This window comes from Balaenoptera physalus (genome assembly GCF_965194825.1).
Source record: "Balaenoptera physalus genome assembly, chromosome: 18".
Taxonomy (NCBI): Eukaryota; Metazoa; Chordata; class Mammalia; order Artiodactyla; family Balaenopteridae; genus Balaenoptera; species Balaenoptera physalus.
In genome coordinates, this window is record NC_138899.1 from 72,457,665 (window position 1) to 72,727,530 (window position 269,866).

The window sequence follows — 269,866 nt, forward strand, 5'->3', positions numbered from 1 at the left end:
CATGAGATATCAATTATAAGTTAATATATCATCAAGATAGTTTTAAAATAACTGCTTTTTGGATTATAATGACATGTATTGATTGGCCTACAAAACAACGATAACCAAGATTAATGTGGAAAGTATCTTATCAAGTTCCTTATTTTTTGTGACCAAATTTCCTATTTTATAATTTTTGTTTTTTAATTTGACCCAACAAATTGATATAGCTTATCCATCTCTGGAGGGAATTACTACTTATGACCATGTCCTTTTCTTACCAAAATGTAACTGAATATTGCCTCTGCCAAAAATTCCATTTAATTAGATGTGATAGATCCACTATTAAGGAACAAAGACTACATCTATTGATACAAGTCTTCCTAGGAAAACCTGTCTGCTCTATGATCTATGACTTTCCAGCCTCACAGAGTAAAGAATTTCATTTCCTGGCAGGCCAGGAATATTAACAAATACGGGAATCTTAGAGAAAATAGTGCTGGTAACAATGATAAAAACTCTCTCACTCATAAAAGTAATTTACAACTCCCAAGGCTTTACAAAGCCTCCAGACAGAAGTTAATTCTAAAGCTTTACTATCATGTGGTTCTAGCTCTGCTACATACAAAAAGTAGGTATTTATATATTACTCAACACCTCTTGTTATGCCTATATAAATAAACTGGTCAAATAAAACAAGATATCAATTAAATGAGTCATGGTAATTTTATTCCTCTTACCAAGTAACTGGTGAAGGTATGGGTATTGATATATTCTGGTCAATGATGTACTAGCAAAAATCTGGCTGGGAGTGGGGAGGCAGTATGGAAAAGATATCTTTGCTAACAAAAAGAGACACAGAAAATCCCCCCTTCTTCTGCTGATATTATCACAGCTAGATGTGGTGACAGGAACTGCTGCAGCCATTCTGCAACCATGAGGACAAGCCAGGATGTTGAGCAGTATTAACCTGGGTCCTTACTTTAGCCACACTTGGGTTCTTGAGCCAGACTCCCTGTTATATGTGATACATTTTCTTTTTTGTTTAAGTCAATTGAATTGGGGATTTTCTTTTTTTGCAGCCCAAACCAGACATTCTATTAAAGACCCCAATTAACTCTCCTATTACCATCAAGATTCCGGGGCTAAAAGTAATCAAACCAGGTAAACAGTGCCAACATTATAAAGAGTCCTGGACATTATATTTGCTCTTGGAGATTTTATAATAGGAGATACGTATATAAATAGAAGAGAGTATTGCAGGGCACATATACAGCATTAAAATAGTGGGGGCCAAAAGGTAGCCACTGGATCCAGACAGAAAAGATGCTAAATCCCCAAGGAACATAAGAGAGGTGAGGCGAACTAGCAAATGATCCCAAGGATTATAGTTAAAGTTCTTCTGATGAGAAAAATCATGAGAAGCATCTTCAGAAACATGTAATGCTTTAACCTGTGCCAAGGCCATGAGTGACATGAAACTGCATCTCTGTAACCCACCACACCTTAGTAAGTCCGAAGCCTGAGTTTCCTGCATGGTATAAAAATAGCTGTACTCCTCAAGATGGCTGACTGCACACTGAGTACCAATGGCAAGAACCTGAAGTCTAGAGGTGTACAGCAACACTTAGAGATAGTCACACATATATTTTTTCATCCAGTGGGTTGAAGGGCAGTGGGCAATGCAAGGGACAAGAGTGGACATCTCATTAAAAGAGCTGCCCTAGGGCTTATGTCTCAACACACAAGCAATCTTGTTTTATATGATGTGGTCATTTCATGTGCCATCAGGAGCCCTAGCAGTTCTTCTGTGTTTGTATATAACAAACCCTCCTCATTTTTGTTTCAGAGAAATAACGTTCCCTAATGGAAAGATACATCAAAGATTATCGGGTCTAATCAACCATTTCACACATAAGGAATTGAAGGCTAAGAAAAGTCTTGTGACTTTTTCAGAATCTCGGGCCAGCACTAGAACCTAGATCATGTCTCTCACCCAAAATATACTCTTGTTCCCAATAAACGTAATTTTACTTAATTTGCCAACAATTCACCTTGTCAATATTATTTTTATTTTGAATTGTATATTCTAAGGTGCTAACGACTTTACTTACAACCCACTGGGAACTCACTTGGTTTCTAGACTTTTCTTTTCTTTTTTTTGGTTCAACGGCGGAGCAAAGAATAAAAACCCTGACAAATAACCACAAAGAAGCTAAACCCTACAAAAGGTATAACTACAATGAAATGTGTATACACTTTGCTATCCTCTCATAATGCCAGGGCCTTCAAAGAAATATTTTAGAAGGTCTGAAAAATTTCAATATTAGAAATATTCACAGCAATTATTCTTATTAATATCAGAGGTGTTCTTACCACACATATTATTTGTGATCATATGATCAGACATTAATTCTCTAGATCCACAGAGCTCAGACAGCAATTAATGTTTATATAATGTTCACACAAACCTAATCATATTCTGATAAGTAGCTCAACGGAGCTCATGTAATTAATGAAGCTGATGTTTTCTGCTAAAATCTAAGGATGTCTACAGACTTCCGATGGCAAAAACCTGACCTTACAAAATGCCAGTTTTATACATCCAGCTGTGATTGCTCTAAGGGTGAGACTGCCGTTTTGATGTTTCAATGTATTGATCTGGCAACCTCATTACAAGTTGATCCATGAAAAATTAACTGAAAACTATGGTGCCTGTTGGATAATCCTTACATTGTAGGACAACACAATTGCAAAATCTCTAAGAAGTGTTTTGAAAGCTTCATAGTTAAGACTATTGTTTGGCATAAGTGACTATTGTTAAGGCTTGACAACTGTTAGCTATGCAGAGATTTGAGTTGTTGAATTGGCTTGGATCGTCATAATTTGATTTCACATACGCTTTCGCCCTGGGAATCAATTAATACGTGCTCAGTATCTCTTGGGTTCAGGCATCCTATTATATAGTCTCTTGATGCGTAAATATATTTAAGAGCAAATAACATGCCACTTCTCGATTTCCAAATAAGCTTACGCCGTTTTTAATTAAACTTCTCAGGGCAGTTTGTCAACCTTGGCATTTACACATAAAACACTGACAATTATGTAAAGATTCTTAAGAGATTTGTTTAGAATGTTTCGAGTTAAGAAAAACAGTGCCGGAGAAAGGGCAAAATTAAAGCACTAACGCAGTCTTGTTCACATCACATCTCTGGAAACAAAAGCAGTGCAGCAGTGCATCCCACAGAAGGGAATCCTGCTCGCTCGTCAGCCCCAGGGGGAGAGAGGGAGCCACGCTGAAAGCACGGCCAGGCACCCTGGTACTTTTCCTGGGGAACTCTCCTCTTTATTTCTGGAAAAGTACTTAGAAACCCCTGTAAGAACAAACCGTATCAACTAGGGGCCTGTGCTTAGAGCTAGGGTCACCGGCAAAGCCCATTAACATTTCCTGGGAAATCATAGAGTCTGGGTAATAAAATAAAGGCTAACCTTTTTGTTTCCTTCTCCTCTGTGCTTGGTTTCACTGGCTCACAGGGTGCTGCATGACGGGGCGTCACACCCGGCACCCGACGCGAAACGACTGCACCGACACCTCAGCTCACCGGGCCGTGCGCAGAAACGCCGCACACTCCACCTCAGTTCAAGATGGTGGCGGCGAGCCGTGTGCAGAGACGCTGCGCAAGCGCCCTGGATCTGAGGCGGAAGCAGCACAGCTCTGCGGCCTCGGGGGGAACCCCGCCCCAGCCCCGCCCCCGCCCCGTTGGCTGTCGGGATACCCATAAAGCAGCCCAGGCCTCGGCCTGTCCGAGAAAGCGGGCTTTGTGGGGCAGAGCTTGCAGCTCTCCATTCTTTGATCAAAGAACAAAACTTTCCTTTGCTTCTGAACCAAATTTGGTCTCGTTCTACTGGCGCGAGTGACACCAGGCAGGAGGACCTTTGTTGCACCCCGACTGGAAAGGTCGGTAACACTAGCACAGTATTCCTATCAGAAGGATGCAGGGATATGGGGAGGGAGGGAAGCATGAGACAGAGAGATACGAGTAATGCTGATACTATGTTCCAAGAAACAAAAATACAGCAGCTTATAAATCTCATTCTCTTAAACAGAAAGATCATCCGGGTTGTGGATACAGATGAGGTCAGAGGAATAATTGTCACCAGGCAGGTATTGCAAGGCATTTCCAAGGCTCTCTTCTTGCTCTTGTGGAAACACAGGTCTGCTCTCACGCGGGCTCCCGGGACACCGAGCTACCATCCACTGGCACCTTAAGGGTCCAAGGGGCACCGCCTCGTGGAAGAGGCACCAGGCCGCCTTCCCGGACCTGCGCCCTCCTGTCTGCCATCGCCGCCTCCTCGGAGCCCTCGCAGTGCACTCGGAGCTCCGCAAAGACGGGGAAATGGCTTCCTTCCCTTTCTAGGTGACATTCAGTCAGAGGTGTTCCGAATCGGGGCAGCTTTTCTCCCAGGGACTTGTAGGGTTTGGGTCACAGAGCTGCTGCTGTTTACTTCCACGCCTCTCTTTAGCACACAGACTTGGGCCAAGAGCTGATCAAGTGAGAGAAACTACAAGCCCTGCTTAGAAGGCCTCTCCTGGAAACCAAGGCTCCAGGGGGAGAGGGGGCTGCTGCCTCCTTCTTCCCTGGGTTGAAGGGCCTTGACTCCAACACACTGGGTTCTTGTACTCCCCCCCAGCCCACCCCAATCCACCAGATACACACGGAGACATCAGAGTCCAGAATTAGGACAAGCATTTGTCGTGTTTCTCCTCAGTATCTCATTTTAATGTCCTTACTACATAAACAATAATAGATGTAATGTGTCACACAGCATAATAATAAATGAAATGCCTGTTATAAAACCACCTGACTTAAGAAGTAGAATAGACCCACTACTACTGTGTGTGTTCCTTTCCTATCCCAGGCTTGTGCCCCCAGCAGGTAAAACCTCTTTCTTGAATTTCCTTGCTTTTTTCTCATTTCCTTGCTTTTTTACATATACATATATGGTTTTATCACATATGCATATGTGTCTTATTCCTAATTTTAAAGCGAAATGCTTCTAATTCCTTATGGAAAATCATATTTGTGATTGGTAGATATTCTTTATCAGATTAAGGCAGTTCTCTTCTATTTCTATTTCAGAGTTTTTATTTAGAATAAGTGTTTAGTTTTACCAAATGCTTTTTCTGAATCTACTGAAATGATCATGTGTTTTCTTTTTCTTTTAATCTATTAAAAAGAATTCCTGGAATAAACCCAGGAATTTAAAAAACCCCATTAGTTTTTTCTTCTTTTTAAAAATATATGGCTAGATTCAGTTGTTAATGTTTAGGATTTTTAATCTACATTCATAAATGTAATTGGCCTGGGGTTTTTCCCATGCTTTGTGTTATTTTGATATCTAACTTATAACAGTGTCATAGCTTATGTCATGATTTAGGGAGTAAACTCTTTTTCTGTTCTCTACAGAGTCTCCTGAAACTTTGATAGAACTTGCCTATAAATAATCGGGGCCTGGTTGTTTCTTTTTAGGGATATCTTTACTGATTCTCTATAATTCAAACTTTACTTTCTTCCTTCCTCAGTTTTTTTTTAAAGAAATTTGTCAATTTTATCTAGAATTTCAATTTAATTGGCATAAAGTTGTGCATAGTATTCTTATCTTTAAATCTTTCTGTGTCTATACATATGTCCCCCTTTTCATTCCTAACCTTATTTGTGACTTTTACGTTACATGTATCTAATAAAATCAATAGATTCTTTATAAAGAATCAATTGTTGGCTTTGTTAAGTCTGTCATATGTTTGTTTTCTATTTCTTTGATTTCTGCTCTTCCTTCCTTCTACTTTTTAAAGAATTATTTTATTTTTTATTTTCTAATATCTTAAGTTAGGTGTTTCACTTACTAATTTTCAGACTTCTTTTCTAATGTAACATTTAATGCTATAAATCTCTAAGTACTGCTTTTGCTCCATCTCATAATGGTTGATATGTATTATCATCATGGATGATACTAAAATTTTAAATTTCCCTTATGATATATTCTCTTAGTCTTCAGATGTATGGAAATTTTAATCTTATCTTTATGGAATTGCAGTCAGAAAACAAAATGTGGTTCACATAATATCAGTTCTTTGAAATTTGTTGAGAATTGCTTTATGGGCTAATACATGGTCAATTTTTGTAAAGTATCCATGTGTGCTTGAGAAAAATGTGTATTATCGAAGTTTATGGCCCATCACACTAATTGACCAACATATTGTTTTGTTCAAGTATTCTGTATCTTTACTGATTTTTTGTTTAACTTAATAATTGAATGAACTGACCTATTAAAATGGATTTGTCCCTTAGTCTTTATATTTTTTATGCTATTAGTGCACAAATTTAGAATATATATTCCCAGTAAAATGATCCTTTTATTATCATGTAGTGATAATGCTTTTGTTTTTTTTATGTAGTGATAATGCTTTTTTGTCTTAAGGTATCTCTTCCTCATATACCTTTCTCAGCTTTCATTTTGTTATTATTTGCCGGGTATATTTTTCCACCCTTTAATTTTCAACACAGTATTTTTTAAAGCATGGGTTTCACTCTGATATCAGGGAAGAAATGAACTTTTTTAGCATTTAAATCAATAATAAAATTTTAGTTTGTTTTTTTTTTTAAGAAAACATTTCCAATTATTTTTTTCTTTATCTAACATAAAGGAGTTCCTTATGGTTTTACATGTCAAATGAAGTCAAAGCTACATGGAAATTGATCCATGACAACAGGTCCATGGCTCACTCAGCGTAACACTCTTGTCTGAAAACACCTGACACTGTCTTCCAAAGTCAGTTACTCCCATCATCTCTCCACCTTTGCTTTGATCATTTTCCAGACTCTTCATGTATCAGTTTTATCAATTAAAAAACTTTGTGACTTTTCTGCTCAATTATTTTTAAAACCACCAATAGTAATACCTTCCCCCCAAGGTTAACATGTCGAATTTCCTTTTGAACTTTATTCCATGCATACACATATATGTACAGACAATATGTGTATCTCTGTAGAAACAGAGAGAGACAGATTAGGGACCCAGACAGACCTAAATTTAGATCCAGCCTTGTCATTTTCTGTGTGGCACTTCCAAGATTAATGGGTTGTTAAATGCCTGTCTTTCAGTTGTCCTGGAATTTTGTCTAGGGCTCCGCGACAGAACAAAACAATCCGTGCCACCCGCGCAGAGTAGAAGATGAAAAGCGCCCACTCAGGAGGCACCCAGACGGTGATTCCACCCGCGGTTCTGCGCACGCTCCCTGCCGGGCAGGGAGGAAACACTCAGCTCTGCAAGTCAAGTGGGGAGAGGGATGCAGGGAGGTCAGGGGGACCATGGTGTGACCCGGCGGTACCTGGAATCCGGTATCTGGAGTCCAAGGCACGGGGACCGGGCCTGCAAGGTGAAAAGGAGCCTGTCTGTGATCACCCTTAAAGGGATCCTTCCCGAAGGGCCCTCGAGGGAGGAGTGAAGTCTGGAGCCCAGGGCGTCGGGTCACCTTCTTCTGTGGTCAGGGTCCCCCATGTCCCGGGGGGCCACCACCAGAGGCCGTCTGAACCAGATTATAAATTTGGTACATTTGTTATCAGAATCCCTGAGTCTCAGTGGGTTACCTCATTTGTGAATGTTGATGATAATAGTAGCGATACCACAGTTTCCAGCAGGACTCAAGAGATAATAATAAAGTACTCCTGGGTGCTCTCCGGATTCCCCTCGTCACCTCTGGCTCTTGGAACCCCCCAAAACTCTGACTGATGAGCAGTCCTTACCCTGGCGGGCCACTTTCTTGGACAAAATCTCTTTTTAAAAAATGACCCCAAACTATTCCCTTACCCAAGTTCCACATCTGGTGCCCAGGATTCTGTGCTGTGGACCAGCCAGGCCAGCAGAGCGGAGGGTATCACTTCTCAGGCACTGCCCAGGCGCAGCCTCCCTCCAGCTGTCTTGGGCCTCTTCAGCTCCCTAGCCTGGGCCAGGACACCCAGCAAGCCCCTCACGACGTGTGTGTGATGGGGTGGCGCTCGAAGCATGGCTTTTGATCCGAGAAATCAATCCTCTCTCCCTCCCCACACAGTCAGCTATTTTACATCTTCCCTTATATGTAAGATCGCTTATATCTTTTCTGACCAATTCTCAAACCACACATCCTATTCACAGCAACACCACTTCTGGGCGGGGAGAGGGGGGAGTCTGTCTTTTATTTAGTCTTCCTCTGGTCGTGGCTCCACATCCTTGAGCTCTAAACAGCTCTGCACCTTATTCACTGATGTCTAAACACATCCATCTATGAAGGAAGCTCCACATTTGAAATCCTTCTGCCAAGAAAATAAGCCCCTTCAAATGCAAACCATTTTCTTTTAAATTAGTCACTCTGCATTTGAATGCTCTAGCTTTAGTGAGATTTTTTTTTATTTTGTTTTTGTTGTGCAGCAGAAAATTCTGTAGACTGAAGTAGAGAAGAGGGGAAATATAAAACTTCACAGGCAAAGAGGGATAATTACTTCTGTTGTATTTGGCTTTTGGATTGGATTACGGTAATTGCAAGCATTATTTCTCCTTCTTGAGCTCTACAGACATATCAAAGTGTCAGGGATACGTGGACCAAAGGTAGCAGTGAAGTACAAAAAGAAAGCCAAGGGGAGGAAAACTGACATGCATGGAATAGGAGCTAAGGATCAGCGGTTGGAAAGGTCAACATTTCCAAAAGCTCTAGAAGCTCACAGGAAAAATGGAATTGAGAACCAGTGCCAGGCAATGAAGGAGGAACCAGAAACTAAAAGAGGCAAGCACACCTGTTGCTAAGTCACTCACTGTGGCAAGTGGAATTTCCTGGAGAGCCACACCAATACATATCCCTTTCCCAGGCTCATCTTACAGTGCCACTGACACTTCTCCAACGAGAGGCGGGAGCTGTATTCAGGACAAATGACAAATGTGAATGTAGAATAAATATATTTTCAGACATTCAAATACAAAGTTTCCTTCCCATAACCCTTTCTTTCTTAGGAGTTTACTTGAAGGTGAATTCCAGCAAAGTAAGGAAATAATCTAAGAGGAAGACATGAGATCTAGGAAACAGATTCTAAGAGAAGGAAAGTCCAGAATGAGAGCTGCACAGAAAGACAAAGCTCCAAGAGAGAGGTTCAGGGGAAAGCACGGGGGTGGGGCTGGGGCTGGGATTCAGGAAATTTATTATTCTGAGAGTTTGGGACATTTTATTGAAGGCCACTCCATAATACTAGATTTTCCCAACTATGTACATTATTTATAAAAATTAAAAATTATTTTAATATAAAATAACACTGATATTCTTTGTAATTTGTGGTATACACTTATGGCTGTTTCTTTGCTTAACTCAATATGAAGTTTTCTAGTTTTCTACTTATTTTAATCCTTTTCTTTTCAATGGTTGCACTGGTATGGAAAGAAAAAAAGTCTTCTGGTTTTAAACAGTGGGATAAATAAGATTCCATGGAGGTCTATACCCAAGGTATCAAGTTGGGCCATTTAAAAGGAAAAGCTAAAGTTTAACAGGTCATAAACAGAAGGCACAGGGCTTAGTCTCAGATTCAGGTTTGGTTTGGATTACAGCAGAGATATAATAAATAGGAATCAAAACAGAATCAGTGGTGTGGAGAAACCAGAACCCTGTGCACTGCTGGGAATGTAAGATGGCACAGCCATTGTGGAAAACAGTATGCACGTTCCTCAAAAATTTTTAAACAAAATTACTACATGACTCAAGAGATTCCAGCTTCTGGGTATACACCCAAAAGAACGGAAAGCAGGGTCTTGAAGAGATAATTGCAACACCCACGTTCATAGCAGCATTACTCACAATAGCTAAAATGTGGAAGCAACTCAAGTGTCCATTGATAGATGAATGGTGGTTGCCAGGGGCTGGGAGGAGGGGGAAATGGGGAATTATTGTTTAATGGCTATAGAGTTTATGTTTTTCAAAAAAAAAAAGTTTTGGAAATTGATGGTGGTGCTGGCTGCACACTATGAATGTAATTAATACCAGTGAACTATGCCCTTAAAAAATGGTTAAGATGGTAAATTTTGTTAAGTGAATTTTTCCACAATTTTTAAATATTGGGAAAAAAATCCAACAAGATCAGTGGGCAAGATGAACTATAATTTGGACAATGAGCAATGGTCAGGATTTGAGAGGCCACCGAAGGTGGACAGAAGACGGCAACATAGTTTGTATATTCCCTACCTGTGTTCCAAAGCAGTAAATATAATACAGATACCCTAACATACACACACCCACATGTAACTCTCAGTTCCCCATGACTGTATCTTGCTTTTTCAGTTAAACATATTTTCTTTAAGGACCAACAATTACCCTCTTGTCCAAAAGTGGGTAAAGATCCCAATAACTGAATTACTGATAACTGAGGACTTTATCATCCACAGATCTTTTTTTTTTTTTTTTGCACACACTATTTAAAATAATTTGATTGACTACACTTTGAGGTTTTTTTTTTTTCTTAAGCTATTTACTCCCGTTTTACAGATGAGGAAACTGCAGTGCAGACATGTAAAATAACTTGCCTAAGATCATACATCTGTTACATCTGCAGAGCCAGTAAAACGACAGCTCTATTATAGCTATTTGTCTACACTTTCCTTTACACCTGGAGTAACACATGGAATGAACAGACCTACATCTACATAAAGTTTCAATAAATGTATTTTCCATATATGTAGTAATATCATTCAAATGTATGTAGATAGGAATAAAAACTGAGTGTGGCAAATCTAAAGTTGCCATGTAAACTTCGGTATAGCTGAAAGTACCCTTAAAAATCCCTTACATCTCCCATGATTTTATATACTTAACCCCAAGCAGTGATTTCCATGCACACTAAAATTTGAGAATCAATGCCCTAAACCTATGAAAGGCACAAAAGGATGTCAGGGTATCCAAACAACTCTGCCTTTAAGATAGCTATGAAAACACTGGTGAATGGAAAATAGGTAGATATTGCTTCTTGCAATATTTACTTCATCTTATTTAAATATTTGCATTTTATACACTTATTCAATCTTTTTTTTTTGGCCACACCACTTGGCTTGTGGGATCTTAGCTCCCCAACCAGATTAAACCCGTGCCCTTGGCGGTGAAATCGTGGAGTCCTAACCACTGGACCACCGGGGAATTCCACTTATTCAACCTTATTATATTATATGCTGCTGCTGAGATTAAAGAAGCTAGTAGAGTCATATCTTTCAGGGGGAGTAGGTTTTAAAATTAGTGTATAAGTTAAATATATTTGTGATGTGGCTCTACTTATGACTTTATATAAATTTTCTCAATGGATACTAAAAGTACCATTTCTACTGTGCAGAATTCAGTAAAACTGTTTTTTTGCCTTTAGAAAGAGGACAGAAAGTTCATAACTCTTACATTAAGTTACAATGCCAATTAAGGAGTGGGTGAAAAGAAAAACCACTAGTGAAAATAACAGACATTCAGAAGGGTAGGAAGAAAATCCTATTCTAACAGTGTCACAAGGGCCAGTCAAAAAGCAAGTGATATAGAGAAGTCCTGGAGAAAGAGGATTGAGAAGAAAGGACTGGATTTGGTCATTGGTGATCTACAATAACAATTCTGTAAAACTGGACAGCAGAAGCCCCCGAGGAACTGAAGTGACTCCAACTTACAGTGATAAGCAGCAGTAGCGTAACCAGACTTGCTAAAGATAGTTTTTGTTTTGTTTTCTTTAAAGCAGCCCTGGAAGGCTCAGTCAGAGATGATGCATTAAGTATAAGCGTAAGAAACTTTCCTTTCCCCAGCAAACAAAAAGAAAATGGGTAGGGACACAACATAAGTGCTGGAATGAAGATAGGATTCCACTGGATCCAGACAAGATTAAGTGCTGGCAACTATCTTCCCTCATAAAATGAAAGCGGATAAGAACACACACACACGCACACACACTCCAGATAAATCCACAAGAGAAAGAAACATAAAATTTTGACAAATTCGGAAAGAAAAACAAATATTTTAAGAAGAACCATAGCCCAAAACACATGCTAGAGAAAAGCATTGCAAAGGTGAAGTTTAGATGTGGAAGACAATTCGAAAAACTCTAAATATCTAAAAAGAATTCCAGAAACAGAACAGAGAAAATGAAGCGGAAAAAAACAAACAGTAAAGATAGCTATATGCTGTTTTAAAATCAGATGTAAAACACAATGACAGAGGGAAGCTTGAAAAAAGGGGTATCAAATATTTATATCAGTCACAGAACTTCTAAGATCCGAACTTTGAAACATATGAAATTAAAAAAAAAAAAAGAACTATCTCCTAAACTAACAGGTTTGACAGATGATAAAACCAAGATATATAAATTTAAATAACCCAATAAACAAGCTCAATCTAAAACACACATACATACACACAATTTGGTACACAAAACACTGAATAAACCTAAATAAACCTTCTTTTCAGACACATATGGAAACACACAACAAAAATCTCTCAATACAGACCAAGAAGCAAAATTACACAAGTGACATTCTTAGCCTACATTCAGTTAAATTAGAAATTAATCACAAAAAGATAACAAAATCACCATCACCATGCCCAACCCTATCTGCTCAAAATTTTTTAAAAGTCTGCTGGGAGAAAAAGTCCCACTAAGCTTAAGACTCAAAAGAAAAATTATAAGCTATTTAGAAATTGAATAATAATGGGGAACACTACAAAACAAAACCTTTGGAATGTAATCAAGCCGTAGTCAGAAGAGAAATGTATATATTATTAAAGACAGACTAAAGGTAAATGAACTGAGTATATACCCCAAGAGACTAAAAGAAGAATTAATAAATTCAAATAAATTTGAAAAACGGAATGAAGATTATTGCAGAAATTACAGAAATAACACGCAACAACAAAATGCTCAATCAATAAAACCTAAAGCTGGTTCTTACTCAAGGAAATCCAAGGATAGAGGGAAAAAAAAAAGATAAAAAAAGTTTTTTGAACCAAGAAAAAATAAATATATAAGAGATGCTACAGAGGAGATTTACGAAATAAAGTAGCCTACTTGAACCTTCTACCAACAAATTTTTAAATCTAGACATGCACAACTGTCCGGGAAAACATGAGTTACCAAAATTTCACTTCAGGAAGACTGAAAAACTTGGATTAACTAACCATAAAGAAGCTAAAGACATAATAAAAGCTTCAGCTCCTAAAAAAGCTTTTAGGCCCCAAAGGAGTAAGGGTAAAGGAGTGAGGGTAGACTGAGCCAGTGTTCCTTATCCAACAGCAACAATGAGAAAAAGTAATTTTAAAGAAAAATAGAGTTTGCAAGATTGTTATGAAGTAAACTGTAAAACTACTTATGGATATAAAAGACACCAACAAACCAAATTCATGGATGGAAAGATTTCAATATCATAAAAATGACCATTCTCTCCAAAAAAAAATCTTTTTTAATTCAATGCCATTCCAGTAAAAATCCTAAGGACTTTTCCCAGAATTTGGCAACCTGATTTTAAAATTCATGTGCAGGTGTAAAAAGACAAAAATAGCCAAGACAATTTTGAACAGTAGTAATAAGGGAGATGCCCTACTATAAAACTACAGTAATGAAAATATACTAGTTGCAGGAGAACATACATAAACTAATGGAACACAAAGAGAGCCTAGAAACATTATAAACATAAATATTATATTATTTTAAATATATTCTCAACATATAAAGGCACTTGGTATATGACAGCTTTAAATCAAAGTAGAAAGAATGAACTATTTAATAAGTAATAGCGCTGAGGTGAATGGCCATGCATTGGAAAAAGATACAATAAGACCCTAACCCACACCACACACAAAGTTAATTTCAAAGGGATTCAAATCTAAAAATTAAAAGCAAATAACAGCTCTATACACTGCTGGTGGGAGTATAAAGTAAGACAACCACTTTGGAATGTAATTTGGCAATACCTAGAAAGTAGAATGCCCATATTCATTAAATTCAACATTCCCATTCAAAATAACCATTTATGAGACAGGAAGGATGTTCACTTTGGCCCTGGTTGTAATAATGAAAGTGTAAACAATCTGATAATAAGAATAAAAATAAAAATATGAAAAATGATTAACTGCTATAAGAATGGATTAACTGTGGTATAGTCAAACAACAGAATACTTTACAAAAGCAATTAAGAGGAATTTACAGAACTTCAACAAATTTAATATGACATCATGATTTAAGAAGCATCCTAATTTCAGAGATGTTAAATCGTGAAAATATAGAACAACATGTAACAAACATGGCTATACCTATACCTCAAAGACACAGTACTGAGTAAACAATAGGTTTCAAAATTATAGATACAGTGGACTTTTTCCCATAAAATTTAAAAATATACAAAATACTCCTATGCACTTTTAAAAATACACATATGTAAAACAAGGATGAAAACATGCATGGGAATGATACACATTAATATCAGGATATTTACTGCTTAGTGAAGAAGGGGGGAAGAATAAAAAAAGGTTATAAGCTTTAACTATATCTTTTAGTATTTTACTTCTTCTAAAAAAAAAAAAAAAACAGGAATGTAGCTTTTACATAAAGTGAATTTCTCCTCCCCATGAAAGGACAGACACAAATGCAATCACTCCACATCATCTATGACACAATTATGGAATGTTTACTCTTAAAACACAATAAAGAAACACTGCTTCCTAAACATTCCTGAGAGATTTTACTGCTCACCGGCAGAGGGAGCAGAGAAAGTGTGTGCGCGCGTGCGTACCTGTGCGTGCGCGCGTGCATGTGTGTATGTGCGTGCGTGTGTGCCTGCGTATGCATGCGCGCGTGTGTGTGTGTGCTTGTGTTGGGGGTGGGGGGAGTTATCGAGAATTGAAACAAATATGGTGAAGTATTAACATCTTTTAAACTTGGAGAGTGAGATCATGATGGTCTGCTATATTATTTCCTGGATGTTGGAAATATTTTTTACTTGAAAATTGAAAAAATAAAACTAAAAAAAGCACCATGTACAATGTAAAATGTGAGCTCTATCAAGATTTCAGAAAGTAAATAGTTCCTACATTATATAAACTGTTTCATAGACAAATAGAGAGACCTTTCCAACTTATTCTAAAGGCTGGAAAAACCCTTCATACCAATACTGGAGTAAAGAGAACACACCAAAGAAAATCACAAACCAATCTCAGTACTCGACATGAATATAAGGATAATGAGTAAAATGTTACCACACTGAATCTCATGGCATGGCCAAGCTGGGTTAATCCTACCAAAGCAAGCAAGGATGATTCTATTTATATAATTCATTACACTGACAATTATATATTTTTTAAAACATAAACTGCCATGCAAACATGGAATTCAACACACATTCCAGATTTTATTTTTTAATAACTCTTGATTAGACAGCAATAGAAACTTTCTTAAACTGAAAAAAGACAGGATGCTTTCTATTTAACAATGCTCTGGAAGTGCCAACCAACACAATTAGACCAGAAGAACATGATAAATAAGTATCAGAACATCTGAAATACTGACAAAACTCTTTGCAGAGAGTGTTATCTATCTAACAAATCCAAGACAATTAAATGAAAAAGTCTTACAACTAATAAAAAGTTCAGCAAAGTGGCTGAAAACATAACACAGTGGGTATAACCAGTTAGAAAATAGAATAACAATGTTAGCAATAACAGTAAAATTCATAAAATATATTTTTTAAGATGCAAAGCCTATTCTTATGAAGAAAATAGTAAAACTATATATTGAAAGGAAGGACTTTAAAAAAATCTCAGTGGGCAGACTCAATATTGTAAAGATATTGATATTTTGAGTAAGAGAAAATGACAAGAGTAGCCAAGAATAACAAATAAGACATTGTTAAAATTAAAATTTAGGAAAATTTCTCAGACCAAATATAAAAACTTATTATATAGGTATAGTAATTACATTATATATTGGTTATAGGCAGAGATAAAGAGATCAATGAAACATGAGTCCAAAACCAGGTCCAGGTAGATAAAGGTATTTATATCATGATACCTGTAGCATTTCAAACCAGTGGAGACAAAAGAAACTACACAATAAACTGTGTTAAGAAAAGTAACTATACACTTAGGAGAAAATTAAGTTAGACCATAATTACACACAACATACAAAAGTAGTCCCCAGATAGAGTAAATGATTTAATGTTAAAAAAAAGTGTACATATTAGAAAACAGGAAAATAATTTCAAAATCTTGTAGTAAGCACAAAACTCAGAGGCCATAATGAAAAATACTGACAGATTTGAGCACACAAAGAGGAAAAACTCTCCCATTATATGACAGAAGACACCACTAAAAAAACCTTAAAGATGGGAATTCCCTGGTGGTCCAGTAGTTAGGACTTGGTGCTTTCACAGCCTTGGCCTGGGTTCAATCCCCTGTGGGGAACTAAGATCCCCGGCAAGCCGTGAGGTGTGTGGCCAAAAAACAAAAAAAAAGCTCATCGATAAATGACTCACTAGAAGATATCTTCCACAGACTTAACAAGCAAGTGAATAATGTGAGAATATGTAAAGAGCTCATGGAAAGATCGTAAGCTCACTTTTAGGATATATGCTAGCCAGAAACTACAGTATATTTTTGTAACAAAATGTAACATGGTGTGGCTAAAGTCCATAACCCATCCCTACCTCCTTCCTTTTTACCCAGAGATAAACAACGATGATAAAAAGACAGATAAATAGAAAAAATGCGCAAAGAATATGAACAAGGAAATCTAGCACTTCAGCACAAAGACATTAACAGGAAAGATCATTTACTGAAACATTTGTAACAGTGAAAAATGTAAATAACCCAAATGCCCATCAACAGAACAGTGATTAAATAAATCATGGCATACCTATACAATGAACCTTATGCAGTTGTTAAAAGAGTGCAATAAACTCATATGTTCTGATAGCTTTATAAAAACATTAAGTAGAGGAAAAAGTTGTAGAAGGGTATAGTATGGTCCCACTTACATAAAAACAAGATATACAGGTATATATAAGCGAGGAAGTGAGACTGAAATCCTGATCAGATGAAACGAAGGGTGATTTTCATATTTTGCTCTGAATGCCTGTGTTGTTTCTACCTCCTTTCTATGGGAAAGGATTTAGGAAGTACCTGTGTAAGGTTTGAAATCAAAAAAGATGTTCAGCTGGCTGTTACTTACTGTGAACCTTGTCTGTTTATTTGAATAATGGAACTACAGAACTCAGGTCTAACAATTACTAGCTATGAACAGTTTGAGGCTTAAAGACAAGGTAATTGCTTCTTCAGAGCAAACTACTAAGCTAATCTTACAGTGAACTAACTGGACTAGTTTAGTAGTCCCTTAAACTGTATTACACACCCTTCTAAGGCTGTCATGTGAAAAGTCCTAATAATTTCCTAGCTTCCTTCTTTTGCTCTAAAAATCCATCAGTAGCTCCCTTAACTGGCTTTGTAATTCAAAGCCCTAAACTATGTTCTCCCAAAATACTTCTGCAAGAGCATCTCCCCACTACCCAACCACAACGCAGATAAAGTTCTCCCCTTCAGCCAAGTTGATCTCAATTCCCAAATGAACATGTGTGGTATGCACCCGAGCTCCAAACATTCACATACTATCTATAAGGGGCTGACAGTATTATCACCTCTCTAGGATCTTTTTCATGGTAACTAGGGGCACCCCAGGGGTATAACACAGAAGACTACCTAGTGAACCGCTTAAACCCATCCACCAAAGAATGTAAATTATGTAAAGTAAATAAACTTACATTTTTATCCATCGCTATCTAAGATTTGTGTGAAGCATTTTATATGCTTTCAATAAATAGAAAGCAGTTTGGGTTTAAGTAAATTATTTGAATTCTAGTCCAAACCAATGGCATAAGTTTTACTTCAGACCAGCAACTCTGGCTCTACTCTGTGACCTTTGGGCAAGTCTAGGTTTCTTTGTTAAAATGTTGATAATACACATTTCTCACAATGGGAGATAATGTAGGGAAACAGGTAACAGAGTATCCAATGAAATGTGGCCAATGCTATGTTATCACCTTGACTGGGAAATTCCAACATAATGTGAGAATTACATCACTACTTCTTTAAGACTTATTAATATTTATTCAATCAATGTTGGCTTGATGATTAATATTTGAGGTAGTACCGAAAGGGCATAGCTTTGGAGTAAAACACATGTGATCGACCCTCAGTCATCACTTTAGAGATGAGGAATCTTGAGTAAACCATTACTATATCTGACCCTCAGTTCCCACATCTGTTAAAGGGCATACCATCAATGACCACAGAGCTACAGTGAGGACTACATGAGATGACAGTGTATGTAAAGCTTTTAGTAAGGTTATCTGGCACAATAAATTATCAGACTCCTTTGTCTTAAATCAAACAATTTTTAATGTCTTATTTATCTACATTTTAATAAAGTAAAGTTAATTTAGATTATTCAACAAACGTTTTTGAGTACTATGTACACTAGGCACTGTGCTGTGTGTTAGAGATAAACTAGTAAAAAAAAAAAACACCACCTCTGTCTTCATGTAGTTTACAATGTTGGAGGCAGTAGGACAAGCGTGAATCAAACAATTCAAATGCCAACTGTGCTAATAAGCTCTATAAAGAGGTAAACTAAGGGGGCGGATAACAGTGGGGTTTGTCCTGATCACAGAAATCTAGAAAGGCTTCCTAGGGAAAATTCTTACTTGTAGTGTGAGTATGAAACAACCAGATGCAGCAGAAAAAGGAAGAGTGCTCCAGGCAGAATGAATAGACTATATTTTATCTTTTGAATGTCTATATACCTTTATATGCACCCTAATAGCTTCTACCTCTGGCAACTAGGTATAAGGGGACTGAAAGAATAGCCTAGCTGACAGAGACTAAGAAGAAAAGACTGGCTAGATAGGACTGACCAAAGATGCAGAGCTTTGTAGGGCACATTATCCTAAACGCAATGGTGAAGTGTTATGGGACTGTAGGGTTTATACTGTAGGGTTTGTTGTTGTTGCTGCTGCTGACGGGATCACTGTATTTCACAATATAGTCTGGCTACACTGTGAAAATAAATTTGAGGTCAGGCAAGAGCAAATGTGAGCAGACAAGTTTGGAGGCAAAGAAATGAGAACTACTTTTTTTAATACATTGATGAAAAACAGTAGAAAAATTCCAGGAATAATCAGAAGGTAAAATCAACAGGACTTGATGACAGGCTGGATATGAGCATAAGGAAGAGGAGGAGTTGGGAGGTAATTTCTAGATTTCTGATCTGCATTACTAGCTGAATGCTAGTTCTATTTTCAGATATGTAAAGACGACCAGATCCAGGAAGGAAAGGTTATGCACTCAGTTTTAGACATGTTGAGTCTAAAGTTGTTTTTTTTTTTTTAATTAAAAAATAAGAAAGAAAAACAGGTCCAGATCTTGCCACTCTCCTACTCATCAAAGCCCTGCAGTGGATTCACATCAAACTCTGAACAAAAGTCCCAAGAGGCATACAGGTATGATCTGATTCTTTGCTTATCTTCTGAATTTCTCTCCTACCCTTTTATCCCTTGGTCACTTTCACTCCAGAAACACGGCCTTCTTGAAATCTTTGATGTACTTATTCTTCCCTAAGGACTTTTGTACTTATTCTTCCCTCTGCCCATAATACTTTTTCCCCCCATATGGCTTGATTCCCTCACTTAATGGAAGTCCATGATCAGATGTCACCTTCTCAAAGAACCTTCTTTGCCTATCCTATGTAAAACAGTCTTCCTGCTGAGAGGCTGGGCTGGAGAGAAAAGCTGAATGAAATCTCTGGTAGTCTTGCAAGGCCTGTCACATAATACAAGTTTTACTCCCAAGACTTTTGGAACAAGTTTGAGTCTAACAAAAGCTGCAACCCAAGCCCAACCCCATGGATTGAGGTAATCAAGCCCTAAAATGCCTAATAGAAAACAAGGCAAATTCTCTCCTGGTGGAAAATGACATCAACTTCAATCCTTCAGTTCCTTTATAAACATTCTCCTGCAGAAGGGGAAAAAATTAAAAGCCCTATAAAGTGAGAGAAAGAAGTGTGACCAGGAAAAATGTGACTGGTAATCAAGAAAAAAAAGAACTAGACAATGGGATCAGATCCACAGATGATGCAGATGTTAGACTTAGTTATATAATTCAAATGTTTGCCAGCTGTATTTTTTTTAAATGGGAGGAAAGAGTAAAAAGACAGAGACATTCAAAAGAAAAATGAAATCTATAAAATATAACTGGACATTCTAAAACTAAAAAATACAATATTTGAAGTCAACTAATTGGGTTGGTTAAATGGAAGACTGCGCAGTGCAGAAGGCAGGCTTGATAAATCTGAAAGATGGGTCAACAGAAAACATCCAAACTGATGCACAGAGAGAAGAAAAAAAGCGGAAAGATCAGGGAAGAAAATAAAAAGCACATGGGACACAAACAGTAAAGTATATTTATAACCGTAGTGTCAGAAAAAGCAAAGTGATAATAAAGTAGAAGCAATACGTGAATGGATAATTTTTCACAACTGATGGAATACATCAACCCACAGATTCAAGAGCTCAGTAAACCCCAAGCATGAGAAATAAAATGAAAAACATAAGTACGCTCAGCACAGTCAAACTGCTAAAAACAAAGATAAAGAGAAAATCCTAAAAGCAGCCAGAAAAAAACACACACATTACCTACAAAGAGCAAAAAGGTTTTAAGCTGACTTACAGCAAAAAATATGAAAATCAGAGGACAACAGAATGCTAACTTTTAAGTTGCCAAATAAATAAAACTGCCAATCTAGAATTCCATATCCAAGGAAAATACCCTTCAAAAATGAAGGTGTGATTAAGACCTTTCAAACAAACAAACGCTGGATGAGTTAACTGCCCCCAGGCCTGCACCATAAGCAATATTAAAAGTTCTTCAGGCTTAAGAAAAATGAATTAAGGTGGAAGCATAGAACCACAAAAAATAAATAAAAAAGAAAAAAGTGCAAAGAAAAGAGAAAATGTATGTATAAACAAGTAAGAACACTGACTATTGAAAGCATAGATATTCTGACATTTATAACCACAAAATATATAACAACCATAGCACAAAGAGTAGAGGCGCAGCAAATGGAATTGAACTGTTTTCAAATCCTTGCATTGTTCCGAAGGTGGCAAAAACATTAATATAGCGCAGACTATAATAAGTGAAATACAGATATTATAATCTGTAGGGTAACCACTGAAATAATAATACAATCGGGTATAACTAAAAAGCTAATAAAAGAGATAAAATAGAATAGTAAGAAGTACTTTACCTAGCCAAAGGAAGGTAGGAAAAGGAGAAAATAAAGGAATAAAGAAAAAATTGGCAAAAAAAAATAGCAATAAAAGCTACTGTATCAGTGATTATACCAAAAATAAATAGTCTAAACACTCTAATTAAAGAACAAAGATTCTAAGATTGGATAAAAGAACAAGACCAAAGTATAAAATGTTTACATGACATGCACTTTTAAACATAAGGACATAAACAGGTTGAAAATAATGGAACAGAAAAAGTTTTGTCATGCAAACAACAGTTAAAACAAAACTGGTATGGCTATATCAATTATCAGACAAAGTAGGCATGAAGTATTCATACAGCTAACAAATGATGTTTTATAATTATAAAAGTGTCACTTCATCATAAAGACATTAACAGTCCTAAATTTTACTGAGTAACGCAGCTTCAAAGTATATAAAATAGCTTCTCCTCCAATCATTTCTACTCTCTATCCTGCTTTCCTTTTCTAATCTCCATACCTTTCACAGTATGACATAATATATATTACTTATTGTTTTCCTTAGTCCCCCACCTCTTTGTGGAGAATGTAAGCTCCACAAGGGCAGAGACTTATTCTATCCTGATCACACTATATCCCCTGTAACTAGCCTAGCACATAGCAGGTACTCAATAAATATTCCCTGAACAAATTAATAAAACTGTCACTACAGTAACTTATTTTCTTAGTGTTTACTTTTAAAGTTTATATTATACATTTCTTTTCTTCAGTTATGCAATCTTTTAACTTAAATAATATTTAGTCTCTGCCAGCCAAGATGTTGCATGAGAAGTTTAAACAAGAAGTCTGAAAAATGTTACTAGGAAATATATTTCCTCTTTATGAAACAAAGCCTCCAAAATTAAAAATCACTAAAATGTGCCTTCCTCCATTTAGTAAACATATTTAAATATATATAGATAGATCCACATAAATAAAATAATACAGTTATATATTAGCTTTCATGTTTATTCAACTTCACAGAAAATCCAAAACTGTGTCTGAAAATTGGTTATCTATCTAAATACCAACTGTTCATTACAGTGACATAATACTATGTGGTAGGGGAGATATGCCTAAGTTAAACAAATTCTTAAATTCCTGACATTCTTTAAGTGGGCAAAAGGAAACCTTAAAAATCAAACTTACAAGTTATAAGAAAATACAGAAAGTAATGTAACCTTTAATACCTGGAACAAGTTTTACAGCCACATTTGTAATTTACATATACAGTGGAGATCACTGAAAAAGCTTCCTGTTGCACTGCAGCAAGAAATTTTATTATAGTGTAGATGAAACGGATTTGCTACAGAGTGCAGCAAGACAACCTCACTGAAGAATCGTAAGATCTTCATAATGGAACTTGTTACAGTGAGTTAAATATTTTCTTAATTTTTTTATACAGTATATATTTTCAAAATGAACATTATCACTGAAGAGTTTGCTAACCACTGTTAGCAATTAACGTTTTACACATACTTAATTTTACTTTAGTTACAGTATGTGGTTCTCCAAATGTTAGTATATGAAATGTTAAGTTTCAACATGAGATAATCCCCCTAAGATGACTCAGGACATCAAAACTTTGATCATTATTGCACCTATTTTTTCTACAGAAAAATGGAAAATTTACATCATAATCTTCCCAAAAAGTGAACAGACAAGTTATAAAATCACAGACTCATTGTCACTGAACAAAATCTACAATGAACATTTTTTGTGAACTGATGTACAGGATTAAATGTGCAATGAAATTTGGTTAACTATGATCATGCAAATAAAAATCCTCCACAATCATTTTTTCACTGTTTTATAAAATGGTCTTAAAGATATACTTCCATAAACATTTCCGGTGCAATTTAGTCAACGACAAAAATACAAAGCTATCCCTTATTCTTTATTTTATAGGTTTAAAAACATGCCTTTGTACTGCTGAAATAGAAATAGCGTGTTTGGGAGAACTGAGCTAATGACACATTTAAAAACCAACTGTATCTTGGTCCAACATTAGCTGCCTTGATATACAGCAGCCTCCCATAATCACTGGTGTCAGTACTGTTGTAGATGAAGAATAGTTAAATATTGAGAGATTAAGACACAATTCAAAACTTTTTTTAAAAAATAAAAGGCCGTTTCATAAACATGAAGAAATCTTCAAAAGAAAAATAATCACATCAATTGTGATATACACTGCAAAATAGTAAAATGTCACTTTCCAAAATAGTAGTTTCTTTATTATATCCCCCATCTATTATAACCAACTTGAAATACCTTAAACATAATGGCATATTAATGAAAATGCTCCATTATCCACTGTGATAAATTTAATAAGTTAGAATATGATTTTCTTTTCTGATGGTAACCATGAAAAAATGAAAGAACAGCACCTGAAATACTAAAATGAATTTAGGAAAGCATTAAGTTGTAACCTATATGTTTTGGTTGAAAATACAGTTCATAAAACTGTATAAAGGATGCTGCCTTTGCTTCTATATTTTGTAGATTACAACAAAGAAAAGAAAAAAGATATGCTCTAAACCCAAATATATTTCCACTTCTCCCAATCTGGACAAAGTGGAATTTCATTCAAAGTTCATAAGACTGTGATACCTACAGTAGCTCATATAGTTGGATATATCACTCCCACCCTGTCCCTCCCCCCCAGAAACAATTTTTGGCTCCAAAATAAAGTACAATAATAAACTCTTGATGAAAAACTATGTTATGGGGCAATCTATCATATACTATGGCTAAATACGAATTTACAGAAAAGAGCACATCCCATTTTCAGCACTTTTTTTCATAAACATGCAACTCACTATAAAATACAAAACACTTGCTTTCAAGAACAGCTTTATAAAGACACACTGCATCAATAAAATTTTTTTCTTTCTGATTAACTTTACACTGTTATGGAGAACTGAAACACTTCTAATGTGTATATATCAGATTTTATATTATAGTGTAATAATTTGCATTTTCTGAACATAATGTTCAAGAGGAAATATCTATACACAATAACATTCTAGACTATTAAAAACTAATTCAAACTGCAGAATTTTATTGATACAGTAGATTAATAAAAACTGAAAAGGGATGATAAAATGGGATAAAGAATTCAGCACATTATTTTATAACACACTCTTTAAAATTATAATATTTTAAATCTCTCTCTTTTTAAAATTTTCCTTGCCATGAAAGGCCAGAAAATTCTGGGACCAATACTGAGGTGTAAAATAATCAAACAACTTCAGGACTATTCCACAGTTTGCGTGGCGTCCTCCCATCAGAGGCATTGTTCAGGTGTAATGGCAGACAATTTAGCACCTCTGAAGATTAAGGGTGCCCAGGAGTAAACAAACACTAGGTAAGATACACAAGGGAAAGAGATCATTTCAGCTCTCCAACAAATCGTGACATCAAGAAAATGACACCATTTGTTGAAAAAAAATTTTCACAGTAAAACTGCAGAGAATACAAATACAAACACTGACAGATTACTGCTTAAGATCTATCCTAACAAACTCTTTTCAAATCAATAGATCCGATAAACAGCTGGGTACTGTCAGTTTAAAGCCGCAGATAAAAGCTATACAAGCACTTCAGAAGTCAGAAACATTAAAAAAAAAAAAAGAAAAAAAGAAGAAAAAATATATTTACAAGTTTCTTCTTTAGTTTACGTCTACATAGCCATCGCACATTAGACTTTTTCACAAGACTCCATACTCAATGTTATCACTGTGCGCATGGCTAAAGCATGTGACCACAAATACATGAGGTCATCAGAGTAAGGTCCAACTGTCCACTCTTCAGCAGTCCCATTTTGTGCATCAAAGGCTTTACTCGGCCTGAAGCTTGACAAAAAATTATTTTTCTCAAAGCTTTCACATAGAAAGTTATTAATGACATTTGTTCATCGCCTTTCTCTTTTAGAACTTCGCCGCCGTACCTTGAAAGAAATATCACCAGATGCTTAATTAAAATGCGTACATATTAATTAGACACAGCAGTAATTATTATTATTTTTTAACCAATCATTATTCTTACATGTTCCTGATTTTCTTTGCTTTTCTTTCCTCAAAACCTTTCTCCTATGTTAACTTTCTGCCTTGACATCACATATTTAGACGTACGTAATACATGAATGCCCATAAATAGCCTTTCCCAGGATAGCAAAAGAGAGAACTATCTTACTTTTCTATTTAATAATTTTAAAGAGAAATGAACAGAAGTCAATGCCAACAGCAAGAAAAACAATTGCAAATATCACCTTTTTACTTATGTTTCTGTAGTAAAAGAAAACATTTGATATTTATGAATTTAGGCTTACAGCTGTCTTTCTCAGAAAACAGCTATTGAGTTTGGATCATAACAACTATCAAATACATATAAATAATCTGAAATTCAGAAATATTACCACTTACTGGCAAGTACTAATGAAAGCATAAAACTTTAGTTCAAAAAAGATCAGTATTAACAAGAGGAATACAAATAGAAAAGGATTTTAATTTAATTAATTTACAGTATAGTTTTTCTTTGATGAAGACATCAGTCACTATGTACAACCCTTCAGCCTTATTTTTACACCCCCAAAACACCCTTTACAAACAAGCCCAACTAGTTTGAGACCATAATTCAACATATTTTTCTGTGGTCTTAATTCATTCACATAAATGCATCCTGATGCAGACAGAAATGCTGATTATATTAAATAGGACAGAGGGGCAGGGATCAACCCTGGGACCTGATCAAAGAACACAGGTTTCTCAAACAAAAATGGCTGGCTGAACTGACCCAAAGATTCAGCATTAATGTTAGGAAGATGACAGCTCTTACTTAAATGTGTTAATTATATTTCTTCCGAAGAGAAAAATCTGAGATGTAACCAGCAAAACCATTCATTTCTTTTAAAAAAAAGTATCTCAGGAAGCATCACATTCTTACTTCTGTAAAAGAAGTGTCTATTACCAATTTTATGAATTCCAAAAGCTAATTTTAGTTAAAGACATGATTTTATTCTATACGACTAACTACTAGTAGCTAGTGGGAAACTCAAACAAATACTTACAAAACATAAACAAGAGCATATGTAACAGATACAGGGAGAACTTAAATGCGTAAGGTGTTGACATCAGACTGCCTGCCACTTGTTCATCTCTGCATTCAGTTTTAAACTGGGCATTTACACTTTCACTAGGCTACATCTATTATTCTCATTTGGTTTCAGGTTTTCACAAAGGATATACTCTCCACTATCTAAGCCGGTAGATGAAACAACACTATAAACTAATGAAGAAAAATATACAAATATTTAGAATTATTAAGTAACAGCAAGTGCTAAATGGATCTGACGAAATATTTACCAACTCTAATTCTATATTCCATACTATTACACATGGCACTTTCATAAGCACATACATTTACTGCAGAAACTTCTTCTTCCTCTGTTTCTTCCTGTGGATTATCATCATTGACAGGAGAGCTACCCTGAAAAACATCTACTTCTTCACTTGAATCATTTTCTTTAGTAGCGGCTTGTTTGGAGCGTCCTACACGGCTAGAGTAAAACACATGTAAAATAAAATGAACATTCTGATCCTTAAGTGGTAGGTTACTTCATAACAGGAAATGCTTTAAATATTTCACAGGCTTTCATTTATTATCATTTTTATTCTCAATTACCTCGTAAGCCAAAAAATATTTTTCTTACATTCTGAACCCTAAACAAGCACTTAATCCTAGAATCTTACATATAAAAAGATCTACCAAATAACAAGTCAGTGTGACTGAGACCAATACCATAAAGGATTTTAAAACATAACCCAAAGTCTACTCTTCCTTTTATCTTTCCCAACTCAGTAAAAGGCTGAGTTGCTCAAAGCAGGAATTTTAGAATCTTTCGTCATAGTCTACAACTCTTTATCTGGCCCTAAGATTCTACTTATAAAGAAATCTCAAATCCATTCACTTCTCTCCAACTTCATTGTTACTACATATTTCCAAACCATTCTCATCTCTTGCCTCTTCTCTCTACAAGTAATCTTTCAAAAATGTAAAAACAGCTGATGCCACGCCCCCTAGAGAACTCCGTATGTACTGAGAGCAACTGCATAAACCTCCTTAATACAGTATATAAAGCCCTGCAGACAGGCCTTGCCTACCTGTCCATTCTCATCTCTTTCCACTCCCCAGTTCCCCACAACTACAATACAGCAACATCCTTGCCTTCCTTCAGCTCTCTGAATTTGCCAAGATTTTTCCCACTTCAGAACCTTCCAAAACAGTGTTCCCTCCACCTGAAATGTTCCTCTCCCTACTCTCTATCAGTCTAACTCCTACTATTCTCAAGGAATCAACTGGTCACTTTCCAAAGAGAAAACTTCCCCAATTCCCCAGCCCTGTCATTCTTTTACAGCACCCTAACTTTATCTTTCAGGGCACATATCACAATTTATTATTCCATATTTATGTGTGATTATTTAATGACTACATGCCCATTTAGATGGTAAGTCCTATAAGGATAAGAATCGTGCCCGTTTCGTGCCACTATATTCCCTAGCACCTAGTACTCTCTGAAACAGGAGACACTCAAAAATATGTAATAGATGCCACCATTTAATTAAATGTATCTCTCTTGATAAATATTTGTTTTTTTAATTAAGAACTTAGCCTATCACTTCTATAAGCAATCAAAAATAGATATTGTTTAATCCATACTCAAACCAATTACTCAAACTTACTTGATTCAGTTTTTCAGAATTAACAGAAGAAAATACAAGGAAAATTATACAATCTTTCTCAATTCCACTGAGGTCAGAACAAGAAAACAGACAAATCATAACATATGTTATTACATTACCTCTAAAAAGGGGCTTCCCAGTGAAAGGAAGTTAGGCTGTTAAGACAGAATACAGAATCTCTTTCTGTATTGATCTTTTAACAGAAATGCTTGTTTGATTTATAACACTCATGTGAGGAACTTGTGTAATTTTAGGAGGTAACATGATAATCATCTAAGCCCTTAATTTTATGAGGCCCAAATAGAAACAAATTAAAGTTACGAGCATGCAAGATATTCACCCCGTTACATTCTTGTTATAAAATTAACCATGGGAATTTAAGATGCCTTAAGAATATTTTTTTATCGGAAAAAACAATGATTTTCCATGGTCGAATACAAACACATTTATGAAGCTGCCACAAAAATGTACTTACCTTTACTTTTTACCTGAGGGAAAAATTATATGGAAAAAGGCAGGAAGTACTGGCTAGACACTCAGGTAACTTTTCCTCTTCCTATGGAATACACAGGAACAGGAAAAACTTTGAAGGTAACTGGGTATTTAACCAAGGTCTGTTGGCAACTCTGAAAAGTCAAGCTACTGAAGTATGGGATTACCTTCAGAAAAACTGCAAAATTTCTAGTAGAAGACACGCTATTCTATTTCCACTTTGAGGAGAAAAAAGTGCCAATTTACAAATTACAACACTGATGCACCTGTCACTTTAATAAGTTTGGACACAGATTTGTTACTGTAACTCTCCTATAAACATGTACTTGTGTGAACATCCAAAAACTATCTATAGATACATATGTGTTAATGTGATTAGAAAAGAAACAAAATCAAGACATCAAAAACTTGAGATCACCATGTGATAATTTCCACAGATGTAATTTAAGAAAAATGATGCCTGTTACTTTCCGACATGGTTCAAAGAATCAAAGCAAAAGTGTAAAAGCTATTTTTTAAAGCTGTTGAGGAAAAGACATGAAGAAAAATTGTAGCATGGAATGACAAGGTAATGTGGTCTATACTGTAATTATTTAAAAATACTTCATCATCTCTTCAGGTACCATAAAGTATGTATTGGAAATAATAAACTATTTGGTATTCATTTATAAAGTTTTGTCTAAAACCTGTAAAAATGTACAAATGTCACCAAAGGTTGACTGGGTATCAATCACCTAGGTAAGTTTACAAAAATGTTATCTTACCTAGTGTAATGGGGCTAAATATATGGGATTTAAATACAGCCCTATGTATATTTAGAAATTTATGAACCCCTGCAAAATAATGTGAAACTGGTTTGAAATTTAATATTATTTACAACTTACACATTTTTGGGGGGTTGTGATGGTGATGGCGTTTTTGATGGTCTTCCTCGTCCTTTCTGTGGTGTGGATTGTGTGGATTCAACTGCACTAGTTTCAGGAGATTCTGCTCTGCTTTGGGGAAGACCCAAATGTGGATAGCATCAAATTATGATTTATAATATAGTAACTAAATGTATGCAGTTTAGAGTTACACATACTTACCTTAGTTGTGCTCTCCTTGAAGTTCGGTGTTGTTTACTTTTTGACTTCTGTTCTGTGTTTCCACTTTGTCTTTCTTCTTCTTCCTCTTCTTCTGCTGTTGAAGGTCCAGGTTTTTTTTTGCTTCCTTTTTTAGAAGTTTTCATTGTTGGCTCTTCTTTGGGTGTACCTCCACCAAGAGGTTTTGGTGGTCGGCCTCTTTTACCTTTTTTTGGTGGACTATTCTGTTCATCCTCATTTTCTAATATATCTTCTTTGAGCCTCTTTTCCTCAGGCCACTGCTGTTCGTCTGATTCTGAAGCCGTATGGCCTCTCTTCCGTCCACGCTGACTGCCTTTAGGTTTCTGTTCCTGTACCAACTTAGTCAGGTCATCCATCCCTAATTTCTCCTCTGAATCTGTTACAGGTGTTTTTTTCCGGCTTCTAGGTTTGTCCAATTCAGACTAGGAATAAAAGCCACAATTTCAAATATAAAACTTAGTATGCAGTGTTAGTATATGTATTTTTAAGAATCAAAAAAAAAAATCTGTTATCCACTTCAGTCATAAAAATGTACCTAAATAAGGTATAGAGTTCTGAAGTACATCAGAACCATAACTACTTACTTGCTTTTATTAATAATTTTCTAATTTAAAACACTATCTCGGGGTAAGAGGGTAAGTTTTTATTCTTACTCAAGCTAGAGAGCCTCAAATGAAACCTCTCAAGATCAGTATTTGATTAGATTATAAATTTTTGGTGAAGAGCTATTTCATAAAAAAGAACATTCTAAATTCAATGCTTAAATAATGGACAACTATACTAAAGTATAATGGATCTGTTTTGATAGTCAATTTAAGTAATCCTAATTTTACCACACAATGTATAATAAGACATAAAATATCAACTATGTTATATATATATCATGCATACACATCATAAAAGAACTATTTTTATTTTATAAATGGAGGTTGCAAGATACAAAAGTTTAAACATATTCATCATTTATTAAAAATTCTGAAAACACTTCTGAATCAAAGATACCACTTCTTCCCAGATACAACTAACAAAAAAAATAATTTAAAAATCAGTGACTTTCAAATTTAAAATGAAATACCAGTCTACATTCACAGAATTTAAGCACTGACCAGCAGATGGAGACTGAGGAAATTCTTCAAAGAAACCAAGAATAGTGCATATGAATTTATAATGCTCTCCACAGGTATACACATGCATAAAACACAAAATATTTATAGTACTAAGTTAATTTCCAAAAGGTTTGTTCCAATTTACATTCTTAAAAGATCAGTGAAAAGAAAAATTATCTAATTACTTATAATTTTTTAATATGTTTAATTAGTCATTTGTGTTTCCTGCCTGTGAACTGCCTATTTATATCCTTGGTATTATGCCCTTTGTCCATTTGTTTATTAAAGTCTGAGTTTTAATCTAAATATTCTACACTTTTGTGTATATTTAAATTTTATTTCCTATTTGTTATGAACTGAATTGTGTCCCCACAAAATTCATATGCTGAAGTGTTATGATACAATACTACCTGGAGATGTGGCCTTTGGGAGGTAATTCAGTTGAGATAAGGTCACGTGGGTGGGGCCTTCATGATGGGATTAGTGTCCTTATGAAAGGAGACACCAGAGAGATCTTGCTGTCTCTCTCTCCACCATGTTAAGAACATGGTAAGAAGGTGGCCATCTGCAAACCAGGAATAGAGCTCCCACCAGGAACTGGATTGGCCCACACTTGATCCTGGACTTCCTAACCTCCAGAAATGTGAGAAAATTAATTTGTGTTGTTTAAGCCTCCCAGTCTATGATATTTTGTTATGGCAGACTGAGCAGACTAAGACATTATTGTATCTTGTTTTAGAATAGGATGCTGAGTTGAGGTTCTAAACTGTTTTTCCTACTTCCACTGCCAAACAGACATCTAATCAATTTCAAAATCACTGATTTGTAATGCTTCCTTTATTTTGCATTATTTTTCAAAAAATAATAATGTTTCTGGGCTAATGTAACAACAGCGCAATAGTTTACTAATTATAACTAAGTATGTTTGTGTTTGGTTGGGCTGATCTTATTACTCCTCTTTTTTGCATCCATTTTATTCTTCCACATGGACTTAAAATCACACTGGAATTTTACAATGATATCTTCATTTAGAAAGAACTGTCACTTTTTAAGTCATTTTTTCCATGAAGGAATATGGCATGTCTTCTCTCTCTTCTGTTTCTCATTTTTGGTATTTTCTCCACATAGGTTCCCCCTACCTCTTTTTAAGGTTATGTTTAGATCCATCTATCTAATTTCATTGTTGTAATGGTTAGTTTTGTAAAGCAAATCCCCTTTCCCCCAAGTGTACATCTGATATAAAGTAAAATTACCAGAGTAAAATTATAGTTACATATATACATACATACATACGCCTACACTCTTAGTTTTTCAACTGCTTCCCTTATTTTTTTTTAAGAGTACAAAAATAAAAATAAATTTGTCTCTTCTTTTTCATTGTCATACTTTTGGCTCCTATTTAATGTCTTTCAGAACTGGTCAAATATTCTAGAACAATTTTAAACAACAGGTTGTTTTGTTCCTGATTTTTAATAAGAATGTTTCAAGTATTTTGCCTTTAAGAATAATAATTTTGAAAAAAAAAAAAGAATAATAATTTTGACTAAATCACTGACTACTGATTTAAACAGATAAAACTTTTAGCATGTTAATGAAGTATCTTTCTAGTATTAATTTACAAAGAGTTCATATTTGTCAAGAATGAATTCTAAGTTTTATTTATGTCTGCTTGGCATGATCTGAGATTATCTTGTTAGTATTTTTATTTGGGATGTTGATTTGCTTTTTATTCTTTCTAGCGTTTAAATTATCCTTGAAATCTAGGGGAAAATAAAGACCTATAAATAATTGGCTTTAATTTGTTAGTATTTATCTAGAGTTTTGTACATAAATTAAAAATTAACTGTCATTACTTAGAGATGGGAAGAGAAATATTAAATTAAAACTAAACCCTCCAATTTTAAATGCTACAATTCATTCTGACATCCAAAGATCTGAAAAAGTGGCTGAATTCATTTATGCTCTGGAAAAGGTTGTTGGCAAACCCGAAATTCAATGTCTGTTTTCTTGAGAATATCATAAAATAATCTAAGCTTCCTAAAGCACTACATTCTCTAATTTTTCATTTTGTACCGTATTGTTTTCAGAACAGAGGGGGTATAAAATTGAGGTTAGAAGCAGGAAATGCGGAAAATATGTTATTTGTAAAACTAAATATTACAATACAAATGTATATGAAGAATAATCCCTTTGCAGTGAAATTTCTATGTGAAGCTCGTAGTATATAAAAAAGACGAGGGCTTCCCTGGTGGTGCAGTGGTTGAGAATCTGCCTGCCAATGCAGGGGACACGGGTTCGAGCCCTGGTCTGGGAAGATCCCACATGCCGCGGAGCGACTAGGCCCGTGAGCCACAATTGCTGAGCCTGCGCGTCTGGAGCCTGTGCTCCGCAACAAGAGAGGCCGCGGTGGTGAGAGGGCCGCGCACCGCTTTGAAGAGTGGCCCCCACTTGCCACAACTAGAGAAAGCCCTGGCACAGAAACGAAGACCCAACACAGCAATCAATCAATAATCAATAAATCAATAAATCAATAAATAAAATTGTTAAAAAAAAAAAAAGACGATACTCTTTCACCATAATTTATTGGTCTTTAAATTGAACTTCTGTCTCATAATGCTCACCTCTTTGAGAATATTTCAGTTGAAACGAGCTTATTAATAAGGTTCTTCTGGAAATGGATGCAATGTTACACAAAAGACAGCCAAAGGCCTTCATTAATTATATAAATAAATCTCAAAAGCTCAGAAATTCAAAACTGTTCTATAAAAAACAGACTTCGTTCTGCATTGCTCCAAAAGGCAGAACTAGATATGGAATTTATAGGCTAGCAAAATATTAACCATGCTTCCTAATTAAGGGGGTAGTGGGGAGGGAAAGGAGGCAGTATATGTGGGTATGGGTCGCCTAGTTGAGGTTTCCAACAAATGAGAGAAATTATAAGCTCTCCACTTAAGGCATTTTCAAGCACCAACTCTCATAAATGATAATGAAAGAATTTCTGCACTAAGTGAGAAGCAGGACTAGAAGACATAAATACCTTTTCCAACTCATGGATTCTTCCATAAATCAAGATAACAGGATTCCTTTCTGGCTAAGCAATTAATTTTTAATTCTGTTTGGGTGAAAATTTTAAACAGCCAATAAAAATCCAAATTTATAGTATAGTTAGGATTTAGTAAGAATTTTAGAATTCTAATTTTTTTAAGTGGAAAGAGAAACAATCTGCTAAAATAAATTACTGGAGAAATCTGAAAAAAACTGAAAATAATTTAAACTTTGTGGGATATGTAAGCTTGGGCCAGTGGAAGAAAGGAGGGCAAGTTCTATGTCAGAGAAAGCAAATGTTTTTATTAATAACCTTTTGCCTCTATTAATCGAGTAGATTAAAACACATTAACTTTCATTATTATGATAATCATTAATCAAAAATATTAATCTTTATAACAAAACAGCAGCAACAACCATTCATTTGGGCTAATTCATTTATTCTGATAAACCTTACCACCTAAGTATCCACACTTCACTGATAAAGGAACTCATTCAGGGAACCTAATGGGTTATTCAAGAAATGTTTAGAGCTAACCTCGAAAGTCAAAATGTGCTCAATTATTAATGCCATCAGGTTGTGTTGCAATACATAACTGTATTCTGTATCTGTACTAAAAGTACCAAATTTGTCTTCAAATGACATTTATAAATTATGCCTATCACACACACATCAATATCATTGCTATTAAGATTTTAAAACTAAACAAGGACTTTATGAAAACAGTAGCATTTCCTACATTTACTAGAAACTTATTTAGTAATTAAAGGCTCAAGAAATCAACTGAAATGAAGGAAACTTTAAGGACCCTAATTCTAGCCTCCTCTCTAAGGCTAAGCCTAAATTTACTGTGTTTAAGAAAAACACAAAAGCCAAGCAGTTCTGAGTATGGAACTGGCATGTTTGATTCCAAAGCTCTAAAGAATAAAGATTGCTTACTAGAGTGACAAGAAACACAAGAGGTTCAATATACTTAAATTACATGGTAGAGGATAATTATAAACTCAAATTTGTGAGTAAAATCAGATGTCAAACTTGGAGAGCAAAATTAACTGGTTTCAGTGTAAAAATGATTATTTACATAGTAAAACTTATTATTATTGTACTTATTATAAAATCAAACCAAATAGCTCACCCTTACAAGATCAGAGTCGTCTCTCTTGTCACTTTTTTTCCCCGGCAAAGGTGAAGACATTGTGTAATCTTCATTTTCACTGTGATCCATTTCAGAACTATCAAGCCTTTTAATATAGACATTTGTAATTGTTATTACAATAAAATAACCTTAAAAGTTTTTCCTGTTCCCTAGTGTAGCTTTATAACTTTATGAGGAAAAGTTTCATTCTTTTCAAAAAGCATCCATTTTAGTATCATATTTAACACCATTTGGCTATTTTCCATCATCTTCCCTTTTCATCCCTTCCCTAGATTACTATTAGCTGACTCCAAAGTGGCATTTCCTACCTCAATTCTAGCGCCTCTATTCTCCACCAATAATCTGGGCAATCTTTTAAAAGCACAAATTAGACCACTAGACTCTAGAACATCTTCCAGTTTTACTTAAAATCAAACCCAAATTCCTTACATTACCCACAAAGTCCAAACATAATCTGGGTACCTCACACCTTCATCCCTGACCATTATTCTCTCATTCCTACTCTCCAGCCAAATTGATCTCTCAAACACACCTAGCTCATTCCCTTAGAAAGAATCTTAGTGAACCCATGGGATTTGGAGAAAAAAAGCAACAAAGGCTGAAAGAAAGTTTAACCAAAAGTAAAGTAGGGAAACTACGAGTCATTTGTTGTGAATAACAATGGGAGATGAGGACTGGGTAAAACTATATAATGGTCTTGAAAACAAACAAGGGAAGCCAGTTAAGATTTCCAAGCAATGGAATAACCTGAAAACGTAGCATTTAAAAAAGATTATCTAGCAGTGATATGATATACAATACAAAGCTTTTGCACAGCAAAGGAAACCATAATCAAGACGAAAAGACAACCCTCAGAATGGGAGAAAATATTTGCAAACGAATCAACAGACAAAGGATTAATCTCCAAAATATATAAACAGCTCATTCAGCTCAATATTAAAGAAACAAACAACCCAATCCAAAAATGGGCAGAAGACCTAAATAGACATTTCTCCAAAGAAGACATACAGATGGCCAAGAAGCACATGAAAAGATGCTCAACATCACTAATTATTAGAGAAATGCAAATCAAAACTACAATGAGGTATCACCTCACACCAGTTAGAATGGGCATCATCAGAAAATCTACAAACAACAAATGCTGGAGAGGGTGTGGAGAAAAGGGAACCTTCTTGCACTGTTGGTGGGAATGTAAATTGATACAGCCACTATGGAGAACAATATGGAGATTCCTTAAAAAACTAAAAATAGAATTACCATATGATCCAGCAATCCCACTACTGGGCATATACCCAGAGAAAACCGTAATTCAAGAAGACACATGCACCCCAATGTTCACTGCAGCACTATTTACAATAGCCAGGTCATGGAAGCAACCCTTTAAATGCCCATCGACAGACGAATGGATAAAGAAGTTGTGGTACATATATACAATGGAATATTAGTCAGCCATAAAAAGAAATGAAATTGAGTCATTTGTTGAGATGTGGATGGATCTAGAGACTGTCACACAGAGTGAAGTAAGTCAGAAAGAGAAAAACAAATATCATATATTAATGCATGTATGTGGAACCTAGAAAAATGGTACAGATAAACCGGTTTGCAGGGCAGAAGTTGAGACACAGATGTAGAGAAAAAACGTATGGACACCAAGCGGGGAAAACCATGGTGGGGTGGGGATGGTGGTGTGCTGAATTGGGCGACTGGGATTGACATGTATACACTGATGTGTATAAAATTGATGACTGATTAAAAAATAATAATAAATAAATAAATAAATAGATTATCTAGCAGTGATATGATATACAATACATAGCCAGAGGAATAAGAAAGGGAAATAGCCAAATACTACAGTAATTAAAGAAAGGGAATGAATGATATGATGATAGCAGAAAAGAGAAGTATTAAATAAACACTGTAGAGAAAAATAACTGGCAAAACTTATTAGCACAGGGGAAAAATCAAAGACAATTTTGAGGCTCTTAGCCTAGATGGGTGAATTAGATCATCTTTGATTATAACCAGGAATTCAAGGAGAAAAGCCAGTAATTTAGGAAATGAATTGCTGGAAATGTTTTTGGTCATGTTAAATATGAGGCCATCCAGTAGAAAAATGTCTAAATGACATAGGTAAAGAAGGGTCACTTAGGTATCAGCCACTAATATGCATTAAAACAGAAATCTAGAAAAAACAAGAACTTTAGATGTAATTTTTGTTTTAATTCGATTATACTATATATCACTTAATAATTTATTCATTACAAGGAAATTGATAAGACATTTTAGAATGTCTCCTCCCTTCTTTACTGATTGGTTATGAACAGTGCAAAAGACAACATAATCTTTCATAATAACTTAGCAAAACGAATAAATGGTGGCAGTTTAGCCTTGTACAAGGCTCTGCTGCTGACAAATGGTATGCTAAGCCCCATGCTAAAACCAGTTAAAATGTGAATTATTTTCCTTTTTTCTTTCTTAAGAAGAAGAAAAAAAAAAAAATCTCCTGCAAAGCATAATTCAAAAGTACGTTTTTAAACTATTTTTTTTAACAAAAAAGTTTATATACGTACATGGTAAAAGAAATTCAAACCGTATCAGAATATAAAATCATCTCCCTCCTACACTAGATTATTGTAAACACTATTAAGACATTGTGTACTCTTCCCAAAACTTTCTATGAATATACAAGCAAATGAAAATACAAACCCTTCTTAAAAACTCAAAAATACTTTCCACTGTTCTATTCTTTGCCTTTTTCACTCAATAATATATTGTGGAAGCTCTTCATATGAGCTCATACCTCATCATTTTTTAATGACTATGTATTCCATTGTATGGATGAACTAGACATTTAGTTTGGAAACTAGCTTATGTCTACCAACAATGATTGCCCCAACAAGCTAAAATATGAAAGGCTAAGATGGAGTACCTACCTAAGTGAACAAGCAGATACATTTAACTTGTAAATGGCTACCAGTGTTAAAATAGGAATGTTCAGATATGCACTGATTTTCATTCACTGACATTAAATGTAAATGATGTTATTTTAGATCTCATAGCCTTGATGGAGTCCTTAAATGTTAAGTATGGTATTTCTTATGTACTTACCTTCCTTTTATTCTTCCAGGAGAGCTTGGATTTGAGCTGCTGCTTGCATTGCTTACAGTTTCCATTCGTGATGATTTTGTCTGAGATTGTTTGCCTGCTGATGAAAGCGGCTTATTAACAGCTCCTAGAACATTGGTTGTTTTAGGCTGAAATGGAAAATGCATATCTTTCTATTTGATTAAAACCAAAAGAAGTTTAGATGTAAAGAATCATAAATAACACCTGTCAAAGTATTTACATATACAAATCATGAAAAACTTGCCTATCCTTCAGCAAAATAAGAATAAGAATTATAAATTGAATATCACTGAACAAATATAAAACTATATAAACAGAATAACAGTTGTTTCTTAGTTACATGCAGTAAAAGGCTTACATAGGAAGTGAGAGCACATAAAATGTAGTCAACAATGACAATTGATAATTAGACTCTTGCTAGGGAAGGACATAAGAAGATGTCTTTTTACTTTAATATTTTTATCTTAATATTACAGGATAAAATATTTGAAAGAAGGTCTCCAGGGTTTTACCATAAGCTAAAAAACAAGTTCTATATCTCAGCTTGCATCTATATAGTAAATATAACTATTTCTTACTAGTAAATGGAAGATATCTAATACTTTTGATGCATCAATTTTTAAAGAAATACTAAATAACATAATTATGCCAACAGTCACACTAAAATAAACTACCACATAAAAATTAAAACAATTTTCAAAACATACTTTTCCAGGAGTGAAAAACGATTTCATTTCTGGAGGCAGATAATTTTTGGTGTTACTGAAGTTCTACAAGCAAGAGAAAAAAATCATAAGTCAATGACTACTGAAGCACTGTATCTACAAGGTGATTCAAAAGCCAACAAAGCACAGAGCAGCTTTTGTTTTAAAGTACATTATAAAATACATATTTGTTTAAACTAAATAGTCAGTTGAAACACAAAATTTTAGTCACTGATTTTAAATGCTGTAATAAGCTTAAACTAACCTCTTACTAATTCTAGTACTAACACAACATATTTGAGCTCTAACATGCTAGAGCTCTAAGAGCTCATCAGCAAACACTGTACACTGGGTAAGACGTTAGCTGGTATTTTGCTTTAAAAAAAAGAAAAAGGTAGTGGCTGTTTCCTCTCAGTTACTTTAACAGGCTTAGATGTACTATAAAACTCCAAGAGAGATTCTAAAAAACACCTTTTTTAGTATCATACAATACTTGAGTTTTCTGAGAGTGGTTTGGGAACATCCCTGTAGTGTTCCCAGGGTCTTGGGCCTGTTTAGTGTCAGTTCTCTGCTTGTTTCCTCATACCAGTTAGAAATCTCAATGGCTTATAACTTCAGACTATCTCTATCAGCATTTTCCTTCCCATTTTGGATCAATGGCCATTATCTCATAGATTTACAAGCTTTGATCACATTTTTGCCTGTGCTCTTAGACTAGCATAAAACTTGGAATACAAACTCTAGATCATCCTAACTCATCTCGGAACCTATTTGTGTCCTCCAGTTTGGCCCATATTCTGGTCTTGAACCACACTGTTAAGACTCATGGAAACCTTTTCATGACATTAGTAGTGGGTCACTTCTTGATACTGATTCTTCGTGATCTTCCCACAACCTAGTGTTGAGAATACTTTTTATTTCAACTTATACAAACAAATCCTAAAATAACTACCTTGTCAGGCTGGGTGAAAAAACGAGCTGGTAGTACTGGGTCTTTAGGAGATTCCAAACTATATGTGGTGCTTTTTGACATGATGATATTCATGGCAACATCACACACAGTATACAGTTTCTGCAATGGTATTAAAAGAAAATTAGGTACTTAAATCAGTATCCTAGACTCTGAGAATTAGGAGTAATTCTAGAACATGCATTTAGTATGCAGTTTTCAGGACAACAGTGTAAGTTAAAAGACTTACTCTATTATTTTCATTAGTTTACTAGTAACAGCATTACTACTAATTCTATATTAATTCTATGTTAGTAAGTCTAATTATTACTAATATGAATACTATTATTTATTATACTACTAACAGAAAAGACTGACGTTGTCTACAGAAGTTTCATACCCTATACTCAAATGCTTGAAATCAACATGGAATCATAACTTTACAAAGAATTACATACTTCATTCATTTTTGCATCATCTGGTCCTTGAGCATCTTTTGTTTGTTTAATATTTTCTACCATCTTTCTGATAAATGCATGACTGTTATTTTCATTTTTAGCCATTAATATTTCCAGAACAAACCAAAGACACCTAAAAAATACCAAGAAAAAATTCACTGTTAAATACAGAAATAATTCTAAATATAAATATAATGAACTCCAGGAGCAGGAAAAATTAAAAATAAACAGCTGTAAATCAATAGAGAAAAAAAAATATGTCACACACATATCACAACATATCGGCAATGTACGTGGGAGTTCGTAATACCCCTTTTCAAAGTCTCACTAACTTTCCTAGGGAGGCAGGTTAAAAAGAAACAGAAATGGTGGAAAGAATGAAGTGATCTTAATCCCTGGCTATGACAGGAAGGGAAGACTGCTTAAAGGAATAACTGGGCCATAGATAAAGTGAAGCCTCAAATATTCAAGACTGACTGTAGTCCTGATTGGAAGTCTTCAAGAAAATCTAACCACCTTACTCAACAGTAAGAATCTTCATCAATAAATCTGAGGAAAAAGGTCATGGCTGACAACTCTACATACTGCTTTTGCTTAAAGCAAGAAAAAAGTAAAAGAAAGTTTCAGTACCTCAGTTTTAAAGTTAATTACATTAAATCCTACTCAAGAAAATACTGAAAGTGCTTTGTCTCTGTGTTATGCAGACACAATGGGACAGAGGGATAGCACAGAGGAGAAAATAGGCGAAGAGAGAAATGTGAAACAAGGTATCATTCTAGAAGGGAAAAAAGTAACCTTTGAGACCTCAGGCACAGGATAAGTTCTTCTGGTGTGGCTCTCTGCTGGAATGGAGATCACTCATGGCTGTACTAGGGCAATTTACAAATACTGCACAAAATGTTTAGTAAATTCCAAACAATATTTTATCTATTTCAAAAACTAATGTGTTCCGATAAGGAGGAGTGGCTAAAAGCTGTCATTAGTTATATAATCACTCTAACACAGAATTCATTTTGGGAAAACTAACTGCTTATTTTTTAAAAATAGAAACTGTGGCAAAAAGAGGGTAAAAGCTTTTTCTCTTGTCATGAGAAAGTTATCAATAATTTAATTTTATTCTCTTGAAGCACCTCAAATATTTAACTATAAAATATTTCTATGAATCAAGAAACCAAGAGTTATTTTCCTTTAATAGAAGCTAAAGGCATAAGAAATTAATTTATTCAAAACCACAAAGGTCATTCTTTATTGTAACAGAAACAGGGTCTCATCCATATTTTAAAGAACTCTGGTAGTCTTACAAAGACTTCTCTAAATACCGTTATATTCCCCTATCCCACGCCCAGGCATATAGAGTCTTCTGGCCTCTCAACAAGAATCTTTGAAAGAACTGTAATTGTCATAAACTTTAATTAGAGAATCACCAATGAAGTAGTAAGTGGAATCAGTTGCCTGGTTATCAACTTGGCCCATTATTAAATTAGACTATTCTCTATTCCTTATGGAGGAAGATAGTAACTGCAAAGAAAATGTGCTTACTATGTGAATAAAAGAGAGTATTAATTCTCCCCACATGAAAATCTATACAGTGTTTCAGAAGAAAGTAGGAAAAGATAAGAACTGGAATGGAAACTCTTAATGGGTTGCTTCAATAAAAAAGAAATGCCAGACTGGTAGAGAAATAGGTCAGTAATACAGTAATTATGCTAAGTTGTTTTGGGAAATTATATAAGAAATGAAACATGAAGAGATGGTATGAAAAAAGAAAAATAAGAGAACAAATAAGGTAAAGAACCTTAAACTCCTAAGAAATGAAATAAATTTAATACACTAATTATAACTGAGATTCCATTATCAGCAGGAAAGGGAAAAAACTTTCAGAAAATATGAAAATGGGATGGAAAAAGTCTTACTCTTTAACATCTTTAAGTTGTTCAATATCCTGTACTTTGACATAATCTGGGTCATGTGCCAAAAGGTGAATTGTATATGGAACAACATACTCGGGTAGAAGAGACAATAATTTTTCTGAAAAAGAAAAAGAAAAAGAAAAAAACAAAACAAAACAAAACAAAAACAGCCAGGTTAGAAAACCAAATCTTACTCATTCTCTTTCTCTTTCTCCCTCTCTCTGATACTATGTTTCCTGCATCCCAATAGTTTACCACAATATGACTGGAAGGAAAATATATTGAAATGTCCAGTGTTGAGGTACATCATAAATTAAAGTTTATTCATTCATCCATCATGGCCAATATTGATTTGCCTACTAAATGCACCATGTGCTGAGGCTACAAAGACAAATATTTCAATTTTCAATAGATATGGGAAAAAGTGACCCAAACTATATTCAAGACTAAGGAACATAAGATCTATTTTTCTTATTATTAGTAACTCTATGTTCAACACTCCCTTGTAAGCTGCAGAGCAAAATGAAAAAAACTAGTAAATTTTTCAGTTAGTATGACACAAAAACAGGAGTAACGGTTGATACTATTTGATACTATTTGTAACATAAGAACAGATATAAAGGAATAGACATTTTGTTTCTAGGGCATTTTAAATAACAAACATCTTTTTAGTTTAAATTCAAGTATTTTAATATTTTGACTGAGATCAGCATATTCCATTAGAGGTAGAATGGAAATCCTAACTAGTTTTAATAAAGGTTACTCAAAAGACCAGGATTCATATTCTGAACAATTCTTTTTATATTTCCTACTCTCAAAATTTTACATCAGATGTTCAATCTAGAGTATAATAATGTATGTGTCAATAAGGCACCAAGTTTTCTTTATTTCTATTGCTGAACTCAAAGAGAATAAGTTTGTGTGTAATATCATTCATTTCAAGGTAGGTATAAAAGAAAAAAGTAGCAAGGTTCAAAAGTCAGTGAAAAAGTCTGTCAAACATTTATTGAGTGCTTACTCTTTTCCAGGCCTTCTATTTTTATTGGGGCTTACTATTTTAAATATAAAGATGCATAAGACTAGATAAAGACCTCACACTAAAGCATGGACAGGACAGAAGCTATACTTCAATGTGGACAGTGCCCTAAAATAAGAATAGCTAACAACTACTGAGTACTTCTTTGGACCATGCATTATGCCAGGTGCTTTATACACATAATTTTTTAATCATAATCATAACCACCATAATAAGCTATGAGTAAAACTATACCAGTCTTACAGAAAGGAAACTAAAGCTCAGATTGCGCAAGTAACCTGCCCAAACACAACCAGTAAATGGCAGCGGTGGGATTTGACTCCAGAGCCCTCATTTTTTCTAAGGTGAGTTAGGAACAGAAAGAAAGAGGGTCCTAGTGATGAGGTAACACCAAAACTGTATTTTAAAGGGTTCAAAAGGGGCAAACCACTCTCCTTGGTTTTGTTAGTTTGTTTGGACAGAAGGGGAACGCAATTTCCAGACAGAGTTGACAACAGAGAAAAAAGATGGCTATACAAATTTCAAATAATCCAGAGTACAATGAGCACAGAATTTATAGTCAGGAGTAGCTAGAGAGAAAGCTTAAAACTCAGGCTGAGAGTAAACTATAAAAGGCTGTGCTAATGAGCTTCAACTTGATCCTATGAGCAATAAGGAATCGACAAAGGTTTCAAGCAAGGAAGTGATGTGATCTGATCTGTTTTAGAAAGATAATTTTGACAGTGGTGTGACACAGCTGGAGGTGGGTCAGAGGCAGGGGAACATTTACAACAGGGAGTTTGTTAGGAGTATATAAAATAATCCAAGTGAAATATAGCAGTGTAGGAGAGTTGAGGAGAAATATTCAAGATATCCAGAAGAAGAATTAAGAGGATTTAGTGACCAATGAGAGGAAAAAAGAAGGCGTGAAGAATGCCTCTGATTTCTGACTTGCATAACTGAATGGATTTTAATGCTGTTGATCAAGTCACAGAAGTCAGAGGGGCACAAAAACTAATAGTGTGGATGGGGTAAAGTGAGCAGATTTTAAAACGGCACACAGGAACCTGCTATTAATGTCAGCTACAGGTGAGGACAACCAATAAAGATCAAAGACCTGTACTTTTTTAAACTAAAAGATAGTACTTAGACAATCTTCATAAATGTATCGCTTACTGTTTTATTTACCTCCAAAGTCACTGATTTTTTTCCCTTGGCCTTTTAGTCAGTTGCATAAAGAGCTATGGGTTGATATTTAAATACCCATGCATTTATATTTTAAAATGACCTATTAAAAGGAAAAGCTGCTATTGAAGAACAGTAACAACTTCTTATTTAATGAGGGCAAACTAGAATATAATAAATAAATAACAGTAACATCATTTTGTGTTCTATAAAACTGAAAACTGGCAGGATGGGAAAGTACACTTTTCATTTTCATATACGCTTACCACTAACAGCTGCATGCTGTTTCAGATACTCGCGTCTCACGTTGATATTTTTTACCAGACACTGCCTGGCATGAGCTCTTCTTTCTTTTACAGGATCTTTTGCACAAAGTGCACAAATTGCCATATACTCAAGTGGAAGCCGTAATCGGGAAAGACCTTTGTGCAGTTTCTGAGCAAACACTTGTCTTACTTGATAGCATTCATCCTGAAAGACACAATTATTCCACATATTATCCACAGGGTACCAAAGAGTAACAACTTTAGATATGAAATTCGCTATATCAGGTAACCAGAAGGGTAAACATAGCAAGTTTACCCACAACCACTGCTTCTGTTCACAAGACTGAGATGTGATAAAGTTAATATCAAGGCTGGAGTGATCACCTGGACCCTAATAACTACCAGCTACCTGGTGTTAGAACATATTGAATGTAATCTTAAAACAGATAACACTAGTAAATATTAATCCATCCTAACTTAAATAAATGAGATATGTAAAAAAAAAAAAGTGTCAACACTACCTAATATTTAGCTTTTTCATTTGCTGAGCAAGATAAAACTCTGTCCAATTTATATATTTTAGCCCTATCATTTAAAAAACTATTCATATTGAAATGCACAACTCTGAAGGCAAGAGTTACTAATTTCAGAAACATCACATTACTTTTAGTTCTATAAATGAACCAATCTGTTCATTGCCACTGTGCCGGCTTTCTTCACACTACTCACTCTTCTAGACCACCCACCTCCACTCTCCTAGTCCTCATCTTTAACGACAGCTCCTGTATCGTCCAGAAATCACTGCGAAATCTGTATCCTGCATCCACTTCTGGGCTCCCTTAGCACTCTGTGCGTATCTCCACCATAGCCTTTAGTATACAGTATGAAAACGACTGGTTTATCTGTCTTAACCAGTGCTGTTTGTTCCTTGAAGATGAGAACGACACCTTTATTTTTCTCTGTGCCTCTAAACCTAGCACAATATCTGGTACACAGATTATGAGAATTTTTTCTAAATTATAGGGAAAAGCTCATATGACTTTTGAGCCATATATGAGACATACAAAGACCTTCTATGACATAAAAAGACTTTCATTATTACACCTTACACTCCACCAACGAACATAACATGTGGTATGTTTCATATTATTGCAACTTTATGTTTATTTCTTCTATCGAGAATATAAATTTTGTTTTTCTTCGAAACCTAGGTCATAACATCTTGCCCTTATCATTAAATCCTTATTTTGGGTATCTTCTTTCATTTAATTTAAACTTCAGTTTACTACAATACCAAATACCCACTTTTAAAAAAGCAGTCAAGTGCAGCCACTATGGAAAACAGTATGGAGGTTCCTCAAAAAACTGAAAACATAGTTGCCATATGATCCAGCAATCCCACTCCTGGGCATATACCCGGACAAAACTATAATTCAAAAAGATACAGGCACCCCTTTATTCATAGCAGCACTATACACAATAGCCAAGATATGGAAACAACTTAAATGTCCATCAACAGATGAATGGATAAAGATGTGGTACATATATACAATGGAATACTACTCAGCCATAAAAAGAATGATACAATAATAATTTCATTCTTTTTTATGGCTAATATTCCATTGTATATATATATATACCATATCTTCTTTACCCACTCATCTGTTGAAGGACATTTAGGTTGCTTTCATGTCTTGGCTATTGTAAATAGTGCTGCTATGAACACTGGGATGCATGTATCTTTTCAAATTAGAGTTTTTATCGTTTCCAGACATATGCCCAGGAGAGTGGGGTGGGGGAGGGATGGAGTGGGAGCTTGGGGTTAGCAGATGCAAACTATTATATATAGAATGGAAAAACAACAAGGTCCTACTGTATAGCACAGGGAACTATATTCAATATCCTGTGATAAACCATAATGGAAAAGAACATAAAAAACATATACACACACACACACACACACACACACACACACACCTGAATCACTTTGCTGTACAGCACAAATTACCACAACACTGTAAACCTACTATACTTCAATTAGAAAAAAGAAGCAGTCACGCTTTCACAGAAATATTGTCTATCATCTACCCTCATAATCCACAAAAGGAAGTTAAACTTATCTCATTCCTTCCTCAGTATTACTCCTATAGGGAGAGGAATTTTCATTATTCAATTATTTATTATAAAAATACCCAATTACAAACTGTGTAAGTAAAAGTCAATATATCACAAATATATTCACAAATGAACAGACCATTCATTAAAATATTAAACAAGAGGGAGAGGAACAAATTAGGAGTATGGGATTAATAGATACAAAGTACTATATATAAAATAGAAAAGCAATAAGGATTTACTGTATAGCACAGGGAATTATACCTAATATCTTGTAATAATCTATATAGTGGAATATAATCTGCAAAAGTCAACCTGAATCACTAAGCTGGTTACACCTGAAACTAACACAATATTATAAATCAAATATACTTCAATAAAGCAAACAAACAACAAAAACACTGAACAGCACTCAAACATCCCTCCCCCTATCCCTATCCCCCTAGTTAGATACACTAGGGGGACAGACCATGTCACTCTCTCATTAATCATCGAGGATCCAACAGTACAATGCAAATTCATTACAAAGTCAATTGTGAATCACAGCAAAGGTAGAAGAGTTTCAAAAAGTCATTAAAGTCATGTTAGAAAAGAACTGTCAAATCATATGCCAGGCAACTGACACATTTAACAACAAAAGATGAAAAAATTGACCACAATGATGATACAACATGTACATCAAAAGAGAATCATGTGAATAAAGATTAAAACATGTGCTCCTGGGAACTGAGGAAGTCTTCCAATGTTTGTTTTTTGTTTTTTGCAAAGATTTACCCTTTTCGTTAGATTATTAAAAAAATATGAAGTAAAGGACAGATTTATCCTTTTGACTAGGTTATTAAAAAATGTGAAGTAAAGATTTACCCTTTTGACGAGGTTATAAAAACATGTGAAGTAAAGGATAGAGTGATACAATTTTTATCAGGAAAAATACACTCTCAAAAAAGCACACTTGATACTTTCATGATTATACTTATAAACAATAATTGGTTCAACATAAAGAAGATGGTGTCTAATACTACAAAATATTTTTCCCAAGGATAAAGTTCCAATCAAAGCTTTTATTCACTACTAAGAAACTAATTTTAGTCTGCATCTTAAATTAAATTTTAATGTCTTTTTTAAAATTGAAATATAGTTGATTTACAATGTTGTGTTAATTTCTGCTGTACAGCAAAGTGTACTTTTTAAGTATAAATTATCCGTAGAGCTACTTCTAGTATCTTGCAAATAGTTCAGTTACTCTGTGTACTACACTGTGTTAACAATGCTTATTTATATTTTCTGTTCTCCTAAGAGGTTATCTTCTTGAGGGCTGTAGCCATGACTCATCTTTGCATTTACAGAACCTAGAACAATGCATAGCACATAGCAGTACACAGCAAATTTTCATGAACTGCATTCAAATTCTAAAATACCTAAGTAATTATTAAATAATTTTAAGATTCTTATTATTGAATTTCTATTCCTCCATATTTACTTTCTATTCAAATACATGACAAAGGTCACTGAGACACAATACTGCCTTTAAAGATCTCAACTCAAGTAAAGAGAAATAAACCACAGGTACATAACTAAGCACAATGCATGTATGTACCGGAGGACTATAGATAAAATCTGTAGCGGATGAAAAGGAAACCTGCTGTAAGAATAAGAGCACGTTTTCTGGAGAAGGCTGTGCCTGAGCCTTGATTTGCAGAAAGGGTTGGATTTGGATGTGTAGAAATGAGAGGGTGAAAACAAAATTAGAGGCAGCAAACCACAGGTACATAAAAGAAAAAAATGTTCGGCTTCGTTGAAATAAGCATGGGTAAAGGGTAGTGTGCTAAACGGGATTTTTAAATGTATACTTGGGTCCAAATATTAGAAGGACTTGAATGGCAATGTAAAATATATGGGATTTGTTCTTTCTTACGAGTGTAAGCACCTAAATATTTTTGACCAGGAGCTAATGATGGGTACAGCAGTAAGAATGGTTAAGAAGGTATGAATAAAAAAAGATATAATAGATATCAAAGGACAGAATTATCTGTACTTTTGCAACAAGGTGTAACTACAAGCAAATAGTCAAATATAAATCATGCTTTTAGGTCTAAGAAATGCCAACCAGCTTTATTTAATGCTTATTGAGGCTCTCTGCATGTCAGGAAAGAATAGATTTGGGAAAGATTCAGTCTTACGTTCACAGAACATGAAAGTTTGAAATTTCTGTTTAGCACTGGAAGTGGGACCGGAAACTTGAGAAGGGCCAGAAAGTGTAGTCGAGAAGCATGACAAAGATCAGGAGACAAAAAACAAAGAAGAGCGTTTCAAGAATAAAGGTGCAATGAGCTGTGTCAAATGATGCAAAAAGGACATGTATAATAAAAATTAAGATCATTGGATTGAGGGACTTAATTAGACCATTTTTGGAAAACAGTGAAGGCAAATGGCAAAATATGAGTAGTGAGGAGTGAGAGGATCAGAGAGACAAAGACACAGATTACTCTTTCTTGAGGTTTGGAGGTTTAAAAAGAAGAGACAACCATGTGGTTTAAAGGAAAAGCAGAATTAGGAAAAAGTTTTGCATAGGATAGGGTAATCTCATGTTTGTAAGTTGTGAGAATGTGCTAATAATTAACTCTGAACCATTAACACATGTTCCACAGTCAGAATTTCAAAACAATCTTTAAACTTAGGTAATCTCAACTTTCACCTTGGGAATCTGGTGACTGAGATAGTAACATAAAACAAAGTGTGCTAGAAAAGAAAGTCTCTAGAACTTACCCAAGTGTGGATGCTTTTTGCACCTAGTGGACATTTAACTAATGATCTGCACATACTTATTACACACAGGGAGTTTCAAACAAAGCCCATCTCTTTTAACATATTTTCATACATCCCTTTTTAAAGAAAAAGAGAAAATTTCTACTTCACAACCGACAGCACCAATACCCTAAGAAATACCAGATCAAGAATCCAACAACTCAACGGACTGCAAGTACTACCAACTTGAAAAAATAATTACATAGTTTGTTTTCTAAGAAATTTAATATATACTTTTAAACAATTTTCATTTTATTGAAAAATAAGATGATCTCCAAAATTAAAGGGGGAAAACTAAACCAGGAAATTATGGGCTCTGCAAAATCTCATTTCTGCTATTGTTTAGTCTAATATCTGAATAACAACACCAAAAACTAAAACAAATCATAATAAACAGAATTTGGAATAGCTGTTTTAAACACTGAAGTACTATAAATTGATAAAATAATTACAATTAAAAAAACAGATGACTGTTTATGTCTAAGGGTTATACATAAGCAGCAATTTTTAAAAAAGCAGTAGAAGGAAGCAGAGAATGGAGAGAAAAATTGCAAGTATCCCTAAAAAGTGCCAAATTCTTATACATAAGACTGCTTGGAAAAGAACAGGAAAATCAAGTGTAAAATAACCAAATTATGAAAAACTCATATTGGAATATCATATTTACTACTGTAGAAGTCCTTTTTCTTTAATTTTCTCAATGATGCTGAAAACTTGTAAAGTTATAGACTTCAAATATTACGGTACTCTAATATGAAATCTGCAAGACTGGAATATGAATTCATTAGTATCACTGTTAATAACTTGAAATTCTAATTCACTGAGTAATAAGGAATGCTTCGGCCCTAAAATTAACCTCTACCACGTCTTCATAAAACTATACGTTTCTATATACTTTCCTTCCTTTTAAGAACTAAGTCCATTCAATCCTTATTATTCACACATTACTAATTTGTGAATTCACCTACTCACTAAAATTTATTTGTAAACCCAAATCAATACTTGCAGCACTTTCATCGTCATTCAAGAGTAAATGCACATTTAGGCCTTTAATCCATTTTGAGTTTATTTTTGTGTATGGTCTTAGGGAGTGTTCTAATTTCATTCTTTTACATGTAGCTGTCCAGTTTTCCCACCACCACTTACTGAAGAGGCTGTCTTTTCTCCATTGTATATCCTTGCCTCCTTTATCAAAAATAAGGTGACCATATGTGCATGGGTTTATCTCTGGGCTTTCTATCCTGTTCCACTGATCTATATTTCTGTTTTTGTGCCAGTACTATACTGTCTTGATTACTGTAGCTTTGTAGTATAGTCTGAAGTCCGGGAGCCTGATTCCTCCATCTCCGTTTTTCTTTCTCAACATTGCTTTGGCTATTCGGGGTCTTTTTTGTTTCCATACGAGAAATGGAAATAAACACAAAAATAAACAAATGGGACCTAATGAAACTTGAAAGCTTTTGCACAGCAAAGGAAACCATAAACAAGAGAAAACACAGCCCTCAGAATGGGAGAAGATATTTGCAAATGAAGCAACTCACAAAGGATTAATCTCCAAAATTTACAAGCAGCTCATGCAGTTCAATATCAAAAAAACAAACAACCCAATCCAAAAAGGGGCAGAAGACCTAAACAGACATTTCTCCAAAGAAGATATACAGATTGCCAACAAACACATGAAAGGATGCTCAACATCACTAATCATTAGAGAAATGCAAATCAAAACTACAATGAGGTATCACCTCACACCAGTCAGAGTGGCCATCATCAAAAAAATCTACAAACAATAAATGCTGGAGGACAGGAATAAAGACGCAGACGTACTAGAGAATGGACTTGAGGACACGGGGAGGGGGAAGGGTAAGCTAGGACGAAGTGAGAGAGTGGCATGGACGTATATACACTACCAAATGTAAAATAGATAGCTAGTGGGAAGCAGCCGCATAGCACAGGGAGATCAGCTCTGTGCTTTGTGACCACCTAGAGGGGTGGGATAGAGAGGGTGGGAGGGAGACGCAAGAGGGAGGAGATATGGGGATATATGTATAAGTATAGCTGATTCACTTTGTTATAAAGCAGAAACTAACACACCATTGTAAAGCAATTATACTCCAATAAGATGTTAAAAAAAAAAAAAAGTAAATGTACAGAGATGCGAAAAGTTTTGAGTCGCCTGACACACGTCCCAGCTGAAGTCAAACAAAGCAACGTTCTGCCTCCCTGCTTCAGCTCTCATTATCATTAACAAATGTCTGTTTGGTGGTCTATTTAGTGCCACATTTTTCGCATTTTTATACTTTTTATTGGTGATTTTGTTGTTTAAAATAGCTCCCAGGCATACTGCTGAAGTGCTGTTTCGTGTTCCTAAGAGCAAGAAGGCTGTATGTGCCTTATGGAGAAAATCTGTGTCACATAAGCTTCATTCAAGCATGAGTTACAGCGCTGTTGGCCATGAGTTCAATGTCAATGAAACAACTATACACTAAAAAAGGTGCCATTAAACAGAACCAGACAACAAACAAAGTTGTGTACTACTGCAAATAACAAGAATCAACTGTACTATGTCAGCAACCCACAATTCAAATGACAGTTTTAGAACTCTGAAATGTTTCACATACATAAATTTTCCAAGAGGAGACACAAACATTCAAGATTTTTATCTCTTTATCATGGTGGACTTTCTCCTTCCTAAAAGTCAAAGACCATAGAAAGTCATGTTCTATATAGCCATTTTCCTTACATTGATAGCTAAAGCACATAGCTGATATTGTTCTAATGTGATAATTTCATGATAACAGGGTTCCTGTGCCAGCTTCACAATAGCACTCCCAGCAGCAAGTCTCAGACGTGACATATCTGGTTTACTGAAAAATAAGCAAGAAAGAATGTGAATTAGATTTCTAAATGTCTGCACAAAAACATTCTTACTTTGAATATCTAATTTTATAAAAATTCCTCTGGCCAAGAAAAAAAAAGGGCAGAAAACAATTTAGTGATACTGAACACCATATTATGTTTCCTCAACTTCTCTAAGATGGTGTGTAATGCCACAAAGTTCTTCTCTTGAACATAAGTCTATGCTAGTCATTGAATTCTCTTATCCCACACAAAACAGCTTTCAGCCAAGCCTAGAACAAATATATTTGTATGTTTAGTTGTTAGGTCTTAAGTCTTCCACTACAGATTTTGTTTTTTAATATGTGTTTACTTATATATTAGGCATAAAATATCCTAACTTCCTAATCAGTCAACTAAAACTATGGTGCTAAGTACAAAAGAAGTGGAATGAAAGCAGGTGTAGTGGATAAAACATTACTACTTTTAGCTAGTATTCAATCTTTGAAATACCCCCAAGAGCCTATATTGAAGTTTAAGGAAAGAAAATTTTTGCTAAATGGGACATACTTAAACAATTAGGAAATTCCTGACTAGTAAATATATTTAAACAATCCTTCCTAATACAGTGACATGTTAGATGAATTATTAATGTAACTGGACTAATGTAAGGAGGGAAGTTGTAACTCCTTAATTAGGATCCCCTATGTAGTTCCATAGTAAAAGATTATTATTTAATATTCATACAACAAATATGTGTCAATTTTATATACAGTACTGAGAGGGACTTAAAAGAGACAAATCTCAGTCTTCCAAGATCTAATGATCTAGTTGGTTTAAGACTCTTCCTTTATCTTTCTAAGGATTTTGTAAAAATATTTACTGAATGTATGCCAACATTAATAAGGTTCTGAAGTTACAGGTCCCAGAGGTGCTTTTCAGTTCATCAACAGCAATAATCCAAGTAGTTATTATAAGGTAAATCACCCAACCACTGCTAAGAAAAGTCTGATTTTTCTTGTTGGAGTTTTTTTAGTATAAATAAAAATTAAATAATTACAATACTTTACAACTATGTTTTTGAAGCCCCGGTTTAAAAACGGAGACCCAGTGAGTGCTCCCACGGCGGGGACACGTCAGGTCTTAGCAGCTGAAGGCTCTGTGGGCACATACACTCGGGGGCTGGGCCGGGCTAGGGTCTGAGCTGCCTCCATAGCTCCCACAGCGGGTCCAGGTGCACGACTACTGCAGTCCTGGGACCTGACTTCAGTGGATCTGCACTGGTGGCCTTGTGGAAACAACTTCTGAGAGATACCAGGGACGACTGCTAGCATACCCAGAGTTGAGGTGGGGCCGAGGGCAGTATCAACAACAGTGTACTTTGTGAGTATGCACAACAGGTGAAAGGTGACACAAAAGAGCACACTCAGTTGAACAGCTCCAGTGGAAGAACACTCAGTGGCTCCTCTCCCAGTGGGAGCATTCCAATCCCTCCTACCTTGCACCACAGCTTAGAAACGTTATCTGGGGCTTCTACTCCAACAACTAGGGACCAGACCCTGCCCCGACAGGGCAATGACAACCACAGAGAAAAGAGAAGGCCCTGGTCAATATCCTGTGCAGGCTCTGGTCACCACAACATCAGTCACACCTCCTATCAAGGGGATAATGGCCAGCATACACTGAGGAAAGGGGTGGGAGGCATCCATACTAAAAACAGCCCTCACACCAAAAAATATTAAACCCACACAGGCTACACAGGGACGTTCCCACATAAAAATACCCTCCAAGACGACAGTATATAACTGTTTCTCCTAAACTCACAGAGCAAGAGAAATATAAGTAAAATGAAGAAGCAGAGTAACCACTCCCAAATAAAAGATCAAGAGAATTGCCCTGAAAGAACAAACAATGAAACAGACTGCTTCAATCTTATAGACACCAAGTTCAAAAAGGAGATAATGAAAATACTGAAGGAATTAAGAAAGGCTATAGACAGAGATGCAGATTACTGTAAAAAGGACCTAGAAACTATAAGGAGGAGCCAAGAAAAAATAGAGAATTCATTTGAAAAGACGAAAGCTGAACTAAAGGCTATGAATAGCAAAATGAATACTGCAGAAGAAGGAATAAGTTATGTGGAAGATAGAACAATGGAAATCACCCAGTTAGAACAGCAGACAGAAACCCAAATGAAAAAAAAATGAACGATATAAAGCATGTCAATCTACGCATACTAGGGATTCCAGAACAAGAGGAAAGAGAAAAAGGGATTGAAAATGTATTTGAAGAAATTAAGGCTGAAAACTTCCCAAGCCTAAAGAAGGAAACAGATATCTAGATACAGGAAGCAAACAGGGTCCCAAACAAGATAAACCCAAACAGACTTACACCAAGACATATTATAAGAAAAATGGCAAATGTTGAAGATAAAGAGAAGACTCTACAGGTAGAAAGAGAAAAACAAAGTGTTAATTACAGGGAAACTCCCATAAGGCTATCAGCTGATTTCTCTACAGAAACATTGCAGGCCAGAAGGGAATGGTAAGATATATTCAAAGTCCTGAAAGGGGAAAATCTGCAACCTAGGATACTCTACCCAGCAAGATTATCACTTAGAATAGAAGGAAAGATAAAGAATTTCTCAGACAAACAAAAACTAAAAGAATACGGCAATACTAAACCTATCCTAAAGGAAATACTAAAAGGTCTTCTCTAAGTAGAAAAGATGTAAGACTCTATAGGAAAGAGAAAGTCATAAATGGAAAGTAAATCACTTAAATAAGCAAGTACACAGATTAAAAAAACATCAAAAAATTTCTGTGAAAGTGATGATTACCACAATGAACAACAAAAGTGTGAACATGAAGATGTAAAAGAGGACATCAAAATCATGAAATGTGCCGGAGGAGAGTAAGAAAACATACATTTTTTTTTTTGAATTTGTTTGAGCCTGTATGACTACCAGTCTAAAGTAGGAGATATAGGAAAAGTGTTAATGTATTTGAAAAACAGGGCAACCACAAATCAAAAACATACAATAGATTCACAAAAACAAAAAGGAAGAGAACATAAGAATAACACAAAAGAAAATCATCAAACCACAAAAGGAAGAAGGAAAAGGGACAAAGAAGAAATATAAAATCAATGGGAAAACAAGGTTTAAAATGGCAATAAATACATGTCTATCAATAATTACCTTAAATGTCGATGGACTAAATGCTCCAATCAAAAGACATAGAGTGGCAGATTGGATTAAAAAAAAAACAAAACAAGAGCCTACAATATGCTGCCTACAAGAGACCTACTTTAGGGCAAAGGACACACACAGATTGAAAGTGAGGGGATGGAAAAAGATATTTCATGCAAACAGAAATGACAAGAGACCGGGGGTCAAAATATTCATATCAGACAAAACAGACTTTAAAACAAAGGCTATAAAGAAAGATAAAAAAGGACACTATATAATGATAAAAGGATCAGTACAAGGAGAGAATATTACACTTGCCAACGTATATGCACCCAATATAGGAGCACCCAAATACGTTAAACAAATACTAACACACAAAAAGAGAGAAACTGACAGGAATACAATAATAGTAGGAGACTTTAACACCCCATTCACATCAATGGACAGATCTTCAAGACAGAAAATCAATAAGGCAACAGAGATCCTAAATGATACAACAGAACAGTTAGACTTAATTGATATCTTCAGTACATTACATCCAAAAAAAGCAGAATACACATTCTTTTTAAGGGCACATGGAACATTCCCTAGGAGAGACCACATACTAGGGAACAAAACAAGCCTCAACAAATTTAAGAGTATAGCAATTATTTCAAGCATCTTTTCTGACCACAATGGCATGAGACTAGAAATCAACTACAGAAAAAGAATGAGAAAAAAAACAATTACATGGAGACTAAACAATATGCTACTAAAAAACCAACGGGGCAACAATGAAATCAAAGAAGAAATCTAAAAACGCTTTGAGGCAAATGACAATGAAAACACAAACATACAAAACCTACAGGATACAGCAAAAGCAGTTCTTAGAGGGAAGTTCATAGCAATACAGGCCTTCTTTAAGAAACAAGAAAAATCTCAAAGAACCTAACCCACCACCTAAAAGAATTAGAAAAAGAAGAACAAACAAAACCTAAAGTCAGCAGACTGAAGGAGGTAATAAAGATCAGAGAGGAAATAACTAAAATAGAGATTAAAAAAACAATAGAAAAAATTCAATAAAACCAAGAGCTAGTTCTTTGAAAGGGTAAACAAAATTGACAAACCTCTGGCCAGGCTCACCAAGAAGAAAAGAGAGAAGACATAAATAAACAAAATAAGAAATGAAAGATGAGGAATCACAACTGATACCACAGAAATACAAAAAAAAAAATAAGAGAATACTATGAACAATACTGTGAACCTAGAAGAAGCGGACAGCTTTTGAGAAACATACAGCCCACCAAAACTGAATCAAGAAGAAACAGATAACTTGAACAGGCCAACCACTAGAATGACATAGAATCTGAGAAAACAAATAAACTCCTACAAACGAAAGTCCAGGACCAGATGGCTTCACTGGGGAATTCTATGAAACATACAAAAAAGAACTTATACTGATCCTTCTCAAACTCTTACAAAAGACTAAAGAGGAACACTCCCAAAGACATTCTATGAAGCCACCATCACCCTGATACCAAAAACAGACAAACACACCACCATAAAGCAAATTATAGGCCAATATTTTTGATGAATAGACACAAAAATTATCAACAAAATATCAGCAACCTGAATCCAACAACAAATAAAAAAGGTCATGATCAAGTTGGATTCATCCCAGGGTCACAAGGATGGTTCAACATATGCAAATCAATCAACGTGATACACCACATCAACAAAAGAAAGGACAAACACCACATGATCATCTCAGTAGATGCAGAAAAAGCATTTGATAAAATTTAACATCCATTCATGATAAAAACCCTTATGAAAGTGAGTATAGAGGGAGCATAGCTCAACATAATAAAAGCTCTTTATGACAAACACACAGCCAATATAATACTCAACAGTGAAAAGCTGAAAGCCTTCCTGCTAAAATGTGGAACAAGACAAGGATGCCCACTCTCACCACTTCTCTTCAACACAGTATTGGAAGTCCTAGCCAAAGCAATCAGAGAAGGAAAAGAAAGAAAAGCTATTCAAATTGGTAGGGAAGAGGTAAAATTATTGTTACACACATATAATGATAATTATCAGAGAGTCCAGAAATAAACACACACACCTATGGACAATTAATCTTCAACAAAGGAGACATGATATTATATGTAGAAAACTCTAAGGACTCCACACAAAAAGTACTAGAACTGATAAATGAGTTCAGCAAAGTAGCAGGATACAATATTAACATACAGAAATCAGTTGCATTTCTTTACACTAACAATGAAATATTAGAAAGGGAATGTGAACAAACAATCCCTTTTAAAACTGTATCCCCCAAAATAAAATACTTAGGAATAAACATGACCAAGGAGGTGAAAGACTTATATGCTGAGAACTACAAAACATTAACAAAGGAAACTGAAGATGATTCAAAGAAATGGAAAAACATCCCATGCTCTTGGATTGAAAAGAATTAATACTGTTAAAATGGCCATACTACCCAAAGCAGTCTACAGATTTAATGGGATCCCTATCAAATTACCCATGACATTTTTCACAGAATGAAAATAAATAATCCTAAAATGTATATGGAACCATAAAAGACCCAGAATTACCAAGGCAATCCTGAGGGAAAAGAACAAAGCAGGAAACCCTCCCAGACTTCAGATAATACTACAAGGCTACAGTAATCAAAACAGCATGATACTGGCACAAAAAGAGACATATGGATCAATAGAACAGAACAAAGAGCCTAGAAATAAACCCACACACTTAACCTTCAAGAAAGGAGGCAAGAATATACAATGGGGAAAAAGCAGTCTCTTCAGCAAGTGGTGCTGGGAAAGCTGGACAGCTGCATGTGAATCAATGAAGTTAGAACACACCCTCACGCCATACACAAAAATAAACTCAAAATGGCTTAAAGACTTAAAGACAAGACACCATAAAACTCCTAGAAGAGAACCAAGGTGAAACATTCTCTGACATAAATCGTACCAATGTTTTCTTAGGTCAGGCTCCCAAGGCAACAGAAACAAAACCAAAAATAAACAAATAGGACCTAATTAAACTTAAAAGCTTTTGCACAGCAAAGGAAACCACAAACAAAATGAAAAGACAACCCAGAGACTGGGAGAAAATATTTGCAAATGATGCAACTGACAAGGGCTTAATCTCCAAAATATACAAACAGCTCATACAACTCCACAACAAAAAAACAAACAACCCAATCAAAAAATGGGCAGAGAACCTAAATACACATTTCTCCAAAGAAGACATACAGATGGCCAATAGGCACATGAAAAGATGCTCAACATTGCTAATTATTAGAGAAATGCAAATCAAAACTACAGTGAGGTACCACCTCACACTGGTCAGAATGGCCATCATTAAAAAGTCTACAAATAACAAATGCTGGAGAGGTGTGGAGAAAAGGGTACCCTCTTATGCTATTGGTGGGAATGTAAATCGGTGAAGCCATTATGGAAAACAATATGGAGTTTCCTCAAAAAACTACAAACAGAGTTGCCATATGATCCAGCAATCCCACTCCTGGGCATATACCCAGACAAAGCTATAATTCAAAAAGATACATGCACCCCTATCTTCACAGCAGCACTATTTACAATAGCCAAGACATGGAAACAAGCTAAATGTCCACCGATAGATGAATGGATAAAGATGATGTGGTGTATATAATGGAATATTAATGGAATATTACTCGGCCATCAAAAAAGAATGAAATAATGCCATTTGCAGCAACACAAATGGACCTAGAGATTATCATACTAAGCAAAGTAACTCAGAAAGAGAAAGACAAATACCATATGATATCACTTACATGTGGAATCTAAAATATGACATGAATCAACATTATCTATGAAACAAAAACAGACTCACAGATATAGAAAATAAACTTGTGGTTGCCAAGGGGGAGGAGGTGTAGGGGAGGGAAGGATTGGGAGTTTGGGATTAGTAGAGGCAAACTTTTATACATAGGATGGACAAACAAGGCCCTACTGTATAGCACAGGGAACTATATTCAATACCCTGTGACAAAATACAATGGAAAAAAATATGAAAAGAGATATATATATATAAATGTTTACCTGAGTCACTCTGCTGTACAGCAGAAATTAACACACCACTGTAAATCAACTATACTTCAATAAAATTTTTTTAAAAAAGCAGACCCAATGTAAGTCAAATACATGTGCAGAATTCAAGTACACACGTGATTTTGTTAAAGAATACCATGGATAAAAACAGGTGAGGGACTTCCCTGGTGGCGCAGTGGTTAAGAATCCACCTGCCAATGCAGGGGACATGGGTTCAAGCCCTGGTCCGGGAACATCCCACATGCCACACAGCAACTAAGCCTGTGCACCACAACTACTGAGCCTGCACTCTAGAGCCCGTGAGCCACGACTACTGAGCCCACGTGCCACAGCTACTGAAGCCCGCGTGCCTAGAACCTGTGTTCCACAACAAAAGAAGCCATTGCAATGAGAAGCTCGCGCACCGCAACGAAGAGTAGCCCCTGCTCGCCGCAACTAGAGAAAGCCCGCGCGCAGCAACGAAGACCCAACGCAACCAAAAATAGATTAAAAAAAACAAACACACCAAAAAAAACAGGTGAGATCTAAATATGCATATAAATAATGTAATTAATAAATTTAAGACAAAACGTATTAATACTAAGGAAATTTTTCTCTAATTATTATGTAAATCTTGAACGCTAGCATGTAATTATAAGAGTAGAAGGTGAAGACAACTAATTAGACTGAAGGAAGGTAAATAAATCAGTTATACATGTGGAATGCTTTACAGAGTTTTCTTATTATTTGATTTGTTTGAGAAGAATGTGCTACTGTTAATATTCTATGCAAAAAGTACAGAATGAGCAAAACATATAAGAAGAAAAGAAACAAAGATGGAAAAGTATTAAGCAGCTGGCAATCACCATTTATATTTCGTCCTAAAGACTTGAAGCTAGATACATATGTTAAGGTGGGGGAAGTTATTCTCACATTTTTTATTACCAATAGAGACAATAAATGGCACTTGTGTTTTCACAGAGGACAAACTTCTAAATTTTAGCTAACCTTGACATAATAACCACTACCACCATCAATACTTCTAATTACTATGTGCTGGGCAGTGTTTTAAATACATTAAATACACTAACTTATTTGATTATCATAACAGCTAGATGAGATAGGCATAATCATTATCTCTGTTTTATAGATGAGGAAACTGAGGTACAGAGAGGTTAAAGTAACTTGCTGAAAGGCACCTCGCTGCTAAGAGGTGGTGCCAGGATTTGAATCTGGGCTCCAGAGCTCATGTTTTCAGTCACTATACTATACATCTTTCAAACAAAACAAAATAAAACAAACAAAAAGGTATGTGTATTTTAAAAAATTTGCATCAAGTGCATTTTTCACATTTGCATATATTTACACTTCTGGAAACAGATTCAGTAAGTTGCCTTCTATACAGTCTGTCCTTTTAGCTTTAGACATTAACAAGAATGTAAAACATCAGTTATTGATTGGTACACTAACATTTTCACATTAGATATTCAAAAAAGTTAACATCTATTGTTTAAAATACTTAAGATTGTACAGCAGTACCTTGCACTAGACATGAGACTGTCATTTTGAAATAACCACTATACAAAAGTCTATTACAATAAAAATATATGCATACCTACAAAGCAATATTAATTATCTTTTAAAAAAGAAACCATCATTCAACAATTACACCAGATGCTAAAATAGTGTGTAATCCAAAGAACTCTGAAGTTATAATTACATACCTAATTTTCCCCTGTTCTGTCAAGTCTCCATCACTATGCAGTATTGTTGTGAGCAATCTTAAAGTAGAAGTTCCTGATTTACTGTGATTATTTTTCATTCCAAGTAGCCATCGAACCATCATTTTAATAGCCTGAATCTATTTAAAATACAAATTGACAAATAAAACATTGCTACCATTTAAAGAAATTCTATATCAGCCTTGAAAAAGAATGAAGAAATGTTTTTAACAGATGCTTTTTAAGAAAAGGAAAGAAAAAAATTATTTTTTTCTCCATGTGTGAAGATAACTTTGAATGTTTTAAATTAAAGATGTCTCACCCCCAGGTAGTTGACAAATGAATGATTTATCTAAAAACTGGTTCTTTTTGCTTTTTAAAAAATGTTTCCCCAACAAACACTCTACCCTTTAGAACCCACAGTAAAATCGTGTTAACTTCCCTAGTTCAGAAAGATCCTGACTGAAAATTATATTCGATCTTTTGTGTCTAAGAGTTGATACCACCTTACATTTGTACTGCATTTGACAATTATGAAGTACTTAGTACTTTAAAACCTGTTACTGCCTCTAAGGCTTGCAACAGCCCTTTTCAAAGGGGTGCATATTATCTCTTTTTCACATATTATCTTAATTTTTACAGATCTGAGGCTCCGGAGCTAAATGGGTTTTGAACAGTGGCATGTGACTAACAGTCTTAAGATCCTCTTCCTGGGCCACTTTGTAACCATGAACTTAAGTGCAGGCGGCCGGCCTTCTAGTGCAGTGCTGCCCAACTATACAAAACTGCTGCTTGAGACCAATGCTGAGAAAACAGGTTTATACTGGAACTCAAAAGTTTCAAGCATCATTCAATGATGCTAAAGGAAAGACTGCCCTACAGGTCTGGAGAAATAGTATCAGAATCTGAAGCTGCAATAATGTGACAAAGTAGTTCACAATATGAAACATAAACAAATACACACACAACGAAATGATTTGCAAGAAATTATAATTAGAAAAACAATATTTAATATATTTGTTCCTGGCCTTTACACCTTGGGCAGTGGCTTGATATGAGGTCTACATTACAGAGTACAGACAGTTTTAGTAAAGCAATACTTCACAGCTGTGATGAGCAATCCTTTACCCATAACTCTTAATTGAAGAAATTACAGGTTGAATTTTTTTTAATAAAAATAAAAAAGTATATCAAATCCCATGGAAAAGATGAATAGTCTTAAAACCTGGACGACCATCTTTGCTGAATAGGAGAATGTACATAAGAAAACCAGCACTGTCTTTTCCCATTAAAAGGTGGATATCTAAGAAGCAGCAACATGGAGGAAGTTTTCAAACTTTTTGTTTTCCAAACTAGATTATGTGCAGCTGCCCACAGGCCTCAAGTTTCTCATTATTGCCCTACACTCTCACAGCACAGAGGATAATGTCATACAATAAATATAAAAACCTGAATGATTTTAATAGTTGTATCTTTATAACAGGAACAGACATTTTAACACCTATAATAATAATACAGTATATTAAAATCAACAGATCTATGCATATCACTCACTTTGACCATTGTCTCAGGTGAAACTTCTTCATCTGGAACCCAAAGCTTAGTTGTCTTTTTTCCTGGAAGCTAAACAAAAATTAAGGACTTTAAAACACAAATACTCATTCTCATGTGTAATTAATATTTAGTGAATGAATGAAATTTTTATCTTCTGCAAGAACAGTCATTATACGTGACTATGCTTTCTGTTACTTACTCATAAAGGTTGAAAGGCCTGTCTGCACCAGCACCACAAATGAACCTTATACATCCATCACCAGCTGGTTCTTTGTAGGTGTGAGATAGGACCAACTTTAACCACTTATATATATACTTCCTTACTCAATCCCCTTTAAGTCTACTGTTTCAATTATTTAAGGCAGTTGGCAAGGACTAAGATAAAAATCAATGGAGCCAAAAAGTGTACAGATGACCCTTGAACAAGACAAGTTTCAACTGCACAGGTCCACTTATATGTAGATTTTTAAATGAACACATGCTACAGTAAAACACAATCCACAGTTGATTGAATCAGAAATGCCCTGTGGATAGGGAGGAACCACATACAAAGAGCTGACTACAGATTATATTAGGATTTTCCACGACACAAAGGGTTGGCACCTTTAACTTCCATGTTGCTCAAGGGTCAGCTATAGTTCATAAATGAAGGAAAAGGCATCTGCAAAAAATCTTGAGCAGGGAACAATTATAAAGGTTTGCAGAAGTAACAGAAAACATACATTAGTGTCTTCCTACTTAAATCCCACCAAAATGGCAACACACACACACACGCACATGCACGTAAACACACACCAGTTAGCTGGGCCGGAAAACAAAAGGGGCCCCCCCAAAAACCAAAACCAAAGAAAAATTTCGAAAAACAAAATATACAGTAAAAAAAAATTAACAGAGGTAAGAGGGCTTACAACTCCAGAAAAGCACAGAAGGAAACACCCTCCAAAAAGCCATTTTTTTTTTCAGCACAATCATAGTATAACCCTGAGATGATAAACTGAAGGTATTAAGAAATGTGAATTTACAGTAGCAGCCAGGAAATTAAATAAGGTGACAAAAGAGCTGAACCCAATCCTGGAACACTGGAGATCCCATTTTTACCTCAACCTGACATGAGTAATTTCCAGTTGGAAACAGAAATCAAAGAGCACCTCAGGTAACCCTCTGGCAACAGGATAGGTAGCTCAAACATCCAGAAGGCAAACTCCCCAAATACACAGAGTTATTTACAAACAGCTTAAGAATTAATTCTTCAGCTGAGAAGTGCCTTCAAAGTGTGAAGTGAAAATAATGAAATAAGGATCTCATTAGAAACATACTGATGAAATTTCTGAACTAAGAATATCCAAAAAATCTCAAAGCTTGCATGGAGGAACCTACCAAAAAAGAAACAAGAACCATATCAACTTCAGATTTCTTTACACGCCAAAAAACAATATTCTGAATTTTCTGTTAGCCAAGTTACTTGAAAAATAGAATTCTAATCTTCAAGAATGAGGAGGAAAATATTTTCAGAAATCAGAGAGAAAGCTTACAAATTACGAGCCATTTTGAACAAATTATTCAAAGATGCACTCCACTAAAATATTTAATTCACAAGAAAATTCAATCAGCATAAATTATTACAAATAGAAAATAAACAAAAAAGTTATCGTAAGTAAGACCAATAGACAGGTTCAAACAGAAAGTTATCATAAGTAAGACCAATAGACAGGTTCGAAAATAATAAATGAAACCACAACAGATGCAACACAACCAAAGACAGAAAAAATCTAAAACTAATGGACAAATACACTAGTCAAGATCTAAAAGCATTTAAACGGGATATGGATTTATATGGGATACTAATATAAAAAGGATATTGATGTACTTTTCTTTAATCTTACATCATAAGATATAAAATTCATGAACATCTGTAAAACTAGCAGTATAATATCAAAACAAACCAAAAGAAAAATGATTTTTTAAAAAAAGAACATCGAAAACTTCATCATCACAGCAGAAGACTTGAATATACCTCTTTCAAAAACTGATAGATGAAGCTGAGATGAAAAAAGGTAAGTACAGGAAATACATATAGAAATATAAGGAAATACATAGAGATAAAATATTTAAGGATAAAAAAAATCAGAACTGGCCTTTCTCATAATTATGATGAAAAGTAAAGAGAAAAGAGTTTAGCAAGACAAGATGATATGAGATTAAAAACTACAAAATAATTCCCCAAATCTACCACAAAATAATTTTAAAAACTGAAATACCTAACAAAGTTGTGTAAGAGAAATATTTAAATTTTCTTCACAGAGAAAATTATAAAACTTTAATGAAAGACACATTGTAGATGAGCAAACAAAGCAATGGGAAAGAATAGAGGCTGTGTATGATATGAATGTTAGCACTGCAGATGACTGGAAGAAGGAGAGATCAGTCCATAAATTCTGCTGGGAAAGTTGGTTACCCTAATGGAGAGTAGAAAGAAATGGAATCCTTAAGTCACAGCATACAAGAAAAAGCAAACAAATCAATTCCAGATGGATTAAAATTTTTATATGTGAAAAGAAAACTTTAAAACTTTTAGAACATATGGGAGACTTTTTATGACAATGGCATAGGAAATGATTTCTTAAACAAGATATAAAAGCATTAACTACAAGAGAAAAGAATGATAAATGTAGTTAAATTAAAATTAATAACTTTTGTTCAAAGGACACAATGAAGGGAGTAAAAAGACACACCATAAATGAGATTTTATGCATTTTAGAAACATACTTCAACATGTACCTGAAAAAATATTAGTGTGTGTAAAGATTACCTATGAGAAAAAGACAAACAATCCAAGAAAAAAAAGCAAAAGACATGAAAAGGAATTTCAGAAAGGAGGCAATATGAATGATGACTAGACATATAAACTTTCTTAGTAACCAGGGAAATGCAAATTAAGACTATACTGAGACACTTTTATATCTATTAGATGGGCAAAAATTAAGAAATCTGACGATAATGTGTGTTATACACTGCTGAGAGGAAAATAAGTTTTAACAACCATCTTCAAAAATAATTCAGCAATAAAGTGAAAAGTTAAATATGTGTACAAACTGATGTTCATCACTATATCACTCTTGTGAATGTACCCTGGAGAAATTTGTGCTCATATGCATCAGAAGGCCTCTATAAGAAATTCACAGGAGCACTGTTCAAAAGAGGAAAGAAATGGTAATACTCCAAATGTCCATTAGGAGAATAAGAGATATTTCACACAGTGATATAATACAGAGTAATGAATGAATGAATGAACTACAGCTAGACTTGACAACAAGGGTTATTCTAAGAAACATATCCATAATGATAATATCAAGTCACCCAAGAATATATACGGTATAAAATAACTCTTATAAACTTCAAGAACAAGCAAAATTAAACAAGTACATGTTTAGAGATAAATATATGGTAAAATGGTGTTTTGTTTTAGTTAGGGAATAATAAACCAAAATTCAACAAAGTGGTTACCTGGGGCAGGAAAGAAACGGGAAGAAAAGTTTGGAGAATAATAAAACCAGGTGCTAAGGAGTTCATGGGTATTGAATCTTTGCAGGCAAAGTTTCAAAAGAGGAGAATAATCAAGAGATTTGAGTCTGGCACTAAAATTGCTTTTCTTACATAAATGATGGCTGATTCTGAAAGTGAAAAAGGTTAAAAGGTTGAGCAATGTTTTCATCACTGTCACAGAGGTAGAAGGAAAAAAAAAGTGGAATTCTGAGTTCAATAAAGAGTAGAGTCCTTGTTAAAAACCCTAGACTTGTGGGGGGATCCCAAATAAAAACATCTTAGACATAAAAGTGACCAGAAAAAGAATCAGCCTGTCAAAAACTGAAGCCTAGCTTCCAATCACTGCAGTCTTGACTGAATGAATGTGATCTGACAGTAGCTCAACTGCCTGTCAGAAGCAAAAATAAATCCTGTTTGGAAGAATTATAAAATCATCCAGAGCCTCAAATTATCTCTACAATTTTTTGTTCACAAAGTCTACAGCTCAATCAAAAATAACATGTGTGCAAGATAAGACTTGACCAAAAATCAAGCGAAAAACAGACAAGAGAAAAAGAGCCCCTGGAGATCCAGATATTGAGGCTAACACACATAAACTTTAACATAATTAAAGATGTTCAAGGATTAAATAATAAGAAAAAGAATTTTGGCAGGGAACTAAAAGCTATATTTAAAAACTAAAGGAAATTACAGAAAATATATTAAAACTGCAATTAAGAATTCATATTTATAGGTTTAACATAAGATTAGACAAATCTGGAGAGAATGAGTAAATTCAAAGATGGGTCAGAAGAAAACAAAACTGAGGCATGAGCAAGCTGAAACAGGTATACCTCTGAGATACTGCAGGTATGGTTCCAAACAACCACAATAAAGCAAATATTGCAATGAAATGAGTTACACAAATTTTTTGGTTTCCCAGTGCATAGAAAAGTTATGTTTACACTATAACATGGTCTATTAAATGTGCGACAGTATCATGTCTAAAAAAACAATGAACATACCTTACAAAATACAAAACAATACAAAAATATAAAAAGAAAAAGCTATTACAATAGCAACTATTAATAGTAATGACTATTTGGGTCTTTTGTCCATTTAAAAAAATTGGGTTGTCTTTTTGTTGAGTTGTAATCGTTCTTTTATAGAGTCTAGATAAAAGTCTCTTATCAGATATGATTTGCAAATATTTTCTCCCATTCTGCAGGTTCACTTTTCACTTTTTTTTCAAATTGATAATTCTTTTTTTTAAAAAGGAGATATAATTGGCATATAACATATTAGTTCCAGGTGTACAATGATTCAATATTTCCATATACTGTGAAATGATCACCGTAATAAGTCTAGTTTTCACCCATCACCACACAGTTACAATTTCTTTTCCCTGTGATGAGAACTTTTCAAATCTACTCTCTCAGCAGAAACTTTCAAATATATCATACAGTATTAATAACTATAGTCACCATGCTGTACATTACATTCCTTGACTTATTTGTTTTATAACTGGAAGTTTGTACCTTTAGAAGACTCCCTTTACCCATTTTGCACATCAGCCATCCCCTGCCCCTGACAACTACCAATCTGTTCTGTGTAGCTATGAGTTTGGGGGTTTTTGTTGTTGTTGTTGTTATTTGGTGTTTTTTAGATTTGATTCCGTGTGTAAGAAAGATCACACAGTATTTATCTTTCTCTATTTCACTTAGCATAATGCCCTCAAGGTCCATCAGTGTTGTCACAAATGGCAAGATTTTTTCTTCTTTTTTATGGCTGAATAATATTACATTGTATATATACACCACTTTTTCTTTATCCATTCATCCAACAGATGGACATTTAGGTTGCTTCTATGTCTTGGTTATTGTAAATAATGATACAGTGAACATGGGGGTGCAGGTATCTTTTTGAGTTAGTATTCACATTTCCTTCAGATAAATATTCAGAAGTGAAATTACTGGATCACATGGTACTTCTATTTAAACTTTTTTTTTCCTATTTTTAATTTTTGGAAGATCCTCCATACTGTTTTTCATGGTGGCTACATCAATTTACATTCCCACCACCAACAATTTATATTCCCACATTCTCACCAACACTTGTTATTTGTCTTTTTTATATTCGCCAATCTAACAGGAGTGAGGTCCTATGTTACTGCGGTTTTGATTTGCATTTCCCTGATGATTACTGATGTTGAGCACCTTTTATATAACTGCTGATGATTTGTTTATCTTCTTTGGAAAAATGTCTCTGCCTATTTTTTAATCAGATTGTTTTTTTTGCTATTGAGTTATATGTGTCATTTATATAATACGGATATTAACCCCCTTATCCGATACATGATTTGCAAATATTTTCTCTCAGTAGGTTTCCTCTTCATTTTGTTGATGGTTTCACTTTCTTGATAATGCCCTTTGATGCACAAAAGTTTTACATTTTGATGAAGTACAATTTATCTGTTTTTGCTTTTTTTTTTTTGGTGTTTGTGCTTTTGATTTCTCATGTAGGGATACACTGCCAAATCCAGTATTAGGAAATTCTCCCGGATTTTACTGTTACTTTTGTTCTAAATCATATGTATATAATCTATTGTTTCATACTTTCTTAATTATTGTAACAAGGTATGATATCTAGCAGCGTGAGCCCTCCAAGTGTCTGTAATGAAGACTTCTGCTGCCGCTGCTCCTCCTCCTCCTCCGACTACTTCATCATCATCATCATCATCTTCTTCTTCTTCAAGATGATTTTGGCTATTCTTACCCTTTTGCATTTCTACTGAAATTTTACAATCAGCTTGTCTCTTCTCCCTATACCACTCTACCCCAACATATACACACACATCTGGCTAGAATTTTGATACCTATTGTATTGAACTATAAATCTGCAGATAATTTTCATCATTATAGTATCACCATCCCATTCCATAGTATTATAATCCTGACCTTTTCATTTCATGAAGACAGTATATACCTTAGGTGGCCTTTAACTTCACTGAGGAATGTTTCTAAAACATCTGTGTAGAGGTATTGCTTACCTTTCTTAAGTATATTCCTAGGCATTTAATGGTTTTTGATGTTACTGTAAATATAATTTTCAATATTTATTTTCTAATTGCTTATTATTGGCATAGAAATATGAAGTTACTTCTTTTTTACACTGACTTTGAATCCGGGGACCTTGTTAAAGACAATTTTTAATTCTATTAACTTTTGCATTCTTTTAGGATTTCTCCGTTCATAGTAATAACAGCTTTTTTTTTTCCTTCATTCTTAATGGTCTTCATTTCTCTTTCTTCCTCCTAGAATTGCCAGATCCTTCAAAACAACACAAGTGGTGATAGTGGATATTTTTATCCCATTCTCAGGGGGAAAAGACAGAGTAACAGTAACTAACAGAAGACTTGAGGACTTCTCAATGTCATATATAGAACTGTACACAACCCAGTTCTGACACACTTTCTGTCAACTTTGTATTTAATTAGCATATTCTGCTTACATGTTATGTAAATAGTGATTACGGTTAATTTGCCACCTGAGGGACTTCCCTGGTGGTCCAGTGGTTAAGAATCCACCTGCCAATGCAGGGGACACGGGTTCGAGCCCTGGTCCGGGAAGATCCCACATGCCACAGAGCAACTAAGCCCGTGCGCTACAACTACTAAGCCTGCGCTCTAGAGCCCGTGAGCCACAACTACTGAGCCCGTGTGCCACAACTACTGAAGCCCGCACGCCTAGAGCCCGTGCTCCGCAACAAGAGAAGCCACCACAATGAGAAGCCCGTGCACCGCAACAAAGAGTGCCCCCACTTGCCACAACTAGAGAAAGCCCGCATGCAGCAACAGACCCAAGGCAGCCAAAAATAATTAATTAATTTTTTTAAAATTGGCCAAAAAATAAATAAAATAAAAATTTGCCACCTGATGTTTTTTCAGTTTGTTCTATCAGTTTTGTGTTCATTTTCATCTTCTTCTTGCCTTATTTTTGGTTAAGTATTTTTATTCCATTCTCCTCTTTACTGGCTTATTCGTTTTATATTTTCCTATTCTTTTAGTAGTTGTCCTAGAGAGTAGTGGCCTTAACTTACTGAAGGCCTATTTCAATTATTCTGTCTTAAACTTTCAGAACAGTAGTAGGTTCAGTATTCTAAGAAAACTTAAAATATGTCAACTCCCTTTATACTCTGATGCTTACTGTGCTCTTGTTCACACAGGACCATTACTCTTCTAATTTTATGCAGTTAATATTTATTTAGATTTACCAACATATTTTCCTCTTTCTCTTGTTTTTCACTCTGTTCTGTCTCTGTGATAATTTGCTTTCTACCCAAAGAATTAAAGTAGAAATTCTTTTAGCTGGGATAACTGCTAATGAACTCTTTCAGTTTTTGTTTGTCTGAAAATGTCTTTATTTTGCCTTCCCTTTTTAAAGGATATTTTCTCCAGGTTTAGAATTCTAGATTGGTACATTTCTTCCACTCGATAATTTGAAAATGTTATTCCATTATCTTCCATTTTCTTATCTTTTCTTTTGAAGTCAAGTGACAGTCTTGTCCATTTGAAGGTTTTCTGTCTTTTTGCTGTGAATGCTTTTAATCTTTTCTATTTTGATTGGTTCCAGTTTTACTATGATGTATCTGGGTGTGCTTTGTGTTATATTTATCCTACTTGGGGCTTCTACCTGATCTTGAATGTATAGCTTTGATGTCTTTCATAAATTTTGAAAAATTGTCTGGCATTATCACTTCAAATACTATTTCTGTTTCATATTCTCTTTCCTCTCTTTCTGTAGTTCTAATTACACTCTAAATATACAATATTTTTTTTTTACTGTGACCCAGCTGTCTGACATACTTTTTGTATACAGACAAAAATTGTTTCATTAGGCTTCACAGATACTGCATTTTTTACAAATTGAAGGTTTGTGTCAAGCAAGTCCATCAGTGCTATTTTTCCAACAGCATTTGCTCACTTCATGTCTCTGTGTCACATTTTCATAATTCTTGCAATATTCCAAATGATTTCATTATTATTACATTTGTTATGGTGATAAGTGATCAGCGATCTTTAATGATACTATTGTAATTGTTCTGAGGTGCCATGAACCACTGCCACATAACATAGCGAACTTAATTAGTAAATGTGTGTGTTCTGACTGCTCTACAGACTGGCCATTCCCCCATCTCTCTCTCTCTCCCTCAGGCCGCCCTATTCCCTGAGACACAACAATGCTGAAATTAGGCCAATTAATAACCCTACAATGGCCTCTGTAAAGTGTTCAAGTGAAAGGAAGCATTGCACATCTCTCAGTTTAAATAAAAAGCTAGAAATGATCAAGCTTAGTGACGAAGGCATGTCAAAAGCTGCAATCAGCTGAAAGTTACACCACTTGTGCCAGTTAGCCAAGTTGTGAATGCAAAGGAAAAGTTCTTGAAGGAAATTAAAAGTGCTACTCCAGTGAACACGTGAATGATAAGAAAGCAAAACACCCTTATTGCTGATATGGAGAGAGTTTCAGTGGACTGGAGAGGAGATCAAACCAGCCCAACATTCCCTTAAGGCAAAGCCTAATCCAGAGCAAGGCCCTAACTCTCTTCAATTCTGTGAAGACTTGGTGAGGTGAGGAGGCTGCAGAGGAAAAATCTGAGGCTAGCAGAGGTTGGTTCATAATATTTAAGGAAAGAAGCCATCTCTATGACATAGAAGTACAAGGTGAAGCAGCAAGTACTGATGCAGAAGCTGCAGCAAGTTATCCAGAACGTCTAGCTAAGATCATTAATTAAGGTGGCTATGCTAAACAACAGATTTTCAACGCAGAAAACAATCTTCTACTGGCAGAAGATGCCATCTAGGACTTTCATAGCCAGAGAGAAGTCAATGCTTGGCTTCAAAGCTTCAAAAGGACAGGCCTACTCTCTTGTTAGGGGGCTAATGTAGCTGGTGACTTTAAACTGAAGCCAATGCTCATTTATTATTCTGAAAATCCTAGTTTTAAGGTTTTCTTTTCACACATATGTGTATATATCTAAAAACACAAAGACGTGCATAAAACTCCACGTAACTGTAAGGGGTCAATTCTCCAAGACCCAAACATGCCATGCCTTACCCCAAATACTTACATACTGGAGACAGAGAAAATCACTATTTCTGTCCCAATGTTTTCTCCCAAGGCTCTTTTAATTCTCTCTTGTATGTATGAAAGGCAACAACTACTATCATACAGCCATATTATAAACTAACCTGTCAGTCTTCACATTTTTAAAAAAAGATGTCATTATAAAAATTAAACCCCTATAAAGTTGAAATAGACAGAATCAGGTGATATTTTGTACTTATCAAGGAAAGTATTCCAGGTCACAGTCCTATGCTCAACTAAAGAGATGTTTCAATGTTGCTTCACTTACAATGGAGATACAGCATGTTGAAAAGATAGGAAAACCTAAAATAAGTCAGCCAAATTGAAGTGTTATTTACATCATTTCACTTCTCTCTTTGCTGCATAAAATTTTAGAAGATAGCATTATGAAGAACACACATCTAAAAAATAAAAATTACCCGATCATTCATGAGAAGATCCTTCACAATGAAAGTAGCTACCAAAGACTTCAAAGGAGCAGCAAACTGATCCGGTGCAAGGAGAGCAATATGACCAATAGTAACCAGCGGTGTTATGAGATGTTCCAGGTTGCTTGGATCCAGGCTCTTATGCAAAGGCTGAAAATGAGGAAAGGAAAATGATCAACTCCATAAACATGCAAATAAGCTGTTCACATATTTCACCTTCAAATTTTAAAAACTACAAAAGTTCCAATACATGGTTTAAGTAGTAGCTCAAGCTTACATTTAAACTTTTATAGGTTATTTATGTAGAAGGCATCATATTTAAATATTTTCAGTTTTGCCCAAGTTATATTTTAGAGGTTAGGTAAAGAACATTTCAGCATGAAGAATCATATTATGTATCATATATTTTATGACCACATACATAAGTATGTTAGAGACTGCTAAGGCTCACCAATATCCACTTCCATTCAAGGATGCCTATATGTGCAGTTAGGTGAGGATGTGAGTAAGTTCTGGTTACCAGAACAGGAATGAAAGTGAGGTATGCCATGCCTGTACTGAGGCAGATATGAGCAACGTATCTTCTCCACATTCTCTCTCTTTACTCACTGGCTGTCTTAATACCAAGGATCCGGTGGGACTCAAAGAGAAGCCACTAGTCAAAAAGGGTCTGTGTGCCTAAGCCACTGATTAGAATACAATCAAAGCACCCAATTAGACTTTTTTCAGGACCAAGAAATAAGTTTTATTATGTATAGTCACATGGATTTTTGTGGATTTTTATAGCATCAAATATTAAGTACCATAACTAATAAAATTATTTTTATTATTCTAATAGGAAACCCAGCCATTAATATTCATTTTGCCATGACAAAAGAATGAGGCTCTTTATATACTCACATAAATTGATATCTAAAATATATCGTTAAACTTTTAAAATAGGAAAATCAGAAGAGTGACTACAATATACTATCATTGGCATAAGGAGAGGGGGAAGGGACAAAATATGTGTGTATTTTGTGTATTTATATTACTTGCATATGAATAAAATCTCTCCAGAAAAGTACATTAGAAACTGATAACACTCGCTGCCTCTAAGAAACTGGGTGGCTGGGGATACGGGGGTGAAGCAAAAGAGAAAACTCTTTACTCTTTAGTATTTACTACTGGATATTTGTTTTGTATCTTTTGATTTTGAAGCAGGTGAATATATTATCTATTAAAAATTTTAATGGCACATTTTAATGAAGAATTGATGCTCTATCCTCCTACACTGAACACCAAGAATTCTAGGCTTGAAAAACAACACAAAACTGTTCTTCCCAACACACTGGGGCAATATGAGAGGCTTCGTTTAGTCAAAAGTATATTTAAATGAGTTTACTTCTTGCTATTCTCGATGACCTCCCTCAGTACCTCCATTGCACATCTAAGTGATAACTTGTTGTTTACATTATAAACAAATACCTGATAGTGTACTTTTTTCAATTCATTTATTATAATGTGTGACAATTTTCCACAGTAAGATAATAAAATCATTTCTGAAAAAGCAAAATAAATGGCCAGTCCCTGGATTAACAGTAACCTCATAAAGGCCATATGTCTCTATGAAACCTTTTCTCAGAAAGCCAGCCAATCTTGTATGTCATAGTAGAAGGATTACCGGTTAGGTTCTTGTAAAGATAAGTAACAGATATCAAAAATGAAAATAAAAGTACCCTAAAAATTCAAGTTATTATCAGCATTATCCTCCTCCTCATTATCATTGGAAGGAACAAAAAGGAGATTATTCAAGAAAAACAGAAGCTTTCTAGAAATCAACATGAGTTCATTGAAGTCATCTCTTATTAAAAAAAAAGACTATAGAAAGTATTTCCACCCCCAAATTTAAAATATATTACTATTTGCTATCTATAGCAAAGATGCTGTTTAATAAAGAAAACTTTTTTCCTCCTTTAGGTCTTTAACATAATATATGAAAATGACAAAATTAGCATAAATATTTCTAAAACAGAGATAACAAGTCTAAGTATTTATGGTGGGTTAGTTTCAGCATAATTTCCAAATTGTTTTGACTTCATTCAAAGCTCCTAAACTAAAATTATAAGTTAGGATTTTATAGATTTTCTGCTTAGCTTCTATTTGTAGGAAGAATGCTAAAGACAGCCCCTGATTATAAGAGCTTGTAATGAAATTGCAATGCTTAGAAAGGGTAATAGTAATTCCAAGTACAGAAAAAATAATATAAAATACATATTGAAAAGATGGTCAGTAGACATTTGGTCCTATCCAATACATCCATAAGACACTTGGTCTACACACAAAGGTCCTCGATATTTGTTCATATTTGGTCCTGTCCAAAACCATTTGGCATGGACCAAATATGCCCACAGACATTTTGGAGAGCACCAAAATATCAAGGACCTTTTGGTGTGGACCAAATGCTCTGCAAGGGAAAAGGCACATTTTAATCTGACATAAAATTATGTCAGTCACTGAAGTACAAACTTAAACTTATTTACCTTACATTACAAATTAGTATGGATTTATAGAACCCCACACTTCAGTAGTATCTCATATATAGAAATCTAACTTTCAAATCTGTAAACTGATAATCATCTACTACCTACTGTCAGTAAGTGGGATTTTATATGTAATTACTTACTAATGAAAAATAGTTTCCTAATACTAAACGTATAAAGTAATGTCAAAAAATATTATACAACTGTTTGATTTCTGAATCTGAGTTAGCATTAAACATCTGAATAATCAGATATTTTCTGATTTTAACCGCCCATCAATATTGATTATACTAATTCCAATTCTGAAAATAAACTATAAAATGATACATCTCCAAATGTGAACATCCTATAAAATCATTCATATTTGTTTTTTAACTATAACATGACACAAACAAAAAACTTTTCTCTTTACCTCAAATATTTGTGCAAACTGTGTCTCTTTACTAGAAAATATCGCATGGATACAATGAATAGCATATTTGGCTTGACGGGGGGGTCCTTTTTTAGATTTGTGATGTAAAACAGGAAGCAAAGCTCTAAAAAAAAAAAAAAAAAATTAAAGAAAAACAATTAACCAGAAAAAACAACATGACTTCCACTAGATACTTTAACGCTTGTATTTTTTAAGTAATGTTTTGTAAAAACAAAAAAAGTCATAACATCTACTCAGACATTTTCATTCTATAATTTCGCTTTATAAATATCCATATTAAAAATATAATCCAAATACAAGTATTTTTTCCTTTTTACTTAATAATTATAAAAACAAACAAGGATGGTGACCCATTTCTTCTCTTTAATGTCATTGCTTTAGCCTTTTCTATTTCATTCTCACTGGTACCACTTCAGCTAAGCTTCTGCCACCTTACACCTTCTTTCTCCAGGCTCTTCCTCTTCCAATTCACCTTTTACTTTGTGCCAAAACAACCTACATGAACAGAAATTTGATCATTTAAACAATACAAATTGAGCACTTACTATAGTGCCAGGCACTATTAAAAGTCCCAAATCCTTGCCTTCATGCTACCAGCATATTAGGGATAAGACACATGATTACAAAAACATATGATATGTCAAATTGTGGTAACTCCTGTAAAGGGAAAAAAAGAAGCAGAAGAAGAAAAAGAGGACAGGAATAGGGAATGCAGCTAAGTGTGTGACAGTGTTACAATTTTAAATAGGGTGCTTATAGACGTGCTTATAAAGTAACATTTGAGCAGAGTTCTGAAAGAGGTAGGGAATGGGTCATATAGCTACCTGGAAGGACATTTATGTATCGTATCATTCCACTATATAAAAACTTAAAATCCTGAATAAAGCAGAATCTCTTAGCTCAACTATTATGAATACATCTCACAGTGAAAGCAACTTCTGAATCCTCGCCCTTGCCCAATAACAACCCAGTGCTCCAGTAGAAAAAAAATTAGAGATAAAATAATTCATTATAATAATATGTCTCAGAAAAGATACCAACAGCAAAATATAATTTTAAAAAAATGACAAACTGAAGGGAAACTTTGCATTTCATGTTACAGAGAAAGGGTTAATATCCCTAAAATGTAAACATCTACAAACAGAGAATGAAAAGACCAACAATATCACAGAAAAATGGGTTGGATCTAACAGAGTAGAAAGCTCTTCAAAAGAAGATAAACAAATTACCCAATTATATGTGAACAGATGTTTATCTTCACTCCTTTAAAAACATATATAAATACAAATTAAAACTATACTCAGAGGACTTCTGCTTCAGATTAGGACAGTATATCTGAGACTGGGTTTACTCTTTTACCTTAAACAAGCAGAAAACAAGATAATATGTTAATGGTTTCAGACACTGGACAATAGGAAGCACAGTGCGAAAATCCGTAAAGATGGGAAACAAACTAGAAGAGCCCTACATCTGCCCCCAATTACTGCAAGGAGGTAGTTTCCAGACTGCAGTACAAGAAGTAGAGACCCAAATAGAGCCTGGTGGTTGCATGCAGTTGAGGTAGACAGGAATGAGAATTCAGGGAGGCCAAGGGAGCTAAACTTTCTACAGCAAAGCACCACAGAGGAGGGAGCTACAAAGAGAGAAAGAGAGCTGGAGTTCTGTAGACCTGAAGAGGGGTATCCTTGAGTCTTTGGCTGAATAATGATCAGCGTGATGTAAGAGCAAAAACTACCTAAGACCAGGAAAAGAATGTTAGAAAGAAGTAGGCCAAAAAACTCCCTACCACACACAGGGCCGGTAGCAATTCATGTTTCCACCAGCCACAGCAGAAAGACCTTCTAATATATAATCAGGACAAAATTAATCAATAGACACAGTCCCAGAAATGGCACAGGTGACAGAATTAGCAAAGACATAAAAACAGTTGTTATAAATATGCTCCATATGCTCATGAAGGTAAGAAGAAAACATGAACATGATGAGGACAGAAGTGAAATATATATATTTAAAAGACCCAAATGGAACTACTAAATATGAAAAATGTAATACCTCAAATTAAAAATATATACATAGAATAAAAGCAGATTATATATATTATAGAATAAAAGATCAGTGAACTTGAAGACATAGCAATAGAAACTATGCAAAATAAAACAAAAGGGGGGGGACAGGAAAAAAAAAAGAATGGCACATCAGTGACCTCCAATACAATATTAAGTAGTCAAAAATACATGCAATTGGAGTCCCAGAAACCAAGGGGGTGAGAAGGGGAGAACATTAAAAAAAAAAAAGAAAGAAAGAAAGAATTACCAAAAAAACTCCAAATATGATGAAAATAAACCCACAGTCCCAAGAATCTCAATAAACCTCAAGCAAAAGAAACATTAAGTATACCATTCCAAGGCACATCATTATCAATTTGGTGAAAACAGCGATTAAAAAAAAAAAAAATCTCAAAACCAGTTAGAGAAGACCTATTATGTATAGAGGAACAAAGAATGAAGAACACTTTTCATCAGAAACTATGCAGTCCAGAAAATAAGAGAGTGACATCTTTCAGGTACTAAAAACCAAAAGAACTCTCAACCTAGAATTCTATTCCGAGCAAAAATACTTTAAGAATGAAGATAAAATAAAGACTTTTTCAGACAAAGAAAAGCTAAGATAATTAATTATAAGCAGAATTATACTCTAAGAAACATTAAAGCTATTCAGGAACAAAAATGATACCATATGAAAATATGGATAGATATCCAAAACATGAAGAATGGCAAAAAAGGTAAATATATGTGTACAAATCAAAGAAATATGCTATTGTTAACCTGAGATATATCAAAGTATTTAGGGCAAAAATATCAGTAACATACTGTAGCATTTATAACATATATAGAAACAAAATATATGACAACAAAAGCAAAAAAGCCTGGAGGGGTAAGGCATGGAAGTATACTGCTGCAAGATTTTTACAATATACATTAAGGGGTATAATTTTATTTGAACACAGATAAGCCAATAAAATAAAATCATTAAAAATACTCAACCTCAAAGAGGGCAGAAATAGAAAGAAATGGGAACATATATTAAGATGGCAGCTTTAAACCCAACTGTATCAACAGTTACATTAAATGGTAAATGGTATAAACATTCCAATTGAAAGAAAGAGTGTGTCAAATTGGATTAAAACAACCAAAATCAAAACAAACCAACAAAAACAAAACAAAGACCAAACTCAAACTATAGGATATTTACAAGGTATTTATTTTAAATATTAAGTCCCAGGAACATTTACAGGGAAGGAAGGAAGGGAGGGAGGGAGGGAGCAAGGGAGGGAAGGAAGAATGAAAGAATGAGAGAACTGGGACTTCCCTGGTGGTGCAGTGGTTAAGAATCCGCCTGCCAATGCAGGGGACACGGGTTCGAGCCCTGGTCCAGGAAGATCCCACATGCTGCAGAGCAACTAAGCCCGTGTGTCACAAATACTGAGCCTGCGCTCCAGAGCCCACAAGCCACAACTACTGAGCCCGCACACCACAACTACTGAAGCCTGACCGCCTACAGCCCGTGCTCCACAACAAGAGAAGCCACCTCAGTGAGAAGCCCGCGCACCGCAATGAAGAGTAGCCCCCGCTCGCCACAACTAGAGAAAGCTTGTGCGCAGCAACGAAGACCCAACACAGCCAAAAATAAATAAATAAATAAAATTTTAATGTTAATAATTAAAAAAAAAAAAGACAGACAATAAAAGACCAAAAAAAAGAGATATGCCTTGCAAACACGAATACAAATGAAAGTAGATGCTGCTCTCAAAGACTACAGAACAAGGAAGATAACCAGGGACAAGGAGAAACATTTCATTAACAACATAGTCTGTTGACAAGGCTATGGGGAACCAAGTACATTCATACACCGCTGGAGAGAATGCGAAATGGTATGACCACTACAGAGGGAACTGTAACAATATCTAGTAAAATTATATATGCATTTATTCTATGATATATCCACAAAATAAATATTTAAATGTGGAATAACTGCTAGTATATGTAAAGAGAAAAAAAAGCAAGGTGGAGAAAGGCATGTATAGTGTACTTTATCATTCTTCTATCAAAGAGATCATGTGAACACACATACATATACACATACGCACTGAAACACATCTAGACCAACATGCATGAAAAGACGTCTTTTAAGTTTATCTATAGGTAAGAAGGAATAGGGTAGAGTGCTGAGGAGTACAAGCTAGACTTCTTAGAATATATCTTGCTTTTTCAGCTTGTCTTTAAAACCTGTGAATATTTCATATAATTAAGAAATAAAATTTTTTTAAAGTAACCTCAAAAAATAAAAAGAAACAAATGAACAAAAGTGTGCATCCATTTGGTGGCATAACCATACAAAGAATCATTTCAAGTAACTTTAAAACACAAGAATTTGACTGTAAATCCCTAACGTGATACACCCTGAATACAAAAGAGAACTACATAATGCAAACAAACAGCTGTTTTTAGGAATCACACTGGTGGCGCTACTACTATTCTGAGACCGTTCTGTATTTATTATGGGATAATTCAAATGAGTTATTATGTAATATCATAGTTTTATCATCCTGTATTATCTCAGCATAGGGGAAAAGATAAAAATGTAAAATTGAAGAGGCTCAATAAAAACCCAATTTGAACTGGAATAATCAATATAAACATACAATGCATTTTATCTTCCAAAAAACCTTTTTTTTTTTTTTAAGCTGTATCCACAGAATTGTACTAGAAAAGTGACCCACACATTAGCAATTAGTACACACAAGATTCACATTCTGATTTCTTAATACTATTCCCATTAAAAGGAACCAGGGCTCCTTAGAGAAATGGCTGAATCCAGGTCTGGGGCAGGACATGTACAAGATGGGTCTGGAACATTTTGTCATACCAGGTTGCAAAGACATTTACAAAGATTAGTAGAGTTATTCAAAAGGATTCAGAAGTCAATCTGAATAGCCTATAGATGGGACAATGTGAGGATCGAGTGATCACTGTAATTGACTGAAACACAAACATGAGTAAATCAGTTTATAATTATATTTTTAAAAGATGACAACAGAGGATACTAGTAAACTCCTCACTCTTTATTTTGAACTCTGTTCAATACATAAAAGAATCAGCCATTACTTACAGATATGGAAAACAAACTTACGGTTACCAAAGGGGAAGTGTAGCGGGGAGGGATAAATGAGGCGCTTAGGATGAACATATACACACTACTACATATGTATAAGACAGATAACTAACAAGGACCTATTGTAGAGCACAGGGAATTCTACTCAATATTCTGTGATAACCTATATGAGAAAAGAATCTAAAAAAAAAGAATATATGTATATGTATAACTGAATCACTTTGCTGTACACCTGAAACTAACACAACATTGTAAAGCAACTATACTCCAATAAAAAAAAAGATTCATGATGTTTAAAATAAAATAAACTGATAAATAAAATGAAAAAAAGCATTTTAATTTTTCTTTATGTGCTTTAAAGTAATGCTTATGTTTCTGCAAGTTAATTGACTTAGAGCAAAACAAATAATATTAGATACAGAAAAAAAGCCTGAATAAATAACTTCTGATGCTAAAAAAAGAAAAAAAGAAGAAAAAAAAAAAAGTATCAAGCACTTATCCTGCCAAAGAATAGATGAGAAGTTCCTCTTTATAAAAGTATTCAGCTAACAAGTGATAAAGGAATGACAGAGTATCATTACTGATTACTAAATATGATCAGCTGCTAACACCATAAAAGAGAAACAACCAGGTATTACATTCCTCCTGAGAGAAGAGCATACCACCACCTACAAAGTGGTCCTGTGACGACAAAAAAGCTGAAGCAGAATCCAATCAGGCCTCTGGATTCAACTATCACTTTACAGAAAACACAGGAAAACGTTAAAGCATGCCAAAGGCATACAATTAGCAAAAAGCAAAAAATCAGTTTATGTGAAACTCTTCAAGATAAACAACCTGGTTTCTTCATCAAACACAAAGAGAAGAGCTAACTGGAGGGGAAACCTACAGGAGAAAAGGGACTTCAGAGACCTATCAACCAATAACAATGTAGAAACCTCACTTGGACCCCGATTGAAAAAAAAAACAAACTGTTAAAAAAAAATTACTATATTTTTGAGAAAATTAATTGGATATTATTATTAGGAAATTATTATTAACTGTGTTTACGATAAAGTATTGTGATCTTTTTTTAGAGTTATCTTTTGGAGATACTGAGATGTATAGATGAAAATACAGAGTCTGGGATTTGTTTTCAAATATAAGGGGAATGCAGGGAGTGGGTAGAATTATAAATTAAACAAAGTGGCTTTTAGTTATTTATATATAAACGGGTTGGTGGATACATGGGAGTTCACTATAATATTCTACCTCTTCTTTATATGTTTGAAAACTTCAATAATAAACTATGTAAAAAAACAATTCGAGCCTCACCAAAATGCTCTCTTTTTAGTCTGTGGTTTGTGGATTGTTTGTGAAATGAAAAATTATTATTTTCTGGTTACTTCAGTAACTGAAGTCCCCAGAGAAGACCTATCTTCTCATAAGTCAGACTTTACAATACAAACATCCATAATCTCTTTTCTTAGTAATCAAGAGAAAAATTACAGGTCACAGACAAGTAAGAAGCAACTCTGGTGGAGACTTTCAAAGATAGCATGAGAAATTTTAAGTTCATCCAATGTTCTGCATACTCATTTAAACAGAAAACAGAAATAAACCAAAACAATAAGGAAGGAAAAAAAAAGAATTTCAAGAATTCTAAAGTCCTAGGCAGACTGAGAAGTTAATGAATGTAAATGAAGCAACTATCTTCTGACTGCTTTTTATATTAATAAGTTTTTATTAAAGGAAATCCTTTATTCCCTCATTAAATTGATTTTTCCCCTTCAAATTCAAGGGGAAACCCCCCTGCCGCCCTGGTTGCAAACAAAACTGAAAAACACATTAAAAACATAAAGAAGGGCTTCCCTGGTGGCGCAGTGGTTAAGAATCTGCCTGCCAATGCAGGGGACATGGGTTCGAGCCCTGGTCCAGGAAGATCCCACATGCCGCGGAGCAACTAAGCCCGTGCACCACAACTACTGAGCCTGTGCTCTAGAGCCCACGCACCACAACTCCTGAACCCGGGCCCCTAGAGCTGGTGCTCCGCAACAAGAGAAGCCACCGCAATGAGAAGCCCACACACTGCAACGAAGAGTAGCCCCCGCTCACCGCAACTAGAGAAAGCCCGCGCACAGCAACAAAGACCCAATGCAGCCAAAAATAAATAAATTAAATTAAAAAAAATAAATAAATAAAGAAAAAAACTCCAAATCCTACTACCCTGAAATAATTAGTGTTAACATTTTTTAGAACTACTTCTAAAATTTCTCTGTACATACATACATATATTAAATAAATGAGAATACAAAATACACATTATTTGGAAACTTTTTTTTTAAAGGTCACACAGGTCTTCAGTGGCTGGCTATACCACAATTAATCTAAACAATCTCCTACCAATGAGCATTTAGATGGTTTTTTTTTTTTAAATCTTGACAACAAAACCATGAACATCCCTGTGCTAGCTCTTTATCTAGTGTCTCTGGGCTTTATATCCTATAATCTGCTCTGAGATCCTGGAGCTGTAAATCTGCAAATTACATTTCCCAGACTCCCACGAGAGCTGGTAGGTTCTTCCAACAAGAGACACAACAGCTTCTTTAAGGCCTTCTCTGCAGTAGCTGTGCCACCCTGCAGCAAGAGCCAGGCCACCCCTACTCTGACAGTTAGTTGGCACGATGTGGACAGTCTCTTCCACCCACTGGGCGGTCCTTAACACCGTTTATTCCCAGTTGTTCCACCAGCCCTAAGGGTGCTAACTGCTTCCAGCAAATCATAATCTCTGAACTGCCAAAGCAACTTTTTGCTCTTTCAAGTTTCAAACATCTGTATTAATTAATTTATTTACGTTTAAAATACCTGGAATGGTTTCTGTTTCTGACTGGACCCTGAACCATATAACCACTATGTAGACGTATTTTCTAATTATCTCTGGGATAAATTCCTCAAAGCGAAACTACAGTATTAAACACCACACACATTTTAAGTTGGTATGTATTACCACATTACCAACTCAGAAGAGCTGCATCAGTTTATATTCCAACTGAGAGCAGCACTGGCATGCTAGCTAAAACTGGTTATACAGCATGTGGGTATTGTATTTTCCTCCAGTACTCTTAGCAGGCATAAATGTCCTTTCCTAATGTGATGAAGGACTTCCTGTTTGTAAATTTCTTATTTATTCCCTAGGTTAGTATTCTACTGTGAGACATTTCTGTTATTCCTTTGTTAAGAATCTTAATACATTACAAATATTAACCTTTTCTAAAGTCATATATATTGAAAATAGCTTCCCAGCATACCAGTTCTCTTTTCAATTTATTTCATGATTTTTGCTTTTGTCTAAATAGTATTCTCCCTCACTAAAATATAAGGGCAGAGACTTAACCTGTCCTTTTCATTTTAACATCCTCAAGTACCTTATACACAATGAAGGCTCTACAAATATTTTTTCAATAAATGAATTTTTAAAAATCCAATCCATCAATATTTCAATTGTGACTTGGCATCAGTGTCCCTTTCACCACAAAGTAAGAAGTTACAAAAAATGTACTGGTTACTAATACGTTTATTAATTAATTTTATATATATTTAAAATCTTAGATATATGAATAATCTTTGACTCATCTGGAATATATGTAAAAGCAAGTAAGCAGTCTACATTAATTTTTCTTTCTAAAACAGCTTGCCAATTATTTACTCAATATTCTAAGTTTTCCTAATTTCTCTGTTAAATATTATACCCTTCACTAGTATAGGGTTGTACAGGGTTGCAAATTTCTTATACACTTTACTTTTAAATCTTATGATTTCTACTCGTATAATATTTTCTAAATGATTGTTAATGGTATATAAAGAAAGTTTTGGATTTTTACATACTTATTTTGCCCATCTTATTTTTTAGTATTTTAGTAGTTCTGCAGTTCATTCTCTTGAATTTTTCTTAGAATATGATAACTTTGCTTCCTCCTTTCCAACGCCTGCACCTCTTATTGTCTTATGTAATTATATTGGTTAATGCTTCCAAAACAATGTTAAATCAGAGCAGAGCTAGTGTATTTTCTCATCTTGCTCCTGATTTTACTGGGAATGCTTCTAGTGTTTTACCATATGATGGTGCATACTGGTTTGAGAAGTATGAAGGCATTAAATCGTATTTTATTGGGTTTAATTATAAATAGCTGATTTTTTTTTTTTATCAGAAGCCCTTTCAGCATCTGTCAAAATGATCTATTGTGTGCCCTTTCCCTTTTACTCATTTATATAATGAATTATAACATGAATATTAGGCTTTTTAGTAGTAACCCTTTTTGTATTCCTGGAATTAACCACATTTGGCCATAGTATATTCTTCTTTTACTGTTGTCAACTCTCTTTTTGATAATATTTTATGTACAATTTTTGCATCAATATTAGTAAGATTTGTCTTAGGTTTCTTTTGGAGGGATATCTTTTATCAGGTTCTAGCATTCCTGCTAGTTACCTTGGCTTTATAAGAAGTAATCTAAATGCTTTCTTTTTCCCCCTATGCTCTGAACAACTAAAAAGAATTAGAATTCCTGTGTGGTCTTTTTTTATATATATATAGATTTGAAATACCTCCTTTAACACACACCTTTTATTGGCCCTTATTATTATTATTAGAGGGTAATTTTCTCTAATTCTTTTATAGTTATAGTCTGTTAGGTTTTCCCCTTCCCTCTACTTGACCCAATTTTATTTATTTACATCACCCTTAAAAAAAATTCAGGTTTTCAAATATCTAAGACATAGATATAGCCACATCTAAAACTTAAATAATGAAAGTAAAATGATGAGAAAAGACAAATCAGAGATGTGCAAACAAGAAGAAAACAAAAGTTTGATTTAGGGGCATAAGCTAAACTGAATGCAAAGGGAAAAAAAAAATCACACTACTTGGTAGACAGAGTGACCTCACAATAAAAAGGGGCTAATACATTCCTTAAGTCCTTGAATCCTAAATAATATCCTTCATTTCCCCTTATTTAAGCACAACTTGGCTAGTTAGGAAATGCTTTAGATACATTCTTTTTGTCCATCAAAACTCTCTAGTTGTTGAATCATTAACTTTGGAAATCTTTTGTGGTTGAAAAGAAATAAGTCAGCCTCATTACCTTTCCGTTGTACATGATCTACCTTTTTTTTTTTCCCTTGATGTTTATGAAATCACTTCTGTAATCTCTGAAAATTCAGTAAATTCCATCACAATATTTTCCTAAAACATGAGCCTTTTTAATCTCCAGATTCATGCTTTCATACGTTCTAAACAAGTTTACTATTATTTTTTTAAAATGTTTTCCATTTTCCATTATTCTGTTGTCTTCTCCACAGAAACTAATCATGGCTTTTCACTATCTGCAATTCTCTTTAACTGCCTTCATTTCTTTGCCCACTATATCTACATTCTATGCAGTTTCCTCAAGTTCAACAGAACCCTTCCTGGTTACATTTTCAATATTGTTTACTCTGCTCCTTGCTGTTTATAATAAATTACTTTCTATAATACAAATATGTTCCTGCTCTTCTTTATCCTTAGTTCTGCCATTTCTCTTTCTATGTTATCTTATTTTTGTTCTTTTTTTCCAGATGTCATTTGTTGTTTAATTTTCTTGGCAGTTTAGAACAACTCTCTAAAATTCTCTTTTTTCCTAGAAAAATACAATTCTTCCAAAGTGCTAATCAGCTATCTTTTGAACGCTAAATTATCCCCATAGGATTCATGTTTGTTAATTTATTTGTATTCTGTTAATTCATCTTCGAATAAGAGAAATTCTCTCTGGCTCCACCATTTAAACAAAAATGTAGATAGTGTCTCCCTCATGACTGAACATTGGGCACTTGTTTTAAAAAATTAACATCAGAACTCCCAACTCAAACTACACTTGCTTAATTAGCTGGATAAACAGCATGGAGGAAGAAGCTGGGACTAAAGGTAGCGAGTCCTTTTTTTCTGTGTAATTTCTAAGTCTGCTTAAGCTCCTCCAATTGAGAACCAGCTCCACTTGGACTATGACCATAGCTTATGCTATAGGGGACTCTCAGTTTCGGCACATCTGCCTGCTTTGGGATGAGCCAGATTCCTGAGAGACTTACTGAGTCATAATGGAACCCATAATTCACCATCATTTTAGTTTAGTAGGTCAGCACATAATTTTTTCTGTTCCTGTAAAGTCGGTGAGACATTGCTTCACAATTCTACTCTAAGCCTTACCTCACCTATAAGCTTTGCTCCTCCTGTTAAGCCCAGAGAAAAATGGTATGACCACAGAGTCTCTCCTTTAGCTCTACTCCAGCTGAAATTAGGTTTTCCCTATTTCTCTCAAAGCTGCCCATAGCTCAAACTCCTCCCTCTAAATGAGCAAATGAAAGACCACTTATTATACATTCCCTTAAACATCTGATTCAGGGATACATTTATCAACTGTCAATGTTCTCACACTCAATTCAGTCGAAATGGCTTATCTAGCACCAATTCTGTCCAGCTTGTGGTAGCTTCTTACATTTTTCTTTTAAATTATTTTAGGGAATTCAAGGGAAGATAATTTAATAAACATTCATTTAACTCTACCATTTTTCCTCAACATCAACTCACCCAATTTAATAATTTAAAATATAAAATCTGCACACATATTTTATCTCCTGGAAGACATATACTATGAATTACTTCATCGAGAACAGTGTGTACACACAGTAGGTATTCAATATCAGCTGAATTAATTCTCCTCATGAGAGATATCCGAAATATACTCAGCATATATATCAAATAACTCTAAGTACTTCAGTTCCATATTAAAGCACAGTATGTTTTAAAATGCCCTCGTGTGTTCTAAAATGTCCACCTTTTGACCTTGCTCTCATAGTTCTCCTACAAATATATCAAACAATGTTTCTTTAAAATATAAAGGGTACTAGGAAAGACAGTCTAGAATGAAAACTAAAACCTCCACTGAATAAATCAAACTAAAACTTGTTCAAAGCTCTAATTAAGAAAGGAACTGTGCCATAATGGATATGGTACCATACACACTGCAAACAAACAGGCCTATATTCAAATCTTCACTCTGCTATTTGCTAGCTATGTGACCTAGAACCATTTACCTCAAGTAAACATTAGATTCCCCATTTGGAAGATTAGGATAATTCCCAGAAATCACACTGAATTGTTACAAGGTTTAAATGAGATAATACAATAAGTGGGCATTCAGTATATGGTAGAGTTATATACAGTTTATACATATAGTGTGTGTATATACACATATCTCCAAACTCTGATCTCTGATCTGGATAGGAGAGTTGCAGTTCAAAAGGGAAATTTATGTTCCAAAAGGGATATTTATGTTCTAAGCTCCCTTAAAAATTAAGAAGCCAGGTCTAAACAATAAAGTTTCTTACCCTTGCCAAAGAGTATACTGTTACAAAATTCTTTTATGTTTCAATTATCACTTAAATAATGCTTTTGTCCTATATATCAATAGTTTCTAGAATTGATTAAGTTCATGCAAATAGAAAGTAATAACAAAGTATACCTGAGCCTCTAAAAGCTAGCTTTGTCCAAGTCTCTTTCTGAGGAAAAGAGCTGCAGGCAATTCTTCAACATGAAGAAGCACAGTACCCCAACCACAACTAACTAGACCAAAAGTAATGAGCTGGAAGTAAAACCAATCACCAGTGACTATGGCAATATCAAGACCAACTATCAGCTATGCTCTCCAGGAACAGGGAGGAGAGATGCATACAGAGAAGCAAGCAGGGATTCATAAAGAATGAAGACTTATTCTTTTTGAGCTATTAAAGAATCTTGAACAATAATCAACCACTATTAGAGATCACCAGGATAACAGCACAATTTCCAATTCTTGGAAATACTAGAACACACAAACACACACACATAACACACTGCTGTTAGGATGCTTTTACCATGCTTCTCTGCTTCCCTGTGCCAAATAAAGCAATACTTCTGAAAATTTTCGAGTCAATTCTCATAATCACAGAAGAAAGTAAAGAGTGCTATGGACAATCCTGTTGAAATGCCTTTGGAATTTCCCATTGGACCTTAAATTTTCATGAATTACTTATCCTATGCCATAATATGCCAAGGAACTGTTTTACTGTAAAACTGTTTTCATTAAAATCTTTAAGGGCTTCCCTGGTGGTGCAGTGGTTAAGAATCCGCCTGCCAATGCAGGGGACACAGGTTCGAGCCCTGGTCCGGGAAGATCCCACATGCCACGGGGCAACTAAGCCCGTGCGCCACAACTACTGAGCCCACGTGCCACAACTACTGAAGCCTGCGCGCCTAGAGCCCGTGCTCCACAACAAGAGAAGCCACCGCTATGAGAAGCCCGTGCACGGCAACGAAGAGTAGCCCCCACTCACCACAATTAGGGAAAGCCCACGTGCAGCAATGAATACCCAATGCAGCCAAAAATAAATAAATTAAATTAAAAAAAAAAAGAAAAGTATATATACAATTCAAAAAAAAAATCTTTAAGCAAAACTGATGCTTCAGAGAGAAACACCATGCTCACCCTACATTTTCATGAATCTTCTAAAACCAATCAATGCTTTCTCCCAGGAATGAGAATCTAAACTGAATATTTTAGACTTAAGATAACCCAGACATTATTTCCTCAAAACTTAAAAGATTCCAACTATTACATAAATCAAGAAACAGTAAGTTATTTTTCTGTCTTCCAGAATATTTATCAGAAAAATCTCAACTCACGATCTGATGTGTGGGAAATCCTCTTCAATTTTACTTCCTGTGTTTTTGAAAATCTGGAGTGCAGCTTCTGCTACTTTTTCATCATCCATTTTCAGACAAGCCAGGAGAGATTCAAATGTTTCAGCAGAATGAAACGAGATGGGATGTGTAAATGAGAGCACCTAAAAAATGATCATAAAAAATGATCTGTAATCCTTTTCACCTTTATAAATCTCAAATGTTACATATTAGAAATACTACAAATCCAAGAAAATACAAAAATAATTATGCTAAAAAATCAATAAGAGCACTATAAATAAAATTTAAAACTTACTCAAATATATAACAGAAATGTTCTTGTGTAGGAAGACTGTACAATCTAAAGAAACAATTACCTTCAAAATTAAATTACATGTTAACATAATTCTACTCAAAATAATCTGGATTTGGTTAATGTTTGGGGAGGGGGGTGGAGGAGAATGAAGGTAGGAGAAAAGGAAAATGAGAAGAGAGAATTTTTAAAAATACCTCTATGATTCTAAACAAAGGTCATTAGAAGAGACCAGCTAATAACATTTTCGGAAAAAAGTAATCTAGGGAAGGGGGTAAAACACCAGACAATAAAAGATATTGTAAGGTTACAATAATCAAATCAACATGGTACTCACATTAGAAGCAACAAAAAAAAAGAAAAAATAAAGCAATAAGTAGAGCTTACCATATATAAGCACTTAAGATAGGGTGTAACAGATCATAAAGATGGTAACAGAAAATAACTGAGAATGGATGGAATTTTTATTTTTAATAAATAGTCCTGGTAAAGGTGGATAGTTATTTGGAGGAAATCAAATTAGGCCCTCCCCTACAATACACAATTTCAAAATAAATTTTAGCTGTGTTGTTTCAAATTTAAAAATCACAAACAATAAAAACCCCTCTGAACATGACAGGACTTTTAAGCTTAAAATAAATAATTAGACTCAAACGTAGAATGTAAAAACAAGCAAGTAGTAGAAAAACGTATTATGCATAATGCCATATTTATAAGACTGAGAAACAAGCAAAATAAGTGATGTTATTTAGAGATATACACATAGACATAAATGGAAAATCTATACTGAATAGTTAAGAGAATAATAAACTCCAAATTCAGGACAATCAGACCTGGGAGATGTGGGGTAAAAAGCCACTCAGTGAACTTCAACAGTATTAATATTCTATTTAATTTGAGTTATCATTCCTTTTACTTTCTATTAGTATTCATTTTATTACTATACTTTATAACTTACATATAACAGAATACGTTTTATTTTTTTATATATCAAATATGTCCTATAAAAAAGCCAAGGAAATTAAAAGCTCACTTAAGTCAGTTAAAAAAACAAAAGATTGAGATGTCAGTAGAAAATGAACACAGGATAAAAGTAATGAATTCACCACAGAGAAGACACTAATGATCAACATATGAAAGGTGGATCTAACTAGCAATAATTATACAAATTAAAACATTATTTTTTGCTTATCAGATTAGTAAAACTCTTAAAATTTTATACTATTCCAAATTTGTGAAGATAGGAGATAGGCACCTTCATACACTGTTTACTGAATTATATGTACTGTTTGAGTACGATTTCTCTGTAAAGGAATCTGAATACACATATATCCAAGAATTTTGAAAGTGGTCATTCTCTTTGACCCAGTAATGTCCTTCTAGTATTTAAAAAAAAAAAAAAAAAGAAAGAAAGACATTAGCAGGAGATCTTAGATATATTTACCTTAGCAGTAATAAAATTAGAAAAATCTAAATATCCAACAATATGAAAATAGTTGGGAACACTATGATATCCCCAAAATGAACTAATCACCATTTCAAAAAATAATGTTTATTATTATTTTTAGTATGAGCCAGACACTCTGCTAAGACATTAAGTACGTGATCTAATTTAGTCCCTGTGAGAGAAGTACTGTTACTAACTCCATTATAGATGAGGAAACAGAGGCAATTAACTTAAAGCATACATCTAAAATCAGATCTGTTTTTTGACACTCTTAAAAATACTGTCTTAAAAAAACATTGAGAAAAATGCTTATAATTTATTATGGGAAAACAGTCAAGATACGAAATTGTATTTTCAGTCTGATCTCAACTATATAAAAGTGTACATTTTTCTAAAGATTAAAAGGAAACAAAAGATATTTATGAATGATAGGCTTCTCAATGTTTTCTTCTTTATTATTTTATATTTTCAATGTTATCAACAATTAACTGATATTTTTGTAATCAGTAAAGGGTAGTAGTATATTTTAGCTAACAAAATAACACACAAAACGGACTTTAAAATTTTGATTCTTCCTGTGGTAGGGGTAAGCAAGTTCTCTGTTCACTAATGAAAGCTTCAAATTATAATCCTTAATATAATTAATACTAGGTTATATTATACAATTTAAACCTGAGAATACTTAGCTTACATGTTAGAATAAACATGCAATTTCAAAATTACCTAAAAATGATTAAGAAAATTTTACTTCAGGTTCTATAAACCTAAAGAAGCAAATCTCAAGTCTAAAAAATCCAAACTATACATGTTTAACAATTGTCTAATTAGGCACTTAATTTCACCTTAAGCATATTTACCTTAAGCAGTTCAAGACCTGCCCTGATGGCTTGATCAGTCGGAACACCCTCATCTTCATCATCTGCTGTTCCATCTATTGATTTGTTCACTTGCTTTATAAGAGCACTAAAGTATGAAAAAATAATTTTTTTTCATTTTTTTAAAACTCTTCTATTAGCAATGTCTAAGAAAAATAATCCTGAACATTTTCTACACAGACCACAACTAAACTACATAAAATTTGATACAGCTGTTGCCCAACCATTATGGCAAAACAGAGAGCTATAGTAAATATAGCTTCTTTTGGAAACGATATTTTCCTTTGTCCATTCAAATGAGGTCAAAATGTTATCTGATTTGCTGTTTATTAATGCTATATTTTTATTCTTGTATTTTCCGTGTAAAGTTTATGCCTAAACATGTGAATGATAATAGATGTTTTCTAACTATCTAAAGTTCATTATTACTCCAGTCAGTAGAAAACGTATACTGAAATAAAGGATAAATGGCAACATTAAGCACTTTCAAACCATCTAGCAAATATTACTGTGTCTGGCACTGTTATAAAAGCCAGAAAGGCCTCCTCCTGAAAGGTGTAAAAATGCCACATAACAGACATACAATAAATCCTCACTAGAACATTCAGAATAGATCAAAAAGGAAACACGTTTTGAAATTTTCTTCTAAAAACAAGCTTATGTGATTTTAAAATAATCATTTGTAATGCACTATTATTGAAAATAATCATTCGCTCTGACAGGTATTTGTTCTCTTTAACAAAAAAAAACAAGTAACAAACAGCAGGTTAGAGACATAATCATATCAAAATATAAGAAAATTCAATTATTCAATGTTCCTTAAAATGTTTAGTAGATCTACATTTCTACAAAAATATTATGTACTCAAATCTAAGGTCAAGCTACAAGTCAAATATACCTGTCTTCCTCGCAGCGTCCTCTTAAATTTATCATTCCCTTAACGATTAGTATCTTTGAGGATGTTTTGTCCTTTTCTGCCCATTTTCCCTGATTAACTGATTCTCATAGCTCCAACTACCCCAAATAAAAATCTTCAGCCTGAATCCTCTTCCCATATTTTGATCAGTCCCAAGGTTTTTTTTTACCTAGATGTACCACAGGAATGAAAAATACCATATATCCAAAATTAAATTCATTATTTTCTTCCATGAGTAAGAGCATGAAGCTCTCAGTCTAGTGAGGGAAGGCCAAAGGCCAAAAATAAGCAAACAAATACATTAAAATCAGGGAACAATAAGGACTAGAAAGAAGGCTAAGACAAGAAGACAAGACCCTTGGTTAGCCAGGGCAGTCAGGAAAGGCATTCCTGAAGAGGTACAATTGAGCTAGTAACCAAAGAACAAGAGTCAGTGATATAAAAAAATCTATGAGAAAAAACATCAACCTGGAAAACCAAAGAGAATCAACTGAAAAACTATTACAAAATACTAAGAGTTCAGTGAGGTGACACCAATAAAACACTAAAATTCAACTGTGCTGTTCTGTATTAGCCAAAGCCACCTAAAAAATACAGGCGGGTGAGGGGTAGAAGAAATCTATTTATAATGACAAGTCAAAATATACAAAATAACTAGGAATAAAAAGTTTTAGGGGCTTCTCTGATGGCACAGTGGTTAAGAATCCACCTGGCAGGGCTTCCCTGGTGGCGCAGTGGTTGAGAATCTGCCTGCCAATGCAGGGGACACGGGTTCGAGTCCTGGTCTGGGAAGATCCCACATGCCACGGAGCAACTGGGCCCGTGAGCCACAATTACTGAGCCTGCACGTCTGGAGCCTGTGCTCCGCAACAAGAGAGGCCGCGATAGTGAGAGGCCCGTGCACCGCGATGAAGAGTGGCCCCCACTTGCCACAACTAGAGAAAGCCCTCGCACAGAAACGAAGACCCAACACAGCCATAAATAAAATAAATAAATAAAATTTGAAAAAAGAAAATGCTCCCTATTAAAAAAAAAAAAAAAAAAAAAAAAAGAATCCACCTGCCAATGCAGGGGACACGCGTTCGAGCCCTGGTCCAGGAAGATCCCACATGCTGCAGAGCAACTAAGCCCGTGTGCCACAACTACTGAGCCTGTGCTCTAGAGCCTGCGAGCCACAACTACTGAGCCCTCATGCCGCAAGTACTGAAGCCTGCGCGCCTACAGCCTGTGCTCCACAACAAGAGAAGCCACCGCAATGAGAAGCGCGCGCACGGCAACAAAGAGTAGTCCCCGCTCACCACAACTAGAGAAAGCCCATGCGCAGCAACGAAGACCCAACACAGCCAATAAATAAATAAATGAATGAATAAACTTATTTTAAAAAGTTTTAAATGCACAGAATCTGTACATAACTTCTGAAATTATATTAAGGGAGCATAAAGATTTGAAAAAATCAAGACAAGCATGGAAACACAGTATTACACAAATGGTGTTTTTCACTACATCTCAGAGGAACACAACGATTCAACAGACACATTCTATAGCTCATCTGGAAAAATTAATTAATGTTTGGGAACATCTAGTATATTTTAGGGGAGGAGGGATGAAAGAACTTTCTCAATGAGATAAAAATGTATCATAAAAGCCTCAAAAGACAAAGAAACCAAGGCGAAAATCCAGTAAGACCCCAAATATAAGAATTTATGCTGTAATGAGGGAACATCTCAAATCAAATGGGAAGGTATCAATTTTTCAATAAATGGAGTTGATACAACTAGCTATCAGGATTTTAAAAAAGAATGGATCTCTATCTCCACCTTGCATCGAAATGAATTCCAGACCAATTAAAGACTAAATGTAAAAAACATAACCACTTGATATGATACCAAAGGTGAAAGAAATCATAAAGGAAACAAATAATAGATTATATAATTTAATATTTATTAATGTCAAGCACAAATTTAAAAGGCAATCAAACTGTGTTACTAGCCTTACTTTATAAAGCATTCATATAATCAATAAGAAAAAGACAATTCCTCTAAGCCACTCACAGAAAAATAAAAAGAAACACAATTAGCCAAGAAACACATAGGGAAAAAACGTTCAACCTTATTCACAATTTTTTGTTTTTTTTTAAAATAGTACCATCATTCACCTATAAAAAGGCAAAGACTGAAAAGGTTAAGTCACTATCAGGAAGAGTTAGGTGAATTGGACACTCATTGACTACTGGTGGGGAACAAGAGTGGAATCTTTCTGCAGCGTGGTGGCTAAAGCAAGAGGGCGCTGGAGCCAGACTTCCTCAGTTTAAATGCCGCTAGCTATTTCCCAGCAGTGGGAAAGTTACTCAAACATCTGTGTAGCTCACTGTTCCTTACCTGTAAAATGGGAATAAAACTATTTCTTGCCTTATAAAGTTAAGAAGTGAGTTAAAACACGTAAAACACAGAGAATCAGCCCAGGCGTGTTATAAGCACTAATGGCTACTACCTGTTACTATTATTTATGTTTGAACATTTCTTCTGTAACACCATGACCTACTAACTGCTACAGTCAAAGACCTGTTTTGGTCCTCAGTCTTTCTGTTCATCACACATATTACTGCTGGAAACTTTTTCTATCTTAAGTTTCAAAATACTGCAATAACCTGGTTTTCTTACCTTTCTGTAATTTTTCTACTGTTAAAAAAAAATTCCAAGGTTCTGTCCATGATCTTTTGATCTTTTTAACTTTTTTCTACATAATCTTGCTCAGGGAACTATCTATTCTCACAGTTCCACTTTAAATTCAATTTGCCTTGATTAAAAAAAAATTGCGTCCAAATAACCAGCACATCCTTTCTTACCAGCTCCTTTCATTCTTTTCATGGTAATACTATTCATCATCTGGACTTGACCCCCTATACTTGTGACTCCTCCCTTTTATTCCTCATTTCCAGTAAGATGACCCATTTTTTACACTGTTCTTTCAAAACCTTCCTCAAATATGTTCTTTCCCTTCCATCCCACTACCACCATCCACAGACAATTATAACAACATCTTAGCAGTCTATCTCTTTGACTTCCCTCCTCCTATCCATCATCAATCATTCCTGGTTCTCAAAAGAGCAAAGAACAAAGTAAAAGCTCTAAAGTTAGATCTTAAAGGCTTTCCACAATCTGATCCCAAATGCTTTTTTAGAATCACCTCATAACACTTTTACACTTCTCCATATTGTACTTTAAATAGATGGCAATCATTTTCTAAATATCCTTGTTCTTTCTTATCCCAGTTAGCTTGGCTTATATTAATCTCAATACCTAGAATACTCCTCCCATTTCTGTAGAAATACAATCTTACCCCATTCTTCCTCTTAGGTCAAATACTACCCCCTATGAGAAATCTTCTTTCAGTCCTCTGAACACTATCTGCACCAATTTTATAGAACTATAATATAATTTCCTGATTAAAACTCTTTATTCCCTTACTCAACAGAAGGTTGATGAAAAGCAGAAAATATGCTTTGCCAATACCTAACTAGCATTACTTCAAATATATTGTAGAAGGCATGGGATTATTTATTTAATTAATGAATTTCAGTCTGATTCAGATTCTTCCTTGTATTAATATAGAAGGTTCTGGTTTTTTGTTTTGTTTCCTTTTGTTTTTCAAACTGAAGAACCCTTTCTTCAAATGAAAAATGATGCAAGAGGAGTCCAAAGTGACAAATGGGCATCCAAAGTAGGGTCTGTCTCCCTACTCTATGGAGGGTCACAAGTGAAAAGCTACACCCTATGCCCTCCTCAAAAAAAAAAAAAAAAAACCCCCAAAGGGGCTTTACTGAGTACAGAGTGTACCATTAGTATTATTTATTTTAGATTCCAATATACCTCTGAAAGGTACTACTGATCACTAATAAATCAGTATGCTATATATATATTTTATAAGTACTTTCTTTTTTCAACCAGTTGAAAGATTTTAGGAAAAGTTATTAAAAAAAAAAAAAGAAAAGGAGACTTCGCTGGCGGTCCAGTGGTTAAGACTCTGTACTCCCAATGCAAGGGGCACAGGTTCGATCCCTGGACAGGGAACTAAGATCCCGCATGCCACATGGTGCAGCCAAAAATAATTAATTAATTAAAATAAAATAAAATAAAATAAAAACTAAGAAGAAATAAATAAATAGAAAAGAAAAGAGCTCTTCCCACATTTTACAAAACCAAGTACAGATATAAAAAGAAAGTATTTTCCAAGATATCACAGTCAGGTGATAAAGTTTCAAACCTGAAACTTTAAATGAAGGTTGTTTTAAAAATAACATTTTCAGTTCTCAGATATCTGTGAAAATGCATCATATGTTGTTTTACAACATATTCACTTAGTTTACTTTTCCTGAGAACAGAACTGCAATTTGTTTCTATTAGTTAACCTATGCAAGCTAACTAACTAGTATACTAGTAACAGACAAAAACTAGGCTTGGATTGACAAATTCTCATCCAAATTGAAAGAGTACCTAAATTAAAATAAATAACAAGAAAAACTAAATACATACATATATATATACAGAGGAGTGTATGTATATATACAAACATATACATATATATGAATAGATCTATTTACAGATATCTACAGATTAGGGTATAGCCATTACGTATATACATAAACCTATACTATGAGTGCCTTACTCAATAATGAGCGCAAGTACCCAATAATGATTGACTACTAAAGCATGAATGAATTAATAGTGATGAAAATTCAATATTTTAATATACAAATACCTGATAGATTCAGTATCTATGTGCACAGGTGCTATCCTCTCCAAGAGAAACTTGATCATTTCCAGAAAAGGATTTGTAGGCTGTTTGGGGTTGCCCAACTTCTTAGTTATTTCACGCTGTAATGTAGATTTTTAAAATATTAAAAAAGTATTTTTAAATAATTCATTACATTAAAATGTTAAGAACCTATAATAATTAAAACCATGTAGTATTGGTGCCGGAATAAACAAATCAATAGGAATAGACTAAGAATTTAGCATAGGAGAAAGGTAATATTTCAAGTAAGTAGGAAAAAGATAGATTATTCTATATATTGTTATATTGAAATACCTAAACAGACATTTAGAATAAAAGCAGAGTTATATCCCTATCTCACAACTTATACCAAAAATATTCCAAAACGATGAAAACAAATACGAAAGAATAAAACCAAGGGTCAGTGGATACACAAACTTCAACAAGCAAAATTATTAGGGGAGCTCATTAAAACTACAGATTCCTGGCTCTCATTGTGAAGATTCTCATTTAGTCAACCTGGCGTAGAGCCAAGAATCATCTTTTTTAAAAAAGAATTTAGGACGATACATTGGCAACAGATTTAAGAAATACTGACATCAGGGACTTCCCTGGTGGCGCAGTGGTTAAGACTTCGTGCTCCCAATGCAGGGGGCCCGGGTTCAACCTCTGGTCAGGGAACTAGATCCTACATGCATGCCGCAACTAAAAGTTCGCATGCCACATCTAAGGAGCCCTCAAGCCACAACTAAGGAGCCCGCGTGCCGCAACTAAGACTGAGCGCAACGTAAATAAATATTAAAAAAAAAAAAATACTGACATCAGTAAACATTTTCATTGACCTGCAATAGAATGGGATTTCATAAGCAGGACTCCAAAGGCAAAAACCTTGAGGAGACTGCTGATAGACTTAGCGAGATAACAAAACTATAGTATGTAAAGGACATCATAAACAAAATGAAAAGGGAAAACTAGAACAGACAGAAAACTATATCTGCAGCTTAATTAACATACAGTGCCATGACATACTAACAAATCAGCGAGATAAAGACAAGTATTCCAGAAAAATAGGCAAAGACTAAAAAACACACAATTTACAAAAGAAGTAAGAATAGCTAATACACTGAAGGAGAAAAAATGGTCAGATGACTAGTAACCACTTTTACAAATCCTATCAAAATAATGATGTTTTTGTTTGAGTTTTGCTTGTTCCCAACAGTGATAACTGGTCAATAATGAATATATCCTAAAGAAATGAAACCAAGACTGTGTAAAATTACTTAGCTATAAAGATTAAGTATTCTTTACATTAATCAAAAACTTGGAAAAAATTTAAATGTGTAACACAAGTGGGCCGTTCAATAAATTATGGTACACATATTCAGTGGTGTGCTATGTTGCTACTAAATACTGCAAAAGACTAATTAATGGGAAAGTAAAATGTACAAAGATACATGTATAATATAAACATACACCATAATATTAGCAACTGTCTCTATAGAGGAATTACAGTTTAACAAGTATTGTTATTTTTGTGATATTTTCTAAATTTTATGTAACGAATTACAAAAGGGGACAAAAAAAGATTTCGAGGTTTCTCCAAACATGAGCTCTTTTTAAATTTCTCTCCTTACCACACAACCTTCAGCCTGTTTGCAGGAGCATGTTGGACTAACAAGTACTTCTAACTGTTTTCTTATTTTCTCATCATCTTCTAACACCTGTGTGAATTTCTTCATGAAATCCTGAGCCTTACCAGGATCTGGCAAATTTCCTTAAATTAAATTAAAATTCAATTAAAATACAATTTTAGAAATTTCTCAAAATAATAAATGAGATCAACATTTTTCATTCTTTTTATTACTTTGATGAATAATCCAAACTTACAAATTCATTTAATTTAATGCGATAAAAATCGTAGCGCACCTTCAATAATAAATTTTCACAAATAAAAATCTGTTTCCTAGAAACATAAAATAAGATCATTGTGAAGGACCATCTATGCAGAGAAAGACCAAACTGGCTATTTCTAAATAACTCCTTATAATACTTAAAGGCATTAAATGTCTACCTGAATAATACCGATTTTATTACTATCCCTTGAGCTTGCTGTATACATTGTTCTTTTGCAATTCAGAGCAAGAGATGAAGATCAATCACTTTTACCATGAAGAAACCATTTTCCTGTACTGCACTGTTTACTGTTACACCATCCAGAGATAATGTACACACACACGCATGCTACTTGGCACCAACACATGCTGAGCAACACGTTCCAGGTGTTACTGCTGGGTAGGCCATTATCGCATGAGAAAGGATGAGTTCTTGCAGAATCAAAGATGAGTTTTATACTACTCTCCTAATACATCATGTATCAAAACACTTATGAAAGCTAATAAAATATTCATCCTAGAATCATTTTTTTCTGGCTACTCACAACTGTGAGGGAGAACAAGACTAGGTAGGATCCTTCTAATAACAGAAATTATAATATAGAACTATGGACTCTAATAAAAGTAGTAGAAATGTGTAGAATCTTAAAATATGAATACAGTAAATGCAGTCTTCAAGTTCATATACAACTCTGAAATTCCATTTTAAGTCTTGGCTAGATGACTGAATATAGTAAGAACAAATTTTCCTCCTAACTACTTGACTGTATGACATTTCCATATTTCTAGAGTACAAAAATTCTACTGTACTGTTTGTCAATAGTTTTGGAAAATGTCACTTTACAGCCCCTCCATAACATATAGGCATCATATTAAAGGCTACAATAAAGCATTACCATTTAAGAAACAAAACAAAAAGAAAGTGAAATGGGGATAGAGGGAGGGGGAGGGAGAGAGAGGGAGAGAGGAGGGAAGGACGGAGATAGAGGGAGAAAGGGAGGAAGGGAAAAACAACAACAAAAAGCCCCTTTAATTCAGGATTCTACAAACGTACTAGACCATGGAACTCTTTTTTCTGATGATACTATTAACACCTGCAGGATATTGGCATTCCTCACAACAGAATTTGGGAAATACTGTACTTGTTGGAAGAAAATGGATAGGGGGTTAAAAACAGAAAGAATATAGGAGACGATCTCCTTTAGGGGACAGTGTCTGCAGCCAAACAACCAGGGAAATAGTTGTTAAAAAGCAATAGCACAAAATCACTTGCTTTAAGTTACCCAAAGGGACTGAAAACTAATTTATGTTTAACTGCTCAGGACCAAAAGATATTTTGGTCTTTTTGGGAAATTTCTACTCATGCTAAAACTTCTATCACTTAGTCTAATACCCAGTGAATTAGGTTACTGTTCTCTTTGGTGTCTTAGCATTACTTCCACACACATCTCGGAATATTTGTTAACATCTCAAAAATCCATCTAAGAACTCTTCATTACCACCACGTGGAAGCTCAGTAGAAGCATTCCTCCAGGTGTTCCTGATTTTCCCTCCATCCATATGCTATACACAGTGATCTCTGAGGTGAGAGGAAAAGCAAATGACCTACAAAAAGCGCTACTTTTTCCTACCCCTGCCCTGAACAAAGGAGATGTGCTACACAATCCTTTAGTATTTACTGTTAAAGGCAATTAAATAACATTTTATTTAAAATCACTGAAAGCAAAAAAGCAAATTAACTTTTTTTTCAAAGAAGATCTTTTGTAGTTATTAGGTATATCTTTCATTGTAAATTTTGGCTCAGAATGAAATTAGCTTCAGATAGATTCACATTAGACCAAGCAATACCAAAGCACAGACGCAGTTTTTAACAGCAAGGTTACGCAGTAATTTGAATGTATTCTCAAAAATAAATTTATGTAATAAAACCCAGCTCTTGCTCGTATCAACACACAAAATAATCCTGTGTAGTATGCAAAATAAATGAAAATCAGAAAAAAAAAGGAAAGCTGAGCGTGTTGGGGGGGGAAAAAAAATCAATCAAAAAACTTTAATCTTTTCCTATATTATCATAGCCTAAAATGGAACTCCAAGAAACACTTTATATTATCTGAAAGAAATGTTTCAAATAAACCTTAAATTTTACATATAATATTTGAAATAACTTACTTGTAATAACCATCACTTTTGAAAATATGGCCTTGACACTGGCATCTGTCTGTAAATCACACAAAAAAATGCAAAATTAAAATCTCCTGTACCAAATGTACCACACTAAAGCAAGATGTAAATAATAGGGGAAATGGGGAGATGATAGGGGTATATGTAAACTCTGTACTTTCTGCTCATTCTTCTGTAAACCCAAAACTACTCTTTTAAAAAAGTCTTTTAATTTTAAACAATTAGTAAATAGCAAAAAAAAATCTCCTAACAATAATCTTCATTGTATTCTTCAGAAAGTTAAGTAAGCATAACCCACTCATGCTCTCGGCCCACACCCTGACCACCACTATATGCTCCTTCTTTAGCCATGTTTAAACTCCAGATGAACTGAATGAAAGGTAGAAGTGAAGTCATACTCCACTGTCGTCGCCTCTTCCCTTGTCCTGTTTTGTCAGCCTCCAAAACAAAAACAGATGACTGCTACATCAACCTTTTGGGACACAGAGATATTCTGTTTTTCTTAAGTACTCAAAGAACAGGACAACTAAGTTTAAAAAAGGAAAATAATCTGGAAATGTTGGTTTTCACATTTTTAGCCTATCTCAAACAAAAAGTTGACAATTAAGTATATAATTCTGATTGAACTGAGGTATTCCTAAAATTGTTAAGCCTGAGGATTATAAGGCATAGTCATGAAGCCACTGGGAAGACACTGGATGAAGACAATGAAGATGCCACTGACACGTACAAAAGTTTTCCAAGAGTGCTAGTTATTTGTTGCATCAGGGTAGTATTTCAGTGAATGAATGTGCTCATCACATCGTGCTGCACGTAATGCACTCTGTAAAGTCACATGTATAAAAGATGTTTCTAAGAATGCTAGTTACTCATTCCATCAGGTTAGTGTCATTAAAAAAAAAATGTCACTGAGCAACTCTGCATAAAATACTGAGCTAGAAAAACATTGGGGTGAAAGCAACAAATCAAAAAATAAACAAATAAACAAACCGTCCCTATTGAGAAGGAGCTTTCTAAAAGGAAGGAGAGACAAAGAATAACAGAATAGAGTACAAGAGCTAATTCCCAAATATTTGGAACTTAATAGATCTGACTAGAAACATAAGATTTCTATTGTTCAATTTGGGGGGAAAGGGGTGGTGCTGGCCTTACTAGAAGTTGATCCACATGAAAAAGAAACATCACCAACAAAGTACAATACTGCAAATTACAGAGTCACTTTGAGTGACACTGAGCAAATCAATTTAGTTACATGAAGTAGAAGGGCTACATTACTAAGAAAGAATAAAAACTATCTTAATCAGAAGGAATAATGAGGAAGCCAATGAAACATGTACTGATTATTATATCTAAGAGTCTTCCTGGTAAAACAGGCAGAATTATAAACAGCCAAAAGTTAAACACAGCTTTGTATTTTTTTTCTAACTTTATAATATCTACTACAATTCTCAGTATAAAGTGAATATTAAGTAATAAGAGACTATTAATTCTCCTTTCACTAGAATTCCACTTTTAGAGTACTATCCTCCTCCATTCTGTTTCTTCTTCATCCCCACCACACATGAATGAGAATTCCCTCTTTGATTTGGATAACTTGTTAATTATTTTAAGATAATTTAAAGGAAAATACCACGAAGTGGAAGGGAATAAAACATTGTAATTGAATTGAGATTGTATTTTATTTCATGTAGACTGAACAGGAATGTCATGAGACCCTCCCAAGTTTTTATGAACAGGCAAAGGGAAGAAGCCTCCACTAAATAAAATTTAAAGGGACGGTGAGAGTCAAAAAACAAAGTTATTTTTGGTTACCGTCTCATACATCACGCTGTTCAACATATGATCTACACACTTATGCTATTCGGCTGCTAATGACTTCAATAATGCCTAAAATCAGGAATAATTTTATACACATGCAAATAAGAACCTCTCACATTCTTGCAACTTTACCTAGAGGAAGTAAATTAACAAGTCTCTAGGTGGCAAAAAAGGGCACTTTATCCAGAGCTTATTACCTGAAACACACCAACACTGCATTATAACATTGACTAACACACATGTTTATTTGGCTGAAACACACTAACTTAACTGGGATTTTCCAATTTTCCTCCTTCGCACAGAAAGTACTGAAATAGCAGAATCTCTAAAATTAGTTTTAAGTCATTGACTATAAGGAAAAACTTTTTCTAGCACGTTCAATATACTCAGGAATCACAGAAGGTTAAATTATGTTCAATAAACCATAAACAAAGAGGTCATTGTTAGCCTATAAAACAAAAATACTACTCAGTTGTAAGCTTCAATCAGGCAAACAAGTGGTATGAAATGCCTTATTACTAGTGATTTAGAGGTTAAGAAAAAAGTGAGGTCACTATAAACCACTCAAACAACTACTGTTAGCTCACTGATTTTTAGGGTAAACGGCAAGATTTACACCTAGGAAAACTGGAAATTTTCTCCCCTTAGATGAAAAAACTCCATTCTGTTGACCTCTGTCCTATGAACATGAGGTGTATGTTGGGGGGGAAGGGGAGGGGGGGTCCACTGTGCACTGAAAAAGAAACAAAAAATAACACTACACTGTTTTCCCTGGATGCAATTTAAAATGACGAGGCACACTGATTTTTAGATGAATTATACTTTTTATAGGCCTACATACAACATTCTCAAACAACATTGACTGGATGAATAACCACCATTAAATTATAATTATGAAGACCAGGTAATACATTAAAATTACCATAATATTAATTGTAAGTAAAAATATCATGATACTAAACTATAATTACATGATATTAAAACTTTCTATAACCACAAGACTATATAAAGATGATGGGAGCATTTTAGTGTAGCAACATTAAGTGTAATTTTACTCTATTTTCTATGCTTTCAATAATGCTGAGTTATTGTTTTGGTTTTATTTTTTTAACTTTAAAGCTACCAAAAAAGGCTTCATTCTGTGTACACAGAAGCACATTCTCCTTCCTGTTGGGTATCACCTTTTGCAGATACAGTAAATTTCAATTTTTCTAAGCAATAAGTTTCTTAAAAATTTCAGTGTTCTAAATTAGAGATCATAGGTTCTAGAGTCAGAAGTGTTCCACACAGAAACAGTTGTTCAACACATAGGAAAAATGGTGATAACTTACTTTGGGTTGCTTAATTAAGTCAAGCAAATCCTTTACTTGATGTCGGAGCAGATTTTGACATTTCCACATTTCATTCAGTGCTCTGAAAAACACATACATAAATTTAAATAACAAAACAGGATAAACATTCTTCCAGGATATCCCAACCATGTTAATTTTTTCTAAAAGTTCAAATTACAAATGGAGATGACAGAGAAGGGTAAAATTTACAGGACTAGGCAATTGATGATACATTAAGAGAAAGAGAGAAGTCAAATATAAGAGATAATAACATTTGAGGAGATGGCTATATCAAAAGAAAGGGATTAGTGGTGGTTGTTTTTTCTTTTGTATAAAAATAGTGAAAATCTATCATTAACTGGAACATGTTTGTAGGCAAGGGCATAGCAATGAACTGCAGAGATTACAAACTTAAGAAGTAAAGCAATATTTAATGGAGAAAGGTCTTGTATTCAATAGCAGGCCGGATGAAAAGGAATAAAAGACACAAATGGAAAAGAGTGAGCCCTGAGAGAATGGAGATACTTTTTCCTGAAACAAAAATATTATAATTTTACATAATATATATTATATACTTTTATTTATAAGTAATATTTATAAATTACATTATATGTATATAAGTGAACATTCATTTTTTACGGCAAAAATTTTGATATCACCATAACACTTTTATTGTTCTCAGGCAGAAATTTAAATCTAAAAAAAATTATATAGGTACTCAAGAAAATATACATAAATCATAGACAGCAGTTACTGTTATTTAAATATTAAGATATAGAATATCAGAACCACTCACATTTAAAATTTTAAAAAGGAAATTTTCCAAAACCAAATATTACTTCTCATTGTTTTCAATTATCTATACTTCTATTAACCTCCATTATCACACATATGAAGCATTGCCATAAAAGAGTAATTTAATATAGAAGCATATAAAACCATATAAAAACACACTTTTTCTTTTGATAGACAAGGCAATTGTTTAGTATTTTCACCCTCCTCAGCAGTATGTTTTAAAAATACCTTTGCATTTTGTAAAGGAGACAAATTAGCTTAAATTTGGACAATTCCTTTATAGTAGTCCCTTCAACATGGTACTGGCAAAACAACAGTACTGGGGCATTTTCACCTTAAAATAGCTAAACTTTACTGTCTTCAAGCTACTAAAGTTCCATAAAGTTTAACTGGCACACTTTAAGAATGTAAACATTAAAACAAAAATGACCATTATCCAGAGGACTGTAAATAATTTTCAAAGAAACAGAGTAGTCATCTGTGAAATTACTTGTGAACTCCGAAGTCAATGAATTCTCTCCTTACCTATACATCTTTTCACTACTTAAAACTTCTGAAGGCCCTGGATTTTGAAACTTGCTTTCACTTAAAGCAGAAAAATAAAGCAGAAATTATCTTTTATAAACTTAAAGATGAAATCTTAAGCAATTCTAAAGCTTATTATAAACTATTATGGCTATAGCTTAAATCAAAAAGTGACCATCACTGACTAAGAATTTGTATTATAACATTCAGGGGGAGCATCCTCTTGAGCATTTCAATTAAATTATATTAAGCAGCAAAGACAATCTGTCCTTGGGCTTTGCCTTTCTAAATAGTACTTAAGGAAAAAAAGTTGTACTAGTAGAAGCAGTATTACTACAATAGGAAGACAGATATCCATTTATTTAATATTAGCCTGAATTCCAGCTCTGTCACTAAATAAACGTGAAAAATCTGGTTAGAGCCTGGATACTGTTACATTTGTTAAGTGACATTTTAAGTAGACAACTAGTTCCCTCACTTTGGCTTCTCCTTGTTTGAACCAACATACCACAAGTTTGCATCAGTTCAAAGAAAAAGACGACTACCATTGGGCTGCGGTCAGAAACCTGTCCAAATGTTGAAGAGAACCTCTCCTCCAACCTTCTGCTCCCAATTGGCAAATTACCCATCAGACTCCACAGTTCAAAACTGTCTAGATGAGAGCCTGATCAATGAAAGAGAAGATCACAACCAGGACACCTGATACTACCACTTACTCTTGTCACTGACAGTTGTTCTGGGGAACTTGGGGGAGGTGGAAATACACACCATGATCAGACAGTACCCAAGCTTGCCTCTATTCTCCTTTCCAGTAATCAATATACTTATAGTTAACCTACGGACTTACCCAAAAGTGGGTACACATCAAAAAGTCTAAAATATAGGAAGTATTTTGTCTTCCCCAAAAGAACACAGATATAGAATAAAATATATGGCTCTTTCAGTAAATAAGAAAAATCCTTACCAAACAAGTTCTTAGCAGGAACCCGCCTGCCAAGCAGCTATTTTAAAATACTTTTCACACTAATTAGAGGTCACAAAAATTCAAATGACTTTCTGGGCTAGAATGGTAATGTAAATGAATGAAGTAAGACAGGTGTTATAATACAGAGTGTTACATACAGAGGACTGTGGTGAAATTAGAAACATTAAGTAAAACATCAATATTATTAGTATTCAGGACAATGAAAAAAATGAGAAAAAATTTGATACCCCAAAAATTGGCAAAAAATAAGATGCCTGATAATGTATTGGAGGATGTAGGAACTTACAAACCACTGGTAAGAGTATAAATTAGTATAATCATATTGGGAAATAATTTGACTAGTTTATAATGCTGAAAACATGCATTCTCAGCAATTCCACTCATAGCTGTATACCAGTGATCTTAAACCTTGGTTGCCCATTACAATCTCCAGAAACGCTTTCCTAAAAACCCCAATGCCCATACTACACTCCAGACAAATTAAATGACAATCTCTGAGGATGAGATTCATGTGTCAGTATTTTTTAAACCTCTCCACGTGATTCCAATATGCAGCCAAATTTGAGAACCATTCATAACCATACCTTAGAGAAACCCTTGCATGTGTATACTAAATTGAAAAATGTTCACAGTAGTACTATTTGTATTATTAAAAAAATGGAAACACACAAATGTCCATTCTTTCCATTGACTCAGATTTGCAATGCCAAGATGATGGAATAAAACTATGGTTTAATGACAAAGTAATTCAGTACCACAGTGAAAATGAATGACCCACAAGCTATATATATAGAGTAGATGAAGCTTAGGAACATAATAGAGTGGCGTGAAAAAGCAAGTCACAGAAGACTATATCCACAATTATTCCATTTTCATAAAGTTCAAAAACAAGCAAAAATTAAAAATATATTATTAAGGGATACATACATACATATGATAAAACTTTTTTAAAAGGAAATGAGAAACACAAAATTAAGGCTAGTGGCTTCCTCCGGGAGGAAGATAGGAGGATGAAAGAGAGACGTGTTCACAAGTTGGGTGGTAGATTCATACATAGTTTTATTTTATTACTATGCTTCAAAACTCGTGATTTGTGTGCATTAAATACTTCATGATAATAAGCGTAAAGACTTTTGGAGAAAATAATCACAGATTAAAGTTAAAGTGTAAGTAATAAAATGTTAAGAAGCATTAGGTGTATAGTTGGTCACTTAATTCCAAGAAGTTGATTAAAATAAAAAATAATTTTAAAAACATTATACATATATATATATATATCTCAAGTATTTTAACTTAAAAGAGATAAATACTCATTCACTCACCAACCATTTCTGTAGAATCAATTGATCCACAGATTGGAAATTACTTTCAATGTTTCCATGACATTATTTTCCAGTATATCTCCTATGTCACCATTTTTTCTTTTTAATTCAATCAAATGGACTTGTCATTTAAGTGATGAATGATATCTGATAAAAATATTTAGTTTTGAAACTGCTATTTATGTTTTGTGTATTCTATTTTCAATTATTTTTTATTTTCTTTTCCACTTCTGGTATTAAAGTTTTCATTAATTTTTTGCTCCTATGGGTTTAGACGTTATACATTCGAATTCTATTTTTTGGGGGGTGACTCAAAGTTTTAATATGCACACTTGATTCATGGTCTAATTAATCAACATGTCTGTCCTCACTCTTATATGACAAAAGAACATTAGAACACTACCTGCCATCTTAACATGTTGTTATCTGACAGGGTCCACCCAGACATGTGGCGGGGTATCCCAGGGACTCTCAAGAGAGTTCACATATCATTGCAGTGGTGTACACTGGCACAATATCAGCCTAGATGATAACCTACTTTTTAATCCAGACCCCAACCCCTTGTAAAGAAAACTTTATCCTATTCCTTCCTTCTGGATTCAATTTCCTTTTTTATTCTTTAGTAATTTTTCCAAGTAGGAATTATGAGTGATGAACTCTCATTTTTTGCTTGAAAGTGTCTTTAATTCATTTTTACTCCTGAATGACAGTTGAACTGAGTCAAGGCGTCCAGATTGGGTGTGATTTAAATAGGTTGTTTCAAATGGGATATATACATATCCTATTCTCATCCATTCTAAGAGGCCATCAACTGCACCATGAAGAAAAGGATGCATTCCAATTCCACAGATGCTAGCATATGAAAATTTTATGTTTCACAATTAATTATAGTGGTAACATATTTTACTATATGCAGTGGAAAAAGAATGACCTTTGGAACCGGGAAGAACTGAGTTCAAATTCCGGCTTTGTCTCTTATTACTTGTGTAATTTTGTGCAAGTTCATTGATCTCTGTGGGATTCAGCTCATCATGTGTAAAACAGAAAAAAAATCATTTATACTGGGAGTTGCCAAGCTTTTTCTATAAAAGGCCAGAAACTAAGTATTATAAGCTTTGTGGGTCATAAGGTCCCTGTTGAAACTACTCAACTCTGCCAATTGTAGCAGAAAAGAAGCCACAGTTAACACATATTCCTGTGCCTGAAGTACAGTGGATATCAAGAAATGTACATTTCTCCCCCTACAACCCTTTTTCTCAACATTCTTATGAAAGATATAAATAGCATATATAATAATTTCCATGTGGGAAGTGCAGTTAAAAGTCCCATTAAGCTGTGGTAGGAATGAAAATTATATACAGCTCCTTAGACTTCTAATTTCTGAATATTTAATCCCCATTAGCTGGGGATTAAGTTACACATTCACTGGAATACTGATGATCTAAACTTTCTGAAACCTAGAGCATATCCATCTCTAGGCCTCAATTTCCTAAGCCTCAGTACGATTCAATTAGCAATGCCTCTCCCATGTCCAAAATGCCAATTCCCTACAAAGCCATACAAAAGAACTTTTTGAATGAAACATGGTCATAAAAATGTATTTGTGCTTACCTTTACATCAAACTATAACACCATGTTGAGGCTATGCAGCACAAAAATATGTATCCTACTGCCCTACACTATAACTCAAATCAGTATCAGGTGAAAATAAGAAAGTACTAATTTCACAATATGGACCTTTCTAATGCCTTAAGGAATACAAACAAAAACAAAAGGTACATCAGCATTTCTTGAGACAACAATATGAAAATCTGGAGAGAGAAAAACTAAATCCTAAAAGATTCCATGTCAATCAGCTCTGTTTTTTAATTAGTTACAAAAATCCTTGTTAATCTCATGTTAATAGCAGTACTTTCTGAAAAAATATCCAAGTATTTTATTGTGTCTGACCATTTAAACAATGTTTGCATTATATAAATTGTTGACATTTAAAAATACAGTTGTGTTTTCTTTTCCATAAAATCCAACATACTGCAAAAGATGGAAAGAACAGAGTTTAACATTTGAAACATACTTCACAGCATTTAAATCCAGTGTGGCATACAAATAATATAAGCATTTCATCCGTTCTGTAGTTTCCAAATTGTGGGGGACCATGTATTGAGCAAAGATCCGTTCAACAAGCAATCTACGAAAAAACATAAAGTACTGTATTAATTTCTTTAAATGTAGGTATTAAGTATGTATGTAAATTTCCGAAACACATAAAGAACACATATAAAAGAGCTTCTTCCTTCTGAGTAGAGATGAGATTTCCAAATCAAAGATTTCTTTCTATAAGAAGAAGAGCCAAAGAAAAAATTTTAGCCGGATGTACTGGAATCAGTCCTATACCTAACTAAGATTAACTACTTCTGCATGACCTTGGGCAAGTTATATACCAGGGACTCAACTTCATTGGCTAAATAATAAAGGGTTAAAAAACTACACCAGAACCTTCCAAGTGACAAATTCTAATCATCTGTAAGTTAATCATAAAGAAATGTTTAAGATTCTTGACTTTTCGTAGTGATCATCATGAAAAGAGACCTAGATAGAAGTAAAAAAAGAAAAAAAGAAAAAAAAGAAAAGGAAAGAAAAAAAAGAAAAATTAAACGGTGGGGGGTGGGCTATGAAACCATAACGCAAATCTCTGTGCACTGATGCCACACACTCAAAAAGCTTAAAAACGTCAATTTTCTAAAAATAATAACTATAAAGTCTCTTAGATAATATCAACCTAAGATACTCAGTTTCTACTTCCCATACCTCTTAAAATTGTAAGATGTCCTACTGGTTCTTAATTTTCTCATTCTCACCTGTTAATAAGCAAGATCATTTGGACCTCAAATTCATCAAATCAATGCAGACTGCAAGCAGAATTTACAGTTCTACTAACTACTAAATTGCTAGGTTCCATACAAGATCTAACCTTACACACTGGAATAGAAAAATACAAAGATCATATTCAGATAATGTGTTTTTATATAAATTTATAAACTATTATTTTTAGCCTTGAGTAGGAATTGTTTTTATTTAAAATGTCTAAATCCAAAGGGTGTATATTTATTTTAATTTTATTTGAAAAAATGAATGTGAATCCTTATAACACAATTACCTATGAAACAAAATTTAAATCATAATTACATACACTCCTACTTTCAAATAGTACTCTGTTAAAACATAGTATACGAAAATGACCATAAAAGACGTATCCATCCCTAAAGTTATATGTACATTACTATTTCATTTATGGCTTTGGTGGGAAAGCAACTAGTCACTCACTACCTTTAATTTGCAGTAAAAACTGAGGAGGGAGTTTAAAGTTATAAAGAAAATAGTTAGCCTAAGACAACAGCTCAACAACAGTTATATAATACCAAAAGCACAAAACATTTTACATGTGGTGTCTTTAACTTACCTATCATCAATACTATTTTGATAATATATATGTAGCAATTTGTCTTTGATCCATGAAATCTGTTTTGCAGCATCTTTCCCAGCTGCTGATTGTAAAGCATATTTCTTATAGATCTGGGCAAGTCCCATCATGGCTTCTTTGCGCACTCTCCACTTAAAAAAAGAAAACAAAAATTTTTCTTGTAATTTAAAAATGCCTCCGTTATATTAATTCAGTGAAGTCTAGTTTCCCAGTTTTTTAATTTACTTTACACAATTTATTTTCATCATACCTCAGTTCCTGGATGTCAATCTGTAATGACTGTATGAAAAAACACAACTATCATTTTAATATATCTACTATGTCAAGCACAGACATCTATTAACATGTATAAAGAATTTTAATGCTTTGATATCTTAAACCCATTACCAATCCCTAAAAAACAAAATTCAATCACAATCTACATAATGTCACTTAGAATGAGTGAGGGAAAGCACGCTACCAAATTGTAAAAGGCAAATACAATTAAGTGGATAAACTGTGAGCTATTCCTTATAGATTTTTTTCCAAATTATGGTCTATATTAAGCATATCTGTATTAAAGGTATACATGACAATGGCTTTATCAGATGCTGAATGCAAAGACACATCAGTGGTTCATTTTGTATATCTGGCAAAGACGTTCAGGTATAAATGTATTCAACTATTTTGTAAAATAAATACATATCTGTTATAGTATACCTAACATTAATTATCTTGGTATGAGTTTAATCTTAAATTTTACATAAACACAGCACTATAATCAGTAGGATGTAAGTAATATTTAGAACTTCATGAATCTGCGAAGATTATTAATTTTTCCTTTGCAGTCTGTCACTCACAGCAACATTTTTCTCTTGGTTTCTCTTTCAATTAATTACGGTAAATAATAGTCCTTATTTCATCCATCCACTGCATACATACTGAAATAAAAGACTTCAAAAGCTTTACTCATAAAATAAGAATTCAATATATTTGTAAAAACTTTATCTCCAATTCCCTATCTTATCTCTAATTCCCGAAAGTGCTACTTCAGGGAAAATTTAAAGATACAGAGCATATTCTAATACTGCCAGTAACATAAATATATTTAATTATTTTTTGGTACTCAATTAATATTTATATGAATAAACCAAGCAGTCCTATGATGAACACAACATGATGATCAAAAACATACATGAATTATAATCCCAATAATACACAAATACTTAGGTTAAATTCTAAGTGTAACTATGAAAAAGTTTACTTGAACACTTAGAAGGCTGTTATCCTACCATGATGCAAACCTCCTTTTCCTTCTTTATAGCTTTTGGCCTTTTCATTGTTTAATACTCTACTGAAATATTCAATAACAACAAGTCTAAATTTATCAACTAAAATAAGTTGCTCTGAATACCTATAGATTTGGAGGGAAAACCATGCACTTCCTGTCCATGTATTCTCCATCCACAACCCACATGATCAAAGAGAGAATTAAATGATGGAGATAGCACAATCGACCATACAAGTGACTTTCAAAATGTTGTGAAGTTTTTACCTAGTTAGAGCTATTCATATCTACCCAAAAGGCCTCCCACTTTCTTTGCTTATTAACCCCTAAATACACCAAAGATTTTCATCCTTCACCAAAATTACTCTTAAGTCTAAGTCTGTAAAATCCATGCCATCAAGGAAAGGCAATGGGGAGGAGGGGAGAATAAATATTCACTGAAACACTTACTGAGTGCCTAATACATTCCAGGCAACATGGAATACAAATGTAAGAGACACTGCCCTCTTCAGAAGCCACTAACTAAAGAGTGGAGCTGTTCAGTGCTCTAGAAGGAAGGTTTGGGATCATGGGAGATAGGCTCGAAGCATGCTGCTCTGCTGGGGTTAGCTTTGCCATGTTGAAAACATTTCTGGGACTTCCCTGGTGGCGCAGTGGTTAAGAATCCGCCTACCAATGCAGGGGACACAGGTTCGATCCCTGGTCCAGGAAGATCCCACATGCAACTGAGCCCGTGTGCCACAACTACTGAAGCCCACGCTCCTAGAGCCCATGCTCCTCAACAAGAGAAGCCGCTGCAATGAGAAGCCTGCACACCACAACAAAGAGTAGCCCCTGCTCGCCACAACTAGAGAAAGCCTGCATGTAGCAACAAAGACCCAACGCAGCCATAAATTAATTAATTAATTAAAAGAAAAAAGAAAACATCTTGTATTTTCTATTCCATAGAAATTATAATACAATCAGCTAGAGGACTATGAACTGATACTCAATGAAAGGAAAAAGAGAAAAGAGAAGTTGTGTTCAGAGGCCTTTTCAAAAGTCACTTACTAATATTAGTGTACAGGTTAAACATCTGATTACTCTACCATTTAGAGCTGGCCCATTTTGAGGATGAGAACAAATAATACTAATAAAGAAAAACTAATAAAATTTAATGTAACAAAAAGTAAAATCTTCTCATAAACATTATTTTAGATATTAAAATGCCTCCCCCCCAAAAGGGCTAATTACATTTAAATCTCAATATTTTCAAATGAAATACTATTAAACTTCAAGTATTCAAAATGCAAACCTACTAATAATTATTAACCCTACTTACCCGTTTGTCTAATGTTCTCTCTCTCACAAAATTAAGTAAGTGATCATTGACCAGAAGAATATCCTTTTTAGCAGCTGTAACTATAGACACAATAACATCATGTCTAATAGCTTCCTCAGGGTCATGTGACCTCACTTTAAGATACTCTGAAAGATAAAATTTTATTTGATTAAAATGAAACTCTGACAACTAAAATGTTCTAAAAGATTGCATAAGATCTTTGAAAGTAAACCACAACAAAAACAAAACCTAAGTAGAAGGTTCAATATTTCAAAAACATTAGGAGTAGGTAAGAGAGAAAGGGAGAAAGAGAAGGAAGGAAAGAAGGTCAGTCCTTCAGGCAAAATACAGTAGTTTACATGCAACTGAGTAGTAAACCCCCTCCCCATTTGTGGGACAGGGTAGTTAACTAAGGAGTTCCTAAACTCATTAATTCAACAAACCATATAAATGAACCAAGAAGTGTATCAATGTTAAATATTTCACTTTTGTTTTTTAAATGGTTAAAATATTCAAGTCAAGTGGTTCTAATGGGAAAAGGCTAGAGAATTCAAGTTTCTATCCCTTAACTAGGTAAACCCTTAGTGAGGTTATTGAAAGAGTAAAATTAAGGTAATGGCAGCCGAGAAATAGGATTACAGGAAAGACCGTAAGGCAATTCTGTTTAACTGAACTAAAAGAAAGGCCAAAGGGAAGACAGAAGAAATGAAACATTTAACAATTATGAGTGACTGGAGGAGAATCTTAAAGTCAAAAACATGGAAGTTCAGATCTGGCACTGAGAAAGCTGAAAGAAAAAATTAACAATCTTCAGTAATGATATATTAGGTTTAAAGAAGAGGTACCACAAGTGAACATAAATTATTATTCAGCTTTTTAATTATATGACCAGTAAGATAAAATTTCATTGTTTGGATCTGGAGTAACATACATAGCCATGTCTATAAACAAACAGTGCTTATGATTGTGAATGGATTTACGTCTCAATAAATTAACAGTTAACAATATAATGCAAAAGCTCATAAAATCAATGCCCAGGTCCTAAGCCCCTCCACCTTGAGCATCCTCTACTAACAGGAACTATTTCAAAAAGTGTTTAAGACAACATGTTGCTAAAAAACTTCTGAAGAAATGGAAATATTATTTTATGTATCACAGAAAAGAAGGTTATTTTTAGTATTGATTTCAAATGCCCCATGCTAAATATATCTCAAATTCATTTACCCATCAAGATAAAGACAGGAGTTTTATCTTTCGCTGTACTTGTTTCAAATGCAATACGTATTATTATTTCAGGTGCCACTAAAAAATGGAAAAACCAATGACACACCATCAATTTTCAGATGCATCCTCATTTCACTAAAACAAGTCATTCATATTAAACAGGTATACACAAGAGCTATTGACTTATAGATATTAACTGTGCAGAGGAAGAGAAAACAGGACAAGGAAGAAATTCTCAACAGTCAGCATGATGCAGCATCTAACAATACTCTTCCCAATATGGCTACGTCCCTCAAAACTTGGCTGAAGGCACAGGATGAAGCTCATAAACACACTATGGAGAAAAGAAGATAAATGTATGTTTTTAACATATTTATTTCAGCTCACTCCTGAAACCCTAAGAAAATGTCTTTTAAAAGAGACAAGTAACAAGAGAAGAGATCATAGCAGAAGAGATTTCTCACCAAAATTTTGGCGGATGGATTACTGGTAAATGCCCAGGGACAAAGGAGAAGGATGAAATCTAAAAGGGAAAGAAAAGTCATGACAAGCTCATTTCCAGGGTAGAAGAACCCTGAAATTCAAGGCACCAAGCAATGAGAAAGGCAGAGATGAAGACAGCAGCTGAAAACATGGAATGGAGTGGTTGAAAATCTGCATTAATAGTTAGACCCCTAGATTCTTCAAATCTGTCTTTTAGCCAACTCTAAAAATTAATATGTGCCAGGAGGCTAGAGACTAGGAAATACATAACAAGATAAATGTTTCATAAAAAATGAAACTGTACACTATCCTTTGATAAAGCAAAACATTCAAAACAATGATAAGGACTAAAAAGGTTATTGGTGAAATTATTCACATCTAAAGTATATTTCAGACAGCTATAAAAAAACAAAATATCTATTATTTAGCCAAGAGTAAACAATGCATTGAAGTTCTGACTATGGAAAAAATACTTTAAAAAGATACAGACTATGTACAAAACTACTACAGATCAACAAGAAAAAAAAAAAAAAAAACAACGAACAAGCCAATTAAAAAAGGATGGGTTTAAAATTTAAACAGATACTTCATAAAAGAACATATATATCAATATGCACATAAAAAGATGGCTAATCTCATTAGTCTTCAGGAGAATGCAAATTAAAATCACAACAAACATTAAGACCTATGAGAATGGCTAAAACCAAAAAGACTGACAATACAAAATGTTGGCAAGGATGCTGAACAACTGCACCCTCAAACATTTCTGGTGCGAGTGGGAAATAGTACAACTACTATGAAGAACTTGGTCATTTCTTATAAAGTTAAACATACATTTACCCTATGACCAGCAATTTTATTCCTAAGTAGTTCCAAAGAGAAATAGAAACATAAATCCACAGAAACACTTATACAAGAATACTCACTGTAATCTTAATCATAATCGCCCCAGACCAAAAACAACCCAGATATCCGTCAAAAGAAAAAAAAAATGGATATAAGCAAACTATGGTGTATTCATACAATGAAATACTACTCTATAATAAAAAATAAAGTAATAATACGGTGTCCCAAAGACACAAGCAATTAAAATTAAACTCCTGGTAGGATACTCTTTTCTGGGGAATATGAATAGCCAAAGAGAAAGTATCTAAACTAAAGGTTTTCCAACAAACAACCCACCCCGATCACCCTACAGTGAAGTTCAGAGTCAACAATCCCATCCATATGCTCAGGGCTTTCTGAACAGCTTTTAATTTAGTCTCCCACTCTTAATAAAAGCCGACAGCCACGGATTGCCAAGCATTTGAGGAAAGCCTCTAACATGGAAAATACAGACAAAAGCAAATAAAAAGTGGGAAAAACAAGTGGGTGAAACAGACATTTTTAAGAAAAAGAAAACTCCAAAATACTATCATTAATATTCTCAGAGAATACTGCACCCATAACACAAGAAAAGGATGCTCCAGAGTAAAAGAAACATCCAGGATAAAAGAGAAGGAGGAAGAGAAAAGGAAGAAACAGACAGACATACACAGACACACACATGCACGCATGCACACACACACACGCTCAGGGTCACACAGAAGAAAAGGGGGGAGAAAAGAAGGGAAGGAGAGGGGGAAGGCAAAAGAGAGAGGAAGAACGGATCATCTTAAGATGAATGCTGTAAAGCGGAAGCTCACACACAGCGAGCAGTCCAAGTTCAGGTGTCAGTAGGTAGACAGAGGGTTCTCCAAGCAGGGTATCTCCCATAAAAAGCAGTTTAAAATGTACTACAAGTTGGTAAAATTTTAAAAAGACTAAATAACTAAATAATAACAAGCAATAATATGAAAGATGGGAAGATAGTGCTCAGAGGTAAACCATTCAAGGGTCCTTGATTGCTCAGAAAGAAGCTAGTGTTCTGATTAACTTCAGACTTTATTAATCAACTATGCAGTAAAAGCATGAAGGAGAATGTTAACTTCCAAGCCCATATGGATAAAAAAAGGAAAAATGAGAAGAAAAGTAATCAGCTGAGCAGAAGAGAAGAAAAATAGAAATAAAAGAAGCAAAGAATAAGTATGCAAAATAGAAAACACAAAGTAAGATAGTAGGAATAAGTTCAACTATATCAAATTCAAATTATTTCAATAAAATTTTCAAATAACATAAGAATACTATGTATAACTTATGTACAGATACACATGTGACGTAGATAGAAAAACATGAACAGAATGCAGAACAAATTTAATAGACAGGTTACCCTCTAGAAGTAGGAATGAGAGGAGTTTGTGAACAGCATTTCAACTGTATCTACAATTTACTTTCTTTTTTTAACCTCCTAAGCTAATACAGCAAAATGCCAACATTTCTGAGGAAGACAGTGGCTGCCGTATTCATCCATATTCTCTGAACTATTTCATAACTTTAAAAACCTTAACAGAGCAGCAACAGTCAGATACACAGTATTCTCATTACTATAAAAATGCAAAGTTCTGAAATACCTCATCAATATACAGATTTCAGAAAAGTTACCTCCATTAAGCATGGTTAAATTAGTTCATAAATTAACGACTCTCACCTAAGTTCTCAAAATATTAAAGACGACTGAAGTCCCATAATCTATGCAAAGTCAAGACCTGTTCAAATCCAAATACCTGAAATACTTTTAGAATTGTTCTTAAATTAAGAAACCAATATTGTCTCTGATAACGCTACTTTTTATGTAAGTGCTTCTAGCCTATGTAGGTACTAGGAGATAAAAAATGTAGCTTCACCATGATGATGAACTGAAACAAGAAGACTTCACTGACAATAATCACAAAAAACAACCAAAAATAAAAAGGTTTTTTTTCCTATATATAAAACCAATTTTTTTCACCAAAGAGCATCTAGGAATATTTGCCATTATGGGTATACAGTACCTGTTAAGTCCTTTGCTAAATCAGGATGGTTCATGAGACAATGGCTAGCAAATTTCACACATTCCAGGCGAATTGGTACATGGATATCATTAAACCTGATAAAATATAAAGTCACAGAGTAATCTTTAAAATAAGAGAGACAGATAAGTGTTTAACCTGCACTTAATTTATATTTATTTCTCTAATTAAAAGAAAAAACAATTTATACAGGATAATTCAAAGCAGAACCAGACTATTTTAACAAAGTTTTTGATATACTATGTATGTAAGAATGCTTTGGAACCTCTATATGAAACTAGGTCAATCTCCTGTGAGAACTATGTACTTTTAAGGAGGATGTTTAAACAGTACACATTTGGCTCAAATATAAGAACTGGAATGACAAAATTTTTCCTATAAATAGTATACTTTCTTTTTTGTTATATATACATTTATTTATTTTATTTTATTTATTATTATTTTTGGCTGTGTTGGGTCTTTGTTGCAGCGTGCAGACTTTCTCTAGCTCAGGTGAGTGGGAGCTACTCCTTCATAGTGGCACGCAGCCTTCTCATTGCGGTGCCTTCTCTTGTTGTGGAGCATGGGCTCTAGGCATGCGGGCTTCCGTAACTGTGGCATGCAAGCTCAGTAGTTGTAGCTCGCAGGCTCTAGTGCACAGGCTCAGTAGTTGTGGCATATGGCTTAGTTTCTCCGCGGCATGTGGGATCTTCCCGGACCATGGCTCAAACCTGTGTCCCCTGCATTGGCAGGCGGATTCTTAACCACTGCGCCACCAAGGAAGCCCTATAATTTCAAATATATCTGTTTATGCAAGTATATGTGTATACATAATGCACATACACATTATTAAATCCCACATTGAAAAGAAAGCTTTTCCTCAAATTATTCTTTCTTAAATACAGAACATTCACAAATGTTTGGTAGATCTTGCACTAAACCCTGTATTACTTTATATGACTCTAAAATTGTGCCAAAATTACTCCTATCTATCATAATTATTTCCACTAATATCAAAGCAAATTTTTACATGTATATGTAAATACCTTAGTATGTATCTCTAAAAAGTTAAAACTCTTTGGTTGATAAGTCATTTAAGTATCTTTTACTCTTATATTTCCCCTCTCTTTTTCTTTTCCTTTGTAATCTGGTGAAGTAACTGTTTTGTGTTTGTGTGTGTAGTGTTTTTCCACAGTTTAGATTTTGATAATTTTATCATTCTGATGTCAATTAACAGGTTCCCCTCTCTCCTAAATCCTGCACATTAGGAATCAGGTCTAGAGACTTGATCATATTCACGTTCATTTTTTAGCAAGACTACTTGATAATGGCATTGTGTTCCTCCATCAGGAAGCACATGATGCCTAGTTGTCTCTAAACCATTGATGTTCAAAGCCTATATACATAAGTTCATTGTGGACTACAAAACAGTAGGGTTTTTTTTAGATCTTAAGTAACAACAAGAACGTTAAAGTGAAGCAAGAATTTTCCATTTGACATTTTCATAAGTCTTAATTCCCGAAGATCAAAAAGTCTCCAAATCTTGTATCACCTAATACCATAAGAAACAAAATCCAGCATCAGAAAGAAAAAAAGTCTTCTGAAGGAGCAACAAATTACTCATAAAAGATTATTATTAGGAAACAAACTGCTTTATGAAGTACACTCAAAAAAAGTCTAGTCTATAAAATCTAGTCTCTGGTCTCATATAGTTTCCTGAGTGTTCTGAATCCAAGTACTCAATCCCTGTATACTTTAACCTTTCTCAACTAAACACGTACCAAATAACCATTAAAAAGACATCTTTAAAAAAATACTCTAGCTCCCTAAAATTGGTAATAACATGCAAGTTTTATGTCATTAATAAAAAAAGGAAAAATTACAATGTAATCAAAAGGTAAAAAATTTAAATTAGAATTTTTCCTCCTAAAATCCTATAAAATAAAGTCTGGCTAATCCAAGTCCTGATTTAAAGATATATTAAATGTGTATATGTAAAACTGTATTTGTTTTAGCACATTAAATAAAATAGATTTTGATTTTAGTTGCACAGTTTAATTAAACTATTTTGCCCTCTTGCTCATTGTATTTAAGGGGAAAAAGTCTAGAAATCAAACTCAAAATGACAATGGGCTAATATTTATTAGTTTAACACACCTTGTTAAATATTATTATTGAGCTACATAAGAGATAAGAAAACAGAGTAAGAATTTAGGGCTTAACATATAAAGGCTTATATGATTTGACAAATTAGAAAAACAAGACCAGAAGAGATTATCTTTATCATAATCAGATAGTTCTGGTAACGAAATGGAAAGAAAAGTGGTGATGACAATGCAAATATTTCAATACAAAGAAAACAGAGTAAGAATCTCAATCCTATTTACTTGTTTATTTATGACTTAATTGCATTATTTGTTATAAGCATAATAATAAAAGGGGGAAAAAAATCCTCCTCTATCCTCAGGGTCAAAGTAGGTTTCAGCCAGGGCACTTGGAAGTGGTTTTAACATATTCAAGGTCGGGGTATCTTTAGAAAAGTAATAAAATAAACCCCTCTCACAGAAAAAATATAGAAACACATTCAAAATTTTTTAACCGATTTCAGGAGGTTTGTGGATCATTAAAAGCATACAAGAAGCCCAGGTTATCATTTCCTCATTATCATAAGACATGTAGAAAGGAGGTTAGTAGGAGGAATATACATAATCATTTATTTATTCATTCTATGGACACCCTTTTATCTTTACAATGTCTTCAAATAATCTAATTAAATATAATTTTTTTGTGGAGAGGCTATATCTCACCATGATGTATTTTTGGTTGGAATTAATCACTATGTAAAAATACACTTCAATTTCATGATTATAATACTTTGTGAGATAGCTTTTTAAATGTATCTTTTAAAAATTACTGAAGACAAAATAAGAAGGGGAAACTGTAAATATGGCCAATCGCCATCAGCATTCAAGAATTTCAAAATATAAAACCCCTCATTTTTATGATTTCAGGAAACAATCTTAAATGTGGGTGCTGTTTTAAAATAGTAAGTAGATATAAATACATATTACTTTTAAACAGGACACCAAAATCATATACCTGCCCAAGTAACACTGCCAAAGTGGTTTGTTTTGAGAAGCCAATTCTGAATCCTTTGCCCCAAACATTTTTGCCAGTAGTTTAACAACTTGAAGGCGTTCCTCATTATCATTGCTCTAAAACAAAACACAACCACAGCTTTAAAACCATGAGGTAGATATACTGAGAATAATTTTTCCCATGATTTCCCTTAATCTCCAATTCCACAGAAAACCTTTTATGAACTTCAGCTGAAAAATTATACATAAAAATGTTTAATATGTTTTTCATAAAATTAAATGTTACCTTAAATATTCTAATCATCTCAAATTACATTAAAGGAGTACTCTCCTACATGAAAATTCATCCCAAAGTCTGATTAAGATTTAGTGGCCCCTCCTACAATTGAGGCTTGTTTCCATTCAAAATCAAAATCAAAAACTAACTTGCATCAAACCTACTTGGGACCCTTGAAAAACTATTTGTGGTCTTTAAGAATAGACACTGATAGAGGCCAATCCTACAGTAAACAGAGACTTATGTATGAAGGTACTTGTTAAGCCCTTTGTAGAAATAAATATGCACTAAATCTCCCAACAGGAGAGTCAGTTCATCTACGTACATCAGATTCATAATGGAGTTCAACGACGTGATGAAGCCTTACACATGCAAAAACTAAAGTTTCCACTTTATATAGAAAATGGGTACTCTGGGGATGAGAACTCAAATTTTATTACTGCTTTTGGTACCTCCAACAAATGACAATATTTAAATGAATGAGCCAGCCACAATACTAGACTTGAACACAAAATGTGACAATTAGAGATTGTTAAAAGCACTAATATTCAAGGTATTGGATGGCACTGTACAGATTTTCTTTTAAATTTTAAACCAATGCCAAAGCCCATCATTTAAAGCCCCTGTGATATGACCTGACTCATCTCTATTATTTGATTATTCCTCTAAAAAAGTACGTTTTAACCCTGGCTGCACATTAGAATGACCTATAAGGCTTTTAAAAAACAACAAACAAACAAACAAAAACTCATGTCTGGACTCCACTGCCAGAAATTCTGATCTCGGTTAATGCCTGGACATCTGCTTGTTTATTAAGGCTCCACAGGTGAATATTCTAATGGGCAGCCAGGAATGATTTAAACTTACTTTATGCTACCATGCAACTGTAATTCTTTGCGTTCTGCAAATTCACCCAGCACCTTCCTACCTCTATATCATTCTGCATGCTGTTTCCTTTGCTTCAATTGTATGCTGTCTGTATCTTTTATGATACTTATAATATTTGGCCTCTTATTAGATACGGATTTTTTCCTCTTCCTCCCATAATAGATGTTAAATTTGCTGAAAGCAGGGATGATAATTCTTATTTTTGTATTTCTTACAGTATTCAATATTTTTATTAGAGAAAATCAAAGCAACAAATAATTAAAGGTATGACTGCCTTTTGCCTCATCAAAATTGCTAACTACATGAAAAAAGGGGGTAGAGGAGGCCAGTGAATCAAATGTCTCACTTGAAAAATACACCAAAAATATGCCCCAGAATAAAATGAGAATAATTATTTGCTGCATTTGGGGGGTATTTACACTACCAACATAAACTATTTATTTTGTAGTTTTCAAAGAGACAAATTCAAATTTTTAGAAACAAGAAATACAACACAGAAATCATTTAAAAACTTTTCTGGGTGGTACAGTGGGGTTCATCAAACAGTATTAATTATAACCAGATTTATTTAATCTTTATGTAATAATTTGAAAGAGAAAATATGCCCCAAATCTGCAAATGAAACTCAATTTTATGGCATAATTTAATGCCAAGGCAATAAAGACGTTACCGAAAGATTCCAGAAAGCCATGGGAAAAGCAAAGGAGCTTTCAAGATAGGCTAGGCAAGTACAAGATAATATTCATAAAGGGAAAATATTTCACCCTATGTCGATAATAGACCCTAAACTATTTTTATGGCACATCAAGGGGTCTTGGGAACCACTATAAACTATGCCTTTAAAACGTAAAAGTTTGATGTATAGCTATGATCTCAAAAGTTAGTCACAACCCAGAATTTATCTGGAAAACATCTGAAGGAAAATATCATCCTGCTAATCATTAATTCATCAGATTTTATCTGCTAGGCACCATGCCAGGCACTGGAGATACACAAATATGCAAGGCACAAACTTGTAAATAAATAACAGTAATATACCACCACATTTGTAACATTCAGTTAAAACCACTATAAGGATTAAAAAGCCACAAATAATGCGCTTTGTTATTCTGGTTGATAAAACCATATTATTTTTAGAATAGTTACCTTCAATTTAAATTCAAGCTGGGGTAAAACTGAGAGCAGCAAATGACTATCAATATTATAGAGCTCCAAAATTAAGTCAAAGACATGCTCTGACAAATCGCTGATAGATGTTTTCCCAAGCATCAGAACCTGATTAAAAAACTTTTGAGAAAGAAAATTTATCATTAATAGAAACACCATAGATAAAGTGAATTTTTTAAAATTTTATTATTCAATTAAGTTCATTATCATTCTATACAGAGTCAAAACAGGCATACCAAAACATTTTCTAAGAAGGTGGGAAATCACTACTGGCTACATAAAAACATAAAACATGGAATTCACCTCGTACATAATAAAAGACAAGTAATTTGTACTGACTCATCAATTAGCATATCAATAAATACCCTACCTACCAAATACACTTTATTCCACATTATTGGTACTTACCATATTTTATCCTATACTACAGTTATTTGTACACATGTCTTAGTTTCTCTACTAGATAAATTTCTTAAGGGCAAGGGATCACATTTTGTTCACCATAGCAGTATGGGAGACAACAGTATGGAAGACAAAGCCTTACACCTTCATAGTAGAAACCAATTCCATTTTTAAAATACGTAATTTTATATTTACAAGGCAAAACAATATCTTTCTAATACTTTTTGTCTTCTTTTATAGTCTGATAAACAATGTATACATACATACAAAGTTTATAGCACTAATTAAAGTGCAATTAAAAGCACATACAAACACAAGGAAAATCCAAATGTGAACAATTTTTTTCTATAAGCAGCCGGCACTAACTAGTTTCCACACTCAAATCATTCATCATGTTACTACTGAAAATCGTAAAAATACATGGCATAATGATCAAGTTCCTTTCTACTTAAAGTCTTCCAAATATGTAAAAAATTAACTCAGAGCATATCCCACATATTCTCCACAGCATCTTTTATCTCCTTGAAGAAGGAATTAAGGATTCTTTACACCACACAAGCTGCCCTGATCTCTTCTTTCTGTGACAGTTAACAAACAACTTGGCTTAATCAGGTTTTCTATCTGGAAAGTACAGTCAGGACTTTACATTTCAATGTCTCCTCTGCTTACTTTTAGTTCCTGTGTTGTTCTTAAGTTTTTTAGATCTACGAACCTGTACCAACCACCTAGCCATGAAGGGAAAAAAAGAAAAAATTCTATTCTACTATTCTTTCTTTATTGCTTTTAAAAATAACTCGTCTGTCCTCCATGTTCATCAATTTTGTGGGAAAAGAATTTCATGACATCAAAGGTTAAATTCTCATTCAAGTTGAAGATAAAGTGGCTTCGTTGTTTCCATTCGAAAATTTTCTCCTGTTTAAAAATGATAAATCTACCTTTCTTAACAGAAAATAATTCTTTCCAATCTGGCCATCTTGGTGATCAAACCATCCTCTTCTTCTATCAGTCTGGGGAAAACTCATTTGAAAATGGGAAAAAAACAAAACAACAACAACAACAAAAACCCAGTGTTAACTTCCTACAAAGTCCATCAAAAACATTTATTTGACACTTATAATCTCCATCTATCTCCAAGTCAGTCTTCACTGTATAACAAGAGCGTAGTACACTGCCTGACAGAGAGGTATCCAAAATAGATTCAGTAAATGAATGAATGATACGTAACAGGTACTATAATACAACTATAGGTGAAACAACCTTCCTGAGGGAATACAATTCAGTGGAAGAAGCAGATATAGATTTGAATAAAGTATTTGCTACCAAAAAACATCAGTCTTTTACTTACAAATGGTAACTAATTTTCACATAACAAATTAAATTATAACAACTGCCTCCTAATGAAAGGAGTAAGAGGAGTAAGTTAAAGGTCGATAAGAAATTCTACCTTAGATTTAAATGATCAATTTTAATTACAAAAGTGCTTTCACATCAGTTAACACATTCTCTACCATCACCCCAAGCATTAGTAACTCCAATAACTAAGGCTAAGTGAGATTAAGCAAATTAACCAAATTTTACCTACATCAAGACAAGCTTGATACATTTTTTCAATCCAACTAAATACTTCCATGCTATCCCCTAAAACTTGTGATTAAAAAGATCTGGTAAAAAATAACATTACCAAGAAGTGATCCATGTAGGAAATTTTTTGAATTGTCACTACGTACTTTTTGTTTTTGATACTGTTGTACCTTTTATGTATATATATATATATATGTGTATATATATATACATACACACACACACACACACACACACTTTTTAGTTTCATGAGTTGTCAAGTTACAAAAAATTTTATTTTAAAAAGTAATCTATAATGCCACAGTGACTTCTTAAGTTCTATATATGTAAACAACACTGTATATAAAGAGGAAACTTGAATGTGTCTATATGCATGAGAGTGAAAAAAGACACAAGTAAAAAAGAGACAAAAGTGGGGTTATTATTACCTTGACATCCTACCTCTATTTTTGCTTGCTAATTCTCTACTAGGAAGATATATGAATAATGGCTATTACATGTACAAATCCAAAAAGGCTGAGAATGATTTTTACACTGTACTAAAATCCCACAAGACAATTAAGCTCACCAGAAAGTATTTTACATGTAATTGTAGATTTATAAGGGAGAAGAGGAGGAAAAAAAAAGCAATTCTTAATGACTTCTTAGCTAACTCTCAAATAAGTCAAGGGACAAGAAAATAGGGAAAACAGAGAGAGATAAGAAAATAATGACAAAGTACTGAGAATAAATAAATATATAACTGAAAGTGTGCTCAGACTATTCTACTAATCCTGTGCTTCTTGCCCCCAACCTCAGCTTCTGATAAAGACATAACCAAGTATGGACGGGGCTTTCTATTTCTGTAGGTAAGAACTAAGAGCAGGAAATTAACATGAGGTGTAAGTGACAGGGAAATGTTTTTACCTTGATTTACCTGGGATTGCTAAAAGTATTTCCTTGGTCCTTCTATCTTTCTTTTAACTTTTATTATAAATATTTTCAGACATACACAGATGTTGAGAGAATAGTATAATGAACCTAATCACCTCATTCTATCTTGAATTTTTTTTCTTTTATTACCCAAATATTTATTTTCCCAATCCTAGAAAATATATCAGCGTAGTATAGTGTTAATTTCTTATTTTTATGCCAGAAAAAGGCATCAGAAAAAGGTAAGTGTTCCCCTAAAAAACATCCGGCTCAGCAATATCAACTTAAATAAATGACCACCAGGAGGAGCTCACCTAAGTATATCTAATGGCCATGGAAACAGTCATTCACAGGCACTTGAAGCAAAGGAAAAGGGAAGGGGCACTTAATAACAGAATGCTTAAATCTGGTTCTACAGATTTCAAGTGCCATTATGTCATAACAGAAAGAACTCAATCCACTCAATCTAACCAATTTACTGCAGCCAATACCCAAGACTCAAAAAACTTGCAGAAATCAATATTTAGAATTCCCTGGCAATCTGACTGGAGCTATTAAGATAGGTTACACAATTTAATTCTCCAGATTCTGAAAGTCCACCCTCCAAAACAATTTCTTTACAAATTAAATACATTTTTCCAAATCATCATGTGCTCACAACTATTTAAGGTCATAAGCCAGTAACAAAAACTGGAATTTACCATAGTACTGTTCCATAAAGTATGTTAATTTTCAAAGTACATCTTTTCATGATGTATTTTTATATCTAAATTAAATTTTGTATTACTTCAAGAAAAATTCTCCTTCAATAAACTTCAGGAAAATTAAGTACATAAGTAATTATAAAAGGATTTCTTTCTCACTTTTTTCAAGAAGACAGATGTACATGTTTAGATGTGGGTAAAAGTGGAAAGCAGGTGGAGAGACAGACCTGCTACACAATTCCAGAGGCCAACATCAAGACTGCATTCTAGATTTGTTCCAGTAGGTACCATTCACATGGAAAACAATGTGAATGGTGCCACCTAGAGTTGTGCAACTCAACAGAACTATGGGGGAAAAATTAAAACTTATAATAAGCTTCTATCAGTGAACTTATCAGATAAAATACATTTCTTCTGAAAATAAATAGAAGATCGTTAACCATAAGTAAGTAGATTTGAGATGATAATGAAAGGGCTCGTTTCATTGCAATTCTTCCCCCTTCTCAGAAAAGGTAGATTTATATGGAATCTACCCCAGGGAGAGCAAGATAGGTAACTTCCACCACACCGCTGTCATTCACACTTGCCTTCAATTTTTATGTCTTGATATTAGTTCATATGTTCTTCTTGTACAAATCAATTTAATTTCCAAAAAGCTGTAAGCAACTTCTCTGAATAATTATAAGTTCCATATGATTTATCTAATTACATTTAACTAGATTTCCAACAACAGAAACAGTGTATCCTGCTAACCAAAATAAAAACTGTTTTAGTTCCCAGGCAATTTGAAAGAGAGAAATGAATGAACAAAGAATATGAGAGCTAATCTTCTAGAAAATATTAACCAATAATAATTTTAAATAAGGAGAAAGAAAATACACTTAATTATTAAAACAATACAAAATGTTAAAGTATGTACCACTTGCCGAAATTCTGCTTCTAGCAGTCTTTAAAATTTTGGCTAATCTTTCTGACAACCAATTGGACAAGTAAAACTTACATTGGTAATATATGGTTCAATAGCTTGAGCTGTCCTCTTCAGTAAAGCCTTTGCCAAATCATATGCTTGCTTGTTTAAATTCTGAAGAAAAAAAAAAAAAACAGTATCTATATTATACACCACTAACTATGAAAAAGGAAATATTACCTGTATTCAAAAAGCTACTGTTAAGTCAATAAATGAGAAAGCTGTTTAAGACTCAATTCGAATAAAAGGGCGACGGCAAAGCCACTTTTCTCCTAAGACTAACTGGTCTAGTAGATCTTAAGATCCCTTCCAAGCAAGGATAATTATATTCTCTTCATATCTTTTTCATAGCATAAGGTAAACCACATAGAAAAGGTCAATAAATGTTTATTAGAAAAGGAGATACAGAGTCACTGTAAAGCTAGTTGCAAAGTCAAATCAGTTCAGCTGAGTACAAATACAGGCTATTTCACTCCAAGACCAAAAGAACCAAAACATCATAAGAGAATGAACTGGGTCCTAGTGTGGGCAGAAATGGGGAATCCACAGGTGGCGAAAGACAAAAGAGTTTGGGGCAGCTATGAGAAAGCAGATTTTCCTGAAGCACATCTCAGAGCATAGGGAAGTCCAAGGATATAAGAAACATAACAAGGGAATCCCCTGGCCGTCCAGTGGTTAGGACTCAGCGCTCTCACTGCCGGGGCCCCGGGTTTGAGCCCTGGTCAAGGAACTAAGAAACCACAAGCCATGCAGCACTGCCAAAAAAGAAAAAAAAAAAGAAACATAAACAGTCAAGTATGAAAAGAAAAAAAGTACAAGAAATACCTTAAGAAAATATGTTTCTAAGAGATTTTGATGATGGAAAGAATCATGACCAAAGATCTAAAATGGAATCACTATTCCAGTTTAAACATATTACAGAGAGCAGGAAAAGAGTATATATCCTGAAACTCACATTCAGCGTATTTTTAGACTTATCTGCATTGATGCTTTGTATTGTATCATTTCATTAATATGTAACTCCTGCTTAGTATTTTCATATATAATATGCTACAGCTTATTTACTCATTCCCCTATTCATATACATTAAACTGTCTTGTATTGATACATGCCTCCTTGTGCATATAAGAAATAATTTTCTATAAATACTACCTTTGCCATTTTTCAAATGAGCTGTTTTGCCTTGTTCTTATTTGTAGAGTTTCTCTATACACTAAACATTTGCCAATTACATGCACAACATATCTTAGAGCCTATACCTATGTTTTTACAATGCTTATGGTATCTTAGGACATACAAAAGTTTTCATTTTAATATAACCAAATATATCAATCTTTTCCTATTTGGCTTGTGCTCTCTCTATATTTTTTAAATTCTTTTCTATATTGAGGTTAATTTGTTGTTTTATATTTTCAAATAAAATTTTCAAATATTTGCTTTTCAGATTTAGATCTTTATTCTGCCCATAATTTATTTTTATGCATGGTGTGAAATAAGAATCTTATATTATTTTCCATACGGATATTCAAGTCCATTATTCCCTCCAATGACTTCCCTGTAATACTCACACTCTCAAGTTTCTATACAACCATGTACCCATTTGTAAATTTTCCATTACTTCCATATGTCCCTTTGTCTATTACTGCCTGATTACAGTCAAAGGGGCATATGGAAATAATGTCTTAACACCAGGTAAGTAAGTCCCCGCTTTCTTATTCTTATTCAAAAACCAATTTGTCAAACTACACACACATGTACATATACACACGCAATACACATTCACAATTTCTATTTTGATTAGGTTATCTATTACTATGCAGAGGAATGAAATTACTGTGATACTGAGTTTCCCATCACATAAACATAACAAATCATGCAACATGTTTAAGTCGTCTCTTACACTTCTCCAACAACTGTAATAATTTTGAACATTAAGGTCATGCACATTGTTAATAAATTTCTAAGTAGCTCAAGTCTTTGTTAAAGCTACAAATAAAAAATTTTTGAAATTATACTAACAGATTTTTATATATTGATCTTATATCTAGCGACTTTGCAGAATTTTCTTATTTGTTCTAGAAACTAATCTGTACACTGTTTTGTGTTTTCTGCACAGGCAGTCATAACATCTGCAAATAATTTCAGTCTTGTTTCTTCTTTCTAATCCTTTTATCTTTTGTCTTCTTTTACTCCACTAACTTAAGGATTCTAGTTAATGCCGATTCGAAATAGCATACTTGACTTTTTCCTGAGTAGAAGTGACATCTTGACAATGTTCCTAACTTCAAAGAAAATGTTTCAGCATTTCACCATTAAGTGCAGTATCATACATAACCTTATCAATTTAAGGAAGTTCCTTTCTATTTCAAATATGTTAATATTTTTTATCATAAGTTATACTGAATTTTATCAAATGGTTTTCTTATACATCTATTGATATTTTTTCTCTTTGTTCTGTTAATTTCCACAAATATTTTTTAATGTTAATCCATCTTTGAATTCCTAAAATTTAGCCAGTTTGCTCATTACCAATATTACTTTATATCATTCTGGATAGTGTCCACTATCATTTTATATTGGATTTACATGAATGTATTATAAATTAAATTAGCCTATTACCCTCCTTTCTTGAACTTGGTTTTCTCTCGTTTTCCCTATGAAGACTATATTCTGCTCATAATGTGAATTGTGGAGCATGCCTTCCTCTTCTATAATCTGAAAAGGTTTGCTGAATATCAGGATTATATGGCACTTAAATGATTAATAGAAATCTCCTGGTGATGAGTTTAAGTTCCTTCATGCTTGGTTTGAGTTCTGCTGCTGTTGCTATTATTACTGGCATTGTTGTTTGGGAGGAAAGATTTTTGTTTGTTTTATGGATATAGTTTTTAAAACCAGTTAAATTTCTTTTATTGGTTAAAGGATATTCAAGATTTTCTCTCTTGAGAAAAACTGGCAAGTTTTAATTTCTAGAAATTTGTTTTGTCCAACTCCAAATATGTTAGCATAAAATACTGTTCATGGAATTTTTGATCTTTTTAATGCCTGCTGTTCCTCATTTCATTCTAAAACTGTATATTAATACCATCTCCCTTTTTCTGATTCAAACTGCCAAGGGTATGCCTATTTAATATACTTTTCGAAGTACCAACATTAGGTTTTTCTGAAATGTCACTGTGAATCCCACAGGTTTTAATATGTATCATTTTAATTATCATTTCTAAATTTCTTATAACTGCCATCATGATTTACTCTTTTGACAGATTAATTATGAGTGCTACAGGCTTGTTAGTTTTGTGTTTTAAAATCCTCAAGAACTGTTGGTCTATTTGATTTATAATCAATTGGAAATGTATTAAAATGGCCCACCAAATTGTGAGTTTGTTTCTCCCTATAATTCTTTCAATGTATGCTTTATATATTTTCAGCCTATGTGAATACAAGTTTAGGCATCTTCCTGAGAACTAAAACTTATCGTTGTATAACACCCTTCTTTACTTGGTAAAGACTGTAACATCTAAAATCAATACAAGTTACTTCAGCTTTCCTTCAGTTAGTATGTGCCTGGCACAGCAAATCTTTTTTCCATCCTTTTAGTGACAACCTTTTTGTGACAGTATTTTTGTATCTCTTATTAACAATGACCAGTTGGATTATTTTTAGTCTAATCTGACAACCTGAAGTAGTAAATTTGGGCCATTTACATTTATTGTAATTCTTCCTTGCATTGTAATCCTTAAAATTTTAACATGAATACTTCATTTAAAGTTCAAAGTAGGGTTTCCCTGGTGGCATAGCGGTTAAGAACCCACCTGTCAGGGACTTGCCTGGTGGTGCAGTGGTTAAGAATCCACCTGCCAATGCAGGTGACATGGGTTCGAGCCCTGGTCTGGGAAGCTCCCACATGTCGCAGAGCAACTAAGCCCATGCACCACAACTACTGAGCCTACACTCTAGAGCCCACGAGCCACAACTACTGAGCCCGTGTGCCACAACTACTGTAGACCACGCACCTAGACCCCGTGCTCTGCAACAAGAGGAGCCACCACAATGAGAAGTCCACGCACTGCAATGAAGAGAAGCCCCCGCTCACCACAACTAGAGAAAGGCCGCACACAGCAACAAAGACCCAACACAGCCAAAAATAAATTAATTTTAAAAAAATAATAAATTTCAAAGTAAATCAATAGCTCTATACTCCTGATCATCAGCAAGATCATATCACTCCTTGACTCTATTAAGCCATTCAATCTTTTTTTTTTTAAATTTATTTATTTATTTATGGCTGCACTGGGTCTTCGTTTCTGTGCGAGGGCTTTCTCCAGTTGAGGCAAGCGGGGGCCACTCCTCATCGCGGTGCGCGGGCCTCTCACCATCGCGGCCTCTCTTGTTGCGGAGCACAGGCTCCAGACGTGCAGGCTCAGTAATTGTGGCTCACGGGCCTAGTTGCTCTGCGGCATGTGGGATCTTCCCAGACCAGGGCTCGAACCTGTGTCCCCTGCATTGGCAGGCAGACTCTCAACCACTGCGCCACCAGGGAAGCCCAAGCCATTCAATCTTACATGTTATTTTTATCCAGTGGTTTAGGACCATTTTGTTAAAATCCTTTTAATTAATCATTATAATTATTATTGCTACTGTTTTTGTTTTATATATCAGTTCTTATTTAGAGCATTTCATTGTTCACCAATACTTCTTACACTTCACTTCTTTCAAGTTCAATTTCCATTATTCTAAAGTACTCAAATAGTACTTCTTTCAGGAAGAATCTATTGACAAGTTGTATATTTAATGTCTTAATTTCACTCAAATTGGATAGCAACTGTGTGCATGCATATACAGTTATTTTATCTCAGTACTTTGGAAATATAGGTCCATTATGTTCTGGCATCTATCCTTGCTACTGAGAAGTCAGCAATCAGTTTAATGTTTATTCCTTGGTAAGGGATATGTCTTTTCCCTCTGGATGCTTTATAGATTATTTCTATTTTGTCATTCTACAAATTCTCCAGGATATGCCTACACTGGGATTTATTTTTATTTATTCATGACACTTTTGTTACCTAACTCATAAATTTACGCTTTTCATCAGTTCTAGAAAATTTTAAGCAAATATCTACTTGAATATCATCTCTTCTCCATTCTTACTTGGTGTTCTGCATCACTTTTAAATATACTGGACCTTTTCATTCTATTGTTATGTTTTCCTTAACTTTATCTCACTGCATCTGTACAATTTCCTCAGATCTATCTCCTAGTTCTCTAAATATCTTTTATAATCCAAAAAATATTTTGATTTCTATGAACATTTTTCATTTCTACTTTTTTTTCTAACCGTACCTTCTTCTCCTTTCATATATCTAGCTATCATACTTTTTAACTCTTATGCTTCTAGATATTAAAACATAAAATTGTTATCTTTAATCCTTTTAAAGGTATTTAGTATTTTTATCTAATAAATATATTATCTGAATTTTTACTTAGTATCTGATTTTCAGTATTGATGGACTTCTTAAAAGTTTGGAAATTTTGGATTATGAGGTCATTTTTAATGAAGCATTATTTCTGTGAAGGCTGTGTAGCTATAAATTTAAGTTATATCTTTCCAAAAAGGTCTTAATTTTACAGAGACCTTTATACTGGTGAATCACAGAACCATATTTCCAACTGCTTACTAGAGTGTTAGTCATTTTCAAAGAACGAAACACACAAAAACACACACAACACACACACAACTTGATTAATATCACCCAGGCAAGAAATACTTGTATCATCAACATATCTTTTTCTCCAAGTTAGTAAAGACTTCCCTTTTAATTTCACCCCTCCCCGCTATCTACACTATCACTGTCTTTTACCTAAGGCCTTATTTGGTTGTGTAACTCCCAACATATAAAGTTACATAATAGCATCAAAGTAGCTATTAATGTGTTCCTTGAAACATAATCCTATACAAAACTGAGTTATTACAGATACTTTATCACATGTACTAAATCTGTTATCTCTTCATTTAATTAGTGACTAATAAGTGTATCATGTTTTATTAAACACAAGTGATGTTCATTAATATTAATCAATTAAAGCCTCCAAAACTATAAAGCAGGATAAATTGCATTTTAAACGTAAGCAAATTCTGGACCCCAATATTAACAGGCTTTTGATATATTTCAATATATATTGCTACTTACCTTATGGGCAGGTACCAGATTTACCAAAACTGTATCCAAAAGCTCCTGAGATACTGTATCACCTTCACAAATAATAGAACTCATGAGATCCACCATATGCATATGAACTTTCTGATTGTGGCCGTTGCTGAAATTCAAAATTGATATTTCATTTAAAGTATATCTGAAATTTATAAGATTTAACCATAACATAGAACATTACACTTTATTTTAAAATGATACTCAGGTATTAATTAAATCAAATTCTACATATTCATTTAAAGCTTCCCTCTCTTCCAAATCTTACAATAGCATCCAAAATATTTTTTAAATTACATTTCCAGGGCTACTTTTTCCTAATTTTTACCAGTCTCACAATCAAAAGTAATTAAATCAAATGCAACTTTAGTTTTGCCTTAAATTCAGAAAATCAAACTACTTTGCGGAAGTTAATTCTAGTAGATAAATTTAAGGAATACACAAAGAACTCAACTATTCACATGAATTAAGGAGTCAGTAATATGTGATTTAAATAAAAGAAAATAATATAATCCAAAAAATATTTTTATATTGGCTATAGATTACCTTATGCCACTCTTATATTATTCTCTACAGTACAGAATTAAGTTGTATTCATTGTCAAAACATCTATAAAAATCATGTTAATGAGTTCTTAAGTTATAACTCTTAGCCTTCCAATATTCATCATAGTAAACACAGTTTATGCAGATTCACCTGTAAGTTAAAAATTCTTTACATTTAAAAAAAGATTATACTCTTTGTAAAGTAAACTTACTTTATAACTGAAAATAATGTTCTGTATAATTGGGTAAAAATTTCATTGCTGTCTTCCAACTCAAAGCATATGTTATATGACTTGACCCAAGCAATGTTCTAAAAATAAGACATAAAAAAGGAAAAGGGTAAGATTTTAATTAGTAAAAATATACAAGCACAAAACCCAGTTTAAAATGTCATCTCAAGATAGAATATATTGCTTACCTCAAGCAAATAAAAATACCTATTGAATTGTGGGCTCTTTGTATCCTCTAGCCCCTTTAACTGCCTTGTTATAAACATAAATATATCCTTAAAAAAAAAAAGACAAAGTTTTGTTTAGATTATGAAAATATCCACTAAATTCCTAAAGATAATTCAGCACTCATGTGTATCTATCATGATAAATTATAAAGAACCAGTTTAAAAAAATTCTACTTGACTGGAATTTTTTAAATGTGCATCATCATGAAAACACCAAATATCTTACTGCCCTTTAAAGGAAAACGGTAAATCATTTACTATGGTCTTAAAGTAGAGAAAGAAAAACACCTTACTGTAGGTTAAAAAAAAACAGACCTGAAAATGGAGTAAACTAAAATTTATGCTGTCATTAGAACAAACAGGTTGCAATGACTGAGAGCTGAAGTGATCAGGTTTGCTGGAATAGCACTATATATGGTAATTATATAGCAAGCACATGGTTTAGGAAACTTGAAATTCCAAAATAAAATCACCAAGTGAGAAGACAATAGATTGCAGAAGCTTAAAAATTTTAAAAAGACCCACAGAAGTTAACTCGTCAAGCTTCCTACCTTGTCATTATAACTACTTGTTTTTCCCTACCATTTATCAATCTATCCCCATCTCTTGCTTTTGGTTTTTTACTGCACACCCCTTTATACCTGGGTAAAGATAAGTTCAATATCACTTTGAGTCAAATTTTTATGAAGATAGTTTTGAAAAATTTGGAAAAGGTTAAAATTATTAAAGTTAATTCTACAAAGGAAGCATGCTAATCAATCAAAAAGAAAAAAATGTTTCCCTTGTAAGTAAAACGATAAACAAGCATTTCTTAAAAGGGAAGAAACAGAAAATGCAGATTACTGAGTAGCTTTTCAAGAAAAATACTATCACAAGTACATCCTTCAAAAATGGTTACTTTAAAAAAAGAAAGTTACTTTGTTAGTAGTACTGTATAAAATATGTTCTCCATGAACGAACCCTTTCTGGTTTGACTAAGAGAGAACAACTGCTGTACTGACTCTACCTGGAGGTGGAAAGACAATATTCATTGATCATCTCTCTAACAAGCACTGACCTAAACATGAAGCTGGGTATATAAAAAGGGTTTCCTGATGACAATAACAATCACTCCAGTTTTTAAGAAGCAACTCCCTGAGTTCAAGAACCGAGTCTGGGTTGTTTTTCACCAAGGTAAACCCAGTTCCTGACATATAACTAACATCAATATTTGTTAAATAAAATAAACCTAAATTGTCTTTTTGTTCCATACTGGGTAATCTTCCTAGGGACTCATTTCCTAACCAACAGTTTCCACAATTATCTTTTATTATTGTTGGCTTTTCTAATTTTCTTCTAACTTGCCTTATTCAATAAATTTTTGCACAGCTCTACTTATTTTCATGCTTTCTACCCACTGGATTAATCATGCTATTCCCCTTCTTTTCTCATCTTTTAAAAATTATTTCATTCACATGCCTTTACTTACAAATACCATAACCAAGTACTAAGTGTGCTTTCTACCTTTCATTAAAATTTTGTTCATTGTATTTTCTTCAAAACAATTCACATCACACCTTACATTAAGTGAATTAGGATTCATATATTATAAATTCAGATTTACACTAAATACTGTGTTTTAAATAATGAACATGGTCTTCAATATGAATTTTTAAAAAGGAAAAGGAAGTGTCCCCAACTGATAGTGAAATACCACTAATGATGACATAATATAAAAAGTATAGGGAATTCCCTAGCGGGCCAGTGGTTAAGACTCGGCGCTTTCACTACTGTGGCCTAGGTTCAGTCCCTGGTCAGGGAACTAAGATCCCATAAGCTGTGTGGTGTGGCCAAAAAAAAAAAAAAAAAAAGTATAGAAAACACTTTACTAATCAACTTCTTATTCTAAAGATCAGATATTGTTTTACAAAATTAAATACTAATGGGGGGGGGAGGAAATTCTACAGAAAACAGAAGTACAATAGTTTAACAAAAGACTGCTGCAGCTAATGTCAAAGAATCCAAAGAAATAATCTAAATACTTCAATTCCCATTTTAGTCAGAAAGATAAAGTATCAGTCAATCTTGGCACTTCTTTTAATCAGTACTTGCCTTTAATTTATCAGGGGATGTGTAAGGAGCTTCAGGAGCATAAATCCTAAAAATATCAGCAAGGCAGCAGGCTACCAGTAATCGAACATCTTTATCAGGATGCTTGAGGAAAAAATCTGAAGCAAGATGTAAAGCTAGGTTTAAATAGAGCTCCTTTTCTTCTTCAGAGTCCTGGTCCATATCCATGAAAGTTTTCACAACCATCTATATAAAAACAAAATAATCAAATAATGAAATCCTCCATGTAAAAATATATTCATTTGAAATAAAAGCCATATTAATTACAAAAGTTAACTTCCAATAAATACACTTTCATGTTTCCCCTAAAAGTATCTATCTGAGAGAACAAGACCTTTCTGAACTATAGGGTAAGTACAAATTTTCTTTAAAAGACTAAATAAAATACTTTTCATTTACCCATCACACCTGCTAACCAGATTTTAAAAGTTTAGAAGTAGCTTAACATAGTACTTCCAGTCTCACTTTTACAACACTGAGCTAAAAAAGAATATATAAACAGATTCAAGGAAGGATGACAAAGATGCATCCCTAAACATTAAAAAGCTACCATGAAGTAACTACTGTAGCATCCAATTAAATATTTCTTGTACCACAGTTAAAGAGAATATGATATGGTCATTTCATTAGTAGGACTCAATGGCATGTATGGAGTGAGCAGAAGAAAGCAAACATTTACATAAAAGAAGTGGGATGGAAACAACAATGGTGAAAAATCATATAGTTTGAATTCTGTGAAGAGCTTTCTCTAATTTTAGTATCAGCAGTCACAAGGAAGCCTCAGTCTGTACTATTCCTACTTCACATAAGACTTGACAAAATTGCTGAACTCGTCAGGGACATTTAAACACAACTCTAATGCAAAGGTGACCATCTGGCATCCACTAGGTGGCGCTACAAATACTAATCAACAAGTAGGGCTGGACTTGGTCTTTGAGACATACTGCATGGATTTCCACTCTGCTGTAGAGTTAGACTTCTGAGTAATGAATTGCCCAATGTATTACTGAATTCTCAGAGCAGCTGTGGGTAACAGTGTTCCTCACAGAGCAGACCCTCAGTTCTACTACACCAGAGGCCAGAACCATCAGTAGACTTATCTTTCCAGTCTGACCCTACAATTAGTTTAAGGGTATTATGTCCAGGGCTACTCTCCTAACTTTTTAATTTTATTACTTTTAAGATATATGCTTTGATGGCTTTGATGGATTACGAAAGAAGACAAAAAAAAAAGAGCTATATGCAAGGAACTCTTTCTTTCCCTGGAATCGCTTCACAAGAGTGAGAGATTAAGTATATTTTGAATAAAATGTTATAAGAAATTCTATAAATTATATAAACAATGACACTTTACATATTAACAAGTTTTTATAACTTATAAAACTTATACCTGTACTTGTACATATCAAAAATTACCATCATCCCACATTAAATCCTTCCTATATTTCTCCAAGACGGTTGCTAAAAACAGTGGGAAGTGTAAATCAAGAAAAAAAAAAGAAGAAAAGTAACCAGATTATTGCTTAGCAGAAATGTCTACAAAATAATGAAAGCTTACTACAAGCACTAAATGTGAGCACTGTGGAAATCATTCCACCAAAACTATCAATAAAGTTTATTCAAGGGCTAGATAATGGGAATTCCTCAATACTGTGACCAACTCAAATGGTGTTATAAAACTCACGAATAACTCATATATGAGTCCTCTAAATTAAAAAAGATGTCTGAGAAAATAACATCCATAAAAGACACTAAATGCTAAAAGCTTGTAAATATAGTCTCTGTCTGTGTTTAATGTTCATTTCTTAGCAAACAATAAGGATGATATCATTGCTGAAATATAAAAAATCTGAGGAAATAAATGTATTCTTTCTCTAAAAACTTAATAGGTCAAGAAACTCTAAATACATAGAAATGAAAAATGTCATATCTAGAGTTTGTAGCTTAACCATTTTTAATAAAATATACACAATTCCCAACTAGATAAAATATCCACATACTGGTAAATTTAATCTGCTCAAAGATGTCTTTTGCTTTGAACAATAAACACTTTATATCTGACATTCTAATACTTTATGCACAGGATATAATACTAAGACTTTATGTGAAACTTATAATAGTATTAGGGTCTTTTTCCTCTAATAAATAAACCATGCAGCAATAAAGTAGTACTTTAAGGCTCCTGGGCCTTCAATGATTAATTAAGGCAAGTCTTTTACACTTGAAATACAGGTAAATATTGATACTAATATAACAAGCAACATGTCTAGGTAGATACAACATTGAACTGAAAAAAATGCTCAAAAATAAAGACCATCTGAACTAATCAGCTTAACAATCTTCTTGGCCACTCTGCTCTTTTAACCATTATAATTACGGAGACTATCACTGCCTCGAAGACAAAGAAGAAACATTATTCAAACAAATATGAAGAGAGTCTAACCATACAGTGACTGCCTCACAAATGGAAGTTCACCATCAATCTTGACTCACTGTTGCACATCAGAAGCAGAGAGCTAAAAGTAAAGCTCTTTAACCTACTTTCAAAATACAGGAAAGTAAAATACAGCCTTAGTATTCAGAAGAATTAAAATTTCTTGTCTCAAATTAAAATGGTTGCTTTTATAAAATAAATGAGATATAGGAGAAGGAGACAACTTTCTACAAATAATGAGTATAAGCGTATTGTGGATTTGTTCTTTACACCCAAGTAGAGGCAGTCCTAGAAAATCTAAGCTTCACCTTTCTAATTGCGCTCCCATTAACAATAGCTAAGGAAACCCTACAGTTCTTTATCTACTCCACTCTCTTAGCTCCTAATTACAGCTAATTAGTTTGGCCATGAGACATTTTCTGCTTTGATTTGCTTGAAGTTGCCCTAACAAGATACAGCTCTATGTGATTTCCACAGGTGTCCTCCCACAACTCTGCTTATCCTAAACGGATGTCCAAAGGACATAACCCAATTTTACTCACCTTTAACCGTCTCACCATTTCCTCTTTAGATATTTTATCTGAGATTTCCTTGACACCAGGAGGATAGGTAATTTTTCCATCATTGGTCCTTGTCTTTGAATGAGCCATGATGGAAATATTTTTACCCCTAAAACGAGAAAACTATTAGATGCAAACCAAAAAATAAGTATTAACAACATTCATAATAAACATGGAAAGGAGTCTCTCCCTACAAAAAATTATAACTACTTCCTAATTTATAGTAATTCACTTATCTAATTAATGAAAATCATTTTACTGAATATTTCCCCAATTTTTTAAATTTTATTTTTACGTTCATTTCCATTAGTGGCAAGCCAGGTTATTTGCACTGATCCTCCAACAAAAAAACTGTAAGTGATTTTATTTATTTATTTACTTACTTATTTACATATATATAAATACACTCAGCATTTTTTTTAATAGCACCACAAATTACTTGGGCCAAAATCTAAGAGAATTCAGGAACCCAGAGAACTAAATGGAACTTTATATCCACTTACACCCTGAAGGCATCTGCCAATCCTGAGAAATCTAGAGTTCAGTTTTGGTGATCTTATGGAAAAAGGACAGAGTCCTGTCAAGGAAGAACATCAGAGACCCTCTTGACATTAATGTAGAATACTACCCCAACCCAAAAAAGATAATACCTGCAAAGGAGAAAATTAAACCAAGTCAACATGTGCCCATGCTGCCATTACCACCCACAAGGGACAGCGGAGAAGGCTGCCTTGGTATTAAGCAGAGCAAAGTAATAGCAGATACAAGGGAGGAACAGCTAATTAGTTTTGGCCATAAGCCTACACATTTGCTGAGGTTCACACTGCCTACATAGTCCAGAGAACCTCAACACAAGAACTCAGTGACCCCCAACTGGTAGCACCCCCAAGCACCTAATATAAGTACATTCAAGCCCTCCTAGAGAAGGGCACCTTCATCCTACACTTCAAACAATCCCCATATGATGTTTCTAGGACAATGAGCATTATCAAGTCAAAAACAACCAAGCATCTAAGCAAGCAAGGCACAATGAGCAAGAACCAACAGAAATACCAGACCTCCCCAAAACTTCAAATATTACAATCATCAAACGGATTAGAAAACTACTATACAGTTGGCCCTTGAACAACATCGGTTTGAACTGCATGGGTCCACTTATACACAGAGCTTTTTCAATAAATACTACAATACTACACAGTCTATGGTTGGTTGAATCCATGGATGTTTATAACAGTGGATATAAAGGGTCAAGTATAAAGTTATACATGGATTTTGAACTGCGGTTGGGGGAGGGTCAGCACTCCTAACCTCATTTGTTCAAGGGTCAAATGCATTTATAATTTTAAAGAAATAAAAGATAAGTTTAAAAATCTACAAGGAATAAAAAATTATACAGTAAATTAAAAGATATGAACAAAAAAGACCTACTAAAAATGAAAAAATACAAAAATTGAAAGTAAAAACTTAATGGATGAGTTTATTAGCAGATTAAGAAAAGCTATGAGACTTAATGAACTACAAAAGATGTCCGAGGAAATTATCCAAAAATACAGAACAGAGAAACATAAAAATGCAATACACAAAAGAAAAAGTAAAATAGTTTACCTTATGACTCATGGGAGCACCAGAAGAAGAGGAATAAGGCAGAGGCCTCTCTATGAGGTGAATATCATAAATACCAATTCACAAATTCAAGAAGCCAAACAGAATTAAGTTCAAAATAATAATTCCAAAAAAACAAACAAAACCTTATAGCAGACATATTACCTTCAAAGGAACAGTATTTAAACTAATAGTGACTTCTCACTAGCAACAATATAAACCAGTAGACAGCAAAATGTCACACGCAATGTGGTTAAAGAATATAATTGCAAAGCTGAAGTTTACATCCAAGGAATATAATTTTTAGGAATACAGTGAAATAAGGACAAATGAGCCAAACAAAACTTGAAATGTATAATAAGTTACTATATATAGTACTTAGAACAATATATAACATATATCAGTATATTATAATATGGTATATACGGTGTACATGATCACATTAAAAGATCAAGATTTTTAAACTTCAATATACAGAGCTTACAGAAACAATTTAAAATAATGATATGAGATACTGAAAGGAAAAGGATGGAAAAAAAGGATGCAAACACTAAACAAAATAAAGCACTTAAGCTAAACATAAATTAACAAGCATAAATAAGTACGCCCCAAGATACACTCCTTGGTATTTACTCAACGGAAACACATACCTGCGTCCACTACAAGACATAAAAATGTTCATAGCAATACCGTTCATACTAGTCAAAACAGAAAACAAAAATACCTATCAACAGTGGAATGAAGATATATTGTAGTACAGTCATACAATGAAATACAACACAGTTTTGAGAGTGAATAAGCTACTACTTCACACAATATGGATTAACATTACAAAGAAAGTTAGGTGAAAGTAGCCAGATATAAAACACTATACATAAAATATGACTACATTTCCAGAAGAATTCAAAAATAAGGAAACATAGCCGATGATGTTAAAAGTCAGAAGAGTGAATTCCTTTGGTGGGAGATGTAACTGAAAGAGGAGTAAGAGAATATTTCTTGGGTACAGGTAATGTTCTACTTATATATCTGGATGTGGGTCACACTATTGTTTTCACTTTGTATAAAGTCACAGAGCTAGCCATTTATAATTTTTACACTTTTCTGAATTATGCTATACTTCAACAACAAAAACGAAAATCTCCAAACATTTAAAAATTTAAAGTGCTTTCTAAGAATCAATGGATCAGGGGTAAAGAAAAAAAAAAAGCATAAGATCAACAAAGTAAAAAATCACAGGCCAATCTTACAATTTTTGACATAAAAACATTTAAAAATTTAGACAAACTGGAGAAAATCTATACCTTACCAAAATTTACTCAAGAAGAAAAAATTCCACTAAGAAAGAAAACCAATAATCAATAAATCTTTCCACAAGGACAAATATCCAAGTCTACATGACTTTACTAATGAGTTCTATCAAATAACTGAGGAAGAAATAATTCCAATGTCATATAAATATTTCCAAGGACTAGAAAACAAGGGAATCCTTCCCAACTAATTTTATGTAACTAACTAGCATAACCATGATACCAAAACCCAATGAGAAAAATAAAAGGAAAAAAAATCACAGAACAATCTTTTCTGTGTTTACAAATACAGTATTTTTAAATAAAATACTGAGAAAACAAATGTAGCTACATATAAAAGATTGGGTTTAATCCAAAGAATGCAAGGTTGAATTCACCATATTAACAGATTAAAAAAGAAAAACCATGTGATAATGTCAAAAATGAAGAGACAATGATAAGAATTCAACATCAATTCTTGACTATAAAACAAAATAGAAGAAAAAGCTCAACAAACTAAAATTTATATGAAAGTTTCCTTTATCTGAGAAAGGTAGGGTGCTATAAACACCCTACAGCATAAATCACATTTATTGATGATCTTTTGACCTGTAAAAACACACCTGCTATCACGACTTCTATTTGACACTGCAATAGAGATGCTAGTCAACACAGGAAGAAAAAGGTATCAAATATAAAGATAAAAAGTAAGGAACAAAACAGTCATTACTTGCAGATTACATGATTATGTATACAGAAACTCCAAAGATTTATAGATAAAACATCAGAATTAATAAAACTGAGTTTAACAAGGTTGTAGAGTAGAAAAATCAATATGCAAACATCAGTTACCTATAGCTAACAAAATACTTCACAGCAAAAGACTGAATAATTCCTCTCAAAATCAGAAACAAGACAAGGATGTCTGCTGTCACCACTCTTATTCAACATAATACTGGAAGCCCTAGCCAGCACAATATGGCAAGGAAAAGAAAATAAAGGCATACAGATTGGAAAGGGAAAACTAAAATCATCCTTACTTCCAAATGACACGACTGTCTATACAAACAATTCCAGGGGAATCTTAAAAAAACAAAAACTAGTTCATCAGGATTACAGGATATATTGGACTTCCCTGGTGGCTCAGTGGTTAAGAATCCACCTGTCAATGCAGGGGACACAGGTTCAAGCCCTGGTCTGGGAAGATCCCACATGCCGCAGAGTAACTAAGCCCGTGTGCCACAACTACTGAACCTGCGCTCTAGAGCCTGCAAGCCACAACTACTGAGCCCATGCGCCACAACTACTGAAGCCCGCGCACCTAGAGCCTGTGCTCTGCAACGAGAAGCCACCGCAATGAGAAGCCCACACATCACAACGAAGAGTAGCCCCCGCTCGCTGCAATTAGAGAAAGCCCATGCACAGCAACGAAGATCCAACAGTCAAAAATAAACTAATTTTAACAAAAAGATTACAGGATATAAAGATCAACATAAAAAATCAATTTTATTTCTATATACTACCAAGAAACAGAAACCAAAGTTAAAAGTGCAATACTACTTTCAATCACTACACCCCCATTAATAAAACGTTTTAGTGCAAACCTAACAAAACATATACAGAAAAAAAAAAACATATATAGGATTGGTATGCTGAAAATTACAAACCACTGATGAAAAAAACCCACATAAGATCTAAATGAATGGAGAGATATACTATGTTCATGGACTGAAAGACTCAAGATTCTTCCCCAAATTGATCTATAGATTTAGGGATTCTAACAACATCCCAGCAAGATTTTTCATAAATAGAGACAAGCTTATTCCAAAGTTTACCTAGGAAGACAAAGGAACCAGAAGAGGTGAGCTAATTTTAGAATGAAGTGGGAGGAACTCATTCCACCAAACTTTAAAATTTCCTATATAGCCAGAGTAAACAAGACAATGTGAATTTGGCAGAAGAACAGACACACAGATCAATGGAACGGAACAGATAACCCAGAAAGAGATCCACACAAGCACGTCCAACTGATTTTTTTTTTACAAAGAAGTACTGAAGCCAGGGAAAGAGTTTTTAGAAATGACACCAAAAGCAAGATCCATAAAATTAAAAATTGATATATTGGACTTCAAAAATTAAAATCTTTTACTCTGTGAAAAACTGTTGAGAATGAAAAGATAAGCTACAGAATGGGAAAAAATATTGAAAATACATACATGACAAAGGACTTATATCTAGAACTCTCAAAAGGATACTATAAAAAACCAAACAACCCAATTACAGGATGGGCAAAAGACATGAACAGACATCTGAATAGGATATACAGATAGCAAATAAGCACATGAAAAGATATTCAACATCATTAATCATTAGGGAAATGCAAATTAAAACCACAATAAAATATCATTATATACTATTAGAACGGCTAAAATAAAAAATAGTGATAATATCAAACATAGGCAAGGAAGCAAAGAAAATGGATCTATCACACATTGCTGGCAGAAATGTAAACTAGTACAGCCATAATTGAAAACAGTCTGGCAGTTTTTCATAAAACTAAACATGTATTTACTATACAAACCAGAAACTGCAGTCTTCGGCATTTATCCCAGAGAAATGAAAGCTTCTATTCAAACAAATCTGTACAAGAATGTTTATAGCAGCTTTGTTCATATACCTTAAAACTAGAAGTAATCAAAATGCCCATCAATGGGTGAATGGTTAAACAAACTCTGATAGAACTGCATAATGAAATACTACTTGGCAATAAAAAAAAAACTGTTTTACTGATAAATGCAATAACTTATCACTGAAAGAGCCAATCTCAAAAGGTTATATACTGTTATGCTCCCATTTATTTAACATCCTCAAAAATCACAAAACTATGGACATTGAGGACAGATTAGTGGTTGCCAAGGAGCATGGATGAGCATGACAAGTAGCACAAGGGAATTCCTTTACAGTTCTGTATGTTGACTGTAGTGGTGGTGAAATGAATCAATACATGGGATCAAACTACACAAAACTACACATACACATACAGGGAGAGAGAAACAGTGAGAGCAAGAGCAAGAGCGAGCGAGCATGCAAAAAAGTGAGAAAACTAAGGTCTGTAATCTAATCAACAACACCATGCTAATGTTAATTTCCTAATTTGATATTGTGCTACAAGTTACATAAGATGTCACCACTGGCAGATGGATGAAGGGTTCACAAGACTCTAGGTAGTATTTTTGCAACTTTATGTCCATAATTATTTCAAAATAAAAAGGTTTTAAATGCACAACAATCAATTATATTTATATAATAGCAACCAAAAACTTTAAAAATACAATTCACATTGAAATGCATAAACTACCCAGGAATTAATCTAACGAAAGATGTGTTTTACAGAGAAAAATCATAAAGCTTTATTGGTAGAAGTTAAAGAAAATTTAAATAAATAAAGAGATATCTTGTTCACAGAAGTCTCAAATATTATAAAGACAGCAAATCTTCCCACACTGATTATGGAGTCACTACAATCCCAATCAAGCCCAGGTTTTGATATTTAAAGAAAGATGACAAGTTTAATTTTTTAAACTCGTAAATTTACATGACATGTAAATTCAAAAAGCCAAGAATAACAAGATATTGAATACTTAAGAAAAACACAGTGAATGGACTTTTCTACCAGATATCAGATCCCTTTAGAAAGCTAAAGTAATTTAGATGGTGTGGTATTGGAGCAGAAAAAGATCAATGGGAAATATTAGCCCAGAAACAGACCCACACAATGTGAAATGTAATATATGAATACAGTGGCATGGCACATCAGTGAGAAAAGGAGAAAACAAAATTAGAAGTTCTAAATATTGCTTAATATTTTAACAATATTAAGTCTTCCAATCCATAAACACTGGATATCTTTCCATTTATCTGTCTTCTTTTATTTCTTTCACCAATGTACTGTAGTTTCCAGTATATAAGTCTCTTACCTCCTTGTTAATTTCTAAGTAATTTGTTCTTTTTGATGCTATTATGAAGGGACTGCTTTGTAAATTTCTTTTTCATATAGTTCATTGTTAGTACATAGAAATATAACGGATTTGTTCACTTTGTATCCTGCAACTTTACTGGATTTGTTTATTAGTTCTAAGAGTTGTAATAGGGTCTTTAGAATTTTCTACATATAAGATCTTGTCATCTGCAAACAGATTAAATTTTACTTCCTCCTTTCCAACATGCATGCCCTTTACAGTCAGCCCTTCATACATGAGTTCCACATCCTCACAGTCAACCAACCGCAGATTTAAAATATTCCCAAAAACATTCCAGAAAGTTCCAAATGGCAAAATTTGAATTTACCACATACAGGCAACTATTTATGTTGAATTTATGCTGTATTAGGTATAAGTAATCTAGAGATGATTTAAAACATACGGGAAAATCTTGTTATATGCAAATACTACACCATTTTATACAAGGGAATTAAGCATCCTTGGATTTTGGCATCCAAGGGGGATCCTGGAACCAATCCCTGACAGATACCGAGGGACGACTGTATTTCTTTTTCTTGCCTACTTGCTCTGGCTAGGGCTGCTAGTACTATAGTGAATAGAAGTGGCAAGAGTGGATATCCTTGTCCTGTTCCTGATTTAAGAGGAAAAGTTTTCCATTTTTCACCACTGAGAAATGCAAATCAAAACCACAATGAGGTATCACTTCACACCTGTTAGGATAGCCAAAAAAAAACCACAAACAAAAGATTTAAAAAGTTTTGGCAAGGATGTGGAGAAATGGGAACCCTTGTACATTGTTGGTGGGAATGTAAAATGATGCAACCACTATGGAAGAACAGTATGGAGGTTCCTTGAAAAATTAAAAATAGAACTATTATATGATCCACCAATCCTAATCCTGGTTATATAGCCAAAAGAATAGAAATCAGGATCTCTAAGAGATAACTGCACACCCATGTTCACTGCAGCATTATTCACAACAGCCAAAATATGGAAACAACCTAAATGTTCAACAGATGAATGAATAAAGAAAAAGTGGTGTATACATACAATAGAATATTATTCAGCCTTTAAAAACAAAGAAAATCCTACTATTTGCAACAACATGGATGGACCTGGAAGACATGTTGAGTGAGTTAAGTCAGACACAGGACAAATACTGCATGATTCCATTTACATGAAGTATCTAAAATAGGCAAACTTATACAAGCAGAAAATAGAATAGTGGTTGCCAGGGGATGCGAAGAGGGGGAAATGAGGAGTTGTTATTCAACAGATATAAAGTTACAGTTATGCAAGATGATTCAGATCTAGAGATGTGCTGTACAACACAGCACCTATAGTTAACAAGACAGTATTATGCACTTAAAAATTTGTTAAGAGGGTAGATCTCATGTTAAGTCTTCTTACCCCTTCCCCACCCCCCAAAAAAGGCAAAAGGACACAAGGAAACTTTTAGAAGTGATGGCTGTGTTTATTACCTTGACTGTGGTAACAGTACCATAGGTGTATACATATTATGCATATGGCTGTATGTCCAAATTATGTGTATGTCCAAGTTGCATACATTAACTATGTGCAGGTTTTTCTGTGTATCAATTTTACTTCAATAAAGCTGAAGAAAGAGGGGAGGGGAAAAAATGAAAGGAGGAGGGGGGAGAGGAGGAACAAGAAGAAGAAGAAAAAAAAAGAAAGAAAGAAATGGCCAGTGGGCAGTTAGATCTCCAGAGAAATGTCTGAGCTAGAGACAGATTTGGAAATCCTCACTGATAGATAAAAACCAGGGGCACATGAGAGCATTCAGGAACGTTTTTATAAAGTGACAAGAGTGATAGGCCAAGGAAGAGATGAAAGAAGACCCATCTTTGAAATGGGAAGAGGAAAAAGAGCTTGCAAAACAATCTGAGAATGATCAAAGAGGTGGTGGGGGGACCCAGAAGGAAGCCCTGTCAGAAAGGAAGGAGCACACCAAGTTTCAAGAAAGGAAGTGGCCAAAAGTACTGGATACTGCAGAGAGCTCAAGATGAAAGCTTAAAAAGAATCCAGTGCCAGATTAATTATAAATTGGCATGAGGGATCTTACTGGACTGATAAAGATGTTCTAAAATTCGATTACGGTGATGGTTGCACATCTCAGTAAACTTTATGGTATGTAAATTACTCCTCAATAAAGTTGTTTAAAATTTTTTAAGTTCTGAGACACTTTCATATCTCTATGGAAAAAAAAATGACATTGTACCCATTATCTCACACCATATACAAAATGAATTCCAGGTCGATTAATGACCTAAATGTTGAAGCAAATGTAAAAGCTTTTAGAATATAATGTAGGAGAACAACTTCATGACCTCAGATTAGGAAAAGCAAGAATCAAGCCCACAGCTGTCTGTGTTCCTTCAACCAAAGAAGATATTCAGCAAATGCGACAAATCATTCCACAGGAAGGTAAATATAAACGTGACAGGATTCCCAGTTTTCCACAGAACCTGGAATAGAAGAAAGTCTCTCTGCCTTACCTCAACAGAAGCAAAAGCTGTTCATCTTCCATAACAACAGATACACGATTGTGACCACAGACCGCAGCTAAATAATGTAGACATGGTGCCTTTGTAGACTACACTGATCCATATAGTCAAAACTTTATCAAGTGCCTATTACTTGCATGACTTTTTAGCAGTGACTAGAGGGCAAAATGAGTTAAGATAGATCTCAAAATCTACAAAGGAAATAAACATTCCCCCTAAATAATTAAATCACAATCAATTCTGAAGTTATCAACAGAAATAACAAAAAACCAGCTTGGAAAAAAAATGATTGAAAGAAAACCCACTTCCATACGTAGATGGGGATGAAATATTAATAATATACAGAACAAAAGGACAGAGAAAACAATTTGAATAAATCTCAGAGAAGAAAGTTCAGAATTTGTTACTGGTCTAAAACCATGACAGAAGCAAAAAGTGGAAGGAAGTAAAGGGAGCTAAGAAGGAAAAGATAGAGCCAACAGAGTAGCAGGTTACTCAGTTTGTACTTCAGTTTTATAAGCAATGGTATTATAAGCAGAGGTTTGAAATACATCTGTGAATATACACAGGCTGTTTCCTCAGAGTAAGATATACTTACTGGCCTCTCTCTACTAAGCAAACTCCATGTACATTAAACTCTCGAGTCCATGTTTAAACTTCCCCCAACCTCTCCAGGCAGAGCTAGGCTCCTCCCCCTACAGCTAGGCAAACTCTGAACATATCATAATTAGCATTTATCACATCATATTTAGTAAACTTATTTCTATGTCTGTTTCTCCTACTAGACTGTAAGCTCCTTTAAGACAAAGAGAGTATATATCATTTTAGGCATCCTTACAGAGCCTAGAACAAAGTAGGTGCTCAGGAAATACTTGCTGAATCAATGACCAGAACTATTTTAAGAGATGGTGGCTCCAACAGAAAGTACAGACTAGACAGAGGAGAAATCAAATACAGTAAAACTAGTTAGGAAATTGCCACAAAGTTCCAGGTAAGAACTAATAAGGTACAGACTGCAGGCAATGACTGGAAAATAAGAAAACTGATGCAAAGACCATGAATGATTATTTGAGAAAAGTAGAAGATGATTACAAGATTCAAAGCCTTTGTTCCTGGAAAGTCAATTACTTAAATATTTACCGAGATTTTACTTGGTGTGATACAGCACTCTAGGCACGAGGAATACAATGGTAAGCAAAACACATACAATATATGCCCTCATTATAACATAGATAGGGAAAACCAGAGAGAGATCAAGCCTTTGGAAAAATTAAGTTTGGAATACAAGGCAACTGGAGATGTAGCACTGAAGTTCTAGAGAAAAGTCAACGACAGAAAATATTTTAGCACCACGTATAGCTCATGTTTTGTGGGCTTACAAGATCAATAAAAAAAATGTGTAGGGTGAGCTGAGATACCAAGACTGAACTTTGAACTTTGAGAAATATCTATATTGATTGGGGGGGAAGGAAATCAGGAAAGAAAAGAGGGTCAAGAAAGATAGAAAAATGGGTTTTTTTAAACTAGAAAAAAAATGAAGATGAAGAGGTGGTATATAGATAGGGTTAGTTACTTTAGAAATACACATCACTGGTACAAAATAACCTCAGCAAATACTCCCTTGGACTTGGTAAGTTTATCTCTTTAAGACCTTTCTGGAGAATAACAGGAATGAACACCGAATTATAAGGTAAGAGAAAAAAGGAAAGGAGAAAGAGAGAGAAGAAGGGGAGCAATGCAGAAGAAGAAAGGAAGGTTACAGGAAAGAAATAGGCTAATCAATTGTTATCTGAAGTCAAAGGGAAAAGATACATTAATATATAGCTGCTCCTCTGAGGTTAAATAGTGTCAAAGAAATTATTTGACATTCATCTTTGTGGAATTTCAATAATATACATTACGGTAGAGCGGATACATTGAAAATGAGAAAATGATAACTTAAAAAATTATTTATATAAAACTGACCTGTTTCAGAATCCATTTATATAAAGCATATAAATGTATACAGTATATATGTATATATTAATTTCAAATATCATTATATGCATGTTGTTATAAATATTTATATTTTGGGGTCTGAAATGAACAATAAATAAAACACAAAATATTCTAATACTAAACAGTTTACACAACCACTGAATAAGTTCAAAGAAAAGGATCATTAATTAAAAGAAACATCAGTAATTGTAAAAATCATACTAACAGCCCTAGAAAGGAAAAAAAAACAATGAAACCTTCATTCTTCCCTCTGATATTACCAGATGTAAATAAATGTTCACAAGATGAAACTAATAAAGACTGTAGTAAAAATATTTAAGATCCTTTCAATGAATGGAAAAAAAGAACAAAGCATTCACTGGATTAAAGAGCAAGGGTAAGAGCAATAGCAACAGTCATTTTTTAATTGATCTGGGAATAAAGACAGGTATCTGCCATTTTCATGATGATTTTTCTTAAAAATCCAATATGTGACATGTTCAGAGACACAGAAATCAAATCAAGCCACTACTAGAATCTCTACTTGGCCACGTTTATGAAAAGCTGTTCTTCCTCCTGGGACTTTACTGCAGGTTTAAGGTGGAATTAGAAGGAAAACAAGATTTTGTGAAGAGTCTGACAATTGCAAAAGGCAGGCTTCCCAGAACCGGTACCTCTTATAACCAGCAGATGGTGCCCTCCATAAATACAACCCTTCCAGTACATAGTCATTACATAGTATAAGGAGTTGGGTTTATTCTTGGCCAGAGACAACTAAAAAACTAATGAGAGTGTGTTCTAAGAAAAAAGAGACAAAATAAATTACGTTATTCTCCCCTAAATATATAACCTTAAGACTACATTTACATATTTTCCAACTATTATAACAAAAAGCTTTTTTCCATATAAATGGGAACTCACCATTCGCTTGAATTATCTTTATTAATTCAAATTAAGTATATTTAATAGTTATTACTATATGTTCTGGTAATACAAAGTAATTTTTAACGCTTTAGGAAGTCCTTTGAGAAAGCAGGCCCATTTTGTTCATATTTTTGGTAATGTTTATTTATAAAAGGTTAAACATATGGTTACTCTCTTGCCTACATTCTTTTTAAGGACCATCAATGTTCCAGACAGGAGTAGTATTAAACTAACTGGTTCAGACAGAAAAAGAGCCCCAGGCCCTAGAACTCCTCAACTGGCACCAGTTTCTAACTAATAACACAAAGTGTTCTGTCAAATCCCTTTAAAGTAGTATTTTTATATAAATAATGATAATATCTCTCATTTACTGAATGATTGGTATTTTGGAGTCAGTAGTCAGCTCAATGTCCCATTCATTGACAGGATAAAATTATGTACTTTCTCTATTCACATCAAACCCCAAGCACACATTCTTGTACAACCCCCCACTATCAGCAGACTGCCTCTACTTCATTGAGAAAACAGAAGCTCTGTCAAACAGAAACTTCCCCAGTCTCCCATTACTAAATCTACTTGCCTATCTACTACTACATTTGTACCTATTCCCTCCTTCCTTTATATTACCAAAGAGTACGTAAGCCTCCTCACATCAAAAACTAATCCCTTCACAAGTGCACAGAATCCCATCCTCTACAGGTCTCTCAAAGACTTTCACTTCATTAGTTATCTCCTCTTTCCTCAGCATCAGCATCCTCCTTCCCTCAGTATTCAGTATAAGTACTCTGTTCTTAAGTGGACGGAAGGCATTCAGGCAGGAAGGGAAAGAAAGTACAACATGCCTGCTTAGACTACAAATACCCTTCCAGCTACTGTCTTCTCTCTCAAATTACCTTCATAGCCAAGCTTCTCAAAAAGTAATCTGCACTTCTTCAGTTCCCATTAGCTTTTCATACTAATCCAATCTTGATTCCAGGATCCTCCATCACCAGCAATAATGCCTTTGCCATAATCAGTGTGACCGACTTCAAAAACGACGAAAGATTTTTCTCTTCCCTGTATCTACACCCTTGCAATGTGACTTTGTGGCTCCTCCCATCAAGAAGAGTGTTTTTCCAGCCCTTGAATCTGAGACGGTCTTAGGACTTGCTTTGGTCACTGGGACACTGGCAAGCTTCAAAAGTGCTTGTGCTTTGGAGTTTATTGACTTACTGTCCTTGGAACTCTGCTCCTAACAAGTGCACAAGCACAGAAGTTATCCCAGTAGAAAATGAGAGCTGTAGAGAGAGTCCCCAGTTATCCCAGCCATGATCATCATGAACGAACCCAGCCCCAGACAAACCATCAGGTGACCACAGACACTTACCTGTAGATATATGAGCAAGCCCACGTGAATCAGCTAAGGCTAACCCAGATCAGTAGAACTACCCAGCTAAGCCAAACTCAAGCTGCCACCCTGCAGAACTGGGAGCTTAATAAAAGATGGTTGTTTTAAGCCATTAAGTTTTGGGGTGATTTGTTATGCAGTAATAACTAACTAAAAGTCATCACTGCCCTCCATGTTGCCAAGTCAAACGAACACTTTTCTAATCCTAATTTTATTGATCTGAGCAGTATGACACACAGTTGACAGCAGCCTCCTTCCTGAAACACTTTTCCTTTGGTTTCTACTACACTTTACCTTTTCCTGATTTTTCTCCTACCTTACTGGCCACTGTCTCCTTTGTTTCTTTCTCCTCTATCCAACATGTACATATTAGTAATTCATCAGAGCTCAATTCTGTCCCTTCTATTCACTTTTTGGTCTATGTGTTTTTCTTCCAAGGCTTAAGCCCTAAGCTTTCTTAAAGCTACTCCAAAGACTTTACCCCACCAAGAGCTCTCTTCTGAACTCCAGTCCACATATACAACTGCCAACTTAACATTTCCACTTAGGTATTCTTAAAGGCATCTTGAACTTAAAAAAACTCAAAACCAAACAACAAATCATCTCCTAATTTCTTCCCCCTCCAAAAAACACTTCTTCGATCTTCTCTCTGTATATGGTGTCTTACTGTATCCAATTTGTTACCTCCAGAAAACTGGCAGTGACCCTTGAAAATTCTCTTTCAACACTTAAGAGCAATTATCAAGTTCTGTAAATGCTACCTGAAAACATAAATGGAATTCACCTTCACTTGTCCATTACTTCACCACAACCTAATCGAAGCCACCTCCAATTCATTCTTCATACAGCAGCCAGAATGATCTTAATATGCTAATCTCTTCATATCACTGCCTTACCTAAAACTCTTAAATAGGTTCCCACTGACCTAAAAATAAGTTCAACATATACTAATCTGACCACTTTCTCACTACACTCGAGTCATACCTCTATTCCTTAAAGGCTTCAAACCAAAATCCTTCTAAGTGTGTGCTATTCTTTTCCTCTTCTCTGTCACTCTTTCCCCTCATGCCTGACTAACACTAATTTTCCAAGTCTCATATGTCAATTCCTCAGGGACACTTTCCCAAATCTGCCCAAGCTAAATTAAATCTCTACTACATGATCTCACACCACCCCTGTACTTCTCCTTCAAAGAATTTAATCATAACTGTAAATATTTATCCTCTAATGTCTGTTTCCCCTTCTAAACTACAAACTGTAAGAGAACAAATATCCTATTTTGTTCACTGCTGTATACCTAATGCATAACACGATGGGCAAAAAGCACTCAACAAATATTTTTTCCCCAAATATTCTTAATAATAAGATGAATTATATATTATGCCCATTTTATAAATGAGGAAACTGAGGATCAGAGAGATCAACTATGCTAAAGTTATCCAGCAACTAAACTGGAAATAATCTGTATCTGATTCCCAACGCCTATTCCCTTAACCTAATAATTTCCAATCTTTGGAGCACACTGAATCCCCTAGTACTCAGGCCCAAACCCCTGCATCTGAAAAAGTTCCATGGGGATTTTTACTAAGTTTAGCAACAAGCACCCTAATAGCCAAAAAGTGTAAACAATCCAAATATTTATTAACTGGTAAATGGATAAACAAAATGTGATATATCCATACAATGGAATACTAATCAGGTGTAAAAAGAAACAAATTACTGATATAGAAGACAACGAAGACGAACCTCAAAAACATTATTCAAGTAAAAGAAGCCAGACACAGAAGACTATTCATATATGATTAGATTCACATGAAACATCCATAAAGGGCAAATCTGTAGAAACAGAAAATTAGTTGTCGGCTAGGGGTGAGAAATGAGTGACTACAAATGGACATGAATGATGTTTGGAGGGCAATGACTAAAAATCACTGACTTGTACATATAAAATCAATGTTTTAAAGGAAACACAAATGAGGGAACAATTCATTCTATCAAAGACAGTAGAGAAAGTTGTCAGCAGCACATCACAGAGAGATGGAATTTAATCTAAGCTGTGGAAGACAATAAGGTGTCTAAGTGAGGATTCAGGGCAGAGGAAACACTGGGCCATGAGCAAAAGCACAAAGACACGCTAGGTCTGAGAAAGAGACGAGCACGGGTACCTGTTACAACATAAGTGTGTTCCTAGAAAAACCTCACATTCTGCAAAATCAACACTTAATAATAACGGTTATAACAGAACATTAGCAAAACAACAATCCTAGTAAAACAGTAGCATGGTCAGTATCCACTGGCAATTGTTCTCATCATCATAATCAAACTCCTCAGCCTTAAATCTTGGAGCTCAGGCTTTCCCCTTCAAATGTAGGCTCTTGAAGGTACTTACTTCTAACAGGAAAAAATTTAGCAAAATTAAAAATGCAATCCAGTGACAGCCTTCAATTTTTTGTTAAAAGTGGGGAGAATAGCCTCACAGATATTTCACCTACATTTGCAGCTGTAGCAGACAGCGTAACAGAAAGATTAGGGATTCCTGATACTGTTAAATCTTCTGCTTGTAACAAACAGAGGCAATTTTTCATCTGGATTTTCAGCTTTTTTCTTTTTGCACTGCATCTATGGATCACTTACAGAACATTTTCCTTCATAGCACAAAAAATTTAAACAATCTTCTTGTCAAACACCTAGATCTAATATAACTTCAAACATAACATCATCCCACATTTTAAGATTTCTTTTTTTAAAATTTGCACTGAGATATAATTGACATATAACATTATATTAGTTTCAGGTGTGTGATGTAATGATTCAATATATGTATAAACTGCAAAATGATCACCACAATAAACCTAGTAGACATCCATCACCACATAGTTATAATTTTTTTCTTGTGAAGAAAACTTTTAAGATCTACTCTCTTAGAAACTTTAAAATATACAATAAGATATAAACTACAGTCACCATACTGTGCATTGCATCCCATGACTTATTTATTTTTTTAACTGGAAGTTTGTACCTTTTGATCTCCTTAATCCACTTCATCCACCTCCCCATCCCCTGCCTCTGGAAACTATCAATCTGTTTCTTGAAGCTATGAGTTCAAGGTTTTGGTTTGTTTTCAGATTCCACATATAAGTGCGTTCATACAGTACTTGTCTTTCTCTGACTTATCCATCCATGTTGTTGCAATGGGAGGGCTTCCTTCTTTTTTATGGCTGAATAATATTTCTCTGTGTGTGTGTGTCTCACATTTTCTTTAATCATTCATCCGTCAGTGGACATTCAGATTGTTTCCACATCTTGGCTATTGTAAATAATGCTACAAGGAACATGCGAGTGCATTTATCTTTTCAAGTTAGTGTTTTCATTTTCTTGGGATAAATATCTAGAAGTGGAGTTGCTGAATCACAGAGCAGTTCTAGCTTCAATTTTTTGAGGAACCTCCATACTGTCCTCCAAAGTGGCTGCACCAATATACATTCCCATCAACAGTGTACAAGGGGTTCCTTTTCTCCACATCCTCACCAAGAATTATTTCTTGTCTTTTTGATAATAGTCATTCTAAGAAGTGTGATCTGATCTCACTGTGGTTTTGATGTGCACTGAGGATTTTCAGCTCTTATCTGCATACAATGTTAAAATATTATCTTTGGAAGAAAGATAGCCCTTGAACGCTTCAAAACACTAATGTGCTAGAAAAAAAGACATTTATGACCGATGATACTTCCACATTATACTTAAATCATTCCTCTACTTATCACAGAGCTAATTTATGTTACAGAAACATGTACTGCAACAGTGATGTTAACAGAGTGATTTAACTGGAATGTGCATGTGTGTATGGACATATGTGCACATATAGGTGAAGAGAATTATAAAAGAAATTGAGTTCAGTTAATCTCAGGTTCTTCTATATCCCTGATAAGTAGTTTGGTCTTTATCTATCACATAAGGCAGTTATTGTCTGTTTTTCTTTGTTCTCTAAAGAACACAGAGAGCAATGAGATTTGTATTTTAGAACTTCCAAAGAGAGAGACATACCATTTAGAACATAAGAAGACTGCTAGGGCTTCCCTGGTGGCACAGTGGTTAAGAGTCCGCCTGCCAATGCAGGGGACATGGGTTCAAGCCCTGGTCCAGGAGGATCCCACATGCCGTGGAGCAACTGGGCCCGTGTGCCACAGCTGCTGAGCCTGCACCCTAGAGCCCGCGAGCCACAACTCCTGAGCCCGCGTGCCCGGAGCCCGTGCTCGGCAACGAGAGGCCACCACAATGAGAAGCCCGCTCACAGCAACGAGGAGTAGCCCCTGCTCGCCTCAACTAGAGAAAAGCCCGCACACAGCAACAAAGACCCAGTGCAGCCAAAAACAAAATAAATAAATTTTAAAAAAAAGAAGACTGCTGGAATATATGAGAGGCTCATAGACACAATACAGGAAGAGAACAAAACATTCAAGGGAAGGATATGATAGAAAACAGGAGAGAAGTACGGTTGAGTGGGAGAAAATGGTTAAGACAACAGTAGGCAAGCTTTACCCCTGAACAGAGAGCATCCTGACCCTTTCTCAGACCAAGACAGGTATGGTCATTTATCTCCATGGCATCCCTGTTACTGTCCCTAAACCTTCCCTCACCTAGTGAACTCAGATTGAAAAACTGTTTACAAAGAGCCGCTGTGTTCAGTAATAAGGTGCTCAGTGTAAGTAAATTAAACAGTGCCAACTCAGAGAGACCTACGCTTTCAATCCAAAACCCAATATATCTTGCATAATGCTATACTTGTATCTCTTTTAGACTACAATGAAATGGGCATAAATGTACCATCCATACTGATACCTATGGACCATACCATTGTGTGTGCAGAATAAAGTATAATTATTAATTCTACTTAATTAAAAGTAATAGGATATCCAGAATAATAATTAACAAATTTGCTTCAAAAGTTATGTACTTCCTGTACTGTAAACTTAAAACTTTAAGAAGGTAAATTTCATGTTAACTGTTCTTACCATGATAAAGTTAAAAAAAAATTTTAAGTTATGTACTTTGTAGGTAAAACATAATAAATAAATTGGGCAGGGGTGGGGGAAACTGGAAGATAAGTCTGGATGTAAAGTCCACCAAAAAGTTCAACTTGATAAATTGCTCAGTAAATTTCTCTTAATGGTAAGACATACCAAAACCATCATAGTACATAAGCATTTGAAGATATTCCTGAAGATATTAATTTTGAAGGTATGTACAAGCGTTTTAATCTAGTCTCATTAATACTTTTTTCAGTGATTAACCAAATTATGTCTTATAATTCCAGATTTCCAAATTTCTTTGCCTATTTAGGATATTTTGCAACTGCACCATCCTAACCGGGAAGCTGCTTCTCATTCCATGGGAGAATTACAAAGATTTTTCTATGATTATGATAGATAACTGCCAACATCTATCTTATATTCTTCCTGGCTAAAATCAACCCAACTCTCTTCTGTGGCAGTGCTGTCCAAACAAGGATGCTTGTTTTGTTTTGTGTTTGTTTTTGTTTTCCTAAAACAGCTTTACTGAGATATAATTCACATACCATACAATTCACTTTCCATTTAAACACTTTCTGGTTGAAATAGTTTTTTTGTTTAAATTCAACAGTTTTAATACATTATTAATTTTTTATTGTGGTAAAATATATATAACACAAAGTTTTCCATTTTAGCCATTTTTATTACATTTACAGTGTTGTACAACCATCACCACTATCCATTTCTAAAAATTTTTCATCATCCCAAACAGAAACTCATTAACCATTAAGCAATAACCCCCCATTTTCTCCTCTCCCCAGCCCCTGGTAACCTCTAATTTCCTTTCTGTCTCCATGAATTTGCCAATTTTAAGTATCTCATATAAGTGTAATCACACAGTATTTCTCCTTTTGTGTCAGGCTTATTTCATTTAGCATAATGTTTTCAAGATCCATCCATGTTTTATCATGTATCAGAACTTCATTATCTTTTTTGATTGAATATATTCCACTGTATGTATATACCACATTTTGTTTATTCATTCATCTGTTGATGGACACTTGGGTGGTTTCCACTTGCAGCTATTGTGAATAACATTGCTATGAACAGGGTGTACAAATATCTCTTCAAAACCCTGGTTTCAATTCTTTTTGGTATATACTTAGGATCTTATGGATACTTTACAATCCATAGATTCTAGAGAAATGTCTGTTCAAGTCTTTTTCCCATTTTTTAATTAGGTTGTTTGTTCTTTTACTGTTGAGCTGCAAGAGTTCTTTAACTATTCTGGATATTAAATTCTAATCAGATATCACCTGCAAATTTTTCTCCCATTCTGTACGTTGTCTTTCACTTTCTTGATAATGTCCTTTGAGGCATAAAACTTTTTAATTTCAATGTAGTCAAATTTATCCATTTTTTCTTTTATTGCTCATGCTGCTGTTACCATTTCTAAAAATCTATTATCACACCTCCAAAGTCATGAAATTTTACCCCTGTATTTGCTTCTAAGCATTTATGGTTTTAGCTGCTTAGGTCATAGATCCACTTTGAGCTAATTTTTACATGTTGTTTGAGATGGGGTCCAACTTCATTCTTTTACATGTGGAAATCCAGTTGCTCCAGTATCATCTGTTGAAGACTATCCTTTTCCTGTTTATTTGGTGCTGTTTTTTATTTTAATTGAAGTATACTTGATTTACAATGTTGTGTTAGTTTCAGGTGTACAGGAAGTGATTCAGATATATATACATACACATACACACACACACACACACACACACACACACACTCTTTTTCAGATTCTCTTCCATTATAGATTATTACAACATATTGAATAGAGTTCCCTGTGCTATACAGAAGGTCCTTGTTGTTTATCTTTTTTATATATAGTAGTGTATATCTGTTAACCCCAAACTCCTAATTTATCCCCCCTCCCCCATGCTTTCCCCTTTGGTGACCATAAATTTGTTTTCTATGTCTATGAGTCTGTTTCTATTTTCTAAATAAGTTCATTTGTATCATTTCTATAGACTCCACATACAAGTGATAACATGATATTTGCGTTTCTCTGTCTGACTTACTTCACTTAGTATGGTAATCTCCAGGTCTATTCATGTTGCTGCAAATGGCACTGTTTTGTTCTTTTTTATGACCAAGTAATATTCCATTGTATCTTGTAATATTCCATTGTTTACTTGTTTCTAATAAAGATGTCCTGATCTCTCCTCTAGAAATTTTGAGTCAGTAGGTTTGGGGAGGAACTTCAGATTCTACATTTTTAAGGAGCATCTTAGGTAATTGCCATGGTCAAACAAGTCTGGAGAGCAATACAGAATACAACTTCAGGTACTTGACTCATATTCTAGGGCAGCTAAAAAACAAATTTATTGGGCTTCTCTGGTGGCGCAGTGGTTGAGAATCTGCCTGCCAATGCAGGGGACACGGGTTCGAGCCCTGGTCTGGGAAGATCCCACGTGCCACGGAGCAACTAGGCCCATGAGCCACAACTACTGAGCCTGCGCGTCTGGAGCCTGTGCTCCGCAACAAAAGAGGCCGTGACAGTAAGAGGCCCGCGCACCGCGATGAAGAGTGGCCCCCGCTCGCCACAACTAGAGAAAGCCCTCGCACAGAAACAAAGACCCAACACAGCCAAAATTAAATAAATAAATAAATAAATTTATTTTTTTTAAAAATTTATTTATTTTTTTAATTCTGGCTTAGCCATCAGATACACTCTTAGCTTATGCTACCATCCAGGTAAGGACTTAGATAAAAGCCTTAATTTTCACAAGAGGTGGTCAACTCTACCATCTGCACATCTGATCTCTGAAACATAGGGCTTTACCAAAATAAACACAAACTTGCCACAACACAGGCTCATGCCATTCGCTCTTTCAGCAACAAACATCTGAGCATCTGTTATCATACCCCAGCACTGTTCTAGACACTGGGGATACGAAAGTAAAGAAAAACAAAGATTCTTGTGCTCATGAAACTTATTTAAAGTTGGAGGGAGACAGACAACAACTAAGTATGTGTGTGTGTTAGGCAATGTGAATTGTTAAGAAATAAAGGGTAAGTGGGAGGTGACAATTTGAACAGAAACCTGGAAAAGAATAAGAGAATAAACTATGCAAACACCTGAAGGGAGAATATTCAATACAAAGTGAGGCCTAGAGACTACAACCTTGAACTATCTACTACCCAACCATCAACAAAGAAACCCAAAGAACAGTCACATTTTTGAAAGAGCGCCAACTCATCTCTTCCTCTGATCAGGGTTTCTCAACCTCAACATTATTGACGTTTTTGCTCAGAATTCTTTGTTGTGGGAATAGGGGTATTCCTATGCAAGATGTTTAGCAGCATCCCTGACCTCTGCCCACTAGACGCCAGTAGGCACACACATGATGCCACCACCACCCCTAGTGTGACAACCAAAAATTTCTCCAGACATTGCCAAATGTCCCTGCAGGACAAAATCACCCCAGATTGAGAACCACTACTCCAGACCAGTTCTACTGAAGTTCCATGTAGAAAACCCATAAACGGGCCTCAAGAGGTCTATGAAGCATCTACTCATCTCAAACAGTACATAAAGTTTGCATACGTGTGAAAATGTGCATTTTCCTGAGGTGAAGGTTCAGAGGTTTTAATACCTAAAAAGGTTCATGACTCAAAAAAGAAAGTTAAGGAACACTTCATTTAATATTTTAAGTGGGTTTGGAACTTCCCTGGTGGCACAGTGGTTAAGAACCCGCCTGCCAATGCAGGGGGCATGGGCTCGAGCCCTGGTCCGGGAAGATCCCACATGCCGCAGAGTAACGAAGCCCGTGCACCACAACTACTGAGCCAGCGTGCCACAACTACTGAAGTCCGTGCGCCACAACTACTGAGCTCGTGTACCACAACTACAGAAGCCAGCACACCTAGAGTCTGTGCTCCGCAACAAGAGAAGCCACCACAATGAGAAGACCGTGCACCACAACAAAGAGTAGCCCCCGCTGGCCCCAACTAGAGAAAGCCCATGCACAGGGAGGAAGGAAGGAAGGAAAGAAAGAAGGAAGGAATATTTCAAGTGGGTTAAACAACATCTGAAGCTCCAAATCTGAGCCACATTTGTCTTAGCCCCACATATTCGCCTTTGGTGGGTTGCACTTTGGCTTCTTCTTTTTTGAGGCTTCCATCAAGAAACCCATTAAAAGCCTATAAAACCAGTCACTGAATTTACTGGAAAATGTTTTGGAGAAATAGTCAACTCCCATTCTATTATCATCCCTATTTAATGAATGAAGAAACCAATGTCAAAGAAGTTCATTTATCTGCCCAGGATCAGAAAGCTCCTGAATGACAGAATTGGAGCTACACCACAGCTGCTTACATGGTTATGTGACTGGAAACAGTCACAGGAGCACATCTAACTTCTTGGTTTTACTTAAGACTAAAATACAGACCACTATAATTATGGTACATAACAAATAACCACTAACAAACTATCTTCAAAGAACATCAGATGAATAAAACAAACAGAAATATCAACTATAAGATGAACAACGTCCAAGAGTTGCTCAGGAGGAAATGAACCATTTTCTGAGTCTTCACTGAACCCTTACTAGGTCACTGAGTGATATAAAGGATAACCCAGTAACGTACCTAGAATAAGCAAAAAAGTGAGTTTTAGTTACTTATTTTTATCCCTCAATGCAAGCCAAAGTACAATTCAAACTACTTAAAGTATGATTCAGTAAAAACACTCTACAGGAATGGGGAGCCAAAATATAAGGGACCCAAAATATCAGTGATCTCAATGTCTAATTTGATCTAGGAAAAAATCTAACTACACAGAGCAATGATTCTTCAAGGCTTATTTTAATCATGGAACTCAGTCTTCTAACCAATATTTTATAGCAATGTCCAATATATTGAACAGATTAAAAGAGAACTGCTCTGGTTGAATTTGGGGGATGGGTACCCCAATGCCCTTGACTCTTCTTGTCAAGAAAGTCCGCAGGGAACAATTTGAAAACCACTGATTTGTCAGATGCTGTTGGAAATGTGAATTATTACAGCCTGTCTGAAAAGAAACGTAATAATTATATCTATTAAATTTTAATGACATATTCCCTTCAACCCAGCAATCCCTCTCTTCCAACTCTATCCCACATACAGTTGAATGAAAATGTGATATAAATGTGTAAGAATTTTAATTCAGCGCTGTTTATAGTGAAAAAACATGGGAAAAAACCTAATGAAATCGACAAGGAAACAGCTAAAAAAAAATGTAGTAAACCTTTACCATGGAATATTATGCAGTCATTACATAGAACAAGTTGTATCAACTCATCTATACTAACACTGAGGAGTGAGAAAAGCATTATTCTCAAATGTGTATGTGTGTGCAGATATGGGTATAATAATGACACTTTTGTAAAACAAGCACCACTACAACATACACCAAAATTAAAAGCACCTCTGGGAAGAAGTGAAATAAAATGGAAATATATGTACAGATCTAAATTAATGGGAAATAGAGAATTCAAAATTATTCCTACTGTACATAAAGATGAAATATAGACATGATTTGAACTTGGGATTGAAGACAGTACTCTTACAGATGTGTTATTTCAAAGTACTGGTAATAGTTTTAAAAACCAATCCTTAAAGAAAGAAAACAAACCAATTATCTATAGGTATTAAGAACTGCCTATCCTTCCAGCTCTTATTAATTAACGTTTTTTTCTTAAAACTGAACTTTCAAATGAAGAGTAAGCAACAGATATTCAAGGTTTTATACTGTGGCAGGAGCCAAGAATGCAAACATTCTTAACTGTCAAAGACACCTCTGCCTGTAACAAGAATAAAATCACAATATCTCTCTCACAAAGCATTCCTCTTCCTTCCCCCCTCCCTCCCAACCAATCTCCCTCCACCTCCCACTGCAAGATCCTAAAAGGAAGTGAACTGAATTCAATTCAGTTAGATGATGCAATGAATTCCATCAGAAGACCCAATTCTCATCTCCATCCTCATTCCATCTCTCTTCCGATCTAAAACTCTACAATTCTATTATCCTACTGTATCATATACTCCTACTAGTTATCTGCAATTCTTACTATTCAGCTCTCCAACAATATCGGTTAAATATGACCTGTTCTTCACAGATCCATTAATGCAGTTACTCAATTACTTACTTGAAAATTAATTTTTGATCTCTTTCTTTTAAATTTTCTCAGGAAAACAAGCTTGCAACAGAAAAAATGTCAATACAGAAAATGGTTTTATTATCTTTCACTTTGAAAGAAGATATTTCTTTTCAATCCCCTGGCAAACAAATTTTCTTCCACTAAAAGGATAAAAACTCACAGAAAATGAACTACATTTTTAAAATACCAATCAGAAATAAACTTTAAAATACAGACTGTCTTCTGAGATGCAAATAGACAGCTCAGTAGATTAGCCTTGTGCAAAATATCTATAGCTTATCCTACAAAGATGGCTCCACTTTCTCTTCTAGAAAATGTAGATAGTAACTATTTGCTTAAACACTATATAAACTGTAAAGCACTACACCTATAGTTACCAAACTGTGCACCAAGACTTCTCAAACACCCTAGACTTCATAGCAAACTCACAGGTACTGTGGGATATTTTTAATTATCAAGGAAAACACAGCAATTCTCAAGAGCTGTCAGATACCATGTGAACTACTAGCTCGAAGGAGTTCCATTTCAACGTGAGATCATTCTAAATGCATTTTGATGGTTACCATATCTTTGAGAAACTGGGTTTAGAGCAGTGGATGTGATAAAAAGTACTGCACGGAAATCAATATAAAATAGAAAATGCAGGTGGCAGTGTCTAATCTAATTCTAAGACTTCAGAACTTGCACATGCCCAACAGACACACATAATCCATCAATAAGTAACTGTCGTTATTTAATAATAAAAAGGAAATGTTTTTTCTTTCAATGAAAAAGTAATTCTTAGACCATAAATACTTATTAAGCTATCTGTACCTATTAGATATTATTTTTTGCCTCTATGAAAAAATAATGAAATGCTAAGGGCACCGTGAACCAAGAACTTCTGGGAACCTCTCACTGTATGTTTACAAGGGATTTTCACAGACATTTGTAAATTGCACCATGGTGCAATATCTTTATCCTATCTTCATTGGTGACAGGGTGAAGAAAATAAACTGTGAAGACTGAAAACACAGCAAAAACGAGTAGGATGATGACAGGCTGCTCACTGTCACATTTCATTCTAGAAAAGCAGGAGACAAAACTAAAGGTTGAATACAATGATTAAATAAGAAAAAAATATCCAAATGTTGCCTGTATTATGTTGGTTTACTTAAAGACAAGGCCTAATTTAGTTTCAAAACCTTGGTTATCTAACAATGGTTTTCAAACACTCTTTAGCAGCTGAGCTCTATTTTCAAACAAAATCTCCCACCGTATATTCTAACTTATAAAATATCTAAAAAGCAGAAGTCTCTGTTTGTAGCTGATGAGTAGCCTAGAACCACAGTCTGGCCTACCTCCTCCACACCTGTAACAGTAGTCACTGGAACCACTAGGCTTCAACAAATAGTTTTAGGTTGCTGCAGAGAAGAGGAAAAGGCCTTTCCTGACCTTCAATCGCTTTATTGAAGATCTCATTTAAATAATGGATTCTTCAAGGATGCACAGGGTACAATCCATAGCCTAAAGCTAGGACAATGACTTTCAAACTTTTTTTTAATTGCAATACAACCCAGTACATAAATACACTTTTTAAAAAAAATCTCATTAAATAATATTCTTCTTGTGTGTAATTCATTCTGAGATTTTCTATACAAATTGAAACTTGGTTTATAAAACTCTGACCTAAGAAATTACCTCTATGATTTCTCAACCTGAAATAAATAAATAGATAGATAGATAGATATTTTAAAGTGAGTCAGGAGAGAAGGAGAAAGGAAAGAACAAATTTCTTATTTGGAAATAAAACAACAAACAAACAAAACCCATTAAGATTTTTCCACCTCACAGTGCACACTGAAAACCCAACAAAAACAACAGAAAAGACATGGGGAGAAAGGAGGACATAGGAAGGAGTGATCTGCATGAATAAGAGATGAATGTAAAAAAATAAAATCATCAAAATCTTATCTCTAGTTAAGAAAGAACTTTTCAACCTGAAAATAAGAGTAAACCTTTAAATATTTTTCAGTAGTTTCTGATTTTACAGTGGTCAACTTCATAATAACATTTCTCTCTCCTCTTCCCCGAATACATTAAAATGGCCAAAGAAACGAAAACTAAGGGAAAAAAATGGCAGCAGTGTTAGAAATCAGAAGATCACTGACAACACTGATAGTCAGCACAAGCAAAACCAGGACTCAGTAAACCACCCCAACTCAGAATTAGGGGGTGGGGGACTGAATGAAGACAAGAAGATAAAAGTTCCCTAGGTTTGGGCCACACGTAATTAACAAACAAGCAAACAGAATCTTCCAACAGCATACTCTTACTTCTACAGCAACTCCTTTCCTAATTCCTGCTAATAACCTCAGCTCAAAGAACACAGAAAACAATATGACTTTTTTTAAAGTAAATTTATTTATTTATTTATGTATTATCTTTGGCTGTGTTGGGTCTTCGTTGCTGAGCGCGGGCATTCTCTAGTTGCGGCGAGCAGGGGCTACTCTTCACTGCGATGCGCGAGCTTCTCACTGCAGTGGCTTCTCTTGTCGTGGAGCACGGGCTCTAGGTGCGCGGGCTTCAGTAGTTGTGGTGTGCAGGCTTCAGTAGTTGTGGCTCGTGGGCTCTAGAGCGCAGGCTCAGTCGTTGTGGCGCACGGGCTTATTTGCTCCGCGGCATGTGGGATCTTCCCAGACCAGGGCTCAAACCCATGTCCCCTGCGTTGGCAGGTGGATTCTTAACCACTGCGCCACCAGGGAAGCCCCAGACAATAGGATTTTGAAAGTCCACCAGAAACCAAAACAAAATTAAGATAGGTAAAGACTTTGCACCTGAGCTTTTCCTGACTTGGCATAGACTGCAAGATAAATCAAGTTGGGATTTTGTGACCCAAATGCTCTCACAGCCATCTGTCTTGTTCACAGGAGACACAAGCCCTACCAATGTGCTCCCAGCCCACATACCCTAAAAATAACCCTATTTTTAAAGCCTGTCTCAGTTCATTTACAATACTAGGGATAACCCACGGAGAAAGAACTACAGCTACCCATTCCCTTGGAAGGACCCATCCAGACAAAATAATCCTGATTTGTACAACTGCTAAAGAAGCCCACACCTGCTACCAATAATGACTAATTTAGAATTCCATTTACAAATATAACTGCATAAAGAAAAACCAACAAGCACATCAGGAGACTCAGAGAGTCCAAAAGAGGTACACAAAATGAGAATCAGAGCAAAAAGGCCAAACAAAGTTAATATAACTACACAACAGAAATACATTTTAAATTTTTAATTAGTACTGTCAATGAAATGTGGATACTTACATATAATAAACGAAGTTTGTATGAAAGCTTGTATGAAAAGTAGCAATAGTAAAACAAGAGAATTCTAGTGACTTCAGAGCATGATAGTCCAAACTGGAAGGGAAGAGGGGAGAGAGAACTAAATATCACCAGAAGCAGTGAAGAGCCCAACAAGCACAACTGAAAAAACTGAACATCCGTATCAATATAGTCTATATATTATGAAGGGCCCAACTGATCCAGTAGAACACTGTTATCATATTACTGAACTCATACAAAGAAAAATATACAAGGACATTTCCATGCTCCATCACTTCCATGCTCCCCACCTCTCCATCCCCATAAAAATAGAATGAGTTGAAACTTGGGCAGTAGGCAGTATGCACATGGAGATGCAAGAGGGTAAATGTCCATATCAACACTGTACCAGTTATAAGGAGGAAAGCTGAACCTGAGAGTCATTCTTTAAGCATGAACCCTAGAAAGTTCCCAGAATATAATAAATCCTATATCTTAGCAGATATAAAAGCAAATCCTCTGTGGGCTTAAAAAAAAACCTTCTCAATGTAGTCTCCCAAATTCCCCAAGTATTAAGCTCAACAAAACTTGAGTCCTACTCAAGGATCACCAAACACATAAGGAAATGAACACCACATGTGAGATGCATGCACCACTGAATTCAGATATTAAAATTTAATCACCAAATGGATGAAATGTTGAAGAAATTTTTTAAAATGAAATTACAAAATATGCTAGCAGGAAGAGCTGCTGAGAATAACCAGAAAGACGGGGGTGGGGGGGGGACCAAAAAACTGTAATGAAAAGTAATGGCTGATTTCAAAATCTCACTGGACCAGTTAAACAGATTAAAGATGGATAGTCATAAAAATCAGCAATTTGAAGAAACTACCTAAAATGCAGGACTAAGAGACAAACATAAAAGAAATTTAAAAGGAATTTAAGAGATACTGAAAGATACAAAGAGAACTGTGAAATCCTGGTAAGAGAAATTTTTTAAAAAAAAGAAATTGTAGGGGAATTCCCTGGCAGTCCAGTGGTTAGGACTCTGAGCTTCCAGTGCAGGGGGCACAGGTTTAATCCCTGGTCGGGGAACTAAGGTCCCACAGGCCATGTGGCACGGCCTAAATAAATAAATAGAAGCTTAAAATCACCTTTAATAAAAAAGAAAAAGAAAGAAGAAACTGTCAACATGAAAGCAGAATACAAACAAGCACTGTACACAGTAACAAGTCTCATTTGCCTAAAATGCTGGGCAACACTATCATGAAAGTTGGGGGGGGGGGGCTGTTGATCAGAGTAAAAGAGACTTTTTGTGTCAATTTTGAAAAAGGCTAAGGTACTCATCTTAAAATTAACTTTAGGTATGCAAGACAGAATTTCCAGAGTACCAATTTTTTATAAAAAGAGACTTCCACACACCAAAAAGAAATAAAAAAGAGGGTGACATCAGCATCGCTGTGGCATGAGTCATTCCTCTCATCACTCCCCTTCGATTTACAGCTAATCAGAACATCCATAACCCAAAAAAAGCACCTCTGCACAGCACAGCAGGACACCCAAGAGATCCAAACATCTGTTCACCCAACAGTGAGTGGACAGGACCTTGCAAGAGGCTGGGAAGCAAGGGAGGTGGTGACAGGTCCAGCAGAAGGTCAACAAGACCTTTCTGGCAGAGAAGGCAGAGGTCTGCCCAGCCTCTGCAGCTGGAGGAACCCATTGTTCTGAGGCGAGACCATAGTGACTGGAGGTAGGGACACAAAAGGGAAGATGGTAAAGAAAACTGAGGGAAAGTGTATCCTGCTATCTGCCCTGAAATTCTGGCAAGATATTTGGACCCATGGACCTCTGAGCAACCCCCCACCCCTGCTACCCCAACTCCAGGATCACCCTACTGGGCTGTGGGCACCCTCAGAGCCCCAAGTGCTGAGCACACACCTCTTCCCACTCTGCTGCCACTCCTTTTTCTCCGCCAGCTTTTTTTATGCACAGGCTCCCAACCTTAGCCAAGAGTCAGTGGTGGTAAGAAAAAACAAAAACTTGTGCTATATAGCATCACCTAGAAAACAAAATACTCCTAATTACCAACCTACTAAACTGTTAGGCTCAAAATAAACAAAGCCTTGCCTAAATAAGGTGTTCACTACTTCAAATGGAATGACAGAAACACTTGTCATCAAACACTATGAAAAAAATCAAAGGAACACTGCATCACAAAAAGAATGACAATTTTCCAGCAACCAAACACAAACACATGGAATAGTGTGATCTGACCAATAAAGAATTCAAAATAGCTATTATGTTGAAATTTGACAAGCTACAAGAAAACACAAAAAAAAGCAATATAACAACTTGATGAATAAAATTGATGAACAGGAGTATGTTACCAAAAAAGACTGAAATTCTAAAAAAGAACCAAACAACTTCTGGAGCTGAAGAACTCAATAAATGAGATGAAGAATGCATTAGAAAGCAATGGAAATAAAGCAGATCAGATGAAGAGAGAATAAGTGACGTTGAGGACAGGAACAGAGACAATTCAGGTGAAGAGGAGAAGGAACTAAGGTTTTTAAAAACTGAAGAAACCCTATGAGAACTATCAGACTCGATTAGGAGAAGCAATGTAAGATTAATGGGTATACCAGAAAAACAGAAGGAGAAGATAATAGAAATTATATCTGAAGAAAAAATAGCTGAGAACTTCCCAAGCCTGGGGAAAGAACTGGATAAAACAAGTCCATGAAGCTAATACAACACCTTATTATCTCAATGCAAAAAGACCTTCTCCAAACACATTATGTTAAAATTCTCAAGTCAATGATAAAAAACTTTAAGGGCAGCCAGGGGAAAAAAAAAGACGGGAACCCCCTCTCTGACCCCAATGAAGCTATCAGCAGATTTTTCAACAGAAACTACACAGGCCAGGAGAGAATGGAATGACAAAGTATTGAAACATTAAAACTGCCAGCTAAGAATACTCTATCCAGCAAAATTACATTTCAGATATGAAGAAGACATAAAACCTTTCCCAGACAAACAAAAGTGAGTTCACCACCATTAGACCTGCCTTACGAGAAATGTTAGGATGAGCAATTTAAACTGAAACAAAAAGACAAAAGTACACAAAACTCTAAGGTGATAAATAGAATTAGAAAACTGTTACTTTCTTTACAAAAATATATAAAACACTTGATTATAGCATCAAGGTTAAAGGAAAAGAACATTAAAAATAACTATCGCTACTACAACTTGGTAATGAAATCACAATATGAAAAGATAATTTATGACATCAGAATTATAAAGAAAGAAGAGTAAAAGGCTGAAACCTTTATAGGTGAATGAAAATAAGTTGCTATCCACAGAAAAAGGACTATTTACCTATGAAGTGGGTTATGTAAACCTTATGGTAACCACCAAGCAAAAATCTAGAGCAGAGACACAAAACATAAAAAAAAAGGGGGGGGGGGGTGACTTAGCAAATCGCCATGGAAAACCACCACATACAAATGTAGACAAAAACAGAAAGAAAGGAAATGGAAAGACAAAATAACCAGCAGGCAAAAAATAAAATGGAGGTAGTAAATCTTTACATATCAATAATCACCCTAAACGTAAATGGACTGACCTCATCAACCAAAAGACACGTAATAGCTGGATGGATAAAAAAACAAGACCCAACTATACTCTGCCTACTGGAGACTCATTTCAGCTCTAAAGACACATGTAGACTCAGAGTGAAAGGACAGAAGATGATATTCCAAGCACACAGAGACCAAAAGAAGGCAGGTGTAGCCATACTTATATCAGACAAAGCAGACTTCAAGCCAAAAGCGTAACAAGAGACAACAAAGGTCATTACATAATGATAAAGGGATCAGTATATCAAGGCATAACAAAAGTAAATATATACAACCCCAACATTTAGGCACGGGACATGTTAAACAAATACTAATAAATCTTAAGGGAGAAAGAGACAATACAGTAACAGTAAGGAACTTCAATAGCCCCCTAACAGCAATGGATAGATCATCCAGACAGAAAATCAGCTAGGTAACATTGGAATTGAACCACTCTCTAGAACAAATGGACTTAAAAGACATATAGAGAACAATCCATCCAATAGCAGCAGAATGCACTGGGTCTTTTTAAGTGCACATGGAACATTCTCCACAACAGATCCTACCTTAGGCCACAAAACAAATCTCGGCAAATTTAAGACTAAGACCATACCAATTGTCTTTTCTGACCACAATGACATGAAATTAGAAATAAACAAGAAAAAATAGAGAAGACCTACAAATATGTAGCTGCTAAACAATACACTTCTAAACAACCACTGGGTCAACAAAGAAATCAAAAGGGAAATAAAAATTCTCAACACAAATGAAAATGCAAAAACGACATATCAAATATTGTGGAATGCAGAAAAAGCAGTTCTGAGAGAAAAATTTATAGCAATAAATGCAAATGCTAAGAAATTAGAAAGATCTCAAATAAATAACGTAGCTTTACACTTCAAGGGACTAGAAAAAGAACAACAAATCAAGTCCAAAGTTAGCATAAGGAAGGAAATAATATAAAATGGAGACCAGAAAAACAATAGGATCAACAAAACTAAGACCTGGTTCTTCAAAAACATAAACAAAATTGACAAACCTTTAGCTAGACTAAGAAAAAAAAGAGAGGACTCAAAATTAGAAACCAAAAAGGAAATACTACAACTGATATTACAGAAATACATAAAACTGTAAGTGACTACTATGAACAATTTTATGCCAACATAATCTAGAAGAAATGGATACATTTCTAGAAACATACAACCTGCCAAGACTGAATCAAGAAGAAACAGAAAATCTGAACAGACCAACAATGAGTAAAGAGATTGAATCAGTAATCAAAAATCTCCCAATACAGAAAACTCCAGAACCAGACATCTTCACTGAAGAATTAACACCAATCCTCCTCAAACTCTTCCAAAATACTGAGGAAGGAAAATGTCCTAACTCACTCTATGAAGGTAGCATTACCTTGATACCAAAACCAGATAAGGATACCACAGGAAAAAAATATATAGATCAATATTCCTGATGAATATAGAGATGCAAAAATTGTCAACAATATATTAGCAACCAAATTCAAGAATACATGCAAAGGCGTATTACACCATGAGCAAGTGGGATTTATCCCTGGTATGTAAAGGATGATTTAATGTATGTACATCAATAAGTGTAATACATCACATCAATAAAATAAAGGGCAAAAATCACATGATAATCTCAATATTTGCAGAAAAATTATTGACAAAATGCAAAATTCTTTCATGAGGAAAACTCCCAACATATTGGGTATGGAAGGACTATACCTCAACATAAAGGCCATATTGTCAATGGAGAGAAATTGAAAGTGTCTCCCCTAAGATCCGGAACAAGACAAGGATGCCCACTCTCACCACTCCTAATCAGTATATTACCAGAAGTACTAGCTAAAACAGTTGCACAAAACCAACAAATAAAAGGCATCCAAATTAGAAACAAAGTAAAACTGTTGCTATTTGCTGATATGATCTTACACATAGAATCAAAAAAATAAATAAATAAATAAATAAACTGTTGGAATTAGTTAACAATTTCAGTAAAGTCCAGAATACAAAATCAACATACAGAAATCAGTTGCAGTCCTTTACACTGATGATGGAGCATTTGAAAAAGAAAGAAAACTATCCAGGTTACCATAGCATCAAAAATAATAAAATATTTACAAATAAATTAAACCAAGGAAGTGAAAGATCTGTATAATGAAAACCACAAGACTGCTAAAAGAAATTAAAGACATAAACAAATGGAAAGATATCCCACACTCATGAAACAAAAGAACACTGTTAAAATGGCCACACTAACGAAAGCTATCTACAGTTTCAACACAATCCCCATCAAATAAAAGGCTATTCTTCATAGGAATAGAGGAAATAATCCTAAAACTTGTGGGACCCACAAAAGATCCCAAACACCCAAAGCAATTCTGAGAAAAAAAGAACAAAGCCAGAGATATCACACTTCCAGATTTCAAACTAGACCACAAGCCATAGTAATAAAGAGAGTATGATACAAGCACAAAAACAGACACATCAGCCAATGAATAAAGAGCCCAGAATTAAATCCCAGCATATAAGGTCAACAAATATTCACCAAGGGAACTGAAAATACCCAATAGGGAAAGAACAGTCTCTTCAACAAATGATGGTGGGAAAACTGGAGAAACACATGCAGAACAAAGAAACTGGACCTCAATCTAACACCACTCACAAAAATTAACTCAAAGTGGATCAAAGACAAACACAAGACCTGATACCATTAAACTTCTAGAAGAAAATGTAGGGAGGAAGCTCACCAATAATGGTTTTGGCTATGATTTTTTAGACTTCACCAAAAGCACAAACAGCAAAAGCAAAAATCAACAAATGGGACTACATCAAACTCAAAAGCTTCTGCACAGCAAAAGAAACAGCAAAACGTACAGAGAGAAAATTTACCCAAACCATATATTGGATAACGAGTTAATATATAAAATATAAAGAGCTTAATCAACTTAATAACAAAAAAAATCTAATTAAAAAATGGGCAGAAAAAATAGACATTTTCCCAAAAAGAACATCAAAATGGCCAACACACATATGAAGAGATGCTTGACATCACACTAATCATCAGGGAAATACAAATCAATACCACAATGAGATATCCCCTCACACATGTTAGAATGGCAATAACCAAGAAGAGACAACAAGTGCTGGCAAAGATGTGGTGAAAAGGGAACTCTTATAAATTGTTGGTGGGAATGTAAATTGGTCCAAGCACTATGGAAAACAACATGGTTGTTCAATAAAAACAACATGGCTGTTCCTCAAAAAAAAAAAAAAAATAGATCTACCATACAATCCAGCAATTACACTTCTGAGTATATACTCAAAGGAAATGAAAACAGGATTTTGACAAAATTCATGCACTTTCATGTTTATCACAGTATTATTCACAATAATAATATATTATTATTATTAAATAATAAAGGATATTACAAAACCCCAAAGGGGATAAATGGATAAAATAGAGGTGGTATATATACACAAAGGAATATTATTCAACCATGAGAAAGGAGGTTATCCCGCCACTGCGACAACATGGATGGAACGTGAGCACATTATGTTAAGTGAGGTAAATCAGAGAAAGACATGTTATCACTTATAAGTGGAATCCAAAAAGTTAAACCTATAAAAAACACAGTAACATGGTGGTTGCCAGGGGATGCATGGGGTAGAAAGAATGGGGGATAAGACTAATGGTGTTCAGGGGTACAAACCTGTAACAAGTAGTAAATAAGCCATAGAGATCTATGCACAGAATAATAAATATAGACAATAATGTTGTACTATAATTATGTAATGTGATTAGTACCACTACTTCAACAATCATATTACAGTATATAAATGTATCAAAGTAATATGCTGTACACCTCGGACTTACACAATGTTACATGTCAAATTGCTTCAATTAAAAGAAACTTCAATAAAAAAAAAAGAAAAAGAAATGGATTGTGGTAAAATGAAAACAAATCTTTAAAAAGAAATAAAAGCAAGCAAAGAAAAGGGAAAGGTTGGGCACAGAACAGAAAATGGAAACTACAAGAAAAAGAAAAGTGGGTACCTACATTATTATCAGACCAAACAGATTTTAAAACATAAAAAGTTATAAGACATCATCATAAAGAAGTCATCACAAAATAATTAAAATAGTGAAATCACCAGGAAGGTAATTTTACATTTATATGAACTATTAAACGACATTAAAATACAGCAAAAATTGATAAAATCACAGGGATAAACTGACATATCCATGAACAGAGTACAAACAGTTTTAACACCTTTTCCACTACTGACAGATTATACACTAGAAAAATTAACAAAGATATAGAAAATTTAAATAAGATAATTAACAAGCTTGACTTGTTGGTCATTCATAGAACCCTGCACCCTTACACATTCTTCTCAAGCACAATATATAACACTTAGAAAAATTAAGGACAATCTAGTATACAACAAATTCAAAAGAATCCAAATCTCACTGACCACATCTTTCTGACTAAAATGTCATCAACCAGTAGAAAACAAAAAGATAAATATGTCCATGTGTTAGGAAATGTAAAAACACACAAATAATAATAACACAGATGTAAGAAAAAATAGATACAAAACTTGTAGTAATTAGGGAAAGTAGTATAGAAAGGAAAATTGAGAGCCTTTTATATTTATACTGAAAAGAAAAAAAGGGTTAAAACAAAGAAGTTAAGCATGAAACCTAAGGAGCCAGGAAAAGAAAATAAGAATAAAACAAAAATGAACCCAAAGAATAGAGAAAAAAATAATAAAGAGCAGAAGTTAATTAGGAGAATACACCTAAACAGCCAAAAATTGGCAAATTTCTGATAAGGCTGATCAAGAATAGAAATTTTTAAAAATAACATTAGGAATAAAAAAAGAATGTAACTACAGACATTAGTATGGGTATTAAAAGCATGATAAAGAATACTTTAAGCCAAGGATTGGCAAACTTTTTCTTAAAAGACTAGACAATAAATGCTTTTGGCTTATGGCTCATACCTTCTTTCCTAACTCCGCACTTACAGCACTAAAGCAATCACAGACAATATGAATGAGTGTGGCTGTATTCCAATAAAACTTTATTTACAAAAAGAGGCAGGCAGCCTGTGGGCAATAGTTTGCTGAACCCCTGCTTTATGCCAATAAATCTGGTAACTCAGGTGATATAATTTCCTAGAAAAACAACATAAATAACAAAACCTTATTCTAGAAGAAATTTAAAAATCTAAATAAACCAGTAATCATTAAAGAAACTGAAAATTGAAATCTTCTCACAAACGAAACATCAGGCTTAATGAGCTGTTTCAAATTTTCAAAGAACAGAATGGTTCCATCTTATACAAAAGCTTCCAGAAAACAGACACAAAGAGAATATTTTCCATCTTTCTGTGAAACTAATAAAACCCTGACATGAAAATCAAAAAATACTACAAAGACTCATAAGCAAACATACATACATGGATTAACCACATAACTCCAGCAACGTATCTTAAAAGACAGCTATATCACAGCACTGCTCAACAGAACTTCCTGCAATGGAAACGTTCTATAATTTGCACTGTCCAATATCATAGCCGCTAGCTACAATTAACACTTGAAATGTGGTTGGTATGCCTAAGAAACTGGATTTTAATTTTGCTTAATTCTCATTAAAATTAAACTGCCACATGGGGCTAGTGGCTTCTATTTTGGACAGTGTAGCTATCTTATGACCAACTTGGGTTTATCCTAATAATGCAAGGTTGGTTTATAACCAGAAAAATCTATCAACATGATCTACCACATCAACACACTGAAGGAAGAAAGAAAACTATCTCAACACCTGCAGAAATCAATGCCCATTTGCTAAAAATACAAGAAAAGAAAATATGCTTACCTAAATAAAGCTTATCTACCAAAAACCAACAACAAACATCATTCTTAATGGTGAAACGTATCAAGTATTCCCTCTAAAGCCAAAAAATAATAATAATTCCACTACCACTACTGCTCTTTAATATTTACCAGAAGATTCTAGCTAGTACACTAAGAAAAGGAAATCAGTGTATAAGGATTAGAAACTACAGTCTCATTATTTGCAAGTGATATAATTTGCTATGTAGAAACTGATAAACAGCAAAATATTGGAAAACAAAAAGCTTAATAAGGTAGGCAGATTAGTATGCAAAAATCTACTGCATTTCCATACACCAGTCAAAGCAACTGAAAATGTAAACTAAAATCAAAAAAAAATATTTCAAGGTACATTTTAAAGATTTAACCAAACATGTTTAAGACCTATATGATGAAAACTGTAACACCTTACTAAAAAACATTATATAAAATCTAAATGCTTACAAAGATATACTATGTTCATACCATAAAGATGGCAATTCTCCCCCAAAGTATCTTATAAATAAGTAAGTCAACAGAGCACCTGAAAGACCTTAGTACCAGATTTTAAAATTATTCAGATGTGCAAAAAGCTAAAACACACATGAAAAATGAAGTGGGGAGGAATTTGCCCTAACAGAAAGCGTAAGTTATTACAGTGAGGATAGACATATAGATCATGGAACAGAAATGAGTCTAAAAATAGACCTACACACATATGGTAACTTGATTGTGATAGAGTTAGTTTTGCAGATCAATGCAGAAAAGATGGACTCTTTAACAAAGGAATCTGAATATTCATAAAGGAAAAAATGGATTTCAATCCCTATCCCACTACTGATGAGGAAAAAAAACAAAAGCATCCCCAGTGAAATGAAATGAAAGACAAAGGTTTAAAACAAGAGACATTTTTTATTACCCAAGTCTGGAAAGATTTCTTAAACCAAACTAAATATAAATTTTAAAAAAAACCATTAAATAAAAAATTGATTATCTTTACTACATTAAAATTAATACCTCAATATGGGGGAAGGTATTTATAACTCAACTTTTTTTTAAAGTTAGTAACCAGAATATACAAAGAACACGTACAAATAGGGAAGAAAAACACAACCAAACAGGAAAAAAGCATCAATATCAGGTGCATTACAAAACACGAATAAATATCCATTAAACATTTGACAAGTTGTCCCCTCTCTCCTTTGTAATGAGAAAAATAAAAATTAAGACCACAATAAGGAAGGATTTTACACACAATGAACTAGCAAAACTTGAAACAGGTAATAACACCATTATTAAACCAGATGCTAGCAAGGGAAATGAAACTGCCACAGTTGGTTTAAACTACTCTTATTTAACCCTTGTGGTTCACTAGGGACCAGCCTCCTCCCAAGCACATGTAACAAACCTGAGCTCCATTTGCAAGAAAGAAGCTAACCACACTGTTTGCCACATTGGTCCCTTCCTTTCAGATATTTATATCTCTTACTTATCTCATATTTTCACACTGTCAAGATACCCAAAACAATGTGGATATGTGCCTGCCTCCCCTACAACCATTACAACCCTCTTTGATAATGTAGCTGCAATGAATTTAGGGTAGCAGTAATATCTAACTCCATTAAATAGGCCCTAACTGGCCGAGATAATCAGAGTAACTCCATCTCCCTAGAGAATAAATACATGGTTTACAGTAAAACAGATTTAAACTGATGGGGATATGGCAATTCTCCAAGCCAGAGGTACTGATACACAGGTGGTTCGACCATAGATCAGGAATTTGTTTTAGCTGAGACAAATAATAAATATGCACATGATTTCACTTCTCACTAGTGTACAATCTCTGTCTTGCAAACGAGTTCTCTCAGCAAAGACTGTCAACATCAGAGAATCTATTAATGAATGAATTATATTGACAGGCAAAAGAAAAAAAAAAAAACACAAGATCATCTAAATTAAACTACTCCCTATTCCTGATTTATATAAATCTCTCTCAGAACAAATCAGGAAAAGAGGAGAGATTCTTTTAATATAATGAACAGTACCTTTCAGAAGTAAAGAGCAAACAATTAAACTTAGTTACAAAACACTAGAGCATTTCCACTTAGACAAGTGCAAGATAAGAGTGCTCACAGGGACCTCCCTGGTGGCGCAGTGGTTAAGAATCCGTCTGCCAATGCAGGTGACAAGGGTTCGAGCCCTGGTCCAGGAAGATCCCACATGCTGCGGAGCAACTAAGCCCTTGGGCGCCACTACTACTGAGCCCTCGCGCCACAACCACTGAAGCCCGCGCGCCTAGAGCCCGTGCTCCGCAACAAGAGAAGCCACCGCAATGAAAAGCCTGCACACCACAATGAAGAGTAGCCCCCGCTCGCCATAACTAGAGAAAGCCCACACGAAGCAACAAAGACCCAACACAGCCAAAAATAAATGAATAAATAAATTAAAAAAATAAAAAAAAGAGTGCTCACAGTATCCATTTGGATTCGTGAAGTGTCAAGGAACAAAATTTCCTAGTCCAACTACATTCAACAACAAAAAGAGTTTATTGTCTTGGGGAAATAAATAGTAATCCCAAAATAGAGAAGGCTTTCGGTATGGTTCCATTATTGCTCTTGACTCTAATTCTATCCCAGTTCCTTGACTCTGTCTTCTCCACATGCCAGTTTGAACCCCAAGATACCAGGCAATGGCAACATGGGCTACATTTTTTTTTTAATATATTTACATGCAGAGACGAGTATAAAAGAAAAGTATGTAAAATTACATGTCCTATAACAGTAAAGTTAAGCAATTTTTGGTATAAACATACAAAACTACAAGTGATGATGCAATTTATGTGCTGACCCAGATCAAAGTCCAAAATACATCATTAAATTGAAAAGGCAAAACAATACATACAGCATGACCTCCATTTGTGTTTTTAAAACATAAAATTTTTTTAAATAAAAAAAGTAATTGCCAGTTCTAACTTAGCACTTTGAAATATTTCTAGAACTCAAGATGTAACTACTAAGGAAGTCTTTGGCTGCAGGCAAGAACATTATGAAAATCGTATTTTGAAAACAAAAGTCTACTTCTAGATTGCCAAATTATTGTATTAACTACATAGTAAATGAAAGAATAAAACTAACATTCATTGAGCATCTATTTGCCAGAAACTACATAAATTACTTTTACGTATTCAATACTTGGTGTTACTCATCTTTCCAGCAACCCTGAAATATATGAGGTTCATGCTAAGAAAGAATTAATAGAAACAACATGTCCATAGCCCACAGGTCATAACTCTTGTAATTGACAAAGCTGGAATTCAATTCCAAATTTAATTCCAATAGAATATTATTCAGCCATTAAATGAAAGAAGGAAATCCTGCCATTTGCAACAACACAGATGGAACTGGAGGGCATTATGCTAAGTGAAATAAGTCAGAGAGAGAAAGACAAATACTGTATGATCTCACTTATATGTGGAATCTAAACCAAACAAAAAACTGAATTCACAGATAGAGGGAACAAATTACATTGGTGGCTGCCAGAGCTGGAGGGTGAGGTGGGCAAAATGGGTGAACGTGGTCAAAAAGTACAAACTTCCAGTTATAAAATAAGTCATGGGGATGTAAGTGCAGCATGGTGACTATAATTAATAATACTGCATTGTATGTTTGAAATTTGCTAAGAGAATAAATCTTAAAAAGTTCTTTCCATTAAAAAAAAAATGTGTAACTAGGTGTGGTGATGGATGTTAACTATAACTAGACTTATTGTGGTAATCATTTCACAATATATACAAATACCAAATCATTACGTTGTACACCTGAAACTAATATGGTATATGTCAATCATATCTCAATTTTTAAAACTTTTTTTAAAGATTTTTTTGATGTGGACCATTTTTAAAGTCTTTATTGCATTTGTTACAATATTGCTTCTGTTTTATGTTTTGCTTTTTTGGCCACGAGGCATGTGGGATCCTAGCTCCCTGACCAGGGACTGGACCTGCACCCCTGCACTGTAAGGCCAAGTCCCAACCACTGGACCGCCAGGGAAGTCTCAATTTTTTAAACATTTTAACTTTACTAAGTAGCCCTTATCTTCCATTAATTCCCCGTATATTTAACTTTCCACAGTTTGCCACCCTTAGAAACTCAATGTCCTTTTCCTTCGCCTTGTCACTTCTCTAAAAATGCATTGTTCTTTTGTCAGTCTAATACGTAGGGTCCCAGCCAATGAATTTAGGATGGATAGAGGAAACAGATTTTTTCCTCCCATACAAGAAATTAGCAAAAGACAGATTTTTACTAATGTATGTATGTATAGGAGTTCACAGAAAAATGCGACTCAAGGAGACATTTAAAATCTGAGCCTTATATAGCATCTTAATAGGGGAAGGGCATTGATAGGAAAACAAATGACTATTTGAAAAGATAAATGGGCCCTGACAAGAACAAATGGGAGACAGGGAAGTTTTGTGACTATGTCTGTTTATGTGTGATGTGGAGACTTCTCATCTCCAGTAATAAGAGTCAATCTTCCCTGGCTGCTCCAGGAAGGGTATTTATGACAATTGAGTTCTTTGGGGAAGCTATGCTTTTAGGCAGATAAGAGAACTCAGGGACTCAAATGCCTTCTCAAAATATTTTTTATGCCATGATAGCTTATTCTGGATCCCTTTAGGTGTCAAGACTATAGCAATGCAGGACAGAGACTGGGCTCAACTCTGAATACAACAAGGATAAGAGAGAATTAATAACAAAAACAAAAAAAGTTCGCGCTTCAAAGGGTAACATCAAGAAAGCATAACAGGGCTTCCCTGGTGGCACAGTGGTTGAGAATCTGCCTGCCAATGCAGGGGACACGGGTTCGAGCCCTGGTCTGGGAAGATCCCACGTGCCGCGGAGCAACTAGGCCCGTGAGCCACAATTACTGAGCCTGCGCGTCTGGAGCCTGTGCTCCGCAACAAGAGAGGCCGCGACGATGAGGGGCCCGCGCACCATGATGAAGAGTGGCCCCCGCCTGCCACAACTGGAGGAAGCCCTCGCACAGAGACGAAGACCCAGCACAGCCATAGATAGATAGATAAATAAATAAATACATAAATAAACCCAAAGTTTAAAAAAAAAAAAAAGAACAAAATATAATTTAAAAAGAAAAAGAAAATGTAACAGCTACCAACAGAATGGGAGAAAATTTATGTAAATCATATACATAAATGTATCTGCTAAGGGGCTTGTATCTAGAGTACACAAAGAACTATCACAACTCGATTTTAAAATGGACAAAGGATCTGAACAGTTTTCCAAAGATACACAAGTTGTTAATACACACATGAAAAATTGCTCAACATCATTAACCATCAGGAAATGCATATCAAAACCACAATGAGATACCAGCTCACACCCACTAGGATGGCTATAATCAAAAAGACAGACAATAACAAGTGTGGGCAAGGATGTAGAGAAATTAAAACCTTCATACACCGATGGTAGGAATGTAAAACGGTGCTGTAGCTTTGGCTTTTCCTCAAACAGTTAAACCAAGTTAACATATGATCCAGCAGAAATAAAAACATGTCTGCACATAAACTTTTACAAGAATGCTCATTATAGTATTACTCATAATAGCTAAAGTGGAAACAACCCAAATGCCCATCAACTAATGAATGGATAAAATATAGTCTAGCCATATAATGGAATATCTGGCAATAACAAGAAATGAAGTACTGACATATACCACAACACAGATGAACTTCGACAACATTAAGTTAAAGACATCAATTACAAGGGACCAAATATTAAATGATTCCACTAATATGAAATGTACAGAATAGGCAGATCTATAGAGACAGAAAGCAGATTAGTGGTTGCAGAGGGGAGGGGAAGGGAGATGAGACGTTAGGGGGTGTTGGCTAAAAGGTGTGGGTTTCTTTGCGGGGTAATGAAATGTTCTAAAATTGACTGTGGTAACAGATGCACGACTCTGTAAATATACTAAACCACTGAGCTGTACACTAAATTAGTGAACTGTATTGTATGTGAATTATATCCAAAAAAGGATGTTTAAAAACACCAATGAGATAAAAGCTATAATAACTCATATGCCAATCCAGGCAAAGAATCAGGAGTCTGAAAGTATGTAGTAGGGATAAGGAAACCTTCCCTGAAAAATCACACTTGAGCTAAATCTTTAAAAAGATGCGCAAAGTGTGCCAACAGAACAAACATACGCAGAGGATTTCACATGAAATTAAAAGCACACGCAGATGCACAGACATGCAAGAGAATATAACAGTCCTGGATAATTTCACACAGCAGAAATCAGAAATTCTGTTGCAAAGTAACTAAAGATTCTGCTGGAGAGGGAAGCAGAGACAGATTCATCAAGAGCCCTGAACGCTCAACTTTATTTTTTCTTGCAAGCAATGTGAAGTTAACATTTTAACCAAACGAATAAAATGATCAAATGTTCTTTACATAAACTATTTTGACAGTCCCTGGAAGATGGACTGGGAAAAGGTAAGAATGGAGTTAAGAGACTGACTAGGAGGCTTCTAAACTAATTTAAGAAAAAAATGATGAGCTCTTTTTTGCAGCACCTTGGAGCTGGTCAGCTGCTTCAGGATGAAACTGAATATCTCTTTCCCAGCCACTAGATGCCAGAAACTCACTGAAGTGGACAATGAATGCAAACTTTGTACCTTTTAAGAGAGGTGTATGGCCACAGAAGTTGCTGCTAATGCTCTGGGTAAAGAATGGAAGTGTTATGTGGTCGAAATCATTGGTGGGAACGACAAACAAGGTTTCCCATGAATCAGGGTGTCTCCATGGCCGTGTCCATCTGCTACTAAGGGGCAGTCCTGTTACAGACCAAGGAAGACTGGAGAAAGAAAGTGCAAATCTGTTCAGGGTTGCATTGTGGACACCAGTCCAAGTGTTTTCAACTTGGTCATTATTAAAAAAAAAAAAAAAAAAAAAGGGAGAGAAGGATATTCCTGAAGTCACTGACACTACTGCACCTCGTCGACTCGGGACCAAAATCGCTAAAATTCGCAAACTTTTCAATCTCTCTAGAGAAGATCATGTCCACCAGTGTGTTGTGAGAAAGCCCCTAAACAAAGAGGGTAACTAACCTAGGACCAAGGCACACAAGATTCAGTGTTTGTTATTCCACATGTTCTGCAACACAAACATCAGCATATTGCTCTGAAGGAACAGTGTACCAAGAAAAATAAAGAAAGGCTGCAGAATATGCTAAACTTTTGGCCAAGGGAATGAAGGAGGCCAAAGAAAAATGCCAGGAAGAGACTACCAAGAGAGGGAGGCTGTCCTCTCTGAAAGATTCTACCTCTGAGTCCAGTCAAAAATAAGATGTTCTAAGAGTAACAAATAAATAAGGTCAGATAAAAAAAAAAAAAAATGAGAAGAATCTGCACTAAACCAAAAGCAATAAGCATAAAGGAGAAGAGTGTGAGAGATAACAGAAATAGTAAATTTATTAACTAACTGGAGAGAGAAAAAAAACCAATTAAGGAATGAAAATCAGGAGTGAGGTCAAACTTCAGATGTTGATTTGAGAGTAACCAACATTAAACAGAAGCCACAGAAATGAATGACATTGTGCAAGAAAAGCTCAGGAAGGAGATGGAGAAAAAAAAAAGACAAAGTACCGTGGAATAGTTTTTCCTCAAATTGAAATGTCCCCATATAACCAATTCACATCAGTAAAATCCATAATTACTATATTAGGAAACTAACTATAAAGATTAATACTACTTCATGAAAAAATTAGATGGCTCTAAAAAGAAAAGGGTGATTAACTTCAGCCTCATTTAATATTTTCAATAAGAAAGGTTTTTCTTATTTGCAACAAGAAAGGTTTTTCAGCATAGGGTAATAAGAAGAAGAAAAGGAATAACATATAGAGTACCCACCTAGCCTGTGCTCGTAGTTCTAAACAATGTATATTAATTCATTTAATCCTCACCAACAATGGTGGGAGGTAAGCAATCTCCTTTCCTAGAAAGCGAGGCACAAAGAGGTTAAGTAACGTGCCCAAGGCTGAAAGGCTAGTAAGGTCTGGGTCAAGGACTCTAACAGTTCCAGAGGCCCCATGTTTTACCACTGTACTGGCTGTCAAAGGCCAGTATTAGGTTTTCAAAGCAAAAACAAAAATCCTTGGTTCAACGTTGGGTCTACCACCAACCTTGGCATATTGGTAACTTAAGCAATTCAGTCTGTCTCCTCAGCTATAAGAAGGAAATAATGACAGCATCACAGGATTATTATGAGTATTTTAGTCATGAATATAGAACACCTAATCATTGTAATTAATAATAATAAACATTTACTGAGCACATATTGGCATATATTAAGGCACTACCACAGACACTTTACACAGTTTATTTTACCTAATCTTCAAAATTGTCTCAAAAAGAATTGTTACTCTCCTAGCCATTTTTACAGGTTAGGAAACAGATTCAAAGGGATGAATAGACTTGTGCAGCATCATGTTGTATGGTAAAATGCTTATACAATCGCCCCAATTCTCCACCCCTCCTAGTAGCCATACCCCTAGCAATGTGACACTGCAGCTCCTCCCATCAAGAGGTAGAGCTCATTTTCCCACATCTTGAATCTTGTCTGGCCTCATGACTTGCCTTGAACCAACAGAACGTGGCAGAAGTGATGTTGTGCCAGTTCCAAGTGTAGACCTCAAGAGACCTTGCTTGTTTCTACTACCTCTCTAAGAATCCTGCCACCACCATGTGAAGAAGCCCAGACTTGCCTGATAAATGATGAGAGACATGTGCCTCAGTCACCCTCCATCATCCAGCAGAGAGCCAGCCAACAGCCAGAAATGTGAGAAGCCACCATAGACCAGCCAGCTTCCAGACAATCTGCCAGGTGACCACCGATGTTATGAGCTATCCTAGATGAAATCTGCCAAATCTAGCCTAGGTGATCAGAACCATCCATGTGATCTACAGATTCATGAGTAATAACGCACACTCATTTTAAGCCACTGAAATGCGGGGGGTGGGGGGGTGTTGTTAAAGAGCCATAGTTAACAGAAAGTCATGGTAAGCAGAACAGCTGGAATTTAAAGCCAGGTGGTCTGACTCCAGGCTCACCCTCTTTCCAGTTTCAGAGTAGATATGACAAGCAATGCTACTGCAGTATTTTCATTTGTGAAAATGATGTCACTTATATTCACTGTTCTTTATTCTTTAAAATTAATTTATAAAAGCTCAAAATAGTAAATGTAATTCTCATTTCCTCCTTTAGGTAAACAAAAAAATCCAAGAAGTATATCAGATCTAGATTCAAAACTTGGGACTCTCCTGGCGGTCCACTGGTTAAGACTCCACGCTTCCAATGCAGGGGGCGTAGGTTCGATTCCTGGTCGGGGAACTAAGATCCCACATGCCGTACGGCCAAAAAATAAACAAAAAAACACATAGATTCAAACTCAACTGCTACCAACCTACCAACCATCTGCACATTATTAAATATGGGATAATAAAAAAGAAAAAACTATACACACGTTCTGAATATATTTACACTTCTTTCAAAATAAATATTTCATATAGGGTATCCTACTAACTCCCCAAGTACTGTGAAATATACCTGTATTAATTTGTATTAACTCATTCTCACTCTAAACAGATTTCCTTTGTTTCCCAATTCACTGACACACACAACACACCACATCACTTACCCACCCATATCCACCTATGCCCATATAGTTCCTTTGGAAGATCTTAGTTTCCACCAAGGGATGCAGAAACGATTCCATTAAACTGTAAGTTGAGAGTGCCACCCAGCCACTTTGGGTTATTCGTGCCAATGAATCAACAGACAAAGAAGGAGGTTATAGAACCGACTAGGGTTCTGATCTCACAATCAAGGGGAAGTCAGGTTGCTACCACACAAGAGGGGCTAACAGAAAGTATGTCTGGAATGCAGGAGTTCCTCTGGGAGGCCACTTAGTATTTCCATGTACTGTGATTAAAGTCAGTGGAAACAATCCAGGCAGGACTGCTAATGACCCAGACCCTTAAGGAATGAAGATTTAGGTCACCCCATCAGGCAAGAAACCACAACCAGCTGAGGTATTGCCAAGAACAGAGGGACTGTGGAATGACAACAGAAGATAATTATAGACAGCAACTACAACCACATGACTAGTTGCAGAAATGAAAATTCTAATGAGTATTTCTTCCTTTTATGATATAAAAAATTTGTATATATATTAACCAACTTACTTCTTACCCCACTTTCTACATCCATCTGATAGTAGCTAATCTCATATCTCCATATTTAAGTTACAGGATATTAAGTAGAAAATGTGACATAGGTAGAAAAAAAATTAACCCACCTATGGATAAAGGGATTTTGTATCCTCTCTTAAGGAGAGCATTTGTATGTTATCAGGTGAACAAAGGATAGATACATTATGTTCACCAAAAGTATACTTTTGTAATCGTCTTTATTTATAAGGTAAATATGATAAAAACAAGTGTGCACTGGTGCGGTGGTGACAAGTGATGGTCTGTGATGGCTTTTTACCTTAGCTGGGTTGCAACTACATTTTCCCAAACACCATTCATTCCCTGCATGGTTGTGGGTTAGGGTTGGCCTCAAAAAGAAAAAAAAAAAATTCCCATGAGATTAGAAGACAAAAGTGAAGCAGCTGCCAGGTTCAGAATGTCAATCTAAGGTCAGGTGTTACCGCAGTCCTCACACAGTGTCATGGATTTTTGGGCTCATTGGCATGGGGCAGCAATTGAGCCTACAGCTCTTCCAGCTCCTGTCAGATCTCCACTTTTGCTTTTCCAAATAATACTGGGGCAGGTTTGTGTGCAGCTCCATGGTGCGTTGTGCCACACCTACTGCAGATTACCTACATCATCAAGGTTGAAGGTTACCTACATCATCAAGGTTGCAGGTGTGGAAGCAGTGAGAGCCATGAAAGTTCAAGTTTGGGCTCATAGGTTCTAACTCATTTCTAAAAGTTCCAAATATTCTTTGCAGGTTCCAGTCTAACCTTCCTCTCCCCCCGTTCATGTCCATGTTCCCTTCCCAACTACTAGCCCTGCTAACTTCAAGCCTACAAGCAGATTCAGGTGTGTATAACTAGTTCCTACAATTGGGAAAACCAAAAAACCAATCACAACAATAATCTTACCTCTCTAATCAAACGCTAACTGACAAAGACAGAAACGTTATTTAGAGTTAGACTACTATAAAAAGGGCTAAAGGTGTCCACATGCCTCTTATCTACTTCTTAAAACACTGAATTAAAGATAAAAAACTCAGGGGCTTCCCTGGTGGCGCAGTGGTTAAGAATCCAACTGCCAATGCAGGAGACACGGGTTCGAGCCCTAGTCCGGGAAGATCCCACATGCTGTGGAGCAACTAAGCCCATGTGTCACAACTACTGAGCCTGCGCTCTAGAGCCTTTGAGCCACAGCTACTGAAGCCCGTGCACCTAGAGCCTGTGCTCCGCAACAAGAGAAGCCACCGCAATGAGAAGTCTGCACACTGCAACGAAAAGTAGCGCCCACTCGCCACAACTAGAGAAAGCCTGCGCACAGCAATGAAGACCCACTGCAGCCAAAAATAAATAAGTTTATACAAGAAAAAAAGATAAAAAGTCAAACAGCACATATTGGGGTTATAATATACCTCATTTACCTTCCATCAGCAAAAATACTTAAGGATTTACCTAAAGTATGTTAAGTTTGAACGCACTTACTTTCTAAATTTATTTATTTTTATTTATTTATTTTTGGCTGCATTGGGTCTTCGTTACTGTGCCCGGGCTTTCTCTGGTTGCAGTGAGTGGGGGCTACGTTGCGGTGTGCAGGCTTCTCATTGCGGTGGCTTCTCATATTGCAGAGCAGGGGCTCTAGGCGCACAGGCTTCAGTACTTGTGGCACGTGGGCTAAGTAGTTGTGGCTCGCAGGCTCTAGAGCACAGGCTCAGTAGTTGTGGCACACGGCCTTAGTTGCTCCGCGGCCTGTGGGATCTTCCCGGACCAGGGATCGAACCCGTGTCCCCTGCACTGGCAGGTGGATTCTTAACCACTGCGCCACCAGGGAAGCCCTGCACTTACTTTCTACAGAAGCCAGTACAAATTTTAAAATCTATCTCTTACTAAATTATATTTACATTAAGACAACAAAATAACCTTGTTTAATTTCAAGAAAACAATTAAAAATCAACACATCTTAAAATATGTATTTAGACTATATTAATGTTAACCTTAGACTTATGCTAAATGCACAAGACGATCAATTTATTAGATGTATGTGCCATCTTTAGAATCAACGCATCCAGTTCCCTCTTGGACACACTTTCTTTTTAAATATATTTTGCTTAAAAGTCAGAGCCATAAAGTCAAATTTCTGTAGAATGATTCTAAAAGGTCCTCTGGACCAGAGTTCATCCTAGCTAACCATTTAAACATAAACAGATGTCCAATAGCCCTATCATGAGACAGAAGCAGCTGAGACAAACATTTACATTTTGCTACTTTTTTCCACAGAGTAGAAATATCAAGAAAAGTAAAAGTCAAAGACAGGTGAAAAACAACATTTTCTTCCAGTATTATCTGGTCGCATGTGTCTCACTGCTATCTATCAGAGGCTGGCGCTAATAAAGGGGAAAAGAAACGGCAGTAGAAACATGGCCGTCCCTTTCACCAGTCTTTATAAGCATTCTTTAACTCTAGGCTTTTCACTAAATAATTACGTATTTAAATCAAATACACGTAATTGAATTAACAGTGAGTTTCTGGGGCCCTGAACCGAGATGGTGGAGCAGAAGGACGTGCTCTCACTCCCTCTTGTGAGAACACCAGAATCACAACTAACTGCTGGACAATCATCAAGAGGAAGACACTGGAACTCACCAAAAAAGATACCCCACGTCCAAATACAAAGGAGAAGCCACAATAAGACGGTAGGAGGGGCACACAGTAAAATCAAATCCCATAACTGGTGGGTGGGTGACTCACAGACTGCAGAACACTTATACCACAGAAGTCCACCCACTGGAGTGAAGGTTCTGAGCCCCACGACAGGCTTCCCAACCTGGGGGTCTGGCAACGGGAGGAGGAATTCCTAGAGAATCAGACTTTGAAGGCTAGTGGGATTTGACTGCAGGACTTTGACAGGACTGGGGGAAACAGAGACCCCACTCTTGGAGGGCACACACAAAGTACTGTGCACATCAGGACCAAGGGGAAGGAGCAGTGACCCCAGGGGAGACTGAACCAGACGTACCTGCTAGTGTTGGAGGGTCTCCTGCAGAGGCGGGGGGGGGGGGGGTGGCTGTGGTTCACCGTGGGGACAAGGACACTGTCAGCAGAAGTTCTGGGAAGTACTCCTTGGCGTGAGCCCTCCCAGGGTCTGCCATTAGCCCCACCTAAGAGCCCAGGTAGGCTGCACTGTTGGGTTGCCTCAGGCAAAACAACCAACAGGGAGGAAACCCAGCCACACCCATCAGCCGCCCAAGAGGATTAAAGTTTACTGAGCTCTGCCCACCAGAGCAACAGTCAGCTCTACCCACCACCAGTCCCTCCCATCAGGAAACTTGCACAAGCCTCTTAGATAGCCTCATCCACCAGAAAACAGACAGCAGAAGCAAGAAGAACTACAATCCTGTAGCCTGTGGAACAAAAACCACATTCACAGAAAAACAGACAAGATGAAAAGGCAGAGGACTATGTACCAGATGAAAGAACAAGATAAAACCCCAGGAAAACAACTAAATGAACTAGAGATAGGCAACCTCCCAGAAAAAGAATTCAGAATAATGATAGTGAAGATGATCCAGGACTTCGGAAAAAGAATTGGAGACAAAGATCGAGAAGGTGCAAGAAATGTTTAACAAAGACCTAGAAGAATTAAAGAACAAGCAAACAGAGATGAACAATACAATAACTGAAATGAAAACTACACTAGAAGGAATCAATAGCAGAATAACTGAGGCAGAAAAATGGATAAGTGACCTGGAGGACAGAATGGTGGAATTCACTGCTGCGGAACAGACTAAAGAAAAAAGAATGAAAAGAAAGGAAGACAGCCTACGAGACCTCTGGGACAACATTAAACAAAACAACATTCACATTATAGGGGTCCCAAAAGGAGAAGAGAGAGAGTAAGGAAGGACCAGAGAAAGTATTTGAAGAGATTATAGTCAAAAACTTCCCTAACGTGGGAAAGGAAATAGCCACCCAAGTCCAGGAAGTGCAGCGAGTCCCATACAGGATAAACCCAAGGAGAAACATGCCGAGACACGTAGTAATCAAATTGGCGAAAATTAAGACAAAGAAAAAGTATTGAAAGCAGCAAGGGAAAAACGACAAATAACATACAAGGGAACTCCCATAAGGTTAACAGCTGATTTCTCAGCAGAAACTCTACAAGCCAGAAGGGAGTGGCATGATATATTTAAAGTGATAAAAGGGAAGAACTTACAATCAAGATAACTCTACCCAGCAAGGATCTCATTCAGATTCGATGGAGAAATCAAAAGCTTTACAAGCAAAAGCTACGAGAATTCAGCACCACCAAACCAGCTCTACAGCAAATGCTAAAGGAACTTCTCTAAGTGGGAAACGCAAGACAAGAAAAGGACCTACAAATACAAACCCAAAACAATTAAGAAAATGGTCATAGGAACATACATATCGATAATTACCTTAAACGTGAATGGATTAAATGTTCCAACGAAAAGACACAGGCTTGCTGAATGGATACAAAAACAAGACCCATAGATATGCTGTCTACAAGAGACCCACTTCAGACCTAGGGACACATACAGACTGAAAGTGAGGGGATGGAAAAAGATATTCCATGCAAATGGAAATCAAAAGAAAGCTGGAGTAGCAATACTCATATCAGATAAAATAGACTTTAAAATAAAGAATGTTACAAGAGACAAGGAAGAACACTACATAATGATCAAGGGATCAATCCAAGAAGAAGATATAACAATTATAAATATATATGCACCCAACATAGCAGCACCTCAATACATAAAACAACTGCTAACAGCTACAAAAGAGGAAATCGACAATAACACAGTAATAGTGGGGGACTTTAACACCTCACTTACACCAATGGACAGATCATCCAAAATGAAAATAAATAAGGAAAGAGAAGCTTTAAATGACACAATAGGCCAGACAGATTTAACTGTTATTTATAGGACATTCCATCCAAAAACAGCAGATTACACTTTTCTCTCAAGGGTGCACGGAACATTCTCCAGGATAGATCACATCTTGGCTCACAAATCAAGCCTCAGTAAATCTAAGAAAATTGAAATCATATCAAGCATCTTTTCTGACCACAACGCTATGAGATTAGAAATGAATTCCAGGGGAAAAAATGCAAAAAACACAAACACATGGAGGCTAAACAATACGTTACTGAGTAACCAAGAGATCACTGAAGAAATCAAAGAGGAAATCAAAAAATACCTACAGACAAATGACAATGAAAACACGACGATCCAAAACCTATGGGATGCAGCAAAAGCAGTTCTAGGAGGGAAGTTTATAGCTATACAAGCCTACCTCAAGAAACAAAAAAAAAATCTCAAATAAACAATCTAATCTTATACCTAAAGGAACTAGAGAAAGAAGAACAAACAAAACCCAAAGTTAGTAGAAGAAAAAAAATCATAAAGACCAGAGCAGAAATAAATGAAATAGAAACAAAGAAAACAATAGCAAAGATCAATAAAACTAAAAGCTGGTTATTTGAGAAGATACACAAAATAGATAAACCATTAGCCAGACTCATCAAGAAAAAGAGGGAGAGGACTCAAATCAATAAAGATAGAAATGAAAAAGGAGAAGTTACAACAGACACCGCAGAAATACAAAGCATCCTAAGAGACTACTACAAGCAACTCTATACCAATAAAATGGACAACCTGGAAAAAATGGACAAATTCTTAGAAAGGTATAACCTTCCAAGACTGAACCAGAAAGAAATAGAAAATATGAACAGACCAATCACAAGTAATAAAAATGAAACTGTGATTTAAAATCTTCCAACAAACAGAAGTCCAGGAACAGATGGCTTCACAGGTGAATTCTATCAAACATTTAGAGAAGAGCTAACACCCATCCTTCTCAAACTCTTCCAAAAAATTGCGGAGGAAGGAACACTCCCAAACTCATTCTATGAGGCCACCATCACCCTGATACCAAAACCAAAGATACTACAAAAAAAGAAAATTACAGACCAGTATCACTAATGAATATAGATGCAAAAATCCTCAACAAAATACCAGTAAACAGAATCCAATAACACATTAAAAGGATCATACACCATGATCAAGTGGGATTTATCCCAGGGATGCAAGGATTCTTCAATATACGCAAATCAATCAATGTGATACACCAGAGTAACAAACCGAAGAATAAAAACCATATGATCTCAATAGATGCAAAAAAAGCTTTTTACAAAATTCAACACCCATTTATGATAAAAACTCTACAGAAAGTGGGCATAGAGGGAACCTACCTCAACATAATAAAGGCCATATATGACAAACCCACAGCAAGCATCATTCTCAATGGTGAAAAACTGAAAGCACTTCCTCTAAGATCAGGAACGAGACAAGGATGTCCACTCTCACCACTATTATTCAACATAGTTTGGAAGTCCTAGCCACGGCAATCAGAGAAGAAAAAGAAATAAAAGGAATACAAATTGGGAAAGAAGTGAAACTGTCACTGTTTGCAGATGACATGACACTACACATAGAGAATCCTAAAGAAGCCACCAGAAAACTACTAGAGTTAATCAATGAACTTGGTAAAGTTGCAGGATACAAAATTAATGCACAGAAATCTCTTGCATTCCTATACACTAATGATGAAAAATCTGAAAGAGAAACTAAGGAAACACTCCCATTTACCACTGCAACAAAAAGAATAAAATACCTAGGAATAAACCTACCTAAGGAGACAAAAGACCTGTATGCAGCAAACTATAAGACACTGATGAAAAAAATTAAAGATGATACCAACAGATGGAGAAATGTACCATGTTCTTGGATTGGAAGAATCAATATTGTGAAAATGACTACACTACCCAAAGCAATCTACAGATTCAATGCAATCCCTATCAAATTACCAACGGCATTTTTTACAGAACTAGAACAAAAAACCTCAAAATTTGAATGGAGAAACAAAAGACCCCGAACAGTCAAAGCAGTCTTGAGGGAAAAAAAACGGAGCTGGAGAAATCAGACTCCCTGACTTCAGACTATACTACAAAGCTACAGTAATCAAGACAATATGGTACTGGCACAAAAACAAAAACATAGATCAATGGACCAAGACAGAAAGCCCAGAGATAAACCCACACACATATGGTCAACTAATCTATGACAAAGGAGGCAAGGATATACAATGGAGAAAAGACAGTCTCTTCAATAACTGGTGCTGGGAAAACTGGACAGCTACATGTAAAAGAATGAAATTAGAACACTCACTAACACCATACACAAAAACAAACTCAAAATGGATTCAAGACCTAAATGTAAGACCGGACACTCTAAAACTCTTAGACAAAAACATAGGAAGAACACTCTTTGACATACATCACAGCAAGATCTTTTTTGATCCACCTCCTAGAGTAATGGAAATAAAAACAAAAATAAACAAATGGGACCTAATGAAACTTCAAGGCTTTTGCACAGCAAAGGAAACCATAATCAAGACGAAAAGACAACCCTCAGAATGGGAGAAAATATTTGCAAACGAATCAACAGACAAAGGATTAATCTCCAAAATATATAAACAGCTCATGCAGGTCAATATTAAAGAAACAAACAACCCAATCCAAAAATGGGCAGAAGACCTAAATAGACATTTTCCAAAGAAGACATACAGATGGCCAAGAAGCATGTGAAAAGCTGCTCAACATCACTAATTATTAGAGAAATGCAAATCAAAACTACAATGAGGTATCACCTCACACCAGTTAGAATGGGCATCATCAGAAAATCTACAAACAACAAATGCTGGAGAGGGTGTGGAGAAAAGGGAACCCTCTTGCACTGTTGGTGGGAATGTAAATTGATACAGCCACTATGGAGAACAGTATGGAGGTTCCTTAAAAAACTAAAAATAGAATTACCATATGATCCAGCAATCCCACTACTGGGCATATACCCAGAGAAAACCATAATTCAAAAAGACACATGCACTCTAATGTTCACTGCAGCACTGTTTACAATAGCCAGGTCATGGAAGCAACCTAAATGCCCATCGAAAGGCGAATGGATAAAGAAAATGTACATATATACAATGGAATATTACTCAGCCATAAAAAGGAACGAAATTGGGTCATTTATTGAGACGTGGATGGATTTAGGGACTGTCATACAGAGTGAAGTTAAATCAGAAAGAGAAAAACAAATATTGTATATTAACGCATATATGTGGAACCTAGACAAATGGTATAGATGAACCAGTTTGCAGGGCAGAAACTGAGACACAGATGTAGAGAACAAATGTATGGACACCAAGGGGGGAAAGCCGCAGGGGGGTAGTGGTGGTGGTGTGATGAATTGGGAGACTGGGATTAACATGTATACACACTGATGTGTACAAAACTGATGCCTAACAAGAAAATGCTGTATAAAAAAATTTTTTAAATAAAATTCAAAAATTTAAAAAAAGAAAATAAAGTGAGTTTCTGTCTTATTCTAAAAATGTGTAAGCCTGACAACACAAGGTGTGTGTTAAGTCAGCAACTGTACTTAAAGGGCCAGTTTGAAATGAATGAAAATCAGTCTGAAGAGTTCTAATAATGGTGTAGTAATTTCTGGCAACTCATTAAATTAATGCTTCCACATATAGCAATTATAAAAAACAAATAAAACCTGTGGAGAAAACACTTTTAAGAATGACTTGAAAGCAGAAGAAACCATCAAGAGCAGGAAGAAATTGGAAATTTGACGACTGAAAGAAGGGAAGTACACTGGAAGAGGTTCAAATTTACACAGCTTTTCCCCCTGAGGGCACTCCTAGTCTGCAATAGCAGGGGGCTACTAGAACTCAAGCAAAAAGCCGCAGTTTTATTAAGTCGATGGCCACAAAGTGGCTAGAAATACAGAGGGCAAATTCAGGAAAGGAGTGAGTCACAGCAGCAGAAGCCTCAAAAACTAATATAAACTCCTTCAAATTCTTCACTGAGCCCTGAGGTAGTATGCTCAGGGAAGATTTCAAGGAGCTCAGTGGAAAACAACAACTGGAAATCTACAAGAACTCAGCAGCAATCTCAGCTGCTGCCCACTGCAGAGGAGGCATGAGCCTGTCCAAGTTACAAGGGCTTAAAAAACACCTCAAGCTTTCTACAGACCCATCTTAAAGTATAAGACCAAGTCTCCACAAGTTCAAGGTGATCAAGCAGTTATTTAACTATACTTATCAGAAGAAGATAAAGAGAATTGAGAGATATATCACCCACAATGTCCACTCTACAATTAAAATTTTCTAGACATGAAAAGCAGCAGGGAAATGTAACCTACTGTCAAGGATGGAAAAAAAAACAATAAACGGAAAAAAACAATAAAATAATTCAAAGGAAGAAATTAACAAGCAAAGACTTTAAAGAAGCTACTATAAATTTGTTCAAGGACTTAATGGGAAACATGGTCACAATGGGGAATCTCAGCAGATAAATGGAAAATAGTTAAAAAATGAAATACCAGAACTGAAGAGTATGTTATTTCAAAGTGGGCTTAGAGATATCTGTACCACCATGTTCACTGCAGCATTACTCACAATAGCCAAGACATGGAAACAACCTAAATATCCATCAATGGATGAATGAATAAACAAGATATGATGTACATATTCAAGAAAATATTGGCCACAAGAAAGAAGAAGATACTGTCATTTGCAACAACATGGATGAACCTTGAGGACATTATGTAAGTGAAATAAATCAGAGAAAGATAAATGCTGTATGATCTCACTTATATGTGGAATCTAAAAAGCTGAACTCATATAAACAGAGAGTGGACAAGGGCTGACGGGGGTGGGGGGAATGGGGAGATTTTTGTTAAAGAGCATAAACTTTCAGTTATAAGATAAATTAAGTTCTGGGACTCTAATGTACAGCATGGTAACTATAGTTAACAAGACTGTATTGTGTACTTAAAAGCTGCTAGGAGAGTAAATCTTAAACATTCTCACCACACACACAAAGTAACGTTAACTGTGTGAGATGACAGATGTGTTAACCCACCTTATTGCGGTAATCATTTAACGATATATACACGTATCAAATCATCACACTATACACCTTAAACTTATACAATGTTGCTTATCAATTATATCTCAGTGAAACTGGAAAATAAGTAAATAAATAAATGGGGGGGTGGGGAATGGGCTTGACAGCATATTAGAAGCAAAATAAAAAAGAATCAGTGACCTTGAAGACAAATCAGTAGAAATTATTCAATCTGAAGAACTGAGGGCAAAAGATTGAGAAAAAAGATTAAAAATAACAGAAACTCACAGACCTATATTACATTTTTAAGCAAAAGAACAAGAATCTTAGAAGGAAAAGAGAGAATGGGGCAGAAAAAGCATTTTAAAAAATGGCTAAAAATTGGTGAAAAAACCAATCTGCAAATTCAATGAGCTCAACAAACTCTAAGCAGAATAACCAAAAAAAAAAAAAAAAAGAACACATCAAATTGTTGAAAATTAAAGACACAATGGAGACTAGGAGACAATTAAGAAGAATCTTTAAGTCAACCAGAATCTATATCCAGCAAAAATATTCTTGAAAAATAAGAGTAAGCGTATATATATATAAATATATACGCTTACTCTTTATCTGGGGGTGCGTGTGTGTGTACACGTACACACGTAAGCTGAAGACTTTAATCACTAGACCTGGACATTACGCAATGTTAAAGGAAATTCAAGTTGAAGGGAAATGACATCAGACGAAACTTACATCTACACAAATATAGAAAATCCGAAACAACTATGTAGTTATATACAAAACACTCTCTTGTTTCTCTCTATAAATTCTTTAAAAGGGAACTGACTATTTAAAGCAAAAACAGCATTGTGCTGAAGCAAAAATTAACACACCAATAGCAAAAAGGTTAAATGTAATTATGCTTTTTAAGGTTCTTTCATTTTACATCAAGTGGCATAATATTAATGCTAAGTGAACTGTAAAAGTTAATCATGAATACTGTAATCCCTAGAGCAGCCACTTATACAAAGCAGTACAGTTTAAAAAGCCCATTAAAGATCTAAAATATTTTTTAAAATTTGACCAACATAAAAGAAGGCAATAAGAGAAGAGAGGAGACAAACTGACAAAACAGAGCAAAATGGGAGAATTAAACTTATCCGTATAAATAACATTAAATGTAAAGTTACCAAATCCTCCACTCAGAGACAGAGTTTATTAGATATGTTTACTATTAAAAGAAGAGACGGAGGAAGGAAGGGAAGAAGGAGGGAAGGAAACCCATTAAATACATGCTGTCTATAAGAGACACACTTTAAAAACAGACACAGGACTTCCCTGGTGGTGCAGTGGTTGGGAATCTGCCTGCCAATGCAGGGGACATGGGTTCGAGCCCTGGTCCGGGAAGATCCCACATGCCGCAGAGCAACTGGGCCCATGTGCCACAACTACTGAGCCCGTGTGCCACAACTACTGAAGCCTGCACTCCTAGAGCCTGTGCTCCACAAGAGAAGCCACTGCAATGAGAGGCCCGCGCACCGCAATGAAGAGCAGCCCCCACTCACTGCAACTAGAGAAAGCCTGTGTGCAGCAACGAAGACCCAACACAGCCAAAAATAAATAAATAAAAATTTAAAAAAAAAACAGACACAGGTTAAACATATAATAAAAAATTATACACCATAAATATAAATAGTAAACATAAGAGAACTGGTATAAGTTAACTAATGTCAGAAAAAATTAATTTCAGTAAGAGAATTATCAAAGGTTAAAAAGGTCAATTCATCCAGAAGGCATAACAATCCTAAATGAGAATGCATCTAATATCAGAGCTTGAGGGGAAAACTACATGGAGGAAATACATGAAGCAAAAGCTGAAAAAGTTACAGGAAGAAATGAACAAATGCACAGGTATATTTGGAAATTTTAGAACCCCTCTCTCAGCAACTGAAATGGATAAAAAGCAACCCACAGGCATATAAATCAGGGGTCAGCAAACTGCAGGACCTCTGCCCATCTTTGTAAATGAAGTTTTATTATAACACTGCCATGCCCATTCATTTACATATTGCCATGACTGCTTTTTGCACTACAAGGGCAAAGTAGTTAAAACAGAAACAGTATAATTCACAAAACCTGAACTATTGTCTATACAGCCCTTTGCAGGACATTTTCTGACTTCAGATATAGCTGATTTAAAGAACACTATTAATCAACTTAATTGTATGAGACTATATACCACACCATACAATATGCCTCACATTTCAAAAGACAGAAATCTTACAGAGTATATTCTGTGACTATAACAGAATTACATAAAAAATCAATTTCAATAAGCTATCCAGGAAAACCCAAAATATTTGAAAATTAAGCAACACACTTCTAAAAAAATCCATGAGTCGAAGAAGAAATCACAGAGAAAATTAGAAAATATTTTGAACTGAAAATGAAAATACAACATACAAAAATGTGGGGGAAATTATAACTTTAAGTGCTTATATTTAAAAACAAAGTCTTAAATTTAAATATCTAAATTCCCTAATTAAATACCTAAATTTCCAGCTTAAGAAGCCAGAGGATAAAAAGAACAAATTAAACCAAGTGAAAATAAGAGTGAAGGAAGTTATCAAGATAAGCATAAAATCAATTAAATTATTGAAACCAAAAGTTGTGGAAAGAAAATTGCTAAACCTCTAGCAAGAATGACCAAGGAAAGAAGAGTGTAAAGAGGGGTCACTACAGATCCTACAGACATTAAAAGGATCACAAGGGAAAATTACAGTCTTTCTGCCAAAAGACTTGATAACTTAAATGAGACAGATATACTGCTTGGGGGAAAAAAGACAAAACAGAAAATCCATATAACCATATATTTACCAAAGAAACAAAACCTGTTACCAAAAATCTTCCCGCATGCACAAAAAAACCTCCATGCCTAGATGGTTACCAAACATTAAAGAAATTATATCAATCGTATACAAACTACTTCTGGAAACAGAAGAGGAAACATTTCCGGGTTTCAGAAGGCTAGTCTAACCATGCTATTAGAAGGCATTACAAGAAATGGCAATCATAGACCAATATTCCTCCTGAACATAGACACTTAAATCCTCAACAAAATATTAGCTGACCAAATTCAGAAACAGATAAAAGGACAATACATCATGACCAAATGAGATTAACCCAGGAATGCAAAATTGGTTTAACTTCCAAAAATCAATAAATATAATTCACCATAATAACAGAATAAAGCGTAAAAGCCATAGTCATCTCAATAAATACAAAAAGGGGGGGACATCTAACAAAATTCAACACCCATCCATAATTTAAAAATTAAAATCTCACTAAACTGGGAATAGACGGGAACACGCTCCATCTGATTTCTTTGAATCTACAAAAAAACCACTGCTGACATTCTACTTAACGTTAAAAGACAATGTTTTCCCCTTAAGATGCGGAATAAAACAAGAATGTCCATTCCCACCATCTCTTCACCATTAAATTGAAAATGCTAGACAGTGTAATAAAGTAACACAAAGAAATAAAAGCTTATAAAGATGGGAGAAAAAAGAATAAAACTTTTATTCACAGATATGATTGTTTATGTAGAGAAAATCCTAAAGAATCTACAAAAAAACTATTGGAACTAAATGAATTTCAGCAAGGTCAAAGAATACACACACAATTTTTAAGACAACTACTGTATTTGGATATACTATCAGAAAAAAATCAAAAAATAAATTTAGAAAATAGCATCAAAAAGAAAAATCTTTAGGAATAAATTTAACTGCAAGATCTCTACGGAGAACATTAAAATGTTACTTTACATTGTATGTACATATGTTAATATGTTAACAAAATCATATTACGTAATTGACATAGTAACATATGGAAAAACCTTTTTCATTGGGCTGACGTAAAGATCTTGCATAGATACGTAGATACATAAATATAAATTTGTTTACAGTATGTATCAAAAAAAGACCTAAATAAAAGAAGAGGTAAACAACTGTACTAATAATCTACTGCTGTGTAATAAACTACTCCAAAACTTCAGCAGTTGAAAATAACATTTATTTTCTCACACAGTTTCTAAGGGTCAGGAATCCAGGAGCAGCTTAGCTGGTGGACCTGGCTCAAGGGTCTCTCATGAGGTTGCAAACTGTAGTTAGGTCTACACTCAACTGAAGGCCAGAGGATCTGCTTCCAAGTTCACTCAAGGCTACTGGCAGAAGGCCTCAATTCTTTGTCATGTGGATGTCAGGAGACAATATTCCATTGGTCTCTTGCGTTTCTGCACATCTTGCAACTGAGGATCTCACTGCCCTTTGTTCCAGACTAACTTCCCAAAGGTGTTTATAAAGTGAACAGATGTGGAAGATAAAGTCTCCTCCAGAGCAAAGAACAGGTATGCTTACTGCCCATTAAAAAACATCCAGGTTCCCTATGTTCGGAATTCCTCTCTTGTAATGCAAGCACTGCATGTGCAGTTGTCATCTGACCCTCTTCACATCAAGTGTGATTTGGAGCTTGAGGAACTGGTGCAAAAATGCTGACAGTACCCTGGCTACTACTATAGCTGTGACAATAACCTGTCTTTCGACGCAGACCCAAGAGTCTCATGTCTTCTATCAGCATCCATGAAACTGCAGTAGGCTAACTTGTTAGCTTGCAAGTAGGGTAAAATCTCAGCTCCTTCACAGGCTTGACAATGGGCCTCTCTACAACATGGCAGCTGTTTTCTCCTAGAGTGACTGATGAGAGAGAGAAAGAGACTAATACACAAGCCACTGTGCCTTTTATAACCTAATTTCAGAAGTGACTTCAACCATATTATGTTGGTTACACAGACCAACCCTAATATAATGTGCAAGGTGACTACAAAAGGATACAAATACAAAGAGGCAGAGATCAATGGGAACCATGTTAAAGGCTGACTACCAAATTCAATATTGTTATAGGTCAGTTCTCCCTAAATGTTTTATAGAGCAACACAATTCCAATCAAAATCCCAAAAGGTTTTTTTTTTTTAATAGAAATTGACAAACTGATTTTAAAATTTATATGGAAACACAAAGGAACTAGACTGGCCAAACAATATTAGAAGATGCACACTATTTGATTCCAAGACTTAAGGTAACAGAGACAGTATGATACTAGCATAGGAGAAACAATTAGATCAAAGAAACAAGAGAGTCCAGAAACAGATCCATACATGTGTTCAAACATTCCTGGACAAAAACACAAAGGCAGTTCAGTGCAGGAAAGAAAACAAAATTTTTCAAACAATGGTGTTGGGATTGGATAAATGCATTTGTAAAAATGAACCTCAACGCCTACTTCACACCATGCACAATAATTCAAGATGGATCACAGCCCTGTACGCAAAAGACTATGAAACTTCTAAAAGAAAACAAGGGAAATTATTTTCAAGACTTGGGAGTAGGCAAAAGCTTCTTTAAACTCAAATCTATTAAAGAAAAAAATTGATTAATTGAACTTCGTCAAAATTAAAAACTTCAGCTTATCGAAATACACTGTTAAGGAAAACACAAACTTACAAACTGGGACAAAATACTCTCAATACACTGATGTGACAAAAAACATATCCAGACTATATTAAGAATTCTTACACATCAATAATAAAAAGATAACCAATTTTTTTTAATGTGCAAAAAACTTAGGGATATTCCACAAAAGAAAATACACTAATTATTGACAATTGTCAGTAACCATATGAAACATCATTAGCTCTCAAAGAAATCCAAGATAACACCACAAGACACCATTTCATGCCCACAAATAGCTAAAATTTAAAAAATGATTATCCAAATGCTGGCAAGGATGTAGAGCAACTAGAACTAACACAGAGTCACAGTGAGCGTATATAAGAGAAAACTGAAAAACTACACAGCAGTTTTTTATATAGTAAAACACACATCTGCCTGTGAACCAGCAATTCCAATCCTAGGCATTCACTCAAGAGAAATGAAAACACATGTTTGCAAGAAGATCCCTGCAGGCCTTATTCTTAACAATAAGAAACTGGAAACAACTCAAATATCCATCAACAGAAGAAAAGATAAACTCTGGTATATTCATCTAACAAAATACTACTCAGCAATAAAAAGAAGAACTCTGACACATCCAACCTCATAGATGCATCTGGAAATATATGTTAAGCAAAAGAAGCTAGATGCAAAACAGCACACACTGTATGAAGACCAAACAAAATAATCTACATTGTTAGAAATCACAGTGCTTGGGAGAGAGGGGAACAGAATGGAAAGGGCAACCACTGAACTTTCTGGGGTGATGAGAAGGTTCTTTATCATCTTCTGGTTATCAGTCAGTTACACGGGTAACTGTCACACCTAAAAGCGAACAGCTAAAATCTGTACATTTTATTGTATTCAATTTACATCTCAATTTAAATAAATAAAAACAAATTTTAAAAATAAATCTGAGCTCACAGTATTAATTTTCCATTTTTTCTTTGTCCTGGGTTGTCCACATATATACTTAGTGTATATATATACACATTTATGGGTTATCAGTAATTGTTACTCATCTACTATGTGCCAAACATGATGCTAGCTTCCAAAATAACTGTTAAGTCCATGCCTCAAGAGGATAACAATCTAAAGCAAGGAAATACACAATAACAATACACAATGTGAGGGTTTCCATTATAAAGATATACACGGGGGGACTTCCCTGGTGGCGCAGTGGTTAATAATCCGCCTGCCAACGCAGGGGACACGGGTTCGAGCCCTGGTCCGGGAAGATCCCACATGCCACAGAGCAACTAAGCCCTCAAGCCACAACTACTGAACCTGTGCTCTAGAGCCCTCGAGCCACAATTACTGAGCCCGCGTGCCTAGAGCCCATGCACCACAACAAAGAGAAGCCACCACAGTGAGAAGTCCGTGCACCCCAACGAAGACCCAACACAGCCAAAAATAAAAATTAATTAATTAAAAAAAAGAAAAGATATACACAGGGACTTGTGAGAAGGAGAAAAGGGCACCATACACTGCCTGAAAGAAGAGTTAGGTAACAGAAAAGCCTTTTCATTAGGTGAAGGATGAAAAGCAGGACTTCGGACGTGCAGACAAGCAGGAATGGATCATTATAAGCAGAGAAATACCACGTGCAAAGACACAGAGGCAAAGGGTCTAACACAACAGGGAGCTAGGAGCAGTTCAGTGTTTTTGGAGTTTGGAGAACCTATGGGGAAAAAAAGGAAATGCCAGCAAGGTAGGTAAGTACCATGCTAATGTTAAGGCATTTGGATTATAGAGGCAGTGAAGAGGCACTGAACAGCTTTAAGCAAGGGAATGACACATACAAATCTGCAATTAGAAGTATCACTCTGCTAACACTGTGAGAGAAAGCCTAAAAGAGAGTGAAAAATGGAAGCAGAGCTACCTGTAAGAAGGCACCTGCAACAAGCTAGTCATGTTTCCTTTTAGTAAACCAACACTGCACATGGACTGAAGATAAATTCAAGAATCCCCAAAATGGACAGGAAAATGAGTAAAGATTAAGATCAGACTGTTCACAGAAAAAAAAAAAAAAAGAATGATCAAAATGGCCCAAACATATGAAAGGATACTCATCTTCACTCATAAGAGAAATGTAATGACATAAATCACAGCAAGATCCTTTTTGACCCACCTCCTAGAGAAATGGAAATAAAAACAAAAATAAACAAATGGGACCTAATGAAACTTCAAAGCTTTTGCACAGCAAAGGAAACCATAAACAAGACGAAAACACAACCCGCAGAATGGGAGAAAATATTTGCAAATGAAGCAACTGACAAAGGACTAATCTCCAAAATTTACAAGCAGCTCATGCAGCTCAATGTCAAAAAACAAAAACAAAAACACAATCCAAAAATGGGTAGAAGACCTAAACAGACATTTCTCCAAAGAAAATTTACAAACAGGCAACAAACACATGAAAGAATGCTCAACATCACTAATCATTAGAGAAATGCAAATCAAAACTACGAGGTATCACCTCACACCAGTCAGAATGACCGTCATCAAAAAAATCTACAAACAATAAATGCTGGAGAGGGTGTGGGAAAAGGGAACCCTCTTGCAGTGTTGGTGGGAATGTAAATTGATACAGCCACTATGGAGAACAGTATGGAAGTTCCTTAAACTAAAAATAGAACTACCATATGACCCAGCAATCCCACTCCCGGGCAAGTACCCTGAGAAAACCATTAACTCAAAAAGAGACGTGTACCACAACTCTATTTACAATACACAGAACATGGAAGAAACCTAAGTGTCCATCAACAGATGAATGGATAAAGAAGATGTGGCACATATATACAATGGAGTATTACTCAGCCATAAAAAGAAACAAAATTGAGTTATTTCTAGGGACGTGGATGGACCTAGAGTCTATCATACAGAGTGAAATAAGTCAGAAAGAGAAAAACAAATACCGTACGCTAACGTATATATATGGAATCTAAAAAAAAAAAAAAAAAAATGGTTATGAAGAACCTGGGGGCAGGACAGGAATAATGACGCAGATGTAGATAATGGACTTGAGGACACGGGGAGGGGGAAGGGTAAGCTGGGATGAAGTGAGAGAGTGGCACTGACATATATACACAACCAAATGTAAAATAGCTAGTGGGAAGCAGTCACATAGCACAGGGAGATCAGCTCAGTGCTCTGTGACCACCTAGAGGGGTGGGATAGGGAGGGTGGGAGGGAGATGCAAGAGGGAGGGGATATGGGGATATATGTATATGTATAGCTGATTCACTTTGCTAAACAGCAGAAACTAACACACCACTGTAAAGCAATTATACTCCAATAAAGATGTTAAAAAAAAAAAAAGAAATGTAAATTAAAACTACACTGAGGTACCATTTTTCACCTATCATATTGGTGAAAATCCAGAAAGTGTCATTGTATGCTGTGGTGGCAAGGCTTTAGGAAAACAAGTACTCTCGTGTATACAGTACTGTTACAACCCTCATGAAGGACAACGGAACAATATCTATCAAAATTATATCCTACAACCCTCATGAAGAACACCTTAACAGTATCTATCAAAATTGTATCCGCTTTATTCTTTGACCCAACAATTCCACTTCTAGGAAGTTAATCTACAGACACACCTGCATGTGTACAAAATGATATATGTACAAGGTTGTTCATGCAGCATTTTTATAATAGCAAGAACTGGAAACAATTTAACTGTCCATCAGTGGGCTAGTTAAATTATGGTCCATAAACAAAATGAGCACTCTGCAGCTGCTGAGAGAGAGAGCACACATACTAGCACTTTATACACTAATACAGAAGGATCTCCAGGGTATACTGTTAAGTGACATAAATAAACTAAATAAATAAATAAATAAATAAATAAATAAATAAATAAATTTTAAAAAGGCAAAGCAGTTGAACTTTCCAGCATTAGTGTAAAACATGTGTTGGGGTGAGGGGAGGCGTGGGGTGGGATACATATACTTGTACAGGGTTGTATTTTTTAAATCCCCAGAAGGATATATAAGAAATCCAATAATACTAGTAAACTACTGTAGGAATCTGGGAACTATACAGATGAGGAAGGGTATGGAAAAGAGACTTTTTTTCTCTTTTTGGTTTTTTACTTTTGAAGTATTACTGTGCACATAGTGTTAAAAAAAAAAAAAAAAAAAAACTTTGAAACTACTGTATCAGAATCAACAGGATTTGGTAACTCATTTGATTTGAGAAGTAAAGGAGATAGAGAGGTCAAGATGACACCCAAGTTGCTGACTTGATGACAAACCTAGCCATTCAACTTAAAAAAAAATCTGTATTAACCAGTGCAGATGTTAAAGGATAGAGGAAGGCAGCTCAGTTTTGGACATGTACTGGAAGTGTTGTGTCTGATGGCATATGAGAAAAAGATGATAGGAAATTGAGAAGAAACGTTAGGGATATGGCTGTTAGCAGAAGCCTTGGAAAAAAAAAAAAAGGAAAACATTTTATATGAGCCTAATTTACCTAGGAATTATTTATTCTGCAAACCCAATTAACCCAGAGAATAAAACTAAAAAGGCAACTAACTCAAAGTGACAGCATAAGGCCACATAATCATACCTTCTTCTCACAGACACCAGGCTCTCACTAAAAGCTTATTTATTTCTTACATTTAGATAACTTCCCAAGTTCACAACAGATAGAAACATCAAAAAAGGGTGCGGGTGAGAATTCCCCGGCTGTCCAGTGGTTAGGACTTGGCGCTTTCACTGCCGAGGACCCGGGTTGGATCCCTGGTCCAGGAACTAAGGTCCCTCAAGCCTAGAGGCGTGGCAAAAAGTAAATAAGTAATTTTTTTTAAAAAAGGGTGCAGGTGTAGCTACCAGAGGCAACCATTTGGCAGCAACATGAGGCAGCAAAAAAAAAAAAAAAAAAAAGATGGGAATATCACCAATACCTCAAAAAAGCACAGCATTCTTCAAGTGCTCTTCACAGAGCCAGAGTCCCATATTTTATCATCTAAGACTTGGCCAAAATGGTCCCTCCTTTAAGAAGTTTTTCATGGTTCCTGCACTCTTACCTAAGTAATTAATCTCCCTTTAACAAATTTCCAATTTCAAATATGTTGTTTACACCTTCCCGAAAGCACTTTATTCTGCCTCGTTTTATAATTATTTTACAATTATAACTGGTATAACTGGTATTTTGTGATACCAGTCTCTTTCTTCCCACTTGAATATAGATCTCTTAAATAAAGGTGTATCTTTCATCTTTATATCTCTGAGCACAATTTCCTTACATAGTATAGCATGCAAATATCCATTCAACAAATATCCGTATTTGCCTTCTCTAAAGTCTTGTGAATGGGCCTGCCACAAAATAGAGTCTCCCTGCCCCAAGTTATAATAGTTTTTTACTAAGTACTTACATACTTGTCACCAAGGGAAGCATTTGGCCTGGCTTATACCAAAAACTAATTTAAGGGGTGACTGGAAGTGACCGCTAATGGGTTTAGGGTTTCTTTTATAAGAGACAAAAATATTCTAAGAGCAGATTGTGGTGATGGTTGCACACACCTGCGAATGTACTATAAATTGATGAATTGCACACTTTCAATATGTGAACTGTATGGAATGTGAATTATATCTCAATAAAGCTGCTTTTAAAAATGAGATACCTGCTATTATTCCCCACTTCACAGATTAAGAAACTGAGGCTTGGCAAGATTAGGTAATTTATCCACGGTGACAAAGCTAGCTAGTGATGGAGGCAGGATAAAAACCCAAGCAGTCTTGACTCTATGTCTATATGCTTAACCGCCATGCTCTTCTGCTTTCCTCAGCAAAGGACTTCACTTATCAAGCATCATATTAAATGCCTAAATATGTTCCTACTGCTGTTCAAGCCTTCAATGCTAGTGACCTTCCAAACTCCATGTAGGACTGCAAAGCCTTGACCTAATTATGTTACACCATGAAGGTAGAGGAGAAGGAAAGCAAAACGCTGAAAAGAAAAGGACCAAAGAGACAGAGGAGGGGAAAAAAGTACTCAAGATCTATATTTCAAAGCTTTCCATTCTGAGCATAAGACTACATGAAACATTACTACTGCTTGACTGCTATCATCAAAGTTGGTGGGCAGGCCTAATTCACCTGAGCTGGGGGCTTCCTGGACTAGGTCTGCTGAACCCAGGGTTTCTTGGCAAAAGAGACATTTTGGGCCAGATAATTTTTTGTTGTGGAGGGCTGCCCTACACACTGTAGGATCTTTAGCAGCATCCCTGCCTCTACTCACTAGATGCCAGTAGCGCCACTCTTCCCACTCCCAGTTGTGACAACCAAAATGTCTCCAGGCATTACCAAAGGTCCTTGGGCGAGGAGCTGGGGAAGGAAGGGGTGTTCAAAATCACCCCCATTTGAGAGCCACTGGCCTAGACTAAAGGTAAAGTTGAAAAAGGGCCAGCCATTTGATATTAACTAGTGTACATAATAACTGGAGACAGACAAAAACTTTTTTTTAACCAGCTTTACTGAGACATCTTTGACATATAAAAATGTAGATATTTAAGGTATACAGCTTGTCTTTTGATATATGCATGCATTGTGAAAACATCACCACAATCAAGCTAATTAACACATCTCTACATACTTACCATGGGGCGGGTTGGGATAGGGGGTAACAGACAAGAGCCTTTTAAACCAATTGCCTCCCAAGCCTACTAAGAAAAAAAACTTATTTCAATAAAAAAAAAAAAAAAGTGAAGCTGGGGTGGGGGCAGCATGTAGGGATTAAATAGGAACAAAGCTCATGTAGTCATGCCAACTTTTGCACAGGTCAGCATGTAAGGCCCCTGACACTAGCAGAATATCAACTATAAAGAGGGACTACTAAAGATCAGAAAATAGATCTAAAGAATGTTAAAAATGAGAACTGCTCCCTTTGGTTTGAAGAAAAATCAGTTTCCCTTATAATAAAAACTAAGGGTCCCTCATCTCTGGAAGAACTGAAACATCAAAGTCAAGGTTGCCACCCCACCAGGGAAGAAGAGCAAGTCAAATGACAGTATAAATAAAAATGAAATGACAGCTGGGGCACAAGGGGGGACTGGTGAGACAGGACAAGCAGACAGTAGGAGATAGAGCTGACCCTATGTGAAATTACTTGCCCTGACTCTCAAATCTCCCTTCCTGCCTTTATGTAATCTTCCATTAAGACCAAGTTAAGGGCTTTCAATACTTAACCTCTGGTTATTGTTCAAAGTCTAGCACTGCAGCCTCCCCATTCAGAGCACTGCTCCCCCTCAAGGTGCCACGGGCTCTGAAACCTTATTTCTCTCTAAAAGTTCCATCTCCTTCAAACCATTTTAGATGGGGGGGAGGGGCACACAGATAACTTAACCTACTCAATCTAAAGTGTGTGCTGCAAGTAACGTTTGCCCACTAAGCATACAAAAATGTTTTCCCCTCCTCATAATCAACAAAATGCAAACCCAAAACAAGATACAAACTTCACATATCAAATCAGCAAAAGGCATAAAGTTTAATAAAGCCCAATGTTGGCAAACATGTAACAGTCATAGTCATATACTGTCGGTTTGTGTAAGTAGTTACAACCTACATACCACTCAAAAGGAGTCAGAATAAATTATGGTGACACATGCATATAATACTCTAATCATTGTTTAAATTATGTTGATCTATATGTGCCAATATGAGGAGCTATGTGACATCAACTACAGAAAAAAGTAAATTTCAGAAAAAAAGTAAACAATATAGCTTTTAATCACAAAAAAAAAGCAGTAAGTATAATACTATTTGCATAAATTTTTTGAAAAGTAAATTTTCTGAAAACTGTTAACAGTGGATTACCTTTTAGGGGGAAGAGATAAAGTAGCTTTTATTTTTATTTTCTGTACCATAAGAATTTCCTTATCATATACATGTACAACTTTTAACTTAAAATATACGATTCTTTAAAGTACTCTGTTCTCGCCAACGGTAACAACTACTCTCACTACCAACTCTCCATACACACCCCAACCCCCATCCCAATATCTGAAGGCTAACAAATTGCCTGACGGAATTTCAGCTACTTAGGGATGCATTTTGTAAATACATTTTGGATATATATCTGGGGCTTTTCTTTAAAATCTCTTCCCTTACTTCTCTAAAACCACCTCTGAGATGAAAGAGAAAAAGAATCCCTACACTGCCCAGGGAACCACAAACTCTTGTTTCCTTTTGGGCCCCCTAACCATTCTCTCCAAGAGAGAGACAATGCTTGTGGTCATAATGTCCCCTCCTTCGCTCTCCCACATAAAGAAGAGCAACCTTAACTGTCACTGAAGAGGGAGGAAGGCCTGCCCCTTGTAGAATCACTTAACAGCAGGGATCCTACTCTGGTTTTTCTCAGCTCTCATCACCTTGGTGCAAGTGGCAAACCACCACTCAAAACTTCTATAGGGCAGAGTCTCAGTCCTGTTTATTACATCATCCATGGTACAGTATATATATGAAGCTTAGTATTTGTTCATTTTAACTGAATCAGGTCAGAGCAATCTCTGTCAAAGGGAGGCAAGTTAGTGGAGTACTTCTAGATCATGGTCCTTTAAAGATGCCTCAAATTAGCTTCCTGCTTATCAGTCTTTCCTCCACTCCCCTTAGCTGACTTATAAGTTTTACATAGCTAAACCAAGTATTTCTAATTACTGCTTATTACTGATGTCTAATCATTAGAGCACAATAACTATCATGGATATTTTTAAACATCTCAGAGTAATGGCTTTAAGATTTACTTTAAACAACTAAATTTAACTAATCTGAGTTTAATCTTCACGATTTTCTCACTGAGCATGATCATCCCTATCAACTGAAACAATTACAGCAAACTTATCCTTAATTTTGAACTAATTAGTGAGAAAGAGTTATAAAACCTTTTTCAAGTATTGGGGAAAATGGTTATAATCAGGTGGTTCATGACAGTATAGTGTGAGGAAGAGCTGACCTCTACACGCCAAGGAAGCACAATTTTGAACCATTTGGCAGCTTCTTAAATAAGCTTAAAAAGTAAATATGTTCTCAGAGAAATTACTGGGTTTATTTTTAGACTAAGTATTTTTGGAATTTTTAACATTTCCAAATAGGAATACTCAAACCAAATACAATTTTCTCCAAACACCTACTGTAACCGGAAGCAAACGACTTGTGTAGCAAATTGAGTTTAAAAGTAAAAAAAAAAAGAAAGTAAAAAAAAAAAAAAAAAACACACACACACTCATGCACACATGCATCTTATAACAAAATAAAGTTCAACACTAACTTCCAAATTACTCTGGCTTACAAGTTTAACAAAGAATAAATAAATGCCTTGTCAAGTATTGTTACACAATGAAAGATCAAGCAACTCCAGGAGACAGAGACATACAAGAGGTTATCTTCTGAGACAATTTAAGTGGACCGAATCCTGGAAAGAAATTATTAAAACCAGACTCTGGGGCTTCCCTGGTGGCGCAGTGGTTGAGAATCTGCCTGCCAATGCAGGGGACACGGGTTCGAGCCCTGGTCTGGGAAGATCCCACGTGCCGCGGAGCAACTAGGCCCGTGAGCCACAATTACTGAGCCTGCGCGTCTGGAGCCTGTGCTCCGCAACAAGAGAGGCCGCGATAATGAGAGGCCCGCGCACCGCGATGAAGAGTGGCCCCCACTTGCCGCAACTAGAGAAAGCCCTCGCACAGAAACGAAGACCCAACACAGCCATAAATAATAACTAAATAACTAAATAAATAAACCCCCCCAAAAAAAAAAGTTAAAAAAAAAAACCAGACTCTGAAACAGATGGTTAACCTCGAAACTTTATTTCTTGGTTGAATGAATGAAAAAAAAGGGGGGAAAGGAGACAGAATAATATGCTACCTGGCAATAATTTTAAATATTGCTTAAGTCCTGAATAAAACAATACAGACCACGTGGATGCTTCTAAGCCTCCAGGAGATCGAAGGGCTGCCTCAATTCCACCACAAGAATATGACTGTGACTTTGAATAAATCAATCAAGTTACAATCTGAACCTAATTTCTCATGCATATAACGAGTGAGTTGGAGATCATCTAAGTTTCCTTATAGCTCTCTAACACTAACAAAGGAAATACAAATTTATTCTTTTCTAACATTGATTATATACAGTACTTGTCATCCAAGCCAAATCACAGTGAGCTCTCCTGTTAGTTCTAGGCACACATGATCAAAAAAAGTAGCACTGAGGAAGCCACAGGACAATCCTAATCTCCAAGAGGGAGAAGCAGAAAGAACACAATCTCCCAAAATATTCCCTCTACACAAAGTTTTGGGTACCATTCAGTCTTCACCAGGGCAAGCCCTGTCTAATACAGCATATCACTTTATTTTAGGCTTAACAAATTATTGACAAAGCCTGGTCCTCAAAACATAACTCTTTGTATCCGTTAAAGTTGCAAACCATTTTAAAATAAATTTAAAAATTAAAACTTTTATCCAACAGCCAGCTCAGTAGAACTAGTTGTCAAATACACTTAGTACAAAACATTCCACGACAACAAGGATCACTATCTTCACCAAGTTATCTCCTCTAATTTTTGGGAAAAGTGAGGAAAAAGGCATAACCAGACAAGAATGAAAGTGACAGGAAGAGTACAAAAGCTACTGTAAAAAAACAAAGTTAATACAAGGAGAATCAACCTCAACAAAATGGAGAAAATAAAAAAGGGCACAAAAGTACTTTAAGAAAAAATAAAGGCCAATACAAACACTACCTTGTCATTTAAAATACTCACACGTTCAAGCAAAACCCAGAGTATAATTTTTTAAACCATCAAAAAAGGCACAAAAAAAATTACTATTTCAGTAATCAAATATCTAACGTGCACCTTTTCTATATACATTCGTACATTTATTTTGAAAGAATAATGTTCTCAATCTTTTTTTTACAGTTGTTTTCAAAATAAATCTACCTTTCTATAAAAAGTTCCATGTTGAAACTGTCACCTACATATTCATCACTGTAAATTTTAATTAGGTTTTCTGCTATCACCAGACGATACCAGATTAATCGTTCCACAAACTGACCTGCACACACCACAGGAATGCTCATCTTATTGTCTAAAACTGCTAACATCTCCGACATAAGTACTGCATAAATAAGTGTCCTTTCTAGCCGTTATTTTGCTTAATACCATTTTTCTGTTTTTAACTATTTTACTTGACTACTGCTTACGTTAAGTATAGAAAATGCTCTATCTTGGAACTTCACCTACATGTGTTCAGAACAATGACTATACTGCCATTCAAGTTTTAAATAATTATGACTTATTTACAGCTCGCCTCATATATAAACACACTTGAATTTTTAGAAGTTATTAGGAAGACAGTAAAAGACCTCCAAAACTCACTCAAGACCGCAGACCAACCTTCGAAAGTAAAGGCTACATCCAAAGTCTCCCAAACGGTTTAACAAACAGAGTTGGGTAGGGTCGTTCAGGACAGTACTGCCCATCCATCACTTCATAACAGAAGTGTGAAAAGAGCGTTCAAAGCACGTCCTTCAAAATCAAATATAGGGTTCCCTTTCGGGGGTTGGTTAGGATGCCTAAACATGTGTCAAGTAGGCAGGGACCTGCTCTTTCAAACCCTACCCCGAGTTTACACGGGCCGCGAAGGAACGCAGGAACAGGAAACTCTGAAGCCAACGAGGTGCAGCGTTTCAGGGTTCAGACTCATTCCCTCGAATAACTGTACCGCGGCTTAGCGTAGCTTTAACGCATATACCAAAAGGCAACAGCAGCAAGAAACCACAAACAGCGTTTCCTCTCGACCAGAAACTTTTCAGGTGTCACTAAGATAAGAGACTGCGAAAATGTCAACGGTACAGCTGCACACCGTTTGCATGGTCGCTCCGACTCCCAGGCTTCCGAAAGGAAAGCTAGAACTCAGTGGTGGCCCGGGAGAAGCCACTCCAGCCCGTGCTGGACTCTTCCTCAACTAGGTCCTCGGGTGCCTCCAGCACCAGCTCCAAGAGGCGCGGTAGGCGCGCTTTATCTCCCACGACTGGCAAGTAACAGGATAAAAATGTCACTCGGTCGGCCCGTTGTCGCCGCCCGGAGCGGAGACTGCGCGGCGCGGGCGACCCAGCGGCGGGGGCGAGGGAGCCGAGGCCCGCACACCGCCCCGAGGTCAGCCCCGACCCGCGCTCCCCGCCCCTCGCCCGGAAGGGGGAAAACCCGCCCGCGGGAGGATTCAACAGGAGCGCCGCGCCGCCCGCCTGCCGCCCGGGAAACAGCCGCCGGGCGGCCGGGCGCGGGGGGAGGGGCGGCGGGGCGCGGGCGGCGGGGCGGCGGGCAGCCGGCGCGGACCCCCGGCCGCGCGCAAGGTCACCGCCCGCCGCCCGCCGCCCTCGACGCTGCGGGCGCCCCAGCCCGGCCAGGGCGGCAAGTTTAATTTCCAGAGGCTGCGGCGGAGCCCGCGGCGTGGAGGGAGCGCGCCGGCCGCGGGGCCCTCCCCACCCCCACCGCAGAACCCGGCCCACGCCCCCGGCCCGCGTCCTACTCCTCCCGGCCCCACCGCCGCCAGGCAGCCAGCGGCTGCAGCCCCCGATGCCGGGAGGCGAGTCTCGGCTGGCAGGCGGGCGGCGCTTGAGCCCCGCCACAGACTCAGCCGCGGTGGCGGGCGCTGAAAAATGGAGCGCGGCGACCAGAGGGAAGAGACATTTTCTTCCCGTTAACTGAATTGCTTCCTACCTCCGGGTGGCCGACTCGCTACTCCTCTCACTCCGCTGCTCTCCGGGATCCGCCGCCGCCGCCGCATCCAATCGCCTCCTCGCCCCCCTCCCCTTCCGCAGCCAGCCCGGCCGTTCCTCCTCCTCTCCGCTTCAAAATGGCGCCAAGCGCTATTCAGCGGCTGCTCCAATCGAACCGCTGCGGACAGCACCCGGGGGCAAGCAGAGCGCCGCGTGGGTGCGCAGCGCCCCCTGCCGACCGGACAGTCTCACGCACGCGCGCGCGCGTCCGCCGACCCCTCCGCCCGACTCCCCGCCGCCCCGCCCCGTGCGCGGGCGCGTGCCCGCCTCCGCTCCGCCCCTCCCCGCCCGTCGCTCGCGCACGCAGCCACACGGGCACGCCGCCGCTGTAGCCGCGGTGGCGGCGAGACTGGCAGTTGTTAATGCTTTCTCGCTTCCTTGACTTTTGCCGAAAACCACATAAATTGTTATATGTCTCTAGCCTTACGGGTAAAAGTTGGGAATTTTTTGGGGGGGGGGCGAATTTTTTAAAACAGTGAAACTGACTACTAATGTTGTGCGAAGTTAATAAAATTGGTGTTAACTACTTTGCTCCTTACTTGGGAACTCTGACCTAGTCACCTCAAAATGCCATAAAATAGCTTTTTTCTGCACTGTGTGTGTAATGTCTTTACTTAATCCCACAACTTTCCCGTTTTCAGGTATTGTTTAGGTAGCGGGTGGGGGGACATAGTAATTCCATCTGTAACAAAGCATTCCATTCATTCGTTTTATCACAGTTGTCTTTATCGGAGGCAGAAACAGTCTAAAGACCACAAGGACACCTTCCAGAAGGTGGGTTTCTAACCCCCTTCACCTCCAGGAGGTGCCACTCCTCCCTGCTGCAGCTGTGAGGGAATATGTTAAAAGTTGATCTGGCGATTACTATTAGGATGGAGAGAGGCAAATATCTTTAAGGCCTCAATGAAGTATAGCTGCTAACAAAAGAAACTATGTTTCATGCAACAGCAAATGGATTTACAGAAATTAGTAATCTAAACCTTCATTTAAAGCAACAGTTTAGGAAAACTGGAATCTGAAGTTGGTAATAAAAGAAAAATAAATTTCTGTGTTTAGGGCTTTAAAAAACAACCAAATGTGGGGCAGGGTGTATATGGGAAATCTCTGTACCTTCCTCTCAGTTTTGCTGTAAACGTAAAGCTGATCTAATAAAAGTAAAGTCCAAAAAATAACTAAGTTGTAATTCATCAGGAGCAATATGTGGCACCCATCAGCCCACACTTCTACTGGCTTTACACTAACAAAAGATTATTTTCCTTTCCGTAGAGAGAGGCAGATAAAAGAGACAGGATGAGAAAGGCACTGGGATTTCCAAACAGGGAGAATAGCAAGAAGGGAAAGGATGCCACAAAGGGAAATTAAGGTAAGGGGTTCTGAGATGACCTTTGCCTACAACACAGCTCGATGCCAGAGCCAGCAAACGTAAGCCAAGGCAGTTTCCTGCTGACTTTCTTTCTTTTTAAACATTGTTTTAGAGGTCTCATCTTGTTAAGCACATTTAGTTCCTTAAAGAGTTCTTGGACCATCTTCTTACCTACCTAATAACTAATGGTATTCCCGATCTTCTATGCAGACACTATACTGAAATTCTTAACTTTTTTTATTCTGAAGAACTCTCTGGGATCTTTGGGGATATGTGTGTTCTCGAAGATCATTTGGGTAAATATACAGACTTGTTAAAGTCTTCTTGGTTTCCTTGGAGTTACAATAAATAGCATAGGTCACCATTGTGATTGAGGTCCTGAGCTGCTGGCTGAGAATTCCTGAACGCACTGGGCAGAACAGCGAAAGCAAAGGTTTTTCACTCTTATCCATGGTCAGCACTCAGCAGTGTGTGCAGTCCATGGGCCTGATCTTGGTTAACGGGAGGAAATTGCATTTAGTTACACTGTAAATCCACGCTGGTCCAAAAGAAATATGATATGAACCATGTATGCAACATAAAATCTTCCAATTTTAAAAAATGAAAAGAAACCAGTGAAATTAGTTTTAATAACATTTTTATGTTATTAAACAGTATATCCAAAATATTGTCATTTGCACATATCAATATAAAATTTTATTAATGAGATAATTTACATTCTTCTGTTCATCTTGTGAATTTTACACTTAAAGCACATTTCAATTCCCATTAGTCATGTTTCAAGTGCTCAATAAGTACATGTGGCTAGGGGCTTCCTATGGTGAACAGCACAGCCAGTAGACTCTGGAATCAAAATGCTATTTTTTAACAACTTATAATAAATATCCAACATTGTTTCATAGTGTATTCTTTGCAACTGTTGAAGTTTGTTAAGAATTATGCCAGTACCAGTTGAAGTGCATGTATTTAAATATATATGAAAAGAAATTAGGACAATTTGAGACCTCTGGGACAACATCAAGTGCACTAATACTCTCATTATATGGGTCCCAGAAGGAGAAGAGAAAGAGAAAGGGCCTGAGAATATATTTGAAGACGTAATAGCTGAAAAATTCCCTAACCTGTGAAAGGAAACAGTCACCCAAGTCCAGGAAGCACAGAGTCCCATACAGAATTAACCCAAAGAGGAACACACCAACACACATTGTAATTAAAATGACAAAAATCAAATATATATGAATATACATATATTCATATAGTATTTTATATATATATAGTATAGTATATATATTGTTATTTTATGTTCATGTTTTTATTTTGATATAGAACAATGACTTATTCTAGATTTCATATTTATATCAAGTATATCATTGGCTCAGATATGTAAGAAAGCAAATGAGAACTGATTTAAAGAGCATTATGGGGACTTCCCTGGTGGTCCAGTGGTTGGGATTCCACACTCCCAATCTGTGTTGGATCCCTGGTCAGGGAACTAGATCCCACATGCGTGCCGCAACTAAGAGTTCGCACACCGCAACTAGAAGCCCGCATGCCGCAACTAAGGATTCCGCATGCCGCAGCTAGGAACTGGTGCAGCCAAAAAGATAAATATTTAAAAATAAATAAATAAATAAATATTTTAAAATAAATAAATAAAGAGCATTATGATTAGCCATTAGAATGAGCCATAATTCTCAGCAAGCAGTTTAACTTAATACCAGAAGCATACTTATAGTAATACATGAGCTCCTTTAAACACAGTTTCATCTAGAATAAAATTTCTTTATATGGTGTTAGAAGTCATGAGTAATAGAACAATCTGGCCAGATGACTGAATGGAATAAAAGTGAGGACTCTCTCCCTAACAGCCTATTTATATTTTGATTTTAATGAACTGTCTGGTATCCAGGGCAACTCCTGCTACTGTTGATTAGGTAGGTCTGAGGCTCTGCAGCGGCCTACCCCTACTTATTCAACCAGACTCGTTTACTTAACTTAGCCACTTTAATTTACTTCTCATTACTCTATACTTCTCCACTTCCCACAACCATGCTGCTTTGGCCCATGACTTCCTTTGCCTATAGATTTACCCTTCATCTTAATTTTCTTTTTCCTCTCCATAGTCTTACTGCCTATTTACAACTGTAGAAAATGTTTGCCTCACTATTTTTAAAAAGGGCAAAAAAGGAAACACTCTATATTCTTTTCCAAAGATTTCAAACTTCTCCCCAAGCAGGGTATGGATATTATATTAATTCTATATGTATACGCATATTTTAAAAGCCTGGTCTTTGTAAGTTCATATCACATCTATCCATTGTAGAGGGGAGACTTCCTTTATATAGGATCAAACTAGGTGTGACTTCTTATACAAAATGTACCTAATAGTCCTTTAATTACTTGATAGGTGCTTTTTAAATTTTATTATCTGTTTGCTTATATATATATTATTGCATTAGAGCTGGTTAGGAAAGGGTTTCAGAAAGATGCCATGAAAAGATTTTGAGAATTTTAGGGTTCATAGAGCATAGAAATGATCACCTCTTTCAATTCATTTTACATAAAAAAACTGAGACAAATAGCTAAGTGATTTGTCCAGGGATCCATAGTCAGGGGAAATTTTTTAGTGAATCTCATCATCTTCCAACTAATTTAGAAAGTATGTAATTTTAAAATCCCATTTCATCTTACAATCATGCTTGAATCTCTTTTTAAATTAAGTCCCATGTAAATCATAAACAAATATGATAAATTTGTGGAAATACTAACTGACTTATGAGGAGACCAGAAAAATGGATCAGCTCGATGCTTTGTGATGACCTAGAGGGGTGGGATAGGGAGGGTGGGAGGGAAGCTCAAGAGGGAGGGGATATGGGGATGTATGTATACATACAGCTGATTCACTTTGTTGTACAGCAGAAACTAACACAACATTGTAAAGCAATTATACTCCAATAAAGATATTTTTAAAAAAGTATAGTGCATGGTTGCTTCAATATGTTCTCTCAAACTTGTTATACATATAAATACATAAAAAATATATATAAATATTACACATACAATATATATTTTTTAGACTTTACTTTTTTATTGTGGTAAAAAAAATCATGAAATTTACCATTCTAACATTTTTAGGTGCCCAGTTCAGTAGTCTTAAGCATATTTACATTGTTGTGAAACAGATCTCCAGACTTTCTTCACCTTGCAAAACTGAGACTCTATACCCATTAAGTAACAACTCCTTTTCTCCCCAGCCTGTGGTAACTCCCATTCTACTTTCAGTTTCTATGAATTTGACTACTTTAGACACCTCATATAAGTGGGATCGTACAGTACTTGTCTTTTCATGAATGACTTATTTCACTCAGCATAATGACAGATTTTACTTTTTAAGAGTTCCAAAGCTAGATGATTGAGAGATTTTTAAACAAAATATAATACCTCCTGTTACCATATAAAGAGAAATTCATGTTTCTCTAAAAAAGCATTTATCATCAATTCAACTTCAGGAAAAAATAAAGAGATATGGAAACAAGAGGAATTTCACTTGAAAATAATGAGAATGACATAGGAGAGTTTAGACTGCAGCTCTGAATATGAATGCAAAAGTATACGAATTCCTACAATATGATATATTTCATACATATCAATATTCAACCACTAATCAATGTTTTTATTTTACACAATCAACAAAATCAGCATGCCAATGTAAGATAGCTAAAAACACCAAACCAATTTTTCAATGTAATGTTTCTGTTCTAGTCAAACAGTCTATTTTTGTGTATTGGGTAATAGCCTACTCTGTATCCAACCAAATGTGTATCAGGTGAATTAACTTGACTGCTGATATTTCTCTTCATAGATATATAAGAAGCATCCTTTGTTTTAATAGAGGAATTCTATTTCTTGTCCTGGCTGTATTTGTAAAAACAAATACAGTAATATTTGAAAATTAACTCTATTCAGCAGCCAGCAGATGGAGCTGTTGAAAAATATTGCCATTAGTAAAAAAAAAAAAAAAAAAAAAAAAAAATTAATTTACTGAAATACAACCAGTTTAGGTATACTGTTTTCTTTTAATGTGTAAATAATGTGTTTACTGTAGAGAAATCTGGAAATGCAGTTAAGATTAAAAGGGAAAAGAAACCAATTATAATCATGCCACCAGAGAAAAATGCCTTTAATGCTTTAGTATATATCAGTCCAGAATATATTCTATTCATATATTTATACATATATGTTATAAAAATGTAATTTTATATGTATTTTAATATAAATTTAATATATTAAATATATATTTATAATGTTTTATAATCTGCCTTCTCTCCTTGAAAACATCAGATGTATTTGCTTATAGAGAAATCTCCACAAGCCTCTTAGATAGCCTCATCCACCAGAGGGCAGACAGCAGAAGCAAGAAGAACTACAATCCTGCAGCCTGTGGAACAAAAACCACATTCACAGAAAGATAGACAAGATGAAAAGGCAGAGGGCTATGTACCAGATGAAGGAACAAGATAAAACCCCAGAAAAACAACTAAATGAAGTGGAGATAGGCAACCTTCCAGAAAAAGAATTCAGAATAATGATAGTGAAGATGATCCAGGACCTCGGAAAAACAATGGAGGCAAAGATCGAGAAGATGCAAGAAATGTTTAACAAAGACCTAGAAGAATTAAAGAACAAACAAACAGAGATGAACAATACAATAACTGAAATGAAAACTACACTAGAAGGAATCAATAGCAGAATAACTGAGGCAGAAGAATGGATAAGTGACCTGGAAGACAGAATGATGGAATTCACTGCTGCAGAACAGAATAAAGAAAAAAGAATGAAAAGAAATGAAGACAGCCTAAGAGACCTCTGAGACAACATTAAACACAACAACATTCGCATTATAGGGGTCCCAGAAGGAGAAGAGAGAGAGAAAGGACCAGATAAAATATTTGAAGAGATTATAGTTGAAAACTTCCCTAACATGGGAAAGAAAATAGCCACCCAAGTCCAGGAAGTGCAGCGAGTCACAAACAGGATAAACCCAAGGAGAAACACACTGAGACACACAGTAATCAAATTGGCAAAAAATAAAGACAAAGAAAAATTATTGAAAGCAGCAAGGGAAAAACGACAAATAACATACAAGGGAACTCCCATAAGGTTAACAGCTGATTTCTCAGCAGAAACTCTACAAGCCAGAAGGGAGTGGCATGATATACTTAAAGTGATGAAAGGGAAGAACCTATAACCAATATTACTCTACCCAGCAAGGACCTCATTCAGATTCGATGGAGAAATCAAAAGCTTTACAGACAAGCAAAAGCTACGAGAATTCAGCACCACCAAACCAGCACTACAACAAATGCTAAAGGAACTTCTCTAAGTGGGAAACACAAGACAAGAAAAGGACCTACAAAAACAAACCCAAAACAATTAAGAAAATGGTCATAGGAACATACATATCGATAATGACCTTAAACGTGAATGGATTAAATGCTCCAACCAAAAGACATAGGCTTGCTGAATGGATACAAAAACAAGACCCATAGATATGCTGTCTACAAGAGACCCACTTCAGACCTAGGGACACATACAGACTGAAAGTGAGGGGATGGAAAAAGATATTCCATGCAAATGGAAATCAAAAGAAAGCTGGAGTAGCAATACTCATATCAGATAAAATAGACTTTAAAATAAAGAATGTTACAAGAGACAAGGAAGAACACTACATAATGATCAAGGGATCAATCCAAGAGGAAGATATAACAATTATAAATATATATGCACCCAACGTAGGCGCACCTCAATACATAAGGCAACGGCTAACAGCTATAAAAGAGGAAATCGACAGTACCACAGTAATAGTGGGGGACTTCAACACCTCACTTACACCAATGGACAGATCATCCAAAATGAAAATAAATAAGGAAAGAGAAGCTTTAAATGACACAATAGACCAGACAGATTTAACTGTTATTTATAGAACATTCCATCCAAAAACAGCAGATTACACTTTCTTCTCAAGGGTGCACGGAACATTCTCCAGGATAGATCACATCTTGGGTCACAAATCAAACCTCAGTAAATTTAAGAAAATTGAAATCATATCAAGCATCTTTTCTGACCACAACGCTATGAGATTAGAAATGAATTACAGGGAAAAAAACGTAAAAAACACAAACACATGGAGGCTAAACAATACGTTACTAAATAACCAAGAGATCACTGAAGAAATCAAAGAGGAAATCAAAAAATACCTACAGACAAATAACAATGAAAACACGATGATCCAAAACCTATGGGATGCAGCAAAAGCAGTTCTAAGAGGGACGTTTATAGCTATACAAGCCTACCTCAAGAAACAAGAAAAATCTCAAATAAACAATCTAACCTTACACTTAAAGGAACTAGAGAAAGAAGAACAAACAAAACCCAAAGTTAGCAGAAGGAAAGAAATCATAAAGATCAGAGCAGAGATAATGAAGTAGAAACAAAGAAAACAATAGCAAAGATCAATAAAACTAAAAGCTGGTTCTTTGAGAAGATAAAATAGATAAACCATTAGCCAGACTCATCAAGAAGAAGAGGGAGAGGACTCAAATCAATAAAATTAGAAATGAAAAAGGAGAAGTTACAACAGACACCGCAGAACTACAAAGCATCCTAAGAGACTACTACAAGCAACTCTATGCCAATAAAATGGACAATCTGGAAGAAATGGACAAATTATTAGAAAGGTATAACCTTCCAAGACTGAACCAGAAAGAAATAGAAAATATGAACAGACCAATCACAAGTAATGAAATTGAAACTGTGACTAAAAATCTTCCAGCAAACAAAAGTCCAGGACCAGAAGGCTTCACAGGTGAATTCTATCAAACATTTAGAGAAGAGCTAACACCCATCCTTCTCAAACTCTTCCAAAAAATTGTGGAGGAAGGAACACTCCCAAACTCATTCTATGAGGCCACCATCACCCTGATACCAAAACCAGACAAAGATACTACAAAAAAAGAAAATTACAGACCAATGTCACTGAATATAGATACAAAAATCCTCAACAAAATACTAGCAAACAGAATCCAACAACACATTAAAAGGATCATACACCATGGTCAAGTGGGATTTATCCCAGGGATGCAAGGATTCTTCAATATATGCAAATCAATCAATGTGATACACCATATTAACAAATTGAAGAATAAAAACCATATGATCATCTCAATAGATGCAGAAAAAGCTTTTTACAAAATTCAACACGCATTTATGATAAAAAACTCTCCAGAAAGTGGGCATAGAGGGAACCTACCTCAACATAATAAAGGCCATATATGACAAACCCACAGCAAGCATCATTCTCAATGGTGAAAAACTGAAAGCATTTCCTCTAAGATCAGGAATGAGACAAGGATGTCCACTCTCACCACTATTATTTAACATAGTTTTGGAAGTCCTAGCCACGGCAGTCAGAGAAGAAAAAGAAATAAAAGGAATACAAATTGGAAAAGAAGAAGTAAAACTGTCACTGTTTGCAGATGACATGATACTATACATAGAGAATCCTAAAAATGCCACCAGAAAACTACTAGAGCTAATCAATGAACTTGGTAAAGTTGCAGGACACAAAATTAATGCACAAAAATCTCTTGCATTCCTATACACTAATGATGAAAAATCTGAAAGAGAAATTATGGAAACACTCCCATTTACCACTGCAACAAAAAGAATAAAATACCTAGGAATAAACCTACCTAGGGAGACAAAAGACCTGTATGCAGAAAACTATAAGACACTGATGAAAGAAATTGAAGATGATACCAACAGATGGAGAGATATACCATGTTCTTGGATTGGAACAATCAATATTGTGAAAATGACTATACTACCCAAAGCAATCTACAGATTCAATGCAATCCCTATCAAATTACCAATGGCATTTTTTACGGAACTAGAACAAAATATCTTAAAATTTGTATGGAGACACAAAAGACCCCGAATAGCCAAAGCAGTCTTGAGGGAAAAAAACGGAGCAGGAGGTATCAGACTCCCTGACTTCAGACTACACTACAAAGCTACAGTAATCAAGACAATATGGTACTGGAACAAATACAGAAACATAGATCAATGGAACAAGATAGAAAGCCCAGAGTTAAACCCACGCACCTATGGTCAACTAATCTATGACAAAGGAGGCAAGGATATACAATGGAGAAAAGACAGTCTCTTCAATAAGTGGTGCTGGGAAAACTGGACAGCTACACGTAAAAGAATGAAATTAGAACACTCCCTAACACCATACACAAAAACAAACTCAAAATGGATTAGAGACCTAAATGTAAGACCGGACACTCTAAAACTCTTAGAGGAAAACATAGGAAGAACACTCTTTGACATACATCACAGCAAGATCTTTTTTGATCCACCTCCTAGAGTAATGGAAATAAAAACAAAAATAAACAAATGGGACCTAATGAAACTTAAAAGCTTTTGCACAGCAAAGGAAACCAGAAAAAAGACGAAAAGACAACCTTCAGAATGGGAGAAAATATTTGCAAACGAATCAATGGACAAAGGATTAATCTCCAAAATATATAAACAGCTCATGCAGGTCAATAATAAAGAAACAAACAACCCAATCCAAAAATGGGCAGAAGACCTAAGTAGACATTTCTCCAAAGAAGACATACAGGTGGCCAAGAAGCACATGAAAAGCTGCTCAACATCACTAATTATTAGAGAAATGCAAATCAAAACTACAATGAGGTATCACCTCACACCTGTTAGAATGGGCATCATCAGAAAATCTACAAACAACAAATGCTGGAGAGGGTGTGGAGAAAAGGGAACCCTCTTGCACTGTTGGTGGGAATGTAAATTGATACAGCCACTATGGAGAACAGTATGGAGGTTCCTTAAAAAACTAAAAATAGAATTACCATATGATCCAGCAATGCCACTACTGGGCATATACCCAGAGAAAACCGTAATTCAAAAAGACACATGCACCCCAATGTTCATTGCAGCACTATTTACAATAGCCAGGTCATGGAAGCAAGCTAAATGCCCATCGACAGACGAATGGATAAAGAAGATGTGGTACATATATACAATGGAATATTACTCAGCCATAAAAGGGAACAAAATTGGGTCATTTGTGGAGACATGGATGGATCTAGAGACTGTCATACAGAGTGAAGTAAGTCAGAAAGAGAAAAACAAATATCGTATATTTACGCATGTATGTGGAACCTAGAAAAATGGTGCAGATGAACCGGTTTGCAGGGCAGAAGTTGAGACACAGATGTAGAGAACAAACGTATGGACACCAAGGGGGGAAAGCCGCGGGGGTGTGGGGATGGTGGTGTGATGAATTGGGCAATTGGGATTGTCATGTATACACTGATGTGTATAAAATTGATGACTAATAAGAACCTGCTGTATAAAAAAATAAATAAAATAAAATTCAAGAATTAAGAAAAAAATAGGGAGAGTGAGAATGAGAGTAGAGACTGATTACATTAATTATGCTTATTTGGTACATTAAAAAAAAAAAAAAGAAATCTCCAGGGTTAATATTTAAAATATTTGCAACTGTACAGGACAGGCAAGGACCTATCAGAATGGATACAGCCTGTAACTTGAGCAGGATGCTGTATGCTCCCTGCTGTGCCAAGCATTCACCCTTTAGTTGATGGAGAGTGGGCAAGGTCTGCAGGGTGACAGGGAGGGGCTGGAGTGCCCAAGAAGGAAGGAGAGTGCGCAGGGGGTCAGGAAAGTGACCATGTAACAACCTTATAGAAGTATTTTATTATTTTAATAACTGATACAGCCACAGCAATGCACAGCAGCTGAACTATCAGCTCTAAAATATTCGGAAGAATATACAGTCCCTGACTTAAGATGGTTCAAATTATGATTTTGAGTTTGCATCTTTTCCCAGGGTAGTGATATGAGGTACAACACTCTCTCAGGATGCTGGGCACTGGAAGCAAGCCAGAGCCATACGATCATGGGGGTAAATAACGAATATACTTACAGCCATTCTGGACCCATACAACCATTCTGTTTTTCACTTTCAGTACAGTATTCAATGAATTACATGAGATATTCAACACGTTGTTATGAAATAAGCCTTGTGTTACATTATCTTGCTCAACTGTAGGCTAACGTTAGGTGTTCTGAGCACATTTAAGGTAGACTAACCTAAGCTGTGATGTTGGGCAGGTTAGGTGTATTAAATGCATTTTCAACTTACAGTATTTTCAACTTATGATGGGTTTATCAGGATGTAACCCCACTGTAAGTCGAGGAAGATCTGTACAAGGATACGCAAACTTAGGGGACCTCTAGGAGGGAATCTGAGTGGCTTGGGAACCATGGTGGAAGAGAAATATTTCACTGTGTTCCCTTTGGTACCATGATTATGTATTTTAACATTAAAAATGACTTAAATAAAATATCATGAATAACTTTCAGGTGAATAAATACACATATATCATTATTTTTAGGACTATATACTACTATCCCCTGGTGTAGGTATACCATAATTTATTTTATTTATTTCTTTATTTAAATTTATTTATTTTATTTATTTATTTTTGGCTGCTTTGGGTCTTCATTGCTGCACACAGGCTTTCTCTAGTTGCGGTGCGCAGGGGCTACTCTTCCTTGTGGTGCGCGGGCTTCTCATTGCAGTGGCTACTCTTGTTGCAGAGCACAGGCTCTAGAGCACAGGCTCAGTAGTTGTGGCGCATGGGCTTAGTTGCTCTGCAGCATGTGGGATCTTCCCGGACCAGGGCTCGAACCCGTGTCCCCTGCATTGACAGGTGGATTCTTAACCACTGCACCACCAGGGAAGCCCCCATAATTTATTTAATGAACCTCTATTGTTGAACAGTTCAGTAATGAATCGTAACATAAAATATGTTTAAATCCATGGGTTCATATATTTTTTTTAAATTTATTTTTTAAATTAATTTTTATGGGAGTATAGTTGCTTTACAGTGTTGTGTTAATAATATATTTTTTAAATAAAAACACTTAGTCACTGTTGGAGAGATCTATTTTGAGATCTGGCAAATAAAGAGAAAGAATCCATCCCTGCTCTACACAAGCTATAGCAGTAAATAATCAAATAGTTTTCTGTGAACAGAAGTAGTCCAGCTAATAAATGAAGAAGGAATGACAGAATTAGAATATCATCTTTTTTTAAACCCAAATGAAAATAATAGATGCAGACATTGAACATAAATACCTGCTAACATTACACAGAAAGACAACTGAACATTAGATGCTCCCTGATGGAAGAACAAAGCAGCACCTCTGCAGTAATATTTCCATAATAATCCAACCTGAATCTGATCAAGTCTCTAGATGCAAGTACCAATTTACAAGAAATATGGAGGGACATGACATGGTTTCTTAAATAAATTCCAAGGCTCACACCAAAACCAAAGGAAACAAAAGCAAAAATAAACAAATGGGACTACAACAAACCAAAAAGTTTTTGCACAGCAAAGAAAACCATTAACAAAATGAAAAAGCAACCTACTGAATGGGAGAAAATATTTGCAAATCATATATCTGATAAGGGATTAATATCCAAAATATGTAAAGAACTCAGACATCTCAAAAGTAAAAAATTTTTAAATCTGATTTTCAAATGGGCAGAAATCCTGAATAGACATCTTTCCAAAGAAGACATACAGATGGGCAATGGGTACATGAAAAGATGCCTAACATCCCAAATGATCAAGGAACTGAAAATCAAAAACACAATTAGATATCACCTCACACTTGTTAGAACGGATATAAGAAATATTAAAAATAACGTGTTGGCAGGGATGTAGAGAAAAGGGAATCCTTTTGCACTGTTGGTGGGAATGTGAATTGGTGCAGCTGCTACGGAAAAAAGTGTGGAGCTTCCTCAAAAAATTAAAAGCAGAACTACCACATGATCCACCAATTCCATTCCTGAGTGTTTATCCAAAGAACACAAAACCACTAACTTGAAAGGATACCTGCACCCCCACGTTCACTGCGGCTCTATTCACAACAGCCAAGGTATGGAAGCAACCTCAGTGCCCATCGACAGGAGAGTGGGTAAACAAGATGTGGTTCACATATATACAATGGAATATTACTCTGCCATAAAAATCATGAAATCTTGCCACTTGCAACAACATAGATGGACCTTGAGAGCATTATGCTAAGTGAAATAAGTCAGAGAGGAAAAGACAAATACCACATGGTCTCACTTTTACATGGAATCTAAAAAAACAAAACAAAACAGACAAACGAAAAACCAAGCTCCTAAACACAGAGAACAGATTGGTGGCTGCCAGTGGTAGGGGTTGAGGGGGTGGGTGAAATGGTAAAGGGGGAAAAGGGTACAAACTCCCAGTTGTAAAATAGGTCATGCATATGTAATGTATAGTTGGTAATACTGTATTGCATATTTGAAAGTTGCTGAGAGTAAATCTTAAAAGTTCTCATCACAAGAGAAAAAAATTCTGTGACGATGTATGGTGACAGATGTTAACTGAATTTATCGTGGTGGTCATCTTGCAATATATACAAATATAGAATCATTATGTTGTACACCTGAAACTAATAAAACGATGTATGACAATTACACCTCAATAAAAATAAAAATAAAAATAATTAATTCCGGACTTCCCTGGTGGCGCAGTGGTTAAGAATCCACCTGCCGTCTATTGTATTTCTGACCCTATGTAGGGAGTGAATAAACAGAAATGACTAAGACATGGTCCCTGTGCTCAAAGAAGACAACCTAATGGTGTACTTTCTTCTGAAATATGCTGATATTGTTACCATACCAGAATCATGATTATGGTTGGTTAAACACATTGGTTAAATGTGGTCATTCTTTTGGTTGAAGCAACAGAAGTTGAGCCTCTTTAGTCAGAGGATAATTTTTAGATGAGGTGGGACCTGAAGGAAGGATTTGAATACACCAAAGGGAGAAAGAGCATTCCACATGGATGGAAATATGGAAGCGAGAAAGAATCTAGTTTTTAGAAGACAGCATGGCATCTGCCTGACCTGACAAGGAGTCAAGGTCATTCACTGAAATCAAGTGGGAGAAAAGGGGATTGCTGCAATGTTTAAAGTGTAAATAAAGTCTTTGGAAAGAGATATGGCCAGGAAGTCAGGAGATCTGGTTTTAGTTTTGTAATCTTGAGCCAGTCAGCCTTAATCTAGCAAGTATTAATTCTCCTATTCATAGAATGAGGGCAAAAATACATATTTGTCTATCATGTAATGCATATCTTCGCCACAGAAGGGTTTCTAGCCTGAATAAGAACATAAAGCAAATTGCTTTAAGCTCTTGGAAGAAAGATGCTCTTCAAATCTAGGAAATTATATTAAGATTTTATATTCATTCACTTTTATATGTGGTTTTGCTAAAAGAGAAAGATTAGTTTGAAATTTATCCTGCTGTTTGGGTAAAATGGTAAAAATGTCTTCCTGATTTTTTTCTGAGCATAAAGTAAAACTTATTGTCCTCAGCTAAGTAGATTACCAGCCATTTTCTTTGAACATCCAGAGCTCAAAAGTAGCATCTGTCTTATTCATATATAACCTAAAAAATAACACGTAAACTTTTTAAAGATAAGTTAAATGCATGAAACAGTTTTTAGTTCCAAATTTGTTTTTTCCTTTCTGTGTAATATAAACTGAATCTTTCTTAATATTAATTTTAGCAGTTTCCAGAAAGGTTAATACAAACAAGTTTCTTTCAAGTATAAAAAAAAAAAAAAAGAATCCACCTGCCAATGCAGGGGACACGGGTTCGAGTCCTGGTCCGGGAAGATCCCACATGGTGCAGAGCAACTAAGCCCGTATGCCACAACTACTGAGCCTGCGCTCTAGAGCCCGTGAGCCACAACTACTGAAGCCCGTGTGCCTACAGCCCATGCTCCGCAACAAGAGAGGCCACCGCAACGAGAAGCCCGCACACCGCAACGAAGAGTAGCCCCTGCTCACCGCAACTAGAGAAAGCCCAGGCGCAGCAACGAAGACCCAACACAGACATAATTAATTAATTAATTAATTAATTAATTTAAAAAAACTCCAAGGGGGGAATAAATGAGAGATGGAAAGGGAACCTAAACACTAAAAGAGGTTAACCAATCAAACAATTGCAATATGTGGACCAACTTGCATTCTGATTCAAGAAAATAAACTATAAAAAAAAATTATGACATTTATGAGACATTTGGAAATTAGAACACTGGATATTTAACATCATTGCTTAATTTTTAGGTATAATGGTTATGTTAAAATTTTTAACTGATATGAAGTATTCTGTTTCTTGATCTAGGTATTAATTACCCAGTATGTTTAATTTGTGAAAATTTGGTGAGCAGCATCTGACTAAAAAATGGGCCAAAGAATTTAACAGACACTCCACCAAATAAGGTATACAGGTGGCAAATAAGCATATGAAAAGATACTCTACATCATATGTCATTAAGGAAGTACAAATTAAAACAATGAGATACCACTACACACTTATTACAAAAGCCAAAAGCCAAAATACTGACAATACCAAATGCTGACGAGGTTGCAGAGCAATAGGAACTCTCATTCATTGCTGGTGGGAACGCAAAAATGGTATGGCTACTTTGGAAGACAGTTTGGCAGTTCCTTACAAGACTAAACATATTCTTGCCATATGATCTAGCAATCACACTCCTTCGATTTACCCAAGGGAGCTGAAAACTTACGTCCATGTGAAAACCTGAACACAAACATTTATAGCAGTTTTATTCATAATTGCCAAAACTAGGAAGCAATCGAGATGTCCATCAGTAGCTAAATGGATAAATGAACTGTGGTACATCCAGATGATGGATTATTATCCAATGCTAAAAAGAAATCATCTATCAACTCATGAAAAGATATTGTGGAAACTTAAGTGCATATTACTAAGTCAAAGAAGCCAGTCTGAAAATGCTACATACTATATGATTCCAACTATATGACATTCTGGAAAAGTCAGAACTATGGTGACAGTGAAAAGATCAGTGGTTACCAGTGGCTGGGGTGAGTAGGGAGGAGGAACAGGTGGAGCACAGAGGATTTTTAGGGCAGTGAAAATACTCCTACAATACTGTAAGAATGGATATATGTCAATATTCATTTGTCCAAACCCAGAGTGTATGACACCACGAGTGAACCCTAATGTAACCTACAGACTTTGGGTGATTATCATGTGTCAACGTAAGCTCATCAATTGTAATCAATGCACCACTCTGGTGGGGGATGCTGATAATTGGGGAAGCTATGCATGTGTAGGGGCAAAGATTATATGGGCAATCTCTATAACTTCTCTCAATTTTGCTGTGAAGCTAAAACTTCTCTAAAAATAATCTTTATTAAAAAATTTGATGAGCAGCCATGTGTATGTACACTACACTTCAATATAAAAAATATAACTACAAATAAATAACATGACATCAAATGATTTTTTTTAGAAAAGAGAAATAATATGATATCTAGAATTTGCTTCAACATAATACAGACACAGGGAAAGTGGATGGAGTATGTATGTAACAAGACTGGCCCCAAGTTGATAATTGTTGAAGTTGGATGATGAACACGATACTTCTTTATGCTCTTCTGTCCACTTTTGTATATATTTAAAATAGTCTAGAAAAATATGTTTTTAAATGTATAGATTTAAATTTTTTGATACATATTGCCAAACTGCCCTCCAGAAAGATTGTTCCAATTTTTACTTTACTAGTCATGTAAATCAACACGCACACATACCAGTATTAATGCAATTTTATAAAAACAAAATTAGAGATAATGACATCACTGGGTATCTTAATTCATACAACAGTTAGTTTGGGTTTTTGCTTGGTACAATGTTATAAAGTACCATAAGTATTTTAAATGATCATATTATTTCTTTTCATTAAAGAGTGGTTAGTGAATTAAGTCTAATGTCTAGAGATAGCCTGAAATAAATTAGAAAGAAGCCTAATTAAAAAGATGAGTTAGCACCTCAAAGTGAAAAGACCTACCTAAAGTATATGAGGACACACACATCTACATACAAAGGCATTATAGGGTTGTGTAAAGAGAGTGGATTTTGATATCCCATGAACCTAAGTTAGATCCCAACCCCACACTGTGAACTTTGAAAAAACAAGTTACTTAACCTTTCAAATACTCGATTTAATCATCTGTAAAATCTAAGTAACATTATCAGCCATCTTTCAGAGATGTTGAAAGAGATAATTCAAAATATTATATGTGAAGCCCCAGATACTATTTTTGGGGTGTTGTAGTCACCTAATAAATGGAAAATATTATTAAATTCTATGGGTAAGTAATTTTATGTTCTATAAGAAACCTCTTAAAATAAGCTAAGATTGACATATTGTCAATTATTTACAATATTTTATAAACATGGCAAAGAACAGGAGTTGGTAACCTTTCAAAGATGGTATGGAAAGTCTTCATTCAACTCCTTGGCAAAGATGCTGCAGTTCTTTTTTATGACTTGGGAGCATTACCAGGCTGCTGAAGGCAGTGCTAGCATTTCAAAGGCATTTCCTTTGAAAATGCAGAGCTTGAAGTAGAGGGGATGCTGGGGATGCGGAGGCTAAGTTTAAGTCAGCAAGCAGCTTATCAGTTGCTGAAAAAAGAGAGAGAAACTGACTGTCAGTGGAAAGGAGACAAGAGTGAGTCAGAGGCTAGGCACCGGGGGAGAGTCAAATATATACATTACTTTACCCAAGATCCGCATTTCTTTGTCTTTACCTCCTACCATCATCAATGCAACAACTTCCCCTCTCCAGCCCCATCTCCTTTATAACCAAATCCTCACAAAGTTCAAAAAAGCAATTCTAATCTTGCCCATTTCCCTGCTTCCTTCCCCTACCAGTCAAAGCCCAAACTCCTCTGTATGTTTTATCGAGTTTTCTGTGATTCTTACCCTGGCTTATCGTTCTAATACAACACACCCTGGCTTATCGTTCTAATACAACACATGGTCTATGCTATGAGGCTCTGGCCATATAGAATTACATGCAAGGTCCTTTCTCTCGCCTCCACTACTTTGAATGTTTTGTGCTTTTCTCCTCTAGAAAAACTCCCAGACATTCTTTAAGACTCAATTCAACTGCCCCCTTCTCTGAGAAGCCCATCATAATGCCCAGGGAGAGTTAGGTGGTCCTTTAACTATGCTCTCCACAATCCCTACCTAGTATAACTTTATTCTCACTCTAATTACCCTGCATTTTTTAATTTATTAATTATATATTTATATCCACTACTAGAGCATGAGTTCCTTGAAGATAACCATAATTTATATTCGCATTCTCAACTGTTAACCCAAAGAGGACTTCATATATATTATACAAATGAATGAATGTGAATGACTATGGAATATTAAAGATGACTGTGGTAATATTTGTGTACTAGAAAAACAATCATAGGCAGAACAACAGACTAGACAAAGCTGGGTTAGAAATTGGACTCCAGGCTCAGTAGCTATATGATCTTGGGAAATACATTCAACCTTTTTGAGTTTCATGTTTCCTCATTTGTGAAATGTTTTATAACTTCCACAATAGAACTTTATCCTTTTTCTCTACATTGAGTAAATTCCAAAATGAAAATCTGACTGAATGACTTCCTGGCGATAGTAATATCTGACTGCCTTCAGGATAAAGTCCCACTTAGAATCATTACAAGATCCTTAATGATCCAGTGCCTGCTAACCAGATCAGCCTCATATTTTCCCATAAGCCTTGATGTGGCTTGGAGTCCTTTGAAAGACCAGCACACTAGACAGCCACTACCGACTAATTCCAGTGGTCCCTTGAGATGAAGTCTATTCAACAACCTCGGTTGAGATATTGCCTTCTCCAACCCCTCAAGTCTCAGTTAAGTGTCCCTTGTACAGGCTTCCATAACACCCTAAACTCCCTCCATCACAGTACATATGTATTTGTCAGTGTTCTCCAAAGAAACAAACTCAATAGGAAATATATATATGTACATATAGTGTCATTAAATTTGAGTAGCAAAACTAGCAAGAGGAATGGGCCCTGTCATGGAGGATAGATCATGGTGAATTCAATTTTGTACATGGCACATACGACTTGCCTGGAAGATCTCCAAATGGTAGTGTTGAATAGATATATTTGGCTGCATTCACAAGAGGGGCAGAGATGAAGATACTGGGGGTTTTCAGTAAGGAAGAAAACTAGGGGAAGCATTAGACTTGGATGAACTCACTCAAAGAGAATATGGGGACTAACAGAAAAGTCAAAGGCTGAGGTCAAAATTTTCAAGATCACTGATAATGGACAAGCGGGAAGGAAGAGGAGTCTGCAAAAAAGGAACAGAGAGAGGAGGGGAAAGTATCAAAAATAAGGTCGAGGTCAAAGATGTCAAATGCCACAGGGAGAGAAAGACAAAACAGAATCCATGGATCTGGGGATGAAGAGCTTACAGGAGATATTAGAGAAGGTTTTCATGGCACAGTGGGAGGTGGAAGCCAGATCACAGCAGGGTTCAATGTGAGTAAGAAGTGAGGATGTTTTCTTAAAGCACAGCTATGAGATTGTTATGATGTCTGTAATTTACTTTAAAATAGTTCACATAGACACTGTGATATAAATGTGTTCAAGTAACATTCTAGGTGCAGCTAACAACCTGATAATTCATATGACAAGGGGGAGGGAGTCAAATAGCCTTATACCAAAAAGGGTGGTTCCCACCACCCTGCTGGCTCTTCATACCTCCATCAATACTACTTTGCTAACTAATGTCAGAAATGAGTTTTCATAGTTAGTGGCTCGTAAATATCATGAAGGATGTTAGAAATGGATTCTTACTGGTGGGATTAAAAATATTCAAACAAGTATTTTGGAAACACTCCCCACATTTTCATGAACTAGCGATGAGAGTAAAGTGAGACCTGGAGTCTGCACCCTCTGGGATGGTATTCAGTCATAGGTCACGAGGATTTCATGTTGTCTAATGCCAACTATAAAGAGCAACAGAATTTTGCCTCTGAAACACTATTGTTATCTGCTTCAAAGGAACCTTTCATGCAAGGTGGTGGTCAGAGTACTAAAAGAACAAAGAACAAAATTACAGAAAAAGCTCTATGAATTCTTCTGTGCCCACTGTCTAAACAAAAATATTTGTTAGCAAATGTCTGTAAGTGAGACAGAAACTTGCTTTCAAGGTTATGGGGGAGCAGGTAACCCTTTATCAACTGACCATTGAAGACAACTGTTACCTATGAAAAAAGAAGCTAAGAGTTTGGTATTACTAAATTTGCTTAGGTCAGCTCGCAATAAAAATAAAAAGAAAGATGGGGGGCCCAGTAGCAGGGATTTTAGGGCTTTGAGAAGGCTCCATCTCTATGGTACCAGCTGCTTTGCCTCACCTGACTGTCATGGCCTTACCATTCTCAAAGGCATAACCTGTTCCACATGAGACAGACAATTGATTTTAGCATTGCCTGGATGGCAGACTTAATCAAAATTCTGTGACTTATTCCCCCAGGAAGAGATCCCAAGACTTAAAAAGTGATGGGTTAGCTAACTTGTACTTATAAATGACAAAATGATCAGTATTACCATTTTATTTTACCACAATAAAAAAGTGATAGTGACCAGGAGATCTAGTAACAGAAGAAATAGAAATTTTCAGGTTCTTGGACAGAAAGAAAATTCTCTGAAAGAAATTAGATGAAAAAAAATGGGATTAAACTTGAAAATAATTTCATGTAAAAGTGCCAGCAGAGATGATAGACAACATTTTTCTGTTTCTAATTTGTTCTGGTCCTCCATTAACTTTTCTGAATAAGGGAACCAAGGAGGTTGCCCAATATCAGAAATCTTGGGGGGCTTCCCTGGTGGCACAGTGGTTGAGAATCTGCCTGCCAATGCAGGGGACACGGGTTCGAGCCCTGGTCTGGGAAGATCCCACGTGCCGCGGAGCAACTAGGCCTGTGTGCCACAATTACTGAGCCTGCGCGTCTGGAGCCTGTGCTCCGCAACAAGAGAGGCCGCGATAATGAGAGGCCCGCGCACCGCGATGAAGAGTGGCCCCCACTTGCCACAACTAGAGAAAGCCCTCGCACAGAAACGGAGACCCAACACAGCCATAAATAAATAAATAAATAAATAAAATTTAGAAAAAACAAAAAACCACTTATTAAAAAAAAAAAAAAGAAATCTTGGGATTTCACTGTACTCAAATCAATGGCACGATCTCTCTTCTGATGTTTCACCATACATGTTCACTGAGTGTAGTCCCCTCCAACCTCCGGTGATAAGACATAATGTTTCAGAGGGGGCTTTACCTTCATGCATGTGTTATAAATCATACTTAAGAGTAAAAATTTCACATCTTCCATTCAGCGTCATTAGAAAGAGAATTTTAAAAGCAAGAAAAAATAATCTTTAGTGAAAATGAAAAATAAAGTATTATTGTTTGACCAAAAGGCAAGCTAATGAAAGTTTCCTTCCTCCCACTGTTGGACCCCATAAACAGGGCTGGCTTCAGGGACATGGGGCCTGCACAGCAGCACAGAGACCTGTGCTCAGAAGGGCTGGCACTTGATTTAATGCTCTGTTGTCACCATCTTGAAATGCTTAGTAATTCTTTAACAAGGGGCCCTGCATTTTCATTTTGTGCTGGGCCCCACAAACTATGTCACCAGTCCTGCCCATGAGCTTTCTGCAGTTAAATCTCTGACCGCTTGGCTGCCACTGGTCTGTCCCAGGCTCCCTTTGGGCCCTGCCAAGGACAGTAGTGTCAGCCAGTGCCAACCGTCCCACTCTATCCCTCGGCATCAGAAAGGGAGACACCCCAGTTCCCCCTTCCTCCCAGACAAATACAAAAGTGCCTTTGGTTTTATGGATTTTCCTATTAATAATTATAAGGGAAACAGAATTACCAAAGGGACCACTCCGGAGGTTTCAGTTACACAGCGCCACAGTGATGTCCCTTGATGTGTGCCGTTAGTGTCCCTTCTGCAATGGCCACAGGATTATCTCAGCCCTGTCCTATTTCCACTCGCAGACCCAGACTGTTAGGTGGATAGGACTCATTTCTCTCCACAGGTCCTTCTGCCCAACACAGGTATCAGAAGAGGGAATTTCCAGAGAGCAACTGGTACACTACCAAAGTGAAATGTTTCCCACCAAAGGACTGGAAAAAAGCAAGCTGCAAGAGCACGTGTACGGGATGATCCCATTTTGTGAAAAGGAGCAGAAAGAAAAGAAGAAGCAAGGAGGAAACCCCATATATGTGTGTATATATTTGTACAAACACAATGAATGATGTGGAAGGAGACATCGCACGACATTAACATTGGTTACCTCAGAGGATTCAGGTGGAATGAGGGCTGGTGGGGAATGATTAGCTTTTCCTTTATATACCTCTGTATTTTTGTCCTGTTACAGTGAATGTATATTATGTACATTTTTTGCAAGCTCAAGTACATTTTATAGCATCGTTTTATAGTGATCAAACAAAAATTTTATAATAATTTTTACATGAACACAGTGAAATCCTCCTAAAGTTAAATTTACATATTCTCTACAAGACATACTTCTGCTTTAAGTTTAGAGCCAACATAGTTATGTGGACCCTGAAGGCAGGTTGCATAGTTTCAAATTCTGGCTCTACCTCTTACTAGCTCTATGACCTTGAGCAAGTTATAGCTACAAAACCCTTCAGAGCCTCAGTTCCTTGGTTTGTAAAAATAATAGCATCTACTTCATAGGACTGTTCAGAAGAGTCAATGAATCAATTAAGTAATGTATTTAGAATAGTATCTGGTACAGAGTAAGCACTATGTTGGTTATTTTTAAGCTCTCTGGGTTGAGAACCTATCATTTATGAATGAAGATCACTGTACAAAAGCTGAGGGTTTTGAAATAAAGTATTATTTATTGCCACAGTACTAAAAATCTCCATAGTAATACATCTGGGCAAATGCACATAAGACTGCTAGGCACTATGAATTTTAGGTAATATGCTATATGTAACAATTTTACTAAAAGCTTGACTATTTACTAGGATGTTTAAATTATTATAAAAGGAAGGTTCTCGGGTTATAGTGTATGAATAATAAACATGGAGTAAAGGAGGCAGCAAGAACGCTTTTACATGAAAATCAAATCCGTCACAAGAAAACGTCACTTGGTGTTAAAGGATTATAAAATGGTCCAGCACTGTGGGATGGGCTGGGGGAAGACCCTGGTGGATGCAGAGGTGTGGATGTGCTGAGGAGGTAACAGTATGTAGGCTTGGTGCTGCTTTCTAGAACACTTCACCAGATTCTTCACAAGCAGAAGGGTGGAAACAGGTCCTGACACGACCAGGCGAAAGACATTGCCCGTAGACTGTCATCTGATATCTGATATCATTCCCATAAATTCCCTTCTGCTTAATCTAGTCAGAGTTGGTGTCTATGGGCAGCTCCAAGTAATGTAACTTCTCTATCCTTTCTATATTTCCACATTTTTGTGATAAAAATCACTTTAATAAGATGGAAAAAATTTAAATAGGAAAAACACTACTGAAACATCCATCAATCACTCTCCTCTCGGCAATCTTAGACAATGATTGAGCTAAAAATAAATTCAGCTTCTGCATTTCTAGGTTCTAAAAAAAATCATCTTTATGCAATGAAATGTCATTGTTTTTTAAAATAAGTTTTTCCGCATGATAACTACAAATAATTATCATGGAAAAATCAATAGATCATATCACTGACGGGAAATTAGTGAAACCATAAAAGTCACATACAAGGTTTTACTGAAGCTGCATATTTTTTAAAAAGCAAATATATTGACTAGTTCTTCTGAAAGACTGCCTACAAGGTATAATTTCCAATGACTTTGGCACTAAACAATCAAAAAAGATGTTATTTCTGCAACACAATTACTAGCATAAAAGGCTTCATGTACAGAATCAATAAAAACTGTGGGAATTAATTACATTCCATGAAATAAAACTATAAAGTATTTTACTGCACAAGTTAATTCTTTCACCCAAAACCCTGAAATTTCTTGTTTTAGATATAAAAATTACCAAATGCAGATTTTCTTTATGAATAGGATAAAAACTCATGTGGCTTTGTAGCAAAATAGTTTTATTTTAAGAGAAGCTTCCTTAGGGTTCATTGAAAATAACTGCTTATTTCTTCTTCCAATTTTTAGTATCATTTTATTTGTGTGAAGTCTGGAATGCCATATCCATTGTAAGTTTTGGTTTCTCTGTGAAGACTGATGGAAAGTGGGGATAATAACAACCACTGCCGGAGACCGTACTGGTTAGAAGATGTAATGGTGGGCAGACAAAGGCCTGGCCCAACTGGAGAAACTAGCTGGCCCCCGCCTTGGCCTCATTACCTGTGTCCTTACCACCTTCCTTGCTGTCACCCCTGCTAGGGAAAAACTTTCTCCCTTGCTTCTCTGTTTAGGATTTACTCACACTGTCACCTTCAGGGACAAGTGCACTAAGCACCATAAGAAACAAATATATTATTTTCTTATTTACAAAATGCCTCCTAGTGTCATTTTGGGAGCAGGGCAGTACAAGTCAGACAGGCAGGACAAATGAACGTGGGGCTTGGCTTGTGACCTGTTGTAAGTTATCTATAGTTTATTTTCAAATACTTCAGCATAAATAATGTGATATCGTTGTGTGTGTGCTAGTTTAAATCTACACCATAAGGGTGCTCTGTACCCTATTCAGGAATGTGTGTTTTCGAGATGGTTAGCTAACATTTAATAAAAAGGTTACATTCTAGAGATGACGCCTATATCCACTTTAGCTCTATTCACCTCTGATCAATGCCAGAGTTTTGCGAATTAGCATACTTGATGCTAGAAATGGATTTTTGTTGATGAAATTAGTGGTGTTTAAGATGTATATGTAAATATATAGAGAGATAGGTGTGTTGAAATATAGAAACAATCCTCACCCTTGCATTAGCAGGGTATCCTTTGAACTGGTATAAAGTTTTATTCTGAGAAAGTTTGTGTTCAGCCACTGATTCGGAGGATTCCTATTATCTTTCATCTATAAAGTAACAATTTACCTCTATCATTGTTGTTTTCAATGAACTCTTCATGCAAGTTGTGTTGGCACATTTAAAGGACAAAGTTGGGACTTCACTGAATTTACAAAATAGGTTTATAATTGTTGTTACTTTGTTTTGTGGCAGTTTGCTAATAAATATCTGTATATGTGTCAGAAGTTAGTCTGGGATTTGCTTTCTTTACAACCTGGTAGCAAAGTTGTGGCAAAGAGACATATTATAACCCTTTTCTATCTCTAGAAATTGGTGACTACTTTTGGCAAAGAAGAGCTTAGTAATTGTGAATGGCTAAATTGGCATGGGTCCGTTCCTAAGATCTATCTATCAGGATGGAACAGAGGCTGGAAGAAACGATATGCACTTAAGGCAAGGGCCTAACTATAAAGGTACAGCCAAGTTACCCAGTGTAAATATCACCAGAAAGTGTTGAGAAACCAGGAGAAAATGATCCTATCAATTTTCAGTTTGTAACAGCCAGGGATGGAAAGGCCAAACATAGTAACATGAACAAAAAATGTGAGAAGAGAAAAATATGGCTTGTTAAGGATGTTTAGAGAAAGAAGATCTGAGGAGACTGGGAAAGCGGGACTCCTCACCTATTTTGTTTCTAATTTCTCCATCAGTGACTGATCTTTGACACATAAACCTGATTAAGACATGACCAAAAAATTACAAACCAACATCACTTACAAATACCAATGAAAAAATCCTAAGTAAAATATAGTGAACCATCTCCAGTACTACATTAAGAAAAAAATGTATTATAACCAAGTGGGATTTATACCAAGTTTGAAAGTATGATTCAACATTAGGAAAGATTAATATAATTCCCCATATTAATATGTCTAGTTGCTGAAAAACACTTTAACAGAATTCAACGCTCATTCCTAATAAAAATTCCTGAGAAAATGGGAAAGGATGGATACTTTCTAACTTGAATATATATGATGCAGGCATACCTTATTTTATTGCACTTCACACAGATACTGTGTTTTTTACAAATTGATGGTTTGTGGCAACCCTGCATCTAGCAAGTCTATTGGTGCCATTTTTCCAACAGTGTTTGCTCACTTTGTGTCTCTGTGTCACATATTGGTAATTCTCACAATAATTCAAACTTTTTTGTAATCATTATATTTGTTATGGTGATCTGTAATCAGTGATCTTTGATGTTACTGTTGTAACTGTTTCGGGGTGCCCACGAACTGCACCCATATAAGATGGAGAACTTAATCGATAAATGTTGTGCCTGTCCTGACTGCTCCACCAACAGGCTGCTCCTGCATCTCTCCCCCTCTCCTGGGGCCTCCCTATTCCCTGAGACACAACAATATTGAAATTAGGCCAATTAACAACCCTGCATTGGCCTCTAAGTGTTCAAGTGAAAGGAAGAGTCGCACGTCTCTCACTTTAAATCTAAAGTTAGAAATGATTAAGCTTAGTGAGGAAGGCATGTTGAAAGCTGGGAAGGCCAAAAAGAACATCTCTATATGTATAACTGAGTCACTCTGCTGTACAGCAGAGATTGGCACAGCATTGTAAATCAACTATACTTCAATTTTAAAAACATTTTTTTAATTTTTAAAAAATTAAAAAAAGAAAGCCTGGGGACTTTCCTGGCGGTCCAGTGGTAAAGAATCCACCTTGCAATGCAGGGTACATGGATTCCATCCCTGGTGAGGGAACTAAGATCCCACATGCCGTGGGGCAACTAAGCCTGCGTGCCACAACTACTGAGCTCATGCGCCTCAACTAGAGAGCCTGCGTGCCACCAACTACAGAGCCCACGTGCCCTGGAGCCTGTGCACCACAACTAGAGAAGAGAAAACCTGCACACCACAACTAGAGAAAAGCCCGTGCACTACAACGAAAGATCCCACATGCCTCAACAAAGATATCACATGCCGCAACTAAGATCTGATGCAGCCGAAATTAAAAAAATGAATAAATAAATAATAAATAAATCTTTAAAAAAGAAAGAAAGCAAGCCAGGATAGGCCAAAAGCTAGGCCTCTTGAGACAGTCAGCCAAGTTGTGAACGCACAGGAAAAGTATGGAAGGAAATTAAAAGTGCTACTCCAGTAAACACACAAATGATAAGAAAGTGAAACATCCTTATTGCTGATATGGAAAAAGTTTGAGTGGTCTGGATAGAAGAACAAACCAACCACAGCATTCCCTTAAGCCAAAGCCTACTCCAGAGCAAGGCCCTAACTCTTTTCAATTCTCTAGGGGCTGAGAGAGGCGAGGAAGCTGCAGAAGAAAAGTCTGAAGCTAGCAGAGGTTGGTTCAGGAGGCTTAAGGAAAGAAGCCATCTCCGTAACATAAGAAAGCAAGGTGAAGCAGTAAGTGCTGATGTGTAAGTTACAGAAAGTTATCTAGACGATCTAGCTTAGATAATTAATGAAGGTGACTACACTAAACAACAGATTTTCAATGTAGATGAAACAGCCTTATACTAGAAGATGCCATCCAGGACTTTCACAGCTAGAGAGGAGAAGTTAATGCCTGGCTTCAAAGCTTCAAAGGACAGGCTAACTTTGTTAGGGACTAATGCAGCTGGTGACTTTAAATTGAAGCCAATGTTCATTTGCCATTCCAAAACTCCTACCCCTTAAGAATTATGCTAAATCGACTCTGCCTGTGCTCTATAAATGGAACAAAAAAAAGCCTGGATGACAACACGTCTGCTGACAACATGGTTTAATCAATATTGTAAGCCTACTGCTGCGACTTACTGCTCAGAAAAAAAGGTTACTTTGAAAATATTACTGCTCATTGACAATGCAGCTGGTCACGCAAGTGCTCTGATGGAGATGTACACGAGATTGCTTTTGCCTGCTAACACAACATCCATTCTGTATCCCGTGGATGAAGGAGTAATTTTGACTTTCAAGTCTTATTATTTAAGAAATTCATTTTGTAAGGCTACAGCTGCTGCAGACAGTGATTACTCTGATGGATCCAAGTAAAGTAAATGGAAAACCTTCTGGAAAAGGTTCATCATTCTATATATCATTAGAACATTCACGATTCACTGGAAGAGGTCAAAATAACATTAACAGGCGTTTGGAGGAAGATGATTCCATCCCCTCATGGATGATTTCAAGACTTCAGTGGAGGAAGTAACTGCAGATGTGGTAGAAATAGCAAGGGAACTAAAACTAGAAATGGACCCTGAAGATGTGACTGAATTGCTACAATCTCTTGATAAAACTTGAAATGATGAGGGCTTGCTTCTTATGGATGAGCAAAGAAAGTGATTTCTTGGGATGGAATCTACTCCTGGTGAAGATGTTGTGAAGATTGTTGGAAATGAAAACAAGAGATTTAGAATATTACATAAATTTAGTTGATAAAGCAGTGGTAGTGTTTGCGAGGACTGACTCCAATTTTGTAAAAAGTTCTACTATGGGTAAAATGCTATCAAATGATTACAGAAAGATCGTCTGTGAAAGGAAGGGCCAATCCCTGTGGCAAGCTTCATTGTTGTCTTATTTTAAGAAATTGCCACAGCGGTTCCAACCTTCAGCAACTATAAACCTGATCAGTCAGCAGCCATCAACAGTGAGACAAGAATCCACTCCACTAGCAAAAAGATTACTACTCACTAAAGGCTCACATGATGGTTAGCATTTTTTAGCAATAAAGTATTTTTTAAAATAAGGTATGTACATTAGTTTTTAAATATATGCTATTGTGCACAATAGATGGCATTATAGTATAAACATAACTTTTTAAAAATAAATTTATTTATTTTTATTTATTTATTTTTGTCTGCATTGGGTCTTCGTTGCCGCACGCGGGCTTTCTCTAGTTGTGGTGAGCGGGCGCTACTCTTCGTTGTGGTGCGCGGGCTTCTCATGTTGCGTAGCACGGGCTCTAGGCACGCAGACTTCAGTAATTGTGGCACGCAGGCTCAGTAGTTGTGGTTCACAGGCTTAGTTGCTCCGTGGCACGTGGGATCTTCCCGGACCAGGGCTCGAACCCGTGTCCCCTGCATTGGCAGGCAGATTCTTTTTCTTTTCTTTTAATTAATTAATTAATTAATTTTTGTCTGTGTTGGGTCTTCGTTGCGTGTGCACGCATTCTGTAGTTGTGGCGAGCATGGGCTACTCTTCGCTGTGGTGCAGGGGCTTCTCATTGCAGGGGCTTCTCTTTGTTGCAGAGCGTGGGCTCTAGGCGCGTGGGCTTCAGTAGTTGTGGCGCAGGAGCTTAGTTGCTCCACAGCATGTGGGATCTTCCTGGACCAGGGCTTAAACCCATGCCCCCTGCATTGGCAGACAGATTCTTAACCACTGCGCCACCAGGGAAGCCCTAAACAGAACTTTTATATGCAGTGGGAAACCAAAAAATTTGTGTGACTTGCTTTATTGTGATATGCACTTTACTGCAGTCGTCTAGAACCATATCCATAATATCTCCAGTGTATGCCTATGTGTGTATATATCCTAACATCTAATATGAATATATATATATTTATCTAATATGAATATATGGATATATATTACACTATATATATATTTGAAAATACATATGAGAATATATATTAATCTAAGATATATATATATATATATATATAAGGACATATATGTGTGTATAAATGTGTGTGTGTGTGTGTATATATATATATATATCTCCTAAAGCCAGAATCTTATTATTTTTTTTTTAACATCTTTATTGAAGTATAATTGCCTTACAATGGTGTGTTAGCTTCTGCTTTATAACAAAGTGAATCAGTTATACATATACAATATGTTCCCATTTCTCTTCCCTCTTGCATCTCCCTCCCTCCCACCCTCCCCGTCCCACCCCTCTAGGTGGTCACAAAGCACCGAGCTGATCTCCCTGTGCTATGCGGCTGCTTCCCACTAGTTATCTATTTTACATTTGGTAGTATATATATGTCCATGACACTCTCTTACCCTGTCACATCTCACCCCACCCCCTCCCCATATCCTCAAGTCCATTCTCTAGTAGGTCTGTGTCTTTATTCCCGTCTTGCCACTAGGTTCTTCATGGCCTTTTTTTTTTTTCAGAATCTTATTTAATGGAGAAACACTAAGACATTTCCACTAAAGTCAGGAACAAGGCAAGGATTATCACTATCTGCATAACTATATTGTGCTGGAAGTATTAGTCAGTGCAGTTAGGCAAGAGAAATCAATTAAAGGTATAAGAGTTGAAAAAGAAGAAAAAGAAAAAAATGACCTCTGTTTGCAGATGACATGATAGTACACTTGTTAAATTCTAGACAATCAATGCTAAAACTAAAACAACAAAATAATTCAGTAAGATAGCAGGATACTAAATTAATATGAAAAACGACAGCCTTAACTTATACAAATGATAACCAGTTAGAAGAGCTCATGAAAGAGAAAAATCTCATTGATAATTGTAATAAAAAAGATAAAAATACTTAGAAATAAATTTAACAATAAATGTTCAAAACCTATGTGAAGGAAACTATAAAATATTCCTGACACAAAACTTGATCTGAACAAATTGAAAGATATCCATTCTCGGTTATGATGTGTCAACATTACCTATGTATCAGTTCTCCTTTAAGTTAATTTATGAATATAGTGCAATCCCAGTTTTAAAAATACCGAAAAGTTTTTTTTTAGAGCTAGGTAAGTACTAAAGTTTACATGAAAAAACAGAGACTTAAGAATATCTAGGATATTACTAAAAAGAGCTATTTGAAAGGGGGGTGGATAAGCACAGCAAGATACAATTAAAATAGTGTAGTACTGGTATGTGAACAGACAGAAAGACCAATTGAATAAAACAGAAAACCTAGGCTCATGTGTACATTTAATATACTATAAAAGTGATATCGCAAACCACTGGAGCAAAGATTGACTGTTTAATAAATCCTGTTGGAGAAAAAAATGGAAATTCATTTCTTATACCATATATACATATAAACTCCAAATTGATCGGAGATCTAGCAGAAAGCTTGAATGAATTCCTCTTAACCCTGTGTTATGCTTTCTGGCTATGACTTAAAGTCCAGGTGCAATAAAGGAATGATGAGTTTTACCCCACAAAAAATTAAAATAAAAAACTTTTACATGGAAAAAAACCCCCAAGCACAGTAAAAAAAAGACATAAATTAGGAGAAAATATTCCAAGAAATATGCCAGATATAGGGCTAATATCCCTAATATATAAAGACATTTTTAATTGAGTAAAAAAAAAGATTTAAAAATTCCAATAGAACATGAGCCAAAGACAGACAATTCACAAAAAAGATACAAAAATTGTCCCCACTCATAATAAGAGAAGTATACATTAAACTACACTGACATACCATTTCTCATTCATTACATTGGCAACAGTTCAGGTAAACTGACACTATCATATATTGCTGGTGGGAATGCAAAATGATACAACCTCTGTGGAAGACAATTTGACAATATGTAGTATATATGGATTTACCCTTTGACCTAGCAATCCTATCTTTAAAGATAGACCTCCTAAAATATAAAAACAGAAGGTTATTTATTGTAGCATTATTTATGATTGCACAATATTGGTTGCTACCTAAACATCCAAGCATCAGATTTTAAGTGAATAAACTATGGTACATCCACACCATGGAGTACTATTCAGCTGTAAAAAAAGAATGAAGAAGATTTCAATAAGTTGATGCAAAGCGATCTCCAGAAGATCCTGTTAACTGAAAAAAACAAAATGCAAAACAGCATATGTAGTATGTTCACTCTGGAGGAAGAAAAGAGAAGTAAGAAAACATACATATATCTACTTACTGTTGCAAAAGAAACATAGGAAGGATACATCAGAAACAATAAAATTGTATACATAAAAAAAGGTGGCAGGAAAAAGTGTTCAAGAGATAGGGAAGAGGGACTTCCCTGGTGGCTCAGTGTTTGAGAATCCACCTGCTAATGCAGGGGACACGGGTTTGATCCCTGGTCTACGAAGATCCCACATGCCGCGGAGCAACTAAGCCTGTGGGCCACAGCTACTGGGCCTGCGCTCTCGAGCCTGAATGCCACGACTACTGAGCCTGCGCGCCTAGAGTCCATGCTCCTCAATGAACAGTTGCCCCCGCTGGCCGCAAATAGAGAAAGCCTGCACTGCAACGAAGACCCACTGCAGCCAAACATAAACAAATAAAAAATAAATTACTTAAAAGAAAAAGAGAGATAGGGAGGAGAGTGATATTCCTCTGAATATATCTTTTTGTATGGTTTATACTTTGGCAAGCATATTATTCTACATATTCCAAAAGTAAAATGAAATTATCAATAATGGAAGGAAAAATAAACTAAAACTGGAAATAGAAACAAATGAACTCAAGTGTATTTCAAATGACTAACTTAAAACCACTGAAGTGGGATAGGGTAGGGCGAGAGAAGTAATCCAAGTCATTTTTGCTCCTAGTACTTCGATTTTCACCCCTCAGTCTGGGGAAGAAAAACTACCTTTTTAGTAGACTTGCTTATGTAATTATGCGAATGTATAAATTCTAAAACTGTTTTATGGGTAATTACGTGAATGTAGCAATTCTGAAACTATCTTATGCAGGATTAGGCAAATAAGTAAATGTGCTGTGAGGAAACAAGGTTCTCACTGTTGAAGAAGGCAGACACAAATATGAAATGGGGAAGGCAACAAAGAACACTGTGGAATTCAATTGGAATTGTAAGTATCAACATTCATGATTTCTTAAATGAAAAAAAATATCTATTCCCCTCTCCCCCACTTCTGTCTACTGAGAGGACCTGAAAGCAATAATACCCCAGTATCAATAAGCACTCTTAGTGCCAAGGTCTTAGCTTCTAAATACCATTCTCCAAGAAAAAAACAAAAGATATCAAGACTTTTGGAGAAACTGTTGATTCTAGGGTAGGAGTAATGAATGTACAGGACAAGTCTGGAAAATCTTGTTGTGCCACAAGATAAGGAAGTTCTCAATGTGTAGGTCAAAAGGAGCCAACCTGAAGCTGGCCAAATCTCAGATAATCTGAGCATCAGAATAAATAAGGGTGGGAGAGAAGAGGCAAATCTCCCATGCAGAAGAATGCCAAACAAATTATATACATACCCTAATGAAGGGAGAGCACTCCAGAAATGTGTGCTGGGCACAGTGACTTCCTTCCAAGGAGCACAGAATGGAAGGGGGGGGGAGAGTAACTTTACAGTGGAAAAACCTGATAAACACGGCTTGAATGATCAAGTGCAACATAAACAATCATAAATTATGTTGGTAGCATGTACACTTGTTACAATGTGATGAAAACGACATTTTACCTCTGCGGTCTTCCCCTCAAAAACCCATAACCCCAGTCTAATCATGAGAAAAGCATATATAAATTCCAACAGAAGAGCATCCCACATGGTACCTGACCAGTTTTCCTCAAAATTGCCAAAGTCATCAAAACCAAGTAGAGCCTGAGGAACTATCACAGCCAAGAGGAGCCTAAGCAGGAATGACAACTCCATATAATATCGTATCCTGGATGGAATCCTGCAACAGAAAGGACATTAGGTAAAAAGTAAGGAAATCTGAAAAACTATGGACTGTACTTAATATTACTGTATCAATATTGGTTCATTAATTGTAACAATGTACCGTAATACTGTAAGAGGTTGATAATAGGGGAAACTGTATGTGGGGTGAAGGGGATACATGGGAACTCTGTACTATCTACTCAATTTTTCTCTGAACCTAAAACTGTCCTAAAAATAGTCTATTAATAAACAAGCAAATAAATAAGAACAGCAATGGATTATAACGTCTTGAACAAAAAAGAATTCATAAATTCATACTGATAGTAAATAAGTAAGGAGGGCTTTATAGTAGCATCAGGACTAATAAATGGGGAGGGCTTGAAGGAGTTAGGGGGAAAAAAAATCAACATTTTGTAACTATCATTGCAAAGACCAATTGCAGTAAGAATCATCAATGGAGGCAAAACCTTAAGGTAGAGTTTGATTAGGAACAAGACATTTGCTTGGTCTCAAAGTATCTTTTCACAGATTGCTTATGAGTTGCAAGGGGGAAAACAAACAGCAGAGAAACTGGACAACACCTTGATCCGTTGATAAAAATGAATATCACCTTATAATGGACAGACAGACATCCTGTGCCCCCGGATGTAATATCCCGAGGAAGGACACAATTTCACTTATGTGGTTGTTTCCACAGATGATGCATAATTTGAATCTAATCACGAGGAATGATCAAATAAAGGTCGATGAGAGAAATTGTATTTGAGGACGAGTCTTTCATTGTAAGGGGATGGATTGCTTTTGGTGAGCCCTCTTGGTCGTAAGGCTGTTAAGTAATCAAATGTAAATATTCCAGACTGTGGTTTTAACTATTATATTTATAAATTAAAACGCTATCGCAACGGGTTTATTTAAATACGTATGAAGAGATTAGCAGTTTCCCTTTCTGGGACAGGAAAGAACGCATGTGAAGGAGCGGGTCTAGAGAGAGTGGGAAGGTGGTGCGAAGAGGGAAGGGACCCCGAACTGAGGATTGCCAGTTGTTCGGTTTGTAGTTATTTCTCATTTAACAAACACTTACAAAGCACTTATTTTTACCAAGCGCTGTTCTATAGAAGCGCTTTTCACAAATCGACTTTTTTAATGGGAAAGCTCAGTAAGTGGTCTTTCCTTCCCGAAACAAAACAAAAGACAGCTGTGACAAGAAGTGATTTTTCTCATAAGTACTTTTATCTGTTATCAAGGCTCTGCTGCAGCGATTCTCTTCTGCGATAGAAAAACCTGAGCCTGCAATTACTGACTGGCATTTCATAGAAACGTCGGCAACCCTAGTTGACGAGACCAAATGTTAACTCCCCTTTAAAAAGACTTTGTCTCCCAAAAAGCCTTAAAAGCATGCACTGAGAGCCGCTTATGTCTCTATTTGCGGAGCCAGGCACTCACAGTCTCTCTTTCTTCAGGGGTGGCCCTAAAAAGCAGGTCGCCACCTTTCTTAGCCAAAGTTGCTATTTCTAAACAACCTCCCGGCGCCAACCTAAGAACTAGTTCCGGTCTACGTTTATGGCCCTTAGCGCGTATGTCAAGCAATGGATTCTGGGAGAGGATGAAGTTTCCAGGCCGGGTGTGAAAGCCGGACTTCAATTCCCACAATGCCTGGCGAGACTCCGTAATTCCTGCCGGGGCAACCGTGAGGTGGCCGCCATCTTGCGTACGGAGGGCAGGCTTGTTGCTCCGCTCCTGAGTGCCGGGCTTTTAGTCCCTCCTGGTCTCTGCTTTGGGCAGTGTCTTGGTGCTTCTTTCACCTTCTTTATTGAGAGGTAAAGGTCAATGCAGAACTGTGGTGTAAGGTGAGTAGACATCCCATTTTCGGCGAGGTGGGGTTGTGGTGTTGACGTTTTCCGGTTTCTTCCTTCTTCCATTAGCGAGTTGGGTTCTCCCCCTGCGCTTGCCTGAACCTTTTCGTTTAGCCGTAAACGTAGAAGCCGGGAGTAAACCTTTCGGCCTCGGAGCTCTTTGGAATTCCTAGACAGAACCTGAACGTGTCTCCGTTGGGATAGAGAAATTGGGTGACGCTCTTTTGCCCGGGCTGCCCTCTTTGGAGGTCGGGAGGCCTTAGGGTTCAGGTCGTGTATAGGCCTCTCTCTCTTAATGTAACCTCCTTTCTCTTCCTTGGGACTTTTCTGCCGTTTCTAATGAGGAAATGAGAAGGTGAGAAGCGGCCTGGGACGGGGCTGTTTCCGGGAGGACGGCGTTCTCTCCAGGTGTATCTTCCTTCAGCCTCTCTAGGGTCTACCTGTGTCATTCTGGTTCGTCGCTTTGCCCTTTCCTTTTGCTCTCGTGTTCGAGAAGGGAAGACCAGAGAGCGGGCGGAATGAAGTATTGACTAACACAGGCTTTTGAATGGTACTCTTGAGGGTCCCCCAAAAAATTTCAAGGGAAGCAGAATTTATCTTCGAGATAGACAAACCATCTGGAAAAGATGAGGGCTTTGGTTTGGGGAGTTGCCAGATTTATTTTTTAAACATAATATGACATATTTCCGTCATTCTCAGTACAACTGAAATTATTGTTTTTTTCTTTAAAATTAACGTAATACACCCACTTGGAAACCACTTTTACACTACCCGTAAGAGTAGGACCCATAAAGACTGACATTGGAGTTAATTTGACGTTTGATTGCTAATGAGATGTGGTTGTCTGAGGTTTGCTTAAGGACCTAGAGATTTTAAACAGGAAGACGTTCATGATGCAATTTATCACAACCAGTTTGGATATGTGTCACTTTGGTTGGCCGACTTACTCTCCCTTTTATTTTTTTAATTTATTTTTTATTATAAATTATTTATTTATGTTTGGCTGCGTTGGGTCTTTGTTGCTGCGCTAGGGCTTTCTCTAGTTGTGGCGAGCGGGGGCTACTCTTTCTTGCGGTGCGCGGGCTTCTCATTGCGGTGGCTTCTCTTGTTGCGGAGCACGGGCTCTCGGCGCGCGGGCTTCAGTAGTTGTGGCGCAGGGGCTTATGGCGCAGGGGCTTAGTTGCTCCGCGGCATGTGGGATCTTCCCGGACCAGGGCTCGAACCCGTGTCCCCTGCATTGGCAGGTGGATTCTTAACCACTGCGCCACCAGGGAAGTCCTTACTCTTCCTTTTAATATACAATTGTATGTCTATATCATCAAAATATATATTACTGATTCAGCTTTCCGAGCTTGCTTAAATTCTTGCTTACATTCTCTAAATTCAGAAATACATCATTTAGATTAAAGATGAGATATATCTTTTTTAAAAAGAGAATGTTTATTTACCTTCAGTGAGACCCCTTCTTTAAATCATAATGTCATAACAATAGTAAGTGGCTATAAAATTACAATTTTATAATTTTTGCATTTTGGGAAAATGTTATTAAATGCTTATATCAAATTAAGTTTATTTCCTGTTGTTTCTGAGGAAACTTTTGTTTAGATTTTTTAAAATATTAGCTGTTAATTCTGTGATTTATTTGCTCCTCAGATGCCTTATGGTGAAATTGAAGCTAAATCCATGGGACATGGGGAACAACTAATAAGTGAACCATGCTATAAGAAATTGAAGTCTACTGAAGAGGCATATGTTTTCCCCCATCATGGTAATGCTAATTTTCAGAGAAAGCAAGAGAAAACTGGAAATGATTGGGTCCCTGTGACCATCACTGATGTCAGAAGACATAGGTATCCTCGGGAGGACAAAACCAAAACTACAAATTTGCTGAAACCTGTGCATGATGAGATGCTTGGTAATAGGCCAGATGTTATTAATTCTGTTGATTCACAAGTTTTACGGGCTACACGTCCTCCATTGGTATCCACAGATGATGAGATATATAGCACAAGTAAAGCATTTATAGGACCCATTTACAAACCCCCTGAGAAAAAGAAATGTAATGAAAGGAGGAATCAAGGCGGCACTATCAGTGGTATAGATTGGAAAGGAGAACGAGAAGAGAAACAGAAATTTAATTCTAAAAAATCGGAGATTGACCATGAATTATTCCAGTTTTACAAAGAAATTGAAGAGCTTGAAAATGAAAAAGGTGATTCAGAAAGCAGTTGTAAGGAACGTGAACCCTCTGAGGAACAACTCATTCCATATTATCAGGGCCATAATAATCTGTTAAAGTCTGAAGAAGAAAAGAAAAGAGATCTTACCAGTGCCCTTCAGTCATATTGGGGTTATCATCAGCAGTGTGTTCGGAATGAGCCAGGTAAATATCCTTATAATGGACAAGTAATACCTACCTTTTGTGGCAATTCATTTAGTTCCTTCAGGCCTGAGTGGCAATCAATGCGTTCTTTTATAGTACCACAAGACCCTCATCTTCCCAGTTTTAACTATCACTTAAATATTCAAAGATTCAACGTTCCACCAAATCCATCATCAAATATTTTCCATGCCCAAGATGGCTTTCAGATGCAAAATGGATATTATGTAAATAGTTGTCATGTTAACTGGAATTGTTTGACTTTTGATCGGAACAATGAATATACTGACCGTAGTGACATTATCAGTAGTGACCATCCCTCTAGAAATGGCTACACTGTGCAAGATGAATATGCGAATAATGGTTTCTATGAAACCAGTGAAGGATGCTGGAAAGATCCTTCTGTGGACAAGCATAATGGAACTGACAGGTTTATGAACCAGCATTTTCACGAGGAAAAGTTAAATAAATTGCAGAAGTTACTTATTCTTTTAAGAGGTTTGCCTGGTTCTGGGAAAACAACATTGTCTCGGTAAGTAAAGGATACCAAGTGAATACTTGGTAATTTATTACTTAAAAATCATAAATGATAGTTGTAATCAGTGGCAAATGCTTTTATGTTTCTAGTAAAAAATCTTTAATTTGTTATACTTGAGAATGGCATCTGATGGTAAATATTTTAGAAGATGTTTTCTGATAGAGGAAAGGATAATTGGCATATATATTTATGTTAAGATTCTGCTAAGGGCTTTAAATATAGATTCACCATGTAAAATTAGGACGATGACGAAAGCAAATGCTATTTGAGAACTGTGCTGGCCTTCCCTTTTAAGTCAGCTATTCAGGAGGAGTTGAATTCATGGGTAGAAGACTTGGGCTTTGGCTCAGTTATTTCACTTAGTGACCTTGGACAGGCTTCGCTGTTAATAAAATGAGTAATGCTTATTTTTCTGGAATTATTGTGAGAAGCAAATGAGATAACCCAAGGAAGGGAATTTTGAGTGTGTCTTAAGAACTGTGCTGTGTTCATACCATTATTGACAGAGAGAACCTTTTTTGGTTTCTTTAAGGAGTTTGAAATGAGCAATATCTGAATTAATGGAGTTAGAACTGATGATGTTTTGTCGTGTGCCAAAATGTTTAAAATTCCTGTTTTTGTTTACATTTTAAAAACAATATTGATGCATTCCAGTACATTTGTGCAGTTGTGAAAAATAGCACAAAGAAAAACAATATAAATTCTTTGTAGTTTATGTAGGATGATTCAAGATTTATGCTAGATAAGGAGAAAAAGAAAATTTATTTGATGTCTTTGGGTGAGGATAAAAAAGTCCAAGGAACCATTTTGTAAATGTTTTATATTTATTTGCAAGACACTCTGAACCACCTAAACAAAATTTCTTCAGAAGCAGGAAATTGGAGAAAGATTAAATTATGATGCAGACATTTCAAGCTAGATTGTAAGCTGTGATTTTGTAAATGAATTTGAATTTAAGTCTATGTATTTTGATTCCTTTGCAGTGAAGATTTTGTAGAGAAAATGAAATTTCAGTGCTTCTTTAGATAGAATAGAAATTAAGAGTGAAGTTGTCTTACAAGCATGGGCATTCTTCTAGATATAGAATATAATATCAGAGAAAAGAAAAGTTGAAATTTGGAAAATGGATGAAGAGATCTCCTAGCGAGGGCTTCTGGTACAGAATAAATGTGAGAAAGAATGATTAGGTTTGGAACAACATATTGGAGTATGTTGAAACTGAAAGTGAATAAAGTGTGGTGGTAATTCAGAAAAATTTCAAGGAGACATAATTGTAGTGGGAGATGACAGAGGTGATTATATATAATATGTATATTTCTTTATTTGAGGAATTAGGTATAATAAGAATGGAAGTTACAGTCGCAAATACCATTTATGTTATCATTTACAACTTAGAGAGTACTTCCATATGTAACAGTGTTGTGAGACGAATTATAGTCTTTTCATTTTTTAGAAGGAGTACAGGCTATTAAAAAGAATGAGTTCAGGTTAAAGGACTTGGGAGAAGTTACAAAAACTGATAAGAGATCAAACTGGGGATGTAAATGGTAGTTTCTTACCTAATCCTTCACTTTAATATTTATCACATGTGTAGCCCTATACCTGACTCCTGACTTTGAGTAGCTTGGTTAAAGAAGCAGGAGTCTCTCTTTAGGTCAGTACTTTTTTTGAATGAAGTAGAAATGGTTGTTTGGGATTGGATATAAAGCCACATATTCTCTAGTGAGGAATGGTTTCGTGTAGGATTTAGCTTTCCAAGTGAGCTTTGAAAAAAGGAATAAAGATTTGGAGGATCAGAGTTGAACTGATTTGGGGCGTTAAAAGATAACGTTAAAAGATAACGTTGTTTAGTATTGTTATGTAGTAATGAGTTATGGGGGTTAGATAAATTTCACATTCTTTTGGGATAGTATTTAAGTCCCTTTCTTCCTTAATTTAGTCCTTACCTATCTTCATATCCTTCTGCGCTTGGACTAGTACCCTGCCGTCCACTGCAGGAGACATAATACTTACTTGTCCGTTCATTGTTCTCAGGATTCTACTTATTCAGAGGTTCTCTTAAATGCCTCCACTTTTGAGGTTTTGGTTTCTCATCTCACCCCTCAGTAATCCTCCTTCTGAACTCATGTAGGATTTGCCTTTACCACTCTGAGCATGTAGCATAAGCTACACAAGACAGCATTATTTTTTTATTTATTGATAGCTGGACCAGGGGGGTATGCAAGGCCACTCAGTACGTCAGGAGGTAAAGGGTTCATGAAGTGTCAGTTTTACTCAGAATTATTTGGGAAAATCACGTCTATTTTTTTAAAAAATTTATTTATTTTTGGCTGCTTTGGGGCTTCGTTGCTGCACATGGGCTTTTCTCTAGTTGGCGGCGAGTGGGGGCTACTCTTCGTTGCGGTGTGCAAGCTTCTCATTGTCGTGGCTTCTCTGTTTGCAGAGCATGGGCTCTAGGCACGCGGGCTTCAGTAGTTGTGGCACACGGGCTCAGTAGTTCTGGCTCGCGGGCTCTAGAGCACAGGCTCAGTAGTTGTGGCGCACGGGCTTAGCTGCTCCGTGGCATGTGGGATGTTGCCGGACCAGGGCTTGAACCTGTGTCTCCTGCATTGGCAGGCAGATTCTTAACCACTGCACCACCAGGGAAGCCAATCACTTCTATTTTTAAATGTACATGATATATTACAAAAAATATATATGGTTCTTAGAAATTAAAAAAATAAAATATGAAAATTAACTCTGTAGTAGACCATTTGGGGGAATAGGGTTCTCAAAATGAGGTTTAAAGAATATGATTCACTTGTTCTTACTTAAGTGAAAGTTATAAGCACAGAGTGCATTAGTTTTCTATGGCTGTGTAACAAATTGCCTTAAAGCTGAGTTGTTAAAGCAACAAACATTTATTGTCTTACAGTTTCTGAAGGACAGGAATCTGGGTGCCTCTGGTTCAAGGTCTCTAACAATGCTATGATCAAGATGTTGGCTAGGGCTGTGTTTTGGACTGAAAGCTTGTCTTGGGGAGGATCTGCATGGAATATCTCTCACAAGTCTTGTTGGCAAGACTCAGTCCTTGTGAGCTGTTGGATTGAAGGCCTCAGTTCCTTGCTGTCTGTAGGCTGGAGAGTCCCTTCAGTTCTTTGCTACTTGGGCCTCTCCACATTCACAGTGTGAAGAGAGAAAGTGAGCCACTTCCTGCCCCCCCCCCATAATCTAATCTTGGAAATGAAATTCCATATCCTGTTAGTTGGAAGCTAGTTGCTGACTCAAACCCACACTCAAGGAGAGGGGATTATATAAGGGCGTGAATTCCAGGAGGCAGGGATCTTGTAAGCCACTGGTTTTGGCTCTCCCATCACTATTTATGTAATTCTGGTGGCCTGATTTCTGAAATTATTTGCTTTTCTGGATTTAATACCATATTGGCAAGGTTGTTGTGAGAATTCGATGCGGTCATAGATGTATATATGTAAGATGATTAGCACATACTAGGTCCTCAAAAAAGATAGCGATTTTGAAAAAATAGAAATCAAGTGGCCAGTGGGACCACATCTGAATTTTTTATTAGATACTTGATTTTTCAAAGTTGTAAATTTTGATGTTCTAAGAATCCATTTTAGTACCTGTCTTAACTTGTGAGGGTTCTGATAGAATCTGACTATAAGAATTTTGAAAATACTAATATTCTTAAATAATTTATTTTTGGTTCAAATGGTTGGTATGATATCAGATATATCTAGATTGATACAGGTATATTGGAGATAATTCAGGGAATTTTGAAAAGATGTGTGAGCAGTCTGGGAGGAAAAAGTCTCTCCAAGCTAAAATTACTTGCTTTAATTATGATTTATATATTTAAGATATTCTTCATTGAGATTTACTCATGTTTGATGTTGACTTGGTTTAATGATGTAAATTGATTTACTGTCCCTTCCCTCCCCACTTTTTTTTTTATTTGGAAGAGGTTAAACATTTCTTGGATACAAAAGCTCCTGTGCTCTTGTAGTATGTTATTATTAACATCTGAAAGATCACCTAATAAAGTTATAGAACAGGAGGAAAAAGAAAAGAAACATAAGGTATTTAGGAAAGATGGTATCAGGTTTCTGGTATTGTTGAGTGTAACTAGGTATCATATGGTTGATGATGATCAAGATCTTTTTAGGTGATTGAGCTTCGGTTTGGAATACTAATATTGTGGCATTTTTATATTCTGGGTTATCTCTTATAAGCAGTAAGATGCCAAATGTGTTAGATGGTATATTTTGGGAAAATTATGGCTGCTTAAAAAAGAAATCCAACTCCAGCCTCCCAAACAAGCAAACAAATAATTTAAACCATTTACTTTAATTTGGTTTATTTGAAGTAATTTGAACTATAATTCTATGAGTGAAAATGTATATTAAATTTTTAAACTTTTATATATGTGATTTTATTTTTATTGTAAAATATATACAATTTTATTATAACCTGAGGAAAGGAGAGATGTTTGTTATCTTAATAGTTGAAATCCTTCCTATTACTTTTTATTAGGAAGTATTCTTGAATCATCCCAGGACAGTATCATCCCTTCTACCACCTTCTACTCCCTTCCCCATCTCAAAAAGAAATTATACTGGGCTGGCCAAAAAGTTCGTTCGGGTTTTTTCCATAACATCTTACAACATCTTATGGAAAAACCCCAACGAATGATGGCCAACCCCAATAGAATGATATCCAATTGCCTAATGGTTGAGGGAGGGAAGATAAATAACAAAATATTTTTGTTATTGTTGGATCCAAATTATTCTTACTGTTTTTTCTCTTTTCTCAGCACACCTCCAGTCTCTTTCATGAGTCACTGGTTATGGGAACTCCCTGACACTATGAACACTTGTCAGTCTCTCTGTGCTTAGGAATTAAAGATGGTATCATATTGTGAGAACAAAGCTTGATTACCACTGCCTTGTTCTTAGAGTGTATTCTTTAGCATTTAGTAATTAATTTCATTTAGTAAGTTAATCTCTTAAAAATTTTAAATTTGATTTTACTCTGGAGGATCATAGGTTGTTTCACAGCGTTAAACCTCAAGTTCCACTTTCAGGTCATAGATGTTTGTGCTTCATAGGAATGAGTTTATCAAAGCTGTCCTAAGTCAAATATAGTTTTCCTCAGGTAAATTGCTTGCTTATTAGGCTTACTTGTCTTTTAGGTTACCTGTTGCACTAAATTTAGGCAATTTTAGACACCAAATACAAATTCACTAAAGTAAAATCATGGATAATAGTTGACATCATTTTGGGATTGAAGAGTGTTTTTAAAAGTTGCAATACAAAAGCCACTTTAAAAAGTTTTTATTACTGGCTATTACTGTGTAGATTTAAGTGTGAAGTGATGTTTGAAATCTGAAAGCTTTTTTAAGGTTCAGCTCCTGTGCTAGTCTATCTGCAATATACTTGTAAGTATGTACCAGAAATTCATTTAATAACCTTTGTGGCTTATTTCTGACGGTTATAGATTTTATATTGTAAATGGCACCTTTATGATTTCTTTTATTAACAGAATTCTGCTTGGTCAGAGTCGTGATGGCATTGTGTTCAGCACTGATGACTATTTTCACCATCAAGATGGGTACAGGTATAATGTTAATCAACTTGGTGATGCCCATGACTGGAACCAGAACAGAGGTTTGTTTTGGGCCAAGTCTCCCGGGATAGAATATTTGACTAGCAGTCAGAATACCTGAATTTTTATTCTCAACTTTTTACTTTTACCAGCTGGATGACTTTGACAAGCCATTGAAAGAGCTTTGAGACCCAGTTTTTCATCTATTAGAAGCAGTGATAATTATACTTGCCCTACTTGATTGAGGTTGTGAAAATCAGAGAATGTGGTTAGAATATTTTTTAAACTGTAGATAGTGTACATAAGCTGGTACAATAGAGGTATAGGATATTTTGATAGACTTTATTTTATGCCTCATGAAAAAATTCAGAAAACTCTTGATACTTTTGTTACATATTCCCAAAAGTTATTTCCTTGAGTAATGCTAATGTTTTCTAAGGCTTAATATTAATGCCCATGAATATTAAAAGTTTTTTTCATTGATGTCACTCTACAAAAAATTTACTTAATACATTTTTTAGAGGTACATGGGTCACTTTCTTTTCATTTCAGAATAGTAGTTCTTTCCTAACCTTGGCTGCACATTTGAATCACTTGGGGACCTTTTAAAAAAACTTATGCCTGAGTCTTAGCCTCAGAGATTCTGGTTTAGTTGATTTGGAGTGGATCTAAACATCGGTATTTTTTTGAAAGTTATCCATATATTCTAATGTTGCAGTCAGGATTGAAAACTATTGATCTAGAACTATGTAAGTACATGCTTATACTAAAATCTAATTTCTTTTTTTAAAGAAATTAAAAATGCATTGATGATGAAACATTATTTAAACGTAGAGTAGAGAGATTACATTGTAGCCCACACACCCATCACTCAGAATTATTATCACTTATCAAGATATTGCTATATTGGCTTAAACCCTTTTGCTTTCACTCCCCCCTCCTTTTTTAATTTGCTGAAGTAATTTTTTAAAATGAATTCTAGACATCATACTTCATACATTTCAAGTAAATCTTCTTACTTAATTGCAGTGCCATTATCACACCTAAAAAACAAAACCAAACCCATTTCCTTGACATCATGTAATATAGTCTGTAATCAGATTTCCCCTATTGTCTTAAATATTTCTTTACAGTTGTTTTAATCAGGATCTAAACAAAGTCTTTGTAGTACATTTGGCTTTATGATTCTTTTAATTAAGTTACTCTATAGCAGTTTTCCCTCTTTTTGCCCTCGTACCATTAACTTATTGCAGAAACTTGGTTGGTGGTTCTGTAGAGTGTCCCATAGCCTATAGTTGTCGGTTTGCTTCCTTGTGGTAATCATTTAACTTGTAGGATTTATTAGGTTCAACCTGTTTTGTTTTTTTTTTTTTTTGGAAGTAAATGGTTGTCCCATTTTTAGTGATGGTAAGATCAGTAGCTTCAAAGGGACAGCCTAATCCCTGTTTTATTCAACAATGAATTGTTTCCTTAATCAGTTATTTCATTAAAGGTTGCAAAATGGTGATTTTCTAGGACTTTCATTCCTTCTGTGTTTAGTAGCTAGAATTCTTCTGTAATGAAGAACTTCCTCTTACCTAGAACTAGCAACTAAGGTTACCCTAAAGTACAGTATGTACAGGAAAAACAGGATAAATGCTTTTCTTTTTTAATTGTCAATTTTCAGAGTAAGGAATTTCATTGAGGATGTTTTTGAGTAAAAAGTTTAAATGTTAGATAAGTTTGATTATAAGATTATTTCCTAGTATTGGTTCTAGGATTTCTCCAAATATATTAGAGAATAGCATAAATTTAAAGAGAGTAGCGTAATATTTTAAAATATTAATGCTTTTTGATTTTTTAAAATGCTGCAGTGTTACTGCCCAAATCAAATAATGATGATGTTACAATTCCAAAAAATGCTTGGAGTTATTGGCCCAGAGTTAAGGGGAGTAGAAGTAGGTGATAAGTGGAATGAGCCAGTATACCTTTGGTGAACTGGGAAATTTGTTTCTGTGAAACGTTTTTTTCTTTTTGCAATACTAGTTTAGAATATTTCATTAAAATGTTCGTGCCATGTGAATTCTACTTGCTGAACATATTGGTGTGTAGATAAACTACTGGTTTTTATTAGTATAATAAATATGGGCTTTTTCAAGGTAATTTTTAACCTTTTTCAAAGCAATGATAACTTGCAGTCATTAGACATTTTGAAGATTACAAGCATTACATTTAATTTAGGGCAAAATTTCTCTTTTCTACAAACATTTATTGAATACTTTTAAGTGCCGGGCTTTATTCTGGGAATATGTATCTGCCTCATGTTTATTAGAAGAATCTAAATTGATCTTTAACCGCTTATAAGTTAAAAATATCTCCAAGGTGTCATTATTCTCTTTCTTAGAGTATGGTGGTTAATTTGTTTAAGAAAATGACTCTGAGTAGTCAAACATTGTTTACCTAGGCGTTCTATTCTTCTGGAGTACACTGGAATGTGGTATTGGATGATGATTATTCATGGAAAGAGAATAATCTTCCCATTCCTGCAAATCAGAGATTTATTTGGTTAATAAGCTCCTTTTGTAGGACATAACTCCTTGGAGGTGTAAGCCCTGTCAGAGATTAGGAAAATTAATACTTTTTTAAAAAATGGAAGTTTTGATCATTGTTTGGGGATGGAGCAGTGGGAGTTGATAGCATCTTGGTATCCTATTTATGACTTAGATTCTAAATTTAGTATTTAGAGACATCTTCTCTGAAATAGATATTCCACCATAGTCATTGCCACTTAACTAACCTTTAGAATTCTGTCTGCCCTTAGACATTTATATAAGTGTTTTCATTGTGTAGAACTTACTGGTTTGAATTCTAAATCCCAGCAGAACTTACATATTGCATTTTGCCTCAGCCTTTTAAATTTTATAGTGGGTTCTTAATTATCTTGCCTGTTTACACTTGAGAGGTACACACATTCCTGCCATTATGAGTGGCTCACTGTGGCAGTAATTCTCACCTTATGTGGGAAGAGATGGCATAGGGAGAGGGAGATATAGTTTGGAACAGTTCCATTCTAGCTCAACTCCCAATTTCAGAATCATAGTCCTAAGAAATATCCAGTGAGTTGAACTGTGGTATTTAGCTACTTGGTATATAAGTAATGATAAATCCATAGTACTTTTTTTTTTTTTTTTTAACTTAAGTCTGTCTTACTTCAAAAGCATTATTTGTAATTATAGAACATTGGAAAATAAAGATAAGCATAAAATGCATATATTCCCACCACCTATAGAAGACAACTTTTGGTGTCTTAGTAACTCTTCCCACACCTTTATATTTTAACCAAAATGAGATCAGACTTACATGTTATCTTATAAATTGCCATTTTCTTTTAACAGTCTCCATCTTCCCATGTCAATAAATGTTTTCCTCTTTTCATACTCAGACCATATTCAAATGTAACTTGTTCCTACATTTTCTGTAAATGAAAGCTCTAGACTGAAGTCTTTATTAGCTGTTAAGGTCAACAAAATATTTACCCCAAAATGTCCTTTACATGTAGTTTGTCAAAACCAGCGTCTGGTCTGGAGAATATACATTGCATGTGTTTATGTCTCTTTATTCCATTTAATATAGCAGAGTCCTTTTATTTTCATGGCTCTAACTCAAAAGATGTCACAGTTTTGGTTTTAAGTACAGGGATGTAGGAAATTTCTTAATGAATGTTTAAATTTTATTTTGTGTATTTTTATCTAATAGTTCTGTTTTTTGCTTTTGTTTTTTAAATTTATTTTTTATTTCAGCAAAACAAGCTATCAATCAGGGGAGATCTCCAGTTATTATAGACAACACTAATACACAAGCTTGGGAAATGAAACCATATGTGGAAATGGTAAATATGAGATATGAGAGAGTTTTTATATTATCTATTTTTTCATATTCTGAAATTTTGGTTACATTGACCTTTATTATTAAAATACTTGTCCTTGTTCTCTAAAGAGGTGTGTTCATTTGCTTAGTTTTTTAAAAATTGGGAATGGTGCTTATTAAGCAATATGTTTATCTTGTTAGTTTTGCCTGGACTTGAGGATAGTAATTGAAATTTGTCCATTAAGTGGTCTTAAAATTTTTATAAACTGTATTATTTTAAAAGTAAAACTTTTCTTGGTTGAGCAAATTTAGAAGTATTGTCTAAGTGAAATTTATATCTGTCTCCCATCTTTTTACTTTAAGACATATTCCCTGGGTTTTTGTTTTCTTCCTTTCTTTTGTGTAGGCCATAGGAAAAGGATACAGAGTAGAGTTTCATGAACCTGAAACTTGGTGGAAATTTGATCCTGAAGAATTAGAAAAGTAAGGCACTCAAAAAATTTGTAATCCCTTATCTTTTTTTTCCTTTTTTTTTCTTTTTTTTCTCCTTTACATGGTCAATTTCTTTACTAGCTTTTGCTTGTTATATCTTTGGTACCTGTGAATAGGGGCTACTACTACTCACTTTCTGTTAAGAGGAACATTGACTTAAATGCAAGGTGTTTGAGGATCTTTGCACTGTTAAATTTCATTAACTGTCCCTTGTTAAGTGTGTTTGTTGTTTTTTCTTATGTGAATTTCTGCATTGTTTCCCAATTTGTTGAATGCTAATGGAGATGCAGAAAACTGAGAGAAAAGTTAGGACTTTTCCCTCTGCTTTTTAGCTAGGCCACTTCTCTGCATTGCCTTTCCGACTTCATCTCCTTCCCATTTTAGATCCCATCACCCTTTCACCTGGTGCTTTTATCTCTCCCCTTTTCCCATCTTTACTGCTACAGATCCGTTATCCCATACCCAAGATTCTGGGAATCAATGTGTTTTGGAATTCAGATTTTTTTTTTTTTTAATTTTAGAAAGGAAGTATATAGTGCATATACCTAATTGTAACACTCCTAGCAGAGTTTGGGGCAGCATGGTATAATCAGACATCTTAATATTTCTGCAGCAGATCACGAATGGTCAGTCTAAGTAGAAAGGAAAGATTCTACATTGTTTAATGTTATTTCTGAGTAGATCATGCTGCCAAATGAGTACAGGCGTGGTTAGACTTTGCTGCTACATGAGTCAACAGAAAACTGAATTTTCAGAGCATTTTAGATTTCAGGATTTGTGGTGAGAGATTGTGGACTTGTATTACATTCAACCCTGCTCTTCCATTTGTCTTTACCTTCATCCCTTTCCCCTAGTTTTCCTGACTATGACTCGTTTTTCTTTCTTCATTTTCATCGGGACACAACCCCCTTTTGGTAACAACTTTAAGATGTAATTCACATACCTTACAATTTACCCATTAAAAGTGTACAATTCAGTGGTTTTCAGTATATTCACAGAGTTGTATGACCATCACCTCTCTTTTTAAAACCATTTTTTCCTCCCACCTCAGTTTGCCCTCTTCTAGCTTAAAACTGTTATTCTGTGTATGGTGTTCAACTAATTTAATTCTTGCCCCTTGCCTTTCATTCCTTTTGTACCTTTGAATTTTTATTCCTTTGGTTACCTTTCTTTCCCTTTCTGACTTGCATGCCAAATCAAATTTATGAAGAGTTAAACTGATAAATATTATTAATATCTGGTATTGTTTACCTGCCTCTGTGTATATTGCACCTCAGGTAGAAGAGAGAGTTTAAAAACTAAAGATATTTGGGTTATGCTGAATAAATGAATTAATGAAATTGTTACACAGTTAGGCTTTATTTACATTTGAGACTGTTGAAATGTATTACAATTCTTAATATAAATTAACTTTACAAAATAAAGTAAGTTTAACTGATATCTAGTATAGTTTGACAGATTTTTTTGGTAAAGAATTGATTGAATCATCAATTTTGACTTCCTGTGGATTTCTATAGCTTGGCCAATTTCAACCTTGACCTCAGATCTCTCTTTTTTTCTCTCTTTTTTATTTTTCGATCTTCTATTTTTTCTCTCTCTTGGTTTCTCTTCTCATCTTTAACCTAAACATCAGTAGTTTTGAAAACTAAACATTTCTTTTATGTCTTTTTTCTGGAAAAATGAGTTAGTTTTAGTAAATCTAGAACTATAACATTAAATATAAAATATGTTCTGTGTGTTTTGCCATGTCCAAGTCAAGTTACGGAAAACTACAAGTGTAAAATACATTGTAAAAATTTCTTTGAGGGTCAAGAATACTTTTTAAACCACTTTTTGTTATCACAATTAAACTCACAGAAAAGTACATAAAATATAAATATGCAGCTTAACAAATTTCTTATAAAACAGATGTTTATTTAACCATTACCCATGTCATGAGAGCATTACCAACACTTTAGAAGTTTTTTGAGTTCCTTTTCCCAGTAACAGTTCCGTAATTCCCTGGTAATTACTTACTTGCTTTTCCTTAAAGCTTTTTTTTTTTTTTTTTTTTTTTATCCTTTGCTTTAGCATCATGGTTTAATTTTTTCTCAAACTTTATATAAATAGAATTATACAGTATATATTCATTATATCTAGTTTCTTTCACTCAACATTATGTTTGTGAGATATGTATAAATTGTATCTCTAATAATATAGTTTGGTATCAATAATAAATTTTTTTTAATAATGCAAGTGTGCTAAAATAACTTTTAAAAGTGATATATATTTTATATTGATTTTTGTCAGTCCTGGAAGCCCACTCAGTTCTTCTATAATTTTCAAAACAGTATCTCATAATTTTTTACTTTGTTGTTTAAAAAGAGGGGAAGATTAACTCAGTGGTTCAGTGAATCAGTAGTTAGTTCTGTGTGAAGAAGGTGTAATCAGTTAACATTTTGCTGTGATTTATGGTATCGTTAAGCCTTTTTAAGATATTGTTTAAACCTGAGAGAGCCTTTTTTTTTTTTTTTTTTTGAGGCCTTTTTTTAATGTGAGGTGTATCTTCTGGTATTTATTTGCAAAATGTAATTTAAAATCTGTACTCTGTTACTCTAAAACAGTTTAATCTCTAAGCCTATACATTCTAAAAGAAAAAAGAATTAAAATCCTTTTCTTTTTTGGTAGGAGGAATAAACATGGTGTTTCTCGAAAGAAGATTGCTCAGATGTTGGATCGTTATGAATATCAAATGTCCATCTCTATTGTAATGAATTCAGTGGAACCGCCACACAAAAGCATACAAAGACCTCCTTCACAGGGGAGACAGAGGTGGGGAGGCTCTCTAGGCTGAC

General features: G+C 35.5%; 2 protein-coding genes, 2 long non-coding RNA genes and 1 pseudogene across 14 annotated transcripts in view; 4 read left to right on the forward strand and 1 right to left on the reverse strand.

The window, feature by feature from the left end:
• The first annotated feature begins 3,753 nt into the window (after positions 1–3,753).
• LOC309647896 lies at positions 3,754–16,229 on the forward strand. The gene is made up of 2 exons (XR_014256375.1): positions 3,754–3,937; positions 4,087–16,229. It is a non-coding gene; the product is annotated as an uncharacterized lncRNA (long non-coding RNA).
• Positions 16,230–22,525: 6,296 nt separating this feature from the next.
• PDS5B (PDS5 cohesin associated factor B) lies at positions 22,526–222,521 on the reverse strand. 5 transcript variants are annotated; one of them, XM_082435491.1, is made up of 35 exons: positions 218,299–222,521; positions 142,010–142,136; positions 139,016–139,219; positions 136,886–136,972; positions 136,680–136,777; positions 135,905–136,031; positions 129,750–129,830; positions 125,130–125,270; positions 122,820–122,935; positions 119,724–119,818; positions 115,108–115,253; positions 112,499–112,650; positions 111,113–111,226; positions 105,412–105,493; positions 102,251–102,299; positions 99,824–99,963; positions 98,175–98,290; positions 92,483–92,588; positions 89,869–90,029; positions 75,945–76,068; positions 73,002–73,160; positions 62,915–62,983; positions 61,364–61,500; positions 52,279–52,402; positions 44,619–44,823; positions 42,156–42,270; positions 40,243–40,375; positions 39,788–39,907; positions 38,839–38,901; positions 38,114–38,259; positions 34,991–35,090; positions 29,680–30,119; positions 29,479–29,589; positions 26,781–26,919; positions 22,526–25,311 (listed from the first exon to the last, which is right to left on the reverse strand). In XM_082435491.1, exons 2-35 carry the CDS (start codon positions 142,115–142,117, stop codon positions 25,276–25,278), a joined length of 4,344 nt encoding a protein of 1,447 aa, XP_082291617.1. In that variant the 5' UTR covers positions 142,118–142,136; positions 218,299–222,521; the 3' UTR covers positions 22,526–25,275. The 5 variants fall into 5 exon arrangements, with proteins under 5 accessions (XP_082291617.1, XP_082291615.1, XP_082291618.1 ...); XM_082435489.1 differs by having other exon boundaries at positions 34,985–35,090; XM_082435492.1 differs by having other exon boundaries at positions 29,479–29,586; positions 218,299–222,519.
• Positions 62,990–73,047, forward strand: LOC309647912. The gene is made up of 2 exons (XR_014256391.1): positions 62,990–64,585; positions 64,626–73,047. It is a non-coding gene; the product is annotated as an uncharacterized lncRNA (long non-coding RNA).
• LOC309647855 (small ribosomal subunit protein eS6 pseudogene) lies at positions 160,711–193,938 on the forward strand (annotated as a pseudogene). The gene has a single exon. The product of its transcript is annotated as a small ribosomal subunit protein eS6 pseudogene (transcript).
• A 31,492-nt stretch (positions 222,522–254,013) lies between the features above and the next one.
• LOC309647807 (NEDD4-binding protein 2-like 2) overlaps positions 254,014–269,866 on the forward strand; it is a 70,330-nt gene continuing 54,477 nt past the window's right edge. The window contains exons 1-6 of one of the 6 annotated variants that reach the window (XM_082435528.1): positions 254,014–254,169; positions 255,829–257,087; positions 262,632–262,756; positions 266,474–266,562; positions 266,947–267,023; positions 269,700–269,843. In XM_082435528.1, the coding sequence (XP_082291654.1) occupies positions 255,829–257,087; positions 262,632–262,756; positions 266,474–266,562; positions 266,947–267,023; positions 269,700–269,843 (1,694 nt within the window). In that variant the 5' untranslated portion in view covers positions 254,014–254,169. Of the gene's footprint in view, positions 254,170–255,828; positions 257,088–262,631; positions 262,757–266,473; positions 266,563–266,946; positions 267,024–269,699; positions 269,844–269,866 lie in introns of those variants that run through there. The other 5 variants (XM_082435532.1, XM_082435533.1, XM_082435529.1 and 2 more) reach the window with 5 other exon arrangements.

Bases quoted from the DNA above. Each gene is read 5' to 3' on its own strand.
- PDS5B (XM_082435489.1), bottom strand. From the start codon at position 142,117: ATGGCTCATTCAAAGACAAGGACCAATGATGGAAAAATTACCTATCCT. The intron at 102,300-105,411 runs GTAAGTTATCAC...TGTGATTTACAG, and splicing joins ACTTAATTAAGCAACCCAAA to ACAGATGCCAGTGTCAAGGC. The intron at 39,908-40,242 runs GTATGTAATTCT...ATACCATTGCAG, and splicing joins ATGATGCAAAAATGAATGAA to AAACTGTATACTGTGTGTGA.